General features: G+C 49.4%; 8 protein-coding genes across 21 annotated transcripts; 5 read left to right on the top strand and 3 right to left on the bottom strand.

The window, feature by feature from the left end:
• The first annotated feature begins 7,848 nt into the window (after positions 1–7,848).
• On the top strand, positions 7,849–16,375 carry LOC122390720 (WD and tetratricopeptide repeats protein 1-like). Of its 2 annotated transcripts, none has more exons than XM_043383934.1 (11): positions 7,849–7,929; positions 10,906–10,964; positions 11,352–11,482; positions 11,706–11,817; positions 12,206–12,393; positions 12,631–12,917; positions 13,243–13,449; positions 13,889–14,054; positions 14,348–14,583; positions 14,867–15,044; positions 15,248–16,375. In XM_043383934.1, exons 1-11 carry the CDS (start codon positions 7,890–7,892, stop codon positions 15,606–15,608), a joined length of 1,965 nt encoding a protein of 654 aa, XP_043239869.1. In that variant the 5' UTR covers positions 7,849–7,889; the 3' UTR covers positions 15,609–16,375. The 2 variants fall into 2 exon arrangements, with proteins under 2 accessions (XP_043239869.1, XP_043239868.1); XM_043383933.1 differs by having other exon boundaries at positions 7,851–7,929; positions 14,864–15,044.
• LOC122390721 (transmembrane protein 18-like) lies at positions 16,351–21,276 on the bottom strand. The gene is made up of 5 exons (XM_043383935.1): positions 20,944–21,276; positions 20,499–20,616; positions 20,262–20,316; positions 17,385–17,478; positions 16,351–17,195 (listed from the first exon to the last, which is right to left on the bottom strand). Exons 1-5 carry the CDS (start codon positions 21,016–21,018, stop codon positions 17,100–17,102), a joined length of 438 nt encoding a protein of 145 aa, XP_043239870.1. The 5' UTR covers positions 21,019–21,276; the 3' UTR covers positions 16,351–17,099.
• Positions 21,277–22,022: 746 nt separating this feature from the next.
• Positions 22,023–28,500, bottom strand: LOC122390718 (coiled-coil domain-containing protein 124-like). Of its 7 annotated transcripts, none has more exons than XM_043383925.1 (4): positions 28,422–28,500; positions 23,757–23,939; positions 23,042–23,352; positions 22,023–22,541 (listed from the first exon to the last, which is right to left on the bottom strand). In XM_043383925.1, the coding sequence occupies exons 2-4, from the start codon at positions 23,913–23,915 to the stop codon at positions 22,325–22,327; spliced, it is 687 nt and encodes a 228-aa protein (XP_043239860.1). In that variant the 5' UTR covers positions 23,916–23,939; positions 28,422–28,500; the 3' UTR covers positions 22,023–22,324. The 7 variants fall into 7 exon arrangements, with proteins under 7 accessions (XP_043239860.1, XP_043239862.1, XP_043239861.1 ...); XM_043383927.1 differs by having other exon boundaries at positions 28,306–28,473; XM_043383926.1 differs by having other exon boundaries at positions 28,253–28,443.
• Positions 28,501–32,399: 3,899 nt separating this feature from the next.
• LOC122390716 (kinesin-like protein KIF13A) lies at positions 32,400–133,583 on the top strand. Of its 3 annotated transcripts, none has more exons than XM_043383919.1 (38): positions 32,400–32,425; positions 33,608–33,987; positions 35,613–35,703; positions 43,074–43,246; positions 48,102–48,256; positions 48,595–48,708; positions 51,980–52,090; positions 114,561–114,697; positions 115,199–115,319; positions 115,793–115,881; positions 116,290–116,404; positions 116,614–116,749; positions 117,153–117,301; positions 117,646–117,892; positions 118,146–118,295; positions 118,627–118,792; positions 119,133–119,295; positions 119,541–119,684; positions 119,953–120,105; positions 120,394–120,513; positions 120,752–120,841; positions 121,583–121,718; positions 122,063–122,242; positions 122,525–122,705; positions 125,372–125,505; positions 125,730–125,918; positions 126,285–126,479; positions 126,850–127,055; positions 127,433–127,523; positions 127,730–127,884; positions 128,116–128,272; positions 128,783–128,977; positions 130,453–130,583; positions 130,811–130,932; positions 131,046–131,713; positions 131,907–132,056; positions 132,283–132,447; positions 132,698–133,583. In XM_043383919.1, the coding sequence occupies exons 2-38, from the start codon at positions 33,933–33,935 to the stop codon at positions 132,772–132,774; spliced, it is 5,811 nt and encodes a 1,936-aa protein (XP_043239854.1). In that variant the 5' UTR covers positions 32,400–32,425; positions 33,608–33,932; the 3' UTR covers positions 132,775–133,583. The 3 variants fall into 3 exon arrangements, with proteins under 3 accessions (XP_043239854.1, XP_043239855.1, XP_043239856.1); XM_043383920.1 differs by having other exon boundaries at positions 32,411–32,593; XM_043383921.1 differs by lacking the exon at positions 32,400–32,425 and adding an exon at positions 32,438–32,593 and having other exon boundaries at positions 128,783–128,842.
• A 152-nt stretch (positions 133,584–133,735) lies between these two features.
• Positions 133,736–136,628, bottom strand: LOC122390719 (very-long-chain (3R)-3-hydroxyacyl-CoA dehydratase hpo-8-like). The gene is made up of 6 exons (XM_043383932.1): positions 136,316–136,628; positions 135,879–135,996; positions 135,396–135,519; positions 135,065–135,170; positions 134,625–134,803; positions 133,736–134,046 (listed from the first exon to the last, which is right to left on the bottom strand). Exons 1-6 carry the CDS (start codon positions 136,363–136,365, stop codon positions 133,970–133,972), a joined length of 654 nt encoding a protein of 217 aa, XP_043239867.1. The 5' UTR covers positions 136,366–136,628; the 3' UTR covers positions 133,736–133,969.
• A 148-nt stretch (positions 136,629–136,776) lies between these two features.
• On the top strand, positions 136,777–152,326 carry LOC122390717 (YTH domain-containing family protein 1-like). The gene is made up of 4 exons (XM_043383923.1): positions 136,777–137,015; positions 139,310–139,331; positions 139,642–141,008; positions 151,225–152,326. Exons 1-4 carry the CDS (start codon positions 136,992–136,994, stop codon positions 151,297–151,299), a joined length of 1,488 nt encoding a protein of 495 aa, XP_043239858.1. The 5' UTR covers positions 136,777–136,991; the 3' UTR covers positions 151,300–152,326.
• Positions 152,327–152,934: 608 nt separating this feature from the next.
• On the top strand, positions 152,935–160,418 carry LOC122390715 (ATP-dependent zinc metalloprotease YME1L-like). Of its 2 annotated transcripts, none has more exons than XM_043383918.1 (14): positions 152,935–153,232; positions 153,722–153,759; positions 154,124–154,252; positions 154,477–154,918; positions 155,155–155,334; positions 155,855–155,946; positions 156,253–156,496; positions 156,778–157,013; positions 157,302–157,419; positions 157,619–157,729; positions 158,098–158,249; positions 158,556–158,702; positions 159,043–159,201; positions 159,487–160,418. In XM_043383918.1, the coding sequence occupies exons 2-14, from the start codon at positions 153,733–153,735 to the stop codon at positions 159,637–159,639; spliced, it is 2,190 nt and encodes a 729-aa protein (XP_043239853.1). In that variant the 5' UTR covers positions 152,935–153,232; positions 153,722–153,732; the 3' UTR covers positions 159,640–160,418. The 2 variants fall into 2 exon arrangements, with proteins under 2 accessions (XP_043239853.1, XP_043239852.1); XM_043383917.1 differs by having other exon boundaries at positions 153,057–153,225.
• Positions 160,419–161,096: 678 nt separating this feature from the next.
• On the top strand, positions 161,097–167,093 carry LOC122390714 (origin recognition complex subunit 4-like). Of its 4 annotated transcripts, none has more exons than XM_043383914.1 (7): positions 161,097–161,295; positions 162,565–162,783; positions 163,062–163,230; positions 163,533–163,972; positions 164,253–164,390; positions 164,748–164,897; positions 166,238–167,093. In XM_043383914.1, exons 2-7 carry the CDS (start codon positions 162,568–162,570, stop codon positions 166,400–166,402), a joined length of 1,278 nt encoding a protein of 425 aa, XP_043239849.1. In that variant the 5' UTR covers positions 161,097–161,295; positions 162,565–162,567; the 3' UTR covers positions 166,403–167,093. The 4 variants fall into 4 exon arrangements, with proteins under 4 accessions (XP_043239849.1, XP_043239850.1, XP_043239848.1 ...); XM_043383915.1 differs by having other exon boundaries at positions 161,155–161,190; XM_043383913.1 differs by having other exon boundaries at positions 161,293–161,354.
• The last annotated feature ends 83,558 nt before the right edge of the window (positions 167,094–250,651 follow it).

Genomic DNA, 250,651 nt, shown 5'->3' with positions numbered 1-250,651 from the left:
GGTTGGTCGCGAAATTAGGGGCATACTAGAAGGGCCTCTTTGGGGCCTCTTGGCCCCGTTCCTTTGGATTCCCCGGTAGGTTTCTTCAGCCAGATTGAAGAGGGGGCCCAGGAGAGTGTCTGTGCCAATTTGAAGAAAATCGTAGGGCCGCCCATTGGGCCCCAAATTTCAATTGGGTCCCGTGGGCCCCAGGTGGGCCCCATCGAAAAATGTTACTTGGGTTTTTTGTTTGGGAAATTACGCTCTTTCCAATGATGTGCATATTGCCGGGGTTGGTCGCGAAATTAGGGGCAATACTTAGAAAGGGCCTCTTTGGGGCCCTCTTTGGGCCCCTTCCTTTGGATTCCCCGGTAGGTTTCTTCAGCCAGATTGAAGAGGGGGCCCAGGAGAGTGTCTGTGCAAATTTTGAAGAAAATCGTAGGGGCCGCCCCATTGGGCCCCAAATTTCAATTGGGTCCCGTGGGCCCCAGGTGGGCCCCATCGAAAAATGTTACTTGGGTTTTTTGTTTGGGAAATTACGCTCTTTCCAATGATGTGCATATTGCCGGGGTTGGTCGCGAAATTAGGGGCAATACTTAGAAAGGGCCTCTTTGGGGCCCTCTTTGGGCCCCTTCCTTTGGATTCCCCGGTAGGTTTCTTCAGCCAGATTGAAGAGGGGGCCCAGGAGAGTGTCTGTGCAAATTTTGAAGAAAATCGTAGGGGCCGCCCCATTGGGCCCCAAATTTCAATTGGGTCCTGTGGGCCCCAGGTGGGCCCCATCGAAAAATGTTACTTGGGTTTTTTGTTTGGGAAATTACGCTCTTTCCAATGATGTGCATATTGCCGGGGTTGGTCGCGAAATTAGGGGCAATACTTAGAAAGGGCCTCTTTGGGGCCCTCTTTGGGCCCCTTCCTTTGGATTCCCCGGTAGGTTTCTTCAGCCAGATTGAAGAGGGGGCCCAGGAGAGTGTCTGTGCCAATTTTGAAGAAAATCGTAGGGGCCGCCCCATTGGGCCCCAAATTTCAATTGGGTCCCGTGGGCCCCAGGTGGGCCCCATCGAAAAATGTTACTTGGGTTTTTTGTTTGGGAAATTACGCTCTTTCCAATGATGTGCATATTGCCGGGGTTGGTCGCGAAATTAGGGGCAATACTTAGAAAGGGCCTCTTTGGGGCCCTCTTTGGGCCCCTTCCTTTGGATTCCCCGGTAGGTTTCTTCAGCCAGATTGAAGAGGGGGCCCAGGAGAGTGTCTGTGCAAATTTTGAAGAAAATCGTAGGGGCCGCCCCATTGGGCCCCAAATTTCAATTGGGTCCCGTGGGCCCCAGGTGGGCCCCATCGAAAAATGTTACTTGGGTTTTTTGTTTGGGAAATTACGCTCTTTCCAATGATGTGCATATTGCCGGGGTTGGTCGCGAAATTAGGGGCAATACTTAGAAAGGGCCTCTTTGGGGCCCTCTTTGGGCCCCTTCCTTTGGATTCCCCGGTGGGTTTCTTCAGCCAGATTGAAGAGGGGGCCCAGGAGAGTGTCTGTGCCAATTTTGAAGAAAATCGTAGGGGCCGCCCCATTGGGCCCCAAATTTCAATTGGGTCCCGTGGGCCCCAGGTGGGCCCCATCGAAAAATGTTACTTGGGTTTTTTGTTTGGGAAATTACGCTCTTTCCAATGATGTGCATATTGCCGGGGTTGGTCGCGAAATTAGGGGCAATACTTAGAAAGGGCCTCTTTGGGGCCCTCTTTGGGCCCCTTCCTTTGGATTCCCCGGTAGGTTTCTTCAGCCAGATTGAAGAGGGGGCCCAGGAGAGTGTCTGTGCAAATTTTGAAGAAAATCGTAGGGGCCGCCCCATTGGGCCCCAAATTTCAATTGGGTCCCGTGGGCCCCAGGTGGGCCCCATCGAAAAATGTTACTTGGGTTTTTTGTTTGGGAAATTACGCTCTTTCCAATGATGTGCATATTGCCGGGGTTGGTCGCGAAATTAGGGGCAATACTTAGAAAGGGCCTCTTTGGGGCCCTCTTTGGGCCCCTTCCTTTGGATTCCCCGGTAGGTTTCTTCAGCCAGATTGAAGAGGGGGCCCAGGAGAGTGTCTGTGCAAATTTTGAAGAAAATCGTAGGGGCCGCCCCATTGGGCCCCAAATTTCAATTGGGTCCCGTGGGCCCCAGGTGGGCCCCATCGAAAAATGTTACTTGGGTTTTTTGTTTGGGAAATTACGCTCTTTCCAATGATGTGCATATTGCCGGGGTTGGTCGCGAAATTAGGGGCAATACTTAGAAAGGGCCTCTTTGGGGCCCTCTTTGGGCCCCTTCCTTTGGATTCCCCGGTAGGTTTCTTCAGCCAGATTGAAGAGGGGGCCCAGGAGAGTGTCTGTGCCAATTTTGAAGAAAATCGTAGGGGCCGACATATTGGGCCCCAAATTTCAATTGGGTCCCGTGGGCCCCAGGTGGGCCCCATCGAAAAATGTTACTTGGGTTTTTTGTTTGGGAAATTACGTTCTTTCCAATGATGTGCATATTGCCGGGGTTGGTCGCGAAATTAGGGGCAATACTTAGAAAGGGCCTCTTTGGGGCCCTCTTTGGGCCCCTTCCTTTGGATTCCCCGGTAGGTTTCTTCAGCCAGATTGAAGAGGGGGCCCAGGAGAGTGTCTGTGCAAATTTTGAAGAAAATCGTAGGGGCCGCCCCATTGGGCCCCAAATTTCAATTGGGTCCCGTGGGCCCCAGGTGGGCCCCATCGAAAAATGTTACTTGGGTTTTTTGTTTGGGAAATTACGCTCTTTCCAATGATGTGCATATTGCCGGGGTTGGTCGCGAAATTAGGGGCAATACTTAGAAAGGGCCTCTTTGGGGCCCTCTTTGGCCCCGTTCCTTTGGATTCCCCGGTAGGTTTCTTCAGCCAGATTGAAGAGGGGGCCCAGGAGAGTGTCTGTGCCAATTTTGAAGAAAATCGTAGGGGCCGCCCCATTGGGCCCCAAATTTCAATTGGGTCCCGTGGGCCCCAGGTGGGCCCCATCGAAAAATGTTACTTGGGTTTTTTGTTTGGGAAATTACGCTCTTTCCAATGATGTGCATATTGCCGGGGTTGGTCGCGAAATTAGGGGCAATACTTAGAAAGGGCCTCTTTGGGGCCCTCTTTGGGCCCCTTCCTTTGGATTCCCCGGTAGGTTTCTTCAGCCAGATTGAAGAGGGGGCCCAGGAGAGTGTCTGTGCAAATTTTGAAGAAAATCGTAGGGGCCGCCCCATTGGGCCCCAAATTTCAATTGGGTCCCGTGGGCCCCAGGTGGGCCCCATCGAAAAATGTTACTTGGGTTTTTTGTTTGGGAAATTACGCTCTTTCCAATGATGTGCATTTTGCCGGGGTTGGTCGCGAAATTAGGGGCAATACTTAGAAAGGGCCTCTTTGGGGCCCTCTTTGGGCCCCTTCCTTTGGATTCCCCGGTAGGTTTCTTCAGCCAGATTGAAGAGGGGGCCCAGGAGAGTGTCTGTGCAAATTTTGAAGAAAATCGTAGGGGCCGCCCCATTGGGCCCCAAATTTCAATTGGGTCCTGTGGGCCCCAGGTGGGCCCCATCGAAAAATGTTACTTGGGTTTTTTGTTTGGGAAATTACGCTCTTTCCAATGATGTGCATATTGCCGGGGTTGGTCGCGAAATTAGGGGCAATACTTAGAAAGGGCCTCTTTGGGGCCCTCTTTGGGCCCCTTCCTTTGGATTCCCCGGTAGGTTTCTTCAGCCAGATTGAAGAGGGGGCCCAGGAGAGTGTCTGTGCCAATTTTGAAGAAAATCGTAGGGGCCGCCCCATTGGGCCCCAAATTTCAATTGGGTCCCGTGGGCCCCAGGTGGGCCCCATCGAAAAATGTTACTTGGGTTTTTTGTTTGGGAAATTACGCTCTTTCCAATGATGTGCATATTGCCGGGGTTGGTCGCGAAATTAGGGGCAATACTTAGAAAGGGCCTCTTTGGGGCCCTCTTTGGGCCCCTTCCTTTGGATTCCCCGGTAGGTTTCTTCAGCCAGATTGAAGAGGGGGCCCAGGAGAGTGTCTGTGCAAATTTTGAAGAAAATCGTAGGGGCCGCCCCATTGGGCCCCAAATTTCAATTGGGTCCCGTGGGCCCCAGGTGGGCCCCATCGAAAAATGTTACTTGGGTTTTTTGTTTGGGAAATTACGCTCTTTCCAATGATGTGCATATTGCCGGGGTTGGTCGCGAAATTAGGGGCAATACTTAGAAAGGGCCTCTTTGGGGCCCTCTTTGGGCCCCTTCCTTTGGATTCCCCGGTGGGTTTCTTCAGCCAGATTGAAGAGGGGGCCCAGGAGAGTGTCTGTGCCAATTTTGAAGAAAATCGTAGGGGCCGCCCCATTGGGCCCCAAATTTCAATTGGGTCCCGTGGGCCCCAGGTGGGCCCCATCGAAAAATGTTACTTGGGTTTTTTGTTTGGGAAATTACGCTCTTTCCAATGATGTGCATATTGCCGGGGTTGGTCGCGAAATTAGGGGCAATACTTAGAAAGGGCCTCTTTGGGGCCCTCTTTGGGCCCCTTCCTTTGGATTCCCCGGTAGGTTTCTTCAGCCAGATTGAAGAGGGGGCCCAGGAGAGTGTCTGTGCAAATTTTGAAGAAAATCGTAGGGGCCGCCCCATTGGGCCCCAAATTTCAATTGGGTCCCGTGGGCCCCAGGTGGGCCCCATCGAAAAATGTTACTTGGGTTTTTTGTTTGGGAAATTACGCTCTTTCCAATGATGTGCATATTGCCGGGGTTGGTCGCGAAATTAGGGGCAATACTTAGAAAGGGCCCCTTTGGGGCCCTCTTTGGGCCCCTTCCTTTGGATTCCCCGGTAGGTTTCTTCAGCCAGATTGAAGAGGGGGCCCAGGAGATTCTGTGCAAATTTTGAAGAAAATCGTAGGGGCCGCCCCATTGGGCCCCAAATTTCAATTGGGTCCCGTGGGCCCCAGGTGGGCCCCATCGAAAAATGTTACTTGGGTTTTTTGTTTGGGAAATTACGCTCTTTCCAATGATGTGCATATTGCCGGGGTTGGTCGCGAAATTAGGGGCAATACTTAGAAAGGGCCTCTTTGGGGCCCTCTTTGGGCCCCTTCCTTTGGATTCCCCGGTAGGTTTCTTCAGCCAGATTGAAGAGGGGGCCCAGGAGAGTGTCTGTGCCAATTTTGAAGAAAATCGTAGGGGCCGCCCCATTGGGCCCCAAATTTCAATTGGGTCCCGTGGGCCCCAGGTGGGCCCCATCGAAAAATGTTACTTGGGTTTTTTGTTTGGGAAATTACGCTCTTTCCAATGATGTGCATATTGCCGGGGTTGGTCGCGAAATTAGGGGCAATACTTAGAAAGGGCCTCTTTGGGGCCCTCTTTGGGCCCCTTCCTTTGGATTCCCCGGTAGGTTTCTTCAGCCAGATTGAAGAGGGGGCCCAGGAGAGTGTCTGTGCAAATTTTGAAGAAAATCGTAGGGGCCGCCCCATTGGGCCCCAAATTTCAATTGGGTCCCGTGGGCCCCAGGTGGGCCCCATCGAAAAATGTTACTTGGGTTTTTTGTTTGGGAAATTACGCTCTTTCCAATGATGTGCATATTGCCGGGGTTGGTCGCGAAATTAGGGGCAATACTTAGAAAGGGCCTCTTTGGGGCCCTCTTTGGGCCTCTTCCTTTGGATTCCCCGGTAGGTTTCTTCAGCCAGATTGAAGAGGGGGCCCAGGAGAGTGTCTGTGCCAATTTTGAAGAAAATCGTAGGGGCCGCCCCATTGGGCCCCAAATTTCAATTGGGTCCTGTGGGCCCCAGGTGGGCCCCATCGAAAAATGTTACTTGGGTTTTTTGTTTGGGAAATTACGCTCTTTCCAATGATGTGCATATTGCTGGATTTTGTCGATGTTATAGGCCTGAAATGGTTGAAAACGTTTATTCATGCCCCGAGGGCATACTCCCGGGCCCATATATTTGAAGCTGTTTTGTTCGGTTCAGGGGGGCGCTAGCCCCTTAAATTTGGTACCGTTGCATGTAAAATTTTGTCCTCTTTCGAATGACGTGCATTTTTAGCTGTTTTGACGGCTAGAAGTAGGGTTTTCAAAGTTCGTCGATTGTGCCCTGAGGGCATACTGTTTTTTGGGATTTGTGGCCCCCCTGATGGATTCCCCGCATTTTGGCACTAGGATTTTCGATAGAGGACACCATTCTGCACCTCTCCACCAAAATTCAGCGAAATCGTAGGGGCCGTCGATCCCTGCTGAATCCCTGCTGAACCCCTGCTGAATCCCTGCTAACTTCCGTTACATCTGCCCACCGTAGTATGCTCAAAAGATTGTGCGCAGACGACAAAGGTTGTATGTGACGTCACGTAGGATCTTTACCGTCCGTGCGACATCGAACAGCATTTTGGGCCAGGACGGCATAGAATCTTTGTCGTCCGAGAGACATTGAATGCGGGGCTAAACTGGAAAAAATGCATGCTATGCTGAAAATGTCAGTTGTAGTGGCGGGTTTGCGTTAAAAAATTTGCGCACACGTCCTGCTTAGATTCATATGCGCTCCAAATTCAGCTCATGGCTGATGGCGGCCGCTATTTTTTTGGAACAAGGATAATGCTGCAGTGGGTTCCTGGCTCCTGCCCACTGCGAGTTTGAGGGGAATAAGAGAGCGGATGACCTGGCGAAACAAGCGACTGCCCTGCCGGCTGGCCTCGGATGCACGTTCACTGACCTGGGCAGTCGGCGGTTTATTGTGTGGCCTTGCGTCAATGGCGCCACAACTGGTCCGGGTCACTATTTAAGCCACTAATCGGGAAATGCTGCAGTTCCCCATCCTTGGAGAGGACCGAGAGGACGCCATTTCCATTTCAGTGTGATAGATGAGGGCCGGGGCTACTGGGGTGCTCGCTCCAGCACCTGCACCGGAACAGCCATCTCCCGTCCTCCGAGGTGTGACAGCAGTGCCCGGACAAGCAATGCCCCGCGGCGCCGTGTGCCGAGAAAAGGCTGATGTCCTGGAGCACGTGCTGTTCCTCTGCCCGGCCCTCGCTAGCGCGTGCGGCCCGCCAGTCGCTAACACACCGCTCTGCCGGTTTTTGTGGCCCCGGGAACTACTGGCCCGGGCCTTGTTTCCCGGCACGACGCTACAGTGACGCTCTTGGGTAGACTTGAATTGGGTTTCCATAGAAGGATTAGCTAACTTGGACGCTCAACCCGGGAACGTGAAACTGTCTGGCTGTTATATCCTTGGTCGGTAGATGTGCACATGTGCTCTATGTAAAAATACCCATCCCAACTTTGGGCGCAAATCGTGCAGAAATTTCAGGCAAAATCGCTTGCGCCGAATATCAGCGCATAAGGGTCTTTATGTTGTCCGATGTAGTGTGCGGATGTTTTCTAGTCTAGGTATAGACTTGGCTTGGTGCGCTGCAGATTTAGTGTAGACAGGTGCGGATTTGACCTGGTAGGTACGTACAGTGCAGATTTAGTGAAGCATGGTGCAGACTAGGTTTGGCAGGAAACGGACACGATTGACGAGATGAGATAGATAAGGAAAATTTAAAAACATTGTTGGGCAGGGCTACATGTAATTCAGTGTGCTCTCTGGTCTTACTGAATGTGTGGCAGTCAGAATGGACTGTTAGCGCTGGTGGACCCATCAATCACTTGGGTCGTCCCCTGTTGTGACCCAGGCAGAGGCTAGTTGAAACTGCTGGCACACAGGCTAATTACTGAAACTGGCTCCCCAGTCAGAGGCTAATGCTTCCTACAAACACGTGCGTGCGTCCCCCCCCCCCCCCGAGGCTAAGGGTAGCATGGGATAGGAGAGGGATGACACAGCCCGACCTACGCTTCCACACTGTCGGCTGTCTCCGGTAGCAAGTTCGCACTGTTACAACATGAAACGCATCGCTCGGGCAGGTGACGTTACAGTGTCATCATCCACGTCCGGTGCATGCACGTGGGCGCCCACTCGGCTCTGCGAGGCGCTGGCGGTAAGTTAAGAGAGATGAGCACGACCGATGGTAGTGATTGGAGTTGTGCACGGCCGATGGGAGGGTTAACCCTCGCCGCGGCCGAGGGGGAGGGGGCGGGTGCCGCCCCCCCCCAGGTTTTTTTTTCGCGATAGCTCCGAACACGCTGGCGTTAGAGAGCTGAAACTTGGCATACCTGACCTTTGATCCAAGCCGCATCTTTTGACCCAAGTGACACCAACCGCATTTTTGGGTCGGGTCAGGTCACTGACCTATGACGTCATAAGTGAACCTCTGCACGGTCTTCAGATGTCGCAACTTCGCAACGCCCTCACTGCCAGGGGAGATGTCACAGGGAAATGAAACTTGCAGGATCTAGTATCCATTATGAGTCTCACAACTTGTATATCTCGGATTTTTCCTAAAGGTCATATGAGGTCAGGTCATTTTCGTGACCTCACCTGTATAAGTCAATGGGGAAAAATGAAAACTGCCATTCTGGCGCCGAGAACGATCTCCAACCATCTCAAGCACACAGAATCGTGATTTGATGCATTCCTTGCAAGGTTAAATGCGTCACTTTTGCAATGTTGACCTTGCGTGACGTCATTTATGACGTCATCAAGGTCATATTAGTTTTTCGTCAATAACTCCCGATCAAATTGAGCTAGCGAGTCAAGAAAGCCACCAGTGGACTCAGGAAGACCTGCCGAATCGAATGATATGCGACATGACCTCTTTCGACCAACTTCGTGACCTGGGGGTGCTGACCTGACCTTGACCTGAGGTCAACACCCTAAGTTGACCTGACCCGAACAAAAAGTATATCATTCGACGCGCCTGAGCGAGGCGAACACGATGCTGCCAAAATCGCGGCTCTGCGGCCGTTTTTTGCGAAGTTATTCACCAAAAACTGAACCGTACCTTGGGGCACTTGACCTGACCTCAGAGGTCACCGGTTGACCCTAGGACCTTAAAATCGGTTACCATTCTCTGCGTCTCGTAACGGCGCACACGCTCGTTTTTTCCGCAACGCGCTAGCTCCACCAGGGGCGAAACGGCGAGGGGGGGGGTCGTACCCGCCCCCCCCCCTCGGCCGACGCGTATGTAGAAAACCAATAGGTCCGGCGAGGGTTAAAGGATCACCGATCCGCCGCTTCAGGCAGTCAAAGAATACACTGAACGATTTAACTGTGAACAATTCATCAATGATCGATGCAGCTCTAATAAGTTCGTCGAAAGAATCTGACGTTGTTGCATTATGTAGCATTGATAAAGGAAAGGCGCTCGGCTCATCTGAGGATTTGACGTTGTTGCTTGTGGCTGATGGCAGGCCTTGGCCTTGAGGGCCAACATTTTGTCGCGGCTAAGTTGTCAAGTCCGCTGTGAATAAATTGCCCATCAAATTTGTTCAAGACAGCTAATGAGCTAACAGGTGATTAGATCGAAGCTCTACGTCAACCAGGGGTCGAACAGCTGGAAGGAAATACAATGGACCCCCCCCCCCCCGCTCCCTACAGTCTGCAGACTCTGCACGTACTTCACTTTTTTATTATTCAATGCTTGCCTGTTGCCCGTTGTTTGAGAGCAGGTAATTAGTTTGATTCCCGTCCAAATGAGGCGCATCAAAGTTTTCTCCTATTGCCTTATGATGGGAAGGCCTCAAAATTGATCCGACTAGGTAACGGACATCTAAATTCCAACATATGTATTGTATTATGCCTACTGTTTTTACGAGCGAGCAGTCTTACGTAGAAAAGCAGAAGTTTCTGAGTATGAGCGGCCAGCCGGCCGTTGTTCTTCATACATACTCTAGGCCGGCCGACTGTTGTCGGGACACTTTTGCGAAGCTTACCTAGATATTCCCGCAACCACTCGACCAATTTATTTGCGGTAATTTTTGTATCGTAGCCTCATTTCTTTTGCCAAAGAAGTGTTGGACTATTCCCGATGTGTGTAGGTGACCCCTTTTGCACGTGCCACGTGCAAAACGCGGAGGTGTTTGTTTTATGACAATTGCAATATGCCGGTAGTATTGGGTCTATTGCTGACACTTGGCATATTGCATGACACTAGGCACCCACCAGGCATTGCATTCAGCATTTCCATGCGTCACAGTTAGGGTGCCCCGTGCCACTGCCCTTGCGCACGTGCAGGGTCGCTTCCAGATCTCGAGAACGGCTGAACCGATTGCACCCAACCCAAATCTGATACACGGTTAGGGACCGGTTAGTACGGTACCGTGCAAAAGTCAGCTGGGATCCAGTTTGCACGTGCGCACGTGCAGGCAGGGTACCGCTTTCAGATCTCGAGAACGGCTGGGCCGATTGCGCCCAAATTTGGCGGATCGCTAGGGACCGGATAGTATGAAGGGTGCCGTGTACAAGTCAATTGGAAGTACTTCCTCACAACTCCACAGTCCACACGTACAAGGCTTACTCTTCTCGCTCGCCCGTTTGTCGCCCTAAAAGGCGTTTTACTGGTCCTTACCAAACGCTGAACTTCGAAACGATCGTTCAGTCAGTGTAGCTATGGCGATCATTATAACTTTTCCTGAGGTACTTGACGTTATCTGGCGACCTGGTCTTAAAAGATTTGGGTCTTTTCAGAAGGGCGTGGTTAAAATCCCACTGTGTCACTATGGCTAGGTGCCGAGTCTATAAGAGGTCGCCGCCACGGCGGTTCGATGACCTGTCCCTCCCTCAGAACGAAGGAAGTCGCGACGGCTCGAAAACTGGAGACCATCTCAGCCTAATTTCGCGCGCTTAGCCATTTATCACTTGGTCCCTAATTGGTCTTGTAAACAGAATGCCTCTTTCACAGGATAACGATACCTCTGTCGCTGAATGATGAGTACAATTTCGGTTGGGTTTGTGTGGTGCTAGAAGGGAATGACACCACTGCAGCATAACTTAACTTATGCTACGGTCTGCAGCATGTCAAAAAGCAATTATCGTTATTTTGCATTTCTCACTTATTATGTTCTCGCTTTCACAGACACCATGTATGCACAAAGCAGCAATATAATCAACATATTATCGAGAAGAGAGCATGATGTAAGTATATTTTGGAGGTTTAAAGTTATTTGAATCATTTTTATCTTCTTTCATGGGACCCTTGTGGATGAAATTATTTTCCTCCCCATTACCACCTCTGCAGTTGGCTTTAGTTTATAGGCGAATGAATGCCTAACCGCCTTCCACAGGCAGTGTGCCTATAAGTTTAAATTTCTCCCCCAAGATTTGCTGCTTTGATACGGACTGTAATGGCAATGGTAGTGATAGCTAATATATGTTTTATGTAGTGTCTACCACTTTGCATTGACTGCTTGAATAGTTTTGAAGTATCTACGAGACTGGTCTTGGGTATACTTCGGTTGGAATTTTGGGGCATGCACTGCCCTGGTTCGACCGTTGGTGACCTGTGCCCCGTTTCGCTCTCAGCTGCGGTTTGGGTCGGCCGCTGAGCGGACCATGCACGTCAGCGAGGCGCTGGTCAATCGCCTGGGACTGAGGAGCGAGCTGCAGGGCCACAACGGATGCGTCAACTGCCTCGAATGGAATGCGGATGGAACGTGAGTGATGCATGCTAGTCGTTGTTGTTGCAATTTTTGCCTTTCCACATCGTAGCATATGTTTGTTCATTACCAGCAGGAATGATTGTAAAATGATTGCTTTGGAGCGTCGTGTCGAATTACTTCAGTGGTGTTGCGCTTTTGTAGAAGTAGGCATTTATTTCCTCGTTTTGTGTCTACGCGGTTATGTACGCATGTTCGTGACCCCTATTATCTATCGCAGCCTGCTGGCCTCTGGCTCGGACGACTACCAGGTGTGCCTGTGGCAGCCGCAGAGGGATAAACTGCTGCACACCATACCCACCACTCACAGCGGCAACATATTCTCCGTCAAGGTGAGCAACAACAGCTGCGGGAGCGGGTCCACAACTGCCTGCGGGATGGACTGCTCGCCTCTGCCAGCCAGGCCACGGGTCTGCAACAGTGATCGGGGACGTTTTCATTGTACGGGCCTCATGAGTAAGGAGTTGATGGCGTTGGCCTTCACTGTATGGACGCTCAGCGCCAACCGCCTTACGTCTTGCAGAGCGTCGTCTTTGCGGAGCCTTGGAGGCTAACTAAACCGTGAGGCGTACCGTCTTCCTGAATATAGCTAGTTCGATGATATTTGGCGTCATGTTCCGGTCTTGACTGTAATATATTTTAGTTTATGCTCTGTTCTGTGTTCTTACCATGTCTCGTGTTTAACTTTCTAGCCCGTTGATCCCTGCTCCTGCTGTCCAGTTTATGCCGGAGTCCAATGACGGCGTGGTGGCCACATGCGCGGCCGACTGTCACCTGAAGGTGATCGACGTGCGCTTCAGCGAGGTGACCCACCAGTGCAGCTGCCACCACGGCCGCGTCAAGCGGCTGGCCGTGGCGCCCCACCTGCCCTACCTGGTGTGGTCGGCCGGAGAGGACGGGCTCATCATGTGAGTCGCCAGGCCGCGGACTGGCCGTGACTTACGCGTCTCAGTACTTTGTGATGGTTGGGCTTCTGTTTTGTTCCAAAACATATAAGTCAACGCTTTTTATCGTGATGAATTCAACTACGTATGAAGTAAAGAAGGGATTATTTCGTGACATTTGTTTGGTGGTCATACAGATGCTCAGGTTACTGTTGCTACCGACCGCCGTTACCCATGACACCTGTATTTGTCTGTACGCAGGCAGCTGGACCTGCGCGCCAAACACCGGTGCCGGCCGGGCGGCGGCGGCGGCAGCGTGCTGGTCAACCTGCAGTCGCAGTGCGGCGTCGGCAGCGAGGCCAAGTGCGTCGCCGTGTGCCCGTCGCGGCCCGACCTGCTCGCTGTGGGCGCTAACGACCCGTACGTGCGCGTGTACGACCGGCGGATGGTGCGGCTGGGTGGCCTGCCGGCCGGCGCCGCGAAGCCGGGCTCCTCTGCGGAACAGGATCCCGTCACACCGGACGGGGCCGTGCAGTACTTCTGTCCAGGTCAGACCGAGAACGGGGACACTATTTGTTCTGTTCGCGAACACTGGAGCTTTCGATTATGTAACGTGGGGAGTAGTAGATTTCCGGTTAACCGGTAAAATGCTACATCGCTTTAGAGTTCCGCTAACGCCTGAATTCATTGAGTGAATTCATTGCTAGTTTGTCTCATTTCCGTCTTCATGGAATGCAGATACAGCCACTGTTCTCTCACCTCACGTCCTGACGTGCCGGTTGCTCGGTTTTGCGTCCGCTGACGCCCTGCCGTCGGCTGCCTCCGGCCGCACCACCTGCCCTCCACTGACACCGCCGCCGTGTTCATCTGCAGGTCACCTGTCGCGGCCGGGGTCGGGGACGTCGGAGCGGCGCCGGCGCCGACCGCTGGCCGTCACCTACGTGTCCTACAGCGCCGACGGCCGCCACCTGCTGGCCAACCTGGGCAGTGAGCAGGTGTACCTGTTCGACACCGCCGAGCCGCGCCGCGTGGACGTCCTGAGCGCGGCGCCGCTCCAGCGGCCGCCAGACACGCCCGCCGGTGGGTGACGCTGCTCGAACCGCGGCCAGTCGCCACGGCTTACGGAAAGTGCTAGGTCTAATACGGGCTGCGAGGTAGGTTGGGCGTTTGAGACTCGTTTAACTACTAATTATCGGGCGAAAGTTTTTGAGTGAGTACAGCTACTACTGGGTCGGGCAGACTGCACGGATTGGCCTGGATTTATTGTTACCTCAGTGTATTATTTGTGTTCATTAAAATATTGTGCAATCTCTGGTTAGAGCTGTTTGTAGTTGATAAGTTTTGCAATGAGATATGTTAATAGGTAATCGTCCAGCGAGTAACGCTGCAATCCCCGAGTGAGTCTCAGTCCCCACCTTCCTCGTGACCTGTCTTTCCCTCCTCACCTTCGCCGTGAACTTTCTCCCCCTCTCCCCTGCTCCCTCTCCGCTCTGTAACCGTCCCGTCTCTGCCGGCGCAGAGACGCTGCCAGGTCGGCTGGACCGGCTGCGCCAGGAGGCCAACCTGTGTCACCAGCAGTCGCGCTACTCGGCCGCTATCGAGCTCAACAGTCGTGCCATCCGACTGCGGCCGTCGGTGGCCACATTCTACTCGAACCGCGCGGCCGCTTACCTGAAACGTGCCTGGTGGGTACGAGCTGGGGATCTGCTCACTTTACGACGTCCTACAGGCGTCGTGATAAGTTATTTCATGAATTCACCGAATCTCAGGTGTACGCTGCTGTTTCAAATGAATTCCTAAATGAATTTAGGTTATCCTTTGATCGTAACAAAACATTGTTTTCCTGCAAAGCTGTTTTTTTTTTATTAACCGCCTTGTGCTAGATCTTTATTCGACGTGGTTGTTATCAGGCTATGCTGTACTGCATCGCGCATGCCTGGCGACTGCGGCCACTGACTGACCCCTCTACCCCCTGTAGGGACGGTGACGTGTACGCGGCGGCGCGGGACTGCCAGCGCACGCTGCAGCTGCAGCCGGGACACGTGAAGGCGGCGTTCCGACTCTGCCGGTGTCTGCTGGAGCTGGGCCACCTGAGGTCGGCCACTGAGGCGCTGGCAGCGTTCCGTCGCCACCACACCCACCAGGCCAACAGCCACGCAGTGCTGATGCTGGAGCGAGACCTGAAGGAGGCTCAATTCCACCAGTCCGGCGCCGGTGAGACGGAGGGTTAGAGCGGGCGTGGATCGTGGGGGGCTGTCGCAGGTGGTCCGAGTTGGTTGAAGTTGTTAATCAGCATGGTTATGGTGTGATCCATGAAGAGATTGATTCCGTTTGTCTCACAAATATTGAGACTTAGTAAGAAACTTACCGCTGAGAAGCGACCCCGCGTTTCTGCTTTTTAAGGCCGTTGTTCATGATTAAATCCTGACTAATTACCGCGTTGATCACTCCAATGTTCCTCCCTCGCTGACCGCTACGTCCCGTCCTTCCGCAGCAGACCGTAACGGTGGCCCGCCGGAGCCGCTCATCAAGATGGAAGGTCTGCTGGACTGGTCGCAGGGCACACCTTCTGATCAGGAGCGCTCCTGGCGCCGTTCAGCGGCCGACTTCGAAACCCGCTACTGCGGACACTGCAACACCACCACAGACATCAAGGAGGCCAACTTCTTCGGCAGGTGAGGCGACGTGGCAGGCGCTGGGGTGTCACTGTTACAGTGAGGAGACTAGTAATCAGTGTGGTGTCTTGGAGACGTGCTGTTGTGATGTTCTTACTAAGTATAGCGGCTCACTTCGCGATTCAGTGCGGTCGTCTGCCGTCCACTGCTGTGTGGAATTCAGCCCGTGTACGAGTTTCTGACGCCCGCCCGCGGCGCCGCAGGGACGGCCAGTTCGTACTGGCCGGCTCCGACGACGGCACCTTCTTCATCTGGGAGCGGCACACGGCCTCGATCGTGCGCGTGCTGCGCGGCGACTCGACCATCGTCAACTGCGTGCAGCCGCACCCGCGGCTCTGCCTGCTGGCCAGTAGCGGCATCGACAGCTGCGTGCGCCTCTGGGAGCCGCTGGCCGAGCACGCCGAGCAGGAGCGCGCCGTCACCGACACGGACCGTGCCGCGCTCGACAACCAGCAGCGCATGAACGCCAACCCCATCGACATGATGCTGCTCAGCTTCGGCGCGCGCGTGGCCACCGGCACCGACGACTCGGTCAGCCAGGGCGTGCCGTGCCGGACCAGCTAGGGCGGCGGCCGGCGACGGACGCGGGCGTCTTTCAGGTGGGCCTCTCTCGCTCTCTCTCTCTGTAGTGTTCTGGTCTGGGAAGGGGGGGGGCGGGAGAGTGCGGATGCAGGGTAACCCGGCGCTGGCTGGTGAATGTGTGATCTGTGGGAGGGTGCAATGTTGAACCAAATCAGCCGGGGCCGGCAGGCTGCCCGGCGGTGCAGAGGCCGGTCGGCACGCAGAGCTGCCACTAACCCGCCGCGTGCACTGTCGGTGGGAGGGGAGGGGGAGGGGGCGGTCAGGCTAGGACGGCAGGAGTCCTCGGGGGGGGGGGGGGGGGGTGAGCGGCACAGGTCTGCAGTCGCTCGCCACGGGTGAATCGTGCCCATAAGTATGTACTATCGCGTTGTTTTGTTTGCGGTTCAGATTGTAGATTATCCAAGAAGATGATATAATATATTGCATTGTATCTCATGATAGGTGCTTCGTGTGTATTGGCTGAGCGTTTTCTGGAGGATATGTTATTGTTACGGGTGATTGTGGTAGTAGGACATATAGGTAATTAAGAACGACTGGTTTTCAATCGCATACAGTTGGTGAGCGTGATCGAGCTTCATAAAACTCTTGATCGTTTCACATGTATGTCAGTTCTCTTCATGCCTAACTAAAACTAATTTTAGCATAGAAATGTTTGTACCTGATTCGCCGGTCGAGTTTTCGGTACCGTTGGACCTCGTCCATAAGACTGCTGTGACGACAAGAATAAATTATATCCCTGTATTAATAAAGCCTCTCCATCCGTTTAAGTACATAGCGAACCCCCACACAGCCATAAAATGTAAGAAAACAGCAAAAATCACGAGCCAAAATGTAAACATGCATGTCATACGGAAAACACCAAGAACTTAAGTTGAATCGTACACCTGAAAAAATCAAACAAACGAAAATTCCGTCGATGAGGTAACACTTCGAAGCTGCTGGCGTCAATGAATTGTACATTAAAACTCCGGACGATATGCCAGTTTACGGCTGGCGCCGATCTGGGATCGGCTGTGGCCCAGTCAGAGGTGGTTCTCTGGCCCGACTGGTGCCACAGAGTCCCAACGGCAACGCCAGAGTCTCGTTAAGTGCAAACACAGTCCGGGGTTACCTAAACATTCCCTGGAGGCAGACTATCAGGCATGGCACGGCGTTGGCGGGCTTACACCCAGCGTGTGGCATGCGCAGTGATTCTCCGTTTCTGCTGTCTATTCGAAATCAGCAGCCACTGCAGCTGGGCGTCCCGGCAGCAGCTTCAACTGTCCACTCGAGCACCAGCCCGTAACACACCGCGCAGCTCGAGCACAATAACGAAGGCAATGTCAAATGCGTCCAGGCGACATATCAGATCACTTCTTGAACCCTCCCCCTTCCCCACACTTGTACACACACGCCACTAAGGGGCGACCACTGCACGTGACGGGTCTTGACCGTCACAGTTCCGAGTCTGTTGACCCTGTTAGCACATCAGCATCACTCTGCCTTCTTCTCAGCTGCCTTCATCTGTGCGCGTGCCTTCTGCTCCATCACCTGACTGAGGGCACCATTGGTGCACCACAGCCAGTTGCACTGCGAAGAGCAGCGGGGGTGGTGAATGCAAATGCTTTCGTAAAAACCTGCCCATTTTAGATTCGGGGTTACGAAAGTCGTAAGGTCGTAACTCAAATATAAAAACTGAAGACTCACAAGATTAATGAGCATGACATTGAGTAGGTTTGAGAATTGGAAAAACGTCGCTAACCGATTGAAGGGACTTACCACAATGAGCAGACAGTTAAGTAGAATGGGCATGGAGAACATGATGGATATAAACATCCCCTCGCTGTCAAAGTACTGCTGCTTGGAGAAGGCCCTGAAACGGTGAAGCCCAGACGTGAGATACCGACACAAAGTGATGGCGGTGTTAACCCGCCCATTGCACTGTGCTAGAAAAAAGAGCACCTCACAAACTTCTAAGACAAAAGACAAACTCCCAACTCCTTTTCTCCCCATGTTCGCTCAACTCGTGCCACTGGTTGAGCTCGCATTCAAGAGCGTAATTGGGGTTCCAGGTGCACCAGGGCCCTGTTTCACCGGTGATAGCAGCACGCTACTATCAAATTGCGCGAGCTGACGTTATGTGATGACGTCACACTAATGACCTTTCGTGTAATCTGTGAGCTTTTTCATAGCTACGTTTGGGACAGAGTTGCTGTCTCGTTGAATGCGTTTGATTCAGGGGCGCCGACGCGTAAGGAAAACTGGTCCGACTTTTTCTCGGGGGGCCCCCACCGGTGGGGGCCCCCAGGTGTCGAACGGCTTTCCAACGTACAATGGCCCCGCGGTCTCTAGCAGGGCCCCCCGAGCCGCAGTAGGGCCCCCGCGGTCTGCAGCAGGGGCCCCCGCGAGCCACAGCAGGGCACCGCCTAGTCGAAAAAGTGGTCCGACTAGTCGGAAAAGTCGGACCGGTGTCGACGCCCCTGGTTTGATTCATTCGCACGGCCGTGAAGATGTTAGCAGCAATATTAGTTGACATATCACACAAACTGACGACGGCATGGTTTGTTGATGTTTCCATGGAAACCCAATTTGACACGTGTGATAGCAGCGTGCTGCTATCACCGGTGAAACAGGGCCCAGAACCCGTCACTGACCTTTGATACCAAGATTACTTTACTACTCTTTGATACGGCGCCTCGAAAAGTTCCAAACCATCTCAATTCTCACACGGTTAGTCCATGGGTCTGTTCCAGTCGCACTTCCTAACACCTCTAAGCTGCTCCAAGAGCAAGATAGAGGAGGTTGGAGCAAGGCGCTGCGCTCCTTGGCTTTGAAGGGGCTAGAGCTGCCACTGGAACAGGGAAGCAATCTTGGAGGAGTTTAGAGGTGTTAAAAAGTGTGACTGGAACAGACCCCATGATGCCCGCCGAGGTACCCCAACAGCCCCAGCCTCGTTACGATCGAGTACCTATTAGTCAATTCCTGATCACGAAAACCATGTAGCGCATGAAATTAATGATAACAAGGCTGATCTATTTTCCATTCACGTTCTCACGGTGACTATAAATACACGTTCTGTCCTGATCAGTGTCGTTTCTGCCCTGACCGGTGTTGGACATTGAGTTGCCCGGATCCCTGCCGACAATTTTTTTTTAATTCCTAAAAAAACACAATATCACCGATCCACCCTTCTGGTAGTCGAGTATTCCAATTCGAGTACCCTAGTCAACGATCCTGGCACAACATATTTTATGTCTCCTGCTCCTTCGCACTCAAAATAATTATCTTTCTTCCTTCAAATTATGAAATTCATGCTTGTTCTACCTACACAGGCAGGGAACAGGACGCAATGCATGGTGTGTCAAAAGTGGAAATAGCCGCCCGGCTTTTAGTTCGCCAGCCTTCTCAATAGATGGCAGTACCACAACATGGGCAACGGATTGTGCAATTGACGTCAAATTTTCGTTATCTGCTAAGAATTGAATGGCGGATCTTTTCATGCAACAATCAAGTAAATCGGTCCACAACTTTTCTAGCAACAGAGATATGAAGTCACAACACCCTGCCAGAGCGGCGGCGCGGCGGCCGTTACGCGCCGCCTGGGAGACTGGCGGCGCTGAACGGTTCCGACTTGGCACTGCACTAAAACCTGTTAACTGCTTGGAATAGTTATTATAGCAAAATTTTCATTCAAGTGAGGGATAACCAAGGGCAGGAAGTATGTGTGCTTGTGTGCGTACTGTGTAAGCCAAGAAACTGCATTAGCAGATACTCGCTAATATTAGATCCAGCCAAGTCCAAACGCATTCCAGGGGATGTGTTCCTGATGGGTCAACAATATTTATCGTTCGAGGGCGGATACAGTTTTAACAATACAAAAAATATTTTTGCACAGCTCTATTCCTTGAATAATTCTCTTCAACGCCTCATTCCTAGTTAAGCGAATTAGCCCACCCTGGTTGAATAAATAAGGCGATTTCGCCACAAGGTCGAGGAAAACCGACCGAAAACGGCCGCGCTCAGGGCATGCAGACTCTTAAAAACTCGTATTGGGCGGGTAGGGTTTCCCAGGTATTGGCTCCAAAACACCGTATTCGGCTCCCGAATACGTCCAAGTGACCCGCCTCGTTCCTAGTTAAGCTCTAATTAGATCAAATGACTCAAATGAAATCAAATGATCAAATGAAATGAAAGGAGCGAAAAAGCGACAAAAAGCATGAATTTCCCTATGGCGGCGGGCTGCCGGGTTGCCAGACGGCGCACCCGGCTATTTCCACTTTTGACACACCATGGCAGGTATATTCAATGAATTGGTAGTTGGTGGTGGGGGAGGGACTGGTGAGAGTCCTACAGTGTACATCATGAGCATTTCTGAATTGCTTTGAATTGCTTGGATATGAATAATGAAGCAGCAATACATTATTTTTAGTGATCTGCATTGGAACCAGGGCCACTGTTGTTCTAGTATTTTGTCTTTATATTCTTAATAAGTTTTTTTTTTAAAACAAGAACTGCTGATAAAATGATTTATCTATTACTCAGGAGGAGCAAGCGCAATGCTCTTCAGTGGCTAGCCTTCATGCCCAGTGCTTTGTTGCTCACATTCATTCACATTATAGGTACAGCCCATATGCTACCTACTGAGAGCTAGCTTACCTCCAATGTGTTGCTGCCAGGGTGTTGATGTCTTCTGAGAAATATACCAAAGATACTGAAAGGAAAAGCAAGGCAAAGTGAGTTCAAATAAGTAGCCCATAAAACACCTATGAGTTTTTAAGATGCATGGTAAAGTGCAGCTGATGAACAGCTGCACAGCATGCCCTAGTTTGAGTTGTCTCTGACTGATCCTACCAACTGATAACTGCACATTTTTATGACTAGAAATATACTTACACAAGGTGAGGAAGAGACCACATTGCACATGCAGCTTCCTCCTTGCAATCAAAGCCACCAGGAACATCAGTATGTGCCAACTTAAAAGGCCCATAATCCATGGTTCTGACCAGTCAACCTGCGATCGGACATTGACGTACATCACTCAAGGGCAAAAATAGTGGAGCCATTAAATACCAACACATTCAATGATGATAATGTCAGAACCCTTATTGTCAATTTGTTTTTGCTAAAATAAAACTGAAACATTAAACAAACTCTGATATCATAACATGCATTCTGATTCATAACAAAATGAAATAAACATTTCTTTACAGTGTAGCTCAGTTAAATGCATAAAATAATGATCAAAAAATAATCTATTACACAAAATGGGTTGATTCTTATGTTTCTGTACATGCGTTCGGTCGTTGCGCTTCAAATACAAGCATCGTTTTCGACTTACCTCTGATAAAAAGCCAAGGAAACTAAAGCCAATTTCTTCATCCTCAACGATGCCTCCTTTTTCCGATGAAGCCATTTTTGATTTTGTTGAGTTTTGCAGATCTTTTAAAAGTGACGATTCAGAATATGAATAACTTGTTGGAAAGAATATGGTCTCTTTTGCAATATTTTATTATTAATTCTAAGCAAGTTGGCAAGTTTACCTCTGAAGCGGATTTGTTTACAACTCGCATTTGTCTAAACAGCGCCGAAAAAGAGGCAGTAGTTGCAGAGCGAAATAAATCACCGCAACGAAATAATAATTGCCGCCATTTACATCTAAATCAAGTGGGCCTCGACCGTCGATTTTTATATTGGATCACGATTGTTATTTGGGCCGTTAGCTTGGTGCAGTTTTAGTTAAACGCATACCTTATATGAAATTTGGTTTATATTAGGTCAAAAATTAAACACTAAGCACTGCAGATTAGACTTAGCACTTTAGCAGAATTAAACACTTTGCAGATAACACAACACTTAGCAGCAGATATTAGACGCTAGGTACACTCGGGGGCAGATTGATGTTCCACCACTCCCTACCCATCGGGCTCCCATGGCTCCCGCACTGGCTGCTGTCAGTGGCAGGACTGGCAGCACTGGCATTGGCAGGCAGTGCTGAGCAGTGCTGAGGGCAGGCAACACTGGCAGCAGCCACTGCTGATAAATGGGAGCCCGATGGGTAGGGAGTGGTGGAACATCAATCTGCCCCCGAGTGTACCAAAACTATGCTAGGCATTAACCAACCATCCGAGAAGTTCAGAGGGGATGGTTGCGTCACTACTTGCTAGCATGCAACATGCACTTTGCGGGTAAATATATGCCGAATATACGCTAAACTTATTTGGCGTTGGTCTTACGAGCTACTTGGCTGAACTTTTTTGTTCTATTGGATACAGTCAAAATATGTCAGGATTCAAATTCGTAAGCTGTTTAGCATTTCAAAAGATTCCTGGACTACCTTTGTGTAACCTTGGGTGACTTCCTATCGTAATTTTAGATAAGTGTCTTTAAACAAGTGACGAACGTAACACATGTAGAAAATTTGCAGCACAATAGTCAATATATTGCCACATTAGATAACCACCGAGTGCAAAAGCACAATCTATGACGGCACATCAGAACCGATCAACGGGCGAAACCAAATCATGAAGCCCTTAAGCTCCAGCAACAGGCACCACATCAGTTCGCTTCATTCCGCGCCACAAACAAGGAGAACCGCATATCGTATTATTACACTGGAAAGCGCTTGATCACAGCGCACAAACCTTTCAAACACCACTCAGTTGTAGAAAGAGACACACCTAAAACGCAATCTCCTTCCAAGATGTCCAATGTTAATGGGATCAGCTAGCCTTTGGCGCGTTGTAGGCCATGGTTTTCTGATTGTGGGGGTTCTGTGGTGACTTTGTCCACTCTTTGTGCATCATGTGTTTCAGCTGCGAGAGACGCATGCCCGGGTTCTCCTGTTTGAGCCTGGGTAGCGCCTCCTCCTCGAAGGCCTTGTAGGCGGCCTTCATGCGGCGCTCCGGGTGCCGGTCGCCGTCGTCACCGCCGCCCACACTGCGGCGGGGCGGGCAGTTGCGTCAGTCATGGTGACGGGCACAACACAACGACACAAGAAGCTAGAGAAAAAAATTCACGGCCGCCCACACTGCGGCGGGACGGGGGCTATATTGACAGTCACAGTGACTGGAAAACATAGGCGATAAGAAAGAAAGAAGGAAAGAACATGTAGCAGTCAGTTACGAAAGCAAGAGTAACGCAGACAGAGTACGACCCCAAGGGGGAGGCGAACACCACACAATTGGACGGGGAATCAGAACATCTCACGGACACGGTCTGTCGGCGAAACGGACATGACAACAAAACGTTCAGACAGTGAGGAGGACATCACAAGGCAATGCAATAACATAACCAGTGAGCAGGTAACACTAAATCAATAATACACTGTAGACCGATAGACCGATACAGTATAGGTCAATAGACCACTGTTGACGCTGTTCAGTTGGCCGGGTCCGACCATACGGCCATACGGATTTCGGTCCGGCCGTTTGACCCACCTGAGCACGGCGATGGCCTCCTCCACGGTGCGCGCCTCCTCCCCGTCCACTTCCAGCCGGTTCACGTTCTCCTCCAGGGCGACGGGCGCCTCCAACTGGCCCTTGGCCGGTGTGGCGGCGGCGGCGGCAGCGGCGGCGCGTGCGGCCGCCGCTCGCCGCTCGGCCTCCGCCTGCACCTGGCTGCGCGTGACCTTGGGTGCTGGCCGCTTGGAGGCCGTCTGCTTCTCCAGGGTGGCCTCCTCCTCCCGCAGTAGAGCAGCAGCCTCCTGCTTCTTCTGCTGCTGCTCGTGCCGCTTACGCTCGGCCTCCTCCTGCAGCAGCAAGCAGTCAGTAGCATCAGGCTTTAGCAGAACTCAGATGTTTAAGGATGTTTACACCAGACCAGTTATCCTGATTGTAAGAGCTTGATGTCAGGGCAAAACAACAGGGTCTTCTGCAGGCCACATGATGAGGTAACCTCATCCTGTGGTCTGCAGAAGGCCCTATTCTTCTTGTAACCTCATTGAGGCTACATTGAAGAGTGGGCATTGGAGGGACTATATATTTTTTTTTTAGCAAAGGAATAGCTGATAACATAGGTCAGCAAATAAGCAGAAATGATGTGCCATGGCATCTGAATAGCATTAGAATGGAAAACAACATTTTTTAGACTGGCTAGATGTAAGTGCAAGGCAGAAAGGGTAGCCAGAGGACACAATAACTGACACTTGCATACCTTTTTGTTCTGCTTTTTCACAACGTGCTTGGCATCATCTTTCCAGTATTCATCTTCAGCTTTCTTTTGCTTCTTCTCTTCCGCTTCTGCTTTGGAAGAAGCCTTCCTTGCCCTGGCAGCAACAGCCTTGGAATTCTCACCAGCAAACTTTTTTGGCATGGTCTGTGTTTAATCAGCTGCAACCTGCAACACACAAGCATGTTCAGTTTTTAATTCAATGCCATGTTCAAAATATAGTGTAGATAAAATGTGTTTTCATCGAGTATAATAATTATTTTTATTAATAAAATTATGGTGTTTTGTTCAGTATTGTAAGACATGTTTATAAAGTCTGATGGCCAAGAGGCATCAAAGTCATATGGCCAAGATGGCCAAGAGGCATAAAGTCTGATGGCCAATTTACGGTGGAAAATGAAATGAACGGTGAACTTCCTTTTCTGGACACATTCATAATCAGAGAGGGTCGAAACTTGAAATACAAGGTATACCGGAAGCCATCGTGCAAAGAGGACTACATACACTATTTTTCTGGACACAACGAGAGGTACAAGAGGGGCATTGTAATAGGATTTTTCCTGCGCGCTTACCGAGTGTGCAGCCCGGAATATCTCGAGGACGAGCTGGAGCACATTTTTGAAAGATTTCAGCAGCTCAAATATCCAAGAGGGTTTCTCATTTCTCAGAAGAAAAAGGCCCAGAAGATTCGTGAACGAAACACTAATGAAAGAGAAAACGCAAGAATAGAAAAATCGAGTAGATTGCTCTGCATTCCCAATTTTGAAAAGGTGGATACGGTAGCACGACAGCTTGAACAGGCCGGATTCAAGACGGTGATAAGTGCGGGACACAAAAGTGGCGATATTTTAAAAGGTGCACGCGACGAAGATAAGGATCACGAAAGTAGCATAGTCTATCAGATACCGTGCGCTGTTTGCGAAAAACAATATGTAGGCGAGACAGGTAGGGGCCTAGGTACCCGTGTCGGGGAACACAGAAGAGACGTGAGGGGGCACGTGTTAAGTAATGCGATAGTGGTTCATGTGGATGAGGCCGGGCACTTACCAAGGTGGGAAGGGGCTGAAATTTTAGAGAAAGGTATGAACAAAAATATCAGGAGGGCACTAGAGGCTGCACACATCAAGACCAAGAACACACTTAACACAAGAGGGGGATTTTATTCGATGGCAGCAGCGACAGCCAGATTATCCTTGCTGAAACGGAGCACGCTTGTGAGGAACGAACGTGATCGAATGTAAAAACACCGAAATGTCATTACCATGTGTACCTAATTTCTTAATGCTGATGTTATTTTTAAAATGTGATTTGTGACTTCAGGAAATATTTTATATCAATTACTGACGATGGCACAGTGTTGTCGAAACGTCTGAACTGAAATACAAAAAGATTTAGATTTTAATTATAATTTTCGTTCGCAACTCTTGGCCATCAGATTTTATGGTGTTTTAATTGCCAGTTGGGCAAAGCTGGCAAAGCAAAGCAAAGCAAAGCAAAGGTTACTACAAACCTAAGCAAAGCAAAGGTTACTACAAAGGTCCTGAAACCTACTGTCCCAATCTGATAGGGCAACAGGATAATACAAGACAATTAGGATGCCAAGCAGTGGCGGTGGAAGGTAATTTTGGATGGGGGTGTAAAGTTTTCTCAAGGGGCCCCTCTGGAAATTTTGGCCCCTGCCCTTCATTTTTTGAGTGATTATTATTGATTTATGAAAAACGAAGATTTTGGAAAACTATCCCCATACACACAAGTTCTATAAAAGGTTTGAAATTACAGTGAACCTACCTATCTCAAATAATGAAAGCATTAAGAAGCAAATGAAGCTAGCTTTTTATCGGCTAATCTTTTAACCTAGCCACCACCCGCAGCGTCTCAAACCACTTTTCTGGATCCGCAGTGGACCATTGAGGGCCCTACGAGACCATTCCAAGAAGACCGTGTTTAGAAGCCCCTTGGAAACCGACCACATAGAGACTCCTTCCAGAGACCTACATGACTCTCCAGACTGAATGAGCCCTCCGATCAGGGCTCTTGAAAGGTGCTGAAAGGTTTCAGAAGGCAGTATAGGCTCGAAAGTCCTTTGAGGGCTCTCAGAAACCGGCATCGGACCCCAAAAAAGCCTGTATGAAGGCCCTCCAAAGCCGGGATGGAGGCCACAGGAGCCGATGTTTAGCCTAATGTGCCGGTAGGGAGGACTAAATAGAGGGATGGGGTCTCAGTGGGGCCTTCAGGGGCAAGCGTTTGAGCCCAACCCAAAAGTATGTGAGGGGTCTTCAAGGCAGGTAGAACCCTGGGGTATGCACGGGGTCCCAGGAGCTCGCGTGTGAGCCCAAATTTTCGGCTGACGGCTACTAGAACCAGCATGGGGAATGGGGATTCTTAGAAGCCGCTTACACCCACATTTCATGGGTCATGAGTCCCAAGAGTCGATGTAGCCTAGGGGCCATAAAAGCCGGTGCAGGGCCCATGGCCCCATACGTTCCGGCATTGAGACTCTCAGAGGCCGGCAACTGGGCACCAAGAGCAGATAAAGTGCCTCAACAAGCTGCATGGGGCCTGAGAATCAGTGTGGAAGTCCAGGAGCCTGCGTGAGCTCTCGGAGACCTTCGTATTTCGTAAGGTCCACAATGGTCGTTGGGTCCTCTGAATCTGAACTCTGCGGGGCCCTCAGAGGCCAGCATGTCTCCTGGCACCTGCCTGCGTTGAGTTGAGACCCTCCGAGGCCGTCGTAAGGTTCTTCAGAGTCCAGCGTTGGCCCTTGAAGCCTTCGTTAGGCCCTAGACGCCGTCAAGAGGGCCCCCAGAGGTCAGCATGGCCCCTGGAGCCTGCCTGCGTCGAGGCCCTCCGAGGCCGTCGTGGGGCCCTCAGACGCCAGCGTGGGCATTAGGAGGTTGCGTTAGAGACCATCGTGAGGGCCCAGAGGTCGTCGTCAGGGCCCTCAGCCCCTCAGGGACCGTCCTGGGGTCCTCAGAAGTTGTTGTGATGGCCCTTGTGATGGCTTGTGATGGCCTTCGAGAGGATCATCAGAGGTCGTCATGAGGGTCCTTGGCCATAGTGAGGGTCTTCATGGGCTCTCAGATACCTTTGCAGGGCTCTCAGAGGCCTTGGTAAGACCGCTAGAAGCCATCGTTAGGGGCGTTAGGGCCCTGGTCGTCTGAAGCCAAATGGGTCCTCAGACTTGAGTTGGGTCTAGGGCCTTCACGAGGGCCCTCAGAGACCATCGTAGAGGCCCTCAGAGGCCAGCGGAGCCCCTGGAGTCCTGTGGGACCCTCAGCGGTCATGAGGGCCCTTAGTGGTCGTTATAGGGGCCCAGGGGATAGAGGTCGTCGTGGGAACCCAGAGATCATCGTAAGGGCCCTCAGAGGCCGTCATAGGGGCCCGCAGAGGCCAGCGTGGCCCCTGGAGTCTCCTTGGGGCCCTGGAGTCTCTGTGGGACCCTCAGCGGTCGTCATGAGGGCCCTTAGTGGCCGTTGTAGGGCCCCAGGGCCCAGGGGACATAGGTTGTCGTGGGAGCCCTCAGAGATGGTCATAAAAGGGCCCTCTGAGGCCGTTGTGGGGGCCCTCAGATGCCACATGGAGCACCAAACGCGGCTCGGGACACTTCTAGCCAGTGTGGGGCCCCAAAGACTAGCTATGGGGCGCTCCTGACCATAATTAGACATCCCGGATGATTCTACATCAGTGTTCGTTTCCTGATCACCGGCTTTCAGGAGAAAATGTATTGGATGGTGCAACAGGCCCCTTGTACGGATTTTGGGGAAACAAAAAGATATTTTGCAACCCAATGTTTTTTGATGGGGGTGGAGCTGCACCCCCTGCACCCCCTATTCCGCCACCACCGATGCCAAGATGAAGTGTTCTTTTCACATGTTTGGGGTTCCCTTGGTCTGAGACTGGCCAAATATACAGGAATAGAAAGTAAGTCACCCACATAAAAAAGAAAGAGCTTGCCCACCTACGTGAACCTGTCTGAATGGAAATGTGAGTCCAAGTGTCAGACATAAGGGTAGCATAATCTTTAGGAGAGCAAGAATTTGTTTTTAAAAACTTAGCTCAAATGTTTGAATGGACAGATTGACAGGGCCTGGGCCCATGCTAAGTAGAGCTTGTTGCGTAGACCCCCACCCCCTACCGTCTAATCGCGCAATTCCGGGTAACGGGAAAATTTTGACGCCAAAGTTAAACGTTCAAAGGCGGACACGGCCTGTTCCACTCAACTGACTTCAACTGGCTGCGGCTGCTCCCACCAACCGCAGACCATCCCCGTCAGGAGTCTCAAATATCGAGCGTCGGAGCGACTCGAACCCAGGCTCTCACCACCGGGATGGCCGGTGCTCTACCAACTGAGAGATATGATGAGATGCTGAGATGAGAGATGCTGATTAGAAATAAGCAGCATTATTACAAAAAACCTGTGCTCATAAAAACCGAGAAAGGGGATCGATGATTGAGAACAAAACCAAAACTTAGGTACGTACTTCCAAATAGCGACCAATATGAATAGCTACAAATTGGAATGCTTGCCACTTGCCAGTCGGAGTCTGAGTCACCTGGACGTTACGTCTCTTTCACTTAAGTTGTAATAGGTCGAAAGCCAAAGGATCAATTATGCTACACCAGTGTTGCGAATTCCAGAGTGAAAATCACCTTAGAAACACAGCATAAATAGAAACATCCACGTATAGAACTCGCAGATTATAACGTCTGTTGCATAACAAGGCGCACTAATAAAATAAGTCAAAAGTCACCAAAAGTTTTAGCTCGGTGATGACGTCAAAAGACCGAATTTTATTGAAATTTTAATACGAAAACAATCGTGACTACTTGAATTGAAAAATACAAAGTTTGGACAGAAAAGACATTGTTTGTGCATGTGATATGTGATGCATTTGAGCCAATTTTAATTGATATAAGGTATGCTCACAGCTCACTTCAAATGCAAAAAAAATAATGTTGCGCCGTTTCTTATAGGTATCTTGGTTGCGCCTGTTGTTGCGGTTTATATAGCCTTGGTTGCGCCCATTCCCAAGATTCTTACAGATAGTTGCGCCTAAATTGCTTTTTGTCAATGAAAAAATACACTGTTTTATTTTTCTCCCTTTTCATAAGAAAACTGTTGAATGTTGCCAAAAAGCCAAAAAGTGTTGTGACGCAAATTACGTGTGACCATGTGTGACGCAAATAAGTTCTTCTGACGTCATAGTTCCTTATTCTTGTAAACGGAATAATGCGTCGCATAATCTGCGCCATATCTGTCCTTGTTCTTATGCTGCGATGTGCATATCAGTCCCACGCACAAGGGGGAAAAGCTCAAATTATTGAGCGCTCAAAATATTGAGCGTGTGACGTCAGAGGCTCCCATAGGCGTAATGCTGAGGGCTAAAAAAATTGAGCCGTTTCAGGAACACGTTTTGCAAAAGCAACTCGCAACACCTAGGGAGAAATGGCAACACCCTAGGAGAATCACTAATGATGCAAAACAGATTAGGCTTTCATATTTTTCACTGCTCAAGCTTCAATGATTGGGGGAACACCAATTTCTAGGTCGAAATCTTACGGCATACCAGGATGCCTTAAAAACAGGCCAATATTTATGTCGAAATAAAAGTTATTTTTCGTCCATTCACCTTTTTTACTAGGGTTCTGTTGGAAAGAGCAATTTTCATACTACCCAAAATGATTGCGACTCAATTTCACATCACCCATATCGGAGAATATTTTTCATTTGGCGGCGCCGTTTGTTTATTTCGTCGCGACGTCTTCGGTCGCGTGGTTGTCGTCGTCCTTGTGCTGAAGGTAAGTTTTTAACGTTTTAGTTATACTTAGATGTTAAAAGGTACACTGAAAAGTTTGAATATGCTGTGATTTTAAATTTGGAAACACGTAAAGGTCAATCAATTCACGTTTTCCTCGATTTGCGTGCAGATAAGTAACTGTCGACGAAAGTGGCGCCATCCGATATGATGTTTTGAGGGAAAGAGACACAACATATTTACGTGAATTTTTTTGTTTTTAGTGGTCTAAGTGCTTCAAAGAGGCTGTGAATGTTTTCTTCACACAATTTTTCATTAGGTATGATGAAGTAAAAGGTAGTTTCAGTCTTAACTTTCATATAATTGACATTAAAACATATGATAGTCCACTGCTATCAGTGATTGAGTACCTTGATATTTGGCATTTCTTATTAATTTGAATGTATTCTCTATTCATATGTCCTGATAGTAAGTGACAATACTCTGCCAATATGTTTCCATTGTTTTCACATTCATTTTCCAGTCCTTTACATAACATCACAATTTATAATCAACAAAACTCAACTCCTTCGTTACTTCACAACACTGACAGCATGACAGACTGACAGTCAACTATTGTGTGTGTGAATGCTGAAACAGGATAGCCACTTTGCTGACTGGCTCATTTGAAATAAGATAAAAATGATCCTTTATATCATTTCCATCTGGAGGATCGGAGTCAACGGAAAAGGAAGGCCACTTTCAAGCCTCAAGGTCTAGGCTGCCAGACGCCAGTTGGCAGTCACCACCAAATTTATAATAGATTAATTCATTATTATACTTTGAGACCCTTAGGTCACTGGATCGGCATCACATTTTCAGTTTCAATATAGTAAAGGTTTTTACTTGTATGATGTGAAATATTTTCCTGAATCAGAATTTAATTATCCCTAGGTACCTGGTAGAGGTTTCGGATTTATTGCTCATTGTTGGTGTGCAGTCAGGATTTTTTGACAGGTCCAGATAGGGAATCCTGAGCAATTTTATAGTAAAGTGGTCTCCTTATAATCACCACACATTTTATCAAAAGCATTTGTAGAATTCATTCAAGGAAGAATTTTATCAATGTTGCACCCATTTCTTAGACGACCTAGGCTGCATCTTTTTTTAGTTCCTGTTGTATGACATATTTTCCATTTTGTTCCACTGCATAAAGAAAAAAAAATCGTTTGAGATCACCAAACAGCTTTTCTTTTTCTGGCAGGTCTGCACAACCAAGCGTTCGCTGGCGAGGACGTCGGCCGTCCCTGTGGGTAAGGTCATCTGCTCAGCCTTTGTGGAGATCAGCAAGACGTCACCAAGATGAAGACTTCGCTGGAGCAGAAGCCGCTGACCCGTGTCCGATCGGGCAGGTCATGCTCGACGGCACGAGCCACAACTTGAACGACTCGGTGACATCAACAACATGGTGGAGCAGGTGAATGAGTCTGGCGATGTGTTGTGCAACTGCAAGAAGGGTTGTCTGCGTGTTCTGGCCGGCGGAGCGGCGACGCTGCGCAGTCTGTGCTGGTGGTGAGCAGCTGGCCGTGGTGACCGCGCGCGCCCACATGCGCCGACAACCTGTGCGGCTTCGACGGCCCCGGGACAGCCCGATGCCGCCCACTATGCGACGCCGACCGCGCACTGTCCGCACGGCCACATGGAGGTGTGCCCGCGCCTTTTGCCCGCACGCCGCTACCTCGCAGCTGGTCTGCAACCACGCCGTCGCCGCCTGTAGCCCGATAACAAAACGGCTGTCTGATAATGCCGCGTGTTTTTTGTGATGTTGCTACTGTGATGGTTGCTACTGCTGGTCTGAGACTCGATGTTTCCATTCGTCTTTTACATGTTAAGGATTTGATAATGATAAGCTTAGTCCGAGCTTAGGTCGTTTATATCATTTGTTATATGGCATATTTTGGATCAAAGCAGTACGACACTGCCTCCTGCTTTTGTGATGTATGCTGGCAAGACGCAGGTTCCGGTCTCAGGTCACCCGGTTCCAATGTGGTTGGGCTGGCATGCGATAATGTGATGTTGTTTTGCTCGTCTCTGTGTTCCACACTTGATGATGTTTGTGAATCTAACCCACATTGTATAGTATTTTTGTTTGTTTGCGGCGATGGCCTTGTAAGTTGTAACCGTGGCAATACAGTTTTTCCTGTATAATTCTCCAATATTCAAGCGTGGGTGGATATCTTTCTGTAATCACGTATTCCCTTCTCCCAGTACAGTCAGAAAATATCAATACAGTATTCATACGGATTATGCAAGCCCTGTATAATTATTTGAGGTGTGCCGAATCCGAAAGGCGACCGATAAAACTACTAGCGGAAAATGTGACATGATGCCATGGGTTTGTGAAAAGTTTAGGTACCACGTAGCATTCAACTTCCTGCATTTCTGTTTCAACTCAGTTTAACGTATTTCAACGAACATAACATAAAAAATGGCAGCCAGTACCGGCTTCACCTGTCACGGAGAAGGCTCAATAAATTGAGTGTAGATGCTGGCCGGCACTCAATTTTTTGAGCGCCAGCTGACTGTCGTCTGTCGTGGCGCTCAATTTATTGAGTATCGCGGTCCCGAACGACAAGTGGCGCTCAAAAAGTTGAGCGTCTTTAGGGCATTTTCTTTCCAAAAACACCGATATTAATTATCACGGCGAGTGTTCGAGAAGAAACCTTGTTGCTCTCTCTTGCCATTGATACCTTATTTGGATACGATATTTGCCGTAGTGTGACGCTAGAGGCATTGTAAAATACCCTCGTTTCGCCTATTCCTTCATAATGGGGCCCGCTCAATTTTTTGAGCGCTCAATTTTTTGAGCTTTTCCCCCTTGTGCGTGGGACTGATATGCATTTTACACCGCAAATTTGTGTAAAACTCGTACCCCGCTTTGGGTGTAAACAGTTGATAATACACGCATATGTCGGGTGTATGGTGTATTTTTTTTTGCTTCTAATGTGTTGTCATTTGTGTGATGTTCCTTTTGCATAGGATGTTGTAACTTCTTCTGAACGTTCTGAAATCTGAACCTTGGTGCAGGTGAGATTTTATTGATGCATGATTGGGCCAAACATTCAGTCTTGGAAACTACCTACGTCTTGCAGAAGTTACACAAAGCATGATGACAAGGACTTGAACTTCATGTTAAGTCCTACCTACCTCATAATATAATTATACATCTAGGGTGAGGATGGTTGTTTCAGTTGGACTTAACAGGTTAAAGCGGCCCTTATTCCTGCTTCCGCCAATAATTGTAATAGTCTAATTGGATGTTTTCCTACCAACAGTAAGGGCGGAACACCTTCAATTAAGGGGGGGGGGGGGGCACTGCTGACTTTTGATCCCATTCTTTCCATGCAACACCCATAGGGCTAATGTTAAAATGCCAAAATCAAATTGGGGCACGGTGCCCCAGTGCCCTCCCTGTTACGCCGCCTATGCCTACCAAATTAGCAAGTCTACATTTTCAGACATTTTCTTTGATCAGTTGTAGGCTGATAACTCAAACTGTTCTGTAGACCCTGAACTGTAGACCCTGTTTCATGTTTGTCTAAGGATTCACTTTATTATCACCTATGTTAAGTAGGTACTGATAGGTATTTCATGTGTAAATTCAACAAGTATCTGGAACTATTTACGTTTAAGTCTGATAGACTGTCCATGAGACTGGTGGCATAGGACAGAGGCTAGTTAGAGCGATGATGCCTATCAAACAATGCCTTGATGATCAGCAACTAGGCAAGATTGTGAGTCATTGTTATATCATAATGTTTTAGTACTGTCACCTGCAAAAGGGCTCTTAAATTTAATGGTGGTAATCGTTTGAGGTCTTTTTTGCATGGTTTTGATTTGAAAGTTTTTAATTTGCACTTATTGCCTTTTAGCTCCTTTGAGTCAAATAAAATACAAATTTTGCACTTAACTCTTTCAATTTTACATTTTTGCCAATTGTTATATTTTTGTCACATGTAACATTGTGTAGGTATGCATGATAAGATACCTGTGTGCAGCATCCATGTAATTGACTGAAACCAAGTTGTTGTTTGTTTTCAGGTCATTTGCTGGGACCAAATATTGCTGCTTTGAACAGCTGTTTTGAACAGACATCAGACACTCAACTAAGTGGAGTGGAAGAGCAATCAAGAACTTCAGGCAATGTGTCAAACTGTTTGGGTGCTTACTGGTGTATGAGAATGTCAGTGACATCAATCACTGCTGGTGGCTCTAGTGACTGTGACATGTTGCAAAGTAACTGTGAAGGGCTAGCCTATAACACAGTGTTGTGATCTATCATCTAAGTGATAAGTGACGTCGGTGCCTTGGTGTGTGGGCTCACACCCGCCCAGATATTCACCGGACGGCAATCAAGATCGTCGAAATGTCGTCAAATAAAGTCAGGGTGGCCGTTCGCGTGCGGCCATTCAGCAAAAGAGGTAAGGCGGGTGAGAATGTGCCAGTGTGCTTTTGGAACGTCCTTCGTTAAATAGCTTTTGTTTCCTCCATTTATATTTCATTGTTTTTGTCGCCTCAAATAGGTGTCAGTTTATCCATGCAATCCTTTGCGATAATTTTTCTTCCTGAAGTTTTTTTTTTGTGAGGCATTCCATCAACAGTTGTTTTTATATGGCTTGAAGTTGTTTCAATCCTGCCGGCCCGGTCCCGTGACGCCGTGCCCTCCGTCTTCCTTCTCCGTTCGTGCCCCGCTCAACTGAATCCCGTGTCACCCCCGCCGCTGTATCTGTGCTGTCGGCGGCTGCATCGGCACAATTTATCGCTGTGCGTCGCTGTCGCGGCTAAAGCAGACCGAGAAGTGACGGCCCGGCGCGGGAAGACCAGCGGGGAGCTGTAAATCCGTGCCGCCCGTCGGGGGGGGGGGGGGGGGGCACGGTCGATAGGTCAAGACGCGCGATCTGACGCTTGTATACATGCAAATGAAGCCACGTCAAAAGGCACGGCGTTATTGTCCAGTGTGCCGAGAACTATGTCATCAATGGAGCTGACTCGGAAAATTGCCCGACGCTATGAACTCGCTGATCGTAAATGGTCGTGATGCATCAGGCGCCTTTTGTGTAGATTGCGATCGACACGCCAAATGTGGTATGATGAACTTTTAATGTGAACCGAGCACCCTTCGATGAGGGTGTGTCTGTGATTGTGTGAGGTTTTTAGTCTAGATTGATGCAAGATGATACACTTGAAGTTTGCTCGAGATTCACGTAAAGCCCATTCGTGTACTAGGAAGACCCGTAAGCTTTCACTGATCACTAATCACTGCCTATCTAGTCGGATGTGTCGTGGGAAGGGAAGCTGCATGAAAATTGCTATCCACGGTGCTGCTTAGGTTGCGCTAAAAGCTTACATATTTGTTACTTGGCTTTATTAGTTTTCACTCGTAACTGTGAACGATTCAGGCATTTCTGAAAAACCGCTGCAGATGTCTAAGGAGGCTTCTTTGCTAATCGATTGAGTCTGAACAGCTCAGCTAACTCTGGAGCCGGCTTTAGGTCCCATTCAAGCAGCGCAGTGCTCCGCTGGCCGGCGCGGCGCCCGGAGCGCTACGACTGAGCCGTCGGATTTCCGGCCGGCCGGCGAACTCGCCCAGTGGTTATGATTGCCGCCGGCCGCACTCTCTCCCCCGTCTGTGAATGATGTGCGTGCGCCGCTCTCTACTGTCCGGGGAGAGGAGGGGAGCGGTGTCGGAGCGGGGAGGCAGTTAGGCAGATGGCGGCCCCGAGGAGGGAGCCGGGCCGGCCGCAGACGGCGCGGCGCCCGCCGGCACGCGCCGCGAACGAAATGCGGCCGGCCGTGCGCGGCCGAGGGTCGCATGAATTATTGTCTCGCTGTGTCGGTAACTATTGATCCCGGTACAGACTACAGCCACTTCAGATTTAATGCGCCACTGGTCACGTGTGATATGGGCCCAGTCTTTTGCCACGATATTGATGCGCCGGCTTTGTAAATGACCTAACACGAGGCTCGCTAGGATATAGATTTAATCATATTTAGGTGCGGTCATTACACAACACTTGGAGGTGATGTGCGTTTTTCCCGTTTTCAGAAATGGATCTCGATACTCAGAACGTGGTCGAAATGGCGGACAACCAAACGATCCTGCACAGCCCCGCGAGTACGGTGGACAAACCTCAGCAGTGAGTACCGCATGCGGCCGCCGGACGGCTTAGAGTGCTGTTGGGCGCCGAGCAGCGGGTCTTTTACGACAGTGTCTTCGTCTTATTAGGTTTTGTTTTGTCTTGGGCCACTTCACCCAGACATTAAGTTTGTGCAAGTCTTGTAACATTTTGAAGTTTGTCAGGACTTTCCATCATGCCATTAAAGCTATGCCAAAGACCACCAGACTTGTACAATGAATGTGGATTATCGTTAAAGCTCGGTGGCCGTTGGGATTTCCTAAGGTAATAAGACGTCCTTGGTATGATGCTTTGCTTTTCAGGTCTTATGAGGACACCGTGTTTGCGGAAAATCTAGGGGGGGGGGGATATGCAACAAATTAATTATCAGGATTTTTATGAATTCTGAATATCGTTAAGATCGTATGTTAAGATCGTATAGACAAAAAAAAAAGAGATAAATTTACGACTGCCAACACCGAAAGTACCTATGCAGACTCATGTTTGTCAAGTCGAATAGAAGCTCTACTCGTATCTTTTTATTTAGATACTGATGAGACAGACATGTATAAAAGCATTTCGCATTGGTCTCCTATTCGCCGGCCATATGCCCTAATTAAGTAGGCAATAAAACTTTCATTATAGAGACGAGGATGCTGAAGATATTTGATGAAGATAATTTAGATAATAGCGTCGGCGAAATTTGTGAGCCAGTAACGCGGTCCAGCTTCGGATGTCCTGGGATCCGGTTTCAAATTACCGCGATTATGTCTGCTCGGTTTTGTTTCGCTGTCAAATGGGACACAATAGTGGAAACAGTGAGCTGTCGGGACGGTAGAGTATATGCGCATAACTCGAGTTACATATATGCAAGTCGCCTAGGATAGGACAATTCAGCAGCCAGTCAACGTAGAGGGCCAGAGGCGCTACTGATTTCACATAAGCGTGATCTCTGCTCTCGATGCCTGCTGCTGGGAACGTCATACATCGATACCGTGATCTTCCATGTTTCATCGAGACCTTGCGCGACTACACCTGGCCAATCAATGTGACCTCGCCCACGGGCGGCGGCGCCGGGTGTGTGCTGACCCAGTGGGACAGGCGTCTGCTGGGCCGGGCCGGCAACACCGGCCGCCGGCGAGGACGGGGTGGTAGGTGGCGTGCTGCACCGCTCGATGTCTGGGCGGGGCGGGGCGGGGCGGCCGAAGGTGCTGAGGGCCGGCCCCGGATTGAGCCGTCCGCCGGCCGCCCATCCGGTGCCGGCGGCGGCGGCGGTTTGGACCGACCGTTCCCGGAGCGGCCGACGGGAACGGCGGCGGTACGGCTCGCCGCCCCGACCTTGCCACAAACCCGCCCGAGCCGAGCGCGCTGGGGCTGCCCAGCGATGACGCGCTGACGAGGCTCGGAGCTAGCATCAAACCGTTACAATAACGCTGTTATTAATCTGTCCAAACTGACTCGTGGCTGGTTAGGTTAGCCGGTAAAGGTATCCGCCGTCTCCCGATCGCTGGTCCGGCGTTGCGTGACTGAACAGGAATCGCCGACAGTCGAATTGGCTGCGTCGCGTGCAGGTTGATTTTACGAGCGCTGCCGCCCGCTGGCCGGCCGGTCCGTCCTACCCGATAGCGTCGTCCGTGGGACTCGACATACCGGCGCGGCCTGCGCTCTATGTCCTGTGTCCTGTGTCGCCGCCGATAAGATAAGATGAAGGTGCCCGCGCTGCGCAGACCCGCCGGCTGCTTCCGATCGCGCGCGCTAATCTCGTCGGGAGGCTCCTGGCAGATATGGGTGGAGTCGCCACTGCAGACGCACTGAAACTCCGCCATTCATGCAGCGGAAACCGCCCCCAGGCTCAGATCGGGAGGAGTGAGTCTGAGCTCCCTCCGGCGGTCCAAGGTCAGGCGGCGCAGTTGGCAGCTCGTCTCCGCCTTTCCTCAGTCGCCGTGGGTCTGCAGCGTGATGTCATGACACACTGGAGTGTCGTGACCCTCCGCCGGCCACCCCAAATGGCGTCTGGGGACCGGCAGCGCATAGCAAACACCCTCTGCGCGCTGCGGCTCCCTCCGGGCGCCCCCGCTTCTCTCCCACCCGGGCTACCTGGCCGTATACGGCGGACTGGTGGCCGGTGCTGACTCACAGACGACGCTGCCTCGTATCCCCGTGTGCATCATCGGCGCCCGTGATTTACGGACCGGCTGGAAAGGCTCCGCGGGGATTTTACAAAGGCGCCCGTGTCCCCTTTGTCCGGCCGGCGGTAGAGTGACGCTGCCGGGCCGCAGGCCGACGATAAGTTGGATTCATGGGTAACGGCCGACTCCGAGCCTGAAAAACGGCGGCACGCCGAGGGAAACCCAAAGAAACCAAATATTTGAAACCGTGGCTGCCGATATGGCTAACGCCTAACGGGACACTCAGTGAGCAGATTATCACTGATGACATGCCATTCAATTTGAAGTCTTGCAAATGCCATGTTCGATTTAATCCATTCAATTTGAAGTCTTGCAAATGCCAAGTGGGCAATTCCACGACAAATCACCTAATTTTTTCCAATTGTTCACCATGACCTCTCCGATTTTGCTCAAATTTGGCATGTAAGTTGACCTATGGGCACTACTTCGTCCCAGTAAATTTTTAGTCTCTAGGTCACAGGGGTCATGAGATATGGGTCATGCAAATTTTTAGGTTTTCCGGAACATTGAAATATAAAGTATTTTTTATCTCTGCAACGGTTCACCGGATCAAAAAAAGTTATATATGAGATAAGAAGCGCAAAGGCTGGTGCGTCTAGCAAAAATGTGAACGAAACCCCAGGGTCATTTTTTGACCCTTTGACCTCGTGACCTTTTCTTGACCCCGTGACCTTTCAAATTTGTTCTATTTTAAAAATTCTGATTTTTCTATCAGAGATGTCTTATCCATCTCTTAATAGTGGTATGTGATTTGGTTGGTATATCGGACCCATTGACCTCAAACTGAGGTCAACAATGTGGTCATGACCTGACATTAAAATGACATCTGCCGAGAACGTCGAGAATCATAGGCAATATGGGTGTCATATGAAAGCTTACTTCACGGAGAATACATTGGTGGTGTTTTTGAGTAGGTATGGGCCGGGTCAAGGTCACATTAGGTCAGTGACCTAACACAGCATTGTGTTCTTTGAAGGTGGCGTATTTTATTTGTTTGGCAAGCCCAGTGATCAGCACACAATAAAAAGGAAACAAAACGTCATAAAACACCGTCTGTCTTTATTCAAAAAGCACAGATAAAATGCATTCACCCATATACACACACTCGCACAAACACACACACATACATACACCTTGTTCGAGGAAGATCTTTCAAACAAACCTCAGTAACACACGCGGTGTGAAGAACGAGTCTCAGAAGACTAGGAGAGCTTGAAGGCTGCTATGGTGTGGGAGTCGAGCTGTACACTCGGGGGCAGATTGATGTTCTACAACTCTTTATCCACCGGGTTCCTATGACTTAGCATTGGCAGCAGCCGCCTGGTACCGGTAGACTGTGCCGCTTCACTTACTTGTCAAGCGGCACAGCCTACCCACCCGTATGACACCCGTCTGGGTCGGTGGCTGGAAGGTGATGTGGGCCGCCTGTGACGTCAGCGCAGCGGTGAGGGCCGAGCCCGGAGGCATGGCTCGGGTCGGCGCGGCGCGGCGGCTGGCGAGGGCTGGGGAGTGAGGTGGGGTGGGAGCACGGACATCGCGCGACTGAGCGAGTGTAGTTAATTAACTTTCGCATCTCAAGGCGCCAATTATTCTACCGAACAATTGTGCTAAAGCAGTTGTTAAAATGTCCTATCCCCAAGACAGCGCCTATCATCATACTTGCAATGCACATTACGACACACTTCAGCGTGGCAATGGGACAGCCGATAGAACTTATGTCACTCGTGCATCGAGGTGCGGAGCTATATTGTGTATAACATATTAGTATTAAGGCCTTGATTGAGCAGATTGGTGTCTATTGTTTCGCACGGCAATCGTCCAGAGACGTGGGAACTGGGGGTTATGAGTAGTGCCGCAGCCAACGCCCCAATTTAAAGCGATTATTACTGTTGCTCTAATATGTGGTCGCAGCCCCCAATAGCAAACCGTTCCAACTAGGAGCCAAAAAGTCGGCCGCTCAGGGGGGTTCGAACCGGGCTTCTCCCACCGGCCAATTCACGACACGAGCGTTCATCCACTGAGCTACCGAGAATAGTCCTCGTCTGCACCAAACAAAATGAGATTCACCCGCTGACCGCCAATGACAGCATTGTGACATTTGATCGCGTTTGACCGCGGCGGGTGGTCGCTGGTTTCGGCAGCTCAGTGGATACACGCTAGCGTCGTAGGGTGACCGGTTGGAGAAACCCGGTTCGAGCCGTCCCAGGTGCGCGACTTATTTGTTCCTAGATGGAACGGTTTGCTATTGGTGGCTGTGACCACACATTAGAGGGACAGTAGGTAAGAGTTGCTTAAAGTTGGGACGCCGCGCTATCCAAAAACCCCAGTTCCCACGTCTCTGGACGATTGCTGTGCGAAATAATAGACACCGATGAGCTCAATCAAGGCCTTAATAGTTATCTGTTAAAAACAATGTAGCTCCGCAACTCGATGCACGTGTGATATAAATTCTATCGGCTGTCCCAATGCCACGTTGAAGTGTGTCGTAATGTGCATTGCAAGTATGAAGATAGGCGCTGTCTTGGGGATAGGACATTTTAACAACTGTTAGCACAATTGTTAGGTAGAATAATTGGCGCCTTGAGATGCGAAAGTTAACTGCACTCGCTCAGCCGCGCGATGTCCGTGCTCCCACCCCACCTCACTCCCCAGCCCTCGCCAGCCGCCGCGCCGCGCCGACCCGAGTCATGCCTCCGGGCTCGGCCCTCACCGCTGCGCTGACGTCACAGGCGGCCCACATCGCCTTCCAGCCACCGACCCAGACCGGTGGCATACGGTGTGGGTAGGCTGTGCCGCTTGACAAGTAAGTGAAGCGGCACAGTCTACCGGTACCAGGCGGCTGCTGCCAATGCTGAGCCATAGGAACCCGGTGGATAAAGAGTTGTAGAACATCAATCTGCCCCCGAGTGTACAAAGCGGTGAAACGTCCTGGTGTACCTACTACCTACCCTTCACCGTGCGGGCACTTGTGAACCGTTCTCTTTCATTTTCGTCTTCGTTCCTGCTATTTGCGTTGCCGAAACGAAGAAGAAATGCATTTTATCGGTAAGGTGGTCCTCACAGTATTACCAATACCATCGCATGCGCTTTTGCCATGCGAGGTGGCCAAAAATCCACTCACATTGAACACCGAAATCCTCGGCATGATGACATATATTTGCAAAATTGTATTTGTTCTTGTACTGGGACGCTGCTCCGTCAGAGAAGTAGTGTATCTTTTGGTCTTGGGCATTCATTTCAAATGTGGGGAATAACCACTGCCTGAAATGCCGCTTCAGCTCCCGCGTCAGCTCCCGCAACGCAAATAGCAGAAACGAAGACAAAAATGAAAGAACGCTTCACAAGTGCCCGCATGGTGAAGGGTACCAGGACGTTTCACCGCTTTGTACTGCTCGACTCCAATACCATAGCAGCCTTCAAGCTGTCCGAGTCTTCTGAGACTCGTTCTTCACAGCGCATGTGTCACTGGGGTTTGTTTGAAAGAACTTCCTCGAACAAGGTGTATGAATGTGTGTGTTTTTGCGAGTGTGTTTATATGGGTATGTGTGCATTTTATCTCTGCTTTTTGAATAAAAAAGACGTTTTATGACGTTTTGTTTCCTTTTTATTGTATGCTAATCACTGGACTTACCAAACAAATAAAATACGCCACCTTCAAAGAACACAATGCTGTGTTAGGTCACTGACCTAATGTGACCTTGACCCGGCCCATACCTACTCAAAAACACCACCAATGTATTCTCCGTGAAGTTAGCTTTCATATGACACCCATATTGCCTATGATTCATGACGTTCTCGGCAGATGTCATTTTCATGTCAGGTCATGACCACATTGTTGACCTCAGTTTGAGGTCAACAGGTCCGATATACCAACCAAATCACATACCACTATTAAGAGCATGAAATTTGAAAGGTCACGGGGTCAAGAAAAGGTCACAAGGTCACAAGGTCAAAAAATGACCCTGAGGTTTCGTTCACATTTTTGCTAGACGCACCGGCCTGTGCGCTTATTATTTCATATATAACTTTTTTTGATACGGTGAACCGCTGCAGAGATAAAAAATACTTTATATTTCAATATTCCGGGAAACCTTAAAATTTGCATGATCCATATCTCATGACCCCTGTGACCTAGAGACTAAAAATTCACTGGGACGTAGTAGCGCCCATAGGTCAACTTGCATGCCAAATTTGAGCGAAATCGGAGAGGTCATGGTGAACATGCCTAGGTGATCTGTCATGGAATTGCCCATGTTCGATTTAATCATTTGAAGAACGTTCTTTACTCGGCTCAGTTTTTGAAAGTCCAAATGGATGATTCATTCAGCTCATTTAGCATGGTGTCGAGGCACCAATTGCGCTATTGGGTTGTGCTATAGCTTGTGGGTATTTTCATGTGTTCCTGGATTGTTTGAATTACTTGTATCGAAGTTCGAGCACCACATTGTTTTTATTTTATTTTTTACCGGCCACCATATATGGAAGTGACCGTCGCCTGCCATGTAACACAGGCCACATCGACATTGCCATTTGCGTGCCGTTTAGGCCGACATGTCCTATGACGGAGTTGTTCCCTTCGTGCGGTGATGCCCTTGTTATGTATCTTTGACACGCCGCTTTCTACCTTATGTAGCTTTTTCGCCAGTAGCCTGGAGCCTCATTCTTTATTGCTAAGCCAGGTGGATCGGCAAACGGTGCGACAGGGAATGTTGTAGAAGGCATATTTTGTTGAAAATGACCTTGTTCTGTAGATGGACACCAAATGGGGAAATGATAGCGGAAAACTGGCGCTAGTTAATTACGCTGGCAATGCTCGGAACCTGGTGCTCCTATTTAGAGTGAACTGGTTGCTTCAGTGCTTAAGCGTAATGCTCTTTGTTGCGTAATGCGCCACCCATTGTCCATGCAATTATTCATTCAGTCAACTGAAATGGGGGTGAAAAGTTTCCATTTGCTGAAAATTACGTGTACTTTCTTCTGCAGCCATTTGCAAATGTCAGATGTGTCACAGGACACAGTCGGTTTACTTTTTCATTCACTTTTGTTAATGTCTTTTATCGACGACCTAGGACCGTAGTAGCTATCGTTTGTCCTGCCTGTTCCATAAGCGTCGTTATGGGGGTCACAGGTGTCAATTAAGCTCTCACTGCACGGATCCATCACCCGTTAGCTGTTTGTGACCGTCCGGTGTCCCTGCCGCAGGTCGAGTCGCCGCAGCCAAAAGACGTTCGCGTTTGATCACTGTTTCGACTCGTCCGAGCCGGGCAGCGCCAGGTTCGCCAGCCAGGAAATCGTGTTCAGCTCGCTCGGAAAGGACATCCTCGACAACGCCTTTGAGGGCTACAACGCCTGCATCTTCGCATACGGACAGACCGGTGAGTAGAGCTAATTGGGAGGATTTAAAGAGTCTTAAAGTTTGTGATGTGTGGTTGAAGGTTGCCCTGATTGGAGGTAGGTGTGTGTGCGGTATTCGTCCGGTGACCTGGCGCCATGTACTATGTATGACGGAGTGACGTGTCAATTGTCATTACATTCCACATGTCGCCTGATATCGACCGGGTGACACACTCAAGACGGCGAGTATAATTCAGACGTCGTTTAACGGTATGAGTCACTGTAGCATACAGGCAAGCTATTGTCCTATGTGCTTCGGTCAGTGTGCCTTTACTGACGCGGCCCTCGGACGCTGCTGCCTGCCGACTGTTCGAGAACCAGCCCGGCCGCAGTTCTGCCTTTTATCGATTGCTTGTGTACCGGTTGTCGCGGGCTGACTGCCATCGGTGCCGTATCTACGTCACTTGCGATACCAACAGGTGTGGCCGCGAGCGGCACCGAAACTGCGTGGGCCTGGCCTACTCGGGCCACCCACTCACATACACACACGATAGTGCAGGCAGTTGTAGTAGATAAGGGCACGTTCCCTTTGATCCGTAAACTGGGTTATCTCGACTTAGTAAGACGACCGTCCCACCTCTCTGTCTCCCGAGTTGGAGCGAGATGCATTCATTTTGTTGGCTAGAAAACCATCGGAGCGGCTACGTTACTTCTTCAGCAGCTACACAAAGTGGCCTACTTTGTCGTCTGTTTGACCGACTTACCGCCTCTGCAAAAACGTACGGAGACGACCGGCGACCCGGTAAAGGAAATATAGAACTGACTGAACTGTGACACTGGAAATCCGTCGGCTCTTGGGATTGGCATCGTCTTACGGCAGATGCCGGCCTATAAAACCGTAGCGGGTGTGAGCTAGTACTCAAGCCAATCACGAGTGCACCTTGCTATGACTCTCACTAGTCACCACTCAGAATGGCAGTCACTGACAAGAAGTTAGTGAAGTGGCGCTGGGCTGTAGGATCATTTTCGGTACGCTTACGTATAAGAAATGATGACATTTTCGTCTCCGTGTCTTCACGAATTTTCACGTATGCGTGCTACGTGGCACCTTATTATCAAAGTTCGATGAACCAGTTAAACTCCTCCTCTCTGAAAATGAACTTCGTCCGGGGATCGGCCAATAACTGAGGCATCACTTCGGCTGGCTTCTCCCTGGGTGCTCGCTTAATATCTCGTCAAAAACGTGTCACGATATGCATCAAGTCACTCCGTGTGCGTGAATGCCTCACATACATCTACCGTATTTGAATAACCATTAACATGCCCATTTATCCCCATGTCGCTGTTAAGGATGGTGTTATTGTTTCCGAGCGTCCATTGGTTGTCTAGCTCCCTGGTCGATAATGCCGGTCGGGTCGGCCCTGTCTCTCTCCCAGCTACTGCAGGTCGGGGGCGGCATAAAAAGCTCGTGATCCGATCCGACGTCTGTGCTGCCGGGCTGGGACAGCGGTGTCGCGGCCGGGGTTTTTGTCGCCGGCGCTGTGGTCGGTCTGTCTGAGTCTGTCTGAGTCTGGCTGAGTTTGTCTGAGTCTGTGTCTGGATACGATGTGTATATTTATGCACATAGCTGGACTTCTTTCCGTCCTCCCGGCTGCAGCAGTATAAGGTAACCCTAGTAGAAGTGTGTGGGTGTGGTTATTGTGAGGCTACTACCGTCCACATAGGTGTCTGCCACTGCTGCCGGTGACGGTGGGCGGGGACTGCGCAGTGTCCGCCCGTGTGACGCTGTTTTTATGCAGGTGCTCCCGTACCGCGCCTGCAGCCAGGCACCTGTTGCAGATAACAAAAACACGCCTATGTCGGTGGTATCGGGCTCACTGATACGTCCCGTCTCTCGGCTGGTGGTATGCTGTCAGTACGGGTCGCTCGCTGACTAGCCACGTCATCGAACTATCGCTGCGCACTTCCTACGCTGCGTCATTACCCACACTTCACCGGTAATGCGTGAAATGACCGCAGACGACCCCCGGACCGGCCTTACACTCGGCTGCCGGCTCCATGTGGTGTATGTGCTTATCACGTGACCGTGCATTTGGGATGTCTATCAGGGGGCGGCCCAAAATAGCCAGGCGACAGGCTGGCAGTCGCCCGCTCACGTGTCCAGGGGCACCTGACCGCCGGCTATTTCCACAGCCGCACTCATTGGATGGCGAACGTCACATCAGCGCCAGATGACCGCGCTGGGACCAATACCTATCTTTGTGTCTGTGGCATCGGTGTATTTATTGACGGGGCGTTCCGTACTGCTGCCCATTTACTTTGCTGATGCCATCCGACTTTTGTCATCTCCGGTCTTATCAATTATCGCATGTCGGCGAAGTTTTTTTTTCTCTCTGTGTACGTGTGTTGGAGAGAGGCTGACCCCGACCGGGGCACGCGCTGCGGCGCCGACGGTTCGGACGTCTCTCCCCCAGTAATCAACGTCTGTCGTCTGCCCCCTGCCCCCCCCCCCCTAGTAATCGTGTCTGGACCTCGGATCGATGCCAGGCCACGCCGATCTCGACCACTGGGCTCCAGGTGCTCTCCGGGTGCGCCGGGGACCGCGGCCGGCTGGGGTAGCCCCGGCGTCTCCCTCCGCTCGTGACTGCCCGACTATGGCCGTGACCGCTATAAAGGGCGCATTGGGACAGCCCCACTTGGCCTCTTTGACCTCTGACGGGAGGGCGGCTCTGAATGGAGCTGCTTTGATGTCGTTGACTGATAACGATACGATTTTCGAGAAGTTGCCGTCATTACGGGTCTGAATGCCCTGTTTAGTGTCTCATTTCATTTAGTTGCACGCGCCTCGTTTTTGCTCGAATTGTAAGTGCGTTCATATTTGCGAATTTCTTCACATATACTTATAATGCATTGACATTGCATTGACATTGACATGCATGCATATTGCATGCATTATATGCATTCGCATCGACACATTGCGTTGATTCAGTTGTCCGATACAAACGACCTTTCAACTTGCTTATTGGCATGTCGTAATCGTATGTCGACTCATCACTTCACTTGATGCAGGTGGAACGGAACAACTGATAAGCATCTGATCGATTGTGAAAGCGATTATGATGCAGGTTTAAATACTGATTGACACCTCGCAAGTACCATTGAGTCATGGGATGTATGACGGTACGTGAAGGTGACATCACAAACCCAGTAGAATCTCGCTTCCTCCCGAGGGAGTTCTACCAGTGTGTGTGTGTGGGGGGGGGGGGGGGGCAAACTGGTATTAGTGTCATGCGGGGCAGCTGATGTAGATAGCGCAGGTGTAGTTACCTACCACCTACCTTGGTTGTTTTCTCTTTTGGCGGAAACACGGTCTCGACTTCCCCTCCTCGCTCGCCCAGGTGTCTGCGTCTGCCGATTCCTTCTTGCGTAGCTGAAAGACGCCCCGAGCGGAGGGGAAGGAGACTTGGGAAGGAACGGGGTGACGGTGGGGCGGTGGGTGGGTCTGTTAGGATCCTAGTTTTACTCTCGCTGATGCACGTTGGTGTGGAACTCGTTCGGCGTAGGAAGACTATGGTGGTGATGTTTGCCAGCGTTGCCTTTCTTTCACGGATTTGTTTTCTTGTTGGATTTTGCTGCTCACATATCGATTCACACATCACTCGCACTCAAGACTGAACAGTGAACATTCAACTCGACTAATGTGCCCCGCGCCCTTGCCGACGGCTCGCCGGCGGGCACCCGACTCCGTCTCCCGGCCGGCCCGGGCGCGGCGCCGCGGCGCGGCCGTCCCGGTTACCTGACCCGGCCGGCCAAAGGTCGGACCGGCTCCGTCCGCCGCTACCAGCCCGCGGCGGGCCCGGGGAGGGGTACTACACTACATTCTTCCATTGTCGTGGTAACATGCTTGGTGAGGGCAAACATTGGCATGATTTCTTTCCCATTAATATTAAAGTATTGCCTGATTATCTCGTCTAGCGCTGCCATCTGTCGAATGTTGTTCTCCCTAGTTGTTCTTCCTAGGGGTCGCCGCAGTCTGCCCCGCCGCAGTCTGCCCCGACACTAATGTTCCGTGATTGTCGCCGGCTCTAATACGGTCCCAGAACTCCCTCGGAAAAGTTCCATAGCCGGTCTTGCGGTCAGAGTGTATTGCTGTCCACACTGCTACTGCAGCCGGTATGGATTCTTCCTACTTCCTGTAGACGACAAACTTCGTGAAGAACTCTGGTTATAAGTGTCGCCACTCGCCACAACAGAGAGCCCTGCCGGACCTACCATCGTGGCTACATAGTTGTGTTGAGACAAGCTTCTGTGCGGAACAGTGGCTTGCACTTGGTCGTCAAATGCGGAAGACAAGCTTGCAGGCGCCCGCCCGTTACGTGTGGTGCGATTTCGGCAGCTTAGCTGCTTAGTGCTAAGAAGTATCGTTAAACTATGACGATCATGATATTCTTGAGAGACTGCATTCCACAAGATCACCCGTTGTTCTATCTACCTACTCTCCCCACATACGTGTACACCGCTCCCGTTGTTTTCCCATAGCGTCTGGTCGCCGGCCGGGTCGGTGGCCTCCGGTCCGCCGCCGCCGAGCAGCCCCGGCCCGTCGGACGGAGCGGACGCTGTCGGAATAACGACCTCGTCAGTCACGCGTCGGTCAATATGTGACGCGCCCTCCCCGCGGGGGCGTGCGGTCGCCGCTGATGACGTGCGGTGACGCCCGGTGACGCGTGCCTGCATGTCGTGACATCTGATCACGAACGGTGGCATGTGAGATCTGATGGGAGGCGGCCCCGGGGGCCGACGATGCACGGGTGACGTGCGGTGATCTCCGCTCTCACCCAAAAGTGTCGCGTGTCGCGGGACCCGTCGGCCCTGACCTACCCTCCGCTCTGCCCGCAGGCTCGGGGAAGTCGTACACGATGATGGGCGGCCACGACTCTCGCGGACTGATCCCCCGTCTGTGCGACACGCTGTTCGACCGCGTGGCCGACCGCTCCGACCCGGGCCTCACGCACAAGGTCGAGGTTAGCTACATGGAAATCTACAACGAAAAGGTACGTGGGCTACCGCTGCGCTGGCTCACTTCTAAAGAGGATGTAAGTCTTCAGTAATATGTCCGTCGGCCCTGGCAACTGTCACCTTTCGTTGTTGAATGTTGCCTGGATCTTGGCTGGTTGATTGTATTGTTCGAATTGTTCTACATTTTCAGTGATTGATTTCTGGTTTACCGTCATCATTTATGTCCCTGTCTTAATTGAACATCCATATATTATGAAGCTATCATCCACAAGCAATAACCATTTACTATGTTTGGTATCCGTTGTGTCTTCGGGCTGAATATGTGTGCTTATTCCATGGAAACGTGAATGTGACCGATGTCCCGTTTTGTCAGGTTCACGACCTGCTGGATCCCCGCGGCGGCAAGCAGTCGCTCAAAGTGCGCGAGCACAACCTGCTGGGTCCGTACGTGGACGGCCTGTCGGTGCTGGCCGTCTCCAGCGGTCAGGTCAGTGAAAATGACAGTCAATCCAACAGTCTGTTCTTGGCTTAGAGTCGATGGCAGTCCAGTCAGTGGTCTGTGCATGGACTGTGGACGTCTGTCTATCTGGTGCTCTGCGTGGGCGAGAGACTAATATCTGGTGCTCGCTGCCCCCAATGGGGTCATTTGTGGGTCCCTCATCATGAACTTCATTCCGCTGTTGGACTTTTAAAGTGGCATGAATCTGGTCAATGTGTGACAGGTCATGAGACTTGAGGTTGCACTACTGTGTGTCCTCTTCTAAGTCACATCGAGCGAGCTTATCATGGATGACCGACAATGGCTTCATCCCTGCTTTTATCTTGTTGCGTGTGTTTCATCTTACGTGACCATGCTCCTATCGTAATTTGAACCGCTTTCATCAAATAGATCTATTACTTTCATAGGCGGCGGAACGGGGGGGGGGGCACCGGGGCACCGTGCCCCCCCTTGAATTCTGCAAGGGGGGCACCAATACCAAGGTGCCCCCCCTTAAATTTGATGTATTAGTACCAGTGGCGGATTCGGGAAAACTCCAAGGGTAGGGTCATCAGAATCGAAGTGGTGCCCCTACCTATTCCCAAAATTAAAACCTCAACGGATTTCGGCCACTTAATTTTGGTGGTGCCCTATTTTCAGTTTTTTTTTATTTTCCTTATTTTTGGTTAGTCATGTGATGACTGGTGCCCCTGCTAGGCCGCTGGTGCTGGTGCCCCTGGAAAGACTGTGGTACCTACCTACCCTGCCCCCTGACAAGCCTACGGTGGGCCCTGACATGACTTAGGTGCCCATGGTCCCTGACCGGCCCGTGATGCCCCTGACAGGCCTGTGGTGTCCTTGCTAGGCCTGTGATGTCCCTGGGACTTGGCAGGTCTGTGGTGCCCCTGGCGAGCCTGTGGTGCCCCTGTTAGAACGCAGGTGCCCTTGACAGGTTTGTGGTGCCCCTGACAATCCTAAAGTGTCAACGACAGGCTTGTGGTGCCCTTGACAGGTCTATGGTGCCCTTGCGAGGCCGGTGGTTCCCCTGCGAAGCCAATAGTGCCCCTGGCAGGCCTCTGGTGCCCCTGGTAGGTCTGTGGAGCCCCTGGAAGACCTGTAGTGCTTTTGCTAGGCCGATGGTGCTCTTGACAGGCCTGTGGTGCCACTGACAGGCCCGTGATGCCCCTGCTAGGCCTGTGATACCCCTGGCGGGCCTGTGGTGCCCCTGCCGGCTGTCAGGCCTGTGGTGCTCCTGGCAGGCATGTGGTGACCCCAGGCCCTAAGTCATGACCCATGTGACCTCCCCCTGGGATTCGCCACTGATTAGTACTGCGATGGCTTCTTGGGAATTTGATACATGTAGGATAAATGGAATTTATCAAACGACAATAAGGAAGAGACAAGCACATAGGTACTTGAGGATCAGCTTAACCCTCGCCGGCACAGGCCATTTTGAGTCCTTCGACGGCACAAGGGGGGGGGGTTGGTACGACCCCCCCCTCGCGTTTGGCCCCTGATGGAGCTAGAGCTTCGCAGAAAAAAACGAGCGTGTTGCCCGTCACAAGAGGAAGCCAATGATACCCAATTTTAAGATCCTAGGTCATCGGTTGACCTTCCAGGTCAGGTCAATGACCCATAAATCGGGAATATCGGGACCTGTTAGAAAGTCGTAAAGTGTGGCTGCTAAGGAGTTTTCCGGGGTGCTGGTCACGAATATCGTGTTAGTTTTGATCATAGATGATGTCGTGAAGCGTTTAGACCAGGTCGGGTCAGGTCAGGTCAGGTTAACCGGTAGGGGTCGTGACGGGTATTCGTAGTACCTGTCATCCGCCTCTGACAGCTTCGTAACATGTTACGAAGGCACCAAAACTACTTCGTAAATGTTCCAATGGTTGCTAAACTCGAATTCAGCTCCAAAAACTAGCCTAGAAACATGTAAAACTCGAAAAAGTGAACCGAGGTTACCAAAGGTCAATGACCTGACCTGACCTTCTGGTGACCTTGACATCCACCCTAATGCATGGGAGCAACATCAAATCACATGTTTGAACGTTTGAAACCACGAAAAGCTTGCAAACGCGCGGCTAATGCGAACCGACATACGCCGAATCGCGATTCCGGCCAAACATGGTCTCAGAAAAGAGGTCACAGGTCAAAGGTCATTTGGATCAGGGGTGGTCACACTGGTCAGGGTCATGACATTTTCAGGGTAGGTGTAAAATTGATCAATGCGAGGGTACTGAAAGTTTCGTCGCGATCGGCCGCTTTTTACGCGAGTTATTCGCGAAAAACCTTAGGGGGGTGCATCAACCCCCCCTCCCCCTGTGCCGGCGAGGGTTAAGTTAACCACACATACGGGGGTGAACTGCCATTTTCGTTTTGTAAAAAAATAAAAATAAAAAAATCATCGTGTCAGGGCTGTGACGAAAAATAAGTGGCCTAAATCCGATGAGAAAACAGGATTTGGGGGTACCCTAGGTTTGGCTCTTGGAGCTGGTGCCCCCCCTTGTCTCAAATCGTTCCGCCGCCTATGATTACTTTAGCAATCGAATATAATGTTTACTGCTTTGAAACACCACATTAATCTAGCCTAAACACTTGGGATGACGCCGTGCCTTTATGAATTGAGTGTGATGATGAGAAGTCTGTGGTTGTACTTAAGCATGAAGTGTTGTTAAAGGTCAATGAACTGAAGTCATTGAACTCGGAAAGCTGCCAAGTAACATAGATATTTACGTTCTAATTAACCTTAGTTATCAAGTTATACACATTACACATATACTTCATGCTATGGCATCTATTACTCATGATTATGAACCCTTGTTGACAAACACGGGCAAAGTAAAGCTTAAGTCTAGCTTGAAAATTGAATGACACCAACATCTTTTTCTCGAGCTAGCCTCATCTTATTTCGTATTGATGCTGCATATGACTGCTAAAGCAAAAACATATGACACAAATAAGGAGCTAACATCGAGTTTCTTATTGGCGATAAATGTATTGTGTTCAGGTCAGGAACCTACCTGTTGAGAGCCTGGTAACAAAATTTCACTTCTTTTTACACAGCAAACGAGCATTCGTCCTCGCACTATGAAACACATAAGTTGTGCAAGACCAAGCAACAGCTAATGGGTGTTCAATGTTCATTAAACAATTGTGTTCCGACAAACGTTACCATTGGTTTGGAAAACTATCTTGCCAATGCGAGTCACCAATACACGTGTTCTGTCTCTGACGTCTGTCATGTCTGTGTCACGTCTGCCTGTTTGTACACCGGCAGGACATTGAGCGGCTGATTGTCGAGGGGAACAAGTCGCGGACCGTGGCGGCCACCAACATGAACTCAGAGTCGTCTCGCTCGCACGCCGTCTTCACCGTGATTGTTACGCAGGTGAGTCGGCCTTCGACGGCCGGATGGCGCCGGACGGGTGACGCTGAGCTGCCACTGTCGGCAGCTACTTTGAATTAACCGCTGCAAGAATTGCAGGAGACTTCGCCGCCGTCGGACCCATTCACCACCACAGTACTTATGTAATTGTATGTTTATTCTTAAAAGGACTATCCCACCTTCTAAAATGTTGTTAAAACCAGTTAAATTGTGCCCGACTTTATAGATTGGATGACCAGGAACACGGTTCTGGCATTTATTTTTCATTAAACATCTTAGGCTTCCCATATTCCAAACACAAACTTTCAAATATGTGACGTCACAGCCCAAAATTAACTCCTTCCCCAGGCCACATTACTGTCATAAAGCTGATTCTTTTTACTCTGTAGGCACCACAACGAAGTTCAGACTAGGTTTTAAGCGATTTTTCAACGAACAAACCCATTTAAATCAGAATGACTAAACGAGGTGACGTCACACTAACGGTAGCTCCATGTTGAAGATAGGGCCTTGTACAAGGCCCATTTTCAAATGAAGGGAACGAATTTCTTCAACACCAAGAGGCCGCGGGGGTTGCAACCTAGATAGATAGTGGTTTCTGAACCTCGCCGCAAACTTGGCTATCTCAACTCAAACCCCATGTTAAAGGTGGGATAGTCCCTTTAAGAATGCAGTGCAATCCATAACATCGTGCATAGACCTTTATACCCCGTCGAATGATCCCATCATTTTTAATGAATGCAGCGGTGAAGAAATGGATGTTGTAGGTAAACTGACTGGACTGCTCTAAGCCTTTATTTTTAGGGCCGTTGTAATCATGGCCAGATATTATGTGTCCAGTCCAGATACACAGAGGCCTATGCGTCATGGCAATAACTGCGCCAGGTCATTTAGTGATATAGGTATGCAGGTCATAAACATTAATCAGGAAATACGCTACTAAAGCTCTTACACATACGCTAATGAAACTTTTGGGGCACATCCCATGCTCGCAAACAAGGCACGCGCATAACGCGACTTATATCAGCGAGTGTGATGATTCAGACCCCCTTCCGCCGTCGGTGGTATTGACTGGTCAGTGGTCGTCTTCGGCGGCGGGCCATCCGTGTAAGCACTTATTTTATGAGATGTGAACTACATAGTACATGCTATCTAATCAAAAGTGACGTAAGTAAATGCATCAATTAATTGATATCTCAATGCTTTTTGCTTTTAAGCTTGTCGGCATGGTATCTGTCATCTGGTATGTGCTGGTCTTTCAATGGAGCTTAATGACTCACCTTTCACAAAGGACATTTCCAACTTGATGACTTGAATTACCCATCGACGTGTTACGTAATAATGCTATGCGGTACATTGCCGAACGGCCGACACAGAGGTGGAGATCTCGGGGGTCGGGGGGGGGGGGTCAGGATTACTGAAAACGAATTACTGCTATGTAAGTCAATGGTACTGCATCCAGTCCGCCTCCATCTGACCGGCCTGGACCCCCCTGACATTTTACGTGCATATAGTTGCATCATATTCACATTCAGATTCGCGTGCACATTCGCGGACCCCTTCGATTTGGCTGAAAATTGCACAGCAGATAGACCATGAGCTCCTAAGTGCAAAAATCATCTTTTTATTTACCGACATTAAGTATTTTCCAAGTTATTCACGTTTGTTTTACTAGTACAATATTCTGGTTAGTAAACTTCCCGGAAAAATCGGACCTCATCAAATTTCAAGAAAATTTCAGAAATGATTAAGACTCAGTAGTTCTTTACAAAAAACTAATTTGCATCAAACGCGGTCGCATAGTTTTCTCAGGAGAAGTCTCTAAAGTTCAAGGTCGTTCAAGGTCATGCAATTTTTCTCACTTTTTGGAGTCGTTTTACACGTGACAGCTTCGTATTTATGAAGGACATTAGCTATACATACTGCAATAACAATATACTTAAGCACCAGAGGCATTGTTAGACCAAAGGGCGAAAAACAGTCGATAAACCTATTGACCAAAGCCAAGAAGCAAATACAAGTGATATTCAGATTTCTCGTCCTAAAGTGAACTTGCCGGACCCCTCCGATTTCGTTCAAAGTCACAGGAATGATGCTCCTTGACCTCCTGAACACGAAAATAGTGCTCCTTTTGACCGACATTAAAACTTTTCCAGATATACGCATGCGTGCACATTCAAATTGCATATGTTGCATATGGCACGTTGGGCGGACCCCTTCGATTTCGTTCAAAATCACAGGAATGATGCTCCTTGACCTCCTGAACACGAAAACAGTGCTCCTTTTGACCGGCATCAAAGACTTTTCCAGATATACGCATGCGTGCACATAGTCGTTTTGAGTCTAGAAGCTTCTGGTGGGCAGTTCTAGAAGCTCGACGAAAATGCGGTTCTAATATGTTGTAGCCACGTCAATTTTGCATCGACTGACACTAGAAACTTGAAGATCAATTCAGTCGTTTTGAGTCTAGAAGCTTCTAAAGAGGCCAATGTTTGGCTATACACCCCGTAAGTGGTCTTTAGGCATACGAGTCAATGCAGAGGTCAACTTAACGGTCTCCCCTGCCTATACTAAGAAAGATACAGAAACCCGGTTACCACCATTCGATAGTCCTTGAATGTATCTACAACACATAGGAAATTCAAGGTCTTGACGTTTTTGGTCTGGCCGCCAGATGACACCAAAGTTGACATATATTTGCGCCACCTGGTGGGCAGTTGTAGAAGCTCGACGAAAATGCGGTTCTAGTATGTTGTAGCCATATCCATTCTGCATCGACTGACACTAGAAACTTGAAGATCGGTATAGTCGTATTGAATGTAGAAGCTTCTAAAGAGACCTATGTTTGTCTATGCACCCCTTAAGTGTTCTTTAGGCATGCGAGTCAATTCAGAGGTCAACTTAACGGTCTCTCCTGCCTAAACTAAGAAAGATACAGAAATCCGATTACCGCCATTCGATAGTCTTTGAATGTATCTATAACATATAGGAAATTCAAGGTCTTGACGTTTTTGGTCTGGCCGCCAGATGGCGCCAAATTTGACATATATTTGCGCCACCTGGTGGGCAGTTGTAGAAGTTCGACGAAAATGCGGTTCTAACATGTTGTAGCCACATCAATTCTGCATCGAATGACACTAGAAACTTGAAGATCAATTCAGTCGTTTTGAGTCTAGAAGCTTCTAAAGAGGCCATTGCTTGGCTATACACCCCGTAAGTGGTCTTTAGTCATACGAGTCAATGCAGAGGTCAACTTAACGGTCTCTCCTGCCTAAACTAAGAAAGATACAGAAACCCGGTTACCACCATTCAATAGTCCTTGAATGTATCTACAATACATTGGAAATACAAGGTCTTGACGCTTTTGGTCTGGCCGCCAGATGACACCAAAGTTGACATATATTTGCGCCACCTGGTGGGCAGTTGTAGAAACTCGACGAAAATGCGGTTCTAGTATGTTGTAGCCACATCCATTCTGCATCGACTGACACTAGAAACTTGAAGATCGGTGTAGTCGTATTGAATGTAGAAGCTTCTAAAGAGACCTATGTTTGTCTATGCACCCCTTAAGTGTTCTTTAGGCATGCGAGTCAATTCAGAGGTCAACTTAACGGTCTCTCCTGCCTAAACTGAGAAAGATACAGAAATCCGATTACCGCCATTCGATAGTCCTTGAATGTATCTATAACATATGGGAAATTCAAGGTCTTGACGTTTTTGGTCTGGCCGCCAGATGGCGCTAAATTTGACATATATTTGCGCCACCTGGTGGGCAGTTGTAGAAATTCGACAAAAATGCGGTTCTAACATGTTGTAGCCACGTCAATTCTGCATCGACTGACACTAGAAACTTGAAGATCAATTCAGTCGTTTTGAGTCTAGAAGCTTCTAAAGAGACCATTGTTTGGCTATACACCCCGTAAGTGGTCTTTAGGCATACGAGTCAATGCAGAGGTCAATTTAACGGTCTCTCCTGCCTAAACTAAGAAAGATACAGAAACCCGGTTACCAGCATTCGATAGTCCTTGAATGTATCTACTACACATAGGAAATTCAAGGTCTTGACGTTTTTGGTCTGGCCGCCAGATGGCGCCAAATTTGACATATATTTGCGCCACCTGGTGGGCAGTTGTAGAAGTTCGACGAAAATGCGGTTCTAACATGTTGTAGCCACATCAATTCTGCATCGAATGACACTAGAAACTTGAAGATCAATTCAGTCGTTTTGAGTCTAAAAGCTTCTAAAGAGACCGATGTTTAGCTATACACCCCCCCGCGCCCGGCTGGGGGTCCTGGATTTCCACGCCCTGCTGGGGGGGGGGGGTGTTTGAACACCCCCCCTTGTAACTCGGCTCCTGGGCCACGTAGCGATACGCGGAAGGCGGCGTTCGAAAGAGCGTCAAAAATAATGACGAAATCACTTCGGTCATTTTTTGGTCAGGTCAAAGGTCAGGTCACCAGAGGTCATTGAAGGCAAAATTTCGCCGATTTCCAGGTCGAATGTCGAAAATTTCCAAGAAGCCAACGCATAACTCGGGAACCAATAGAGCTACAGCGCCGCGGAAAAGCGCATTCGATAGCCCTATTAACGCCCTTTCTGAGTAATTCTCTCAGATTTGACCTAACGTCAACGGTTTTGCCTGCAGGGGGCAAAAACTGCAATAATAGCCGATTTTTTCGGAAACAGTTTTTCTGCAATAACTTCTGACCCAAGCCCTGTACGAGCTTACTTTTACCGGCATCGTGTTCCTCTCGTCAAGACGCATCGAATGAACTATAACTTGACCTTGAAAGGTGAACTTGAAAATTTGACCTCAGGTCAAGGTCATGACCTGACCGGAAAGGGTCATGCTGCATATCAGTCGATCCGTATCGTCGAGCTGAACACATCTAAGGCGTTTTCATCGCTCTAGCATGCCTCTATCAAAAGTTATTTGCGAAAACTGTTAGATACCATTTGTGACCTAAGATGACCTCAGGGCATAAACAAGGGTCACGGACACCAGTTTCATGCTCAGTGTGTCTAAACCACTTATAATTCGGTGTTTGGAAGTGTTTATAACGTCTTTCGTCCAAAAGAGGCGCATTTCAATTTTCTCCCATTGACTTATAATGGGGAGGTCGCAAAATTGACCTGACCTTAGGTCATCGATATCAAAATTCTGAGATATACATTTTGTACATTCTATTGCTCTTAGCAATCGCTGAAAGTTTCAAAGCGATCAGTCACTCGGTATAGCTATGACAGACATTGAAACTTTTTATGAGGTGAGGTCACTTCAAGTGACCTGGTGACCTGACCTTGAATGACCTTGGTCTGAAATTTTCACAACATGTGTAGAATTGATGTATGATAAGGTGTACTAAAAACAGCGGCGCTCCGCGCCGCCGTTTTTGAGATATTCGCGAAAAACCACAAGGGGGGTGTTCAAACACCCCCCCCCCCCCAGCAGGGCGCGGGTTAAGTGGTCTTTAGGCATACGAGTCAATACAGAGGTCAACTTAACGGTCTCTCCTGCCTAAACTAAGAAAGATACAGAAACCCGATTACCGCCATTCAATAGTCCTTGAATGTATCTACATCATATAGGAAATTCAAGGTCTTTTTGTTTTTGGTGTGGCCACCAGATGGCGCCAAATTTGACATATATTTGCGCCAACTGGTGGGCAGTTGTAGAAGTTCGACGAAAATGCGGTTCAAACATGTTGTAGCCACATCAATTCTGCATCGACTGACCTTAGAAACTTGAAGAGTGGTTCAGTCGTTTTGAGTCTAGAAGCTTCTTAAGAGACCAATGTTTGTCTTTACACCCCTTTAGTGGTCTTTAGGCATACGAGTCAATACAGAGGTCAACTTAACGGTCTCTCCTGCCTAAACTAAGAAAGATTCAGAAACCCTGTTACCGCCATTCGATAGTCCTTGAATGTATCTACAACTTAGAGGAAATTCAAGGTCTTGACGTTTTTAGTCTGGCCGCCAGATGGCACCAAGCTTGACATATATTTGCGCCACCTGGTGGGCAGTTCTAGAAGCTTGACGAAAATGCGGTTCTAACATGTTGTAGCCACGTTAATTCTGCATCGACTGACACTAGAAACTTGAAGATCAATTCAGTCGTTTTGAGTCTAGAAGCTTCTAAAGAGGCCAATGTTTGGCTATACACCCCGTAAGTGGTCTTTAGGCATACGAGTCAATGCAGAGGTCAACTTAACGGTCTCTCCTGCCTAAACTAAGAAAGATACAGAAATCCGGTTACCACCATTCGATAGTCCTTGAATGTATCTACAACACATAGGAAATTCAAGGTCTTGACGTTTTTGGTCTGGCCGCCAGATGACGCCAAACATGACATATATTTGCGCCACCTGGTGGGCAGTTGTTGAAGCTCGACGAAAATGCGGATCTAACATGTTTGTAGCCACATCAATTCTGCATCGACTGACACTAGAAACTTGAAGATCGGTTCATTCGTTTTGAGTCTAGAAGCTTCTAAAGAGACCAATGTTTGGCTATGCACCCCTTAAGTGGTCTTTAGGCATACGAGACTAGTCAGGAGACCTTACCTTTGGGAATCGTTCGCTACCTTTGGCTTGCAGAGCGTTTTCCGTCGTTTGGCCTGATGTTGACCTGGAAGGTCATGACTCTGGAGGTCACGAATCTTGGTGAAGGTATTCTGTGAATCGGGGATTCGTTTGAGACCTTAACTTTGGTAATCAGCCGGTAACTTTGGCGTGTAGAGCGCTTTCTGTCATTTTACCTTGGTGTTGACCTGGAAGGTCATGACCTTTGAGGTCATGAACGTTGGAGAAGGTAGTTCGTGAACTGTGGAATCGTTTGAGACCTTAACTTTAGTAATCGGTCGCTAATTTTGTCGTGCAGAGCGGTTTCCGTCGTTTGACCTTGATGTTGACCTGGAAGGTCACGACCTTGGAGGTCATGAACCTCGGTGGAGGTAGTCCGTGCATCGGGGAATCGTTTGAGACCGTTTGAGACCTTAACTTTGGTAATCGGTCGTTAAGTTTGGCGTGTAGGGTGCTTTCTGTGATTTGATTTTGGTGCTGACCTGGAAGGTCATGACTTTGAGGGTCATAAACCTCGGTGAATGTAGTCCGTGAATCGGGGAATCGTTTGACACCTTAACTTTGGAAATCGGTCGCTAACTTCGGCGTGCAGAGCGGTTCCCGTCGTTTGACCTTGATATTGACCTGGAAGGTCATGACCTTGTAGGTCACGAACCTTGGCGAAGGTAGTCCGTGAATCGGGGAATCGTTGGAGACCTTAGCTTTGTTATTCGCTTGGTAACGTCAAAAACGTCAAGACCTTGAATTTCCTATATGTTATAGATACATTCAAGGACTATCAAATGGTGGTAACCGGATTTCTGTATCTTTCTTAGTTTAGGCAGGAGAGACCGTTAAGTTGACCTCTGAATTGACTCGCATGCCTAAAGACCACTAAAGGGGTGCATAGACAAACATAGGTCTCTTTAGAAGCTTCTACATTCAATACGACTACACCGATCTTCAAGTTTCTAGTGTCAGTCGATGCAGAATGGATGTGGCTACATTATATAAGAACCGCATTTTTGTCGAGCTTCTACAACTGCCCACCAGGTGGCGCAAATATATGTCAACTTTGGCGTCATCTGGCGGCCAGACCAAAAACGTCAAGACCTTGAATTTCCTATGTGTTGTAGATACATTCAAGGACTATCGAATGGTGGTAACGGGGTTTCTGTATCTTTCTTAGTTTAGGCAGGAGAGACCGTTAAGTTGACCTCTGCATTGACTCGTATGCCTAAAGACCACTTACGGGGTGTATAGCCAAACATTGGCCTCTTTAGAAGCTTTTAGACTCGAAATGACTGAATTGATCTTCAAGTTTCTAGTGTCAATCGATGCAGAATTGACGTGGCTACAACATGTTAGAACCGCATTTTCGTCGAGCTTCTAGAACTGCCCACCAGGTGGCGCAAACATATGTCAAGCTTGGTGCCATCTGGCGGCCAGACAAAAAACGTCAAGACCTTGAATTTCCTTTAAGTTGTAGATACATTCAAGGACTATCGAATGGCGGTAACAGGGTTTCTGTATCTTTCTTAGTTTAGGCAGGAGAGACCGTTAAGTTGACCTCTGTATTGACTCGCATGCCTAAAGACCACTAAAGGGGTGTAAAGACAAACATTGGTCTCTTAAGAAGCTTCTAGACTCAAAACGACTGAACCGATATTCAAGTTTCTATTGTCAGTCGATGCAGAATTGATGTGGCTACAACATGTTAGAACCGCATTTTCGTCGAGCTTCTACAACTGCCCACCAGGTGGCCCAAATATATGTCGACTTTGGCGCCATCTGGCGGCCAGACCAAAAACGTCAAGACCTTGAATTTCCTATATGTTGTAGATACATTCAAGGACTATTGAATGGCGGTAATCGGGTTTCTGTATCTTTCTTAGTTTAGGCAAAGAAGACCGTTAAGCTGACCTCTGTATTGACTCGTATGCCTAAAGACCACTTAAGGGGTGTATAGCCAAACATTGGTCTCTTTAGAAGCTTTTAGACTCAAAACGACTGAATTGATCTTCAAGTTTCTAGTGTCATTCGATGCAGAATTGATGTGGCTACAACATGTTAGAATCGCAATTTCGTCGATCTTCTACAACTGCCCACCAGGTGGCGCAAATATATGTCAAATTTGCCGCCATCTGGCGGCCAGACCAAAAACGTCAAGACCTTGAATTTCCTATGTGTTGTAGATACATTCAAGGACTATCGACTGGCGGTAACCGGGTTTCTGTATCTTTCTTAGTTTAGGCAAGAGACCGTTAAGTTGACCTCTGCATTGACTCGTATGCCTAAAGACCACTTACGGGGTTTATATCCAAACATTGGTCTCTTTAGAAGCTTCTAGACTCAAAACGACTGAATTGATCTTCAAGTTTCTAGTGTCAGTCGATGCAGAATTGACGTGGCTACAACATGTTAGAACCGCATTTTCGTCGAATTTCCACAACTGCCCACCAGATGGCGCAAATTAATGTAAATTTGGCGCCATCTGGCGGCCAGACTAAAAACGTCAAGACCTTAAATTTCGTATATGTTATAGATACATTCAAGGACTATCGAATGGCGGTAACTGGATTTCTGTATCTTTCTTAGTTTAGGCAGGAGAGACCGTTAAGTTGACCTCTGAATTTACTCGCATGCCTAAAGACCACTTAAAGGAAATAGTTCACTTTCACGAAATTATTTTTTTTGCAACGATTTATGATTTTTTATGTTCAAAATAATCAGCAAAGAAAATAAAACCTTTTTATAACAAAAGATTTTTTTCTATATTTTGATATAGGAAGAACTTTTCAGTTTCTATAAGGCACACGCGATCCAGTATGAAAAGAGCATGGGTCCCGAAAATTCTTCAGAAACAGAGAAATTATCGCAGCCACCGGCATTTGGGCGATCTGCTCGATCTGATAATGTTCCCCTGAATGTCCTAATTGATCAGTACGAGAATTTCTCTAGAGTTCTCGTAGATAATTTCTCTAGTTTCTGAAGAATTTTCGGGACCCATGCTCTTTTCATACTGGATGGAAATATATGCAAGGCACACATCCTCAACGCAAGACACCTTTTTCGGGACGAGAAATAGAATACCTTTGCCTAGGGTGATCGTTGGGCTGTAAAAGCTCCTGATTTATGCTCGTCTCAGCCCAAGCTACGGAACTGCTATTCCAGTTCAAAACCCATGTTAAAAAGTGAACTATTTCCTTTAAAGGGACCCTCCCACCTTAACATTAGATTTGAGTTGAGATAGCCAAAATGGGGTCCCTGGCTCACAATTACCGGTTTCGGCACTCACAACATCGAGAAATGCCTTAAATCGGAAATATTGAATTTCAAAATTGCAGCATTTTGATTCAGAGGGGCTAATGCTTAGGAATACCCCTCTGAATGTGTGACGTCAGCGCAAATATCTAACGATTTTTAAATGTTTGACTAAAACGTTTTGTAGCACGCGGTGGTATATGCTATTTGCGCGCAATATCTGCCGCAAACGCCGCACTTCTAAAATAAAGTCGCTAGAAACAGCGGAGATCCCAAAAAGTAAACAAAAGTAAAAGTCAAATATCTTGAAAACCGGTGAATATTTTCCGGTGAAATTTGGTAGATATTCGTTTTCGCTCTTTCTGAACCGAGCGACACCACTTTCATGCCAATTCATAAACTTTTTTGAAGGTGGGAGGGTCCCTTTAAGGGGTGCATAGACAAACATAGGTCTCTTTAGAAGCTTCTACATTCAATACGACTACACCGATCTTCAAGTTTCTAGTTTCAGTCGATGCAGAATGGATATGGCTACAACATATTAGAACCGCATTTTCGTCGAGCTTCTACAACTGCCCACCAGGTTGCGCAAATATATGTCAACTTTGGCGTCATCTGGCGGCCAGACCAAAAACGTCAAGACCTTGAATTTCCTATGTGTTGTAGATACATTCAAGGACTATCGAAAGGTGGTAACCGGGTTTCTGTATCTTTCTTAGTTTAGGCAGGAGAGACCGTTAAGTTGACCTCTGCATTGACTCGTAAGCCTAAAGACCACTTACGGGGTGTATAGCCAAACATTGGCCTCTTTAGAAGCTTCTAGACTCAAAATGAATATGTGCACGCATGCGTATATCTGGAAAAGTCTTTGATGTCTGTCAAAAGGAGCACTATTTTCGTGTTCAGGAGGTCAAGGAGCATCATTCCTGTGATTTTGAACGAAATCGAAGGGGTCCGCCCAACGTGCCATATGCAACATATGCAATTTGAATGTGCACGGATGCGTATATCTGGAAAAGTCTTTGATGTCGGTCAAAAGTAGCACTGTTTTCGTGTTCAGGAGGTTAAGGAGCATCATTCCTGTGATTTTGAACGAAATCGAAGGGGTCCGCCCAACGTGCCATATGCAACATATGCAATTTGAATGTGCACACGGATGCGTATATCTGGAAAAGTCTTTGATATCGGTCAAAAGGAGCACTATTTTCGTGTTCAGGAGGTCAAGGAGCATCATTCCTGTGATTTTGAGCGAAATCGAAGGGGTCCGCCCAACGTGCCATATGCAACATATGCAATTTGAATGTGCACGCATGCGTATATCTGGAAAAGTCTTTGATGTCGGTCAAAAGGAGCACTATTTTCGTGTTCAGGAGGTCAAGGAGCAACATTCCTGTGATTTTGAACGAAATCGAAGGGGTCCGCCCAACGTGCCATATGCAACATATGCAATTTGAATGTGCACGCATGCGTATATCTGGAAAAGTATTTGATGTCGGTCAAAAGTAGCACTGTTTTCGTGTTCAGGAGGTCAAGGAGCATCATTCCTGTGATTTTGAGCGAAATCGAAGGGGTCCGCCTAACGTGCCATATGCAACATATGCAATTTGAATGTGCACGCATGCGTATATCTGGAAAAGTCTTTGATGTCGGTCAAAAGGAGCACTATTTTCGTGTTCAGGAGGTCAAGGAGCATCATTCCTGTGATTTTGAACGAAATCGAAGGGGTCCGCCCAACGTCCCATATGCAACATATGCAATTTGAATGTGCACGCATGCGTATATCTGGAAAAGTCTTTGATGTCGGTCAAAAGTAGCACTGTTTTCGTGTTCAGGAGGTCAAGGAGCATCATTCCTGTGATTTTGAACGAAATCGAAGGGGTCCGCCCAACGTGCCATATGCAACATGTGCAATTTGAATGTGCACGCATGCGTATATCTGGAAAAGTCTTTGATGTCGGTCAAAAGGAGCACTATTTTCGTGTTCAGGAGGTCAAGGAGCATCATTCCTGTGATTTTGAACGAAATCGAAGGGGTTCGCCCAACGTGCCATATGCAACATATGCAATTTGAATGTGCACGCATGCGTATATCTGGAAAAGTCTTTGATGTCGGTCAAAAGTAGCACTGTTTTCGTGTTCAGGAGGTCAAGGAGCATCATTCCTGTGATTTTGAACGAAATCGAAGGGGTCCGCCCAACGTGCCATATGCAACATATGCAATTTGAATGTGCACGCATGCGTATATCTGGAAAAGTCTTTGATGTCGGTCAAAAGTAGCACTGTTTTCGTGTTCAGGAGGTTAAGGAGCATCATTCCTGTGATTTTGAACGAAATCGAAGGGGTCCGCCCAACGTGCCATATGCAACATATGCAATTTGAATGTGCACGGATGCGTATATCTGGAAAAGTCTTTGATGTCGGTCAAAAGGAGCACTATTTTCGTGTTCAGGAGGTCAAGGAGCATCATTCCTGTGATTTTGAGCGAAATCGAAGGGGTCCGCCCAACGTGCCATATGCAACATATGCAATTTGAATGTGCACGCATGCGTATATCTGGAAAAGTCTTTGATGTCGGTCAAAAGGAGCACTATTTTCGTGTTCAGGAGGTCAAGGAGCATCATTCCTGTGATTTTGAACGAAATCGAAGGGGTCCGCCCAACGTGCCATATGCAACATATGCAATTTGAATGTGCACGCATGCATATATCTGGAAAAGTATTTGATGTCGGTCAAAAGTAGCACTGTTTTCGTGTTCAGGAGGTCAAGGAGCATCATTCCTGTGATTTTGAGCGAAATCGAAGGGGTCCGCCCAACGTGCCATATGCAACATATGCAATTTGAATGTGCACGCATGCGTATATCTGGAAAAGTCTTTGATGTCGGTCAAAAGGAGCACTATTTTCGTGTTCAGGAGGTCAAGGAGCATCATTCCTGTGATTTTGAACGAAATCGAAGGGGTCCGCCCAACGTGCCATATGCAACATATGCAATTTGAATGTGCACGGATGCGTATATCTGGAAAAGTCTTTGATGTCGGTCAAAAGTAGCACTGTTTTCGTGTTCAGGAGGTCAAGGAGCATCATTCCTGTGATTTTGAACGAAATCAAAGGGGTCCGCCCAAAGTGCCATATGCAACATATGCAATTTGAATGTGCACGCATGCGTATATCTGGAAAAGTCTTTGATGTCGGTCAAAAGTAGCACTGTTTTCGTGTTCAGGAGGTCAAGGAGCATCATTCCTGTGATTTTGAGCGAAATCGAAGGGGTCCGCCCAACGTGCCATATGCAACATATGCAATTTGAATGTGCACGCATGCGTATATCTGGAAAAGTCTTTGATGTCGGTCAAAAGGAGCACTATTTTCGTGTTCAGGAGGTCAAGGAGCATCATTCCTGTGATTTTGAACGAAATCGAAGGGGTCCGCCCAACGTGCCATATGCAACATATGCAATTTGAATGTGCACGCATGCGTATATCTGGAAAAGTCTTTGATGTCGGTCAAAAGTAGCACTGTTTTCGTGTTCAGGAGGTCAAGGAGCATCATTCCTGTGATTTTGAGCGAAATCGAAGGGGTCCGCCCAACGTGCCATATGCAACATATGCAATTTGAATGTGCACGCATGCGTATATCTGGAAAAGTCTTTGATGTCGGTCAAAAGGAGCACTATTTTCGTGTTCAGGAGGTCAAGGAGCATCATTCCTGTGATTTTGAACGAAATCGAAGGGGTCCGCCCAACGTGCCATATGCAACATATGCAATTTGAATGTGCACGGATGCGTATATCTGGAAAAGTCTTTGATGTCGGTCAAAAGTAGCACTGTTTTCGTGTTCAGGAGGTCAAGGAGCATCATTCCTGTGATTTTGAGCGAAATCGAAGGGGTCCGCCCAACGTGTCATATGCAACATATGCAATTTGAATGTGCACGCATGCGTATATCTGGAAAAGTCTTTGATGTCGGTCAAAAGGAGCACTATTTTTGTGTTCAGGAGGTCAAGGAGCATCATTCCTGTGACTTTGAACGAAATCGGAGGGGTCCGGCAAGTTCACTTTAGGACGGGAAATCTGAATATCACTTGTATTTGCCTCTTGGCTTTGCTCAATAGGTTTATCGACTGTTTTTCGCCCTTTGGTCTAACAATGCCTCTGGTGCTTAAGTATATTGTTATTGCAGTATGTATAGCTAATGTCCTTCATAAATACGAAGCTGTCACGTGTAAAACGACTCCAAAAAGTGAGAAAAATTGCATGACCTTGAACGACCTTGAACTTTAGAGACTTCTCCTGAGAAAACTATGCGACCGCGTTTGATGCAATTTAGTTTTTTGTAAAGAACTGCTGAGTCTTAAACATTTCTGAAATTTTCTTGAAATTTGATGAGGTCCGATTTTTCCGGGAAGTTTACTAACCAGAATATTGTACCAGTAAATCAAACGTGAATAACTTGGAAAATACTTAATGTCGGTAAATAAAAAGATAATTTTTGCGCTTAGGAGCTCATGGTCTATCTGCTGTGCAATTTTCAGCCAAATCGAAGGGGTCCGCGAATGTGCACGCGAATCTGAATGTGAATATGATGCAACTATATGCACGTTGACATTTTGACAGATCTCCACCCCGCGTATTTACAAATTGCAACCGAGCTCCGCCGTAGGGTAAGGTGGGCAGGGGTTTTCGCACTACGGCTGCGGTTGAACTACCGTCTGTGGTAGAAACTTCAGGATGATGGCGCGTTTCATACGAAATCTGGCGCAATGTTTATTTGCTTCTGAACTTGTATTGTTATTGCTGTGAGCTCTTGAAGTGGGAGTGTTTCAATAGCAATTTGTGGATTATTTGGGTTTCTTGATATAAAAATCGAATAATATTTATATCAACATCAATCGATATAATCAATCATCAAATGATATAAAAAAAAATCGAATAATATTATGAAACATTGTGTGGAAACTGCAAATACTGATATAATCAATTGCTTAGTTTGGGAATTGATACACACTTTGTAGAGCTTTGTCTGGCAAATGGTGTAACAAACTTGAAGCCTATCATGATCTGAAGCTGTTGTAACAAATCAAAATTGCTTTGATGTTCCATAGTACCTTGTTGGAAAGACTGGAGCATGGTTCAAGATGATGTGTAAAAATTCAAGATTTGTGCAAAAGCTTATGACTGAAGAGCGAAAACAGATCTATATGATGGCTCAATCAAACGTGGAAATAGATGACAAAAGTAGAGTTTCAACATTCCAGCATGTGAGAATAACTTCAGAACTTCATAGTTCTTGTAGCATTGCATTCTTCTTTTGTACAGTTCTAGGTTTTGTTAGGGTATCTCAATTTCAATGTGTCAGTTGAGATATAGGTGGATTGCGGATGAAATTTAGAATCATTGCATGGTATTGGTAGATAGGTACTTGTTCAGTAAAAAGGTATGTGATGAATGCCACGAGAAAGTTTTTTATGATTAAATATATATGTTCATTGTTGTACCTGCAAAAATGCAAGCTTACTAGCACCTAGTTTTTGATGATTCAAATCAAAAGCATTTGCTATGAATGTAAATATGTACCTGCAAAGTATGTCAATAAATTTGTGTGATGTTGACCAGAGAGCTCAGCTGTATCATCTGGGCATTTATGTTGCTTCTTACATTAGGTGTTAAGCATAGTAATTATGGATGAACTTTATGCCAATATCTTCAACTCACAGTGCATGTAGCATGTCTACAACCCTCACTGATCCTGCTATAGCTATAGGCATTTGACTCCAGCAAGACCAAGGGCATGAACTTCACAGTTGCACAACCCTTTTCATGTACCACCAGTCACTTTTTTCCTTAAGGTGCACATGGCAGTGTACACAATAATGCGCAGAGGGCCTACACAAAAACAACATGATTAGTGTGCACTATGATGCACAGCATTGTACCTTTATTATTTGAATATTCTGATCACTCAACAGTCAGGAGACCATTTTTGAATGTCACACTTATTATACATCACTTGTTAAACAAGAGCATGATGACACACATTTTGACAAGCAATCATGGTAATATTCCAATAAGTTGGACACCTCCCTGGGCGTCATTTTCCAGGAAGGTACATCTGCAGGTGTTGTGGTAGGTTAGGTTGATTTGGGTTAAGTTAGGTGAAGTAAGGCGGTTAGGATCAGGTCAGACCGTAAGACCTGGTCAGGTTGATTTTAATCTTTCATTCTAATTTGACATAGATACCTATTACGTATGTTTTTGCTCCAGACTGAACTTCATCAGGTATTGAGTTCATTTTGTTTTGTTTTTTACCTATCTGTCTTGTTTTGTGTTTTTGTCCCTTATGTTTTGCCCCATAGGCAAGGGTGGAGCTTTTCCAGGGAAGATGGTGCTGGTGGGGCAAAAATCTGTCAAACCTGCAATGCTCGGTTGTTAAGTTAGATTATGTGCAACACTGAGTCAATTCTTTTAATTACAGAACTAACATTTTGAATTACACAGACATTTCAAAGCTCCTCAATGCGAACAACATAGTGGTTTGCTAAGCAACGAAGTTCTACAAATAATCAAAAGTTGGAGGGGCAGAATTCGCTATTTTTTTCTGACAGCTTCGTAGCATGTTACGAAGGCACTAAAACTACTTCAGTACAGGGTGTAACGAAATTATCCGGAGTCCGGACATCTATTTTTTCGCCATATCTGTTTGCACAGTTTTCTAATCCTTTCTGATGTTAGAAGTGGGAATATTGGATGAATACGTGCCTCTGCTATCGGTTTTCAACTCAGCAGTGACCTGACCTTGTCATGTGACTGTTGCTCTGTGTAGGAGTCGATTCACAGACGGGTTCACATGGTAGTTTTCGTCCAAGGCAGTTGCGAGAAAGGGATACAATCTCTCCTTTCGTGGTTAAATGCATGGCGGCATCCACGGCGTCATGAGCCAGACGCTGGTCTGCCAGCAGCTGGACATCAGCAGCAGCCAATTGCACATCTGCCTGAGGTGTAATAAGCTGGGACTTCGGTGGCCGACTCAGCCCGGTCGCGACCATAAAAGCCGCCCTTTGTCAAGTGGTGAGGAGAGTCATCAAGATAGCGGCAAGGAAACGGCACCAATCAATCCGCAAATTGACTCGAATTCTTACCAAGTCAGATAATAAGAGATCTCATATCATTAATCATGGTTTACCGCTACCCGCCCTTTAACTTGGTTCTAGTGCCCTTCAAACTGAAAAAGACAACAAAACTGACGGGAAAACAACCAGTTCACCACCTTTCGCCTCACGCCAGATCGCGTCCACTGGTTGAAGAATGATAAGGGTGAGGTGGTCTGGTTGGATGGGTAGCCGTTCGAGCTGTATTATCCTTTGAACCGTCAAATCGGCCATGTATGGGCAGCCAGCCGCTCGAACTTGCTGGCCTTCGCCGCCGTCAAACATCCGGACAATATCCAGAACTGGAGCATGTTCAGCTGCCTAGCGATCCTCCAATAGGACATAGTGTCACATAATACCGCCGTAAGTATTACCGGAGAAACATACTGGCCAATGAGTAGTCGGAGGCGCTCAACCAGACGGTGTAGGAGGGCTCGGTTTCTGAACACGCACTGATGCCTGATTCAAGCCACGCTGTCTTCATGCGGGGCGGCGCGCTACTTAAAAGTCCCTAAAAGATCGGGAAGTGATGCCGATGGCCCGATAGAACCTTCAATCATTCTGGGCTAACGCTTATGACTTGGAAAAAGTCGCGATCCCAATTCAATCGAAAACTTGTGGGCTCTTGTTCAGCAGGTGACTGAAGAGACGCCCGCCACAAGCACCGCCCAACCGCAGGCACAGGTTTAGACGGCGTTGGTCCGCATCAAAGCCAGTGTGCTGGAGAATCCATTGGCTGAAATGCTCCAAAACATTCGCCACTGTGTTTTTATGAAAGGTGGCTACATGCTCCGTCAAAATAAAAAGTACCACAATGTTTTGCTTTTTAATTACAGCGGGAAGAAAGATGTCCGGATAATTTCGTTACGCCCCCTGTAATGTTCAAATGGTTGCTAAATTCGAAATCAGCTCCAAAAACTAGCCTAGAAACATGCTAAACTCGAAAAAGTGGACCGAGGTCATCAAAGGTCATTGAGCTGACCTGACCTTCATGTGACACCCACCCTAATGCATGGGAATGGGACCAGCATCATATCACATGTTTCAACGCTTGAAACCACGTAAAGACTGCAAACGCGCGGCTAATGCGAGCCGACATACGCCGAATCGCGATTCGGGCCAACCATGGTCTCGAGAAATAGGTCACAGGTCAAAGGTCATTTGGGTCAGGGTCATGAAATTTTCAGGGTAGGAGTAAAATTGATAAAATCGGGGGTATTGAAAGTTTCGTCGCGATCGGACGGTTTTTACGCGAGTTACTCACGAAAAACCGATGGGGTCCGCTCAACGCCTCCCCCTATACTGATACGGGCGAGGGAAAAGCGCAACCAAAAAGGCAAAAATATGCACATGCGTTAACCTATACTGCGAAAAAAGGTGCATCATTTTTTAACGTCGCCGACAAATTGTAATTACCCCAAGCTCAGGCAGATGTATGGTAGAAAATACCCCAACTTAAATATACTACGGCGGAAATAAAATACCCTACGGCGGAGCTCGGTTGCAATTTGTAAATACGCCTCCACCCCTGGGCCGACACCACGGACGTATAAATAAACTGGACTGGCAACCCCATTGGACCTCCTATGGAAGATAGTGAAGCCGACAAGGCGCCATTTTACGTTGCCAAAAAACCGTGCTCTGGAAGGTCATCGAGCCAATACAATTAGAATTGCGTCCAAACGGATGATCGGATCGAGATGCTGGTGGTACCGTTCGACGGGTAATTCCTTGAGGCAGGTGATGATGGATGTCACATGTCACCCGGTGTCACATGGCGCGTGCCACGTGCCGACAAACTTACAAAGGGCAAAAACGTTTAAGCGACGCTTCACATCAAACGAAGGGCGGCACAGGTGCCAAACTCACAGGTCACATGTCCCAGTGTTCGACCACTAACATATGGTATGCTCGGCATCAGGGGGTGCGGAATGCACGCGCTAGTGGCGAAAAACATGTTTTGAGGAGGCATCCTCCGATTCCGGAAAACCTTGACCTAGGCACACCAAATTTGGCACACTGACACTACTGGACACGCGCTTTAAGGTGCTGTACAAATAGGCGTGCTGGGGTACACGGTGCACGTGCTGTGCACGTGCAAACTTTTTGATGTTGCACTCCAGGTGTCACACATGCGGGTAGGGCGGGTTACGCTGGCAAGCTCAAAGTGCCAAATTTACACAGGCCACCCAGAATGTATTCCAGCATAGTTATTGAGCATATCCATCTCCTGGTGGCCCCCAAAGGTGCGCTCTGCACGTGCAAAAAAATTATCCGCGCCGGGCGGTGGGGATGCTTGGACACCCTATGTGGATTTATGTAAATATCTCGAAAACGGCGTTGTGTAGCGCCACCGTTTTTGGCACACCTTTTCATACATCTTTTTCACAAATGCTGCATAACTTTCAGACTTAGGTCGCACAAGGTTAGGTCACCAGGTTACGTCCAAGTGGCCTTACCTTAGGAAAAATTATAAGGCCCGTCATAGCTACACAGACTATACAATCGGCTTAAAACGTGCAGCAATTGATAAGATCAACAGTATATACGTAGAGTACCTACATCTACCTCGAAATTTCAATATCACTGACCTAGGGTTCTGTTGATTTTGCGACCTTAGACCACCAGCAAGGCAAATCATTTATTTTGTCAAATTCGGGCTCCTACACCTTCAATTAAAGGGGGGCACTGCCGACTTTTGGTCCCATTCTTTCCATGCAACGCCCTATGGGCGTTGCATGGAAAGGGCTATGTTAAAATGCCAAAATCAAAGGGGGACACGGTGCCCCGGTGCCCCCCTCGTTCCGCCGCCTATGATTTCAATATCACTTACTTGCTCAATGCTCATTGCTCAGCTCGTATTGTAAGAGCACTGCGGCACAGCATAGATGCAGGCGCTTTGCTACTGCCATCTATGGGTGAAAGATGAAGATAATGGTTATTGCGGTACAGTATTACTGCAGGCGCAAACAACGTAGATAACAAAGATGCCTATGCTGCACTGGCCGGCGATTGAGGCGTAAATTTGCGTTGCTGGGTAGGAAAATGTTTAGAAGCCCGAATTTGACAAAATAAATGATTTGCCGTGCTGGTGGTCTGAGGTCGCAAAATCAACTGAACCCTAGGTCAGTGGACAGTGATATTGAAATTTCCAGGTAGAGGTACTCTACGTATATAGTGTTGATCTTATCAATTGCTGCACGTTTTAAGCCGATTGTATAGTCTGTGTAGCTATGACGGGCATTATAATTTTTCCTAAGGTATGGCCACTTGGACGTAACCTGGTGACCTAACCTTGAGCGACCTAAGTCTGAAAGTTATGCAGCATTTGTGAAAAAGATGTATGAAAAGGTGTGCCGAAAACGGCGGCGCTACACAACGCCGTTTTCGAGATATTTGCATAAATCCACATAGGGTGTCCAATCATCCCCACCGCCCGGCGCGGATAATTTTTTGCACGTGCAGAGCGCACCTTTGGGGGCCACCAGGAGATGGATATGCTCAATAACTATGCATGGAATACATTCTGGGTGGCCTGTGTAAATTTGGCACTTTGAGCTTGCCAGCGCTACCCGCCCTACCCGCATATGTGACACCTGGAGTGCAACATCAAAAAGTTTGCACGTGCACAGCACGTGCACCGTGTACCCCAGCACGCCTATTTGTACAGCACCTTAAAGCGCGTGTCCAGTAGTGTCAGTGTGCCAAATTTGGTGTGCCTAGGTCAAGGTTTTCCGGAATCGGAGGATTCCTCCTCAAAACATGTTTTTCGCCACTAGCGCGTGCATTCCGCACCCCCTGATGCCGAGCATACCATATGTTAGTGGTCGAACACTGGGACATGTGACCTGTGAGTTTGGCACCTGTGCCGCCCTTCGTTTGATTTGAAGCGTCGCTTAAACGTTTTTGCCCTTTGTAAGTTTGTCGGCACGTGGCACGCGCCATGTGACACCGGGTGACATGTGACACCCATCATCAACTGCCTCAAGGAATTACCCGTCGAACGGTACCACCAGCATCTCGATCCGATCATCCGTTTGGACGCAATTATAATTGTATTGGCTCGATGACCTTCCAGAGCACGGTTTTTTGGCAACGTAAAATGGCGCCTTCTCGGCTTCACCTGAATGGAGGTGGTTGCGGGTCCAGTTTATTTATACGTCCGTGGCCGACACCCATCTCAATATGCCATTGCTTAAAGGGAGATAATGAGCTTTCTTTTTTCTTAAATAAAAATTACTCGACATCTATACTATTTCTACTGTAGTTTCTATAAAATATGAAAATTTCCTAGCACATTTTCGTATGTGAAAAAGGTTTTTATTTTTGCAAAAAAGAAGCAGTACTTGCAGTACTTGTAACACCCACCGAAATGCGTTGTCCTTCTCTATAAAAAAGTCGCAGTATATGGCGCTTTTGTTTCAAACAGCGACGCTTGGGTTTTTGTTTATGTTATCGCCTTGTCGTTGCTTGGTTGTAAGGATTCTAATTTGAATTAGAGTTAATTCGGTTTAGAATTAATTAGATTCTAATTCGGGGGTAGGTACATAGTGCCTACGCTTCTTTGTTTCCAAGTTTCCAAGCGCCACAAATGAACGGCATGCGCCAGAAACGCAGCCAAATCTTGCGATTGCGACTACGAAATTCATTATTCTGGCGTCAGAGCCTGAAGCGAAAAATACAAGCATATTTATTTCAAAAAGACTTCAGGTTTGTCGAACGGTGTTATGAGAATTTTGATAACTACTGCATAAGTTTTTCAGTGATGCCGCAAAAGTGTTGTATCTATCTTCTTTTATTGTGCAGTCGGCGGGACCGATTCAAAATTGAGTCGTTGCTACTAAAATAGCAGCATATGGCGTCAGATGATGAACAGGAAAAATAGTTGCGTAAATTTAGACATAAACCACCCCCAAACCATGAATATCTTTTGAAGGCACTATAGACGACCATTAGCTAACTAGATGTGATGAAGATCAAATGTAAGGAATACGCTCATTTTACAAAATTACATGCAAGTACCAAAAAGTGATGTAAGTACTTATTCAACGGTCATTTTCAGCGCTCCCCGCTAACGTGACTTCAAGTTGAGATATTTGCGGCAAGGTACCGAATTGAGCAAAATGGTTTTAATTTACATTATAACTTGTTGTGTTTTGTCAGAAAATGGTCCTAACTCAGATTTTGTGGAAAAAGGTCATTATCTCCCTTTAACCACCAGCTTAGGCGACCATTCAAGTTATCTTGCCCGTCCAATCCTACATCATAACATTTAACATTACCTTATTGTCCTTGTTCAAAATATTCATGTTTTTTATGCTAGCTTTGTGATCCGCGGCATTGAGGTCATTGCAATAAGTGCTCTTGGATGTGCATTGACACCCTGGTGCATTGTGCACTTTTCAGTCGATGCCAAGCGCAAGCTCTAATGTCAAAAGAGCATGCGCGATTCACGAGGATTTGAAAATTTGTCCCGATGAGCACACTTGCTCTATTTTCTTATCCTAATTCGTTCTACATTTTAGGATTTTTAGTTTGCACATTTCGTCCTTAAATTGTAAGCAATTTAATTCTGATAGTTACTCAGTTTGAACGTATGTTGATATGAGTTTAAACTAAAATTTATTATTTAAGTAACCCATCATGTTTTATCATTTTACGTTTGTGATTGCAATCTTATTATCGTCTTCATGTATAGCCGACGCCGCAAATGAAACATACAATGCTAGTTTCAGTGAAATACTGTCCACTGCGCTGAACTCCAAGGCGAATTACAGCGACTATCTGTCTATTATTAAGGAAAAATGTGAAACGCAGCACCAGCTCCTTACCAGCTACGAGCAAGAATGTTGTATGAAAATTGCTAATGCCAAAGCGCATGTGCCGTTTTCAATCATCAGACAAAACACAGATATCATGCAATTTACAAACGAAATCGACCCTTCCTTGTTTCAAATATTACTGGGCCATTTTTCTAACAATGCTGTGAGTGATGGCGACGTTCCTAACGCATCCATCGAGACAAGGACTTCATCGTCACCAGCAAATGAGCAAGACTTGAATACATGTTTGACGGATAAGGCTGCTTGCCTCGAGGAGCTGGGGAAGTCATCTCTTCTTGCCCAGCAGAGTGCGCGTCTGGAAGTAGAAATTGAACATCTCAGACATACCGTTCAGAGGCAAATGGATGCCAACATTGAACGAGAAAGTGAAGTAAGAATCCTCACCGAACAACACGAGAATGACCAAAAAGAAATAATAAGGCTAACAGCGCAGCTAGAAAGTCTTGTTCAGCGACTGACGACAGAAGAGCAGAATACCATGACCCTCATATCTGAGCGTGAAAGATGTACTGCTGAATTGGGAGTCGTTGAGCACAGTCTGTCAACCTGCCAGTCATCTCTCGTTAGTGTAAAGGAGGATCTTGTCACAGAACAAGGTAGCCTAGCAAAATGTTCATCCGAACTGACTGCTTTGCAAGGTGAGCAAGCAACAGTCGCGGCTATGGAACAACATGTTATAACACTACAAACGGAGAACACAAAGCTACGGGGAGAGCTGGAGCAGAGCCAGCAAACAGTGGACGAGAAAGATGCTGAGCTAGCAATGTGTGCTGAAATAGAGCCACTGCTCGTCATGTGCCAACAGCGCCTTGGACACTGTCACAACAGCAGTTCGGAAACAGATGAGCAATGGCAAGACAAATTTGACGACTGCTACACTCAGCTAAATACGACAAAAACGCTTCTTAACCACGAAAAACAGGAAACATTGAAGGCAATTGATCACATTAATCGTTTAATGGAGGCAAGTGCCAGTTGCAATGCAAATTATACTGCATTGGAAGATGCAAATGGTCGTTTATTGACTGACAATGCTCATTTACAAGAACGATTAACAACAGCGACCAGCACTATAGAGGGGCAATCTAAAGCGTTAATTTCATTGGGCGAACAATTGGAGGAATGCTCGAATCACAACGAACGAACTGAAGTGGTTCTTCTGTCGATAAAGAATGAGCTTTCTATTCAACTTGAGTCATACACCCGATTACAAGTACACTATCACGAGCAATCAAATAAGACCTTGCTGGCAGAGCAAGCTAGGGATGCTTGCCAGATGAAGTTAGCGGAAACCGAGCTTGATTACCAGAGCTGCAGTCATAATCTGCAAGCGTCTCGAGCGGAAGTGAATAACATAAGTAGTGTGGCTGAGCATTGTCTATCGGGTTACAGGGATTGCAGCCAGCAGCTTGAAATCGCCTTGGTACAGATTCAAAATTGTTCCTCTTCAGCTGAACTTGCCAGCTGGAAAACTCTTCACGAACAGTGTAGGGCTGAAAATATCCAATGCGAGTCTTCGAAAACGGAGCTAGCCAGTAACTTGAAGGCAGAAACAGAACAAAAGGATATTTGTCATCAGAAGCTGAATGCCCTTCGTTTGGATGAGGCACAATGCCAGACCACGAACAGTGAGCTGAGGAGCTCGCTGACAATGATGTCTGACGCGCACGCCGATATAGTGCTGCAGCTGCAGGAGCTCTCCGCCAAGGAGGCGTCTTGTCAGCTGGCGCTCACCGAGGCCAGACAGAGCTCGCTGCAGTGCCAGGAGACGGCCGCCGAACTCCAGTCGGCCAAGGACCAGTGTCTAGCTGAGCTGAATCACGAGACGCAACAGCTGGCAATTCGGGATGCAGCCCTCGCCGAATTGAGCACGACCTACGGAGCCCTGTCCGCGAGTCACGAGACCTGTCAGCAGGAAAGGCACGCCGCCATCACGCACGTCAGTACGCTGAACGTCACAGTCACGTCCTGCCATCGTATTGTGGATGAGCTGACCACTGACGTGCTCGGCTTGGGGACTGAGCTCGACAAGTGTCTGCACTCGAAGAACCTCACTCACGCCAACATGACCGAGTGGCAGCAGCGCCACGACCGGTGCATGCTGGGCATGCAGGCGGCCGAGGAGCGGTACTTGGCGCTCACCGAGCAGTGTGAGTCGTGGCGGCTGCGCGGGGACGACCTGCAGCTGCAGTTCGACACCTGCGTGGGCCAGCGGAGCGACCTGCTGACGCAGCAGCAGTCGCTGCTATACCAGGTGGAGCAGCTGCGCGTGTCGACAACCCTGCTGAACCAGTCTGTCACCGACTGCCACGGCCGGCTGCAGCTGAAGACGGCCGAGGCGCTGCAGTACCAGACGTCCGAGGAGGCCACCCGCCGGCTGCTGGGCGAGTGCACGGTCGCGCTGCACGCCTGCCAGAACCCACCGGTGCAGCCGTGCCCGGCGACCGACGGCAACAACACCTACCACGGCGTGGACCTGACGGCCGGCCGAGACGACGTCATCTCGGCGGAGGAGCTGACTGGCTGCTACATGGCCTCCTACGACAGCGCCGAGGGGAGGTCCATGAAACACTTCTGTCACGCCCAGGAGGGCCATCTGTTCAAGGTTACCGACGCTCGAACGATGGACTTTGCCAAACAGGTTGTCGAGCCTCACCAAGGCAAGTTCCTGGTCGAGCCGAGTGCCTATCTCGTCAGCGCGCTTGGTCTGGATTTGAAACACTATGCCTCTAATGATGAGATCTGTTATTACATCGATGGATCAGAAGGACCGAGCGCACAGCTGCAGCATGACAAATGTGCCGGGCAAGTGTTCCACGCCATGTGCTGGACCGCCTACCAACCGGGCCAAGACTATGAGCCCGTGGTCCTGCCAGATAGAGATCCAGACTACTTGGACTACAGTCAGATCGATGATAATGCCAGGGTCCCTGACTACCTTGACTACAGTCAGGTCGATCACAGTCAGGCTGATCAAAATACCCAGGAACCCGACTTTCTAGACTACTCGCAAATTGTCGATCAAAATACCCAGGAACCTGACTTTTTAGACTACTCGCAAACCGTCGGATAATTTGCGAAACATTCGAACTTTGACTTAATCGGTTTTATGGCGTATATGTACTACCCTTTCAAAGCATGCGTACGTCGAATATACATGTTTGGGCTTTATATTGTTCAGCGTTTTTCTGGGCCCATGGAAACAACAAGCGCTGTTAGGTGTGCGTACACGTGAGAATTATCATAGTTGCATTCAGTCCGTCATTCATATTTTAGAAATGAAAATATTTTCCCCATTAGGTGTGATTTGCCACCAAGAAGTCTGAAAAATGGAACACTGACACACGCACAACATCTAACTCGGCTCCTGGGCCACGTAGTGACACGTAGTAAGAGACATTCGAAAGAACGTCCAAAATAAGGGCGAAAATACGTCAGTCATTTCTTAGGTCAGGTAAAAGGTCAGGTTACCAGAGGTCACCAATGGAAAAAATGTTGCCTATTTCAACATTTTAGATTTTTGATACACCGGCACATAACTTGGGAACCGATAAAGCTACAGAGTCGCGGGAAAGCGCACTCGATAGTCCTTTTAACCCTCTTTCTGGAGCGTGTCCTCAGGTTTGACCTCAGGTCAACGGTTTAGCCAAGGGTTCAGCCTCCAGAGGGCACCCCCCCCCCAGAGGGGGGGGGGCCCACAAAATAGCTGTTTTTACGAACAAATGTTCTTCTTCAATAACTTTTGCCTCAACAGAGTCACGACATTACTTTTGCTAACATCGTGTTCCTCTCAAGACGCGTCGAATGAACTAGAATTTGACCTCAGGTCAAGGTCATGACCTGATCGGAAAGGGTCATGTTGCATATCAGTTGATCTGTATCGTCGAGCCGAACACGTTTTATGCGTTTTCATCGCTCTGGCATGCCTCTATCAGAAGTTATCAGCGAAACTGTTAGATATTTTCGTGACCTGAGATGACCTCAGGGCCATAACGAGGGGTCACGGGTGCCGTTCATTTTGCGGATACCCACGATAACTTCTTTTTATTTTGAAGCTACGACGATAATTTTACGATCATCGCTTTCTCCCTAATAAGACGAGTCAGCAACATAGAATACATAGGTGTGAGCTAAAAGGTCATGTGTAAAATGCACATCATTCGATACGCTAAAGCGAGATTAACTCGTCGGTACAGTCACCAGTGTTCCAGTTTTTCTTTTCTTTTCAAAAGTTTTTGTGAAAAATGGTGTATGGCCTCATATGACCCCGCGTAACCTTTTAGACAGACATATGCATGGATCCGATGATGGATCTATGATATCAGTATGTCTCAGTCTATCTCGGAGCAAACTGCAGGTTAGGATCTATGATCCCACCGGGCCAGTGAAAAAATTATCGTGGATATATGATCTCACAGGATCTAACGATATCTAACATAAGTCATCTAACATAAATCACACGGAATAGTTTCGTTCTTGTCGATGAGATCACGTCCAGTTACGGTATGTACGATTTTGTCAACAACGGTCGGACTTCGGAGGTTGTACCCAGTGGCGTAGACAGGGCACAGTGATGCAAATGGGGTTCACAAGTGGCCATAAATACCGAAAAGGCCCAAATTTCAAGTTCACCTTATCGAATAAATCGTAATACGGCCAGTCAGGCAAATGTTTGGGGTGTCTGAAAAAGTATGTTTTTCATGTTTTTGTCAAAACCGGTCTCGTGTATGATTGCCAGAAGTCGTGACATATTCTATGTCGTAAAATGACTGTCAGATACTCGCAAGTTCAAACGCCGCTAGCGTGCGTTCATTTCATACAACTGACAAAAATTATACATGGCAATGATCCCCAAAGTCTGCTGTTTCTAATGCCGGGTCACAAAAGGCCGCATCTCTTTTGGTTTGGCGTTGATCTAACTATTTGTCATCATGTTTCAATAGCAGTTTTTTACTAACAAATATTTGCTTTCGTCTCACCTACAGCAGTTCACACAGTGTGTGCCCATTAGTCCACCATACCATACCATTCCCTAATCATTTTTGAGCCGCACTGTGAAAAAATTAAGGCGCTAGCGCAGGGCTGGCCGGCTCTATTAAAGTTTTTGTCCGTTGCGGTCGGGTGCCGCGGTGGGCGGACGGACGCGCCGCGGGCGGGCGGCCACAGCGGGGGTTCGTCGGTGCATCCCTCTCCTGTTCCTAAACGAAGTGTCCTAGCGCCTTGCGACAATTACCTACTGATTGCCCTTGACAAGATCTCGCGAGTGAGCATATTACTTTTGACTTAAGGTTAATATTTGACCTACTTATAGCAGGTCAAAGTCAAACGTCTGTAGAAATTGCAATCCGCGGTGAAAGCAATCCGCCGCGACCGCGGCACCCGACGGCGCCGGACAAAAGATTCAATAGCGCTGGTCTGCCCTATGCTAGAGACTTAATTCTTTCACGGTGTGGCTCAGAAATGTTTAGGGAATGCTATGGTATGGGGCATTAACGGGCACACATTGTGTTAACTGCTGTATGTGAAACGAAAGCAAATATTTTTCACTTAAAAATTGTTATTGTAACATGAGAACAGATGATTAGATCACCGCCAAACCAAAAGAGATACACCTTTTTGTGACCCAGCATGAGAAGCAGCAGGCCTTAGGGATCATTGCCATGTATAATTTTTGTAGTTTGTATGAAATGAACGCACGCTAGCGGCGTTTGAATTTGCAAGTATCTGACAGTCATTTTACGACATAGAAAATGTCACGACTTCTGACAATCATACACGAGGCCGGTTTTGACAAAAACATGAAAGCTATATGATTTCAAGTGACCCAAACATTTCTTTGGATGGTTATATCGCGATTTACTCGGTTTGGTAAACTTGACTTTGGTATTTATGGCCACTCGTGAACCCCATTTGCATCACTGTGCAGGGGGGGGGGCATGGGGGCCATGGCCCCCCTTTCCGTCCAGCCGCCTAGATGGCGCCCCAATTAGCGCCGACTAGGCCGAAGACGTTTTACAGAGGGAACATGAATTAAAAAGTGATATGCAGGCAGGTATCGAACTCAATATCTCTGGGGGTGCCTGGATACCCCAATGTTCTGCAGGGCACCCCGAAATAGGACCTGAGCCTCCCAATGTTGAAGGGCGCCCCTCCGGAAACCAGAATATTCCGAACCCCCAGGGTCGATGGCGCCCCTGAAGGGCCGCTTTCACCCGCCTGAACGGAACAGTCGCCCCATTAAAGGTCGATGGCGCCCCTCTAGAGCACGCGGCGCCCCTCTGAAGATCACAGCTGCCCCAATCGGCCCCATCCAAGATCGATAGCGCCCCTGAAACCACTGGCGCCCCTCTAAAGCACCCGCATTCTTCTCAAGATCACAGTCGTCATATCCGAGACCGATAGCGCCCTCAAGAGTCACTAGCCCCCCCCCCCCCCCCCTTGAGAATGAAGTCGTCCCGCTTGAGGCTAGAGTCGCCCCATACAAGCCCAATGAGGCCCCTCCAGAGCGTCCGGCGCGTTTCTGAAGATCACAGTCGTCGTCATCCGAGGTTGCTGGCGCCCCTCAAAATCACTGGCGCCCATCTAAACGGAGATTACAGCTGCCCCATCTTAATACCGATGGCAACCCTCTGAAAACAATGGCACCCTTCTAGAGTACCCGGCGCCCCTCTGAATATCACATTCGCCCCATCCGAGACAACGCCCCTTGAGACTACAGTCGCCCCACCCAAGCTCAAGGCGCCCCTCCAGAGCGTCCGGCGCCCTGCTGAAGGCAACAGTGGCCCCATCCATGCCCAATGGCGCCTTCAACGCCCTTCTAAAGATCACAGTCGCCCCATCAATCCGTAGTCGCTGGCGCGCCTCAAGAGGAACTTCAGTCGGCCCATCCTAGATCAATGGCGCCCCTCTGAAACCACTGGTGCCCCTCTGAAAATCCCAGTCGGATCAATCGAGATCAATGGCGCCCCTCCAGAGCGTCCGACGCCCTACTGAAGGCAGCAGTGACCCCATCCAAGCATTGCACCCATCGAGCACCCGCGGTCCCTCTGAAGATCACATTCGCCCTATCCGAGGTCGTTGGCGCCCTCCAGTATAATCACTGACACCCATCTGAATGGAGACTTCAGTCGCCCCGCCCCATCCAAGATCGATAGCGCCGAACCTAGATCATTTTTAAGGTTAGGTCGAACTGGTGGAAGATCAGATCACCAAAGACAACCGAAAATCAAATTTCGCCGATTTTGACATTTTTTTCGACAAGGCGGCGTATAAGTCAGGATTCAGATTGAGCTACAGCGCCGCAGCAAAGCACATTCGATAGCTCGTTTTATGATGCTCTTTCTTATTAGTTATCTCTGATTTGACCTAAGGTAAACGTTTTGGCCTCGAAATATACGTTTTTGCGGAGGACGTTTATCTGTAATACCTTTGGTTCAGACATGCACAAGATTAGTTTAACCGGCATCGTGTTTCATTTTTCGAGACGAGTCAAATGAATTAGAATTTGACATTAAAAGGGCATTTTGAGAATGTTACCTAAGATAAAGGCTGAAGGTCATCACCTAACCGGGAAAGGTCATATTGCATATTAGTCGATGCGTATTGTCGAGAAGGAAAATAATCATATAAGGTGTTTCATTGCTCTGCCATATCTCTCTCAAAAGTTATTGTCCAAAACCTACTGGAGACTTCTCATGACCTGAGATGACCTCAGTAACATAAAAGTGGTCACATTACAAGTGAAATTTTCGATTAAATGTGTTATGCTTACGTGTATCCCGATGTATGAGCGTGTTTCCGTTCAGAAGATTAGAAGATTTTCTCTCGCGCCGTGCCGGGGGGCGTTTTTACGCCCCTCCTTAGGTTTTTCGCAAATATCTCAAAAACGGTGGCTCTGCAAAAGTCTTGTGAAAATTTCAGATCGGGGTCGTTCAAGGTTAGGTCACCAGGTCACGTCAAGTGACCTTACCTCAGAAAAAGTTTAAAGGCTCGCTATAGCTACACCGACTGAACGATCACTTTTAAATCTTTCAGAGATTGATAAGACTAACAGAATGTATAAAATGTTTATATACATAGGACTTTTGATATCTCTGACCTAAGGTCAGGTCAATTTTGCGACCTCTCCATTACAAGTCAATGGGAGAAAATTGAGATGCGCCTCTTTTGGACGAATGTCGTTGAAAACCATCTCAAACATCGGTTCATGGAAAACAATACACACTGAATCGGAAAAATACACCTGTGACCCTTCTGTGTGCCCCTGAGGTCATCTCAGGTCATAAATGGTCACCAACATTTTTTTTTTTGCTACAACTTTTGATAAAGACGTGCTAGAGCAGTGAAACCACGTCAGATGTCTTCAGCTCGACGATACGGATCGACGGATATGCAGCATGACCCTTTCCATTCAGGTGTGACCTTGACATGACGTCCAATTTTCAAAATGACCTTTTAAGGTCAACGTATAGTTTATTCGACGCGTCTCGGCGAGAGAAACGCGATGCTGGCAAAATAGATATCGTCACTGTCTTGAATCAAACGTTATTGCAGAAAACGCTTATCATAAAAAAACTGCTATTTTTAGAGTTTTTGCTATCTGGAGGCTAAACCATTGACCTGAGGTCAATTCTGAGAGCAATATTCAGAAAGATCTGTAAAAGGGCTATCGAATGCGCTTTTCCGCGGCGCTTTAGCTCTATTGGTTTCCGAGTTAGCCGTTGGCAGTCTCAAAAACTTGTGAAATTACCTATATTTGACCTTTGATGACCTCTGGTGACCTAACCTTTGACCTGACCTGAAAATTGAGCGAATTGTTTCCGTTATTATTTTTGATGCTCTTTTGAGTGCCACTTACCGCGTGTCGCTACGTGGCTCGGAGCCGAGTTAGAGGGGAGGGAGGGGCGTAACCCCCCCCCCCCCAGTACGACACGGAAAACACAGGTCACCGGCACGGCGCGGGTTAACCCTCGCCCGTATTGGTGTTTTTCCAGCCGCGAACGTATAAGGGGGGGGGGGGTCCGTTGGACCCCCCCCCTTGCCGTTTCGCCCCTGATCGAGCTAGAGCTTCGCGGAAAAAACGAGCGTGTTGCCCGTGACGAGAGGAAGCCGATGATATCCAATTTTAAGGTCCTAGGTCATTGGTTAACCTTGTAGGTCAGGTCAATGACCCAAAAGTCGGGAAAATCGGGACCTGTTAGAACGTCGTAAAGCGTGGCTGTTATGGAGTTTTTCGGGGTGCTGATCACGAATATCATGTTAGTTTTGATCACAGATGATGTCTTCATGCATTTAGTCCAGGTCGGGTCAGGTCAGGTCAGGTCAACCAGTAGGGGTCCTGCCGTGTATTCCTAGTAGGTGTCAACCGCTCCGACATCTTCGTAACATGTTACGAAGGGACCAAAACTACTTCGTAAATGTTCATATGGTTGCTAAATTCGAATTCAGCTCCAAAAACTGGCCTAGAAACATGTTAAACACGAAAAAGTGAACCGAGGTCATCAAAGGTCAATGACCTGACCTGACCTTCAGGTGACCTTGACACCCACCCTAATGCATGGGGGCAACATCATATCACATGTTTGAACGCTTGAAACTGTAACAGCTGGAAGCTGTGACATTTTTTTTCTCCGTACATCAAAAAGGACATCTCTCACACTCTATACGTAAGGACGATCGCACTGCCTGCCGCGGCGCTGAGCCGGCGTGGGGAGGGGGTCGACCAAACGATCCCCGACTCGTCGGCCGGTCACCATTAAGCGAAGATCAAAGGCTCGCCGAAGGGTGGAGTACAAACACACCCATCCGGGCCGGCGCAGTGGCCGCCGACAAACGCAACGCAGCCGGAAACAGCTGCTCCCGGTGCTGGACCAGCCTCCCGACGCCTGGCGCCACGCACATCCTGCCGACGCAGCTGACAGGAAGGTGGGAGGATGTCGTTGCGGTCAGCCGTCCGGCACAGGCAGGGACCGACATCCGGCGAAAATCGAGTGTGAAAACGTCATCCGGCAGGAGACAGCTGAGACGGATGAGCCGAGCAAGTGAGGATGACGTCACGTTCCGGCGGAATGGAGGAGGAGGGCGACGGTCTCGACTCCGGATGCGAGACGGGATGTCGCCAATTTTCTGCCCCGGTCAGCGAGGCCCGGCGACGCCCGGAACCTCCGGCCCGGAAATCACAGGAGAACAAAAACTCAATGCAGAAGGAGAAGGGATTCAGACAGACCCGAGACCGACCACCGGAGGCCGACCACCAGAGACAGAACGCCTCGGGACTCGGCGCGGGACACCGCCCCGCCCGGCTTCGGCCGGAGCGGCCTCTCTGCTGATCGGATCATCACTGCACCGGACCTCAGCTGGAGTGGACAGCAATCATCAAACACTGTCAAGTGAGTCATCTCATCTGTCCGCCTCATCAAGACTGCCTCCCCGTCATGGACAATTCACCTCCCATTTACCCATCGGATGTCTCTGATCTGGATTACAAATGCCACTCCCTGGGGTCTAACCTGAGCCACCATTAGAGGGTAATGGATTTAACATCGTGGGAGTGTTATTCGGCAGGGAAGGGAGGGCAGATGGTCGCTACATTCCGCTCCCGACCGAGCAGCGCGGCAGTGGGGCGTCTGTTTGTAAAGACGGGGAGGGGCTAATGGGCCTGACTGGTCCGGCCTTGTCTATGGGATAGACAGAGGGGTTAGAGGGACAGCCGGGGCGGGTTAGTAATGGTCAGTGTAGGCTAATGGCTCACCATTACATTGGTATTGGGGTGGCACTATCTGTCGGCCATCACGCGCGCGGTCCGGCCGCAGTGGGGTGTGGGATTCGAGGGGAGGGGAACAGGTCAGGTGGTATCATTTTTGGGGCGCTGGTCACCATTGACGCGTCAAACTACGTCAGATGACGTCATGACAGTTCAATTGGCGATGTTTGTAATTAATCTTTTTTTCGCGGTGAGGGAGCTAGGATTAGGTTTAAGGCTAGGTTTGTATCGAGAATGGCGAGTTGACTATCTCGATCGCAATGCACCGTTTAGGACTTGAGCTTGACCACTGCTGTATCGCCCGTTTGTAAATATAGCGTGAAAATTTAACAATCTGTCTGGGAAAAAAAAAGAAGGGAGGGTTACTCCAGATATGTTGCTGATTCGGATTCACAGAGACCGCTAACGTAATTATCATTGAGTCGTCGTCGTCGATCACACGGCCTCACGCCGGCCTCACACCACAGGTTCACCGGAGTTAAATGGGACTACGCCACGGCCGTCTGATCATCAATCAACGGAAATGCAATGATCACCCCTCACGACGCGACCATCACAGATCCATTTTTTTTTTTTTTAAGCTTGCAGGTCAGCATAAGTTGTTTCATAATCTAACTAGTTTGAACTCGGTAGGCCAGCGTATCAATCCATTGTCAATCTAGTGTTAATTCCAAGTCTGTCAATCGATTCTCAATTCTTACAAGTGCTATTCGAGATAAATCGACGGTCAGCGTAGGATCGCCACATTCCTGGGACAGATTCACCATTTGGATAAGGTTTGATACGAAGGCGGCCCAAGAAGTCGTGACGTGTTCAGTTACATTCGGATAAGGAGAGTAAACATAAACATCAAACATTATTCTGCTCCTTCGGCAGCTCAGCGCCAGAACAAGAACGCTGGGGGTCTGAATCGCCTTCCGGGTTGTTATTAAATCAGCATTGAGTCGTTTCGTGATTCGCGTTCATATAACCGATACAAATCTGAATCACCTTTTCAATCGTTATAAATTTATCGCTGTTCGTAACCTGTCAATCAATCCCCCTTTCTCTCCTAGCATTATCAGTACCTAACGGATATTGATGCCAGCTCCCCCTTCGAGGTATATCAAAGAATAACGTGGAAATGTTACGGTTGCTAAATTGATGCATCATTTGAGACAATGGATCATAAACATCAAGCGAGTTACCGTTCAATGTGACGTGATTATGTCAAAAATGTCACCCTGCTTGCACACGCCTAGAGTTGGTTACGGAGGGAAGCGAGAAATTACCGCAGCTCATGTCCTTCATGTAGAATAAAGAATTTGTTCTATTCAGGTCAGATTGTCCCCAGGCCACCTTACTGAACGGGATGCAGATCCTAATTAGCTGATGTTGGACCTGTGAGCTTTTCTCTAAACTGAGCGATTGTAGTCCGCGCGAAATGAAAAATGTATGACCTTGACCTTAAACATGACCTTAAACAATTAACAGGTCAATTGACGCACCAACGGTAGCACCACTAGCGCCACCTACAAGATCCATTGCCTTCGGCACAAACTCCGACAGCGCTCAGATGCAGCTGACAGTACTAGCAGTGCCGCCTAGCGTGAAATAGACCAAGCTGGTTCCCTAAACTGCCGCAAGAGGTCCCTCGTGTCGGCACGCAATTGCGTGTGACTGACTGAAATGAGTGGGTGAGTGAGAGGGCGAATGTGAATGATCATAGTGAGAGAGAGAGAGAGAGAGAGAGAGAGAGAGAGAGAGAGAGAGAGAGAGAGAGAGTGAGCGAGAGAGAGAGTGAGCGAGAGAGAGAGAGAGAGAGAGAGAGAGAGAGAGAGAGAGAGAGAGAGAGAGAGAGAGAGAGAGAGAGAGAGAGAGAGAGAGCGAGAAGGTGAGTGAGCGAGAGAGTGAGTAAGCGAGAAGGTGAGTGAGCGAGAGAGTGAGTAAGCGAGAGAGTGAGTGAGCGAGAGAGAGAGAGAGAGAGAGAGAGAGAGAGAGAGAGAGAGAGAGAGAGAGAGAGAGAGAGAGAGAGAGAGAGAGAGAGAGAGAGAGAGAGAGAAAGAGGGAGGAGGATGTCGAAGCAAAACGTTTTAATTCAGTCTTTACAAAGATCGACCCCATAAATGAAAGCTTTTGGTACGAATGAGATGCGTGGCACTCTACTGCCACCTAGCCCGTGTAACCTACAACTACATCCACTAGGCGGCGCCAAAAGCGTCGATGAGTCGACGCTCGATGAGTCGATGAGTCGAGAATGGTCGCCGGTCAGGTGTGGAACAAGGTCATATCCCCGCTAAGCTCATAATTACAAGCATTTAAAAATGGTTATCATCTAACTCTCTGCGTTGGCTTAAATTACAGATATCGTATAGATTCGATGAAATATCTTTGTTTAAAGGACTCAGAGCAATAACAAACCAAAGGTCTGAGTTTCAACTTCGTTTCAACATCTAACATATGAGGGAATCAAACAAGATAGCTTTTGATCACAGGGCACATTCTCAAATGATCTAAATAACATTTAGTGATCATTGCATTGAAATTACACTTAATTTATCGTAAACATCCGAGTAGGGTATGATACTTCATTGCAAATCAGTAGGCAAGGTGTGAATTGCTAATGTAGACCAGAGGAAGCCAAGGGCGTGGGCAGTAGATCTCACATCCAGTCCCGTCGGATTGGAGAGCGCTGGCCCAGCAAGCCCTCAGCTCAGCGGAATCGCGAACAATGCACAAACAGGGACCTGCTGAGAGAAACGAATTATCTGGTAAGACAGCTGGACGAACCCCTCTTTCAACGATTGACCCACGCTGACCTCAGTAGGAAGGCGGACAAATTTGCGGGTGGTCAAAAAAGGGGGAGAAATTGACAGCAGTCACATACGATCAAAATTTTAGTAAATCTTGGTGAACAACTCTACGGTCTAAATCTGGGAGAAACAGGTTACCTTCGTCAGTCGAAACCAAACTCTACATCGCGAGTCAGGTTAACATTAGATTAGCAGACAATTATAGGCTAAAACAGGAATGGGGAAATTAATTGTGTTATGATTGAGCGCGCCTCACTAAAACTTTGACATTGCCACCCCAAGCCTAGGAGAACAGTCATCTCATGTCAAGCGTGGTGTGAAAAGCTACTGACAACTGTACTTATACGAAGTTTTGGAGGGACACACTGAAATTTATGAATTCAGATGATAAATCAGTAACATGCAACAATTCAAGTCATATTATTCCCAGTAACATCCGTTAGTTGATCTCTTTCTATTGACATGATCTATTGAACATGGAATTTCAATGTCAATGACCATTGACCCCTCAGGTCACACTAATCTCATATCTGGCCTTGGATGCTAGCAAAACAGTTTCAGACCAGTGCGGTTTCACTTAAAAGGGATATCCTGGAATTGAAATTTATAAGGCATCATTGAACATGACAAACTTTGTCAGATGGCGGAACAGATACAACGAAGGGCTGTCTATCGGATTGTCCTCTATCCTGGACAGCTACCTTGACTGAGATTATAATAGCAGGTTTGCCAGCAAAAGTACCCACTAGGTAAATAAATCAAATTACCATTAACACTGGAGAAATGGCAATGAGCGTACTATTGATTACACCAGTCTTTGCCGAGCCATCAATTTAGTTTGAAATTAGCACCATTCTCCATTGGACGGTTCCCATTAGCTTGTTAAAGTTACTGCTCTTGCCTTTCTTTTAATTTAGTCTGAATGGGTGAATGGGCAGAGTTGAGAAATCAGAGCTCGCACTAAGCATAGCTTGTTGTGCTGAACTCGGCCTGCCAACCGACCGCGCAATTCCAGTTGCATAGCATAAAATTGTCAGAAAGTTTAACCTGTCCTCAAGACTGGAAGTGGACACAGTCCCCGCTTGATTTGATATAACCATTTCTCATTGCTGATGTTCCCACTCGAATAATTGGATATCACATTTGCCAAAATTTGTATACCTTCAACAACATAGCAATCGGTAAACCGAGCTTCCTTAAATTAGAACACCACAAGTCGATTGCCAATTGCAAGTTAATAAATCATCTGGTCGAGTATGTCAATAAAATCTGCATTATAAAATTGACTCTCATAAATCGGTTCAGTAAGATAACAGGAAATCACATGAATTGGATTGTTTTTAAATCGAAATGCAAAATTGAGACTAATCCGGCGCACTACCTTAGAGTTCCCTTGATGCAAATACTTACGACCCCAGAGAAATTTGCGACAGCGTGGCGAGGGACGCCAGTCAACAATCCACATAAAAATATTCATGATCACAAATGATTGGGCACTACCGAGAATTGCTTCATTGAAACCACGGGGAACACTCAAGAGAGTCAAGTTGAAATTCCGACCAAAAGTTGGCGTGTCCAAGGTTAGACGATGAGAAGTCAGGATGTACCAACCGCCGACGACACGAGCTTATGACGTCATTACTGATCAACAAGTGTAAACACAGTCTGTTTCCTGGAATATGACGTCACTGAGTGAATATAGCAAGCTACGGTGGAGACGTTTCGGCTGATAGGCGTAAATATCGTGTAGATGAAAGGAGTAGTAGATGGTCTGAGTATTTGGCGGCGCAGATTTCTCTATCCAATGATTTTTTTTTTGTGTTCATGTCGCGGGAAACAAATGGCTCGTACCGCGCAGCGGTGCGCACATGGACTGAAGGGATTCTACGGATCAGACAGGTAAGGAGATACAGAAGGAGTGACTCTGAAGTGGTCGATAGATATTGAAACCGGAATTACACAAGGAGGAAAAGATCTAAGGATGGATGCTAGCCGAAGAGGAGGTATGTTGCAACACTTTCATGTGTTTTTGACTCTGCTGATACGTCTAAGTCTACTAGGATCGGAACTGTCTCACGTTACGGAAGAAGTAAGTATGTTAGGCAGATATCGGAACGAAGAACGCCATAAGACGCCCAAGCTGAGAGGTGGGTCAGAGAGAGACGGGGCGAGGGAGCACCCCGCCCAAGGTGAGTGACAAATACGAAGAAGATGATAGAATAATAAGGCGAGGAGTAATACCGCCGGGATGAGGTAAGTGATAAGTCCACCGTCGGAAAGATCGCAGCATACATCACTCATGACGCTAACGCGCTTGAAAACACATCTGCAGGACAGAATTCCACGGCGTCGGATAAAATTGCAGGATAGATTCAGTCATGGAGTCTTTCGAATCACACCGGTCAATGATTCAAAGGCGCCACTTGCGGGTGCCATGACTGCATGAGAGTACTGAGTAGGTGCCTGTCTATGAGCCCGGTGAGACTGCGGTCGTCGGGGTAGCAGGCTTGTGTCCACCGGTTCGTTGGGTGAAAACGCGTAAGACGGTCTCTCACAGAAGGGCTGCAAGGGTCAGTAACCAACGTCCGGCCGCGGGGTTTTAGTAGGGAAACAGAGATGTGCCGTGAGCGGCAGAGGTTGACGGACCAATCATAAGCCACCGAGGAACGCTAATAACTGACGCTACCCGCGTCGATCTTAAGACAAGTAATCGGGGTCAAATGATGTAGGTGTTCGAAGAGAGTGGGCCGGCAGAGATTGATTGAACCAATCACACCCATCGACGAACGCTAATAATGTAATCGCTACCTGCGTTGCACCTTTAGACAAGTAATCCGGGTCAAGTGATGTAGGTGTTCGAGGATATTGGGCCAGGGAGCCCAAGAGGTGCTAGGAAGAGCACACACGATTCCAATGTTGGAATGTGGCGCGATAAGTCGTTGGGAGGTAAGAGTAAGCCTAGATGAAATTCACACTAATCACGGAGTCTATTGAACAAATTGCGTTTATTGTCCCTGATATGTACCGCTGGAGGGAGTTAGAATAATTGCTGGGAGGGACTGAGAGGTCGACGCGAGATCAAATTTATTGTAGTGGAATGAGAGAGGTATGACAAAGAGAGTGGGTCTGAGGGAGATTGAGGTATGCGTCATATAGTGTAAGGACCAGCGGGAGATCTAATCTCAGCATTGAGGGCGACATTAAATGGGGATGTACTCGATTACCTTTGGGATGATAGGCATTAGAAAGGGAGAGAATTGTGGGTAGCTATCAGGTATCAGATGGTGGCTTCAGGTTATGTCCTCAAGGGAGGCATCAAAATTATATACTTTGGGGAGACTTCCGTGTCCTAAATTCCTTATGAGACAGATACCATCCTAGGCAGTGAAGACTATATGTTGACAAGCGACAAGCCAGCCTCATTATAAATATTGTTTGTGACGAGCCCCAGGCGCAAGGAACGGTGGCGGAAAGGAATCGGTCAGCTTGAAACCAACGGACCGATCATCAATTGAAAATGGGTGTGCAATTGCGTTTGAACAAGAGAGAAGTCAAACAGCAAGAAAATCAACTCGTTAATCAACCATTTGAGGATCTACCAGTCGAAAACACTCACCTGAGGTTGTTCCAGAGCACGGCGCAGGTCGGCAACCATCTCGGAAAGAAAAACACCCCCGATGAAAGAAATTTTATTAAACAATATTTTTTTTTTGAAAACATACTCCCCACCGCTTCCGGACCCCCTGGGGGCACTCATCACATTCGTGGCGCCCAACGTGGGGCAATGGCTTTGTTGCATGCAACATGAAATCAGCAGAGTTGCACATACCCGAACCCAAAGAAAAAAAATTCAAGTTCGAAGACTGGAGGAGTTATGGAGAGCAAACACGTTGTATCCACTAGCTATGAAGACGGGATATAATCCAGCAGTCCTGAGGAGTTACAGTCCAGAGGAGTTGCAGTCCAGTTGCATGCAACATGCAATCAGCAGAGTTGCGCATACCAGAGCCCAAGAAGAAAATAAGATCGCCGACTGGAGGAGCTGCGAAGAAGAGACACGTTGTATCCACTGGCTATGAAACCAGGATGCCATCAACAGCCCAGAGGAGTTGCAGCCCAGTTGCATGCAATATGCAATCAGCAGAGTTGCACATACCCGAACCCAAGAAAAAAATCAAGACCGAAGACTGAACGAGCAATAGAGAAGAAACAGGTTGTACTCACTGACAGGACAGGACATCATCAAACAGTCCAGAGGAGGAAGAGGAGTTGCAGTCCAGTTGCATGCAACATGCAATCAGCAGAGTTGCGCATACCAGAGCCCAAGAAGAAAAATACGATCGACGAACTGGAGGAGCTACGGAGAAGAGACACGGTGTATCCACTGGCTATGAAAACAGGATGTCATCAACAGCCCAGAGGAGTTGCAGCTCAGTTGCATGCAACATACAATCAGCCGAGTTGCACATATCCGAGCCCGAGAAAAACAGGATCGAAGACCGGAGGAGCTACGGAGAAGAACCACGTATCAACTGAGGTCATGGCTATGAACACAGGATATAACCCAACAGTACAGAGAAGTTGCAATCCGGTTGCACACAACATGAAAATCAGCCATGTTGCACATACAGGGACCAATAAGAACGAAACCAAACGCTAGAAATCAAGGAGGATACCAAGCTACATTCAAGAACACTATTCAAGGAGGTGATAGTCAAGATGTCCGAAAGTACTTCAGCTGTTTCGAGGCGTTGCAAGTTCCGTTGCATGCAACACAATTTAGCAATGTGGCACATACCCGAAGCCAGAAAACAGGACCGAAGACAGAAGAAATTCAAAAAATACTTCATAACATCCAAGAAGGTTGAGGTTAAGAGGACACAATTGAATCCGGCTATCGAGAAAGGTTGCAGTTCTGTTGCATGCAATCAGAGAAGTTACGCATATCCAAACCCAGAAGAACGAGGTCAAAACTTGAAAATTTAAGGAGGAACATTAACAATTACGGAGTTAGTGGTCAAGGAGACAGAAGCAGGTCCAGCTGTTCAGAGACATTGCAATGCGGTTGCATGCAACACGGAACCAGCAATGTTGCACAAATCCAAATCCAGAAGAACGAGACCGAAGACCGGAGAAGTAAAAAGAAGTATTGGCGTTGGGTCCAAGAAATCTGCGGGCAAGAAGGAAAGACGGATCCAGTCGTACGGTGGCGTTGCAGTTCTATTGCATGCAACAGCAACATGGACTCAGCAATGTTGCACAAAATCCAAATCAAGGAAAGCGAAATCTAAGACGGGTAAAATTAAGAAAAGCATTGACGTTGCGTTCCAGGCATTGATAATCAAGAATGAAGAATCGTACCCAGCTGTTCAGATGCGTTTCAGTTATGTTGCACGGAACCTACAATCAACAGTGCTTCACCTAACCGAGCCAGGAAGGGGAGAAAGAAGACTGAAGAAGATGAAGAACCATCATGACATCTCAAGAAGTTTGCGATCAAAGGGACAAATTTGAACCCAGTTATTCAAAGGGAACTGCAGTCACAAAATGCAACATGCAATCAGCAGAGTCGCACCTATCGAGAAGCCGCCCAGAAAGAAACAAGATCGACGGTAAAGGAGATTAGAGGAGACACTGCACTACGAAGAAACAAAGACAAGATAACATCTAGAGGTTCGAGAGGAGCAGCAATCTGATCACAAGGATCCAACTCGTACATGCGCAAGCATATGTTACTGGTTTAGCCCAGATCACAACAAGATCAAGATCAAGAGTGCAGGAAATGCAAGACATTTGACAATAAAGTGAAATGGCAGATGAAGAAGAAGCAGTGGGAGCCAGCCACCGGGAAGGGGAGGTCCTGAGCTGCTACACAAGAAGGTTCCCGAATCCGCAGCAACAAGTAGTCGGAAAGATCGTGGCAGTTTTTCCAAACGCGGGAGGAGGAACCTGAGAAGAAGCCTGCGCCGTCGGGACGACTGGAACGCGAAGAGCAAAGCCTGCCTCCAGCGAGCAACGGGAAAATCTGAGGGGGAGATCAAGAGGAGCGGGAGGAAACACACCAGCCATGCTACGCTAATCTTGCGGTTCCAAACTCCACAACAAAAACTGACCTGGCGTTGAGTACGGTAAAAGGGAGAAGTCTACGTGCCAAGAGCAAGTCGATCAGAGCAAAGCCAAGCAATCGGACAGGAATGGCGACGTACCGGACCTCAAGACCGCAGGGGTTCAACAAATACGACAACCAAGCCAGGCGAGAGAGGGACTTACTCTGAATATGTGCTACAATTACCACCACCCGCGGCACCGAGCTTTCGAATGCCTCCCGAGAGATCAACAGCATCAGGGAAACTGACATCATCGTTCGCATGGGGATCAGCGTGACGAATGGACGCAACTTTCCTTCAACTTCCACAGGAAACAACACCAGGATCTACGGGAATCTCAATCAGAGATGATCGAAGACAGCCTGAGAAGAAAACAGCTAACCTGGTCACGAAAGCCCACCACCTCGCTACAACATCAACATCATGAGACATGGACCGACGTATAAAGTGTTCTCGTCGAAAGGAGGTCCAAAGGAAACCAGCACTGATTTTTGCGTCACTCGTCAGACATCATCAACAGCAAGCCTCCCAAGTCGCGGACGTGGCTCTTCGGTCCGCCTCAGGTCATGCGATAACCGGTTACCTGAGAAACAGCAGTAAAATTCCAGTTAGGAGTACAGAAGAAGACATGACGCCTCCCCACACGCCGAATTTCACCGTGACGCCATCATCGGAGTTAGTTTCGTCCGAAAAAAAACAGCATCATCGTCGAGCGGTCAAAAGAAAGCTTTGAATCTCTGTAGCCAACAAAATCATCCTGGAGAACGGAAGGAGGCGACACTCTAAAAGAAAGCGGCGGCCTCTACCTAACCGGTGTCGGAGAAGGAGAGACCAAGATGGATTATTCCAGGAGGAAACATCACTCCGAGAAGTGGAGAAGTCGACCAAGCAGTAACGAAGGAATATCCAACCGAGCCTGAAGAGAAAAACCAGCCGATCAGCAACGCCATCAGCATCTGAGTCGAGACAAGCCGTGGAAAAAGTCACCCACCAGCAGAAGACTCCCCTAAACTACCCACCGCCCAAGGAGGAGACGCCGAAGACCAAATATCAAGACCACCAACTGTTACGAAGTCAAGAAGTCGTGGTGTCAGCGAACAAAACACTCAGATGTCTGGCTAAGCGGGAAAGAGGATGAAGAAAATATGGATCCGAAGATTCTGGGTACCAAGACGCTCGATTCGGATCAGAAGAAACAGCTGCAATACACATCGATGAACATCAAGAGCGCCTTCATGGACCTGAGGACGTGATGTCATTGAACCATCGAACATCGTGTTGAGCTGACCTGCAACAAACCAATTCGAAGACCGGTATAAGTCGCACTAACACCGAAAGGAATTCATGGAAACCAGAAGTTCGAGGCATGCGGGGCAGCTGAGTGAGTCGAACGAATGGGAACGCACAGAGCAGCTGGTGAAACAGGAACAGGCCGCCCAGATAACTGCAATACAGAAACAAAGGCATGGTCACCAAGGAGAGGTACGGAGAGTTGATGTGCTCCATGGAGGACGAACAACAAACCCCAGTAACACCAATCCTGCTCAACAACCATCCCAAACCCCATCCTACCCACTCCAAGGGTCATGTCCAACCGCCTTATACTTTCCTTCTTCCCCCCTTCGACCAAAGAAGCACCCTCCCCCTTCTCTTTTGTTCCAGGTACCAGAGCAAGCAACGTTACCACTGTGGCGTTGAGGCGTGCAGCTCCAGAGCACCCTTGCGGGTTACCGCCACCGGACTTCACGACAACAGCGCCCAACCATGGCAGAGCCAGATCGATCAGGGCGTTGGCAGAGGCGTTGCTCAAAGACGCCCAATGCCCTGGCGCCAACAAACCGGACTTCACGACAACAGCGCCCAACCATGGAGGGAACCAGATCGACCAAGGCGTTGGCAGAGGCGCTGCTCTAAAAGCGCCCGATGCCCTGGCGCCAACAAAGCGGACTACACGACTACGACGACCGACCCCGGCCTGGACACGAGCAACCAAGGGGGTCACGCCAGGCGGCGGTCAGGGGGAAGGCCCAAAACATCTCGTCCAAGTGGCTACCAGAGGGTCACAACGGGCCGTCGTACCAACATGGAGCGACGTATGTACCGATGCGACAATATGCGCGCGGTGTGTCATTAGGTTTTATGTAGGGGTAGATGTCCGATGGTGTGTAGTACTTAAAACAGATGTGTTGTGCTTACTCGTTACCGGGCTTGTCAGGCAACCACCTTACGAATGTTGGGGGAAAACGATTAGGACATGACCTGCTGTAATTAACTCGGGGGATGGAATACCGAAAGGGGGAAGTGTCACTAATGGGATGGTTAGGGTGTAAGCTAGGTTAGGGCAAATGGTGGCAAGGGGACTGACCTCGGGGGGATGGCGGCACCACAACCAGCTGTCGGAGGATCGAGGAGACGTTACCTATGGATTCCAGAAACAGCACCCTCGCATCGCAGGGAGGCAGAGGACGTCAACGTCCTAGCCAAGGCAGACGAAGAAGGCCAGCCGACTACCATGCAGAACAAGCCCATCCTTAATTGTGGGGGCACAATTAAAAGAAGAAGCCTGAAAATGTAACAGCTGGAAGCTGTGACATTTTTTTTCTCCGTACATCAAAAAGGACATCTCTCACACTCTATACGTAAGGACGATCGCACTGCCTGCCGCGGCGCTGAGCCGGCGTGGGGAGGGGGTCGACCAAACGATCCCCGACTCGTCGGCCGGTCACCATTAAGCGAAGATCAAAGGCTCGCCGAAGGGTGGAGTACAAACACACCCATCCGGGCCGGCGCAGTGGCCGCCGACAAACGCAACGCAGCCGGAAACAGCTGCTCCCGGTGCTGGACCAGCCTCCCGACGCCTGGCGCCACGCACATCCTGCCGACGCAGCTGACAGGAAGGTGGGAGGATGTCGTTGCGGTCAGCCGTCCGGCACAGGCAGGGACCGACATCCGGCGAAAATCGAGTGTGAAAACGTCATCCGGCAGGAGACAGCTGAGACGGATGAGCCGAGCAAGTGAGGATGACGTCACGTTCCGGCGGAATGGAGGAGGAGGGCGACGGTCTCGACTCCGGATGCGAGACGGGATGTCGCCAATTTTCTGCCCCGGTCAGCGAGGCCCGGCGACGCCCGGAACCTCCGGCCCGGAAATCACAGGAGAACAAAAACTCAATGCAGAAGGAGAAGGGATTCAGACAGACCCGAGACCGACCACCGGAGGCCGACCACCAGAGACAGAACGCCTCGGGACTCGGCGCGGGACACCGCCCCGCCCGGCTTCGGCCGGAGCGGCCTCTCTGCTGATCGGATCATCACTGCACCGGACCTCAGCTGGAGTGGACAGCAATCATCAAACACTGTCAAGTGAGTCATCTCATCTGTCCGCCTCATCAAGACTGCCTCCCCGTCATGGACAATTCACCTCCCATTTACCCATCGGATGTCTCTGATCTGGATTACAAATGCCACTCCCTGGGGTCTAACCTGAGCCACCATTAGAGGGTAATGGATTTAACATCGTGGGAGTGTTATTCGGCAGGGAAGGGAGGGCAGATGGTCGCTACATTCCGCTCCCGACCGAGCAGCGCGGCAGTGGGGCGTCTGTTTGTAAAGACGGGGAGGGGCTAATGGGCCTGACTGGTCCGGCCTTGTCTATGGGATAGACAGAGGGGTTAGAGGGACAGCCGGGGCGGGTTAGTAATGGTCAGTGTAGGCTAATGGCTCACCATTACATTGGTATTGGGGTGGCACTATCTGTCGGCCATCACGCGCGCGGTCCGGCCGCAGTGGGGTGTGGGATTCGAGGGGAGGGGAACAGGTCAGGTGGTATCATTTTTGGGGCGCTGGTCACCATTGACGCGTCAAACTACGTCAGATGACGTCATGACAGTTCAATTGGCGATGTTTGTAATTAATCTTTTTTTCGCGGTGAGGGAGCTAGGATTAGGTTTAAGGCTAGGTTTGTATCGAGAATGGCGAGTTGACTATCTCGATCGCAATGCACCGTTTAGGACTTGAGCTTGACCACTGCTGTATCGCCCGTTTGTAAATATAGCGTGAAAATTTAACAATCTGTCTGGGAAAAAAAAAGAAGGGAGGGTTACTCCAGATATGTTGCTGATTCGGATTCACAGAGACCGCTAACGTAATTATCATTGAGTCGTCATCGTCGATCACACGGCCTCACGCCGGCCTCACACCACAGGTTCACCGGAGTTAAATGGGACTACGCCACGGCCGTCTGATCATCAATCAACGGAAATGCAATGATCACCCCTCACGACGCGACCATCACAGATCCATTTTTTTTTTTAAGCTTGCAGGTCAGCATAAGTTGTTTCATAATCTAACTAGTTTGAACTCGGTAGGCCAGCGTATCAATCCATTGTCAATCTAGTGTTAATTCCAAGTCTGTCAATCGATTCTCAATTCTTACAAGTGCTATTCGAGATAAATCGACGGTCAGCGTAGGATCGCCACATTCCTGGGACAGATTCACCATTTGGATAAGGTTTGATACGAAGGCGGCCCAAGAAGTCGTGACGTGTTCAGTTACATTCGGATAAGGAGAGTAAACATAAACATCAAACATTATTCTGCTCCTTCGGCAGCTCAGCGCCAGAACAAGAACGCTGGGGGTCTGAATCGCCTTCCGGGTTGTTATTAAATCAGCATTGAGTCGTTTCGTGATTCGCGTTCATATAACCGATACAAATCTGAATCACCTTTTCAATCGTTATAAATTTATCGCTGTTCGTAACCTGTCAATCAATCCCCCTTTCTCTCCTAGCATTATCAGTACCTAACGGATATTGATGCCAGCTCCCCCTTCGAGGTATATCAAAGAATAACGTGGAAATGTTACGGTTGCTAAATTGATGCATCATTTGAGACAATGGATCATAAACATCAAGCGAGTTACCGTTCAATGTGACGTGATTATGTCAAAAATGTCACCCTGCTTGCACACGCCTAGAGTTGGTTACGGAGGGAAGCGAGAAATTACCGCAGCTCATGTCCTTCATGTAGAATAAAGAATTTGTTCTATTCAGGTCAGATTGTCCCCAGGCCACCTTACTGAACGGGATGCAGATCCTAATTAGCTGATGTTGGACCTGTGAGCTTTTCTCTAAACTGAGCGATTGTAGTCCGCGCGAAATGAAAAATGTATGACCTTGACCTTAAACATGACCTTAAACAATTAACAGGTCAATTGACGCACCAACGGTAGCACCACTAGCGCCACCTACAAGATCCATTGCCTTCGGCACAAACTCCGACAGCGCTCAGATGCAGCTGACAGTACTAGCAGTGCCGCCTAGCGTGAAATAGACCAAGCTGGTTCCCTAAACTGCCGCAAGAGGTCCCTCGTGTCGGCACGCAATTGCGTGTGACTGACTGAAATGAGTGGGTGAGTGAGAGGGCGAATGTGAATGATCATAGTGAGAGAGAGAGAGAGAGAGAGAGAGAGAGAGAGAGAGTGAGCGAGAGAGAGTGAGCGAGAGAGAGAGAGAGAGAGAGAGAGAGAGAGAGAGAGCGAGAAGGTGAGTGAGCGAGAGAGTGAGTAAGCGAGAAGGTGAGTGAGCGAGAGAGTGAGTAAGCGAGAGAGTGAGTGAGCGAGAGAGAGAGAGAGAGAGAGAGAGAGAGAGAGAGAGAGAGAGAGAGAGAGAGAGAGAGAGAGAGAGAGAGAGAGAGAGAGAGAGAGAGAGAGAGAGAGAGAGAGAGAGAGAGAGAGAGAGAGAGAGAAAGAGGGAGGAGGATGTCGAAGCAAAACGTTTTAATTCAGTCTTTACAAAGATCGACCCCATAAATGAAAGCTTTTGGTACGAATGAGATGCGTGGCACTCTACTGCCACCTAGCCCGTGTAACCTACAACTACATCCACTAGGCGGCGCCAAAAGCGTCGATGAGTCGACGCTCGATGAGTCGATGAGTCGAGAATGGTCGCCGGTCAGGTGTGGAACAAGGTCATATCCCCGCTAAGCTCATAATTACAAGCATTTAAAAATGGTTATCATCTAACTCTCTGCGTTGGCTTAAATTACAGATATCGTATAGATTCGATGAAATATCTTTTGTTTAAAGGACTCAGAGCAATAACAAACCAAAGGTCTGAGTTTCAACTTCGTTTCAACATCTAACATATGAGGGAATCAAACAAGATAGCTTTTGATCACAGGGCACATTCTCAAATGATCTAAATAACATTTAGTGATCATTGCATTGAAATTACACTTAATTTATCGTAAACATCCGAGTAGGGTATGATACTTCATTGCAAATCAGTAGGCAAGGTGTGAATTGCTAATGTAGACCAGAGGAAGCCAAGGGCGTGGGCAGTAGATCTCACATCCAGTCCCGTCGGATTGGAGAGCGCTGGCCCAGCAAGCCCTCAGCTCAGCGGAATCGCGAACAATGCACAAACAGGGACCTGCTGAGAGAAACGAATTATCTGGTAAGACAGCTGGACGAACCCCTCTTTCAACGATTGACCCACGCTGACCTCAGTAGGAAGGCGGACAAATTTGCGGGTGGTCAAAAAAAGGGGGAGAAATTGACAGCAGTCACATACGATCAAAATTTTAGTAAATCTTGGTGAACAACTCTACGGTCTAAATCTGGGAGAAACAGGTTACCTTCGTCAGTCGAAACCAAACTCTACATCGCGAGTCAGGTTAACATTAGATTAGCAGACAATTATAGGCTAAAACAGGAATGGGGAAATTAATTGTGTTATGATTGAGCGCGCCTCACTAAAACTTTGACATTGCCACCCCAAGCCTAGGAGAACAGTCATCTCATGTCAAGCGTGGTGTGAAAAGCTACTGACAACTGTACTTATACGAAGTTTTGGAGGGACACACTGAAATTTATGAATTCAGATGATAAATCAGTAACATGCAACAATTCAAGTCATATTATTCCCAGTAACATCCGTTAGTTGATCTCTTTCTATTGACATGATCTATTGAACATGGAATTTCAATGTCAATGACCATTGACCCCTCAGGTCACACTAATCTCATATCTGGCCTTGGATGCTAGCAAAACAGTTTCAGACCAGTGCGGTTTCACTTAAAAGGGATATCCTGGAATTGAAATTTATAAGGCATCATTGAACATGACAAACTTTGTCAGATGGCGGAACAGATACAACGAAGGGCTGTCTATCGGATTGTCCTCTATCCTGGACAGCTACCTTGACTGAGATTATAATAGCAGGTTTGCCAGCAAAAGTACCCACTAGGTAAATAAATCAAATTACCATTAACACTGGAGAAATGGCAATGAGCGTACTATTGATTACACCAGTCTTTGCCGAGCCATCAATTTAGTTTGAAATTAGCACCATTCTCCATTGGACGGTTCCCATTAGCTTGTTAAAGTTACTGCTCTTGCCTTTCTTTTAATTTAGTCTGAATGGGTGAATGGGCAGAGTTGAGAAATCAGAGCTCGCACTAAGCATAGCTTGTTGTGCTGAACTCGGCCTGCCAACCGACCGCGCAATTCCAGTTGCATAGCATAAAATTGTCAGAAAGTTTAACCTGTCCTCAAGACTGGAAGTGGACACAGTCCCCGCTTGATTTGATATAACCATTTCTCATTGCTGATGTTCCCACTCGAATAATTGGATATCACATTTGCCAAAATTTGTATACCTTCAACAACATAGCAATCGGTAAACCGAGCTTCCTTAAATTAGAACACCACAAGTCGATTGCCAATTGCAAGTTAATAAATCATCTGGTCGAGTATGTCAATAAAATCTGCATTATAAAATTGACTCTCATAAATCGGTTCAGTAAGATAACAGGAAATCACATGAATTGGATTGTTTTTAAATCGAAATGCAAAATTGAGACTAATCCGGCGCACTACCTTAGAGTTCCCTTGATGCAAATACTTACGACCCCAGAGAAATTTGCGACAGCGTGGCGAGGGACGCCAGTCAACAATCCACATAAAAATATTCATGATCACAAATGATTGGGCACTACCGAGAATTGCTTCATTGAAACCACGGGGAACACTCAAGAGAGTCAAGTTGAAATTCCGACCAAAAGTTGGCGTGTCCAAGGTTAGACGATGAGAAGTCAGGATGTACCAACCGCCGACGACACGAGCTTATGACGTCATTACTGATCAACAAGTGTAAACACAGTCTGTTTCCTGGAATATGACGTCACTGAGTGAATATAGCAAGCTACGGTGGAGACGTTTCGGCTGATAGGCGTAAATATCGTGTAGATGAAAGGAGTAGTAGATGGTCTGAGTATTTGGCGGCGCAGATTTCTCTATCCAATGATTTTTTTTTGTGTTCATGTCGCGGGAAACAAATGGCTCGTACCGCGCAGCGGTGCGCACATGGACTGAAGGGATTCTACGGATCAGACAGGTAAGGAGATACAGAAGGAGTGACTCTGAAGTGGTCGATAGATATTGAAACCGGAATTACACAAGGAGGAAAAGATCTAAGGATGGATGCTAGCCGAAGAGGAGGTATGTTGCAACACTTTCATGTGTTTTTGACTCTGCTGATACGTCTAAGTCTACTAGGATCGGAACTGTCTCACGTTACGGAAGAAGTAAGTATGTTAGGCAGATATCGGAACGAAGAACGCCATAAGACGCCCAAGCTGAGAGGTGGGTCAGAGAGAGACGGGGCGAGGGAGCACCCCGCCCAAGGTGAGTGACAAATACGAAGAAGATGATAGAATAATAAGGCGAGGAGTAATACCGCCGGGATGAGGTAAGTGATAAGTCCACCGTCGGAAAGATCGCAGCATACATCACTCATGACGCTAACGCGCTTGAAAACACATCTGCAGGACAGAATTCCACGGCGTCGGATAAAATTGCAGGATAGATTCAGTCATGGAGTCTTTCGAATCACACCGGTCAATGATTCAAAGGCGCCACTTGCGGGTGCCATGACTGCATGAGAGTACTGAGTAGGTGCCTGTCTATGAGCCCGGTGAGACTGCGGTCGTCGGGGTAGCAGGCTTGTGTCCACCGGTTCGTTGGGTGAAAACGCGTAAGACGGTCTCTCACAGAAGGGCTGCAAGGGTCAGTAACCAACGTCCGGCCGCGGGGTTTTAGTAGGGAAACAGAGATGTGCCGTGAGCGGCAGAGGTTGACGGACCAATCATAAGCCACCGAGGAACGCTAATAACTGACGCTACCCGCGTCGATCTTAAGACAAGTAATCGGGGTCAAATGATGTAGGTGTTCGAAGAGAGTGGGCCGGCAGAGATTGATTGAACCAATCACACCCATCGACGAACGCTAATAATGTAATCGCTACCTGCGTTGCACCTTTAGACAAGTAATCCGGGTCAAGTGATGTAGGTGTTCGAGGATATTGGGCCAGGGAGCCCAAGAGGTGCTAGGAAGAGCACACACGATTCCAATGTTGGAATGTGGCGCGATAAGTCGTTGGGAGGTAAGAGTAAGCCTAGATGAAATTCACACTAATCACGGAGTCTATTGAACAAATTGCGTTTATTGTCCCTGATATGTACCGCTGGAGGGAGTTAGAATAATTGCTGGGAGGGACTGAGAGGTCGACGCGAGATCAAATTTATTGTAGTGGAATGAGAGAGGTATGACAAAGAGAGTGGGTCTGAGGGAGATTGAGGTATGCGTCATATAGTGTAAGGACCAGCGGGAGATCTAATCTCAGCATTGAGGGCGACATTAAATGGGGATGTACTCGATTACCTTTGGGATGATAGGCATTAGAAAGGGAGAGAATTGTGGGTAGCTATCAGGTATCAGATGGTGGCTTCAGGTTATGTCCTCAAGGGAGGCATCAAAATTATATACTTTGGGGAGACTTCCGTGTCCTAAATTCCTTATGAGACAGATACCATCCTAGGCAGTGAAGACTATATGTTGACAAGCGACAAGCCAGCCTCATTATAAATATTGTTTGTGACGAGCCCCAGGCGCAAGGAACGGTGGCGGAAAGGAATCGGTCAGCTTGAAACCAACGGACCGATCATCAATTGAAAATGGGTGTGCAATTGCGTTTGAACAAGAGAGAAGTCAAACAGCAAGAAAATCAACTCGTTAATCAACCATTTGAGGATCTACCAGTCGAAAACACTCACCTGAGGTTGTTCCAGAGCACGGCGCAGGTCGGCAACCATCTCGGAAAGAAAAACACCCCCGATGAAAGAAATTTTATTAAACAATATTTTTTTTTGAAAACATACTCCCCACCGCTTCCGGACCCCCTGGGGGCACTCATCACAAAACCACGAAAAGACTGCAAAGGCGCGGCTAATGCGAGTCGACATACGCCGAATCGCGATTCCGACCAAACATGGTCTCGAAAAGTACGTCATAGGTCAAAGGTCATTTGGGTCAGGGTCATGAAATTTTCAGAGTAGGTGTATAATTGATTAACGCGAGGGTACTGAAAGTTTCGTCGCGATCGGCCGCTTTTTACGCGAGATATTCGCGAAAAACCATAGGGGGTCCGTTCGACCCCCCCCCCCATACGGGCGTGGGTTAACTAACCCGCGCCATGATGGGGGGCCATTTTGGCCCCCCCCCCCCCTGTGGTTTTTCTTAAATAGCGAGAAAACGGCGGCGCGCAGCTGCGCGCCGCCAAATTTTGGGTACCTTACCGGGCGTCAATTTAACACCTTCACACAAAATTTCAAGTCACAGGTCACCTCAGGTCCGGAGTTATTGAGGTCAAACTGAGGTCATGTTCGAGTAAAAATGAGCAAAAAACACGACATCTTGAAACGCTCACCAATTCTACAGTTAACAAGCAATTTTAAAGTTCTTTATGTGGTTGTGTAGAGAAAAGACGGCGCTACAAAACGGCTATCTCGGATTTTCGAAATTTTGGGATTTTGATCCCAAAAAATAAAAAAATGATTTTTTTTAGAAAAAACTCAAAAAAATTCCAAATTTTCCGAATTTCGAAAAAAACCGGAATATATGTGATAGTCCCTGCGCTCTTCGATATACGTACCAAATTTTAGATCGATACCTCTTTTTTTGGCCAAGTTATAGCGAAAAAACTGTTAAAAATTGATGACGTCAAATTTTTTAACTCAATTTTTTGTAAAACAATTCTAGACCACGTAGCGCAAAACGGAGACCACCATTGAACTCCCCGTGACGAGCTGCATCGAATCGATACCCATTTTATGCAAAAATATCAACTTTGAAATGTGACCTTATTTGACCTGACCTTGACCTGACCTTGACCAAAACGTGACCTAAGCTGGCCCTAACGTCTGCCTGACCCACATAATCGCATTTGTCATGTAAAATGGACCATAAAACATGTATCACACGACACTTTCATATTGTGACCCCCCCCCCCCCCAGTGACCTGACCTCTGTGACCTGACCTGGTATCAGTGACCTCAAATAGCAAAATATGTGTTTGAAGAACATTTCCCCCATTGATGATTTTCAATGAAATGCATTTTACTCGATTTTACAACGCATTTCTTGAAATGCCTGTAAACGGTGAAAATTCGACCTTTGACCTGACCTGTGACGTCATCGGTTTGACCGATGTCAATGAAATTGGGTCACAAGGTAGTTCCCCGTTGGGGCTATCCAACGCCGTTTACCGCTTGTCGCTATGTTGCGTGGTTCTCGAGATCTTGGGGGGGGCAAAATGCCCCCCCCCCCCCCCATCAGACCGCGTTGCTCGGCAGACCCCATCAGGGCGCGGGCTAATAGGCAATGGAGAGCTCGCAAAATTGACCTTGCCCTCAATATCGATATTTTGTCTTGGGATTACGCAAGGCGAATGTTCGGTGAGATCAGCAGGTATCTATGACGCCTATTGAAAGTCGATTGTGCACACTCACGTCATCAAAGGTCGTCTTCTATACTAACTACGTCGGCCGAAGACATCCTTTACAATTTACATTCGTGCCACTATATGTGACAGTCTCACGCCTCACCCATCTGACACTCATGCAGTCATGCATGTCCATAAGAAGGGGCTGCGCGCACCTGACATCGATTTGTAAAGGTGATTTGTGGAGAAAAAAATCCAGAACGTATTTCAGCTTTCGGTTGCCTCTGACTGCAGTCGCTGCTGGTATGACAATGAGTTGGGATCTCATTGTGGATCTCATGGTCTTAAATGTTCAAGTCTTTCCTTGATTCCAATTTAGGCAATTAGTTGCAGCGTGAATCCTACATAGGTGCGGTCTGAGATTCTAAGCACGGCCACCCCGGTGGACCACAGGCTGCAGCCCACAGGTCACTTTGGATCAGTGGGTGAACCTGTATATATTTTTTTTTTTTGCAAAGAATAAAGATTGTGCCTCTCGATCAACGTATATTTTACCGTTTCGAATTCGCATAGACGCGTATTTTGAGAATAAGATGTCCGTAGTCTGAGCTCGTTTAATATATCGTGCTAAATATTCATCAAGGTCAATGTTTTTTGACAAAAAACATCGGGCTGCAAATTGCATTAATTGGATTTTATGAAAAATCAGCGAAGCCTGGTTTTTTGTACTCGTATCTTGCAACACCTGGTAAATCGTGCATGAGCATGACGTTACATTTTAGACTGACGCCCCTTTCACTAGGTGACAACTGACAATGGCGCCCCTCTCAACGGAAAAAGTCGCCCCCTCGAACACCATGCCCCCCCCCCTTTCGCTGATTTATGGCTACGCCAGTAGGTACCTATCATGACGTTATAGCCCGGTGACCTGACATGATCCGATTTTTTTTTTAAACCAAAACCTGCGCAAAGGAAGGATCTATGAAAAGGGCCCCAGAGGCTATTAAAACTTTCAGCACGATCCGACAAATAGCTCGGCGCGCATCGCAAAAAAATACTCAGGGGGAGGGGGTCGCATCGACCCCCCACCCCTGCCAGGGCGAGGGTTAAGGTGTGAATGAGGTGGATGAATGGATGATCCGATTGTGTTTTCAACCAATAGGTACGCTGATTTCTTTGAGATCCTTCCAAGCAAATCATTTTTTTTTTTACAAGCAAAATTTGAACATATGACTAGCAGAGCTGTATACTATTTTTGCTTTCTCTGGGATTGGTTTACTTCATTTGTAAAGCGCAAGATCTATAGGATCAAATTCCTCGTGCGAATATATCTCGTGCAGTTTTCGCAAAAATGAGACCAATGCTGATTGCATTGTTCTAAATTTTGTTTCTTTTCAGTAGAACTTATTTGGGCCTAATTTTGTACATTTTACGTAAATTTGATTTTCAATTATTCGTTCACATTTCAACGGTAGCTGAAATTGTCCGATGCTATGTCATCGATACGCAATTTTCGTTTTTGGGAGCTAAAGCTTGCAGTTTTTCTTGCAGTTGTCCCATTTTTGGCAACGGCAAATACGCTTTCAACTTCCAGCGGCGATGTTAACATTGAAGACCTATTGACAGGACATGTGCAAATAAGCAGGGATTCTGTACCGACCCAACTTTTGCCATGTCTAACTCAACCAGATTTGGTGGCGACCAGTGATTGCCAATTCAGGCATTCCCAGTGGAATAATATGCATTGTCTGAATAATTCATTCGGAATGTATGCTGATGACAACAACTTTTTAAATTTTGGATCACAGCCATTGGGGATTGTCTTTCCTTCTTTGTTTTTCAACCCTATTGCTTCATACTCGGGCTCCTCAGGCTGCTCAAGTGGCAATGAGGATCAAACTAGAAAGATAGAAACGTTATTGGAAGCAAATGCTGAGGCAAAAATGAATATTACTCTTCTTGGAGAGATGATAGAAGAGCTTCAGCGCGAAAAGAGGCAATTGGAAGAAGAACTGGACAGTGTGAGACAACAAAATATAGAACAAAATGGACAAATACACATTTATAAGTTGCAAGCTGAAAGATGGGAGGAAGTGCACAATGAATGCGCATCATCAAGTGTGATTCACCGTAACACTACTAGTATAGCTTTGCGTGCCGCTCAGGACCACATACATCATCTTGAAATTCAAAATCAAATGTTTGTTGACGCCAATTCGAAATGTTCGTTGGATCTGAGATCCCTGCAAGAGTTTTTATCAGTTGTTCAACAAACCAGCGAAGAAAATGAAATCAAGCTTGCCCGCTGTTCGGTGAACCTCACAGCATCGCGCCAATCTGAAGAGGCAACGCAGTCAGCATTAGAACAAGAAGAAAAGGAACATCTTAGACATATAGAAGAGTATCAACAGGAACGCAGAATGCTGATGACTGAAATTCTTAATGCTCAAACATCGCGAGCTTCATGTGAGGCATCACTGAACGACATTCGAAGCGTCTACGAAGAAACGAAAATTAATTATGAAAATTGTTTGGGAAATATTGGTGGAACAAATGCTAGACTGGATTTATGTAGAAGCGCTTTGAACTTGTGCCATGGCAATCACTCCGTTGCGACAAATGCGGGGCAGCTTTGTGAACAAGAACATAGGCTCTGTCTCAGTGAAGCTGCACATCTGAAGGATTCACTAGCGTCATGCCAAAACAACTCGCTTGTTTTGCAGGAAAATATAAGATCGCTTAAGGAAAGCGAACAAACGTTGACAGAGCAAATCATATCTCTCCGATCAGAGGCCGAATCGGCGAGGCTTTCAGAAACCCATCTTCAGAGCGTTGTCAAAGATTTGAGAATCAATCTCCAAGATGTGCGTAATGCATTAAGCGATACAGAAGCTCAGCTTCGTGAGTGTTCACTCGATATTGTAACTGCTAGGACATCACTCGATATTGCGCATAATAAAGCAGAAGAGTTTTCTGGACAACTGGATGCACTAAGACAAAGGTACACCACGCTCTCAAGGAAAAACTACATCACCGTTACAGAATACTCAGCACTTCGAGAGGCGTACACGCTCTTGAAAAACGATGACGATAAATGTCATGCTCTGCTTGACGATGCATCAGCGTCCGCCCAAAGGCTCATTCAGAACGAAGCTGCATGTCACGAGCAACTGAACAACGTAACTACAACTCTGTCTGTAATCGAGTCTCAGAGGGATGCCTGCCTAAACAGCCATCACAGCAGCATCGACCAACTTGATGAATGGAGAGTGCGCTATCAAGACATTAGTACAAAGCTAACAAGATGTACTATACAGTACACGAACTGCTCTGGCCAACTGAACATGATGACCAATCTTTACAATGCTCTGGAAGAGGAAGCTGATGAAATGCAAACATTAAACTTTAATTTGAAAGATCGTCTCAATGCAACGTTAGAAAGTCTTTCTTCAATGACGAGTAGCTATGCTACTCTGCGGGCAGAGTTTTCAGTCGTAAGGCAAGAAAGTACTGACCTTAATAAGCAAATTGCAAACTTGGAGGCTACTGCAGACGCGGAAAAGAGTAGGTATGAAACTTGTTCGAGCAGAATTAGCAGCTATACTTCTCAAGTGACGACTTTGGAGAGCAGGCTTTCCGACATTGCAAGTTCTGCAAGTGCGTTACATCAACACTTGAATCATTGCTCACAGCAGCTGAATGAAACGCGGGCGTCACTGCACGAGCAGCACGACATTAATGCCGAGCAGGAGCGTCATTTAATGAGCGTGCAGAGCTCATTGGAGGTGGCCCAGAGCCAACACCATGGAGTTGTTATTCAGGTAGAATCGCTGGAACGGCAGCTCAAGCACTGTCAGAGCAACCACTCGGAGTCTCTTACGGAGTCGCTGTCCCTGGAAATGCAACTGTTGGAGTGCAATAGAAGAATCACTCAAGTTCAAACCAATAGTCTGAGAGATATTGAGCGAATTCAAGCATTACTCATGGATTGTCAGATCAGCCACAAGCGTACAACTGAATCTCTCAATGATACGCTTTTGTCTAACGAACGTTATCAAATGGAGCTAAGGAGGATGGAGGCGGAACATAACTCCACAAAGAAATCTTACCAGACATGTCGCATGCAAGTCAGCATCTACGCCCGCCGAGTGAGTAATTTGGAAGCCTTAGCTCGTAACCTACGCAGTGATGCGAGCACATTGCAAGCTCGCCTGACGAGTTCCAACCACGAGCATGCTCACACCCGCGAGCAGCTGACTCTCTGCCGCGAGCTGAAGAGCAAACAGGAGCTGCAGCTGTTTGACATCACTGAAGAGCTGGAGGAGTGTCACGCCTCTTCTCACGTGTCGACCTCGTGGTCCTCGGGCTGTCCGAGCACCGACCAGGGCGCGTTCGCGTCCACCAGCTCCGGCTGCCTGATGGTGACGCGCAGCACCGGCTCGGCGCAGGAGATGGAGACGCTCTGCAGCCATCTGGCGGGCAGCCACCTTATGAATAGGATGATCGTAATGAGCCCACTGTTCCAAACGGACGTGTCACGTCTGGTGACGGACGGCCACCTGCCCAGGACCCCTGTCTGGCTGAGCTCGGATGACGGCAGCTGCCATCAGGTCGACCTGAACCTCTCGGACGGGCCGATGCTGGTGCAGAGCCGCGCGTGCACTGACAGTCTGCCCGGACTTTGTATGACCTCGCACAGCCATGACACATCGCTTTCCGACAGCACCTATACCTTCAACTCCTCCAGCACACATATAGCATGGAGCAGCGTCTCTGGCTTTAACGAATCATCGATTTTGGACAATTTAGGTATTTATCTAGGCTGAACATGTGCGAGTTTTTGATTAATGTGTTTGATGACTATGGCAATGGACCGGGAGTGGATGTGCCGAGTTGACTATGCTTTTAGTAAATTATGACGTGAAGATAATATACATGCTTATAGTTGATATGGTGTTTCGAAAATAATGTACGCTGTACAGCTGGTACTTTATTCACTATTTAGGGTATCAACTTTAGCCACTCTCATCTTTAATCAGAAACGGAATAATGTTTCCAAATAATAAGTCATTCATTTAATGATCTCTCGGGATGGGGTCTCAGCCAGCTTTTTCGTGGTAGAGGAGGAGGAGGAGGAGAGGGGAAGCGTATTTCGGCTCGCCAGGCTATCTCGAAAATTTGAGAGGGAGAAAGACGCGCAAATGCGATTAATAACTCGCAACGAGCACTTTCGGATCATTGAGACCTCCTCAGATCATCATAACACGAAGGTAATCATATGCAAAATTTGCCGGTTTCAACATTTTTTTTTTTTTTTTGACAGCTTGGTGAGCATCTCGTGTTTACATTGTCGTTGAAAAGAGCATTTGAGAGCCCTTATAAAACTCTTCAGCAGTTTGTAGGCACATTTGACCAAGAGTCAATGATTTGATCATCCACATACAGCGCTTCTACAACGACGGCGCGTGGAAGAAGAATCGGTCCAGCGTCCTGTTTCCGCTAAAAAACCTGGACATGTCACCGCATTTGGCTACCAAGGATGCACACCATCAGCACCACAGGTACCACCTGTACGGTGTGGTGAACCATTTCGGTTCCATGGACAGTGGCCACTACACAGCCTTCTGCCGCGCACCCAACACGGACAGAGGGCACAGGTACGACGACCATCAGGTGCACGAACTGAGCGGGGGGAGCGTGCGAAGCTCGGCCGGATACTTGTTGTTTTACTCGGCCATCGACCAGCGGCTGTAGGCTCTGCCACTTCCGCCCGTAACCGAGCGAACGTTTAGTTCGTCCTCCACTCTTGAGGGCACTGTGAGTTTGTAACGTGACTGCAACGATTGTGTTTTGATAGGTGACCTGACATTGAGCAATTATGGACAATGGACACCGATGATTTGACAGTAACAGTCAAAATTGGCAGTAACAGTCAAAATTGACTTGCCTAAACAAAATATCCGATTACATATCACACCAAGCGTATACATTATACAGCAGCGTGTTTCTCTCGTACATATGCGTTGAATCATAGATAACAAGTTCATGTTATCTATGGTTGAATATATATTGTAGTAACACGGAACAAAAAGGATAGAACTAACGCGTTTCGGCTAAATCGCCGTCATGAGCGTCTAAAAGGAGAACTTCTAGACGCTGATGACGGCGATTTAGCCGGAACGCGTTCGTCTATCATTTTTGTTCCGAGTTATTATACTTGTCTCAACTGAAATACAATATATTGTAGCTTAACTTTAAAAGTTAACATGAAAATCTGACAGTACTTCAAGGTCGTGACCTGACCCCAAAGGTAATAACATAATATTACACCTCGATTAATCCGTATTGGCCTACCCTTGCCTACCGTTGAGCGCCCAGCGGCTGGTGTAACTATTTTCTAGTGTCAAGATTATGGTGCTACTGCACGTGAGCACGTACGCGGCCTGCTTATACAGTGGAATCGCTTAATAAATCCAGTTTAGTGACAAGGTGTTTTGGATTTATTAAGTGGTGGTTTATTAACCGGAGTCAGTTATTTTCGTTAAAAAGCATGTATCGCAGCTGGAGGTGGCAAAATGTGAACATTTTTGGAACCAGACTCGACCCAGACCCGACTGGACATTTCTGGAACCAGTCGGACCCGGTCTAAGTTGGAATCGGAACCAGTTGGACCCGTTCCCCAAAAATCAATTAATACAAACTGTGTGTAGGTATCATTAGTTGCATCATGTAAAACAGCCTTTTTCCCACTGGGAATACTCACGAGCTACAGTGCGCAAAGAAACATATGTACATGGGGAAATGTTTTCTTTGCATTCGCTTCATATTTTGCAATCATGTGTATTGTGTAGTGTGCAAGATGTATGGTTTATGGAAGGACCCGGTTGGACCCGTCAGAAAATTTCCAGGAACCGGTCTGGACCCATATGGGTCCAGACTGGTACTTGGACCGGGTCCTCATGTCCACATTTTGCCACCTCTAAATTCGCAGCTGCACGCTCCGTTCCCCCGCATCACAGGCGTGCAGGCAAACATTTCTCATTGCCTTGCTTATTACAGTGAAAGTGACCACGGGCTCTGCCATTGGTGGGGTCCCGGGGGTCCGGACCCCAAATAATTTGACTTTCGTAATGCAGCTTATGTATAAAGGTAGGTTTTAGGGTTGGACATGCCCCCGAACCTGCGACCGTAGATACCGTAGTGCGGGGGCCTGTCCCCCTGAAAGTGACCAGCGCACACTGCAAAGCTGTCGCAGCGATTAAGTCAACGTATCCATCCACGATCACTCCCCGTCATGCCTGCTATGCCAACGAAGCAGCCGAGCGTGCCTGCTTTGTGGAAACATTTATCTGAAGTGCATAGTATCTAATTGCGCTCTTGATAGCTCTGAACTCCTTCTGTTTTTAGAACTCTTTAACTGCTGCAGACCGCTGCTCCAGCGCGGTTCTTTAGCAACGGGTTTGATGCCACATTTCGAATGGGGAGACGTTACTGCGGTCTTCGGAACTCCCAAGTGACTTGCGGAGTATGTGGCTTTATTGCGGATTTGTTAACTATAGGTCTATAGGTATCTATGGGGAAAATCCGTGAACAGCTCAAGCGGCCACAGTAAGCGGCTGTTTATTATCCGTGGATTTATTACGCGGATTCTACTGTATATACTTATAAGCGGCTGGACCTATTGCGCTTGTAGTTTCTACTCCGTTAGGAACTGGTTCGATGGGTTATGACAGGTGCAGTTGGATGCCAATTGAAGTCTCACGTCACACGTGCGGTCGTTCAATACTACGTAAGTTTAATGACCAAAAAGCCATTTGCGGGTGTGGGTACTAAGCTCTTCCTCAGGGTATCGTGGATAAGTTGGACCTTAGATGACCCTGGACTGCCCCATATTGACCTGGGAAAGAAATGAACTAAATACTGCCGATACAATATGCACGAATCATTACATGCCATTCGTCGCTCGCGTTTTGTCATATAGTTAGTCGCAAGCTCTCCAAAAGAGGACATACGCCCCAGTCAAATCCAATTTGATCCGATTTTATATCCGGTTACTATAACACCCAGAAACACCACTTTCAGATGTGGGCTCTCGCTCCATTCCGTCCGCTATGTGCTGTGTGAGACCCTTTGTGCCTAATAATTGGGAACTAAGCTTACGCGCGCATTGCTAAGGTGTTGAATGGCCTCCCATCGGATATATGAGGTTCATTTTTGTCTGTTGCAGACGCTGACCGACCTGCAGTCGGGCGTTACTGGTGAGAAGGTAAGCCGCATCTCGCTGGTCGATCTGGCCGGCTCCGAGAGGGCGGTGAAAACGGGTGCTGCCGGCGACCGACTCAAGGAGGGCAGCAACATCAACAAGTGAGTACTGCCGCGGGATGGGGGCGGAGGGGACTAGACTGGGTTATTGTGAACTGGACTAGGATAGACTAGAGACGCATTACGCCGCTACAGCGGTATGTTTTCCTGTCGTCAGACAGTCCGTTTACCCGCTCCGGTGATCGTACTGAGTCGCCGAGCCGCGGCTCCGACTCGCTGTCGCCCCGGCGCTGCCCTGTCGCCCGGAGCGGGCCAGGGCGCGCTCGATCTAATTACAGCTCCCCGCCGGCTACCGCAGCCGGCTTTCGCGCACGAATGACGCCAGAGGTGTTGGCATACCGGGGAGATACCATCCGCCGATAGCAGTCGACAAATATTGGATGGCAGATGCGGAATCAGTGCGATATAATTCAACCACTGTTATCGTCATATCCGCAGTTGCAGGATTTATTACGGCTGGACCTGTTAGATCACCAAGTGAAGTGCGCTGTTGAATTAAACTTACCGTGAAGCTGTGTGACATCAAAGACGCCGCGTTTCCAGGTCGCTGACTACTCTGGGTCTGGTCATTTCTAAACTGGCAGACGCCTCGGCTGGCAAAGCTCGCTCCAAGGCGGACAACTTTGTCCCCTACCGGGATTCCGTTTTGACCTGGCTGCTCAAGGTTTGTATACAGAAACGAGTGACAAACTGAAACGAGTTGTGCGCCGGTCTGTAGAAAGCTTTTAAATTATCTGCTTATTGCGGCTGGAACTGTATATTTTGGGAAGCTTCCTTTATCCTGTCAAACACCTACCAGGCTCTAGAGCCATCCTGAGATACGGCGAGGCCATTGTCATCCCCCGAATCAGGGACGCTGGCTTGGTCTTATATCCTTATATCTAACCAGGATTCTTTGGAAGCTGTGCGGCTTTCGGCTTCTATTTTATTAGCAATATTACACAGGACTCGCATTACAAAAGCTATCTCGGCTGCGATGCCAATATTGGGCCTTGGCGTACGTTTGTAGCGGACGTGGAATCGTTTGGGAATATGCAATATGGCTCCGGTGTCGTGGGTAGGATTCCTTCGGCGAATGCTCTACCCGTCTCGGATGTTGAATGTTTTCGGGTGACGTTTTTACTGTATCGGTCACAGGACAATCTAGGAGGGAACAGTAAGACGGTGATGGTGGCCACCATCTCCCCCGCCAGCGACAACTACGAGGAGACGCTCTCCACACTCCGGTGAGTCTGCGGGCTGCCACTTGGTCTGTTCAGGCTTGGTGCGTTCTATTTATTTATTTAGTTAGTTATGCTTTGTCTTTATTGACGTGTCTGTGTTTCTCTGATGGCACGCATTTTTGCTTAGCCGCATCGGAGGAACAGACAGTTCTGTTTTGTTCATGCTACGTATTCGTTTAATTTTGGACACCGAACAGTACTCGCCGGTCGCTATGGTACACCCAGTGCCGTAAACTGACATCTGTCGGCAGAGTCGCGAAACATCGTGCTCCGCGGGACAGCCTACCCTTCAGGCGCGAACCCGTAGTGACATCTAGTGAGAAATAACTCAGGTAGCTAACAAAACGGATTTTGATATCAGAAGCTGGTAAAGTTTCTGAGTCACTGAATTTCCTCTCTCCATTCGGACAGATACGCCGACCGAGCGAAGCGGATCGTGAACCACGCGGTGGTCAACGAGGACCCGAACGCGCGCATCATTCGCGAGCTACGGGACGAGGTGGAGCGCCTGCGCGACCAGCTCTCGGTGGGTGGCGGTGCTGACCGGTTTTGTTGCATGTGATGCTGCGTGTGATGCTCTGTGTAGCTGAACTTTCAATAAATAGACGTGTTTTTCTTTCTTAATATTTCACGGCATCGGAAAATAGTTGGCGAATCGAAAAAGTGTAAAAAATGGAAGAAAGTCTAGACGTCTTTGTTGTTCAATATTATGATAATTTGTTGTTTATGTTTCAGCGGTTGAAATCGGGTGGCGAGATGATCGAGGACTTTGAGGAGACCGGTGACGACGCGCTGCGGGAAAAGCTGAGCGAAAACGAAAAGATCATGCGACAAATGTCGGAAACATGGGAGGAGAAGCTACAAAAGACAGGTAAAATGACCGAGAAACTCGTTTGACAAAATAAATACCATCGCTTGTTAAACCGCCCTTAAGCTGATGCATAGCCAATGGCCATGCCATCACTATCAGCTATTTTGGTACATCGTCCCCTTGGCGTAGATTCTCTTGTTTAAAGCGTGATAACTGGAGCCATGTATGAGTTGTGATAATTGAAGGAACTATTGACTCTCGCTCTCCGTTAACTTTATGGGCTAACTTTGGTCGTGACAATTCCCACTTATGTTTTACGTCACCTCTCCCAGTTCGACGCTCGACTGACTTGTGGCCATAACCCAGCACATATATCTATCGACTCGCTCTGTCATATCTCTATTCTTCACTCGTGCCTCTGTAATGTGATATTGTATTGACGTGGCGGTGGATCGTGTTTCAGGACGTGTACAACAGGAACGAAAACAGGCGCTGGAGAAAATGGGAATCAGCGTGCAGTCGGTCGGAATCTCTGTGCAGAAAAACAAATTCTATCTGGTTAACCTTAATGCTGACCCTTCGCTCAACGAGATGCTAGTTTATTATTTAAAGGTGAGTGGTTAATTTGGCTAAGAGATTCCTATTTCACTGTAATTCGGATTGTTCTGCTAATTAAATATTGATGGACCTGTGACAATGAGGAATGCCGGATGGGGCGGGCCTATTAGCGTTTGTGTTGCTTGTGAAAAAAGGTGTTACGTTTCATAATCGTTATTGTATTTGTGATTCATCCGAATTCACTATGGCTGCCAGACCATTCGCTGCGCCCCTTGGCATTACCCAGCTTTGCCGGGACTCCCGCGGCCGTGCGTTCCCATGTCACGGAGTGCAGACTGCGGACACCCCGTCCTGAGTATCCCTGTATACGCTGTGACCCCTCTCCGCCCCGCCTACAGGACCACACGGTGGTCGGCCTGCCGGACGCGCCGGGCCGCACCGACATCCAACTGTCGGGGCTGGGCATCCAGCCGGAGCACTGTCGACTCATCATTGAGGACGGCGCGCTGCACATGGTACCGGTGGATGGCGCGCGCTGCTGCGTTAACGGCTCGCAGGTGACGGAGCGCACCCAGCTGCGACACGGCGACCGACTGCTCTGGGGAAACAACCACTTCTTCCGCGTCAACTGCCCCAGAACCGGCGGTGAGTGGGTGTGGCACGGCAGGGACAGCATATGGGGATAGGGCGGGAGAGGCAGGGCTGAAGTAGCGGCCCTTGTTTACTTTCGATATCGTGGGTGGAAATGCGTGCATGAATACTAATGCGCAATATTGAAGACCTCGTGACGCGTTCTCCCGTGGGGGAATAACGCTGTAGTTCCCTAGGAGTGAACCGATTTACGTATTTTCATCTATGGTTTGACGCGTTAATGACTCGTGCCTCCGTGTCTGTACAGGGAGTGGAGGTGCGCCGGAGCCGCAGACGCCGGCGCAGAACTTTGATTACGACTTTGCTCGGGAGGAGCTGGTGATGAAGGAGCTGGGGGATAACCCGATCCAGACGGCCATCGAGCGTCTGGAGCACCACCACCAGCAGGACAAACAGAGTGAGTGGTCGGGGGGACACGGGACAGACCACGGGGTCAAAAACAGAGTGAGCGACGAGGAAGACGTGGACAACGAGCTCGAGAGTAACTCAGTGAGCTGTAGTCACAAAACGCTGGTGCTAAGTTGCATTGACGGCGTGCCGTCGAAGCCAACCGTGTCAGATGAGTAAACGAACATAATGATCAGAAGTAGATGATCAGCTCGTCAACTATGTTATTTGATATGATAAACTAATTATTACTTCAAATTGATTCGTCAGACTGGTCGTAAAATTGTCCATAGCTCGTTGCCGAGTGTTTCCACTGACCGAGTGTGGGTGACCCTCGGCAGTGGCGCTGGAGCAGCAGAAGCTCGAGTATGAGCGTCAGTTCGAGCAGCTGCGCAGCGCCATGTCGCCCTCGGCGCCCGGTCCGCTGGGCCTGGACGGCAGTCGGCGCGGGCCGTCTCTGTACAGCCCGCTGGCCCAGTCGCGGCTGGAACAGTGGGCCAGAGACAGGTCAGTTACGTGAGGCAGGGATGTGCCAGTCAAGGGAAGGAAAATCGCCTTTCCTTAATCAATGACCCAACGCCGCTCTAAACATGTATGATCTATCGCAATATCCAGTTATTTTGCGCCATGAGGTTGAAACATGATACGCATAACGTAACTCCGCTCCCCAGTTGTCCACCATAATCTAACCCCTCCTTGTTTGTCTATACCGCCGTCAGGGAGGAGCAGTTCCGTCGCCATCTGACCCCATCTGACCCCTACCTCCGTCCCGCCGTCCCGCCGTCAGGGAGGCGCCGGGTACCGCCGCCATCTGACTCCTCCCATCCGCTACCCTTTTCGCCTTCAGGGAGGAGCAGTTCCGTCGCTCGGTGGCCACGCTGCGGCAGGAGATTGTGCGCGCCAACTCTCTGGCGCGCGAGGCCAGCTCCATGGCGCAGGAGCTGCGCCGCAGCACCAGCTACTCAGTCACACTGCAGATCCCGCCCGAGAACCTCGGACCCAACAGACGGGTACGGCTCCGTAATAATCCGACTGTTCTTTTTTATAGTGAAATTCATGTATTTGACTTTAAGACTTGTCAGATACCTCAGTTCAGTTTTCTCAGTAAGCAACTCTTTTGAGCATACGCCTTTTTGTATTGGACTGTGCAGGATTTATGAGATATTTCGACCGTTCACTGAGCCTCCATGTAGCCGTCTTTAAAGCCTGCCTGCTGTTGTCTGATGTGCGTATGAACATCTCTCCCGTCCCTCAGAGAGGTCTGTTTGTGTGCGAGCCGGCTATCTGTGTGAAGCGGCGCGGCTACCCGAACCAGATCTGGAGCCTGGAGAAGCTCGACAACAAGCTGGTTGACATGCGCGAGCTCTACAACGAAATACAGAGCGGAAACATGATGCAGGTCAGGACCGATCCAGGTCGTCCAACGTCGGTGACGAATGATCAGAGACGGGATCGTGTATAATATTGGTTTTACGATTCGGTACTTTTGATCAGGGAAACATGATTGCTCACCGAAAAGCAGGCGTGAAATAATTCATGCTCAGCGTTCTAGGCAGTTGTCTCTTATTTACAAGGCCGATCAGCTTCTCGGGTCATTTTGTCGAAGTGTTAGTGCCTTATGACGCCCTTCCTCACCCCTCACCAACCGCTTCGGTCATGTGCGCCAGGATTCGGCGGGAGACCCGTTTTTCGAGACCCAGGAGAACCACCACCTGATCGGCGTGGCCAGTCTGTTCCTGGAGGCCATACTGCACGACGTCTGCCTCAACTACCAAGTGCCCATCATCAGCCAGCAGGGCGAGGTGGCCGGCAGACTGCACGTGAGTATTCTCCTCCATCTGCGCGCCTCTATTCTGCCTGATAGTTAGCCAGTAAGGCGAGGTGGCCGGCAGACTGTGTGGGAGTAAGGTGACCTCCGCATCATTCGGAGGTCATTTCGGTACACGAGAAGCTCTTCGCTCTGCAAGGTGGACGCATTGAACCCAAAACATCATCGCCGCTTGATAATCCACATATGAGTTCGCGATGAGCCAGTTCCCACCGCCCACCCCCCCCCCCCCCCCCCCCTCCGTGTCCTTGACCGACTGACCGTCTCTCCGCACCCTCAGGTGGAGCTGGAGCGGGTGGCCGGCTGTTTCCAGGACCGGATCGCCGACTCGACGTCCAACCACTCTGGGGACAGCGGACGGAGCGAGGAGGACCTGCTTCAAAACACCGTCACCTGTCGGGTCAGTCAGTGTCGCCGGTCAGAGGGTTGACCGCCGCCAGACGGGGGCCCGCCAAAACTGCCGGTTGCATTATGGCTTACCTCTTTTAATTTCGTGTCATATATCGATGCATTTCAGTAGGTACTTGTGTATTTGTTTAGCCAGATCGGCTCTGATAATCGTTCTGACGGTCCGCGATATGAGCTTGCTATACGGATGTGCGATCTCCCCTGACCGGGCGTTTCTTCCGTCGCCGCAGGTCACCATCAAACAGGCCACCGGTCTGCCTCCCTCTCTGTCACACTTTGTGTTCTGCCAGTACAACTTCTGGGGCTGCTCGCAGACCCAGGTGAGCTCCGAATCAGTCAGCGGCTCTGTGGACACAGCCATCGCTGGTGGTCTTTTGGAAAGGTAGTCGGCTCTATACCGTCTGCATCGGTTTACTTACAGCATCTGTCATGCGTATTTGACCGCATATTTAGTACCTTCGACGAGCTGTTAGAACTGTTGACTTAGAACTGCCCCAATGTTTTCGTTCGCTCGATGTTTGCGTGATACATTTCGCATTCGAATGTGTGATGCATTTCGTTCGCTAATGGCCTGCCACATCCAAAGGCCACGATCACGCATTAGTATTGACCCAAATGATGCGCTCTGTTGTGTTATCCTAATGGCATTCCTCTGACGTCTCCTGTGATCATCCATTATTTCATCATTCCAGCCTCAGCCTTCCTCCTCTGTCCGTGTCCAGAGTCCCCAAAGTGATGTCCGGGAAACGTCGATACACATTATAAGGTGAAAACATCATCACTCTTCGACTTACCTGCGTTTGTTCAACACCATCCGTCTATACTTATTGCATAATAATGCTTCTTAAACAGCTCATTACCATAATGTTTGTGTCGTTACAAATCACAATAAATTTTTTAAAATTGTTTTTAAAAATTGTTTTAAGACTCGTGTGTGGCCAGTGTTATATGAATATGCCAATGTAAGTTGCGTGAGCTGTACTGAGTTGAAATATATTTCTTTCCGGTGTAATTTCTCCCACCAAGTCCCAGCTCAGCTGACGGCTCTATGACGTCACCAGGTGTGTCCGCCAATCATCACCCAGGAGCGGTCCACCCAGTGGACCACAGTGTCCGGTGACCGGGTGATCGTCCAGTTCGACCACTGCCGAGACTTTGTCATACCCATCTGCGAGGAGTTCATCGAACACTGCGCAGGTGGGTGGTAGGAGCGGCCTGCCGCGTCCCACCGGCGCGCTGTGGGACAAGAGAAGGACAACTTTCGGGCTTAAGCAGACTGACGAGTCTCCGTTTTCGTAAATAATGACACGGTGTCTAAATACGCTTGCACCGAAAGGAAACCGTCGCTATCTCTAAGTAATCCACGTTATGTCATTTGCCTCTAATGTTACGGGGTAAAACTATCTATTATTTGTGTTAAAGAACTGTAAAAGCTAAGTCTTGAAGTGCCCTAAACCGTGCCATGCTCGCCGAGTGCGCCCTAATGGTAGAACTGATGTGTGCCGAATCGTGAACTGACCTGCGCTTTATCGTCTCCATAGAGGGCGCGCTGTCGGTGGAGGTGTGGGGCCACCGATCGGCCGGGTTCACCTCGTCAATCCCCACCACTCTGGACGTGGTGGACAGCCAGCTGGCCAAGGCGCGCTCACTGGCCGACCGGTGGGCGGAGCTCACCAGGAAACTCGAACTCTGGGTCGAAATTCAGGAGCTCAACGACCATGGTGAGCTGACGGAGAATCAGACGTCGGCTCACTGGGTGCTGCTATATCCATTCTACAAATAATGCTTGTTTTTGTAGTATAAACAATAAGTTTTGTTGCTCTTTCAACTCGTTTCTAGAGAGACGTGGGTTGTATAAAATCAAGTTAATCGATGCAAATGTTAACTTTTCAGGGAGTTGTACAGCTGCTCAACAAAGCAAGCTTTTTGAAATAGTATTCTTTTAAGTCTGTCAGACTCTCTATGACCTGAGACCTCTTATTCACCCCCCCCCCCCCTCGCAGGCGACTACCAACCAGTGGAGGTGGCGACTCGCGCGGACGTGGCCTCCGGCGGCGTGTACCAGCTGCGCCAGGGCCAGCAGCGCCGGCTGGCCGTGCGCGTCCAGCCGGTGACCAACTCGGGCACGTTGCCGCTGGTCTGTGACGCCGTCACCGCTGTCAACATCGGCAGCGTCACCTGCAGGTCGGTCTTCTTGGTAAAAAGGAGGTGGATACTGGTAATGGGTGGATATCATTGTGATTTACGATTGTGGTATCTCAAGGGCACTGTGACTAGATAGAATACCTTAACCCGCGCCCCGCTGGGCTATTCAGCCATACGCGCCCTGCTGGGGGGGGGGGCAGATTCTGCCCCCCCCCGTCTAACTTCCGAACCGATGGTCGTAGAAAGACGGTGAAAACGGCAATCGAAAGCTCTCAACAAGGCGGATCTTAAGAGCCCAAATTTTTTTGCTTAAGTAGGTCAGAGGTCAGGTCAAGGTCAGGTCAAGGGTACACAATGCAAGTTTCTACAGTATCGGCCTTGCACCGTAGTTGCCGAAGAATGGACTGAGACTGATTGCCCAAAACGTGTTCTTAGACTACCAAGACAATATTCGTTGCACACAATGTCATTCAAAGGTCAAGGTCAAGGTCAGGTCAGGTCAGGTCACCAAAAACAAAATATAGAAAAGGGCATGTGCGACACATGTTTTATTGGTCATTTTGCTCATGGAATTCAATAGGCACACTCAATAAGTGATATGGACCACCTCTGGATGAATTTCAGGTCGAGGTCAGGTCAAGGTCAGGTCAAGTGAGGTCAAATTTTGAAGTTGGTTGTTAAGGCCTAAAAAGGTGTCTATCCGATGCAGTTTTTCACGGCGAATCGAATGGTGCTATTTTTGGTTCCGAACGAGGTCTAGAACTTCCAAAAAATCATTTTTCAAAACTTTTGTATGTCGTGACGTCATAAAATTTTGAATAACTCCCACATTTGTAAACCGATTCTTCTAAAAATTGGTATGTAGGTGCACATAGACCACTTCTTTGACATATATTCCGGTTTTTTCGATAAACTCAAAATTTTGGATTTTATAAATATTTTCCCAAAAAAGTCAGTTTTTTTGAAAAATTTTGGCCAAAATAAAAAAAAAATTCAAAAAACCGAGATAGCCATTTGGTAAACAAAGTAGAATCACGTATAACCTTTTTTGTTACGTCTTGATTCCTTTAAAAATGAAGATGTTAGCGGCGTTTGAAATTTTGCCGTTTTTGAGGCGAAAATGGCGAACATGACGTCACTAAAACGTCAATTTCTCAAAAATTTTCCGACGGATTTCGCTCAAATTTTCAGGGAACGTGTCAAATTGATGTATGATAAGGTACTGAAAGTTTGACGTCGCTGACGTAACGCGTTTAGAAGTTATTGGCGAAAAACGGGAGGGGGGGGCAGATTCTGCCCCCCCAGCGGGGCGCGGGTTAACCTTCCAGGCGGTGGGGGGCATTTTTTTGCCCCCCCCCCCTTTAGTTTTTTTTTTTCAATATATCTCGAGAACCGCTGCGCCGATCGTCACCAAACTTTCAGTACCCTCCCGGGAGCAGCTAGCGCACATGATGACCAAAATTTTTTCCAAAGGCTGTGATAGGTTGGCCGCTTATGACGTCAGAGTGACGTCATTTTTGCCATTTTCGACCCCAAAAAAGGTTTCGCGGGAAGAGCTGTCAGGCCTACAGCTTTAGAGATACAGAAAAATGTTTCAGACACAAAAGGTGTGGAATCAAAAGGGCTACAAAATTGCTATTTCGGTTTTCGATTTTTTTTTATTTTGACCCCCAAAAATAAAAAATAGATTTTTTGAATATAATAGCCAAAAAATCCAAAAAGTTTTTTGAATTTCGAAAAAACGGAATATAAGTGATAGTCCCTACCGCTTTCTATCTACATACCAAATTTGAGATCGATACCTCTTTTTTTTGCCCAAGTTATAGCGAAAAAAACTGTTCAAAATTGATGACGTCAAATTTTCAAACTCAATTTTTAGCAATTCTAGACCTCGTAGCGCAAAACAAAGACCACCATTAGACTCCCCGTGACGAGCTGCATCGAATCGATACCCATTTTATGCAAACATATCAACTTTGAAATTTGACCTTTTTGACCTGACCTTGACCTGACCTCCACCAGAAAGTGACCTAAACCGTACCTGATGGTCTTATAACCAACACCATTGAGTTGGAAATGAAAAACTGGCCATAAAACATGCATCGCATAACCTTAGTAAAGTTGGGCTCATCTGGTGACTCTTGGTGACCTTTGGTGACCTGACCTGTGACCTGATCTGGTATGACCAGTGACCTCTAATAGCAACATATGTACTAGACAACTGACGCCTTATCGCTGATTTTCGACAAAATGCGTTTTACTCGGTGTTATAGCGCTTTCCGTAGAAGCCCCGTGAACGGTGAAACATTTTATCTTTGACCTGACCTGTGACGTCATCGGTGACCCCGAGGTCAATGAAATTTGGTTTCCTTCGACAAATTTGACAGGGCTATCGAACGCCGTTTGAATTTTCCGGATCCGTCCAGTAGTTTCGAAGATACGGGGGGGGGGCAAAAAAATGCCCCCCCCCACCGCGCGGAAGGTGGCTGGTAGGCCCACCGCCTGCCGGGTTAAAGTAATCAGAAGATGCATAGGAACACCCATCCATATTTGCTTGTCATCGTTGATAGTGCGACTTGGACGTAAGCGTTGTGCTAGTATCCTTTCTCGCTTATACTCGCAGCGGTCTAACAAATCCTCCAGAATAGAGTGTGTTGGCTGTTGATACGCCGCTGACGTGTTCTGACTGTCCATATTTCCTACAGGTACCGTCTGCAGAAGCCGCTGGACTCGTACCAGGAGGCGGACCTGAACCAGCTGCGGGAGAAGTGGTCCAGCGCGCTGGTCAGACGCCGACAGTACCTCGACTCGCACCTGCAGAAAATCATCAAAAAACAAGGTCAGAGTAAAGATGGAGCGACGCGTGCATGCGTTGGAGCGACGGAATGTATGGCGAAGCTCCCGGTACCCTGACTTGAAACTTCTTTATTAACATAGTCCGGCTACTCGTACTTTCTCGGTAATAACATCATATTTTCCTACCATTTGGCATTAGATCTCACAATCATCTGCCCCGATAAATCAGGCGCATCAGCTTAACCTCTAACTGATCCCGTGTTTCAGACAAATCCGAGTCGGATAACGACCGCGAGAAGTCGCTGCTGGACCAGTGGATTCAGCTGAACGAGGAGCGTAACGCGGTGCTGGTACCGGCGGCCGGCTCGGGCATCCCCGGCTCGCCGCTGTCGGCCGACGTGCCGCAGCGGCCCGGCCTCGAGCGGCATGTGCCTGTCCTCTTCCTCGACCTCAACGGTACGGAGACGATTGGAGAGGGGGGACGATGAGGTGGCATGGCGCCGGTATGTTGTTTTGCTGTGTTAGTAATGCTAATTTTTATGAGGATTTTGAACCTAGATATGGCTGGAATCAATGCTTTCCGAATTATCTGAGAATTTAGGAGAGGGTCTTGATACTGGTGCGTGGACGTGTCATTCTGGCATGTAATTTCATTTCGGGTTGCTACGTTTTGTACGAAGCTGTATCGGAAATAGGAATGTATCTAAATTATTGGCCATCAACAAGTCGCACTTTTTCAATGTGCTTGTTCTAAGCCTTCTCTCATTGCTTTTGCAAAGTCCAACGGTATCCCTCTGACCCCGACCGTTTTCTAACCTGCAGCGGACGACATGAGCACGGGTATGCTGCCCGGCGAGCTGACGTGCGCCGGTCTCAGCTCGCACCTTCCCAAGGAGCACGGAGAGGATATGGTCGGGCTGACGATCGTGCGCGCCACTGACGGCCCGGAGGTGTCTGCGGTCGTCCAGTGGGACTCGAGCGTGCACGACTCGGTCTACCTCAACAGAATAACGCCCGGTGAGAGGGGAGAGGGGAGAAGAGGGAGGGAAGGAAAGGATGAAAAACTGGAGGGAGAGGGCACGACTGTCAGGGGGAGTCGAGAAGAAGGGATAATATGGTCAGCGTGGATATCAATAGATCACATACTCTGAGTGGGAAAGGTAGCAAGATTCGGGACTCCTTTTGTCACAATCAGTTTATTTATTTATTTATTTTTTGTAAAACGAACAGGTTGTCAGATCGTGGGTGCAAGACAATACTGGTGCATGCAACCGGGCGTTCCGACATTAACGCGCGTGTATAATTATATCATATGCGGCCTGTGTGGACCCGGCTCTGACACGCTGACGCTTACATTAGCTCTGACCTTAACGCACTCTTTCCTCAGCCAACGAGCGGGTCTATCTCGTGGTGCTGGCGCGTGTCCGGCTCTGCCAGCCTCTTCCCATGGACATTGTGCTCCGTAAGCGGCTGTGCGTCAACATCTACAAGCCGACGTTCACCAACAAGCTGATGCGCAGTATCTCCCTGCGGCGGGGAGATCAGGTGGAGGCCACAGGAGTCGTGTATGAGGTGGTCTCCAACATACCCAAGGTGAGCAGGGCGGCGGGATGTGTCTGTGGCTGGTAAGAGGCCGGGGGGGGGGGGGGGGAGTGGACAGGATTTATTGATAGCGTCCGTGAAGCAGATTTTTTTTCAGTCGTGCTCGTTGTACGTCTGGTATTGACCGGAGTACTGATCGATTGGTGATTTTCGGATCTTGTGTGTTGGAATCTAATTGCCGAAGCATTGTGTTCTCTTCATCGTCTGCCACTTTTCACGACCCACTCTCGCCACTTACATCATGTCCGTGTGTTTATGTTAAGGCTAGTCAGAGGAGCTGGAGGACCGCGAGTCGCTGGCGCTGGTCATTGCCCACCGACTGTCGCGACTCACGACACACGACTCACATTATGTGTCTGTGTGTTCAGGCTAGTGAGGAGTTGGAGGACCGCGAGTCGCTGGCGCAGATCGCCGGCTCCGGCACCGAGGCGGCTGACCCAGACGGAGAGACCTACATCGGTGAGTGGGTGGGCTGCAGTGAGTAGGGACACTGATTACGGCGGGGGGGGGGGGGCGACATCGGCGGAGAGACGTATATTCAGCGGATTGTTGGGCCGAAGACTTTCCATGTCTGACTGTCTGTAGTCAGTCTAGTGTCTCCCCTTTTTCCGCCCAAAGTCATGTATTTGTTCAGATATAACTCTCCCCGTGTCGTGCTCCCACAGAGAAGTACCTGCAGGGTGTCTCGGCGGTGGACAGTATCCTGCGTCTGGACCGGCTGCGGCAGAGTGTGGCCGTCAAGGAGCTAGTGCAGGAGAGTGCCGGCCCGACCGGCACCGGCAGCATGCGCAAGACGGCCAGTGTGCCCAACATTAGCTACGTGAGTTGAGAACAATTATTACCGGGTGCTGGCTACTAAGTGATAAGCTCAGGTGTAGTAGTTATTTTGCTGATGTTTCTGTTTCGCTGACATTATTCTCGGCGATGCTACCCTGGAAGCTCAGCGATATTTCCATCATACTGTCGGTCCGCCTTTTTACCTTTGTGTTTGCTTGGCGTTCGTCGTACTCTCCTTCTGGCTAACATGTGGTGCCCGTCTCTGCTATCACAGTTCCAGCGTTCTGACGGCGCGAATCGGTCGGAGAGTTTCCTGGACCTGGGCGGTCTGCAGTCGGGAGGTGACGGCGGCGACCCCTCGCCGCACCACCTCCACCACCGGATGTCACTGGGACCAGGAGCCAAGCTCGACTCGGGACCCCGCTCGGCCAGTGAGTGCTCCCACCGCTAGGATAGATGTTTTCTTTAATTCAACAGTTCCGTTGCTGAGGCGATGTGATTCACTGGTAGAGTGTAGGTATCTGGCGGTGATTTGCGGTAAGGTGTTCTGTCTTGTTTCGACTACACCATGGATTTACTTCACTAAATGATGTCTCACAGATCTTTCCGCAATTTTCACCGCTCCTCCCGTATCGTTTCAACTCAGTCTCATATTTGGCAAAAGTCAATTATTCAAAATAATTTATATTAGGACCAAAACGCGTTTCGATTATATCGTCATCAGTTGGTCCTAAACATTTTAGGACCATTTTAGGACCAACTGATGACGATATAATCGAAACGCGTTTTGGTCCTAATATAAATTATTTTGAATAATTGACTTTTGTCATATATGTCAGTATGAGCTTAAACAGTCTCATATTTGTATTTTTTTTTTTTTTTTTTTACTCTGTGCCCTATCTGCCCCATCTGACAGTTCCCTTTCCGTGTGTGACCGGCAGACCGTCCGACCTTCCTGAACCTGTCGGCCGGGATGCGACTCTCGGGCGCCATGTCCAAGTGTAGGTCGATGCTGGCCGGCCTCAGCGGCTCGCTGATGGCGCTGCATGAGGAGACTGGCGGCGAGCGGCCCCAGTCGCCGCCGTCGCCGCCGCCGCCGCCGCCACCCCAGCTGCTGCTGCCAGCGCATGGTGCACGTACGCTAATGCCTCGTGACGGGGTAGCGGGGTCGTGTCCTGATAATGCCATCCTGGGTCCGTCAGCTCTTCGCATTTGGGCTATAACTGGTGGCATTTCTGGGGTCACTCCTTTAAGAGACCCGCTTTTTAAACAGCTGCCTTAAAATTGATGGACATTCCTTATCGCTTTTCTAAATTTTCTTCGCTGTTTTCTCTCACGTTTTTTTTTTGCAAAGCTATGTCGTCTACGGAAAAGGAAATGACGCTTCCGGCCTTTGCTTACTTTGGCATACTGAATTTCTGACACCCATCCACTATTCCTGAAGTGCTAACATGTCATACATTCAGTAACCTGACTGAAATACTTCTGGAAATTTTTTTTGCAGCTGATTCATGATTGTGAGTTTCATGTTGACTTAGATTTTAACAATATCGAGAAAAAAAAACTAATCGCTCGTTGAGCACAGTTATGAACGTGGTGCGATTTTGTTTCGTTTGCGTTTTTGTAAACTCAGTACGAGTAGCAGTTCCCAAAGGTTGGGGGTCGCAGCGGAGGTCAAGCGCCGTTCGTGAGTATGTTTTGGCGTTGGAATCTAGCTGACTGAAACCTGCTACCACCTTTCAATGGTGTACGTGATAGGGCCGCTCCCTCTGCTTGAAATAAGTGGTGGGGCATTACAAGGCATGCCGTTGATAATGCGTTCCATTTGATTTTCACATTCCTGTTTCGAGGCATCCATCGTTACTTAATTCCCCGACCCTTCTCCGTTGTATTCCTCATCCCCTCTGGAACTCATCTTATCCGGAACGTTGGGGTATGCGCGTGATTGGCTGATGATTTGTAATTTACCGACCCGGGCCTGTACCGGCAGCTGTGTGATGATGCGTTGATCCAGTGGTACACAGCGCTGTTGGGGTAGATGTGTTTGGATGGCCCTGCGGTGGGACTGTTTGTTGTTTGTTTGATTGTGCATGGCACGGGTTTCGGCGTCACAAGTGTTTGTTATTTCTGAATTGCATTACTTTGTTTACATACTGTCCATTTCACTGGCCCGATCGTTCGTTGCAGTTAGCACTTATTGCATTTTTTTGTGTTATTTGTTGTGATGTGCTAGTCGGCATTTGGTAGTGGCATGCTGTATGTTTAACTGCCATTTGACCCGGTTGTTAGATGTCTCATCAATCATGTCTTTTTGATCACATTTTATTAGTGTCTATTTCTAACACGCTCCTTACCACATGATGAACGGTCGATAATCACATTTTGCTTATAGTAGTATTTCGACAGTCTGGGCCCGCGCTGTGATGCATTTCTAACAAAACATCGACGTAAAACATTCTTTGTTAGTGAAAAACAGGCATCTGTGTCGGGATTGCTAGGTTCGTCAGACCGTGTAGTCCCTACGTGGCATATCACAGCCCCCCAGATCGTATGACCCATCTCCGTGGCCTATATCCATCAGACCATTTGACCCCATACCCGCTTGCCGCAGCCACCCCGAGCCCGGGTTCCCTGAAGCTGGCCTCCCGTATGACCACCCTGCACGAGGACCACGACAGGGAGGGTTCGCCGGAGCCGAGCGACAGCTGCCTGCCCGCCAACGGACCCACGCCGCTGACCACGGTAAGTGGGTGAACCAGTCCGATATTTCGCCGTAAAGGCCCTTTTTCACCAAACCCGTCATTATTGACTACCAAAGCTTTCGTATGAAAGTTTTGAACTTTCAGTAGGTATTGGTAAAGATTTTCAATGCATCAATATACTCGTGCCATCTAATTGCAACGGTAATTTGTCAGGTAATCAAGTGTGATGATTTTGTACATTACGATTGTGCGTGTGTCCCCACCCAGGGTCGCGGCGGCATGGCGGCGCGGGCGCGGCTAGCCGGTCGGATGCGCAGCTCTCGGACGTTCGACTCGCTGGTGGAGATCCCGGCTCCGGCCAAAACCAACTCACCCAGCGTCACCTCCAGGTAAGTTACAGTTCCCCCAATATTCAGGACAGTGTAAAGCTGTACCATGAATAACATTCGCTCCTTAGCTGACTCCGTTGTATGTTTCTGACGGTTGTCGTTTTCGTTCGCAGCGGGTACGGCTCGCAGGCTGTGAGTTCTTCCAACCTGTGCAGCGAGGACTCGATGTCGCTGCAGAGCATAGACGAGACTCCGGACTCTGAGGCGAGCGTAGTGCCGGCGCGGCGGCCCGGCGCCGGGGCGGGTCGGCTGCCGGCGCCGCCTCCGCTCCGGCAGCGCAGCGCCGAGGTGCACCGCGAGCCCGACCCGGACCCGGAGCCGGAGCCGGAGACGGCGCGACAGACGGATCCGGAGCCGGAGACGGTGCGACAGACGGACCCGGACCCGGAGTCGGCGCGGCAGATAGAGGAGGCCGAACCCAAGCCAGAGCCTGAACCGGGGCCCGAGCCGGGGCCTGAGTCTGAGGCTGAACCGGAGCAGGATCCAGAGCCGGAGACTCGACTGGAGGAGCCGGAGCCGGCGGCGCCTCAGAACGGTCTGCCGGTCGGTGAGGAACCGCTGGAACCGTCAGAGGGCTCTCGTACGGAGCTGGAGGAGCCTCCTGCCGGAGGGCAGTCGGAGGTGCGCGGTACTCCGGACAGCAGCCGTCAGACGCCACTGGAGGGGAGCGCTCCCGAGTGGAGCACGCCCGGCAGTCAGGAGGGCGACCACGGTCACAGCAGTCCGGAGGGCGAGCCCGGCCACGGCAGCCAGGAGCTGACGCCCGACGCCGTCTCCGGCAGTGAGTATCCACCAGCGGTGATTCCGAGCTAAGCGGTTAATCGTTGTGCATCGCTCGTGGAGCATACAATATTTGTCCATCCATTTGCAGGAAGGATTCTTTTTGAGTTGTGCCAACCTACCTGCGCTAATGGAGCTGCTCTGTCGCATTCTCCCCCGTCCCCCGCTGACCTCTCGCCCCTCTCCTCACACAGCGGGTCCCGAGTTCGGCCTACCCGAGTGGGTGACGGCCGGCGAAGCGGTGCTGGTGCGGCCACAGTCGCTGGCCGGTCACATTCGGTTCGTCGGTCCGGTCCGCTTCGCCCCCGGCTGCTGGGTCGGCGTGGCGCTCGACCTGCCGCAGGGTAAGCGCCATTCGTGTATTGGTTAGAGCTGTGAGGTTCTACGTTCGGGTAAGAGCTTATGCGCAACGTGAAGATTGTGCACGTCTGACATTGTGCAAAGCCGATGAATTGAAACTGGTTGTTTAAATGTCATCAAAACATCAGATCGTTCATAAGTCCTCGTGTACTGTAATGCTCTTTATGACGAAAACAGTGTTTACATTGTATCCCTCGGTTCATTTTCCAGGCAAGAACGACGGTACCGTAAAAGACGTGCAGTATTTCCAGTGTCAGCCGAAACATGGCATCTTTGTGCGCGCTGACAAGCTGATCTGGGACCACCGGAGGAGTCGGGCCGAGCGGTCGAGAAACGGCCAACCGGCCGCGGGCGGGCGCCGGCTATCGGGGAAAGGTGAGCTCTCGTCGGTGCTCCGGAGAAGTGCTTACTTGGTCCTGTGAATCACTGAATGTAATTTTCGTCAACTTCTTCGAACAGTTAAGTTGACCTTAGTGACGACGTTAATACCACGTTTCTGCGATGTTGGAGCTGAACAGTGATTTGACGCATTATTATCGTATTTTGCTAATTTATAGCTCACGATCAGGCAAGCCATTCCTCGTTTTCTCCAATATCCGTGACCGTGTTTTGTGATGTGTTTCAGCGGACCTGACATCCCCACTGGCGGCGTCGCCGGCAGGTCGGGCCCGGAGCGAGGGCGGCTCCAGCAATAGGAAATAGCGCATCTGGCCGGGCGACTGCAGTCACACGCGCGGAAGAGCTTGTTAGATTTGTGTGCCAAACGGCGGGCGGGTAGAGGTAGCAGCGGCGCGCGGTCGGTAGAGTAGGGCGGCAGCTCTCCATGTCAGTGGTAGGAGCGGCGGCGGCGGCGCGCGGAGGTCACCGGACCGGACCGCGGCCGCCGCCGCCGACTCGTCAGCAGCGTGATAACTCGGCGGGCCGGCCGGCCGGCGGCCGCGGGCCCGGACCGGCCCGGCCCGCCCGACTCAGTTCTCTAGCACTAATTTATGTTGGCCGGCGCGGCGGCGGCCGGCCGCCGGTGGACCACGGGGTCCGGCCGGCAGCCGACCGCGCCGCGCGGCCCCCAGAGCTTTACGGGCCGGCCGAGAGGCGCGCCAGGGGCGCCGCGGCCGGCCGCGCGCGCGTGCGTTCCGCCCAGTACGATTGCGTCCAGTCAGACATTCCAGCGGGCTGTGTGCGTGAGTAATTGTGTGTGTGTGTGTGTGTGTATGTGTGAGGCAGGGGAGCAGACGGCGCCAGTAAGCACCCGGCAGGGCAGGCGGCGGCGCCGGCTCGGTCCCCGCCGCCGGACTTTTATCTTCAAACCGCAATGAGAGCAGCTACTGTGGATGGCAGCTGTGCAGTGAGAGTGAGTGAGCAGGACATTTGACAGCTATACCGGCGCGCTAGTCCAATGTGCGCGCGCGGCGCCATTTTGGCGCGCTCTGAGTCAGAGTTGGATAGGGGCGTGTGGCCTCGGAGGCCGGCGAAGTCATTAGCATACTGTTAGAATACAGCCGGCATACCGACCACCGACTAGTTTTTTAGAGGAGCGGCGGGTAGTGTTCCGAGAAAGTCGCTGTAGCTCGGTGGTGGCCGGCTTTGTAGCTAGAATAGACTAATCCCTGTAGTAAGTAGATGGTAGATGATAGCTAGCGCAATCGCCTTAAAGTCACACCAATGTTACGTCACCACCACTGACACCGCGGTTGTATATTGCCCATCCATTCAATCCTTTCAAAATCCATTTCATTTCATTTCAGTACACACTGAAATCACCCATTGAGCATCACCCTCGACCAAGCTCACAAATACGCCACTGGAATGTCAGGCGCACCGTGCTCCACAGACGCAATCTGTAGACCATCCCCGCAAAAAGTCGCCGGGCTGGGACGGTTGTCGTTTCCGAGCTCCACTACTGACTCTTGGTCTTGGCACCGCCCAGCACCTTCCGCCGCTGGCTCAGCATGTACTGGTACATGACGGGCAGACCTGCGGACGTAAACCGGTGTGGCGTTAGGTGCTGCGCACACGGCCGGGGAACATTTGTCCCGGAGATGGTGAAGCGAGCGTCAAGAGCGTAGCGTTGTTAAGGAGAGACCTAAAAATGCTTGATGGGCAAGCGGTGTCGCGATTCGGCAGCTAACCAGCGAGACCTAAATATTCGCTCCTCATTTCATGTCATTCGAAAAGGAATGAATGTACGCTCGGTTTCATTCGAACAGATCAAAACGCGACTGTCTGCTATTGTTTGTTTGAACATTTTAATGCTGAGATCAGTATAGCTTGACATCGGTGGAGCACGGCTGTGCCGGTAAAGTAAACATTCATGGCTCGTTACTGAGCTGACGGCGTCAAATCAATACTGGAGTTTCAAACTCAGTTTATAACAGTGGCAAACACTCAGGCAACTGGCTGATGAAATGTAGTGGGAAAATGGGACCAATATAGCTCGAGGTGAATTCTGCGAACTGGGTCCGTGTCTAATAATATCGGGAATCTGCCCATGCCTGTCTCCGTCTTTCTCAAACGGATAATTGTGATACGGTAGAGACGGCGGGGCCACTCACCGGGGATATAGAGCAGCATGATACCGATCAGCACGTAGTAAGTGTTGAAGGTAAAGTTGAAGGCGTTCGGCATGCTCACGTCGAGCGGCCGCTTCTCCTTGCAGTAGGGCAGCGCCGCGTAGCAGCTGAGCGTCTCGCCGGCCACACCCAGCGGGTACAGTACCAGGAAGAAGCTGTACCTGTGGTCAGACGTCGGCGGAGGCAGGGCTGAGCGGGGTTCGCTATGCTACCTTTGTCACGAGCAGCACACAACACACATCAGGAACTGTTACAACGCGAAACATAAATAATTAATCAACCATTGAATCGCAAAAAGCAAGACAGGTGTATGTATAGTGTGAGAAGCCTGTAGGTAGCCTCCTTGGAGAGAAGAGCCCCGACTTCTCATCATTGTCTCGGCGTAACTCGCCGCTCATCGAGAATAGGTCATCGCCGCGTACCTGGCCCAGGTGAGGAGGTAGGGCACCCATCCGAGCGCGTTGGCCAGGTAGTAAAGGTAGCGGACCATCTCGGCGAACGGCCAGGCGGTCAGGCAGAGCAGCAGACCTGGCAGACATAGTGTGCGGGTCAGCCGTTCATCGAATATCACCTCTCTCGAGGGATGCCAGGCGCGAATTGGTGTTAACGATAATAGCGCCGTGCCCGACAGGGAACAGTGCATACATGCCATTTCCTTGATTTATCCCCAGAAGATCGCCAATTATCGACACAGCGGTACAGTCGCTGGCAGAGCAGCACAGCCAGCCTCTTCCCTGGCGGCGCTCTACTGACCTGGCGCCGTCCGTGTGTCGGGCACCTGCTCCAGGATGAGCCAAACGATGAACACGCGCGAGACGATCTGCATGGCCGTGGTGACGGGGCTGGAGCGGACCAGACCCACCAGACAGTGCACAACCTGTGCAGAAGCGAATCCAGTGTCAAAGGTGAACAGTTCCTGCAATATGTGGGGTGAGGGACACCTGCTTCACACTAACAACAGACCCATTTTTGTAACCAGTTTACTGACTAGAGACTGTACATTACCAGCCACATTTGTACATCAACATTCTAGAGTGAGAGGTTTATATCTAAAAGCACACATGCACCCAGATTTGGGTAACAAACTAATTCATCAAAGAAACAAAGTGAATGCTGAGAACCAATGATTATTTCATAATTCCTTTCAGCATCAACTTATTAGCTGGAAGACAAGGCTTGCTTGAAAACTCGAGACTAGGCAGTTGACTTAAGAGTTAAGACAAGAATGTGTCTTGCCTCAATAACCATTGCAGTCTGGAAAATCTTCAATGGCAGCTCAGTCCTTTCCCACAAACCATCCATGGATTGCTTTTCTCCCAGGTGTGACCAGGTCAGGAAACATAAATATGCCCACCTGAAAACAGTAGGAAAATGTTAATTAATTTGGTTAAATAGCATTGGATCACAATTTCCACTGTGATCATAATACTCCTTTTTACAATTCAAATTACTTTTTTAATTAGATATTTGTGAATTTTACAATCAGATATTAAATTCACCATATGAATTACCTAATGATTACATTTCAAAAAGTAAGTTTTATTCACAAAAATGCTAGAAAAAAATTAATTGAAACTGAAACAGAACACGTTGAGTTAGGAGACATCTTGATCTAATGGTGCATACCATCTAGACTTTTTGCAATATTATAATAATTCCAACATTTCACTTACCCAGAAAGCTGGAAAGTATTATAGAGGTTGAGATAAAGTGCCCCAATCATCTTTAATATCCAACAACCGCAAACTGAGAACGATTAGTTGAATCTTCAGACTTCAAGCAGAGCAGCCGGCTTCGTACAACGATGGAAGAGCAACTAACAGGCTTTCAACCCTTCACGCGTCGTCCTGAGAGAGATCGTCCTAAGTACTAGAAAAACCGGTCAGACTGGCTGTCAACAATAATCCGACTTTTTGTTGGAAGCACCGAGGGCCAATACCATTCCCCAAGCCCCATCGGCCTCCAACACCGGCTGACCGTCTGTTTACTATGCGCCATGAACGTTTCTCGTTCGCATAAGATGTCACGGCTTATAGTGCCCATATGAAGAAAAATACTTTAGTCATAAAAATTGCATAAAGAGATCAGCTGATCGATGCGATAGCTTGATGAAACGACTCCGATTGGCTAGCTTCTTGGGATTCCAAAGCGCAAGCATCTTCAGCAGGAATGAATTTCGCTATTGAACAGGCTTCGCGTGTACACGTAGCGGCCTCAGTTTGCGGCAAATGCGGTGATCAAATTTTCAGGACTGCCGGGTGATATTTGCCGGAAAATATTCAATTATTTTTGAATATTTATAGACATTTCATTCCATTTTATATACCTTTCGGGGTTTCGGTTGAGGTTATGTCAGCCGGTGTGCAGGACCAGGTGAGTGTTTGTTGAAATGCTGAGATGAAAACTTGTTGACAATAAAGGCTTTATATTTCATTTTACTCCAATGACAAGTAAAGATCAGGCAATTTTCATGACATGGTATGCCCCAGGGTTGGCATTTTTGCCGGCAAAAACTAGTTTATGCCATTTGCCGGTTTAAACCGGTTTTAACCGGCAAAAAGTGGCAAAAACTGGCAAAAACTAAGAAATATCACAATGTTTTGCTTGGACATGAATTTGAACATGAAGCATTTTAAGGAGAATTCGGTGAAAGCTTTATGCTTTCAAACAGAAGTGACATTGACCATTGAAATGCTTCATAACTCAAACATTTTCATGGGCTTTCCATAAGGAGCTCTAGTAAGATGCCTTTTGGGGTGACAAATGAGCCAGTGCAAGGGTGACTGGGTGAGTCCTGCACAATCAGAAGTGCGAAGGGGCATCTGCCACTGATATGCGCACGGCACCGCATGGCACCTTACTTACCGTGGCTGTCTTGCCCCACTCTCCCCTACATGGAAATACGTTCCGTTGTGGATGTCTACCGACATGCATAGACATTTTAAGCAGGGATAAGTAATGAGGCAGCTTTAGAATGTTTAGTGCATCTATATAACTACCAGAAATGCATTTGTACATTTCAAATCCATTCCTAACTAGAAAAGTTGTAGGTTTGGCCATCTGAGTTTTAGCCAGTTTTTGCCAGTTCTTGCCACCAGGGTTTCTGCCAGCCGGTTTAAACCGGTTAAAACCACTGGCAAAAACCAGTTTTTGCCACCCCCTGCCAACCCTGGTATGCCCAGGTATGTTATCTTTCACATTTGAATAACACTGAAGCTTGGAAAGGAAAACAGCATAGGCGGCGGAATGGGGAGGGCACCGGGGCACCGTGCCCCCCTTTGATTTTGGCATTTTAACATTAGCCCTATGGGCGTTGCATGGAAAGAATGGGACCAAAAATCGGCAGTGCCCCCCCTTAATTGAGGGTGTTCCGCCGCTAGAAAACAGCATCAATATTTACTAGTAACTTGACAGCTTATGTCAAGCTGATTTTGCAAAACGGTTTTATCACACCATTTAGACATTTAAAATTGTAAATATAGGATTAGTTGCTAGCTAAAGCTATACATGCACTCATTTTTTGTATTAGGTGAATAGTATCCAAGAAAAACATGAAATTTTGGTAAATCGACTATCGAGTTAGACATGTCATGGAAATGTAGTGATTACCTATGTGTTACCTAGCTGTTGAGGATATGCACGTGTAGACTATCTTTGTGATCCAAATAAATGTCCAAACATTCTAAACACTCAAACACTTATTGTTATTTGCATTTGCATTTTAGTTAGAAGTGCCATTTTAGTTAGAAGTGCAGGATGGTAAATGTGAAGTTGAAGTACCTATGTTGAAGACAAAAAACATAATCTAACCTCATCTAACCTTACCCTCTGACATACAACATTGAACTTTCCAACCTACAACCTACCAACCTAAAACATACAACCTACAACCTACCAATTTACCAACTGTACTTCATATACACATATACTTCTAAGTTTCTTTTACAGAAATGCATCAAAGATTTAGGAAATTTGAACCTTATACCACTTAAATTTAACAATTAGTGCCTTATTTACCCAAATCAGTATTGCCAAAATTGATGAGAATTGCTTATCAATGAGCTTTGGCATCTTGAGTCTCACATATGATATCAGTACCTAATCCTATTTACCAGGTCATTGCCTGCTATAGTGCCTGTGCATACCCACATACTAGGTAGCCTTTGTATGTGTGGTTAGCAGAAAGGAGGTCAGAGGTGCAGTTAGCAGTAGTAGTCTGGTAGTCAGCTGTCAAAGAGTCAAATTTCATGAATAAATAAGATCATAATAAGCATCATATTAGCATATCATCAAACCCTTGATTCTTTCTGCTGTCATAGTCCTGTTGCACTCTATCTCATGTGCTTCATAATAAGTTAATTTTAATGAAATAAGTTGCAGAATAGCTATCAAGTATTTCCAAGCTTCGATTCATTTACTATTTAGCACAACAAAGCTATACAAACTAGCAGTCATTGTTCATTTCTGACCTGTTTTCCTTGTAAACCATCATTCCAGGAAATCAGTTTTAGGTAATTAGCAAATAACCTTTGTAATGATTAAAGTGGAAAGGTTGTATAATTGCTACCTTTTTTTACATGTTGATAGATTAGGACTGAAGTGTGTGGGACATTTGCGTTGTATAATAAATTTGGAATGATGCTAACAAGGTGTGATGTCTGTTTCAGAGGAAGAATCCCCAGCTACAAGGTATGACTTTTCTGTAGAATGCAAGTTGATTTATTATCATATGTAGCCTGTTAGATACTTTGCCCACTTTCACATTGTTCTTTTGTCATATTTTTTTCTTCTTCTGCCTTGGCTGGCAGTTTGAATTGGCATATAGGTACTGTATTCATCGTTCACTCTACTACCTATATACAAGCAACACAACTTATTTTTTTAATGATTTATTAAGCGGCAAAGTCTTTATTATGTGGGCTCATCAATTTTCTCCTTTCCAAAATAGAGTGTATCATTTGCCATAGCTGATCACTAATGCTGTGTGATTGTGCGGCAGGAAATGGTTCAAAGGAGAGCGGCGGCGGTGTAGCGGCTGTGGACCTGCCCGACGAGCAGCCGGACGTGTGGCGCTCGCAGCAGCACAGCTACGGCGCCGCCGGCATGCCCGCCTCGGCCGACCCGTACCTGTCGAGCTACTACGGCGGCGCCGCCGGCTACCCGCCCTACCAGGCGTTCGGCGTCGGTGACGGTGCCTGGAGCAGCGGCGGCGACCACCTGGCCTTCATGGGCGGCTACAGTCAGCCGCCCGTGCAGCCCGACAGCTACGGCGCTGACGCCATGTTCGGACAGGGCTTCGGCGGCTTCGGCCAGCCGGGATTCGGCGGGTACGGGCCGTTCCACGGCAGCGGGGACTACGCGGCCGGCTGGGGCGGCGCCGGCGTCAGAAAGTACGATGACTATTACCGCGGTGACCCGGCCGCGTACGGCGGCGAGGAGCGCTCCATCAAACAGGTGGAGCAGGGCATGCAGGGACTCAGTATGGACGCCAAGGACGAGCCGGGCAGCGCCGAGCCGCCGCCGGGCGCGCCGCAGAAAAAGTCGTGGGCGAGCATCGCCAGCCAGCCGGCCCGGCCCAGCTCGCTGCAGCGCAAGCCGCCGACGCCGGCCGGCAACGGCACAGGCGTCGTGCCGGTGGGCCACGGAGGGCCGCCGCCGCCGCGGGATGTGATTGGGGTGTGGGAGGGCAGGGGCGGCCCGGTGCCGGCGCCGGCCCCCGCCCGGCCGCCGTGGACGGCGCCGCGCGCCCGTCCGCCGCCGCAGGGACCGCCGCCGCCGCCCGCGCACCCGGTGCTCGACGAACTGCGTGACCGCAACGAGTACAACCCGCGCGAGTTCGACCTCAGTGCCAAAGAGGCTCGCTTCTTCGTGATCAAGTCGTACTCGGAGGACGACATCCACCGCTCCATCAAGTACGAGATCTGGGCCAGCACTGAGCACGGCAACAAGCGGCTGGACTCGGCGTTCCGCGAGCGCGACGGCAAGGGCCCAGTGTACCTGCTGTACTCGGTGAACGGCAGCGGCCACTTTTGCGGCATGGCGCAGATGCTCTCGCCCGTGGACTATAGCTCGTCGTCCTCGGTCTGGGCGCAGGACAAATGGAAGGGACAGTTCAAAGTGAAGTGGATTTACGTGAAGGACGTGCCGAACTCTCAGCTGCGTCACATTCGGCTGGAGAACAACGAGAATAAGCCGGTGACAAACTCTCGTGACACGCAGGAGGTGCCGGCCGACAAGGGCCGCCAGGTGCTCAAAATCATCCACGCGTTCAACCACCGCACCTCCATCTTCGACGACTTTGTACACTACGAGCAGCGTCAGGAGGAGGAGGAGGGTCGCCGGCCGGCGCCGCGGGATCACGCCAAGGTGAGGATGCGCTGGGGTGGGCTGGGCGGTGGGGTCACTGTAACACCAGCATGTGTCGTAATCGGTGTATGCTGGCTGACTCAATGCCGTCGTTTGCACCCCGTGACTAGTTTGTTTGTCGTCTGGTCCATGGTAGGGTACGCTCGCCCGTGATGTCATGCCCCGGGCCCTGTCTCCAGCAACGGTTGTGACTGTGAGGGGACTATTTGCTGCAGCATAGTATGGCTGTGGGGTGCATTTCTACTGTCAGTGTACTTGACAAGTAATTGCCCTGTGATTATTGTGCTGCGGAGAAGGCTTAGCTAAGGGTCTGTTATCTACTAAATCATAAATATTTTGAATTATCATTCATAACTCGGCACGGATAGTTGTATCTCACGCTTGAACTTCTTAGCGGTAGGTAGCTGGTTAGTACTAAGTAAGTGGCAGCCTGACCTGACGTTGTGTGGCTTTAGATGACCGGTTGCTTAAAGCCTAAAACATATGCGTACCTACATAACGCCTTGTAACCCGCGCCGGGCCGGGGGGTGTTGGAACACCCCCCCCCCCCTGCGGTTTTTCGCAGATATCTCAAAAACGGCGGCGCGGAGCGCCTTTGGCACACCTGTTCCTGCATCTTTTCCGCACATGTTGTGAAAATTTCAGACCCAGGTCGCCTTAGGTCAGGTCACCAGGTCACGCCAAGTGACCTCACCTGAAATAAGAATGTTCGTCATAGCTATACCGATTGATCGATTGCCTTGAAACTTACAGCGATTGATTAGAGCAACATTATCTATAAAATGTTTATCTCGGAATTTTGATATCGGTGACCTAAGGTCAGGTCAATTTTGCGGCCTCTCCATTATAAGTCAATGGGAGAAAATTGAAAAGCGTCTGTTTTGCACGAACGCAATTCTAGACACTCTCAAACATCGAGATGTAGGTAAAATTGACACACTGAACCAGAAAACGGCAACTGTGACCCCTCGTTATGTCCCCGAGGTCATCTCAGGTCACGAACAGAATCGAACAGTTTTCGCTAATAACTTCTGATAGAGACATGCTAGAGCGCTGAAAACGCCTTAGATGTGTTCGGCTAGACGTTGCAAATCGATTGATATGCAACATGACCTTTTCCGGTCAGGTCATGACCTTGACCTGAGGTCAAATTTTCAAGTTGACCTTTCAAGGTCCAATTATAGGTCATTCGACGTGTCTCGACGAGAGGAACACGATGCTGGCAAAAGTAATTACGGAGCGAGCGAACGAGCGTAGTCTTTCCTTAGATTAACGGAAATTTCTGAGTATGAGCGGCCGGCCGGCCGGCCGTGGTCACGATTTTGCGAGGCTTATATCTCAGCAACCACTTGACCGATTTACACGCGGTAATTTTTGTAGGGTAGCTTCATTCCTTCTACCAAGTATTGGACTATTCCCGATGCATGTGGGTGACCCCTTATGCACGTGCCACGCGCAAAACGAAGAGGTGTCAGTTTTGTAATTGTTGCAATATCTCGGTAACTACTTGGCCGATTGCGCTGAAAGTTGGCATGTAGGTAGGCACCCACTAGGCACTGCATATCCATGTGCCAGAGTTGGGGTGCTGCTGCACGTGCGCACGTGCAGGGGTCGTTTCCAGATCTCGAGAACGGCTACACCGATGGCGCTGAAATTTGGTACACGGTTAGGGACCAGTTAGTAGGGTGCCGTGCACAAGTCAGTTGGGACCCATTTTGCACGTGCGCACGTGCAGGGTGCCGCTCCCAGATCTCGAGAACGGCTGGACCGGTTGTGCTCAAATTTGGCACATCGCTAGAAACCGGTCAGTAGGGTGCCGTGCACAAGTCAGTTGGAGGTACCCCCTCGAAATTTCGCACGTGCAAGACTCACCCCCTCGCTCGCTCCGTTAGTCGCCCCAAAAGGCGCTATACTGGTGTCATGGCTCTTTTGAGTCAAAAGTTATTGCCGAAAAAAAAAACGTTTTTTGTAAAAACGGCTATTTTTTAGTTTTTGCCCTCTGGAGGCTAAACCGTTGACCTGAGGTCAAATCGCGCCGATGACCACTGTAGTCCGGGCGCCCAAAAACCCCGAGGTCAAATCTGAGAACATTACTCAGAAAGGTCTATAAAAGGGCTATCGAATGCGATTTTCCGCGGCGCTGTAGCTCTATCGGTTCCCGAGATAGCCGTTGGCAGTTTCCAAAATGTTGAAATAGTCAACATTTTACCTTTGCTGACCTCTGGTGACCTGACCTTTGACCTGAGGCCAGTTTTACCAAAAAATACCAGCCGGCCGCCGAAATAAAATATCCAGCCGAAAAAATAGACGCCACACAGCCACGAGTTTCACCAACAAAAAATTCCAGCCGACTTCGGACGGAAATTATTTGTCGCCGGTAGTCAGCTGATATTCTGTTACGATATCAAATTACGATATGTCAAGGAGATTAATAAATCATTTAAAGCATGTTTTCAATCAAATTGAAGCGTGATTTCTAATGCAAATGCTATATACATTTCGAAATATTATAATCGTAAATTATTACATTATTTTTAAGAGTAATAACAACAAAGTAGAGCATTATAAACTTTCATATCTATATTAACATTCTGGTGCCCAGCAAAAGCCAATACAATACAAAACTACCAAATTGTAAACGTAGGCACGTCATTCATAAAGGTGACGTAAGGAAGCTTGCATTTAAGGCAAATTTAAGATGGATCTTTTTTCCTGTCAGCCTATTATATTAATTTTTACAATACCTTCAACTTGTTATGTACCTTTTTGTCTGTTTTTAGTCGCACCTTGTAGAAAATCATCGTGTAGACCGAGAACGCAATGTGTGGACCTCCAGCTATGAGGTGGGGACTAGATGAGACCCACTCCAGTGGCAGCGGAACACCTTCAATTAAGGAGGCACTGCCGACTTTTGGTCCCATTCTTTCCATGCAACGCCAATAGGGCTAATATTAAAATGTCAAAATCAAAGGGGGGCACGGTGCCCCGGTGCCCTACCCGTTCCGCCGCCTATGAGTCCCGCTCCCGACAGATCCGGGAGCCGCACCTCTTTCCTAGCTTTCAAAAGAGCGGCAAATAAGCGGTCAGCATTGCTCCCAGAGACGCCACCTGAAGCTGGACGGACGACGGACAGTTCCGCTGCCGAGCGATTGAAGTTGAACTGCGGTGCTACGAGGCGGCTTCGCGTGCACTGCATTAGCACCTTCTAGCGGGAGTAAGAGGGCTAACGAACTCGCCAAGGCCTATATATGTAAAGCATTGTGCAAAGGAGAGTGTCTTACCTTAGGAAAATACCTACCCAGATTAACTGCTGCACCGCGGTCATTGCAGGGCTGAGGGTACGTCGTTCGCTCCGCTTCGGCGAGGTGGAGGTCAGACTGCCCGGCTAGGTGGTTTTAGCCGATATGCAGGCACCGTTTGCCGGGCCCGGTCGAGAAGAAGGAACGCCACACAGCAAAGAATATTTGCTCCGGGCCCTCTACACTGGTCCGGCTCGTAAGTCGTAACAAATTAACAATACCTGCGCTAGCGTCGTCGACCGTCGTTCGACTGCGCCCAGTACCGCTCAGTGGAGAGTCCTGCCGAACTCCTCTGCGTGTGCCCAGATCATTCGTTGCGCGCGGACACAATCGTCCGACGGAGACCGCTGTGCATTATGATCGGGTGGTCACCACCTTGGTCGCCGGCTTTCACACCCAGCCGAGCCGTCTGGCTACGCCCCAAATGATCGTCTAAGCCTTTCGATTGGTTTGTAACTCGGGTCTAATATCGAAATGTTTGGGAGTTAGGACATGTTAAATCCGTGTTCATGAACAAACATACATTATGCAACTAAAACGCTTTACTTACTTTAACTTTTCTAGGCTGATGACAAGGCATACATCTATTTCATTGCAATATTTCTAAAATGTAAATCAATCATGAGCAATGAGCATAAAAAACAACAGCGACCCACTAGAAGCTAGTGTGGAAATCCACTGACGTAGGTCGCCTCGTACTGGCGCAGCTCGTAGCTCGTCCAGCAGCGCCAGCGTCTCCCGCACCCGGCCGCCCGCCTGCACCATCAGCCGCTGGAAATTGCTGCGCTGCCGCTCCAACATTAGCTTGACCGCCTGGCCGGCCCGGCGGATGCGCGCCGTCCGACGCACGCAGTGTACGTCTTCAACAGCGCCGGGATGTCGTACGACACGACCGCGTCCACGGCGTCCACGTCAATACCGCGCGCTATAGCCTCGAGCACACCAGTGCGGCCATCTCAGCTAGCGCGCGCCGCCGCCGGCACGCCGGCACTACCCCACAGAACTCAGTCACGCGCGCGCCCAGCACAAACAGCGGTAGCTCCAGCTGGTGCGCCACCTCGTTCCAGTTGACCAACACGAGCGAGCGTCGCCAGTCGGGCTGTCGGAGCAAATGGTGCATCAGCAGCGGCTTCAGCGGCTGCGGCGCCACCACGTTGAACGACTCGCTCAGCTCGGCCGGCGTGGTGAACCTGCCGACGAACTGACCGGGCAGTGCGACGGCGGCGGCCGCCGTGCCGACCACCAGCAGTCGCGGCTGGAACAGCGACATTCGCTCCAGCTTCTCCGGCCTCCGGGTTCTGTGACAGGGTGGCCAAGAATGGCAGCTTCTGAAGCGGCAGGTGAGGCGCGCAGACGGCGGCGGCCGTCAGCCGGCCGGCGATGCAGGGCGGCGGGCCGTGGCCGCCGCCACCCGCTCCACCGCTTTCAGCCAGCCCGTCTCGGCCATCTCGATCACCCGGTCGGCTTCGTCGATCACCAGGTAGCGCAGGTGCGGTAGCGAGAAGCCCTCGGCGCTGGTTATGTGATCCATCAGCCAGCCGGGAGTGCTCACCACGATCAGCCAGGGAGGCCGGGCCGCGCGGCCCCACCGCCACCAGTTGGCGCCCCCTCGTGCCACTGTGTCTCCACCCAGCAGCTGGACGCAGAGCGGCGTGTCGGCGTCGTACTGGCGGAACACGGCGGGCACCGAGAGGCCGGCCGGCGCCGAGACTCAGAGGTCGGCCGGTGGCAGTGGCGACTCTGCGGCCGCCAGCAGCTCGGGCAGCACGGTCACCTGCACCAGGAACACCTGTTCGATGCCCTCGGCGGCCAGCCGGGCGCGCAGCTCGGGGCAGAGCGCTGGCAGATTGGCCGGCGCCGGCCGCCGGTCGCCAATCGGCTGCAGGTGCGCCAGCCAGTCGGGCAGCGCACGCGGTGCACGGTCTGTCGGCTCGAGCGCTCCACCTCGTCCAGCACGGTGAAGTCGTCAGCGGCGGCGTCTCCGTCCGACTCGGAGGTGTCCTCACTGTCGTTATTGGCGACGGCGGCTGCCGCTGTGCGCTCAGTCAGGTCGGCCATCACAGCAACACTCGCCGATGATTGGCGTCTTCGAAACCATCGGACGATGGTGGATTCATCACCGTTTTTGCAGCAGAGACTGGAAAACCTCAGCAATAAACAAGGAAAAACCTCACAACATGCCACAGCCTGCAATTGTGCATATTGTTATTATATTTCTCACATGACAGAAAATATTGGCTGCTTTATTCTAGGAACTGGCATGAAAAACATAAGCTAAAATCAAGCTAAGTGAATTATTATTGTATTTCAACATGAGACTGGGAAAAAATCCTTGTCACTGTCAACACGACCAGTGTAACGGATGGACTGCATGAACATTTCGGCGCATGATCTGAAAACTCTGTGAGCAGAAATTTCAGCGCTGAGGTGAACAAATAACATTTCGGCCGCAATTTGCCTGGTGCCTCCACAATTTTGCAAAACTAACTCACAATACTTACAGACAGTTTTAACATGATCCCTGCATGACTCATGCATGCAAGATACACATGCATTCAATATCAGCACAGTGCACACACAACAGTTATGGATTCATTTACATTTTACAACATTACTATTATTTTCTTTTCCTTCAATATTGGCAGCATGACTTGCTGAGCTCAGTGGCACAATCTTATGACAGCAAGTTTGTTCGGGTTCGCAACCATGCAAACTTTGCACATTTGGCTTCAAAAACAAGCCTTTATACATTTCTTTCATGCTATTCAATTTCTTTTTTTTTAAATTTACTGTCATTGATCTTGAAAATCTTGCCATTTTAGTCTTAGCCATGTCAATTGCACCTTCCCTATTCTGCACAGCTCAAGTAGGTAAGTTCCACCCAAAAGTAGTAGTGGTATCAGTAGTTGGCGCCTTGCATTGTCAAATGTAGCTGAATATGTGAAAACAGTGACATATTTATTTAAAATCTTGAGTCCAATGAGCCTACCCTCTCTGCCTCTCCTTCCAGCATTTGTTCAAGCACCTTTAATTTTCGAAAATGATCTTCCATCATTATTTTCCACTTCCGTGCGACTCGCACGAGCAATGAACTTGTAAGCTGACCACTAGTTAATAATGTGCTATCATCTTGCTGTTGGGTGCTTGTAGCAAAAAGATAATATAAACGAAAAAACTAACACCACAACACCAAACACCAGTCTTGTTGGTTCCTTTTGGTCCTGCCTGGTGACAAAGGCTCTTTCTTTACGCAATATCATCAGTATTCCTCTTCTAATCTTGAAGCCCAGATGCTTTACAAATTGGCCATGAATACTAAATTATTATATCAACTGGGAAGCGCAAATCACGATAATTAGTAACAAATGAGGCCAATTGTTCCAACACGCCATCAAAAAAATAGACGGGGTCGCCCGTCTATTTTTTTGGCTGTTTTTCTACAAATAATGGCGCAAAATAACACTCCATTAATGCCGCATTTGCCGTTGGTGAAACTCATTGGCTATTTTTCTGGCTGATATTTTTTCACGCCGGCGGATATTTTTTCGCCTGGTTGGTGAAACTCGTCGGCTGGTTTTTGACAGAAAAATTGCGCCGGGCTGCTATTTTTCTGTTGGTAAAACTGGCCTCTGACCCAGAAAATGACCGAAGTGTTTTCGTCCTTATTTTGGACGTTCTTTCGATTGCCTCTTACCGCGTGTCGCTACGTGGCCCAGGAGCCGAGTTAGAAGGGCGGGGGGTGTTCAGACCCCCCCCCCCCGCCCGGCGCAGAATCTCAGAGCACCGGCCCGGCGCGGATTAAGTTGTCGAAAGTAAGTGAGCTATCTGCAGTCTGTAACTTGTAAGTCTCGATTTTTTTCGGAACTTCGAAGTTCTTGTAATCATAGATTTCTTCTGGTCGACCTACAAATTTTGTTTTAAAAGCTAGCTGATTTTCAATGGATCTGCCGGACCTATCGGTTTTCTTCATACGGAGGCCGAAGGGGGATGTGACTGCCACTCCGTTTCCTCCCTTATCAGATCAGGTCTTGGCGGGTTAAAGCGAGAGATCAAAGAGACACAGACCTTTACGCGACGCAGCGATTGGTACACTCGGGGGCAGATTGATGTTCCACAACTCTTTATCCACCGGGGTCCTATGGCTCAGCATTGGCAGCAGCCGCCTGGTACCGGTAGACTGTGCCGCTTCACTTACTTGTCAAGCGGCACAGCCTACCCACACCGTATGACACCGGTCTGGGTCGGTGGCTGGAAGGCGATGTGGGCCGCCTGTGACGTCAGCGCAGCGGTGAGGGCCGAGCCCGGAGGCATGGCTCGGGTCGGCGCGGCGCGGCGGCTGGCGAGGGCTGGGGAGTGAGGTGGGATGGGAGCACGGACCATATCGCGCGGCTGAGCGAGTGTAGTTAACTTTCGCGTCTCAAGGCGCCAATTATTCTACCTAACAATTGTGCTAAAGCAGTTGTTAAAATGTCCTATCCCCAAGACAGCGCCTATCATCATACTTGCCATGCACATTACGACACTTAAACGTGGCATTGGGACAGCCGATAGAATTTATATCACACGTGCATCGAGTTGCGGAGCTACATTGTTTTTAACAGATAAGTATTAAGGCCTTGATTGAGCTCATTGGTGTCTATTATTTCGCACAGCAACCGTCCAGAGACGTGGGAACTGGTGTTTTTGGATAGCGCGGCGTCCCAACTTTAAGCAACTCTTACTGTTCCTCTAATGTGTGGTCGCAGCCACCAATAGCAAACCGTTCCATCTAGGAACAAATAAGTCGCGCACCTGGGACGGTTCGAACCGGGTTTCTCCAACCGGTCACCGCACGACGCTAGCGTGTATCCACTGAGCTGTCGAAACCAGCAACCACCGGCCGCGGTCAAACGCGATTAAATGTCACAATACGGTCATTGGCGGTCAGCGGGTGAATGTCATTTTGTTTTGTGCGGGCTAGGACCATTCTCGGTAGCTCAGTGGATGAACGCTCGTGTCGTGAGTTGGCCGGTGGTAGAAGCCCGGTTCGAACCCCCCTGAGTGGCCGAGTTTTTGGCTCCTAGTTGGAACGGTTTGCTATTGGAGGCTGCGACCATATAATAATCGCTTTAAATTAGAGCGTTGGCTGCGGCACTACTCATAACCCCCAGTTCCCACGTCTCTGGACGATTGCCGTGCGAAACAATAGACACCAATCTGCTCAATCAAGGCCTTAATACTAATATGTTATACAAAATATAGCTCCGCACCTCGATGCACGAGTGACATAAGTTATATCGGCTGTCCCATTGCCACGCTTAAGTGTGTCGTAATGTGCATTGCAAGTATGATGATAGGCGCTGTCTTGGGGATAGGACATTTTAACAACTGCTTTGGCGCCTTGAGACGCGAAAGTTAACTACACTCGCTCAGCCGCGCGATGTCCGTGCTCCCATCCCACCTCACTCCCCAGCCCTCGCCAGCCGCCGCGCCGCGCCGACCCGAGCCATGCCTCCGGGCTCGGCCCTCACCGCTGCGCTGACGTCACAGGCGGCCCACATCGCCTTCCAGCCACCGACCCAGACCGGTGTCATACGGTGTGGGTAGGCTGTGCCGCTTGACAAGTAAGTGAAGCGGCACAGTCTACCGGTACCAGGCGGCTGCTGCCAATGCTGAGCCATAGGAACCCGGTGGATAAAGAGTTGTGGAACATCAATCTGCCACCGAGTGTACCCGATTTTTACTCTAGGCCGTACTGGCGTTATCACGGAGGCTAACGTATAAAAGTCCTAGGACTTCAGCGACATTTATGTCGCTGAAGTAACGTTAATGTCGTTACGTCTTTTGTTTTTTGCTTTGTTTTGTTTTGTTGCTGTTGGCTTAGACTGTCGGTCTAATAACACCATTCCACAGCCGGAAGGACGGTAGGAAATAGGAATTAGGGGAGACATTGGTCTGGGCGGGCACCCTTGTGACCCGTCGGGGCTGAGCCTATCACGAGGAGAGGCCACCCAGTCCCCTGATGGTCAGCGCACCCGGCTACGGGCCTGCTCCTGGGGTAGACCCGCGTGGGATAAAGTTACTTAGTCCAGCCCGGAGCAGGGGGTGGAGGAGAAGGATTTGACTGTCCTGAGGATGGAAACGACGGATCGGATATCTTGGTTGAACTTGAATGTTTGTTGTTCTGTTTGGTAGTCTGCTGTTCCTATATTATTCATGCCGTGTATTTTTTTTGGGGGGGGATAGGCCCTTTCGGTCTGACGAGACCATTTCAGGGCCGGAAGGATGATAGGAATTAGAGGGAGACATTGGTCTGGGCAGACACCCTAGAGAGTCGCCGGGGCTGAGCCCGTCCGAAAGGACAGGCCGACCAGCCCCCCCCCCCCCCCAGCACTCTCTGCACCCGGCTACGGGGTGCGCTCCCTCGGGAGCAGCGGTGCCGCTCCAAGGGAGCAGCCCGCATGAGATACAGGTGCCTGTCCAGCCCGGAGTGGGGTTTGCGGCGTGGAGAAGGATTTCAGTATCCTGAGGATAGAAGCACGGAACGGTGACATGCCGTGTAGAGACGCAGATGTTGCATTCAATGACTGACGGGACCGCAGCGGTTCCAGATGCGCAGCCAGAGCCCTGTTTCACGGCTTGACGCTACAGCGCGCCACGCGTATCGGTGTATTGGGTTTCCATGGAATTATCTACAAACTCGGACGCTCGCAACGCTGGAGCGTCTGAGTTTTGTTGAGGCGAATTCGTCTCCAACGCCGCACCAATGCCGTAGCGTAGCGTAGCGCACTCTAGCGTCGTGCCGTGAAACAGGGCCCAGGTGACCCAGTTTCTCAGCCCGCAGGGCTATCCTGTATCCAGTTCGATATCACGATTCCTACCCAGAGTAGCATGTGCTCATCACTTCTCGACTCACACTGGCTTCCGTGTCGTTTCAGGCGAGCGAAGAGCCGTCAGGGGCACGGGCCGAGTGTCGCGGCGATCGGGGCCGCGGCAAGGGTCGGCGCAACTAGCCGGCCACCTGGCGCCGACCGCCGACACTGCAGTGACGCGCCGCGGCCGCTAGATGGCAGGGCAGCGCCGGCCGATAGCACAGTGACGGTTTTTGGACGGTAGATGGCGTGCCACAGGGACATCTGGACTGACTGAGTGAGAGCGCGAGAGGGAGACAGAGGGGCTGGAGAGACGTTGGGCGTGGCGCGCGCGCCCGGGCACTCGTCCCAGACTGCTGCCGCTTATGGACGCGAGAGGCGACACGCGCCGACACTTCTGTGGACTCCAACAAATTAGTGTGATGTGTGGACGCTCCGTGCGCGCGTGCTTGTGACAATGATTGGTGCTATTCGGTTGCATTTACCGTTCGTCATTTGGTTGTCAAATTCTGTTTGTCATCTTTTAACGATTTGAGCGCATTACAACGGGCATATTTAATTATTGTAACTATAAAGGTTCTTGCATAAGCTGCTGCTGCTATATCTTTTATTTGCACAGAACAGATATTCTACTTTCTGTCTGGTTGTAAAACAGTCTTCTTGCAAAACAAGTATCTTTCGCATCGTCCTTCGCTTGGTGTCGTACTTCTCAAAGAGACGCTTGATTTGTCGTGGAACATGGGCTTAAAGAAACATTTGAGTTATCTTGAAAAGGATGGAGGAAAAGCCTAGTTGAGGCCTGAACAGAGCGTGTCGTTCCTGTGTTGTGTAACGCATTATGTAACGCCTCAGTGTCGTTCTGTCCGTGTAAGCAGCACAACAGCACGTAGGCTGATCTCGGTGGTCTCATGAAATTCTCCTTCCACTTCTTTCGGCACCGGGTGGCGCCGGCGGTGTCGCTCCGGGTTCCATTGGCTGTCTGGGTTCGTGTGCTGCTGTGTGCGCGCCGCTGGACGTTCTATGTTGTGTGCCGGCGGGGCGGCCGGGCCCCGTCGCGTGTCGGCGCGTCGGCCACCGACCATCAGTACAGCTGTCGGCGCTGCGGCGGCAGGCAGCCCCTTCTGTTGCCGGGATCAGTGGGAAATATACCCAGTTTATATCCAGCGCAGGTGTTGTGTTTTGACTGATTTGTCGAGATTGTGGCATACCGACCCGAGAGCTAAATGCATGATGGCTAAAGTCAATATTTTAATATGTTCGAGACTAGTAGCCCAACTAGCCGGAACAGGAACGGAACCTGTCGCGAAGTTCATAGCAAAGGCGGCGGAACGGGGAGGGCGCCGAGGCACCGTGCCCCCCTTTGATTTTGACATTTTAACATTAGTCCTATGGGCGTTGCATGGAAAGAATGGGATGAATGGGTCGGCAGTGCCATAGGCGGCGGAAACGGGGAGGGCACCGGGGCACGGTGCCCCCTTTGATTTTGGCATTTTAACATTAGCCCTATGGGCGTTGCATGGAAAGAATGGGACCAAAATTCGGCAGTGCTCCCTGTCCCGCCGCTACTGGGCAGTGCCCCCTTTAATTAAAGGTGTTGCGCCGCTATTGTTACAAAGCCTTTGCGCTGAAAGCCTACATAAGGTGAATGGTGATCTATGGGTCTGTTCCCGTTATGCTGGTGAAAGCTGTGAAGAGTGCATTGTCGTTTTTCGTTATCCTGAGACTCCGTATAAAACTCTTGATACTTCGACACTAACAGCGCTTCTCCGACGAAAGGTCAAAAGTGTATTTACATTCCTGCTCAGCTGTTCTTCCTCTCTCTGACGTCAAAATGATGTCATAAATTGTAAGTGCTTTATGAAAACCGTACGTAAGGGAGAGGGAATTTCCTATTCTTTGACGTCATTGAGCTACCAGATTTCATTCTTTCAACGGTAGGCCAAAGACACACTGGTGATAAAAGTGTGGTCGGAGCTGTTGCATAATATTTTCCATATTTTCATAACAGTGCTTCGGTGTCACGTCCGTCACGCAGTTACTCGACATACCGGCCACGTCGTCAAGCAGGTGCCAGGTACCTACCTACCTATATTTTTTTTTTTGATGTCCATAAGACTTATGGTGGTGATCATTCCATTAGCTTCAACTTCAACTCTCGCTTCAACTTGAGAGGTGCAGTGTAATGCATTACCTTTTCAACATGAAATCTGTTGTTTATATTATTATATACCTACTGGATTGAAATGAAATCAAGTCAATGTAAAGATTTTTGCAGTTGGTTTGGTCAGGTATCGAAATTCATGACATACTCTGCAAGGTGATGCTATCATATTCAAATGTTTGTTGGCTGGTTGCAATTTCTAGAAAAAAAGATTTTCTTTGGTGTTATTATTTGTATTTTATTTAATTTGACAGCTGAAAATCCTGTCAATCAAATATTTGTCAGTGAATATGCAATAACCATAATATTCAAGATGTTATTCTTTTGAAAACAGCTACGAACGTGGGCCTTCTTAGCCATTCCATGGTCCGCTGAGTCGTGCTGACATTATCTCTATTTCAGATCGCAAGACAATGAGCTTAAGTAATTTACATGTTCAGGTGAGACTGGGACACTGATTACATGAAACAATAGGTGGCTAGACCGGTTAGAGGTCAGCTTGCAGGCAGTTGAAGCAAGAACAGACCCATATATGTTTGATAAATATTTGATGTGACCACACTTCTGTTTTTCCCTTAGCTGATGCCTAACTCATATTAATAGTTAACAAGCTTGGAAGCCTAAACTATCAATCTGGTAGATGAGTGGAAAACTATAAATTAACAATTTTGTCTTCTGAAGTGTTTCATATGTAAGTTAGAGTAGGTAGTGACCAGGTGCCTTGCCTACACATCTAAGCTAAAGTTGGTCAGCTATTCTGTTGGTGGTTATGTTGTGATTGATCAGTGTTTTCATTTATTTCAGCTGGCAATGCCCATTGCCAATGCAATCCCAGCATTACAAAGTGCTGGAAAGCTATTACCCTGGGCTTCAAAACATGGCTCTCGCTCATCCCGCTGTTGGAAAGCAGAACTTGAAGAGAGTATGAGAAATGTGAGTTTTCTTTGCAGCTCTATCACCAAACCAGATGCTATTTCTATTGAAATACTCTCCCAATAGATTTTCATTCAAGTTTGCATTTCTAACTTCTAATATTTTTTCATTCAAAGAAGGTCAGTTGATCTGGTTTACACAGTTATTGTCCATTGCACCCCAGCTGATCAGTGTGTTTCTCTGTTCCAACTCCTACTAACCCTGTCTCACGGCCGGCATGGCAGACGCTGTCCGGCTGCACAGACCTGGGCCTGGTGCGGCTGGCGCCGGAGCGGATCGTGAGCCCGCTGCTGAGCCGGCCGCCGCTGCCCGCCCACTGGCGGCAGTCGCATGTCTCGGCCGCCTCGTTCGCCGACAACCAGCGCAGCGCGTCGCTGCTGCCGTCGCCGCGGCCGTCGCCGCTGCTGCTGGTGGCCGCCCGGCTGCCGGCGGCGGCGGCCGGCGCGCGCCGCGCCTACCACACCTCCGAGCAGCGCGGCTTCAAGACGCGCCGCACCGTGGAGGCGGAGCGGGCGCGCGCGCCGTCCATCTCTGACCGCCTGCGGGACGGCCTCCTGCTGAGCGGTAATCGGTCGCGGCCCGCCGAGGCCGGCCCCCTCTCGGCTGCCGACCTGGCCGCTGTTAGCGTCTTGGACCAGCACGGCGGTGCCAGCTCCAAACTCAAGGGTGAGTGAACTGTGAAGAGTATGTGATGCTACTCAGCTCAGCTTACCATGTTTTGTTTCTGCTGTGCTCTGATTTGTAAATTTTTAGTTGGGTGTTGTTCGGGTCTCTTGAAATTGAACTTCGGTGGATTCCGTGCCGAAGCTCGACTTCATCTGGTTAGCATTTCTTTGTACCATTGCTTAATGCTTTATATGCTCTATCCTGACCCCTGTTTTACCGATGTCTGTTTTCTGCAGAGCTGTCGGACAAGTCTCAGTCGGCCGAGGAGCAGCAGCGGCTGAAACTGGCCTTTGCCGAGGGATACCTGTCAGGCGGCACGAAACAGACCAACACCAGCTGGGGCGGCCGCGTGTTCCAGGGACTCTACAACGCGCTGCGCATCGCCGCCATCGTGCTCCTCATCTACGTTGTGTTTGGTGAGTGGCGGTAAAGGGGTGGACGAGGGACGCCAAGACATGCAAGGGTGACAGGTAGGCCGTTGTGACATAAAGTGAGACTGTGTTTTTGACGGTCCGTTGAAGATGGGAAGGAGATACTAGCCCAAATAGTCGGGGTGCTGTTGGTTTCGTTCGGGATCTTGCGCACCCTAGCCTGACCTTTATAGAGTCGCAGCTGGCAAACTCTGCAGAGTGCGGAATGCAGTGGTTGCACGTGCAACGTGGCTCGTGAGGTGAGTCTTTGGGAAAACCGGTCGGTATCTGGGCGTGGTGTCAAGTGTTTGGCTTATATCGTGTCTTGTTTTTCAGTGTTGCAGCGTTGTGATCTGTTGATGTTGGGTTTTCCTTATGGCTTGGCCACGAGCTACACTGCTGGAATAGTCAATTCAGAACAAAAAATGTACCAATGTTTGTGCGTATTTTGCAAAACATTGAGTTTTGTGAATGCCTGTTTTTTAGTACGATATAAGTTATCCTTGTCTATCATCTGTGCTTGCAGCTGGACCAGGGAACAACATGTTCAGGGTGCAGTTTACCAGCAGTGAGGTGATGCCAGAGGAGGTCAACGTCTCCTTCGCCGATGTCAAGGGCGTGAGTTTTCTTGACTCCTTGCTCACAATGACCTGCAGATATTGTGGTCTGCAGCTGTACTTTTCATATGTCTGGATACTGATGCATTATAAGAGCAGAGCGTGCTAGATCTCCTTTCAATGCTTAGATATGGTAATGTGTAACACGCAGTTTTCTCTTAGGCTGAAACACTGCACACATTTCAAAAACTAGATTTATAGATGAATTAACATCAAACAAGATCTTAAGGTTATGTGTTGCCAGTAATCTTCGCTTAACAGGAAACATGTCAAGCTCTTCAACTTCCTCCTCGTTCTGGGTTTTCAGGCGGACGAGGCGAAGCAGGAGCTGCAGGACATTGTCGCCTATCTGCGCAACCCGGAGCGGTTCTCGGCGCTGGGCGGCAAGCTGCCCAAGGGCGTGCTGCTGGCCGGCCCGCCCGGCACCGGTAAAACGCTGCTGGCGCGCGCCGTGGCCGGAGAGGCGGACGTGCCCTTCTTCCACGCGGCCGGCTCCGAGTTCGACGAGATCTTCGTAGGCCAGGGCGCGAGACGCGTCCGAGATCTGTTCAGTGAGTGGGCGGTGGGGTGTTGTGAGGCGGGATTGGACGGGGTGCTGAAGGTGAAGGGGTATATTATTGAAGTCGGTAGAATCACTAATAGCGTGAATGCAGTACAGGGTTTATCGCAAAAGCTGTGTGCTGGCTGTGATATGCGTGAGGCGTCTTGGATTTTTAGTTTATATTATGTTGAAATTATGTGTGTTGTGTATACTAAGTGTTGTTCCTACTTAGCTGGACGATGACACGTCCTCAAACCTGTTTTTGACGTGGCTCCGTTCTCCCACCACTAGGAAACGCCAAGGCGCGTGCGCCGTGCGTGCTGTTTATCGACGAGATCGACTCGGTCGGCGGTAAGCGGAGCGCCTCGCGCCACCACCCGTACGCCAACCAGACCATCAACCAGCTGCTGACAGAGATGGACGGTTTCCATAGCAACGAGGGCGTCATTGTGCTGGGCGCCACCAACCGGCCCGACCACCTGGACTCGGCGCTGCGACGGCCCGGCCGGTTCGACGTCGAGATCAACGTGAGTCGACCGGATGAGGAAATGATCTTGTGGGTGACATGGATGGTGTTTTAAGAATTGAAGGAGGCCGTAAGAGTAGGCGGATGCGGTGCTGTTGTTTTCTAGGTTTTGATCGGCTAGTGAGATGTCGGAGTTGTGAGAAAGTCTAGGAATAAGTGGGATTGAAGTGTTTGAGTTTTAGAAATGACGATCTAATGGGATGGCCTCCTCCCCACCCGCCGCCATAAGGTTCACCCGGAGACCTCTGGTAAGTGTCAGTACTCTAACTGACCCTGCGCTGTGTCGCAGGTGGCCGCCCCGGACCTGGAGGGCCGTAAGGACATCTTCCACCTGTACCTGGACAAGATCACCTTAGGACCCGACGTGGATGTGGACAGCCTGGCGCGAGGCACCATCGGTTTCACAGGTGCGTTTGGTGGACTGCACAGAAGTTGGTGTATCCTCCGTAGCGGAGAAAAACTACCTCAGAGAATCACTCGATTTTTGCTAGTCGACTGCGTTTTTATTGAGCGTGTGATGTGATTTCTTTCGCCCGCGACAGGGTGGTATTCTATCGTGCCACATCGAAGCCCGTTATGATTGTTATATGACGGTGTATCCGCCAGGTGCCGACATTGAGAACATGGTGAACCAGGCAGCCCTCCGCGCGGCCATCCTGCATGCCTCCAGTGTGTGTATGAAACACCTCGACTGGGCCAGGGACAAGGTCATCATGGGTACGTGCTTACTGTGAGGTGGCGGGGATCAGTGTAACACTTTGCAGTACTGGGACCGTCTAGTGAAAAGTCTTCTTAGTTGTGTTACTTGTCGCACACAGTACCGGCAAGAGCGCGTCCAGCTGGCTGGGCTAACATATGTGAATTTCGGAGGCTCATCAGCGCTGAATATTGTTTATAGCCTCCTGCAACTAATATATTTTTATGTGCCATACATTTAAGTGCAAGCTACACCTGTCGTTTGAATTTGTTTATGCATCTTGTATGTGTTGCAAGCAAGGTAAAGACATCGGTTTTCGGGCTTTGATAACGTTGACCACTGTGTTGCCCATAGCCCTCTATCGCTCACCGCCGTCCATTCCCGTCAGGCGCCGAGCGCAAGGCCCGCATCCCGGACGAGGAGACCAACCTGAACACGGCGTACCACGAGGGCGGCCACACGCTGGTAGCGCACTTCACCAAACACGCCGACCCGGTGCACAAGGTCACCATCATGCCCCGCTCGCGCAGCCTCGGACACGTGAGTCGGGCGGATGGGGCGGAGTTGGGGAGGGGGGGGGGGTGAATAGTTGAATTAGAGACTTGTGGGAAGGGAGCCATTGTTGCTTTCGCAGTCGATAGGGTTAGGTGCGTCTGTCGGGATCCAGAGGTTCAGTTTAATATGTGCTCTCGGCTGTCTTCTCTTCTCTCTTACGTAATGATCACCCTAATCGTTTGAGCCCGGAGGCGTTGCGGATAGCCTATGAAGCATTCCACGATATACATGCAAGGCAAAGTTGTGTGAGGCGGTATCGATCGTTGACCACCCTCCCCCTGGCCCTCACAGACGAGTCAGATTCCGAGCAAAGACCAGTACCAGAACACGCGAGCCCAGATCCTGGCGCGGATGGACGTGCTGATGGGAGGCCGGGCGGCGGAGGAGATTCTGCTCGGGCCCGAGCACGTCACCACCGGCGCCAGCAACGACCTCGAGGTGAGGCAGTTCGGAACGGGTGGGGATCTCACAGGCGCAGATGCAACAGCTGGTAACGTACTGAGCACAGTGGAGACTGGAGTTTCTGTGGACTAATGATTGTTCTACTGCTTATTATCGTTGACGTGATAATTTTCACGACTCGTTTTCTTTGGCCGCTTGATTGTTGCGACTGAGTACGATTTGCATTATTGCATAGGCGTCGATATCCTGCCATTCGGGTTCGAGCGCCCGAAAGCCTAATAACATTAACGCCATTACTTGCAGTTGCTAACCGTCGTATTCCACCACACAACCACCACCACACCATTGACCGGTCTGGTGTCACTCCTGTCTCCAGAGGGCCACCCAGCTGGCGACGCGGATGGTCAAACAGTTCGGGATGAGCGACCGGGTGGGCCTGCGCTCGATCCCCGACACCGACCCGGAGACGCTGGCCAACGCCATCAGCGACTCGACCATCGAGTTGATCGACAACGAGATCAAACGCCTCCTGCACGTAGGTCGAGCGGGGTGGACAAGGAAGTGGGGCGTCATTTTAGACTAGAGGTTCAATTTACTGGTGGTGGTTATCGCCTACCGGTTGCTGGGATGTGACGAGAAGACCACTTATTCTAGAGGAGGCTGAATATGTCGATTGGAATATTTGATGACAGCACTTCTTATCGACATTGCATTTACCTTTTGAACGAAAATAATACCGCTTCTGTTTGATCAAAGGCTCTTGTGATTTGACTTTATGGTGAGAAAGTATTGTTAAAATGTACCTGGTGTTCCTCCGCAGGAATCGTACGAGCGGGCGAAGCGGATCCTGAAGGAGCACGACAAGGAGCTCAAGTCGCTGGCGGACGCTCTGCTCAAGTACGAGACGCTCGACGCCGACGACATCAAGGCGATACTGCAGGGCGGCAACTGTAAGAAGGCCGGCCCGCAGTGACCGCCGGCCGGCTAGGTGCGCGCTTTGTGACGTCCGTCTGTTATGTGAGCTAGGTGAGCAATGTGAGCAGCGCTGGGTGAGCTCCTACATCATCATTACATAGTGAGCTCGCCACAGGCTGTCACGACAAGTCAGGGCAGTGGTACGCGGTCTGTACTAGCACGTGACTCGCGACATAATCGTTCAGAGGTGCGTGCTTCGAACACGCACGTGAATGCGGGTGTCGTGCGAGCGATACATGTGTCGCTTCAGCGCCCTTAGTGTGAACCTCTACGAGAAGAAGAAAGTGGCGGTATGTATCGGTGGAAGCTGGTTGTGGTAGGTGTTCGACGGCTTCCGTGAGTCAATAGCGCTCGGTGCCGATGAAGTCATCTCCGAGCTCCAGCGCGCGGGCGTGCCGGACGCCGGTTGCAGTCGTTGAACAGAGTGTATGTAAGTGAACAGAGAACTCTGTTAGTTTCAGCCAGTACCGTGAATTCTGCGGTGCCTACAACATTCTGTCAATAGTAAAACGGTATACTATGGTAAAACGCCGGTGGCTTTAATTGTCGTCGGTCATTTCTGGAACCACGTCCGTTCATTGCAAGTTACTGAGGCTGCGAATTCAGTCCGTCTTAGTTCTGTACACTTTGAGAGTAACCGAGGCTCGGCATCCGCTGTTGTATATTCTGTTGACGTGTTGATATAACTGTGAACAAGTGGGCCTTCGTGACAACCAACATACAGTGTCGTTATGTCATATCGAGGCATTGCATTGAATACAGAGACGAAGAGAATGACTCGTGAGTCGTGTCACAAGTTCAAGTTATATTAACACATCAATTGAAGTTTTATCCAGTAGCGGCGGAACACCTGCCATTGAGGGGGGGGGGGGGGCACTGCCGACTTTTGGTCCCATTCTTTCCATGCAACGCCCGTAGGACTAATGTTAAAATGCCAAAATCAAAGGGGGCACGGTTCCCCGGTGCCCTCCCCGTTCTGCCGCCTATGGTTTTATCTAAGTTATATTATAGAATTAATCCTCGTAATTGGCGTTTTGTACTTATGAGTTATGCATTAATAATATGTACGTCAATCTAGCAGTAGGTACACAAATATTCGGAGATATGTTTCTGGAACTTGGGAGTCAAAGATTTGGACGGGGCGAATATGCTGCTCTGGCAAGGGATTCGCCGAACGTCTGTCTGCTAGACAAAAGAGGCGAATGAAATAATCTATTTAGGGCCTTGGAAATAATATACCCTGAATGAAATAGGGAGTCGAATGACTTCAATGATGTCAGCAACCTTGATAAAAGACATTGCTTTTATCTTATACCAAATAATGATAATCTAAAACTCATTTGATAACGAGCAAAGGTAAATCGAAAATCTTTATTTTTCCTACATTTCCAATTGCTTAATTTCACTGCCGTGTTCCTTGGAATCGTATGCAAATATCACGCAGGCGCTGCATTTATGGCTTTAAAATTGTGTTCTATGACTATTGTAGCTCCTAGCTGTGAGCATCCTTTCATGGCATCCTCGTTTACCTTTCTTTTCTATTAGCAAAGTGAGTAGGCAAGCTAAACTTTTGAACACCTTTGATAAGTTATCGCGGGATTTTCGTGCTTTTCGGGCGTCGTGTTTGGAAGAGGCGCTATTTTCCAATAGATGGGTACTGCGTGGGGGATTTTAACTGGATTTTGACGCCTATGCGTTCTAATATACGGCCATGTATGCGTGGTAAAAATGCTGAATATCGATATATGGAAATATTGTTGGAATATTATGAGGAATTAGGATCGTCGAAAGCACTGCAAATTGAAATTCATAACTGAAATTCAAATTGCAAATTGAATTGAAATATGCAAATTGCAAGGTTTCAACTTTCAACGCTGATTCATCAGACTCAATGTACTTTTCTTGCCCATCTGCTGGATTGGGAAACATCCATACACTACGCTGGTCGACCGTGAGACCCTCGTGGGCCGAATTCAGCTCAAGTAATTATATGCTGAAAAGGGGCATTAGAGAAGAGGGCACGAAGGTTTTCCAACCAAGGAGAGGCACTATACCGAGAGGTGTTTCTTCTAACAAACCTAAAAAACCTAACCTGACCTAACCTAACTTAACCTAGAACCTACAAACCTGCCCTACAACCTACAAACCTACAGCACCTCTCCCTGGTTGGAAAACCTTCGTGTGACATCTGCTCTACTAATACCGTAGAGCAGACATCACAAGAAGTTTTTCCAACCAAGGAGAGGCACTGTAGACTGTAGGTTTGTAGGTGGAGGTTGTAGGTTAGGTTAGGTCACGTTAGGTTAGGTTAGTTTGGTTTGGTTTAGAAAGAAGCATCTCCAGGTATAGTGCCTCTCCCTGGTTGGAAAACCTTTGTATGATATATGCTCTACTAGTACCAAAATTTTTGCATGATTTGCGCCAAAAAAGCTTATTTGCTTCAAAATTATTCCACTTTTACGTAAAGCAAATGTGCATACCTACCGACCAAGGCTTAATCAACCAGACAAAGATTTGCAGGGCCCTTTTTCAGGATATGACACTACGGTGTGTTACCACTTACCAGTGTAAAGGGCCTTGGCGCCACCAGTATCGTGGTATTGGGTTTGCTCCTATGGTTAATCTAGAAAAATATTGGAAAGGTTGGATGAGCTTCAAAAAGAGCCATTTTAGAATTTAAGAGCTGCCTCCCCCTCAGGAACATTTTTTGTGAGGGAATCAGGTGTTTGTGGGCTGTGGCAGTTGACAATTTGTATGGCACAGCAGTATAGATTTTTAAACATTGTTTTTCATTAAAAAACAGATGGATTATTATCAGAAATCATTATTCAGAAAATACCTTATGCTTATCCTCCTCGATGCCCTCAAGCATTTATTTTCCACGACAATCAAATTTCATCGTTCACTCTGGCCCGGTCGTCAGACGATGGGGGTGCCCTCTGATGCAAGCCCGGAGAGTGGCCCTCTGCCAGAGGTGCTGCGCCGGCTGCAGGAGCACTCGCCACCGCCCGACCCGGAGACTCTGCGTGACTGCTACCCGCAGCAGTGGGCGCAGCTAGCTGAGCTGGTGCAGCGAGCCGCTGGCACTGGGGAGAGCAACTCGGCCATCATCGTCGGTCCCCGCGGCGTCGGAAAAACGGCGGTACGTAATGGCGAGGGGATTAGGTTGAACTGCTTACAAGCTGGCGACCGTGTCTGTTCCGACGTGCATCTGCTCACAAGCAATCATCGCAAACTGCCCTCATTATCGTAGCTGTATGAACTATGACGCCGCTGCAGCTCATCCCCTGTTTCGATGCCCCTCGCGCTGCTGGCCTGTCGCGACGCAAGTCCCGTCTTTCGGCCGATAACCCGTCCCCTGCCCACTGCCCAGTCATCCTCGCGCTACTGACGTGCTGTCCCGCTGCCCCTCTCCCTCAGCTGTTAAACTGCGTGCTCTCGGAGACGGGCGCCGGCACCGACGGCCGCTCGGTGCTCGTCAGGCTGCACGGCCTGCTGCAGACCGACGACAGGGCGGCCATCCGGCACATCACGGCGCAGCTCAAACTTGAGTCGGCCGTCGGTGACCGGGTGTTCGGCAGCTTCGCCGGTGAGTGGCAGTACGCAGGCGAAAGGAACGTTACCTTTTATAACACGTTTCTCGTTTGAAGGTGTTTTGTGGTTTTTCACTTCTCATGGAACGAAGCCTTTTTCGAAATCATGGTAGAAAATGTCCAATTTGCATTTGTAAAATAGCGAAATATTTCTGGAGTTCGCTACAATGAAAACTGAAAGACGATTGTTTGTCAAAGTAAATGTATTCTAGTCCAAGGCATCTAGTATGTGGCTGCCTAGGCGGGCTGGTTGACGCTCCCCCAGTGGTAAGTCTGTTTTCTTTCTCTCTCCTGGCAGAGAACCTGTCGTTCCTTCTGAAGGCGCTGCGCGGCGGCAACAAGGAGGAGTCGAAGACGGTGGTGTTTGTGCTGGAGGAGTTCGACCTGTTCTGTCAGCACAAGAACCAGACGCTGCTCTATAACCTGTTCGACGTGGCCCAGTCGGCCCAGGCGCCGATCTGCGTGCTGGGCCTGACGGCGCGCCTGGACGTGCTCGAGCTGATGGAGAAGCGCGTCAAGTCGCGCTTCTCGCACCGCCAGCTGTACCTGTACGGCGTCTCGTCGGTGGAGGCTCTGGCGGCCGTGACTCGCTCCTACTTGTGGCTGCCGCCGACGGTCACCGCCGCCGCCCGCTGGAACCGCAGCGTGGAGCGGCTGCTGCAGGAGCGGCAGCTGACTGCCGCGCTCAGGAGCGTGCACGAGCGTACCAGGAGCGTCAGGGACCTGAAACTGCTGCTGGTGAGCGGTCGATGTGTGATCCGGTGACTAGGGGAGGTCCGGTGGTGTCGGACTGTTCCGGTTAGTTTCGTTACGTTATTCCACACGTTTAGTGCGTGGTCATTTGTAGTTACGAGGTCATGGTTTTTTGCCTCTATCTTCCTTAGACGAACGTTACGTCGTTCCTGGTGTAGCCACCTCTCTTCACGTTCTCCATATTATATGCGCTGACGACAATTCCAAACCTTACGACTGTTTGCCTCACCAATGACCAGTGTTTGGCCAATCCCCCCCCCCCCAGCGTCACGTGGTGTTACGTCTGTGGCGCGAGGGTCGCTCCACCCCTGAGGCGGCCGATTTTACCGCTGCGGTGACGACTATGTCGTTCGATGGACGCGCCGCCATGCTGCAGGGGCTCTCAGTACTCGAACTCTGTTTGGTAAGTGGACATGGAACTTGGGGTTGAAGGCTGGGGTGTATGAGCAATCTCGGCTGCCGCTGGTGGTTTATGCTACGTTTTCGGTAAAGGCAGTCAGTCGTTCGGAAGGGGTCTCATGAACTTTGTTGGTAACACTCGCTCAAATCCGGATCCTCCGCTAAAATATCCATGTACTATCGTAGTTTGTTCTTGCGGTACCCTCGGCTCATGACTAATCTTTCACCCGAACCGGTCAGCGCCTAGTATCTCAGTAGCGCCCGAGAAGGCCTTTCCGCTGATGGTGTCCCTCTCTGCAGTGAATGGACCCTGTTTGACATCGTGGCCCCCGTGATGTCACTTCTCTCGTCTGTGTGACAGGTGGTGGCGATGCGGCACCTGACACAGGTGTACGACGAGCCCTTCAACTTCGAGATGGTGCTCAGGGAGTACGGCAAGTTCGCCGGCCGAAAGTCCACCTTCCAGTCCTTCACCAGGCCCGTGGTGATGAAGGCCTACGAAAACCTGCAGGTCAGTCCGTCAGTCAGACCTCAGAACCTACAGTTCACTGTCGGACAGAGGGATCTCATAACCTGCAGAAAAGCCTCGGAGGCTCCAGGCTATTCCGGCAGACAGGCCTCATGCCCACGGGTCAGTGCTGCAGAAAGACCTCAGAGCATGCACGTCAGTCCCCCGCTGCCTGCAAGATGACACTAAATCACGATTTATGCCGTAACCACATGCAGACACAGGGCTGGACGCCAAGCACTGGACTTGTGCCTACCCCAAAACCCTGCAAGAATGAATCACTACGACACCCAAACTAACCTGACAGTTGCATGGAAGGGCTGCTGTTTCCCGATTGGTAATTTGTATTTATGTTCGGTAATAGCACATGCTTTTTTCAACTTGCTGAGCAGCCTATTAACTTTATCTTCTACACGTAATAACAGTTTGTAATTTGTATTATATTGTTTATGCTTTAAACGAATTTAAAGTGCATGGTGGAGTTTTACATCGAACTGTTCTTCACCAAACACAATTGGTAAAAGACACGCATTGTATGAAACTGTGCACTTAACCTGTTCTGTGGTCCGTGATTATTCAAAGCAACATTTTGCTCATTTCCTTGATTCCCTGACTGCCGTTTCGCGTTTTTTATGAGTTTGCTGTCTGTGCGCCTCGCTGTTGGAAGGCACGGAACAAGGACAGCTCTGTGTTTGATGTGTGGTGAGTTTGGTTGCATATGGTAGCTAGCAACGTCTGCTTGTTGTTCTGCTGCACTCCTGCCTTCCGGTCTGAGTCTGTGTATTGAGATGGAGTCGCATATCCATCTTGATGCACAGATTCGGGTCCCAGGCTGTATTGGGCAGATAGGCAGGTAGTCAGTGCTGCGCAATATATGTGACGCAAGCTTACACGGTAGTCGTTAGAAGAAGTTTGAGAATCGTCATTTGTCACACAAAAAATGCATTGCTTACATTTGTTTGGTTTGTGAGGCTCCATCATTTTACAAACTCATTGTGGTTGCTTTTTCTAATAATGTGTCGATCTTTTTTCTCTGCGAACTAAGTTGTGCTTCTGGGCACTGATACAATTAAACCAATCCTATTGAATAGAGCATTTTATTGCAGTTTTGTTCAGTTTTTTTTTTGTCGTGGCTGATTGCAACGGAACCATCTTTATTCGTTACGAAAAATAAGATGTCTTTTCCGCCTGAGTTATATGCAGCTGCTGTTTTTGATATCATGCAATAGTAACTGGTCGATTTATTTAGCATCCGTTGCAATATGCTGTCAGGGTGACCATTTGTCCTTTGTATCAGCTCGCTCCAGAACCCCCTTTGACTCTCTCCCCGTACTGCTCCCCAGAACCTGGAGCTGATCCGGCCGGCCGACGGTGGCGCCTCTCGCGGCCAAAAGGAGTACCAGCTGTTCTGGCTGGCCGCCACCGCCCAGGAGGTGGCTGCTGCAGTGAAGAGGCCCGGTGCCGTGCCCACAGAGGTGGCCCAGTGGGCTGACAGTGCTCTGATCTGAGCCAGACGACGGTGAACCGTATGGTCTGTGATGGCCTGGTGTTCGAGCAGCCGCATGGCCTTTGGACGGGGCTGAGTGATGCAACAGTCTGGTCTGTTCCGAGTCGATTGGTTGTCGACTGGTCCGGTCTAGTTCTGTGAACTAGCTGTCTGATTTGGTCTGATTCTAACGCGTCAGACTGCACTGTTGACCGGGGCACCCATGCTGATGTGTGAGCCAGTCCATCTCCGATGTTTGACGCTCAGACTGTTGCCATTTGTGTCCCATACCGAGCATGCATGACAGCGATGTATTGTTCTTCAGTCGTCCTTGCTACTCTAGTGCGTTGGTGGCCCTGCCCTTGGTGGCTTTGCGTAGAAAGCCAAGCTCAGACATCAGGCAAGCGCACGTACAAAGTCCCAGTCAGCCATTCCATGTCGTCTTTTTTTTAACTCGCCGTTTCTCAGCGCGCCTGGTGCGCCGCCCCCATGCAGCTGAGACAGGCTGTTGCGGGCCGATGGCGCGCCCTCCACCGCTTGGGAGGCGCGACTTATGTGATATCTGCGGGGATAGCGAAGTGCGCAATGTCGCAGCTACGTGATGTCATCCTGGGACCAAGAAGGCAGGGAATGTCGTTTGTATGAGCTCATGTTTTTGATTCCTTGGTGTATGTATGTGCGTCTTTGTAAGAAAATAAAGAAACGATACCGTTTCTGCTTTATGATGCGGTCGTGTTGTCTTTCTTCCAGCATGTTGCTAACAACTATTTGACCAAGCTGGACCGATAACCTTCATTTAAAACACGGTTTGAACCCAAAAGTGCGTGTCTCGGAAGCATTTACTAACGAAATGTGTAACCAACTTATTACATTCGCATCGCCTATGTTCTGTTTCTCAAAAGTAATTAAACACATGACGTAAGCCCCGCTTACAGTGAACTGAAGAGTAAGCTCATTCGAGGCGTTTCTGTTTCTACATGACCTGACAGAAGCACCATATGCCGCGGTCAATTAGGCCAGTTTACGGCCGGCTGCGGTCGGTGTGTTCCCATTGCACCTCGCGCCCGCTGCGCACGAGGCTCCGTGTGGGACCGGGGGGTGTCACGAACGGCGCCCACTCACGACACACGGGCCGTGGAGCGTGCAACTGGAGCTGCGGCGGCTCCCAGCCGGCCGTGAGTCCCTCCAGACGGACCGGCTCCGGCCCCGGCCGCCGGGGTGGTGTTCGGGGAAATGGGCTCCCGGCTCCTGGCGCAGTACCGTGGTGTTGCGGTGGGAGCCCGGAGCGCAGTGGTGGGGATCCTCCGTGGGTGAGGCTCACTGCAGGTGGCTGTGGGGAGGGCTGGTGTGGTGGTGTTCCGTCAGTGGAGCCGCTGTTTGATTGTTTTCGTCGTTGATTCGCGACATGGGCATTAGACAGAGCTTATTTGGACGGTCTGGCATGGCGTTTTGGTTGTGATTTGGACGGCCCGTCATCACCGGTCACTGTCGAATGTCGATGTCGCTATCAGTTCCCACCGCCGCTAACAACGGACGTCGAAGGCCAACCATAAGACGTCCTTGAATGGAAATAGCTGCGTGTAGCGGTGAAAATAGTGTTCGCTTCGATTTTTCACTTCCATGTCCGATTATCCTATAGTCAGAAACTGGTGCTAAGATTAACTAAGTTATATTGTGGTCTGTGGATAGAGATCACTTCTGGCGCTCCGCTTGCTCGTCATTGTCCAATATCGATTGATTCACTCGTGCAATAGTTTCACAATCGTCTAAGCACCTCTCTTTAAACTCCAGCCCGCCACCCCGTTCATGCGCCCGATGGTCAGAGCTCCGTGGCGTCCTTGAGCTCCCGGAAGTTGCCCGGCGCCGGGTCACGGGTTGGTGCCGTCTCCCACGCCGGCCGGCTACACCTGTGAAGACGGACCGATGACGTCAACACGGCGTGGAACCGGCGGCCTCGTTACGGTCGGAGTAAGGCGCCCGTTTGTGGCCGGCCAGTACTACCGGATGGGTGTGCGGTGTCGGCTGAGAGCCGTGGGTCTGTGTACTCCCAGCTATGGGCTATAGTGTACTCTCAGTCGTGGGTCTGTGTACTTACAGTGTATATACACTCAGCCGCGGTCTCATGCAATAGCTAATTGTGCTGATGCAGGCGACCGTATTTAGAGTATTGGCGTGAAATATGCCCACGAGTGATCGCGAAGAGCATGGTCGGTTGCGGGTACTCCTATAAAGTGGTTCAATGGATGGATATTGGATAACTATTGCGACTTGGAAAACAATATTACGCGCGAGTTGTGAAATCGTCTCCAATTAAAGCCAACATGATGGTTGCTGTAACTTAGACAAAACAAACGTCTGAAGCTTACATCACACTTATTACTTATCACACTTCCTACCATTCTATACGTGGCCTTTCGTTACAGCCTCCTCCTCCTCCCTGCCGGCCATCGGCCCGCTCCCCTAACGAGCTCCGTACGCTCGGTAACAGCTCCCGTCGCCGCACTATGGTTGGAAACGGCCTCACGGATGGCCGTGGGCAATTTCGGAATATATGTATATTTGGGGTGTCATTCTGTTGGAAATTGATGAAATGTTTTGAATTGGGCAGAAAAAATTATTTAGTTGCGCATTTAGTCTTCATTATTGTACGTGGAATCGGGAGTTTCTGATAGTGGCTTTTTTGGTGCGCCGTCAAAGGTTTAAACAACCGCGCTGGTGATAGCATGTGGAGTACCTCCATGACGTTGTAAAACTGGATTATTATATATCAAAATAATCCTTGTTATGTTGGCTATCGAGTGGAGTGACTCTTTTTCCCATGCGTGTTCAAAATCAGGAACGGCATTGCATTCTGTTTGCAGTGTCACCACAGCAAATATTTGCAAAATTACGTTTATGTTTCATTGGACATACAAAAAGTTCTCCATCGACCTCCATTGAGCTTTTTGGCAGAATAAGTCTCTGTTAAATTCTGCGTAAGGGGAACGTAAAAGCAGACTGCGCACTTGTGCGCAAAATCGTCCGTGAAGCTTCATCTCCCGAGGCGTACCTACCCGTCGCTTCGTTAGCACCAGGTCGGCTCGTCAGTCTTGCAATCGCTTATCCTTATAAATGATGGTAAGAAGCAGGGTTGCGGAGTCGTGGTGGCGCCAAATCCGACTCCGACTACGACTCCGACTCCTGACTCGTTGCCATGACTCCGGCCGACTCTGTCTCCGACTCCGGACCCCTGCCAGTGTTTCGGAGTCGTGATGGAGCTGTTCCGATTCGGACCGACTCCGACTTCCACTGCGGGCTCCTGACCGACCCCGACTCCGACTCCGACTCCTGGCTCGTTGCCACGACTCTGGGCGACTCTGACTCCGACTCCGACTCTGACTCCGACTCTGACTTCGACTCCGCACCCCTCGTAAGAAGTAACTGCTCGCCGCTGCACCTGGAGTATGGATATCGTGCAAACGTGTATGGATATCCTGGAGTATGGATATGGATATCCACCGACAGAGCAGACATACAGACATGCTGTAAACGCCATTACACTGCCAATACCATGGCAAATCAAATGGCTACCTATGGTTTTTGATCATCGTTCTACATTTCCCAAAATATTGAACTGAATGTTGGCAATTTCTCGTGACTACTTCACGACCATGATGCATGCATTTCTGACAGGGCATATTTTAACACACTGACTGCGTCCCATTTTGGGACGCAGCCCCCTGCCTTTGGGACGTAGTCCTCGCGAAATTTGGACCACTGCGTCCCATAATTGCGAATTTCGATACTGGCCAAAAGCAATTACAACAGCCCGCTCCCAATATCCCGCTTGCTGCCCCTCCACCAGCACAGTACACAATGACACATGTATCTGTCAGTACATTACCGCACTTGCATTATATAATATATACCTACTATTTCGCTTGCAATGTGCCCTTTCCGATCGAAGCATGTGCCCTATGACACCTTTGGGACGCAGTAAAAAATCCTTAAAATATGCCCTGATTTCTGAAATTGATCTTTTTTTCAACCAGCCACGTACTCGTATGATAAAATGAATGTCACCATCGTGTTCTACGCCCAAAAGTACCCATAAAACATGTGTCATGCATGGGCTGCGAATAGGTACCAGTTTTAATTTTCGGGGTTATGTGCTTTCCTGATTGACCTAACTTTGACCCTGGCCAGTGGCCTATGTTTGACTGACCCCTACATTGATCTGACACTCTTTTAGCACTTATATGAAGGGTTGTGACAGTTGTGACAGTTGTGACAGATTGTTTAGGACCAACTGATGACTGAATTTATTTAGGACCAACTGATGACGATATAATCGAAACGCGAAACGCGAGGCACCGATTGCGAGGTTCTAAAGTCCATGCTACTGAAAGCCCGATTTCAAGTGTTTGACCTGACCTTGACCCGACCTGTGACCTCGAAATTCAACTTTAAAGTATTCATGTGAATCGTCTCCTCGCGTTCTTCTTTCGTTTGCCGCGCCTCGTGCGTTTCGATGCGCCTATTTGTTCGCGAGTTATCGGCTGGGGGCGTTGAACGCCCCCCCCCCCCCCCGGCAAACGGCGGATGGGGAAATACCCCAGCAACTGCCGGGTTAATCTGACGCATGTTTTGTCATTTGATCGTCATTTATTTCTTACTTTTTTGCCCAATCTAAAAAAAAAATCATAAATACTCTTTCTCCAAATTTTTGACCCTTTATGACCAATAGTAAGACACTGTGCGTCACTACGTTGATATTTCTCACCCTAAAGCATAACAACAATATCCATTCAGTAATAGCAGTATTCAAAACATGTTCAAAATGCCTCGCGATATCGATAACATAACGAAAGACATAGGCGACTTATAACATACTTGCAATGATGACGTCACACACGCGTGACGTGACGTGACCTCGTCATTTCTGAGTTACTGTATGATGCACGAAAGACACTGGTATACCTATGCAAAGTTTCATCGCAGTCGGTCTACGCATTAACAAGTTATGGGCAAAACATTTTTTCGCGTTGACCCCCGGCCATCCGTGAGGCCGTTTCCAACCATAGTGCGCCGGCCTGATTTACCCCGCCGCCGTCGGTGGCCAGTCTTTCATTAGCGGCTCGGCCGCCGGTCGGCTGTGCTGATTTATCAACTGTGGGGGTCACCAGTCGGCGGCCGGCGGTCACTGATCGGTGGTCGGTCCCCGCCGGGTCGGCCCCTCGAGGACAGTCACCGTCATTACACGGTGGTTACAGCTGGACGCCGGCGACCGCCCCCGCCCCCGCCCGGCTCCTGTGCCACACACGGGACGGTATCTCGCCCTGTGAACTCTGCCGCTATCCCTTCTGTCGTCCCCCGGGCCGCAGCCAATGACTCGACGATTCTCCATCTGCCCGGTTTCGGCCTTCGCGATCCCGTAAAGTGATTCTGCATCTATCCTGCTTGCAAACCCCGTTGCCTTGTGCACCCATGTAGTACACAGTACACGCCACGAAGGACCCTGTTAGATCATGTTACAAAGAGCGCCTGAAGACTCCTAACGGGATGCTGTGCTCCCGGTTATGCGGAGCTCATTGATAAATCGTTTGTTGGTGACGGCTGGGTCCGCCTTTCCGACCAATGACAACGCTGTGCTGGGGAGGATGCGCCCAGTTTTGGAGGTGGGTGGCACGCCCCCCGCCCCCGGTATCTGGGGCGGAGTGTTCAGGCGCGTGTCGATCCTTATTCTGAGCCGGGTACCGCTTACTTTCGGCTTGTCTGGCGTCTGCATCATGAGGGGAGGCATGTAAGCAGATCCTGGTTCGCCATCTGCTTTGGTCGGGGCGTCGATCGGCGGCTATCGGCAGGGAAAATCGGCAGGTATCAACGTCTAGGAAATTATTCAGTCACTGCTCTTGTTTTGTATCTATGTTACTTTTATTTATGTTTCGAGCTTTATAAGTGTGTAGGGAACATTACAGGGAACTACCCGAAACAGGCTGCCTCCGAATTCAGAGCCACATTATACCTACATCAGGCAATCAATAGACCACGACCCTATCTGCCATGGTGACTTTTAGAATAGAATAAAAAATCTTCTGCTGCGATGTAGCGTAAAGCAGTAAATTTTCGGTGTGCTCACATGCGTGGCGGGCTGGCTGGGATGCTCAGCTGGTCGGTGCGCAGTGCCCGCAACATGCTGTGTGGCGGCGATGGCCTGACGCGCAGTGCCCGGCAGTGCCCGACAGTCTGTCTGCCGGTGATGTCTGGCGCGCAGTGCCCGGCAGTCTGTCTGCCGGTGATGGGCCGGTGCATGGTCCACACCCCCTGGAGGGTATCTCATCTGCCGGTCTGCTGCGGGGCGCCACAGCTGTGCTCCACAGCCGCCCTGTGCCCGTTCCAGGCGTCATTACCGCCGCCACAGTCGGAATGCCCGGCCATTTGCAGTATATCAGCCTCCTCGGGGTGCAACCCACAAAACACGCCACACCAGCGCCGCTAAATCGGACATCTCTCCCCTAGAACAAATAATTGTCGACACGCGCTGACAGAATCGAACAAAATATGATCAGAAAACTAACGCGCAATCCTTAAAATATTATAATTAATTCATAAGAAAGTGGTAAAAAGTGAGAATGCCCGAGAAAAAAGTGTTCTGTGAGTATAATGGTGGTGGCGTGGCACAGTTTATGGCTGGTTAAAGATGAGGCACTGCGCGCTCACTAGGGGTGGGTCCTCATAAACTGGACCCGCACAGAGGGGTGGTGACGGTTATTTGATCAGAGGCGCGCCGAAAATTGTTCCTTCTCCCCCCGAGTGTTAACCGGGGTAGCCGACCAATTAAAACGGGGCCGAGTGGTCAGCACCTGGTGGACCCAATTCAAATATTTATCCAGGTAGTTAGTGCGCGAGCGGCGGGTATTAAAGGGGTGCACTATTTATGGCCTTTGGACTTTGGTTGGTGGGGTGCGAGGACTGTGGCCAAGGACACGCAGTGCGTTGGGACTGACTACTGAGGCTGGCCGAATAGCTGGCGAACACGACCCAAGACCTAATATAAGCATACATACAATGCGCCGTGTTGATGCAAGCTGTGTTTTGATTTGCAGTGGTTCAATAAGGAAGTATTGCATAAACTGCTTCCGTACTTTTAAGCCATGGCCTGAATGTTTGGAGCGTTGCCTTATGGCTCCCGGTGAATTTGGGAGATGCATGATGCAGAAGCGTTCTCGCTCGGTTGCATCTATTTTCTACTTGGCATCTCCCACTGACTCTCATTGCATCCGTGATCGAGACTGCATCCCACCTTGATCGACATCGGCACCGAGCACATCAATTAATTATCGGCGCCGAGTTATCGTGTTATTATAACCGCATTAACCGGCGGCCGTAATCAAATCGGGAGCGGGAATGTCCTGATGACATGCTGATTAAGACCTGCTATCAGCGATATGAGTTTACATCGCGGTACTAACCGCGGTCGGACGGAGCGGGCTGCTTAATCAGTCTTGCGCCGCCCGTAAAGATCGGCGATAAATGCTCGGTAATGCAGTAATAATTATGGGAAGACGAGCCTAACTAAACACTGAGTGTCGTCATAATCCGAGCATACCATTAATCGCGTCGAACAACCGTTACATGTGTTGACCTCGATTTAGAAAATTAAGCCGAACGCAGCTGCAAGCGCGTCAAGTGCACAGCGTCAATACAATTGGCTATCAACTACCTGGCTCTTTTGCCTGGTAGTTTCGTCAATCACATGCTTCGTTGGTCGTACTGACTAAATTATGCAGCGGGTTTTATCTCAGTGCGCGGTGCCGTGCAGGTGATAAGTCACATTCAGCGTTTACGCCCGGGCTCATTTGCTCAGCTGTCTCTAAACTGTATTGTGTCGGATGCTTATGGGAGTATAAGCCAGCGAGGTATTTTTCGCATTCGCATGAGCAAACGATAAAGTTGCTTAAGGTATTATGCTGATGGTGTGATGCTATTTTCGGGCAAAACGCACGCTTTACGAAAAGAATAAGTTCAGTTGTGTTTATGGTAAGTTCTTTTCTTCACTTAACCCGCGCCCCACTGGGGTCTGCGTATAACACGCCCTACTGGGGGGGGGGCTATTCATAGCCCCCCCTCCTAACTCCGAAACTACTGGGCCGATCGTCAAAATTCAAACGGCGTCTGATAGCCCCGGAAAAACTGTCGAGCGAAACCTAATTTCATTGACCTTGAGGTCACCGATGACGTCACAGGTCAGGTCAAAGTAAAAATTATTAACATTTTGCTTGTTCGCGTTTTGGGCTCTGGCCGCCGTCTTACAAGTCAGATCAGGCTCATTTTTGGTTCACACACTTGTGAACAGATGCTCTAGATACCCTGAGGGTACCAAACTTGTACTTTGATTTTCAGGTCAAGGTCAGGTCATCACAGGTCACGAAAATATTATATCATGCGTCGGCCACGTGACACATGTTTTATGGTCCATTTAGGCCAAAGATTTCGAATTTGATGTGGTCTGTGTCATTCGAGGTCATTTTGAGTCGAATTTAGCTTAGGTCAGGTCACTTTCAGGTCAAAAAAGGTCAAATTTTGAAGTTATAATTTTTCAACAGAAAAGGTGTCTATTGGATGCAGTTTGAGCTCAGGAACACGATGGTGCCATTTATATTGGTGTACGATGTCAAATACGTGCTGAAAAATTGATTTGAAAAATTAATAATAGTGAATTTTTTTGCAATAATGCGTATAACTTGGCCATTTTTGAAGATATTTAGCTAAAACTTGCTAGATTTAGTCATAATAAGGCGTTCTATCACATATATTCCGGTTTTTTTTTTTGAAAAGTCAAAAACTTTTTGAAAAAAATGTAAAAATGTAAGTTTTGAATTTTATTATATAAAATTTTCGAAATTTTCAAATTTCGAAAATCCGAGATAGCAGTTTGATAGCGCAGTCTATTCTGAGTCCTCTCATGCAAAGAAATTGGATCTAGCTTAAAAACTGAGCCCTTGGGAGCGATTGCCGTGGTTCAATGTTTTGCGTCGAAATCGGCCGAACATGACGTCACTCTGACGTCATTTCCGGCCGACCTATGGTAGCTACGAAGTTCAAATTTTGACACAAGGTGTCAAATTGATGCAGCTGAAGGTACTGAAAGTTTGGCGTCGATACGTCAAGCGGTTTGGAAGTTATTGCAGAAAAACGGGAGGGGGGCTATAAATAGCCCCCCCCCAGTGGGGCGCGGGTTAAGCAACTGCGATATCCACATTATCCACATTATCACCGGCTGTGCTGTTACACAACACCTTCGGGACTCCCCAACTTGTTGAATGTGGGCGTTTCAATCACCGTTGTAACGGGGCGCTAGCCAAGGTGCCACTTTTATTGAACCAAATGAAATGCATGAGGCGCCATTTCCCACGCTCTCCTGAACCAATTTGGTGTCGGGCGTTAATAACACAATTTTCCGGCTGACAGGCTGGTTAGCAGTTCGATACTGAGGTCCGACACTTTCTTCCCGCGTTAGGACATTCTCCAGCGGTCGGGATTAATCAGCTGTCCTCGGGATGGTCTCACCTGATCATCTCCCGCCTCTGCTAGACTCTCCCGTGCCGCGCCCCCGAGTGGTCTCTCCCTCCCTCCCTCTCTCTCTCTCTCTCTCTCTCTCTCTCTCTCTCTCTCTCTCTCTCTCTCTCTCTCTCTCTCTCTCTCTCTCTCTCTCTCTCTCTCTCTCTCTCTCTCTCTCTCTCTCTCTCTTCATACCCCTTCGCTCCTCTTTTGATCAGTGATTATTATTTGCAATTGTCTTCTGCATACATATGTTGCTGCTGCTTGTTTATCCCATATTGTTTAGCATCTGCCGCCTCCCGTTTTATCCAGTTTTTTTTTTGTGTTCTTCCAGTTCTTCATTATTTTCTTTCTACCAGTCATCTTTCTAAAATTTACTCTGGCTTGCTACGCACTGCAGTTCTTTTTTCTCAGTTCTGACTGTCCTAGTGTTCTAGCCCTCCGTCAGTCTAGGCTCTACCCTCCCCGCCTCTGTCCGCCCGCCCCAGCTCGTGCCGGGGTTTCACGGTTTTCTGTAAGGCGATACGATCAATCAGACGCCTCTTTCATCGCCACCGAAAGTCGCAGAACAAAAGAGGAGCGAAACGCCGGCCCTCTGTAACTACTGTTTAACTAGGGTCGCTTTTTGCCCGGGTCGGCTGGACGGGCCATTGTCCAAGATGAAACACGGTAACAGGCCTTTGTCCGCGGAAAGTGGAGAAGAAGAAGAAAAAACTGGAACAATTTTCTACAGTAATCATCGCTGGCGGCTCAAATGGGTCTCAAATATTTGTTGGGTGTTCATGATTTAATTGTTCTCGCTGACTTTCATCAACGGGGCGCGATCCATCTTCGTTTGTGGTCCGGCGGATAATGGTCGGACCGGACCGCCGCGCGCCCTAGTCCGGTCCGCTCCGGTCCGGTCCGCCGGCGAGGACCGTGCCGACATTCCTCATTACCGTCCGACCGGCGCGGCGTCAGCACACCCGCGACCGCCCGCAATTCATCATATTTGTTTTGCGATGTGCGGCGGTGAGGACGGCTGAGACCTCCCGCTGCAAGCCGCCGTCTACCGTCCTGGGTTTTCCTTTGTCGGAGCCGGCTCCTCCCGATGTGGTTCTATGTCGGCTTGTCCTCTCCCGGGTGGGACTGATGGCGGTCAAAGTTGTGAGTGCCTGTGATGCCGCCGCCTCCCCTGGGTAGGACACTCAGGGACACCCTCTGAAGCTGCCGACTCCATCCAGTAGGTATAGGACAGTGGGACAGGTCCCCCGCTGCCGACTCCACCGGCCCTGTGTTTCATCCAGCGGCGCCGACAGGAGCAGACGATGCTCCGCCGCCCTGTGATACCTCCCTGTGATGGTATCGCCGTCAGGGGCCAGTTACCGCCCTGTTATACCCTCTGTTCGGACCCGCCGCGAACAGAGACAGATGGGTATGGCTCGGAGTGGAGGGCAGAGGCGGCACGACCGGAGTGGAGAGGAACTCGGCGGAGAGTTCGGGAGTTCGGAGAGTTCGGAGTGTGGGAGACGATTCCGCGCTTATCGGCTGATTCCGGACGTGTTGATGGTCTGATGTAGAGATGGGCGCGCTGGTGGTCATGTAGTCGTCATATTGTTATCAACGAGTCGGTGTGTCGGCTTACGTGTATTAAATCACAGACTATGGTAAATCGAATTATTTTGGCTATTCTTATCCACTATATGTCCCCTTCTTATCTTATGTATAATCTGGTTATTCTGTTACATGTGTTGTATATCTCCTTTGTACCCTGTCATAACGCTGGGAACTGCCGCGGCGTTGGGGGCTCATTACTATGCAGGCGCTGCACGGGCGGCTCACAGACCTGTGTTGTTAGGTGCATGTTGCGGCCGTTACGGGTGTTACGCACAGCCGCCAACCGGCAATCATCTCCAAACGCCGGGTTTGTTTTCATTTGTGTTCAGTAATTTAAGGTGGATTTAATACACCTCACTATTTATCACCATAAGAAAACTACCTGAAAATTACGTTGCCAAAATACTTAGGCCTCTTCATTACCATGATTATATTTCCCAGCTCAGAGCTCGTCAGGAGCTCGTTAATTAACGGCCAGGATACAAATTATCGTGTGTCATTTGAGGCCGGCCCGGGTATGGCCGGGACGCCCGCCGGCCTCTCGGTAAACACACAGCGCGCCCGGCCGCTCAGTGACGACCGGCAATGATGACGAATCGGCCGCGCCGGCCCGACCAATAAATCTCTGTCGACCGCAGGCCGCAATTAGCGGCGGCCAGAGGCTGCGAGGGCCGGCCGCGCGGCCCCCGCCGCCCCCGCCGCCGCCGCCGCTGTTGTCTGCAGCCGCCATCTGACAATTTCCGGGCGGCGGGCCGGCGCCGGCGCCGTGATCCGAACTCACAAACACAACCCGCTGCCGTCTTCACCACACCTGCCCGGCACTTGCACTAAACGTTCAGTAGTGGCGAGCTGATATTTTGGCACCGACTTAATTTGTGTGAATCTCTTTAGGAAGTCTGCGCGCCTGGCTACATCAGTAATGGCTTGGTGCGCCGTATGCCTGATGTGTATGTAGGTACCGGGAGTTCCCGAGAAACAGACGGATTTAAGTAGCATCTCTTTTGAAAACCAGAAATTCTAGAAACACCAAGGTCGTGCCAAACGACAGTTTATTCAATGTTATTTTGTGGTGTGATGCTCATGTCCTTGTAGCAATGTAGCATGTTGGGTGCCCTCCGCTAAGCACATTTCCATAAGGCTATCAAAACGCTCCAGACGCAAAGACACGCGCCGCTTTACTTCCAGGCACAAAGACGCTACAGATCTCCAGCCGTACGCCCCAAATCGCGCACTTAACTGATTACTTCTGCTCAATGATAGTTTTCCTATCCATCTGGCATACTTGACCCTTAAACCGAAATTGATAAATCTAGGGGCGTGCTGTCCGGAAAATTCGCTGACCATGGGGTCACCTTCATGCAGTCGAGAGAGCAGTCGCTCCCCGAGGCACGTTTACAGCCAGTCACGGGTTGCGGCGACCATGCAGTTGCTCTGTCTGGCTGCATCCTCTGTTTCTCTAGCAGCATGACATGGTCCTCCAATTTCTTTTTTAGCGCCGTCCAGAACCTTAAAAACACTGATGTGCATCGCTGGGCGTTGATTGCTTCACTCCTGCCCTCTCCCTTGTCAAACCAAAATGGTCCAAATCTCAAGTCCTCCCAGGTGTCCTTTGAGTTCGCTGCCGACCACTTCTTGCCTTGTACAGCTTTCAGCTTTGCGACATTTCCCTTGCTGGAAAGTGTTTACACCAGCCCAAAAGTACATTTGGTGATGGCACTTTTAACGAGTTCAAAAGATGTCAAAATTTCCTGTTGGCTGTCACGATTTAGTTTGCCTTGAAGTACAAATGTAGTAATGTTACGTTTATTTTGTATGGCTACATTACAAAATAACAAAATAACATACAAAATAACATTGCACGGACTTTTCGACAGTGGAAAATTTTCTCGATGTGATCATTCCTTGGCATTTTGGAGGAAAAATAAAGTTTTCTTTTAGGAACTCCCAGTAGTTAAGTTACAACACCCTAGCGTGACATGCCCAACCGCCCTCATGAGGTCTGGGAGGTAGGACGACTTACGGGGTGCACCTTCGACGTTGAAACCCCACTGATCCTAGTCCATGGGGTCAGACATTACCTATTGAGTAGATTGGCAGTAAGATTAACCTCTTTTGGCTAATCAGACGCCATCAAAGTATTCTGCCAGACAGGAAAAGACCATTTTTGGTGTGAAGAAATGTTTTGTCTTGCTAAAGTCATGTGTTCTTTATTTCAACTTACGATACGTATCTGCTGCAATCATTTGTGAAATGTCATCCAACACTTTCCTAGTAAATGAAAGTGTGATATAGGACATAGGTATCCCGCAACATTGAAAAAGCTCACCCGATCTCATATCCATAGATGTTGTCAACAACGGAAGCTTGCTGTCATTCTAACCTCCCAAAATGTCGTTGATTTCCAAGTTCCATTCATAGCCATTTTATATTTTCCTTGATGTAGGGTTAACATTGCATACAACATTTCATTGTACCTATATCGGAAAGCTATGACCTCTGGGGTTTGATTTGATAAGTACTTTAAATGACCTTGGCATCGACATATGTCTGCAATTTATTTATACATACTACTATGTGTTCGGAATTTCGGGTCTCTTAAGATAAATGCTCGGTCATTGATTTTTTTCATGGAACTTCTTCGAAAGTTAAATATGACCAAACATCGTGGGCAAAAACGAAACAATCGGCTGTACTTTTTCGTCAATGTTGCAAGCTTTTCCACCGCACCCTTTGTGGTCGTTTTCACCATCCGACCGACTCTCAGTCCTCAGAGCCCCTGCTGTGTGTTTAGGACCGCCAGGGCATGGCGAGGGGCCAAGGCGCGCCACCAATGAACACCGATCAATTTTGTGGCCTCGTGTAAAGGAATGCAGGGCGCGCAGAGCTGCGATGACCCACTGCGCTCCGTTGGGGGGCCGCCGACGGGTCGGGAGGGCAGGCGTGAATGCTAAAAATGCGCCCTACCTTATGAATAATGCGGCCGCATATTTGAGTCTGTCATTAGGGCTGGTTTTCGTCGCCGGGCGACATGTCGGCGGGGTGACCGAACAGAACGGCCGAGCCCCCGCGGCGCGCGCCCCAGTCGTGGACGCACCTGTTCGCAAACGACGTACTTAGCGCCGGCCGCTTGTCGCTTAAGTGATTCCAGATATACCGTGAAGACTTTACCGCGGGCTGCGGGTCATTTCCACACGATTAATGACGCCGCCTGCCTGTTGAGACATTCCCCAGCCAATCGCGTTACATTGGTCTCGATCGCGGGTCTGCTCGGGAAAGGCGCCGACCCGGGTCACGGCTGGAGGGCCCGCCGGGTCAGCGGCGACGGGGCGGGGTCAGCCGGTGGGTCAGCTCGGCCGGGGAAGGGTGGCGACCGCCAGCTGCCATGGCCGCGGCCGGCGGGCCCAACACCATCCATCAGCCGGGCTATCACCGATTTAAATGACACGGCGCCGCGCCGGCCGCTGATTGGTGGGCGTCGGTGCGGGGGCGGAGCCAGCGGCGGCGGCCCGGCTCGGCTCCGGCCGGGCCTGGGCGGCCGTCGAACATGGCCCCCAGCGGCACGCGCCGCCGCCGCGCTGCCGCCGGTCCGGCCGCTGCCGCCACCGCCGCTCTGTTGTAGGGGTGGCGGCAGCGGCGGGATGTGCTGCATCTGCCCATATCTGTTCATACCTATGTATACTTTACTAGTGGGAGGGTAGGAACAGTGAGAATACCAGTTAGCTGCACTCTGCAGCGGGAAGTGGGATTCAGAGGGTGTGGCACGTGGACTGAGAGCAGTGTGCAATCGCACACTGAGCCAATGTATTTCATATCCGCAAGGGAAGGGGGAGGGGGCCCGGGAAGGGGACCATGGCTCGGCTGAAAGAACTAATTTTAGCCCTATCATGTGCCAATGGCAGCGCGTGGAAAGCATCGAACACCCGACCAGTGTCTGCCGGTAGCCTCTTCCACTCTCACGTTCAGCTCCTGTTGGGGTCTGCTATTGCTTGATACATGTGGGTACTGGGTGTGAGTCGATGAAAAGTTGTATGTGATGTAACGTTTCTTTGAGCATGGTGGTTGTGAATAAACTGTTATAAATGACCTTGTGCTAATAATTGTTATTAACCCATTTACGCCCTTCGTTGCGTTTTCGCAACACAAGCAAGCGTCGACGTGATCAAATCTTGAGAAGTGTGTAATGGCGTCTCACCGATGAGACAAGTTTCAGCGCGTTTAGCATGGTTGTGCGCATGATGCTACGCAGTTACAAGTCTGTGCGGCCGGTAACTTACCGTCCAGAGCTCCCAGAGGGAAGTCGAAGGTCCCGTCAGTGATGACGTCACGAAAACCAAAATAAGTAGATTAAGTGATTAATTATATCGTAATGAATAATGTGTGAACATATTCTGCAGAGTCCCTACAATAGCTAGAATATGCATTTTATTAACAAATTATGCTGCAAATAGGGTTTGTGACTATTTTCAAATATGACTACAGTCGTGTTGCGGTAACGCAACGTTGGGCACATCGGAAAGACAGGGGTGTTGCGAAAACGCAACGAGGGGCAAATTGGCAGTGCAGCGGAAGTATAGGAACATCAAATAGACTTCACTTGTGGTACGCTGTGGGTTCTTTCCTTCTCTCCCCAATCTTCCTCCCTCTCTTCCACGCTTCCCCAACTCTCTCCTTCCCTCCCCCCTCCCCTCTCTCTCTCTCTCTCTCTCTCTCTCTCTCTCTCTCTCTCTCTCTCTCTCTCTCTCTCTCTCTCTCTCTCTCGTTTTGTAGTCGTGAGGGACGTGTAGGTATGTAAAGTGCAAGGTGCATTTGCACGTGAATGTTGCGACACGTTTCACATTAACTCATTTAAACAGCTATCAAACACTCATTTCTTTTTCTCTCGCAGATTATCGGGCTGTTCACTAACTGCAATGGGTTTTCGAGCATCTGAAAATCGTATGGTAGGAAAAGGACCTGCATCAAATGGTCGGCGATGCTAACGGAGCTGAGAGATAGCGAGGTACTTTGAAAATTGGATCTACTATGTACTAAATAATGGGGACGTAGTCTGGTATCAGACGACAGATAGGCATTGTCATTCTCTGGATACAATCCGCTGACCCTTACTTTAGAAAAGATAACTCCCAGAGTCGGCAAATGTGGGATATGCCCCCTCGGGGGGGGGGGGGGGCAACAGACCCCTTCGGCAGGGGTGATGAGGGCGTCTGGGAAAATAATAGTTTATTTTTAGAATTCATGGTTTGCACGGATTGATAAGGTGGTTGATGTGAAGCATTGCTTGTTTGTTTACTGAGGGTAGGCCTGTCTAATCAGACCATTTTAGAGCTAGAAGCATTATTGGAATTAGGGAAAACATTGGTCTGAGCGGGCATGGTGAATCGTCGAGGCTGAGCCCATCCATCCAGGCCACCCATGAACCAGCCCCACCCCCCTTCCCAAGCACTTACGGCATCCGGCTACAGACCTGTGCTCCTATGGGAGCTGCTCGAATGCGATATAGTTACCCGTCCAGCTCGAAACAGGGGTCGAGGCATGGAGGAGAAGGATTCTACTATCCTGGAGATGGAAAGGACGGATTAACGGAACACTTGGAAAGTGTGAACTGCGTCGAATCACTGGTCTGCCCTGGCATTGTCTCGAGAGAGAGGTTACAAGTGAAGGTCGCTTAGAGTGGGACAATGACAATTTTGTATTAGGTGTAAAAGTGATAAAATGGGTCCTGGGAGACACTTTAAGCCGAGTTGTTATGACGCGCTACGCCTTACGCGGGTAATTTGTGAAAGCCGGATAGGTTCTTTTTTTTTTGCTAAGAGTAGGCATGACTACCCTGCATTTGAATTTAACTTTACTCCTAGGAGGGTGGTTAACAATGGTATTGCGGATAGGCGCTTAGGCGAGGCACAGGTTTACTCCCAATCCTCGGTTAAATTGTTTTCTGTTAGGGGTTCTCATATGAGAGGGTAATGGGCTAATGGCTCGGCTCTGTCTAGCTTCCAAAAAGAAAGCACCGCCCAGGGTAGGGTAGCCTGGGGCAAGACGCCCCAGATAATTTATTTTGCTACATAACTTTTGTCCCACATCACCTGGAAGGCCAAATTTGTGCTCAATGCGTTCTTTGGACATTTTACTTTAAATTCCACCCCTCAAATTCATTCGCTTATGATCGGACTCCCAGCTGGGAAGTGGTTTGTGAAGCAACTGCAAATAGGGCGTTTTGCCCCAACCCCAGGGCAAAACGCCCCACGGCCTGGGGCAAGAAGCCCCATACTCTAGATTAAAGATTAAACATGCTAGTTGACTAAATCTTATATATGAGAGGTCCGTTAGACCTTGGGAGGCACGGCACTGAAGTTAGCACCTTCCATCCTATCAGGTGTTCAGCTACGACACTATTATATGAGCAGGTTTTTCACCTGCCTCATAAGGCCAAATAATAACTTATTGCAATGCAAATGTTAACAAAATACTTCCTTTGCCATCCAGTTGCTGAGAAAAGTACATATAAATGCATAGAAACATACCGTTTGCCAGCTACCGAACATTAGGAAGTGGGTAGTCCGAACAACACATGAGGTAAAACGCCCCATGGGGCTTTTTGCCCCGCGACCTACTGGGGCGTTTTACCCCATCACGTAGTTCGGTCAGAGAATAACGCCTTGCACTCCAGGAAGACATAATTTAACACGAACCAGCCCGGCATTATAAGCGTTAGACAATAGTTGTTCAAAATACATAAAAGTCGTTAACCTGATGTGGACGATAAAGGAACGCCATGATGCATAATCTGACAACAAAACATAAAAATCACTCCAAAAACACATTTTTGGCTATATCTCTCTAAAGAGTCATCACAATTTCTTTCCAGTCTGCTCATATAATTATCGTATAGTGCACGTTTTATAGAAGAGAGGATGTTTCCCCAGAACCTTGCCAGTTCCGAGAAACATCGGTGAGGCGTTTTACCTCGGCGGGGCGACTTGCCCCGGTCTACCCTACGTGCCAACCACTAGGTACTTTAAATGGACAATTGTTGTTGATAATGACCGTTTGTTGCCATCTCCCCGTTCGCGAACCCTTAAGTTATGCTTCCTCATTCAGGCTCTTAGGCGGGTAATAAAGCATGAGGGATGTGGGTTCCGCATTCTCCAGCAATATTTGTCAACAGTTGGTGAATTATATGTTAAAACAAACTAGCATATACGGCGGTTTAGTGTACTTTATGTCCGTCTGATGTGCCCGTCGTTGCGTTTTCGCAACGCTGATGGCGCCCGGTGTGCCCTTCGTTGCGATTTCGCAACGCACGTTTTTTACGTTTTTCTCGAAAAACTTTTGCTGCCGGCAAACATTATTTTCGATTCCATGCAAGGCCCTGGTAGAAGCGTAACATATCTTGATTTCATCAATTTTCATGATGGTCAATATTCCTGGGCATAAATGGGTTTAGACAGGCGCGGATACAAGGGGGGGGCCATGGGGGCCATGGCCCCCCCTTGGCCGATTTTTTTCAAAAATAAAATAAAAAGTTAAAAAGTTAAAAAGCTGAAAAGGGGGCCTCCTGAAAATAAAGTGGCCGAAATCCGATGAGTTTTTTTAACCTAGGTACCCACTTAGTTATTTCTTAGAAGACTAGCTGAGAAGACTTCTTTGTTAGAAGATTGGTAAAGCTTTTCATGACTTGGAGGTCTCTTATACTCACAGAGATGACCACTTTTACAGGGCCTCCTAACCTGCACAGAGGGCCTCCAAGCCTGCACAGATGTTGTAAGCTCAATAGACGCAGTTTTTTTGGGGGGGGGCCCAACAAGTGGGAAGATGGGGCCTCCAACAGGTGGGATTATGGGGGGGGGGGCCTCCTGGTTTCTAATGGCCCCTCCCTTGGAGATTTTCTGGATCCGCCCCTGGGTTTAGAAAATTTAAAAAGTCCAGAATATATTTCCGATCCTGGTTCTTCTTAAATGGTTTTAAAAATCATTAAAATTGAAATTGAAATTGCCCAATCACCTCATTGACTCAGCATAGCTTTTTATTCCACCGAAGAAGAACCAGGTTCAAAAATATATTCTGAACTTCTTTTGATTGATTTCTCTAATAACTATTATGAGCATATCGTCAATTATAACTTTTTATCGATGTTAATAAATAATCGTAGGTAGGTACTTGTCTTTTCCGTGCCCCGCTAGGGATCGAGCCTAGCCTCAAGAGCAGTCAGCTATTGAAGCGGAAGCTCAACTATTGGTAACATACCAATAGTTTGCCCGGGTATTTGGTATTTGCCCGGGTTTTTGGTGGGGATAGCAGAAATAAGAGAGCGGAGTGAGGGCGAGATCGTGAAGCTAATTATATTTACAAGTGCATACTTCTTAGCAATCATAGGCAGTTCCGGAAAGGTGGTTTTGGGCATTGGCTATTGGGGATTCTTCCCAAAAAGTGTCATCCATTTCCAAAAACTTGTCAGGTTTTGCTTTCTCTTGCGCTACTTCGCAAGGAAAATAAAATGCAAAAAAGTTATATTTTCCTTCTATGTGAAAACGACAAAATGTTATCAAATTTGGTCGCTGCGAGGGTTTATGCCCCGGTGCCCCCCCCCCCCCCCTTGATCAGTCAGCGTTAGCAATTCACTGACTGCGTTGCCTATAGCATAAGCGTGTAACTGTTGCAGAGATTTATGTTATGTTTTTTATATTTTTTATATTCATCAACCTCATCTGTTTGATAAATTCTCGACAGGCCTATGACGGTCTCTAATTCATGCGGCAAATCCACACTTATTGGGCTATGCTATGAAATTGTCTGATCATCTCATTGATTCAGCATAGCTTGTAACACTACACTGCATAGTGCTACACACTGTTGACTGTTGAGTCGATAACTGCTTTGAAATTTTTCCAAGCTGCAATGTTAACTGTATGACTAGCAAAACCATCTACTGATTTTTGTTGTTGTTGTTGGTTGTTGTTGCTGTTTGAAAAACAATTAGACATTATCGACATTATCTGATAATGCTCTGTTTGATGGAGTTGAAGTATGTGTTATCATAAGTTGACGGTAGGCAGAATATATGCGATATGCGATCGCGGTAGTATTTACATATATAAAAATCAAAACGTCTGTACGTATGTATGTATGTATGTATGTATGTATGTAACGCGTCAGTCACGCTTTAAGGGCTATTGCTCCGGAACGGTGCGGGCTACGGGGGTGAAATTTTCGACGCAAGTCGGACGCGTGCATCTGTTTGTCGTATTAAATTTTGGTGGGGGTGCGCTCGGCGGTTTGCACGTGGCGGGCGCATCTTTGTGGGATTTTGGGCCGCGGCCGGCGCCGAGCAGAGAGCACGCGCCTTAGGCTCAGTTTCTTCGCTGCAAAACTGGGTGAAATCAGAGCCGGAAGGTCACTGACCTTTGGCAATGAATACCGGAACAGAGCACCGCCGGCCAGGAGGAGACGCCAACTTTATTCTGGCCATTACTCGGCCGCTACTGGGCCGATTTTATTGAAACTTGATTTATTACGCTGCGCGTAATGCTGTCCCTCTTTACGCTGCGCGTAATGCTGTCCCTCTAGTTGATTATGGTAAGTGCATATACATATAAGCGTGAGAAACAATGAATTACATATGGATATCCGTGAAGAAGTTGGGTATTGGCCTCGGGCCTGGGACTGCTGCTGACAGGAACGGTCTCAAACATCTAGCTGCTATCGTCAGATATCATTTGTTATACATAGTGTATGTTTCAACAAGTGTGAAAAACTGTTTCTCGCTCATGCCAGACACGAATTACGGTAAAATCACGGTGGAAAACGTTCAAGGAAAAAAGGTTTGATGGGAGCAGCCTTCGTTGACGTGACTTCTGGCTTTGCTTTGCCACGGACCGCCGCTTAATTAGTCAAATCATAGCTACGTGGATAAACTACGTGGATTGGACACTCGGTTTTTGCGCGAAAAAAGAGGTCACTTTTCGAATAAGGCTTGTAGTTGTATCTCGGGAACGAATCGGCCGATCACGTTCAAATTTTGTGTGCTCCCAAAAGGAGCACACAAGTTCTACGGACTGAGAAGGTTGTAGCTCTGCGCGTGCTCACGTGCGCACGTGCACATCCCTCTGGTCATATCTCAGGAACGAGCAGGCCGATAGTGCAATGAAATCTGGTGTGTGGTTGAATACCGACTGTGTACGAGATTTTCTAAGTCGACGAGGGTGAGGCAACTGAGTCAATGCATGTGAGCACGTGCATTCAGAAGCTCACAATCCATACACTGTGATTCCCGAATCGCACACCAAATTTGATCGTAGTCCGGCTGTCCGTTTTAGAGCTGTAAAAATAGGGTGTGCACGTGCGCACGTGCATAGCTACACCCATTCTGAAGCACAAAATCAATACACTTAGTTATTTCCTAATCAAACACCAAAATTGATTGACATCGGCCTGTCCGTTTTTAGCTGCAAACATAGGTTGTGCTGTGTGCACGTGCTCACGTGCATTGCCTTAACCTCGTTGACTTTGAAAAACTCAGACACAGTCAGCATCCAACATACACACAAAAATCATTGCAATCGGCCTGCCCGTTCGTGAGATACGACCAGGGGTATGCACGTTCTCACGTGAGCACGTGCAGAGCTCCAAGGTCCTCGGTTCATAGAAGCTCGCGCCGTTTGAGCGCACACAAAATATTAGCGTGATCGGCGTACTCGTCCTGATCTCTGACTCTCTGAGCCTTATTCGAATAAGTGGCCTATTGTTTTTCGCGCCAAAGCTGAATGTCCAATCCAGGTGGTATTATCTATGGTCAAATATATACTTTGAAATGGAGTCAGAAGCTGAATTATTCTATCCACCTTTATCCAATATTCATCAATCATCGCTGTCCTTAGTCATCCTAAAATATTTACCTTCTGCAGATCTATACCAGCGTTACGAGGCTATAACCGTTATAGCTATAACGAGATGTTTTTAATCATAACATCTTTACCCATTAGCCAAGTTGCACTTGATGGTTATCTGAAGTAAGATCTAAAGCAAGATCTTAAGATGAGAAAAACGAGATCTACAGTCATGCACGTATGAATGAGGCTTTAAACAGCTCCGTCAACAACTTCTGATAAAATGGTCTAGAAACCCTCAGATGGTGTCAATTTCTTTGGTTCTTTTGCGACGATTTATCAACTGATCTGCAACATTAGGTCATGACGCGATCTTGATCTGATCTGAGGTCAAATAGCTATACGAGTATACATCCTTCTAGGTCAACCTGCATTCCTACGATTTCATTCGCTTCACAGAACGACAATATCGGTCAAATCTTCTGTTAATTCTTTAAGAAGTTCTGTCCGAAAACTCCGATAAACGCCTCTATGGTCCAACGGGTTTCAAATAATTGATATTTTTACGAAAAAACAACATTTGTTCTTCAACTTACCTTTCATCATACTCATTGACGTCAATATACCTACACACGATCAAAAAATGACTGAAACGCTTTCGAGTCTTTATGAAGAGCTGTCCAGCGTCCAGGCATTTCTACTCTTATTCTTTAAATAATTAAAGCCTGGGTAAATGGGCAATGGTTTCAAGGCCAAAGGCCAATGAAGTTCTTTTTCTATCGTTTTTCTGTAAGTTCCATAGGGTTTAGGGTTTAGACATAATTAAAGGGACCCTCCCACCTTCAAAAAAGTTAATGAATTGGCACGAAAGTGATGTCGCTCGGTTCAGAAAGAGCGAAAACGAATAACTACCAAATTTCATCGAAAAATATTCACCGGTTTTCAAGATATTAGCTTTTACTTTTGTTTACTTTTTGGGATCTCCGCTGTAGAGCACTTCATGGGCCGAATAAATCCGTTATCCACGGATAAATCCGCGGACCGGATAGGATTGGATTCTAAATTTGTTAAAAAAGAACGGATATGGGCGGGCCGGATTTGGGAATTGAAGGTTGAACCCGGATCAAAACGGATCAAAATTTTAACATTCAACATTGAAATTAAAAATTAACCTAATGTGTTAAGCGGCTATCTTCTTACTTCTTAGAGAAATTGTGTATTACTATTGAAGGATGATACCTAGTTTACCAATGTGGTGATTTTCATGTGGTTTTAGGTTTATAAGCATGGTTTTTGGAACCATGATGGTCTGTGAGATGTATGGCTGTCTGGTCCCTTAAATTGAATTTGTTAGTCCAGTTTTGGGTGAAACCAGTTATTGGTGAAACGGATTATTACGGATATTTTTTGGAAGTTTGGCTGCAATACGGGCCATGGGTGGGCCGGATTCTGATATTCAAAGAAAGGCGGATAATGGGCGGATCTGGATATGACTTGCCGGATATGGGCCGGGCCGGATCCTAAAAAGCCTATCCGTGAAGTGCTCTACTCCGCTGTTCCTAGCGACTTTATTTGAAAGTGCGGCATTTGTTGCGCGCAAAGCAGCATATACCACCGCGTGCTACCAAACGTTTTAGTAAAAGATTTAAAAGTCGTTAGATCTCCGCTGACGTCACAAATTCTAAGGGGGCATACCAATGCACTAGCCCCTTAGAATCCGAAAACTGCAAGTTTGAAATTCCATATCTCCGAATTAAAGCATTTGTCGATGTTGTGAGTGCCCAAACCGGTATTTGCAGGCCATGGCCACCAATTTGGCTATCTCAACTCAAAACTAATGTTAACCCTCGCATGTGTGCGGCGTTTTCCAGCTTCTAATGTGTAGGGGGGGGGGGGGGTCGGTTGGACCCCCCCTTGCCGTTTGGCCCCTGATCGAGCTAGAGCTTCGCGGAAAAAAACGAGCGTGTTGCCCGTGACGAGAGGAAGCCGATGATACCCAATTTTAAGGTCCTAGGTCATTGGGTGACCTTCCAGGTCAGGTCAATGACCCAAAGTCGGGAAAATCGGGACCCGTTAGAAAGTCGTAAAGTGTGGCTTCGAAGGGGTTTTTCGGGGTGCTGATCACGAATATCGTGTTAGTTTTGACCACAGATGATGTCTTTAAGCATTTAGACTAGGTCGGGTCAGGTCAGGTCAGGTCAACCAGTAGGCATCGTGACGGGTATTCGTAGTACGTGTCAACCGCCTCTGACAGCTTCGTAACATGTTACGAAGGCACCAAAACTACTTCGTAAATGTTCAAATGGTTGCTAAATTCGAATTCAGCTCCAAAAACTAGCCTAGAAACATGTACAGCTCGAAAAAGTGAACCGAGGTCACCCAAGGTCACCAAAGGTCAATGACCTGACCTGACCTTCAGGTGACCTTGACACCCACCCTAATGCATGGAAGCAACATCAAATCACATGTTTGAACGTTTGAAACCACGAAAAGCTTGCAAACGCGCGGCTAATGCGAGCCGACATACGCAGAATCGCGATTCTGGCCAAACATGGTCTCGGAAAAGAGGTCACAGGTCAAAGGTCATTTGGGTCAGGGTCATGAAATTTTCAGGGTAGGTGTAAAATTGATCAATGTGAGGGTACTGAAAGTTTCGTCGCGATCGGCCGCTTTTTACGCGAGTTATTCGCGAAAAACCATGGGGGGGGGGGGTCCATCCGACCCCCCCCCCCCTACACATGCGAGGGTTAAGGTGGGAGTGTCCCTTTAAGTTTACTCCTAGCAATGCCTGTAACATAGGTACTTAATAAGCGTATGTGGCATTACATGTCCATCGGACGCAATGGGTGCGTGCATGTGTACGCACTGACCAAAAATGGCTACCCGGATCTTGGGCCTGCTCTCGAGAAAGCATTTATTAAATAAATAAATAAATAAATAAATAAATAAATAAATAAATAGATAAATAAAAAACAAAAAGTCATAAACTCCTGTGATTTTTATTTCACGTAAGGATAGAAGGCAGGTTTGCCATGGAGTCAGCTCTCCAGCGTCAACAGGGCATAAAAAATGTTCGGTGGGGTGCATTTTATAAGGATGGTCCAAGGAATATAAGGAAGTAGTGTTCTGCATGACCATACGAAACTGATCAAGGAATGTTCAATGCCCGCACACAGTAGAGCAGCGATAAGTTCGATAAGGGTTTCAGCATGTCCTTGGCAGATCTCACCTGAAGACGTGTGACCGATCTCTGACCTCAGCTACCGGTCTGCATGGACCCCATCAGACCGATTGGCGTCAGATACCCACCGGCCATATCGCTGCACACTGGCCGAAATAGTACCCGGTCCGCCATCAACCATCACATCTCGGCACTCTGCTCGGCTGACAAATTTCCGATCGCCGGCCGGCCGGTATCGCTCTGCCGTGCGCCGCTGGGATGTCAGCCGATCCCGGCCGGTAAATAATGACCGCCTGCAGTGATATGTAAAGAATGTGGTCGGCGGCGGAGACACGCGGCGGCCAGTGCAGCTGCACGGCTCGGATCGGCGACAGGCCATGTATCTCGGCGGTCGTCTGAGTGACGGGCCGGTGACAGGTCCGTCCGGCTCCTCCGCCGACCGCCACAGGTCGGCCGGCCATGCCTTTTAATGGTGCAGCCATTGCGATGGGCCGGATCTCGGGTGCGATCCCCCGGGGATGGTCCGATGCGACACGGCGTGCTCCGACCGGGCATGGTGCTGACACCGTCCGGCCGCCGCTGCCACCGTCCTCGGCCGGTGTTTACAGGCGGGCCGAGCTGCTACCGCGCACGGTGCAGGCCGCCGATACGATCAGCCGCCGGCGGACAGTGGCTGTCACCGCGCTCCAGCGCCCGATCCGCGCCCGATCCGGGCACCAGCAGCGTGCACGGACGCCGATAGCCGCATACAATATGCATGCACGGGAGGAGAGCGGCCTGCGTCCACGGCCACCGGCAGATGGAACGATAGACGGCCGTCGAACGGACGGACGGACGGACGGATCGACGGCTGAGCGAGCGACCGACGGACGGATTGGGGGCGAGACAGACAGGTGGACGGTCAGTTGGACCGACGGAGGGGGGGGGGGGGGGAGAAATGGATGGATGTGCCCTATGCAATGGCGAGTTCTGAGAGGGCTGTTCCCTACCAGCAGCTGCCGTGTCCAATGTCCGGGACATGCAGGATCTACGGACAACCTTTATGTACATTTTAAAAGGACGGCATACAGTTTCATATGGACCGTAACCTAACCCACCCTCCCGACGAAACAAATGGCACATCCTGGTCTGTCACAAATCCTAACTAGCTGGATCACCATGCATGCCAAATGCATGCGGCTGTTTTTATTTTCTTCTCTCTCCCTTCATTTGTTCCGAAAGTTTCTTACTTTCATTTATTTACAAGTGGTGACACATAGATCATTGGCTACAAATAGCTGTCAGATGAAGCTGTGGATATAAAATACCAGCCTCGTCATCATTTGGCTGATCTACTTTTCAACAATATCCTTTGATATCAGTCCATGTTTCTGCCAATGTTTCAACGCGAGCCGAGCTGTCAGCACAAGCCGCTTTAAATGCAGCTACAGTACACGATACTTACGCGATTGTAAATGCTCCTCCCAATCAGGGCTCCCCAGTGCATGTGGAATTACGTCAGGTGCGAACTGAGTGACTCGTTCCCTGGTGACCCCGGTCAGGCGTCATGTCCAGTCAGCGGCACCGGTGCCGGCTGTCCGCCGCCATCCTGTCACTCGTCTCCTGCCCCGAGTCGGCCGTCCGCTGCCGGCCGTGTCGGGCGCTGCTAATGACGTCGGCCGCCATTCCTGTCACACCTCTGCCGGCCCCGGACACCCCTGTCCCGTCCTCACGCCTCTGCCGGCCGCGGACCGAGCCCCTGTCGGTCCGAGCGGCGGCGCGCCCGCCGACACCCCGCCGTGACGTCACCGTCGACAGCTGTCGGCGCCGCGCCGCTCGTCGCTCCGTCCGGCCCGACACGTCGGCGAGAATTTGTTCTGCCGCCTCATGAATGCTAGTTGCCGTTTTGATTACCATCGGCGCGGGGCGGCGCGGGGCTGGTCGGTTCTCACACGCAGCTCGCCGGCCGCCGGCGGCGGTGAATCTCTCGGTGCGCCGTGAGCGCCGCGCCGCGCCGCCACCGCCGCTGCCCAGGTGACCTGAGGTCGTCGCGGCGCGCCACACTCGCCGTCGGCGGTCGCACGGCGCGCCGACACAAACACGGCGCACCGGTGCGCCACAGCCGCCACCGACGGCTGATCGTGGCGCAGTGGCGACGGTGGCGGCGCAGGCGCGCCCAGAGTGGGCGGCGGCGCTTCTTCAGTACTCGCCGCTAATCTATGATAATGGCAGTAATGTTCTTGTTTGGCCATTTATGTATTCGTGCTGGCCGACTCATTAGGGTTTGGCGTGAGCTGCTGGTTGTCGAGAGCAGCCATACGCCGCTACAGCAATTAGTCCAGATGGGCCCATTATGTAAAACATGACCAGAATTAGCACCATCTCGGTGGCTTATGCGCTATGAACCGTGCAAGCTTCGGTGCAATGAGATTTCCTGAAATCGAATGTTCTGAGATAGTTCAGTTTCACTGCCTCATTCACGGATACACATGAACGATTACTTGTTTTCTACCAAGACAGCCTTTATATACATACTTTCAGCAAACTTATCCGAAATTTGATTGAACCCGTTATCTTGAATGAGCCTGTTTGGAAAGTGTAAGAATTCTACTGAGGGTGGGAATTGTGGAGCCTGGCCTGCTTCATGAATCAAGACATGTCGCTCGCTTTTACCGTGACTTTCGTCAAAGATCGGTTGCAAGTAAATCAGTTCTGGGCATGGGTAGGCTCACCAACCGTCATACTATACGGCGTCACTGCACCTTTTTACCCCCAATTTTGGCGGCAGTGCACACATTTCAGTAATAGTGCAGGCGATTTCGACAGTACGGCATAGTATGCTTACGGTTAACTGTCGAAATCGGTTGCACTTTTACCGAACGGTGTGCACTATGTCTTGGCCATAAAAAGGTGTAATTCTATGCTCCGACCCCCCCCCCCCCCAGTTTATCTGCCGCCTCGAAGCGATTAGGGCCGACCGATCCGAGAGACCGGTTGACTGAAGAACCAGCCCACTAAGGACCAGACCAGTGAAGACCAGCCAAAAAGAAAACCAGCCTTACTGAAGGTCCAGCCGATCTGAGGGACCAGTCCACTGACTACCAGCTCACCGAGGAACCAGGTCGTCTGAGGACCAGAAGGACCCGCCGATCTGACCACAAGCCCCTGGCGGCTCGGTCGCACCAAGACCACATGTCATTTGCGGCGGCCGGCGGCGCGCACGGGCCGCTCGTGGCTGACGCCCGAAGGCGCCCATCTCGCCGTGGGACGCCCCCGGTGCCCAACTGCCCCGTCATTATTGAAAGCTCTCGGCGGACCGGCCAAATTACAGCTGGGCCGCGAGCCGCGCACCGGGCCCGCATTCCGCGCCGAACGGCTGCAGCCGGCGGAGGCTGGCCGCCGACAAACGAGCGCTGATCCAGAAAATTGGCCAGAAAACGTCGTTTCTTTGTCTCTTTTCTCGATGGAGTCGAGTGTAGTTCACAATTCTTCTTTAGATAGTTGAGCTAAAGCAAAGACGCTTACCAGAAACATTGGTTAGTAATGACATTGATCGGTTTCGTAGTTCGGTACCGTAACATTTGTTTTGATCTTGGCTAATTTGCTATTTTTTAAACTTTCATTGGAAGCAATCACAAACTTGTCTTTTTGCAGATATGTGAAGGCCTTCACCCTGGTGAGGGCTGATTTCCGGCTCTGGACTGTGGCGGCAGCTGTCGGTATGGCTCGGTCACTTGTCGGTAGCTCAGTACCTGGGTCACCTGTCGGTATAGCTCGGTCAGAGTTCGGTAGCTGGGGCAGCTCTGTCAGCTCGCGTGTCCTTTGTGGCCGGCGCCGACCGGGGTGGTCTCGCCGCCTGTCAGTGTGGCTGCGACAGTCGCGTGACGGTTTGCGGGCTGACCGCGGGTGGTCGCCGTCTACTGACGCCGTTCCGCGCCCGTTCCCGCTCGGTGACTGACGTCTGAGGCGGCCAGACGTGCCGCGGGTGACTCTGATTGGGACAGGCGGGCGGACACAGGGCGGCCTGATTTATTTCAGTCATTTGTTCCGCTGAAATTGGAGCCGCAGTTGCAGCGTAGGTGCTCTGCGTGACGCCTTGGTATTTGTGGTCGTCACTTTTAAACAGGTTATTAGATCGCTCAGTGACAATAGTGGGTATCGACGTTTGATCGGCGATTAACATTTTTGTTTGATTGCTGCAAAGATTCCGAAGAACATCCTCCATTCTTAAGTGAATGAATGTGCAGAGCGCAGTGTGTGGTAAAAAAATGAACAAATTAACAGCTGCAGACACGCAGGCCGAGCCTGTGCCGCTGATAACGACAAGATCGGGGTCCAATACTGCTAGCGGCATTCTTCAAACCGCTTTTGTTGATCAGCAACTGTGCCTTTCAAACAATGTTCAGCCACAGTCATGTCAAGGTTGTCTTTAGAGTTCACGTTAGCCCAACGCAACCGTCCAATGTTTTGAATGTCCTGCTTGGACTGGATGACCATCCCAGGCCTCACTTCAAGCAGCCACTGCATTCCTGGCCGCACGCCGTCCAGCGCGCGGCGCTGGCACGCTGCTTTAATAGCATTCCTATCCTGCAGGGTCATTATTGCTTTACGACTGGTGGCACGTGGTGCTAATTGATTCTCAGTCTCTGCCACGAGTGGCGATTGTGCGCGGCGGCCGCGGCGGGCGGGCCTCGATCCTCTCTGCCTGTGCTCGCTGCCTGAGGCTGTTGGTGATTGTCTCTCACCTTCTTCCTGCTCGGGGCCGAGTAGGACGATTGATTTCCAGCTGCACTGGCACTGCTCATTAGTGGGCGCCGCCCGGCCCACATTCCGCTCGGCTATTATTTCAACCTCATGATGCGCTCTGGCGCTATAATTAAACGCGACCAGTCGTTTTATCTTTTGACGCGAGATATTGTGGTCGTGGTAAATCACCGATGTCTGCCGGGACCGGAGAGCGTCGGACGCGACCTGGGCCCACCCCGGCTCCGGAAAGGTCATCGGACTGTAGACCGGGCCGCCATTTTTCACAAATCCCTTCCATAAAAGTGGCTCGAACCGCCGATTTGTACGGGGTAATAGTCGGTTCGCCGCGCCGCGCGTCAGACCGCTCTTGAGACACATTACATTTTTTATCATCATTAGAAAACAATGATAATAGAGTACACTCGGTCGAAGAGTGATTTCCTTCAATCCCTTCGACATAACACTTGCTGCAATTACCGAGCAGCGCCGGGTATGTTTTTGGAGTCGCTGGCATTCCCTGGCTCGCCGGAGCGCGACAGCCGTTTACACGCGGTGATGTATGGGCTTTGGTCCGTGAGCGAGTGAGCGATCGCTCAGCGGTGCGCTCACACGAAATGAAACACACCCCAGTTGGACTCATGATCATGAGTTGGTTTGTAGACAACAGTTGAGTAGTTTGACTCTGTGCTGGTTCTAGACTGGAGTTATGCGTCTCTTCATGAGACAGGGCTTTGAATAGGTATGTGTTTAAAAAGCCTTCTTCACAGTTTGTCTTTCCAGTGGTCTTTTTAGCTTGATGTTGTTGCTTTTTTTTTGCTGAAGTAAAAAGGAAAAAATGTGTATTCCTCCTTTTATAGATGTGTTTTATGGCATTTTTAGCAATGACGATTATCGTCACCGAACACTGACACATTTTAACGGGTATGAAGCGTTTTTAATGCAAGCTAAACAACATATAGAAGTGCTTATTTTTCCCTCACCTGTCCGAGTTTTCCCCTTGTTGCCTCACTTGTGAATGCATATCATTCCTGAAGTTGGTACGGGCGCCGCATCGCTCTCTTTTGACACGCTCGTTCTCAGTGCGGTGTGGGTGTTGGTGTTGGTGTATCTCGACTCAGGTGATTGTCGGAAGACATTAACATATCACCGAGCCTCGTCCCCGCCTCGGGCACTCCGTCGCTTTATAGGCAATCAGCCCCAATAGCGCCCTCCCCTGACCCTCCCCGCTTCCCTGAAACCCGTAATTTCCGTCCCATTTTCGAAACCTAATAAATGATCCGCTTTAAATTGATACTGATGAAAATAATATGGATTATTCTGCGTAGAGTGCGTTTTAATTGATAGAAAGGTGACTTCAAAGATTCCCTGCTCTCAGACACTTCATTATTCTCCGCTTACATTTGCATTTCCATGATACACTTGGGGGCATTTGTTCACTGAGGTATTATCAGGTTTCAGATAAACTCGGTGTCCCAAGGCGGTCAATCAGACTCCATAGCTGTGGTTGACCTATTCGATCCTCGTTAATCTAAATTTGACCCCGTCCTCGGTCCTACACCCAGTGAAATTCTCGGCATTTCACCAGCGCTCACACCCACACAACCTGAAGCCAAAATAGCTGAGACAGAGTATGCCTATAGTCAGTGAAGCGTTCGATGCACAGCAGCCATAGTGCACAGAAGCCAGCGGCAGGGTCTGCGTGAATGCAATCACGGCCATAGCAGCGGCACTTTGTAACTGCCCACCGCCGACAATGCGGTCCATTTGCGGCCAATGTGCAGCTTCTGCAGTGTAATGCCCGCTCGGAGCTGGCCGCTGAAATTAATTAAGATGCTGCCGATAGGACGACATTCCAGTGTGGTGACGCGCCCAGGAAGTGATGGTGCTACTCTAGCTTTGATACACATCGCTCCCTCGCCTCTGCGTCCTCTCTCTCCTCTCTCTCTCTCTCTCTCTCTCTCTCTCTCTCTCTCTCTCTCTCTCTCTCTCTCTCTCTCTCTCTCTCCCTCTCTCTCTCTCTCTCTCTCTGTCTTTCTCTCTCTCTCTCCCTTGCAGTTTTCTCTCCTTCCCTCCCTCTCTCTCATCTCTCTTTTTCTCTCCCTCTCTCTCTCCTCCATCTATCTCTCTCTTTTTCTCTCGCCCTCTCTTTCCGTTTTCCCCTCCCTCTCTTCTCTCCGCCGTCTTGCAGACAGTATCCGCCGGCGAAGTGGCGCTCCTCACGGCGCGCCACATTTGTCAGCTCGCCGGTGTACAATACCGGCGCGCTGCACGGCCATAATTGCCGCCGTGATTGTACGCTGACCGGCAGATCCATCAGGCGGTCCGGGTCGGGTCGGGTCGGGCCCCGGCCGCCGCGCCGGTCGCGTAACTATTGTAGCCGCCACCTCTTCATTAGCGGCGTTAGCGGCGCACGTGGCCGCCGCCGGCGCGCCGCTTTGAGTGCGCTATATCGATAGCGGCCCTGCAGCATGCTAATCCCAGACGCGTGACGTCACAATGACTGGGGCTCTTCACGGCGGTCAGCTGCCTCCATCATCTTTGTCGGCTTCTTCTGCCACACCTGCTAACACTGCACTGGTGATCACTAGTGTGAGTAGAGCACGGGAAACGTGTGTATACCTGCTGAAAACAGGCGTGATCCCCGGGAATCGCCGGTGGTCGGAATGCACCCAAAGTGCAACAACGTTTGAGCGTGCACGTTGCAAGGGGAGTGGTTGACTCGAACTATAGGCATTAGTCAGGCATGCGCTGCAAGCATATGCATTGCCGGCCGTGTATTATAACTTGCAAAAGCTGTTATGCTTAAAAGTTTGGCTTGATTATACATGACATAAACATGAGTTGTTATTTATCAACGGCCATTCGAGCGCAAACTATTTGCAAACCATTTTGGTCCAAAAGATTTATAGCGTCGTAAGTGTGTTCTATTTTAACTTCGTATGAAGCCAGTTTCATCAGCATTTTCTTTTGTCTCTGAATCCGAAAGGCAAAGCACTTACTCACGGGTGGGTTTGGCAAAGCTGACGTAAAGGTTGGGAATTTTTAACTGTTATCTGGGCATAGGTAGGTACTGATCATGAAACTTATTTGCCGAATTGCAGGGTAGCTGAAAATAAGATCACCAACTCACATACCCCTCGGGCCTCGCAAACGATTCCACCGTTAACAACTGTCTTATGCAATCATCAGTGACTCAACACTTCCATGTCTAACGGGAAAAATCGGTATTTTCCGCGCGATGGGTCTTCGTATCAATCGGCCCGCTAATTAGGGGCCGCCCGGTTTGGATATCAGGTGTCGCATCGGCGGTGCCGCGGTGGGGGGTCACCGCTGCCGGTCGGCCGTCCGGGCATCTCGGCACGCGCCGCACGTATCACGCCATCTTTTGATTGCCCGTTTGTGTGTCTGAGTGTGTTTGTGTGTGTGTAGGTGCGCGGGGTCGTGTGTGTGTGCGTGCGTGCGTGTGTCGATTTTACCTTGTATCATCGTATGGCGCACGCCACCATGTCCAGCGTGCGACAAACAATACAATTCATCACCGACTAAGCGGGCCCGGCCAGCGCGTATGACCCGCCAGGTGGAATTTTTAATCAACTTTCGTTATTGTTACAACCGGCCTTCGGGCCACAGAGTCATTAGGGTCGGATTTAACACCGGTTAAACATTGTTGACAGAGTGGTTAGCAGATGAGGCATCGACTCGGACAACTCGTATAAGGTCGCATTCTCCGCTTGACCGCTGGTTATTGGTCGATACAATAATTTGTCAGCTATTTAATTACACTGTAGTGACAAAATTATCCACCGCCGCGCGCTCCCCATGAGGCACGGGTCCGTCGGCGCTGGTGTTACCTTCTGCGCGCCCACCGCAGTCCCCAGTGTTAGCGGCCGTCCCCAGTTGCAGTCTCTGCGGCGCCGCCTGGTCTGCCCGGTGTAACGGTCGCCCTCGGCGGGCCCCGGACGGAGCGGGGGCCTCCTCGCCACCCCCGCTCGGTCGGATCTGATCTCAGTCAGCCCGCCGATCGGCGCTGCATAATTCCCTATCGGCGCACATCTGCTGAATGAATTAGCGTCGCACGGTAGTCGGCCGAGCGGCCGGCCGCGGACGGTTCCGATAAATCGGCGCCGCGGAGAGCGGCCCGACACACCGGTGGTCGGCCGGCATCAGCATAAACGGTCCAGATTGCATTGGCCGTCCGGCTGAGCGGCGATATCGCCTAGTTGGGCCGCTCGGACCGGGGCCGGCCGGCCGACTGCAATGGCGTCAGAGCGGGACGGGCTCAGGAGTGGACAGAATTTGGAAACGGTGAAAGTCATTGCGAAAACTGTGATACTCTTGTCCGACAGGGCAGTTAGCATGATAAGACGTAGATTCACGCATAATAGTATAGTTAGATAAGGGAAGACCTGCTATTTATGGTCGACCTTCTATCTACCGCTAAGCGCTGTCTATGGTTTCAACTTATTTTTGGGGTATTATTTGGGATAATGATAACATTACAGTCGACTAGCTTGGTTTGCAAATGAAAATCTTATATCTTTTACAAAGTCGCGATTGCAGAGAATGACTGGAGTACAGTGTGATCTATTGCTCTTCATTCAGAGGACAGTGACTAGTTTCGTTCGAGTACTTGCTTGGACATGAGATTGGTTCGGGATAACATCACTCATCGATCCTCTTGTTATGCAGTGTATGTGCTGCTCATTCATCCTTAGAGGAGCGATATGATGTCTGTATGTCGGCTGTCCATCCTATGGGAATAATCCTGCCACCGTTTCAATGTGACGTTTGCGTTCAAACATCATCTGACATCGATTTTTATTTTATTTTAATGTGAGCGAAGGCCAGGTTTGGGCTTATCAGGTTTCAATTGACTTCCCCTACATTTGTGTATATTTGAGCTGCCAATCATTGCTGCTCCGTTGAGCAGACGTTTTTAATGCTCAAATAGGCAGGGAACTCAAAAACGCAAACATAGTCCGAACACAATCACGACAAATTGCAGGTTAAACCCAAAGAGAATGCATTGAAACCAAGCAGTGGCTACAGATTGATGCCATATGTGAACATGCCGCCTTCCGTTTTGTTTTATTGCATAAATCAGCAGCATTCAGGCTATTGCTTGGGCTGCCGGCTGCGTCTGAGCAAGAATTATGCTGTTTTAAGATGCTCGTTATATCTTAGTATTAGCACCGATAGCATTTGAATACAAGCTTGATCTTTGCTAGCATATCAATAGCCGAATAATTTATCCTGCAATGTCTACATTATTTTTAGGCCACTTGCGTCAGCTGTTCGTTCACTCTTTTGTTGCTGATATGCCGAAACGGAACAGCCAAACAAATGGGTTGTAGACCCACTTTGCACCCATTTACATTGCAGGAGTCGGGCGATTAGGAGAGAAACATTCGTTTGTGTCAGTTTATCGCCGGATATATCTGGCCGTCGGGCCGTTCCTACTGTGTCGGTCACCGGTCCGTGGCAGCGGGCCGGCCAGCAGGGCAGGTGCGCCATTGTCGACTGCGGCCACCGCGCCACTGCGCGAGGACATATGTTATGACAGACGGCAGTTAGACCCTTGTTATCGACCCCGTCCTCCTTCTCGGGACACTCAATTGAAAGCGGCCCACCTCATACATCAGCAGCTCTGTTTGAAAGGGGAGCATTCTTTCCCTGCCGTCGGCCGTCCTGGCACGCCCTGCAGTTGGTCCTCCTGCCCGGCACACCGATATGTCCCGCGCGGTCGGGGGACTGTGGACCGGGGGCAGCTCCCCGCTGCGGCGCTCCCGGCCCGTCGGTATTTTGATCTGCCCCTAACACGATACACAAACACATGCTCGCTGTGCAGATCGATATTTTACTGACATTCTGTCTTCTGGTGGCGCGCCGACTTCACGGGGGTCGGCCGCTCGGCGGGACCCCTCATTCATCATCACCGATTGGCACGGCACGGCGCGCATACCGCGCTTCCTGGGGTTCTCGGCTACCTCTCAGAAACGCTCTCTCACCTCTCCGTCACTCTCCCTCTCTCTCTCTCTCTCTCTCTCTCTCTCTCTCTCTCTCTCTCTCTCTCTCTCTCTCTCTCTCTCTCTCTCTCTCTCTCTCTCTCTCTCTCTCTCTCTCTCTCATCTACCTTTATCACTAGCTCTCCTGCAGAAACCGTGCAACTCATCACCACACGCTGTGCCATACCGCCCGGTTACATCTACCGCCACCTTAATCACGGCAGTCCTAGCGCACCGTCGCCGCGCTCACACCATCGCTGCTCGGCCAGCACCAGCCGTGGCCGGCGCGCGGTGTAAAAAGCCCTCAGAGCCGCCGAACGGCACTCGCTCACGGCGTATCGCCGCCGTCGTTCCCCTTTTTGCCGGCGCCCCTCAGCGAGCCCGTCCCGACGGGGGGCGCCAGCCACTATTGTCTTAGTCGGCGGGCCAATCGAATTCCGCGGTTCGACAGGAGGTGCTGGGCCCGATAGATGTGCGGCCGCCCGGCGGGGCGGCTGTCGAGAGGTGTCTGGCCAGGCGCCGCCGGCCGCCGGCCGCAGATTTACGCCGCCGCCCGGCGCGCGGCCGCCGCCGCCCCCGCCGGCCGGCCAATATTTGCACGGCCCGAGCGGCGGCGGCGGCCCGCCGCTGACAGATCGCTCGACCCCCGAGCGCTCGCCATAATTGCGTGATGATTCTAAGGAGGCCGTCCGAAGGGGTGGCGTCGCGGCCTGCAGGGAGTCCCGCTGAGTCGCGGCGCCCGGTCCGTGTCAGAAACATGCGGACTGGACCGTGCCTCTAGTATTGGGCTGCCCTCTGACGGTAAACCACTCTTGACTGACACTGGCTGTCAGGCCACGCAGAGACATCAGTCCTTCTCCCCATAGATTGCACCCATATGCGCAAAGAATACAATCCATGTCGTCTGTGGTGCATATTTATTTTCGCTTTCACGCCGTCCACTTTTGACTATTTGCCTATAGGCATTCTTAGTAGGTATGCTTTATTTCCCCAATTTTCTTCTTTACTAGTATATTTTTCAACAATATATAAAAAGTGTCATCACTTATCGCAGTTGCCAACAGGAATGGTTCAATCAGCGTGCAATTAATGAATGTCGGCTAAAAACCGCATGTAAAGGGTTTCACATAGTTTGACGCCAGTTGATAAACAAGCAGACAACTGCAATAAAAAAATGTTTGAATGATAATGTCCAGGCAGTGTATTTAGCTGCATGTTTCACGTGTTTATTGACACATCTTGCTGAGCATCTCAGGTTTCAGAATGTCAGAAGCTTGTCAATGCCATTTCTAGTAGTTCTCCGCCATAGTAAAAAGTAAAAAATTCGCCCATGCAAGTTGCGTGTCAGAGCACTTGGACACGTTACCGATGCCGATATATGGAGGCGCCCCGATGTTGAACAAACAGCACACATACCGCCTTTCACCGTTAAAACGGCCACGAACACTTCTCGCCGTCCGTAAAAAAGTGCTACAGGAACCTTGTGTCCTTATCGTGACACTGAGAAACCACTACCGAATTTCTGCGTTTTTATTTGCTCCTGAACGCTGTCAATGTTGGACAAGAGTTGGCTTTTACCGGCCTGTAGTAGGCGGTTGATCGAGCCATGCGAATTTAGTGCATACTTGGGCCGCGCAGACAGTGCGCACTTTGTAGCAGTTCCATGTTGTGGCAGACATGCGCGGCATTTATCAAACGTGCAAAATGTGTGCACCATAAATCAACGTTTATCATCTTGGCAATGGGTATGTACTGTTAACGCCAGACCCTTTGAGGCCCTAATTTTTCGCGATTATTTTTAAATGCGTGGAGGAATTTCAACCAAGCTCAGGACATGGCCGTTTCAAGGCAGGCCGAAACTTTTACAATTTAGATATTTTATCGCCATTTCAATATTTCAGGCACTTGTCATTGACTCGTAATGTTAACTGTTTTTCCATCCTGGATAGAGGCTTTCTACGTCATATGACATTAGGCTCCGCCCACGACTGCGGCATTGACCCGTGCCCATCAGCGACCTCTGTACAAACGACACTTCTGCCATCTGTGAAGGACTATGAATTTCGCTGACGCTTCACGTGCTATGAGTCAATTGCAGCAGACGGTCAAGTAAATGTTAGGCTCTTGTTGACTCTTGTATATAGGACCAAGAGGACCATCACTCCTCAACCTACTACTCAGTCGTGCTTCGAACAAACGTTAACGATTCCTAACAAATACGATTTTCGATGTAGGGTATCTGTTTGAAATACGAGCGAGCCGTATGATGTGAAGCTCAGGCAATTAACTTATTATTGCGTTGTTCGATGGTTGCATAGCGATGTACAAATCGGCAGCTACTTGGTGACATCCGACATCCCATTATCGCATTATCTGCAACGCCATAGGCTTTAAATACAGGTGAATATTTCCTAACCTTATGTCAGTTATATGCCATCTGCCCGTCATTTGCAGCTTATAAAAAAAATATATATCAGCGAACATATCAGCATTGTAGAAGCAATGCGCATTGAGCATTTATGACTCCTTAGTCATCATGTCGCTCTCTGGGCACTGTCAGCCAAGACGCTACGCACAACTCCGCCGGCTTTCGGCACCGCTCGACCGTCGCCCGTCCCCGCTCCCCGCCACAGCGAGAGTGACCGCGCGCCGGCCCGAAACCGCCGCAGGCCAAGACCACAGAGGCGGGGCTTAGCTGTGACGTCATAACGTATCACAGACTGACTGGTGATAGCCTCTACACACCGGATGAAAATCTTGCTCGAAATTTAACATTACGAGTCAATGACAAGTGCCTGAAATATTGAAATGGCGATAAAATATCTAAATTGTAAAAGTTTCGGCCTGTCTTGAAACGGCCATGTCCTGAGCTTGGTTGAAATTCCTTCACGCATTTAAAAGTAATCGCGAAAAATTAGGGTCTCAAGGGGTCTGGCGCTAACAGTAGTTACTTTGTTCGATGAACGCAATGGTACGCAATTTTGATGGATTTGATTGTCTTATGCGGAGGAAATTTGACCAAACCTGGCGAATCCCGAGTTTTCTGATATAAAACGAACGTATTTTTTACATTTGTGGAAAACATGCCGCATGCGTTTTGTTTGCTTCAATGCACGTCAGGCGAATGATCCCATTGCTTTTTTTCGTTTGGTAGGTACTTGGTACTTATTCACGAAAGTTTTTTTTCCCAATTCTCCATAAATCTTTGGGTAATATTTTCATTAGATGCATTTTTTAATTCCTAGAATTGTTTTAGCTTGAGCTTTTTGTAATGGCTATATTATTTGTATTTTGTTTTGTGCAACCATTAAGAGAAAGTTAATTACTGTTTATAATTGCTATTAGTCGATGCATTCAAATATTATATGTTTGCTGTTATATACTTTCCATCACATAAAATACACTTTTTCCCATTGTCTCAACCCGAATCCCGCAATGGCTGCGGAAGCCACAACTTTTGCTTATGGGAAGTCTAAACTGAACGATCAGGCAACTTATCTCGGGGGGACTCAGTGGTCTCTGGTCGATTGGGCTCCGGAGGGCCACACTGCCAGTCCTTGGGGTCGCTGAAGGCCGTACTTCTGGTTCATAGGGTCCTGGATGGTCACGCTGCTATCCTGCGTGGCCCTGGCAGGTCACTGCAGCTCGCCAGTCTGCCAGTTTTTGGTCCTTGAGAGGTCACCAGAGGCGGCCCTGTGTACGACTACGGATTGACAATAATGTGCACGCACAGCCGCATCTCAATGGCATGCAAATCCATCAATAAACGTCCAATGATGCCGCGTTTAGTGGGCGGCGCTGACGGATGGCCGGACGGCGGACGGAGGGCCGCTGATGTGACGGCGATACCGTCAGAGTCCTCGCGGTGTCCGCGGCCGGACGGCTGATCGGCAGGCGCCCTGCGTGCCGCCGGCTCTGCATTCAGCGCCGCTCCCCGGCCACCGGCGCAGCGGGGATGGCCGCCCGCGCCGGACACCGGCCGCCGCCGGCTGGCCATTGTCCCGCGATCGGACATCGCGCACACGCTGCACCGAGAGCCGTGTCCGGGTGCACAGATCTGGTCCAGATCTCCTACTGTGTCGTCTGCCACCATCGTGCCGCTCGGTGGCCGACCTCTGAGTCCCCAGAACAGGTCTGGAACAGCACAGAAGGCGAGAAGCTTGTTGTGCTATGCTCAGACTGGTGAAGTCGGTCCCGTCGGAGAAGTTCTGTTTGTTTGAAATTGACACTGTTTCGTTTTTAGCCTCGAGTCTTTCCGTTTCTTTTTTAGACATGGTTGCTGGCAGGGCCTAGTTTCCGGGACGACAGTACAAACAAGGGCTTACTGGTGTGATTTGTTACATCCATAACGCCCCGCTCGAGGGGCGCTGCCGAGCTCCCGGTCTGGCGGAAACAATCTGCGTAAAGCGGCGATCGACTGTCGCCGGAAGCTCCTCGGCTGGGGGCTCTTTTTACCGGCGGCGCGCTCCCCTCGGTACCCGCTGGCGCCACTTCCCGCGGCCGTCTGCGATCACGCCTCTCCTCGGCACGATCAGTGGCCGCGTCGATCGACGGTGGCCGCTCACAGAGGGGTACAGTGCCCGCCGCCGGCCGCGCGCGCGTCTCTCTTTCTGGGGCGAGCTCCACCCTCGGCCGACACGTGTCCGCTGACGGCATTAGCGGCCAAATGGCGCGTGATGTCACGGCTGCCGGCCGCCGCCTCATTTGGCGCGCTTTTTATGCCCGCCGGCGGCGTTTTAGCGGCGCGCTTCAGGAAGCGGCCCGGGACGGGCGAAGGGCCGCGAGACATTAGGGATGCGCCCCACCGCCGCGGGCCTCGCGACGAAAAGACCCGGGTTTGTCTATCCAAATATCGTCAGATGCTTCCAGTCTAGCTGCCAAGTTGCCGTAGCTTTTTCCTACTTTTAAACACCATGAAATACATTGTGAGCATTGTGTTGTTGAATTATTCCTTCTCCATAGTCCGTTTGATGATAAGTAAAGTATGTATGTTTTCTGTTTATAATAAAACCAATTGTGTCGATTGCAATAGCACTGGACTTTGGCCGCACACTCATTTTGGCCGAGGGTGCCTCTGCTCTGCCGACGTTCGTCCTGTAGGCCCTTCTGGAGGTGGGCCGGCCGTGCTGCCGACGTTTGTCCTGTTCCGCTGGAGGGCGGCCGGCCACGGTTTGTTTACTCAGCTCGCTGTCGCGGCCATCGGTCAGTATAATTACCCCAAGCGGAGCGGGCCGGGGCGCCGCCGTCCAGCGCCGCTAACGACGAGCCAACGGCGCGCGCTCATTTTTACCCTGAACCCAGGAATCCGGCGGCCACCGACTGTTTATCGGCGCGGCTCATCCATCATTGAGATATCGGCGGTGCGGCCTCGGCGGCAGACAGGTGCGCCGTGCGCCGCGCGGCGGGGCGTCCGCGCGCTGCCGCATGGCTAATGATAGCGCCGGCCCGGTCCCATGGGAGGACCGCCGAGACCAGACCGCAGGACCGGACCACTGCGCTTCCGCGTCCTCCGCGCACGGAGACAGGCGGAGACAAAGATGTACGGAGGCAGAAGACAACAGCCGCCTAGGATCGTCAGATAAGGAAACTGACGCTGGCAGACGGACAGAGGCATAGGATGAGCTGAAGGCCTCTGGTGTGCAGAGGCACGTTGAGCTTTTCAGAGAAGCGCGAATCTATGGATAAGGGCAAAGTGTCAAGAACATCATAAGGGCACTCGATCTGGTGACGGATAGGCAGTAATGTGTGATTAATGTTTCGTGACTAGTGCTTCTGTTTTGAAATCTATTTTTATTTAGCATTGAAACTTGTGGTCTGACATACCTATATGTAGGTATGTACTTACCCACCGCGTGAATTATAAAGATCAAAGGAGACGAAACTAGGGGACAGGGGTTCTATTGAATCGTACAATATCGCGAGTTACATGTAATAATCTTTTTAACAAAATACGTTCCATTTTTGTGTCATACTCGTTTTGATGCATTTATGCGAATAGAAATGTTCTTTAGTGTCATGCGGGGCAGCTGATGTAGATAGCGCAGGTGTACCTAGTTACCTACCACCTACCTTGGTTGTTTTCTCTTTTGGCGGAAACACGGTCTCGACTTCCCCTCTTCGCTCGCCCAGGTGTCTGTGTCTGCCGATTCCTTCTTGCGTAGCTGAAAGACGCCCCGAGCGGAGGTGTTCTTTTTTCGAGACCGTCTTATGTAACAGCACATTGCCGATAGTCTGTGATGCTTGTTTTGGTGTAGCGTGACCGTTTGTAAAATTTAGCTGTATTGATTTCACCGTCACTACAACTGGAACTAAACTGGCTGAACTTTTTTATCAACATTTATTGTTTCGTCCTATAAAATACGTTTTATGAAGTGTCACCTCGTCTATTTATATGTTACATATTTAATGTTAAACAGGAATGCTCGCTGAGGCAGCAGAGTCTCCTGTCAGCACCATACTTCACGGGTCTGTGTCGCAGCTCGGCCACCTCTCCTCCCCAATCTGTCCTCGGCCTATAGGGTCAGGTGGGATCGATCACCGCGTGTCCTCACCGGCCGCCCTCCTAATAGGGACACACGTTTTGGAGCGTGACGCCGCCACAGCAGAGGTCCCGCGACATGGGACTGGGACCACGTCGGCTCCCCGAACCGCGTAAAGCAGCCGCGGGGAGCCCAGATGCGCGCACAGATACCGGAGTACACAGATACGGCGCAGATAGGAGCAGAAATTACAGCGGGCCGTGCCGCCGCCGCCGTTCCCCGCTACGTCCCGGCGCGGCGCACGGCTTTGAATCTCGCCACGCCGCCGGCCGGGCGTATTGAGTAATGTCGGCAAAAAGGCGGATCTGTAATTTATCCGCCGCTCGGCCGGATGTCGCTGTGACGAATGGTGCAGTTTGTGCGCGCCGCGCCGATCGGGGCCGCCGAGATATAGGGTAAGGGCGGGTAAGAGTACGCGGGCGATAAGAGTACGCATCAGCTGTTTTGGTTGCTTAGCAACGCGGGTTTGTCGAGTTCATGAAGTGACATGAAGCCGCCAGTGCGTGCACGTCACCAACGGAACGTGGGCGTTGAGCGGCGACGCTGTTGAGTTTAAGGCGATGAATATTATTTTCGAGCGTTATGATATTATTATGATATGGTACAATAATTTTGATACTTGGCAGTTGAGATAAGGTACATTTCCGTGATTGTTGTGGGAAACTTGTGAGGTTATCTGGGGAAATACTGTACAGTGCAATATTCTGTTTGCGAAGTTTTGCACAACGTTTCGGGGTTGTTTTGTGCGCGAATTGCATGTTCGGTAAGAGGACGCACTGTTCAGGAGGGTAAGAGTACGCAAAATTATACATTAAAGGTATTATCAGGGTTTTTTCCGAAATTTCGGAGTTACTCAGTGAAACGTGTAGAAGAAGGTGGCTGAGGCCCCAATCCGAAGTCATTCGTCTCAAAATTGCCTAATTTCCAAATGGTGGGCCTCCAAAGTTGATCCGTCTGCCAGCCAGTACCTGGAGGAGGCAGTACCAAGTACTCGGATACATTTCCCTATAAGTCCATAGGCTTAACACTAGCTAGAGACTTCTAGAGACATTTTTTATGCCAGATAAGGCCGTCGCATACCAGATAAGGCCGCAACGGCCGTTCAACGTTACGTGGGGAAATGGGAAAAATCTAATGACTTTTTTTCTCTGACGTCTCCACTCCAATATCTCTAGCGCAACTGGCAAGCGTTGTTAGCATTGGCTCGTGTCTTCGTAAATAAGATTTGTTTGACGGATATTCCGTAAGTTGAGTGTGTTGTTGTAATTTCTGAGGCTGTATGAGTTGGACGGAATGGCGCCATCCCGCCATGTGCGAAATCTGTGCGAAACAAAGCTGTTCCTATTCATATTTGAATGTTCAAGACTTTGACTTGTGGGCTTTGTAGCCAGTGCGTGTAGCTTCTAGATACCCTGTGGGTTATCAAAATAATTAAAAAATTGTGTTGTGTGCTTTCAAACTAAGCTCATCCCGAGTGTAATTCAAGAATGTCTTAGTTCAAGTAATTAAACTTGAAAGTGATATAGCTCCAGCAATGAAGAAGCTTGGATGGAACGTTGAATCAAAGTTACCTATCATTTGTAATGTTAATGCTAAGTGCTGAACGTTACCAATAATTCGAGACATCCGTTGTAAGATGTATGACGCAGATCAACTTTGATCAAGTGAAGAAAATTGATTTTAGATGAAATAATGTCAATGTTCAAGGCTGAGCGACTGGCAGATTTCGGAGTGAGCACGAGTGGCCTTGAGACATTCTGTTTCTAATCTTTAGGTACTCAAAATAAATAAATTATCATGCTGTGTGCTTTGAGGTTAAGTGTTATCAGTGGTGCTTCATGGTTGTGCTTTGTTGTTGGTGTATGGGCATGTTTTGAGCACATTGCAGCATGATATTGGTGGTGTGTAAAGCAACTGATCTCCGCAGACTTTGCACTTACTTGCAAAGCCTGCAGACTGACTTTGCAGACTTTGGCTGACAATGAGCAATGCATTGCTGACTGATATCATTTATTCTGTCATCTGTGTTTGTAGCACAAAGTACAGAAGTGGCATATACATTGTTACTTTGAAAACCTGATGTGAATTTGATGTAGAAAATTGGTGGCTGACGTTGAGTCCTTACGTATTGTGAGTAGTGTACAGCTGGTGCATTGAGCACAGACTTGAGACCAGTGACGTTTGTATCAGTAGACTGTGTTTGAGTCTACTTATATGGGTAGTCATAAAGCAGGTGTCACACAAAACAAGTGTGACGCCTGCTATACTACTACCCTTATATGGCCTTGGTTTGAGTGTGGTGACCGAGTAAGCTGGTGTGTATAGCCATGCAATAAGTGTTTTGAAATATATTTTTGGGACAGTATTGAAATGGTGTGTTTTGGCCATCTGGCATGGATGATGGAAAGCCACTAACTCAACTTCAGGAACGCTTCTTCATTATGCTCATCTAAGGCACAATCATCTATTTTCTCTTCGCAAGGATTGATTCCTAATCCACTGTCAATTATAACCTGGGCCAGAAGGTTTCGCTGGGCCACACGGTTCATACAGATTCATCCACAGTGCTCAGCAGTGCATGTTTTCAGATTTCAACAGACTGTAATTGTTTCTGTACGAACATATGCATCATGCAAGGGTACAACAGATGCGGTATTTGGTAAGCAGTTGGCAGCAAGGTGGTGTTTGTACTTATTGGCAGAACCAGTTGAGCAGGACTAAAACTATCCTAGTTTCTCTTCAATTTACTCAGATCCGTCTCAACACATTGAACATATTGAAAGCGTCCATCCATGAAGATGTCTGCATGTATACTTATTTCCGAGAAGGCACGGTCGTCGCTCATCCATTGCCGAGCAGGCACTTGCGTGCCAATCGCCGGCGCGCATTAGCGCGCGTCCATGGCTGGGGCGCACGAGCGCGGCCATGGCCGGCATGCACGCGCGCGCGCCCATCGTCGGCACGCAAGCGCGCGCGCGTCCATAGCCGGCGCGCGCGCCGCGTCCTTACCCGGCGAGAACGCCGCGTCCGTACCCGGCGCGCACCCGCGCGCGTCCACAGCCGGCACTGACAGACCCTGACCGACGGGCGTGCTGCCGTCGGCGGTCCTGACAGATGGGCGGCGGGCCCGGCGCCCGCAGCTCCTGCAGCGGGCGGCAGCCATGGTCGGCATACACGCGCGCGCGCCCATCGTCGGTACGCAAGCGCGCGCGCGCGCCCATCGTCGGCACGCAAGCGCGCGCGCGTCCATAGCCGGCGCGCACCCGTACCTGGCGCGCACCCGCGCGCGTCCGTACCCGGCCCGCACCCGCGCGCGTCCACTGCCGGCACTGACAGACCATGACAGACGGGCGTGCTGCCGTCGGCGGTCCTGACAGATGGGCGGCGGGCCCGGCTCCCGCAGCTCCGGCAGCGGGCGGCAGCTCCGGTGACTGTTCCGGCAGCTCCGGCAGCGAGCGGCGTCTCCGGCAGCGCTCAGCAGCGGCGCCAAGCAGCAGCAGCGGCTGAGCCAACAGGCGGCCGCGGAGGCACGCCCCCCCCCCCCCCACCTTTGCACATTGCTCGTCCATGGAGATGTCTGCAAGCACGCCCATTGTTGAGAAGGAACGTGCATCCATGGCTGAGCACTGAGCAGGCACGTGCGACCCCTTTGCACATTGTTCATCCATACATATCAATATAATTTACCTTATTGATTAGTGTGAGTCTTACAAAATCTTAAACTCAGAAATACCACAAGGCAGGCTGCCTGGGTGAGTTGCTAATATGAACATAATGAACATTATACATTAGTGCAGTACCTATAAGTATCCATGCTGTGTGAAGGACTTGGCCCTCACATTCATTCGTTTGGTGATTGCACATGGTGGCATGTGTACCAATTGTTCTCCCTAACCCTTCTTACAACTTTGACTAGCAAGAAGAAGCTGGCAAAATGCAAGGAGCTTACAAAGTATGCTTATATGTAGATAACTGAGGATGATTCTCTCAATTGAAGCATGATCTGCACTCAACAGCTTCTTCTGTTCTGTTCCACAAACTAAAACTGAAATGCCTCAATTTTCCTCAAAATATATTCATTTATCATTCATAAACAGCAAAAATATACATTAAGTAGGTACCAGGGCAATAAAAAACATACAAGTTACATATTTTTTCATGTACCGTCCTTTCACAGCAACAATATGTAGAAACGCACCAAGACGTTCACGGAGAGCCCACCCATAACAAACTATAGTTGAAGCCGGGGCTCTGCTGCAGCAGCACTAGCAGGGGAGACGTACAGGGCACAGAGGTCATGTCACAACATGATGTTGTACGACCTGTTGTTCGAAAAAACAGATCAACATAGATCTTGAAAAACAGTAACGCTTTCTTCAGTCACTCAGGTAGGCTTTCTCGCAAGACGTTACATTAGATTCACCACTCTTGACAAAATAATCAGATTCAAACTTAGCTCTTGTGCCTGATGCACTTACATTTCAATTTATTGAAATAAAACACTCAAATTTACCCTTGAAAATTGTTGACATTTAAATGATATTAACATCAATATTTTGATGATCAGCAAACAAGCTATTCAAATCACACCCAAATAATAACTTTGGCAATGTTGATAACTCTTGCTGTCTTATTGAAAAGCAAATCTTCAATTTGTTAATATCCAAATCCAATGCCAAGTACCGAAATCTTGTTGCAAGGCCCTAAAAACAACAGACAAAAACAAAACAGAGTCTTGTGGAAATCGCCAGTGCGGTGCGGCGGCCTTGGCGAAATTTCCCAAGGCTGCTCTTTGTTTACATTTTAGCGATGGGCCAACTTGGCCGCCCAAGTACTTGTTTTGCGTGAGTAAGTACAATTTTGTCAATTTTGAAACGGCTATATCTCGCAAATTTTGGTACCGATTTACATTTTATGCATATCTTTAGAATCGGCAGAGTCTGGGGAGTTCATTGATTGGAAATTTATGCCGATTCCTTTCAATTTTTAAACCCTGATAATCCCTTTAAATCGAATATACAGAAATATAGAATTATTAATCTATCGCTCAATGACGTTTGTTTTGTAGGTATATCATCAATGGAGCACTGTGATGCAGATGCGTACCCGAAATTCTTCCAAATACGAGTTATTCTCCTTTTTGATTGTGCATTTTTTAAGAAACACACGACATGATTATTTCCTGATTTATAGACTTGAAAGATTTATTTTGTGTTTTTCTTTTTGGATGCTAGAATTAACTTGAATGCCTTCTGAGTTTGAAGTTAAGCATTTGGACAGTGCAAGCTGCATAGGTGTGTGTTCATATGCTTGCGTACTCCACCCGCCTGGTGTGCGTACTCTTACACACCCCATATGGTAAGAGTACGCAAGTGCAACGGTTCAGAAAATGTCAGTTTTAGACCACTTCCATTTACGCTGAAGGATCGTTGCCCCATGGGTTGATGGCTAATTCAATGAACTTTAATATTCCCTATTTGCGATTTCTTTCCTTCAAATATTAAACAAATGAGAGCAAGAAATCCACTAAGTGCGTACTCTTATACGACTTCACCCTACAGAGCGGGGCGCTTCATCGGCAGATCGGCACTCGGCGGCCCCTCTGAGACGCGCCGCTCCTCCGGAGTCGGCCCTTCTGAGATGTGGACCCTTCCTCCGGGGACGGGCTCCTCTTGAGAGGTGTGCACCTATTCTTGGATCGGTTCACCTGCCGATGACGGTAGATGACTGTTGAGGCAGACATCTTCAGCGTGGTGAGAGGATGGGCAACTGGAGGTAGAAATCAAAAGAGAGAGCGAGAGAGGGAGAGAGAGAGAGAATCCCTCTCACTCCATTCCGCTGTTTCTGTGTTCCTGTTAGCGTGATCCGTGCCGGGCCGGCGATTTCCACCGGAAGATCTGCATAATGGCACGGCGCGATCGGCTCTAATTCCAATTACTCGGCACATAAACAAGATCGCGCGCCAACATAAATAGTATTGCCGTGCGATCGCCGGGCCAGTTCCAATTGCCGCGGCATACATTACAGGTCCCCGAGCTGGGCCGGCGCATGAATATGGAGGCGCCGCGCGCTGGCACGGTTTCTTGTATTCTCACGCCCGGTCGGCCGTTCGCTCATTTGGTGGCTGACGTTTAATTGGGTGGGACACGCCGCAGCGTCGGAACTCGGAGAGGAGAGCGAAGCGGGGGTGGGAGGCTGATCGAGGCGGAGAGCGACGACAGGCAGAGATGAGATGGAAAAGGAACGCGCCGGAGATGTTTGTTTGGTAGAAACTAGGCTGGGTATTTGGATAGTTCGTCCAGTCATATGATGAGTTAACCGCTTGTCATGCAATGTGTGAATATGCCATGCTGCATGCTAGGGTGTCTGGTTTCAGTGCGGGGGTAGTTGGACTGTTTGCCTGGATTTTCAGATATCTTGTTTAACATCTTGTTTTATCTTGTTTTTCAGATATCTTGTTTGTTATATGATCATTAACTTGCAAGATGAACTCCAATGCAAATTAATTCTAAGCTCCTTCTAATTAGAAAAAAAAATAATGTATGAGCGTATGAGAGTTTTGAGCGTGTGATATGATAAAAAAAATCACAAGGCTGATGAATTTCCCGCAAATGCCCAAACAATGTCCCCTGCTTCTGTCAGTTCTCATGCCTCGACAAGGCCGGTTACATCAGCGGACGGTTACGTGGGCCATCGGCCGCGTTATGCGAGCTGCCGTCTCCGTTATGCAGTATGCACTATGCATGCCCATTGTCCCTCGCCGACCGGCGCACCCTCCCCTCCCTCGTGCGGCGCTCATGGGCTATGAATGAAATCCGCTGTCAGACCGTACTTCCATTACGCTAAATCACGGCCAAAGACGTATTAATGCTACCCAATGGCATTTAATTGCTATCAATGTCGAGATCAATTCTACTGGCAGCAATGAAGGGTTATTTAGTGTTATAGCTTGGGAAGTCCACCACTTGAAATGTGTTGACAAATCATCCCATAGAATCCATCCAATGTGAACATTTGGAAGGGAATTTCTTGTTGCGATCCACCGTAAAATGATGCAAGGATATTTACTCGACCATCATTACGTGGCACTGACGTAATACCAGTTTATTGCAACCTTCTGAAGGAGCAACTAAGGCATTGGTATTTTGTTTGTAGATTTATTTCGATGTACTAAGATCAAAATGAAAACTGCGGACTGCGCTGACAACTGGGGATATGTTAAAACTTAAGTTTAACCGACAATTTCCCTCATTTTTAAGGCTATTAGGCCATCATATGTGATGCCAAATGCGGCTATTTTTCACGTTCCGTTTTGCTTTACGCTGGTGGGAGAACCCTGATTCCTGTTTCTCGATCTTATTCCATGGAGCTGTTTTGGATAGCTCGGCCTATTCCCAGCCCTGTTGATTGCAACTCTGCCCGCTCTTAGCACTCTAAATCCCGCTGTGGACATTGGACAGTCCTCTGTCCTCAGACCTGTGGAGGCTGCAGAGGACTGTCGGATGGAGAGGGCGACCTATGCAAAGCAGGCGCGGTGTGTTGCGCAGACGCGTCCGGACGCTGCGGTCCTCCTCACCGCAGTCCCGTCCGACCGATCCCGCCCCGATACCGAGCCGGCTTTTTAGATTTTGCCCGATTTTGACTGGCCACAAATCAACACAGGCTCGCCGGTCGGGCGCGCGGCTCATTGTTATTCCGTTGCAGATGCGTCAAACCCTTTTATCCATCAGTAGCCTTCTATAGGCTGTCACGGTGACGAATTTTTATAGCCGTTCGGAGGCCGTGCCGATGGTCAGATAGTGCGGGCGAAACAATGGGCCGCGTCCGGCGGCGACATGACCGCCGCCCCGATTGATGGCCGCGGCCGGCGGTCCGACTGTGGGTCGGACGGACGGCCCCTCTGTCCCCTAGCGGCCCGGGGCCCCCTCTGTCCCCTGCTCTGTCCTCCTGCTCCCTTGCAGTGCCTGCACTCTGTCCTCCGTTCGGCCCTGATAGACCAAACCACGTTCGATCAGGATTTATCCTGTTGTTTGAGCCACGTCCGATGCTGACTGACAAGTCACGTGCGGCTCTGACTGGGCTTCGTCCTTGCCCGACCCTCTGGACGGACTCAAGTCAGATAGAGCCTGATCAGTTCGAGCTAAATGGTGGCGCCCAAGCTGCATTTTTTATAACGACGTTTTCTTGGATTTTCTTAGCTTTTTCATCAGTCTGTTCTGAACCTCACCAGGCAGATCGGTCGCCGCGCCGCCTGCAGATGATCGGTATGTCCATCGACCGCTAAGTATTCTATGCCACAAGAAGCAACGGACGGCGACCGCAACCTTGCAATGCCAATGAATGATTGATGTTGCTCATGGTATCAGTCTCAGAGAACCGTTGCAGATTCACGGTCGCCTCTGCCATCGATGACATCGATCGCCGCGCTGTTCGTGACCGACAGCGGCCGACGTTCTCCGCTGGCCGCTGTCGACACCGCCGCCCGGGCGCGCCCACGTGCGCCGAGCCGTGTCCATCGGTACACAAATACATGCACATATTTCGGCGGCGGCGGCATCGGGCGGCCCACCGTTATGTCAGCCTTGTCAGGCACGCTCCTTTCTCGTCCATGGTCGGCTGTCGGTTGGATCGTATCGGCTCGTCTATTGACGGACGGTGTGCACACTTGTCGTGCACCCGGCACACGGTCGGCCGCCGATCGCGCGACTACTGGGCACCGGCGAACGGCGCATCACGCGCTATCGCGCCGACCAAACACGCCGCGCGCGCACGCAATATCGAACAATGGTGCATGCATCGCAACTGATGCGTTCGATCGGTGACAGGCAGCGCTCCGGACGATACCTACTAGATAAGAGGCAGCGCGTGCTGCGCGTGCCACTGTCACATTACTTGATTACATAAAAATGCCCAGCACCGTGCCGCACAAAACGCTTCACATTTAGAAACTCGAAGCTTGGCAAAGTCGACGCACTAAATTCCGCCTTGCGTGCTGCGCACAGAAGTCGGAATGTCCACTATAATGTCCGGTACGCAACCATCTTCCTCGAAGCGTCCCTGTCATGCAGAGTTCGGGCCGGGCCTGTGTTGCGCTCACTGCGTAATTCGGCGGGCTTTGAGGTCAGGCGCTACACGGTAGACATGTGGCACGATGCACACATGACACGCTACCTGAGCTGCTGTGCTGTGAGCGACGGGTGACCGCTGAGATGCGAGGATGGGGCGCCGAGCATTGCGACTGACAGTGTGCACTCGTAAGGTATGATGAGGGGCACGACTGTCCGTCATATTTGCTTCTGGCAGTGATAGTGATATGAAAATTTGGATTAAAAAAATCAGACCTTCCATGGACCTCTCACCTTTTATTCTGGTTATTCCCTAGTCGCCGGTGGATACTTCAGTGTCATAGATGTCAGCTTAGCTGACTCCCCATGCCCTGTCAATTCGGCTGACCCCAAAGTGCCAGCTATCTGGCCCCCTGAGCCGTCAACCCAGATGGCCCCTGACCTGTCAGCTCCCTGGCCCCTGACCTGCTAGCTCTCTGGCCCCCTGTCCTGTCAGCTCGGTGGCCCCCTGTCCTGGCCGTCCTCCCCCACAGCGCCCCACCGCCGACCCACCCGCTCTCGGCGGCTATCGGATCGGCTCGGGGTCTGCACGGCCCTGTTTCGGACCGCGGTCCCTCCGATCGGGCATTGTTGCTCGCTCCGGCCGCCTCGATAGGCCGTGTTTGGTGTGTTTCCAGTGGACAGGTGCCGAGGTTCGGAGACGGAGCCGGAGCGGCCCGGCTATCTGATCCCGCCGGACTGGGTTCGACTGATGGTGTCAGTCGCTGTCTGGTGTCACGGTGTCAGTGGCTTTACGGTGTCACCGAGGTGACGGGGTCAGGTGACAGTAAGGTGTCACCCCGCTGTCGGATGACCGCTCGGCGCCGGCTGTTGGCAAATGCCCGTTCATTGCCAGATGACAGCGGTGGGTACTGGTTGGGATGAAAGTGGATGATAGTGTCGAATCTTGAGCGAGATGATTAGCGAATCTTTGTTAAACTGCAATCCACTGCACAACTATGAGCATCGAACATATAGGATTCATCACACGCAAAAATAGAAATATCAGACAGACCTTTTCCTCTTTTTTATTCAGAAGCCGTTAAACGTTTAAGCTCATTAAATCGCCATGGTTACCTCGCCTATATAACTACCAATGCACAAATATAGCAAGGTTCTCTTGTCATTTCGAACATCCATCGTTATCGTGCGTAACGCCCTCTGTCATCGTTACACCGTAGTGGGCGGAGTAATAAATAAGGGCCATCATCGCTCGGAGGCTGATGGTGACGAGCGAAGACACTCGGCATCTCTGATACCCGATCGGCGCAGCCCGAGAGTGAATGGCAGATCGCAGGCGATCTGCGATCAGATCGCAGGCGATCTGAGTACCGGCGGGACGTCATCAGGTCATCAGCGGACCTGCTGACGCGAGGCACTAACTGACGTCAGCGCGTACATACATACTCGTACGGTGGGGTGTTGGCGAGATATCGGTATCTGCAGACTCCTGCAGTAGCCTGGTGTGACTTGCTGTGGCCTGTTGTTACCTCCAGTGACCGGCGCTTCAGAAGTCGCACGACGCTGGCCGCTGCATAGAGCTTTAGCTGTCTGAGTTATGATCCTTTCTTCTACGTAGCCACTGCTGCTATGCGTGCACAGATCATGACATCTTTCTTTATGCATTGTATAACCGCTCATCTCATGAGTGCATTGACTGATCGGGGGTTCAATGACTGACTCATGTGACTGACTGACGGCTCGTGACTGGGGATCGCGGGAGACTGACGGAGGGCGGACCCCGTCCGCACAAACAGCGGAAGGGGCGTCACGGCAGTTACGGGTGACGCGCCGTGACGGCCCGGCGACATGTGTGACGCGCCGTGAACCGGACGTTACAGCCGCCCTCTCCCTCGTCTGTTCCCCGGGTGGCTGACGGTGGGAAGAGATGGAAGGAATGGAAGGAAAGGGCCGGTGGTGGCGGCCTGGTTGGAATGTGGAGATTGGAAAGGAAACTCTGCTTCAAATATGCGAGAATGATCTTTTCTCTACTAATTGTATGCTATTCTTAGGTATTATCTTTTTCTGATATGCTGATTGTTATATGTCCTCTCGAGGCCGCTTAGAACACCCGACGCCTCAACCATATCGGTCGCCTCTGTCTTCTGGCGGTGCTTTCCGTCTCTCCGTCTGCAGCAACAGCAGCGTATAGGTACAGCAGTGGCGCAGGCAGCAGCGGAGTCAACAGTTGCAACATATACTAGCAACAGCGAACAGCAGACAGTCCCAGACAGCAGCAGGAGCGAGCCGAAATCTCCCGGTCGCGACAACACGGCCTCTGCAGAAAAAGCCGCTTGCTGCGCCGGTCGTGCTGCGCCGGCCGGCTCTGTTTTGACTATCAGACTATAAACATGTCATAATTTAATAATCGAGCCATACGTCAGCCGCACGATCCGCTGGAAAACACATTTACGAGTGACACCAGCACGAAGCGCGGCTCAGAATGAAAATACGGCCCTCGCCGGCCGCGGCCGTGCACCCGACCAAACAGCGCCCGTGCGCAGCGTCCCCACTCTGGGATGCGCCGTCTTCGTGCCGTGGGTGAGAGCCCCGGTAAAAACTCACCGGATGGATGGCTGGCTTTTGCCGCGTTTGTTATGTTTGTTGTGTCGAAGACACATTTACGGCCCCTCAGCTATCCTTCAAACGTGCTTTATTGCCACAACGATGCCGAATCCAATGGCCGACGAGCGGCTCTAAAAAGAAGGATGCTTGCAAACGTACTCGTAGTACTAGTTAAATACCTGAGCAATGAAACAGGGCCGGGCTTTGTCTGAATCAACCCTACATATAGGAATTGACAATACTGTATGGTAGCTCCGAAAAAGTCAACTTTCTTTAAACTTATTATAATGGAGTATCCTATCACCTTTGTCAATTTCTCCAGATATTTGAATTGAAAAAACTTTCGAAGATGAGCGCGAAGAAAATCATCAAGAATAAAACAGAATAATTTGATCAATTTCCAGGAATTAGGTACTTGCTTTTTCGCCGCCCGTATTCACGAAATCGATTTGTCTTTTTTCCAGTTTCCCCCGCAAATAATGGTCCAACTAATGGTTCTTCCCTTCTTTAATTTATCCCTAGTACTTTCAAGAGTTATTTTTTACCTGTAGGTAATGGCGCTATTTAATTATTACAATGAGTACAATAATCACAATAATGATCCTCACTCTCCAACTGTTATGCGACTAATCAAAGGTGTTACTCACGCAGCCTTATCAAGGTTCACATGAAGCAACGGCGTTTTTCATTCGCACTTATGCTGTATCATGAAAGGCTTCACGTGCCATATCCTGTGCAGTTGGTGCTTAGCGGATGCTGTTATATCATCTTGTTCCCGAAAAACCTGCTGTCTCACCCACGTACTACGTAACAATGCATCATAATTCATAGCGCATGCCTCGCGAACGACCTCCATTATCGGCATGCAATATGTCGAGTGCTAAGTGCATTCCACCTGGAAAAGGCGGACACCGTAATGCAGCACAGGATTCCGGCAGCTGTTCGGACTCTGCTGTCCAATGTCCGCTGCAGCGTTGCTAGCGTAGGCGGATTCCGTCTTAAAATGTTACAGTCGTTCGTTGGCGCACTCAGACATAGTCGTTGCATTCATTATTATCGTAAGGGAGGCATCATTTTGATATTCGTTTTGCTTGTGTTTGACTATTTTATGTTTCTGTTTATCAATAGCCATTTCTCCTGTTGCTCTTTCCATGGAGTGTGACTTTGTATGATGGCATTTTAGGCTGCAGCTGTTATTATTGTAATATTTTTTTTGCGGCTGCACCCTCTATTTTTTATCATTTTTTATCATGTAACATTTAGGTGATTGCTTCATCTTACTTTGACAGGTATTAGGTATATTTTGACATTTATAGCTTTGTAGTCATCGTGCGTCTCGGCCTTACCACGGAGCTGAACCTGCAGTGAGCAGAGACCTGGACCTACATAAAGTGCCGCTGACTGAGCTGAGTTGGATGGACGCGCGTCCTCCGTCCGTAGCTGGCGTCACAATTTTTGGGTGCGCACCTATACAGTCCCTGCGCCGGCGTCACAGTGTGAAAGTTCCGAGGATGGAGCACCGGCGTGATTTATGACACTTTAAAGGCTCTTAGCTGTTCCTGCCCTCTCATGCTAATCGTAAATTCGTTATTAATCTTCCTTTACGATTGTTGGTCGATCGATTATCATTCCAGGGGCTGGCGGGGGCGGAGGCGGAGGCGGGGGCGGCGCCGGCGGCGGCCCCGCGGGTCAGGTCAGCCAGCGGCGCCGTTCTGGCAGCATTCCAGGACTGCGCGGCCCATGGGCACCTCCAGACCGCCGAGCTCACGCGCCGACTTGTTTGTTTTAGCCGGGGAATGCGCTCATTATTACCGCGGAGCTGGAGTTCATTACTGCGGTCGGCCGGGAACGAGTTCGCTCGGGCCGCGCTGATTCGGCGGCCGGCGGCTGCGCGCGACAGGCCGTCAGCGCCGATGGGGCGGTCGGAGGGAGGGCCACAGGGAGAAGAGGCCTCCGTTTCCTTTGTTTCAGGCCATGCGCGGGATCGGCCCGCCCACTGATGAGTTTTCGCTTATCCGTTCAATCTTCACGGCCGGTAACAAAAAGCGAAGCCACTCGTCAGAGCTCAAATGTGATTAACCGGAGCTGCATTTTTGTTCGAGTTACTAATGCGTTCTTGTAGAAGACATGAAAGATGCACCTAAGCGCGCTTCGTTTCAGATCACGGAGCTGCAATTTCTTAATCACTGTCTCTGGTTTAATGGCGTTTAGTTTATACAGCGCTGTGGTTTAATCAGCGTCCTTGCTAGGCGCGAAGCAGCCATTAAACGGCACCCGTTACGAGGGCGATAAATCTGGGTAAATCGGCGTTCGACAGGACTGACAGGCAGCGCAGTGAGACTAGTGTGCGTATCTCTCAGTTGGGAGGCAGCGCAGTGAGACAAGTATGCGGCAGTGCTGAGACAGTAACTCTCAGCTACAGACGGTATGAGACAGCTGAGACTGTATCTGAGCAGTTAGCGCGCTGCACTGCACATTCAGCAATGTCGCCAGGTGACCCGGCAGATCTGCGGTGAGATATTGAGGTGTACATTTGGTCAAGGAAAGGTGCGGCAGCAATCAGCATATATATTGCCTATGGCCATTGGAATTTCTTTGACTAGCATATTTGAAACGTTTGGCGTAGTGTGACAAAGGGAAACAGTTGACACTTGACTGCACTTTTATGTTTGATTTGTTCTGTGACTTTCTTTCTGTTTGGTTCTAACTTGTACTGTCCCGTCCGTTTCTGCCATGTCATTAAAAATGGCAAGTGCTCAAACGTGTAATTATTACATAACAACAATGCGTGCGATCCTGTTGGTTTGGTTGTATTGATTGCTCATGCTGCGCTGAATGCTGATTTGTTCTTTATTTTAGTACCAAATGCACGTTAACCAAACATTCATTTTTCAATATCAATGAACACTAGATCTCCGCGCAAGTTAGCACATTTTCGATTTACACGTGTGTCATTTTTGTGCGGTGAATACTTTTTCCGTCGGTACCGATCAGATAGTGGGTGGTCGAGTGATTTCGGTCACGCACCCGGATCGGTGCCGCGTCGGTCGGTCGGCGGTCACATGGTCGATCGCCCGGATACAGACCGGTCAGCTCGTGCCACAAGGTCTTTCAGATACCGCTTAACCCGCGCGGGGCTGGGGGGGGGTAAATTTTACCCCCCCCCCCCCCTCGCGAATTTTTGCGATATCTCAAAAACGGCGGCGCGCAGCGCCGCCAAACTTTCAGTACCTTTTCTTACATCAATTTGACACGTTCCCTGAAAATTTGAGCGAAATCCGTCGGAAAATTTTTGAGAAATTGACGTTTTAGTGACGTCATGTTCGCCATTTTCGCCTCAAAAACGGCAAAAGTTCAAACGCAGCTAACATCTTCATTTTTAAAGGAATCAAGACGTAACAAAAAAAGGTTATACGTAATTTTACTTTGTCTATCAAATGGCTATCTCGGTTTTTTGAAAATTGTGGATTTTGGCCTAAATTTTTTCAAAAAACTGACTTTTTTGGGAAAATCATTATAAAATCCAAAATTTTGAGTCTATCAAAAAAACCGGAATATATGTCAGAGAAGTGGTCTATGTGCACCTACATACCAAATTTAAGAAGAATCGGTTCAAAAATGTGGGAGTTATTCAAAATTTTATGACGTCACGACACACAAAATTTTTGAAAAATGACTTTTTTGGAAGTTCTAGACCTCGTACGGAAACAAAAATAGCACCATTCGATTCGCAGTGAAAAACTGCATCAGATAGACACCTTTTTAGGCCTTAACAACCAACTTCAAAATTTGACCTCACTTGACCTGACCTTGACCTGACCTCGACCTGAAATTCATCCAGAGGTGGTCCATATCACTTATTGAGTGTGCCTATTGAATTCTATGAGTAAAATGACCCATAAAACATGTGTCGCACATGCCCTTTTCTATATTTTGTTTTTTGGTGACCTGACCTGACCTGACCTGACCTTGACCTTGACCTCTGAATGATATTGTATGCAACGAATATTGTCTTGGTAGCCTAAGAACACGTTTTGGGCGATCAGTCTCAGTCCATGACTCCATTCTTCGGCAACTACGGTGCAAGGCCGATACTGTAGAAACTTGCAATTTGTACCCTTGACCTGACCTTGACCTTGACCTCAAACTTTAAATTAAGTACATGTTTCTAGTAGTTCGTGATGAGAGCTTTCGATTGGCGTTTGAATTTTCCAAATCGGACCATTAGTTCGGGAGATAACAGGGGGGGGGGTAAAATTTACCCCCCCAGCCCCGCGCGTTCGGCTGGAGACCCCAGCCCCGCGCGGGTTAAGTCCTAAGCGTATATGTGATGCTTAGGTGTTACAATTAGCGACTGTGTCGAGTGCACTTTTGTAGGAAGAGCTGATTTTGTGCTATTTTCATTCATTAAATTTTATTTATTTTTCTTTTCATTGAAGATTGGCATTGCTGGACGGAGCTGCTGCTGTGCCCCTCCTTGTGCAGTCTTGTATGTGCTATCGTGACAGAAAACGAAACAACAGCATTTGACACTGTTTCATGGAACTGAAGCAAGTGTGCTGTTTAATTGCGTATTACAATGCACGCTATGACATCTCTCTTCTTTTTGCCAAAGTCCTCGCCGCTTACATTGTCTTATATTCCTTGCTCATCCGCGCTGTAGGTATGGTGTGACGTCTGAGATTTTCTTTCGGCGTCGCCCGTGCAGGGTGCTTATAGCCACTTTGCCGGTGAATAGACTCATTACTGGGGCGTCTGCGGGCACAATAGCGCGTGTGCCGTCACTGTCTCGGCCAGGCACGTGACCGACCAGGGGTCACGTCGAGCTGACTGGCGGCCACCCAGCCCGAGCTTTCGTCGGCGACGACCTCACATCTTCTAATGACTTGGGTGTGTTCAAGCATCATGGCTTGTGCTTTCCTCATTCATGTTGTGCATTCTGCGTGTCTCGAAGATCCTTATGGCTAATTTTCTCCCTGCAGTATCAATGCCTTGCGTTTCAATGGGACTCATCAGTAGGACTCCTGTATTCTTTTTCCTTTTTTACTTTCTTCCATCTTCTCTCACCTCCATCCCACCCAACCTCGATACCAAACTGCAGGTGTCTTATCTCACCTCCGTCGCCGCGATCGCTCTGTGTCACGGAGCTGCCGGCGCTGGCGCTGGTCCGGCGTGGTTCGGTGTATTTTTGGCGCTCGTGTCGGGCCCATTGTTGGCGTTGGAGGCGCGGACTGCCGCCTTTGTCACCGGTCGGCGCGGCCACCGGCTGCGATCGTATCAGGGCCGACAATGGGCCGGCGGCCGGGCGACACCGGCCGCCTGTCACCGGCACCGTCCACGGGGATGGACCGAGGTCGGCATGGGGCGATACTGGTACCGGTACTACCTGCTGCCGCACCGGCACTTACCTATGTGGTTTGGTTATAGTACCGGTACGTCTGCCGCTGTACCGATACGTTCGGGGGTGGCAATACGGGCGCCGGTACCACTGTCGATGTTCCAGCACTGTGCTGACAATTTGCGAAGCGGTTTGAATGGGCTATCGATGTCAAGTAAAACCCTACCGAATTCGCCACTAGGTCGCTTACGAAGTCAAATTTGGAGTGATTTTTGTCCTTCTTTTGTTTACAGTGTGGATCATTCATGTAACCATGGTTGAACCCTTGTTCGAACCTTTGCTGTTAGCAGCCTACCTCATCAGATAAAGTATGCATGCCGGCAGATTCCCTCGTCTACCTGCGAGTCATTCGCGGCACGCGTACTTTGAAGGCTAATGTCACATTTTGTCGCGTTGATCATAGCCGCACAAATCTACATGTAACCCAAACGATGGCCATCGCCAACAGCATGTTTGCTGTTGCTGTTTCCGCGTACATGAAGGTGAAAGTGAGGAAAACTGTAACAGGATCAGGATGCTACTGCAACCCACAGTGGCATGCACATAACGAATACGGACACCCATAATGGCTGAACATCATCATACACCAGTCGACCATCTACAATGTTTGTATTTCAATGAACGCTGAGCGGTCTGACACGGTCAAGGTAAAGCGGTGTGGGTGCCAGACACGATAAAATGTCGCGACATGCTTCAGCTGTCTGCTCCTGATGGACGTCGATTGCACACGGGATGCTGAAACTGAGTATTTTTATGTGGAGAACCGGTACTGTGACCGCCACTATCCTACACTCAACTACAAATATGCGACAGTGAGGCTGTGCTGTGCTGTGCTGTGCTGTGCTGCAGGCAGTCATGTCAGTAGTCATGCTGCTGTAGCGGGGGAGGGGAGAGGATGGCAATGGAACTTATGTCATAGTCGCTGTGTGGATGTTTGGTGCTTGCGCCTTTACACGTTCGTTAGCTTCATGATTCATGCAAGCATAAAACTGCGTTTGCATTTACGATTGTATTTACGTTCATGAGCAATCCACACATGGCGTGGCGATTACTCTCTAATCGGCCTGGCCGTCTCTTCCCCCTAAAAAGAGTTCCAGCATCTCACTCCCTTGACGGTGATCGTGCATGGTGCCGTGCCGGCGCCGGTGACCTCCCTTCTCCCGCACACCGCCCGGGGCGATGCCGGAGGGTCCACTCCGCTCATGTCCAGCGTCCATCTGTCAGCGCGCGGCCGGCGACTGGACGGCTGCCCTCTCCTCCCGTGGGCCAATTAATCCCGACAGGGGCGTCCATCACGGCGTCCGACGCGCGTGAATTACACGGCGAGCGGCCCGTGATGGCCGAGACGGCTCCTCGCGCGTCGCCGCCGCGCCGCCGATCGCCTGTTTATTTATCGTGTGTCGTAGGCTAATAACTCTCGGCTCACATGCATCAGCTGGGCTCTAATGGAACCATCGCTCATACTGGCGGATGGCTCAGTTTTACAGGCTGCTCGCTAGCCGCTGCTGGTGACCACATTCAGGCTCTTACGGGCGCGGCACGTTGAGCAGGTGGCTGCAAAATGATCGATCGCACCAACTCGTGGCAAGTGATTTCAATTTGCCTCCTCGTCAATTGTTGCCCTGTAGTGGTGTCAATCGGTTACCAAAATTTCGGTATACCAATACCGAACCGATACCGATTCGGTATTCGGTATTTTATACCAAAAGCATTTGGTATTTTGTCGGTATTATGAAAGTCAACTACTGTCATAAAAAATTAAAGCATTTTTGATAAACCTTCTGAACTCAAATTTGATTTGCTAAATGACATTGGATGAAGAAAAAGGACAATCATGACACATTTCTCCCAAATGCATGATGTCATAACAAATGGGCAAACACATTAACTGCAACATCAAACACATCAGTCTACCAATTTATCAGTGCCAGCAAATTCCAATACCATGAGGATAATTATCTTACAAAAAAGCTAATGTGCAAGACATGTACATTAAACATTACATATATTACATTAAACATGTATCAATGTTTAACTCACTGTATACTGGAAAACATACTCTAACTACGTTACTCAAAATTTCCAAATCATTCATTGGTAACAAATTTGACTTTGTTTTGAGGAGTCTGTGATTGATCTTGACCTTGTCTTGCTCTCCATTTCACTGCAATGCAGTTACATTATCCAAAAGCCAAAACCCTGTTTTTATAGCACTAGCTTCACCAATATCATCTAATATTGAAGGCAGCATTTATCATTTCATCATCACCCCACAAATTCTCAACTTCGTTCAACTTCAAAAAGATCCTGTGGATAATTTATTTTCTTTACTTAGTGTTCTCTTTCCTGCTCTCCTCAACAGATGGAAATCGCTAGCAATATAATCAAAGGCATTCCTAAAATATAATTGGGTCTTGGCTTGATTCGCTAATAGGAGTTCAAAAACTGAACACATCTAAGAACTTTTAAATGTCGCAGCTGCGCTAAAATCCGATGTACCTCAATAATTAATTGAAAATAATTGAGCAATATTGTTTTTTGGTTCTTCTTTTTTTTAGCGATAGCGGCGTACAATCTTTCTTGAATTAATTAAAAGATACCAAAATATGAACATCATATTTTTAAATTAAGTGTACATAAGCAAAAAAGAAAAAACTTTATTTTATGCAGTTCCGTGCGTTTCGGGCCTAAATGCAAATGGCCGCCGCCTGCACAGCTGCCATTGTGGAGGTGATGCCACGTGACACGTGTCAATGATTCCGTAAAATTATGGACATTTTACTTAGCTTTCATCGCGATATCATTACAGTGGTGTCTCCTATCTATCAGTGTGCCTCGTAAGTAATTATTTATCAAGATTTGTTGTGTTAAACATTTATTTATGATGAAAAATTGGCTGCGTCACTATCGTCACCATCGCTACTTGAGTTGAACTGTAGTTATCATAAATTTTGTTTACATTAATGGTATAGCCCAGCCCATCATTGTCATTTGGTTACCATTTTTGGATTATGGTAACACACGTAACCCTGTCTTGAGACTTGACTGGACTCGAATTGAATGACTTGGGTTCAGGCATGGATGAGGTTCAGGGCTCAAGTTCTTGTCTTATCACCACATGCAGATGACTTGAATCCACATCCCAGTTAAGTAACTGACCTGAATATTTGTTCATAGTTACGCAATACAGTTATATTTTCTTTGCAGTGCAAATAACTTAGAGATTTCCTGACTTGTTTTTGTTGCCTTATTTTAAAGTATTACCTTTTAATGCTTATCATTTGTTTTGAGAAAGTTTGAACTTTGAAGTATTTGTTTGATGATTCCCTGAATTCGGTACCTAGTCGGTATTTCACCCTATTTCTGAAAATCGGTTCGGTTTTGGTATACTCTCAGTGGTTTTGGTCGGTATCGGTTTGGTATTGGTTTCCAAAATTTCTGAAATTGACATCACTATTGCCCTGTAAAAATATGTTTTTGCGCGATTGTCTCTAGCATATCCTTTTGAATGCCTTACTTTTCAAGTGTGGTTAGCCATACCCAGCAAACATTTAACCCGCGCCCAGATGGGGTCTGCCGAGCAACGCGGTCTGATGGGGGGGCCATTTTGCCCCCCCTCAGATCTCGAGAACCACGCAACATAGCGACAAGCGGTAAACGGTGTTGGATAGCCCCAACGGGGAACTACCTTGTGACCCAATTTCATTGACCTCGGTCAAACCGATGACGTCACAGGTCAGGTCAAAGGTCGATTTTTCACCGTTTACAGGCATTTCAAGAAATGCGTTGTAAAATCGTGTAAAATGCATTTCATTGAAAATCATCGATGGGGAAATGTTCTTCAAACACATATTTTGCTATTTGAGGTCACTGATACCAGGTCAGGTCACAGAGGTCAGGTCACTGTGGGGTCACAATATGAAAGTGTCATGTGATACATGTTTTATGGTCCATTTTACATGACAAATGCGATTATGTGGGTCAGACAGACTTTAGGGCCAGCTTAGGTCACGTTTTGGTCAAGGTCAGGTCAAGGTCAGGTCAAGGTCAGGTCAAATTAGGTCAAATTTCAAAGTTGATATTTTTGCATAAAATGGGTATCGATTCGATGCAGCTCGTCACGGGGAGTTCAATGGTGGTCTCCGTTTTGCGCTACGAGTTCTAGAATTGCTAAAAATTGAGTTCAAAAATTTGACGTCATCAATTTTTAACAGTTTTTTCGCTATAACTTGGCCAAAAAAAAGAGGTATCGAGCTAAAATTTGGTATGTATATCGAAGAGCGCAAGGACTATCACATATATTCCAGTTTTTTCGAAATTCGAAAAATTTTTGGAAAATTTTTGAGTTTTTCTAAAAAAAATCATTTTTTTTGATTTTTTGGGGTCAAAATCCAAAAATTTCGAAAATCCGAGATTGCAGTTTTGTAGCGCCGTCTTTTGTCTACACAACCACATAAAGAACTTTAAAATTGCTTGTTAACTGTAGAATTGGTGAGCGTTTCAAGATGTCATGTTTTTTGCTCATTTTTACTCGAACATGACCTCAGTTTGACCTCAATAACTCCTGACCTGAGGTGACCTGTGACTTGAAATTTTGTGTGAAGGTGTCAAATTGATGCCCGGTAAGGTACCCAAAATTTGGCGGCGCTGCGCGCCGCCGTTTTCTCGCTATTTAAGAAAAACCACAGGGGGGGGGCCAAAATGGCCCCCCCCATCAGGGCGCGGGTTAATATTCTATCCAATTTGACTTCATTTGAATGACTCATTACCTCATATGCCCAGTGCATATAACTATGAAACCCTTGACCGGAAGTCCATTTCATGTCCCTCGGGATGATTCCTCGCCAAGTGTGGAAATTTAAAGCAAAGAAAGAACACCATGGGAAAGGAAGAATGATCATAAATCCGAGAGAAGCTACCGCGGTGACAAAATGGCCCGTGCAGTCGTGACGTCTTGACCCGGTCTGCTTCGCAGGGAATGGGGATGGTGCACCGTGAGGCCGGTCCGAGCTCTGTCCCACGGGACAGGTCGGTCCGAGTCTGTCCCACGGGGAAGGTCGGTCCGAGTCCATCCCGCGGGCCTGGTGCACCATGAGGCTAGTCCGGGGTCCGCCCCGCGGGAGGAGCGCGCCCGGTCAGCCGCCCGGGTCGGCCGGAACCGCTGCTCGCAGCCAGGGTCCAGCGCGCCGTGGCCGCCCGCTTCATACATATGCAGCATGTTTTTCGGCCGTTATTTGTTTTCAAGCGTCTGCCCGCGCGAGTTACGGTCTCCCTGCCCGGCCCTCCCGACCAATCAGCGCTCGCCGCTCTGAATTCGTGATCAGCCGCGTGACAGACGCAAGAGTGATATAGTCTGATTGGATACATTAGTTTTAAATCAATGAGCTCGCCCCGCCTCCTTCCTGCTGGCTGTCTAATGGAATGCTGACGCCTCTGCGTGGCCGCGCAGCTCGCCCACATGGAGCGCAGCGTGAAAAGGGGTCGTGAGAGCGCCATGGCGACTGACAGTCTGCCATGGCGACCGTGGGACTGCCATGGCGACCGTGGGACTGCTTTGGCGACTGTGTGTCTGCCGTGGCAAACGAAGAACTGTCGTGGCGAACGGAGATATTTTCTGACACTTGTAAGCGTGAAACAGAGATGTGTCATGTGACACGAGAATCGATTTCATTGAGCCTTAGTCTGATTTGCAACTGACTTGGAACATGCCAACTCTGACTTGTGCAGCTGGCAGAATCACTTCAACTCTTTACCCGCGGCTGCAGAACTATCATGCTATGAGACAGCTGTGTGAAACTCTGTAAGAACCAGCAGTCCCGGCCGGCCATCAGTGGTTTGTGACCTGTCTGGGGAAGTGACAGGAGCGGGGTGGGGCTGTGGGACGGGTGTGCACCAGGTGTGGCGACTGTCACAGTCTGTGACCCGGCCAGGTGTCCCGGCAGGAGCTGCAGTTGGACACAGGCACTGCCCAGGGAGGTGACGGGCTGGCGCGCGACAGGGGCGGTGTAGGGAGGTGTGAGGGCTTACTGACACTGACAGCTGACTGACAGCGGCTGCCATTGACAGCTGACTGTCAAACTTTGTCACCAATAGGCAGAGATGTCGGCTATTGTCAGTTGTCACCAACCTAGGTATCAAGTGGTGTCATCAATAGTGTCCCGCTTTTGACCGACGATAGGTCAGCGACTATCAGTGCTCCCAGACCGAACCAAGCCACCTTAGTTGCACTGAGAATATATAATGTAGCGGCTGTTGTCATCTTTCAGTTATGAGACCGGAAAACAGCTGCCAGACAGTGGCCGTGCTTCCCTGACTCTCATTGTTATGAGCATCTGAAGACTATGGACCTGGCATAGGGGAGAGCGGGGCCAGTTGAAACACGGGGTCAGATGAAACATGGCTTTATTTTCAACAGTATGCATCATATGGCGTTGCCGACACCACTGCGCATCCGCGCTCGACCACTTCCTTTGTCAACGGCGTTTGGGAGGCAAACGGGCGGTAATTTTGATTTGACACTTGTTTTTGTGTTTTTGAGGGGCGTTTGGGAGAAATCGTTCTTATGAATATTTTGTGATATCTCATATACCTTTGTTTGCTGAAAGAAGAACTCCTGGCTCCGGAATAACACCTTATTTGGCCCTTCATTCAGCATGATGCCGTCCCTCCAGCTCGTTTGACATGTGCTTTACGGCGTGTGCGAGATGGCGGGAGCGGATGGGGTCAATTGAAACGCTTCTCTGAGGGTCAGTTGAAACAGGGCCACAGGCCGTTTCAATGGACCCCGGTGACCTTTGCAATGGTTATTGTTCAGAGGCTGTAAACATTAAAGGAAATAGTCCACCCTTGAAATGAGCTTTTAAACTGAAAAAGTAGTTTAATAGAGCTCAATTTTTGACCCCTTTTTCTCCAGCCTTTGCTTGAAAGCACACTATAGCCTGAGATATTTCTCATTTTTCTCATCCGCCCATTTTACCATAGTCTATGTACTTTATGTCACCTATTATGAGGAACTTTGCACTTTTAGCTTTCCAACGACCTATTGAATGTAGCATTTGGAAAAGTAAACCGGGCAAAATATCTCCTTAAGAAAGTGGCCTTAAAGAGGAAAACATCCCATTGTTAAGGATAGGTGCAATTGACCCCATGGGCTGGTTCAATTGACCCTCGCATCGGGGTCATTTGAAACGGGCGTAGAGCTGTTTTATAAGCATGCGTTTGGCAGCAAAACATGTTTGAAACATATTTTTACATATCTTAAAATAAAGCCAAAAGATCATATTTTTTCATGGCATTGTGCATTTTTCGATATGACAACTAGATTTCGCTGTGCATGTCAATATATAAAAAGTGGTTCAACTGGCCCCGCTCTCCCCTACCTAGCGGTCGCTGTAATCCGCATGCCAGTCCGATCATACATCTATCAAATATTTAGTTTGGCATCGTAGATAAATAACAACGAGCTCCTGAGAGAGCTCTGTATGGCACAGCTGCCCTAATACTTCGAATATTTCTTTTGCAAAAAAAAAAAAATGCTTGCCACATTTATGTTCATGTATGGCTGTCTCTCTTAAGGATAGGCAAGGGATAAGGTAGATATCTCGGTTGAACTATTTTCACGTGCGATGAATAGCTTTGAATGTTTTGAACCACTACCATGTTTTGAATCAATCAACTTTTGTCATGAACAAATGAGCCTACTCCTGTCTTACTCAGAAGACATTGAATTGCTTTGTATTGTGCCTATATGAAATGCACTTTTATTGCTGCTTTTTTTATAAATTTAGTCCGAACCTTTTGATGGGAAGGATTCACAAGGACAGAGCCACCGCTAAGCGAAGCTTGTTGCGATGACCCTGCCCTCTACCCTCCGATCGCGCAATTCCGATTCTATGGCAGAATTTGGAGTCCAAAGTTTAACGTGCGCACAAAGCCGCGCACGGCCGGTCCCCTCGCTGACTTCGCCTGGCTACGGCCTGCCACCAACCGCAACCATACCTGTCAGGAGGCCCATAAATTTAAATAAATGCTTCATACCTATTTTTCTTTTTCGATGACAGAATGTTAGATATAAATGGTAATGAGGCGTCTGTTGGCTACTTGAAGTGACCTTTGAGTCCTATGGGACAATGCAGCCATCATCCGACTTTTTATCATGCAGCAGTGAACACGGGGGGGGGGGGGGGGTAAAACATCAATCTTGCAGTAATTGAAAACGGCTATTACATGCAATAAAGAACAATTATGAATTAGTTTCATTCCGTAGCAATGACACTATTGTTTATATTTTCATGAAGTTTAGTAATGTCCCGCAGTGCAATGACATTTCTCAATGTCCTGATGAGAGTGTTGTATTTTGATAGGTCCGCTTATTAGTAGCTTGAGTACGTATATTCTCATTGTGTGTGTCAATAGGTGCATGGTGCCAGCGACCTGGGTTTATTTGCCCAGGCTGTATTTATCGACGCCATGCTACCCCACCTCGCTGTCCATTGTTTGGTGCCCACTGCCCAGCCCCGATCGGCGATCGACTACATTGGCGGTGGAACACCTTCAAGGGGGCACTGCCGACTTTTGGTCCCATTCTTTCCATCCACCTCCATAGGGCTAATGTTATAATGCCAAAATCAAAGGGGGGCACGGTGCCCCCCCCCGTTCCGCCGCCTATGATCGACTATACCTATTACTCTGGATCGACCCCACGATCCTGGTGAAACCCCTCACTCTGCACTCGGCTGCTGTTTCGGAGCGGTGAGTGGACCGTTTGTGGGCGAGTTTCCCATCTCCCGGTACTGACTCGCATGTCCCGTTGCAATGTGCACCTGCGGGGGCCGGCGTCGCTTGCGGGCACCGCTCCCCTCGGCCGACCGACCGAGCGGGGCACATCAAGATGGAGGCGATCCTTTATTGCGCACATCTCGTATGCTAATTTCGGCGGCGGCCCGCACACCGGCCCTCTGAGTGGAACTCTATGGGCCCCTCGGGTGCCGGTGTGGCCGTCTTTCGGTCGGACAGGACCGGATGCTGCTGGACAGTGGTGTCAATCCGGTGGACCCAACGACCCCTGTGCCCTACATCAAACAATCCTGCTCCCGACTCCTCCAACATTAATTTCATCAGGATATTAAAAAGCATAATCCTATATCATTTTCTAATTAACTTTATAATTGATGATGAATTGCTGGGTGAAGTGCGCCAGGTTACACCACTTTTGCATAAAAGGTAAATTATACCCATTCTGTCAGCGTTAGTTAATTGTTATGTTGTTATGATAAATATGGTTCGTAGTTAATTGACAGCTGTGTCACATGTGTGGATGGCAACCTGCGTGGTCATCACACCTTTCATTTATTTAATTACCGTGCGATGACATGGCGATTTGATACAAGTGGTGCGCAATTTTCATCTTTTGGCATGGCGCAAATACTTTTACGATTTTTTTAAACCACCAAAGGATTAAATTTACTTGTTACTACTGGATTATATCCCCTGCGCATTTCTCAGATCAGGGTGTTTCACAATAAATGTTACTTTTGAATAGCTTAAATGAAGATCTTACTTGTTCGTAAGCGCGTAAATTTTATATGCATTTTGCTGCAAATTTGTAGTGGTTTTTAGTCCTTACATTTTTTTACAAACCGTCAACGGTTCCATCAGTATGGACGTGCAATGCCAACACCGTCAAAACGGGTCAATTCGCCGTGTACAGATGATGAGGCGGTATGGGTGGTCATGCATTACGGCGCTTTGCGGAGTCTGACCGCAGTGCGACGGAGTTTCGGTAGCCATTTAAAAGGAGGAAGGATATTCCGTCAAAAATGTCTCAAACGGGTAGTAGAAAGGTTCCAGAAGACTGGAAACACGAGACCAGCCCCGACTCCTGGCCGGACGGCGATCCCGGAGAATCTGGTTGAAAAAGTCAGACGGAAGGGTGGCATAGTGGAGAACCCGTGAAGGGTGCTGAACTGAAAGTTATATGTTCATCAGTCCTACTGTTCTGCTGTCTCATGAGGTAATACTCATGAGCCATATTGTAATACATGTCACTGAAACATCGTCGTTTGAAAAGCAACATTCATTGTGAAGGACCCTGAAGCTTAACAGCGCATTGACCTGTTTTGATGGTGTGGACATTGCACGTACGGTTCTCCAGTAAAAGTCTTGTTGGTTTTGCTTTTTCGGACATATCTGGTCCTATATAATGTTCAAATGCATAAGTATCAACCCGAATTATGTGTATGCACATTTACCACGAGACTGTGAAATTGCATCGTTGTATGCCAAATACTTTCCGAGATATTCACCAAAAACCTCATTTTCTGCCGTTTGGGGTATTCTGGCCGCAATCTTCCTGGGGTCGCCTATGACATCAGTAGAGCCATCTACGAGAGGAACGCGGAAACACAGAATCATGAATGAATCGAGTGCGTAGTAAATGGTGTATGAAAGGGAGACTCGGCAGAGGCTATCCGGGTGGCCGGCGCGCGGCGCGCCCTTAGGCATCGGCCGACCCTTCTGACCGCGTGGGGTCAGAGGTCGCGCTCGGGAAGTATCGGCTCTGGGTTTTAGCGCTGTGAAGCCAGCACAAGGAAGGGAGGGGACTGGGGAGGTTAGCGCTAGCCCGACTGACTAGTATCTCGGCTGATTCGTGTGGGGTGAAGGGAGCACAGAACGGGATGGTGGCTAGTGGTGGATGATGGGATGGTGGTTAGGTTAGTGCGTACTGCGTAGAACGTAGCTGAACATGCATTTTTTTTCATCGCAAACAACATGCAGCATAATGTGCGAGATTATGCCAGAACTCATACAAAAAGGAAATAATATTTCGGCCGAGGGAGTGGATGAGTGCCGTGACAAAGCATGACGATGCTGCCAAAATCGGGATGCTTTTTTGACCCCATTTTTTTACCCCTAACATGCAGCGCTTGATCCGAACTTAGAGGTCCCCGACTGACCTTAGACCTTAAAATCGCACCCGGCCGGTGCGCCACCTTTTCTTCAGGAGCGCTCTTCTTGGTTGTATCTGTTCTTTTACCAATAACTAAAGCAAATCGAATGTATAATAAAAAAGGCATACCTCAAACACAGTTTTATTCACATCCCCTCGTGTGCATACTTGTTTTGAACTATACCTTTTCGCATCATAATATATCACTTCAGTGCTTAATCCTCAACGGAATTTTTGGTTTTCTGCATATACCCCGGCTGAGGGGAGGGGGGGGGGCGATTACGACCCCTCTCCGTTTTTTTGCCCCTAATTGAGCTAGCGCCTTGCGGATGAAACTGAGCGCGTGTGTCGTATGAGATGCAGCAACTGGTACCCGAGTTGAATGTCTCAGGTCAACCGATAAACTCTGAGGTCAGTATAAGTGCTGGTCAAGTCGCGGGATCGGTTTTTGGTAAACAACTTTACCATAAGTGGTTACAGAGCCAAGAAAATGGCACCATCGAGTTTTGCATGCTCAAGCGCGTCGAATAGTATACGCTTTGTTTTTGTTGAGGTCAATTTAAGGTGTTCACCTCAGGTCATGTCAGGGCAGAGCCACTCAGGCCACGAGGCTGGCTCAAGGAGGTCATATCGCTTCTTCGATTCGGTAGGTCCTCACAAGTCCACTGGTGGCTTCACTACTCGCTGGCTCAATTTGATCGAGACTTTTTGGTGAAAACTCCTGTGACCTTAGTGACGTCATAAATGAAGTCGCCTAACTTTAAGAATGGAAAAGTGAATGCTGAGGCTTGCTAAGATTGTATAAAATCGCGAATTAATGCGCTTGAGACAGCTTAGATGGCTCCCGGCGCCACAATAGCAGCTTTCATATTTCCCAATTGATTAATAATCGTGAGGTTGCGTGACCGACCTGACTTCAGGTGACTCTTAAGAAAAATACGAGATAGCTACATACAAGTTGTGAGGCCTCTGGGAGATAGTACTATTATAGATCATATAAGCTTCATTCCCCGTTGAAAAGTCCCCTGGCACGAAGGGTGCTGCGACGTCGCGGCATTTTGGGACCTTACAGAGGTTCACTTTTGACGTCATTGGTCAACGGCCTGACATTAACCTTCGCACTTGTAGGAGGGTGTCGAACAGACCTCCTACCCTCAGTTTTTCGCAAATAACTCGCGCAAAAAGCGGCTGATTGCGACGAAACTTTCAGTACCCTCGAGTTAATCAATATTACGCCTACCCTATAATTTGTATGACCCTGGCTCAAAAGACCTTTGACTTGTGACCTGTTTTCAGAGACCATGCTTGGCCGGAATCGCGTTTTGGCGTATTTCGAGTAGAGCGCGTTTTATTGTCTTTTTGTGGCTTTAAGCGATCAAACATGTGAAAGGATGTTGATCCCATGGATTCTAGTGGGTATCAAGGTCACGTGAAGGTCAGTCAGGTCACTGACCTTTGATGACCTTTGTTCACTCTTTCGAGTTCTACATGTTTCTGGGGTAGATTTTGGAGTTGATTTCGCATTTAGAAACCGTTTGAGCGTTTAAGAAGTAGTTTTGGTTCCCTTGTAACATGTGACCTGACCTGACCTGGCCTAAATGCACGAAAACATCATCTGTGATCAAAACTAACTTGAAATTCGTGATCAGCACCCCGCAAAACCCTATAACAGCTTCACTTTACGAAGCTCTAACAGGTCCCGATTCCCGATTCCCCGAGTTATTGACCTGTCAACTTTGACAACTTTGTCAACTTAGACTTTTGACCTGTCAACCAATGAGCTAGGACCTTAAAATTGGTTATCATCGGCCTCCTCTCGTCACGGGCAACACGCTCTTTTTCCGCGAAGCTCTAGCTCGATCAGGGGACAGGGGTTGAACGGCAAAGGGGTCCACCGTCCAACGGACCCTCCTCCCTCCTTTACGACAGACGCTGGCAAAACACCAATATGGGCGAGGGTGAAAATACAGCTGCTGTCATAAAAATTCAGCTTGAATCAAAGGTCAGGCTTGCCAAATTTCAGCTCTCGCAGCTATCAACAAAAATAAATATGTGGAGGCGGCACCCACCTCCCCCCTCTCGGCCAGTGAGGTTTTAAGCGTATCATAGACGTTACAAAGCATCATATCAAGATAACACACCCCAGCAGCCATATGCACTGAACAAAAAACTTATTACGCACGCTAGTCTATCGGCACCATAGCACATGGTCGAGACTGTCGTCAGCCACGGACGCGCACTCGACCAACCCTCTGAGCCCGTTGGCTGCGGGTGACCTTGACATGTCAAGCCTGATCGGCGGCCGGCCGCTGTCGTGCGATCGTTACACGCGGAGGGGAGGGAGACACAAAGCTCTACGTTATAGCCGACCTCTGACCTTTCCTTGCGCCCTGGTCACTGACCCCGCTCCATGTCGCTGGGCGGTGGCATGGCGGTGGAAACCAGTTCTAGCCTCTACACATGCCACCATTCTAACCCTCCCTCCCCACGCTACTACGCGGCGTGGAGTACGCTCGTGCGTAACTGGGCGGAGCAACGGGTCACGCGATACAGGGGCGGAACTGGTTGCCCTCCCGCCCGCCGAGCGACCAACGACTAATACCCTGGAGAACCGTACATAAAGAATGCAGTTAATGATTCGTCATAGTTTTTGTAAGGATAAAAAACCCGAAAGAATTTGCAACAAAATGAATATGGAATTTATGGGTATACGAATAGCTGAGGTCATTTTAAAAGCTTATCAAAAGTAACGTTTATTGTGAAACACTATTTGTAGACTTCTTTGATTTTTTGTAACTCGCTTCGATGCCAATATCTTTCAATCCATCTCTCTGCCTTTCGTACGTAGGTAAGTACATACAACATTCGGGTAGGTATATTTCATAATCCGTGTCTTTTCCGAATCTTGCGCTCAAACCGGCCTAAACTAGACTACAATCTGGTTTTCAACTCCGACCGAAGTGCGCCCTCAGTCAGCATCCAGACCACCCACTCATATGAACCCCGACTCCAGCACCCACTGAGTGGCTCGCGACTTGTACGGCATTTTTTATTGCTGCAGCGGCCGGGCACGTGCGCCGCTCGGCTAAAACCGCCAGCTATGCCCAGGTCGATCACTGGCGATGATATCTGCTCGCCTGGCCGGGTTATAGCGCTCATAAACCGCCGGAGTTTCCCGTTATCGGCCACAGACACAGGATACCTCTGAGGTTATGGTCGGTCCACCCGGGAGGTCGTTTGGACATGCTCCGTTATCTCCGTCGTGTTGGTGACATTTCGTAGCTGAACTTGCTATTGAGGGATGTGCATTGTGAAAGCAAACATATTTTTATATCTCAATTGATTGTTTTTGTTGTGGGTGTTTTCGTGATTTATGTGACATTTCATAATATATAGTTTTTCAACATTGCTGACATAGGCATAGATCTTGCCAAGATTTTGATATGGAGTTATTTACGGCATGCTGTTGGGCCATGGTCTATGCTTTGCTCGGAAGCATGGACGTCATGATGGGTGCATGACAGTTTCTTGAGCCCTGTCCAGTGGGCTGCCATGCTACGACGCATGGTTTGCACGTGAGCCATCTGGTATGCCCCGTCGGCCACTGACACCAGCGTACCAGATCAGCGTCTGCGCCTGTGCGGATGACATTCACACTCACCGCTGTCATGTTCGGGCAGACCTTGGTCGGCGTGACATGACAGACCGCCTGACAGCTCAGTCAAACGACAGTCGAATATCCCCACCCGGCTGACATTGCCCTCGACCGGAAGCAAAATAAACGCCCGTTGTAGCTATTTGTCAGCGACATCAACAGTCCCGTATTCGTTGGAGACTGTCGATCCATCACCGAGCCGTAACCATGGAATGATTTTCCGGCTGGCTCGCTGGTAACGGCCGTCCCCTTCCCGGTACGCAGTGGCGGGCCAGGTGATACATAGCGCCCCCTCCGGCAGCCCGGTCGTTACAGATATCAATGCTCAATGGCGACGAAACAGTCGAAAAATAGCCGCCGGCGCTGCCGGGCCGCGCCGCCGCCGGCCTCTCTGTTTGTTTTTCCGCACTCCTAAAATACCCCTCGGGCTGCGACGGGGAGCGGCACAAAGGCTGTTGCGCCGGCCGCGCGCGTCGTCAAAGGGTTAAATCGCACAAAAGGAACACCATATCGCCGGTGAAAGGGATCAGCCAGAGGATACATTGGTCGGCCGGGCGAGATAATGTCGCTATTGTGGCCGGGCCGCCGGCGGCGAGCGGGGTGTCGGCGCTGCAACGGCGCCCGCCCCGCGCCGGCGTGTGTTTGGACGCTGGTGAGCGCCACTTCCTGATCAGCCGGCACACACACACACGGGCCGCACGGCTGGTAAATACACGGGGATGTGGTCCAGCCGACACCTTCGGCCGCGGGGGTGCGGAAGTTCGGTTACGGGAGCGCTGGCCAGTCAGTGGACTGCGCCAATTCTATCCGGCCGTGGTGTGATTCGGGAGCTTTGGTACACGACACTTCCGTTCTCTGCTTAGTTGACGTAGTTGACTAACCATTGCTTTTACATGGCATAGATTTTCGAGCTTAAAAAATATTATTATGTTATGTCATCTCAGCTGCGTGAAGAATTGAACATATTTGCAGGCATGTATAAAATAAGGTTTTAATCAAGAGACCGAGACTGTGTTGGGTAGAAATAGAGCCTACATAAACTTGCAGCAGGAAATAAACGAAAACACAAAAGATCTGAGGCGCTGGAAGGAGAGTTCGGCGGCTCCAGTGGCGCAGTTGGTAAGGCGTCGGTTCTGTGGTCGGGAGGACCCGGGTTCGATCCCCGGTGCCGCCCGGCTTCCGGACTGGCGTCCCCAACTGTGTCACTGGGGGGTGGGGTGGGCTCCCGCCTTGCACCGTAGCCCTGAGGAGGAGCAGGAGCCCTCCCATAAATGGGAAAACATATCCTGTGTGGAGGACGAGGAATAAATAAAAATAGAGTTGGTAATGCCAGGAGTTACTGGAGTCGGGTGGCCTGTACTTTGAGCTGGAACGACAGAGGTGGGATGGAGGCACAGGCGGACGATGAAAGAAGTTCTAACTTATAAGTGTAAACCGGTAGGTAGTGTGATAGGGGTGTGAGAGTGGACGGTGTGAGAGCGAGCAGCTGGTCGATGCTATAAGAGTGGCGTGAGAGTGAGCTGGTGGGCGGCGTGAGAGTGACTCAGAAGGCGGTGCGAGAATGAGTCAGTGGGCGGTGTGAGAATGAACCGTCGGGCGTTATGAGGAGCCCCGCCGCTGGGACGGACGCAGACGACCGACGGTGACCGATGAGCACGGACAGCCACCGGCGTCCTGAATATGAATGCGCCGCCGACCGCCGTGGCCGCGGCGGGCGGCTGATCAAGTGGACGGAGCGCTGGCGGCTGCCACGGAGCCCAGCAGCTCGTGAGTGGAGGGCCGGCCAGCCCCGGCTCCACGGAACACTCCAGTGGGTCGGAGAGGAATTATTCAGGTTTGAGAAACGTCACATCTTATCGATCTTTGTTTGGAGTGATCCAACTGGACGATCCTGAATGATTTCGGAGAAGACCTGCAAAGCTTATACTAGATTCCCGTGCAGCAGTGAAATGTTTCACGACGGTGCGTTGTCCCAGCTGCGAGGTCAGTTTCAGAATAGGATCTGCCCATGCCTTTCATGACAGTCCGCTCTAGTGTATCGTGTCACGGTCACTTACATGGCTGTCATATCCTGACAGCGCCGTGACAGTCAGTGACAATCCTACCGTGGCAGTTCGGTGACAGTCCACAGCGGCCCTGCTTTATAAGTGCCGTGACGAATGTTGTTACCATCCGTGACCCCCGCTGCGTAGGAGACACACCTCCAATGACCGAGCACCGTGTACCGGAATCAGAGTTGATGAGCCGCGATGGATGGTTGACAGGACACAGTTGCCTTTCGGACCCGGATTGATTTCTTCTTGATCCCAGTTTGATCCCTGATCAGTCATAGCTTGGTCCAAGTTCCGTCCTGGCTCGGTCCCAGCTGGATCCAGACTCTGCTCAGCTTAATGCCAGTTCGGTCCCAGTATAGTCCCGTTTCGGTCCCAGCTCGCTCCTGACTCGGTCCCAGTTCGTCCCAGTTCGGTTTCGGCTCGCACGCCTGTCGTCGCGCGCGGCCAATTAATCAATCGGCATACATCAGCCCGCGGCCGCCCCGGCGAATCTATTTCCATAATCAGCGGCCGGGCCGCGGCACGCTTCACGCTCATCAAACGTGACGAGTGACGCTCGCCAAACGTGACACGTGACGTCACACGCACCTGGTGCGACGGCCGTTCAACGGATGTGACGTCAGGACATTAATGGTGCTAGCGGGCTTATTTTCCTGCTCTGGGACGCAGTGGTTCCATAAACGGTGAAAGCTACCGATCAGTTGCGGGTTTCATGATGCGAAACGGGATAAGTCGCTCGTTGAAGGCACATTGCAATTCGCCGTTGTTTTTACGCCGCTAGGCGCCCCAAAGTGCTGGTTGCCGGTGCTCGCAAACGGGTGAGACCTGCTGTCTTGTATGGAGCGCGCTGCTGTCCGATTTCGAGGAATTTAGTTTATCTGGACGGTTTTGAGTTGTGTTCTGTGGCAGGACGGCGCGGTTCAGCAGGTCCATACAAACGGGTACGCCGGTTCCAGAGACGGTTGGTGCTGGTGATCGGGGTGGTGACGAGACCCGATACGGCCGCTGGACATGGCCTCGTGATGGCCGACATAAATTACCACCGTCTCGAGCGGGTATAGCTGTCAGCGGCCATCAGCGCGACTGTTTGGTGCCCCGGCCCGTGCCCGATGTCTGCTCAGAGGACGCTGGAAGGAGGGTTCTCGGAGACGAGTGGGTTAGTACCGGGGGTGGCACGTGCGGAGGTGAAGCGTTTCACTATGGCAGCGTAAAAAGGGCTCGATCTTAGCTGGTCTGTGCCAGCAGGTCATCGAAACACTCGCACACAAACAGACAAAGACAAGTGCTTTCCATAACAGGCCGCCAGCCTTGCCTAAATGACAACACTTTCCATTTTCCGTTCCACCCCTTGTATTATTCATCTCATTTAACCCATTGTTCTTTCTCCCCTCCTGTCAAATGAAGCGTCGGTCGTGTTTTCAATCCCTCACGGAGTTTTTAATTCCCCAACAAAAACTTCCCCACTTTCTTCATTTGGAGCGAAATTGTTTAATCCGCGGTCCTCGAGCCGTGACGCTTCAACATCACATCTCAATCATAGCTAATATCGAGCATAAATCGGAAGTGAGGGGAAGGGTTGGTCGGCGCCAACTGCCGGTCCCTCGCACCGTCACCGCCGCGGGCCCGGGCGGAGTGCGCCTCTCCAACAGACGCCTCCTGCTGCAAATTGAACACTTCATCACAGACGGCGCGGCCGGGCCGTGGCCGGTGGCGGGTCAGCGGCGGCGGGTCCTGCAGAGTTGCGCTCGCGGGCCGGCCGCCGGCGGAGCGGCTCACGTGTGCCGAACGAGCGGCCGCCGCCCCGTTTATGATTACCACATCAGCCAGCAGCGGGCGGGCGGGCGCCGCGCAGCGTCCGCAGACGGCCCAACCACATGGGAAGCTAATCAAATTAATTAGCTGCGGTGAGTCACGGCAGCGGTGCTCACGAGATCGGCGGCCGCCGGCGGTGGCGCGAGCCGGCCGCCGCCCGCCGCGCCGCCACCGCCGTCCCGGCCGCTGCTGCCACCTGCCGGTCACGGCGGAAAACTGGGAACTGCAACGCTGCATGAGAGAAGATCCGCGCTGGCCGGGCGGAGTGGACACTGGACGGTGGACAGTGGGCACTGGGCGTTTGAGACTCCGATATGGACCACTTCCTCCCGCCAATGCAGTTTTGGGTCGGTCCGAATCTCCACGTGTGGGCTTATGACCGGAAATTACCAGATTCATAGTTCTTAAACTTAACCCGCGCCCCGTAGGGGGGGGGCCGAAACGGCCCCTCCCTGTCCTTTTCGGTCGATATCTCCTAAACGGCTAGAGATATCGCCACCAAACTTTCAGGACCCCTCCGGGCATCAATTTTACACATTGTGACCAAAAATTTTTCCAGAGGCTATGATAGGTTGGCCACAAATGACGTCAGAGTGACGTCATGTTCTGTCATTTTCGACCGAAAAAAGACCTTCGCGAGAAGACCTGTCAGGACTACAGCTTTGAAGATACAGAAAAATGATCAAGACATAAAAGGTGTAGAATTGACAGGGCTACAAAACTGCTATCTCGAATTTTTGAAATTTTTGAGTTTTGACCCCCAAAAATCAAAAAAGCATTTTTTTGGATATATTCGCCAAAAAATCCAAAAAGTTTTTTGACTTTCGAAAAAACCGGAATATATGTGATAGTGCCTACCGTCTTCTATCTACATACCAAATTTCAGATCGATACCTCGTTTTTTGGCCAAGTTATAGCGAAAAAACTGTTCAAAAATGATGACGTCAAATTTTCAAACTCAATTTTTGGCAATTCTAGACCTCGTAGAGCAAAACGAAGACCACCATTAGACTCCCCGTGACGAGCTGCATCGAATTGATACCCATTTTATGCAAAAATATCAACTTTGAAATTTGACCTAATTTGACCTGACCTTGACCTGACCTTCACAAAAACGTGACCTAGGCTGGCCCCAAAGGCTGCCTAACCCACACAATCGCATTTGTCATGTAAAATGGACCATAAAACATGTATCACACGACACATTCATATTGTGACCCCCGGTGACCTGACCTCGCTGTGACCTGACCTGGTATCAGTGACCTCAGATAGCAAAGTATGTGTTTGACGAACAATGTACCATCGATGGTTTTCAATAAATTACCAATTTACTCGCTTTCACAGCACATTTCTTGAATTGCCTGTGAACGGTGAAAATCTGACCTTTGACCTGACCTGTGACGTCATCGGTTTGACCTAGGTCAATGAAATTTGGTCACAAGGTAGTTCCCGGGTGGGGCTATCGAACGCCGTTTGAATTTTGAAAATCGGCCGGTAACTTTCCGAGATCTTAGGGGGGGGCCGAAACGGCCCCCCCCCCCTACGGGTGGTAGGGTCCGCCGGTAGCCCTACGGGGCGCGGGTTAAGCTAGTGTATTGACTGTCATCCGCATTTGGTGTACTTGTAGCTTTTTGCTTGAATTGGTCCATCAACAGACCATCAACAGCCAACCCCTGAACCTCAATCTCGACCAACGCCAATACCACTGAATACCGAGTGACGCTACCGACAACCACTGACAATCGACCACGACGACCACCGTTAACCATCCACTGACCCCTGATCGCTCACGCTGACCACTTACCACTGACACCACCGACCACCGTCCACCGACCACCGACCACCGTCCACCGTCCACCGTCCAGTGACCACCGTCCACCGTCCAGTGACCACCGACCACCGTCCACTGCACTCAACAACGACCTCGAAACAAGCACGAGCGTCTGGCAGGTTTCCCGTGCAGGAAAGTTGCCTCCTTGTTGCATGGGAGATAGTGCAATCTCGTGCTGCTTTGATTCACATGAAGGTGGGCATTGGGCAAGGCAAAATGTGGAGCGGACCCGGGCGCCATACCTAATGCACAAAACCGAAATGCTTGCTTGTTGTCACCGTAAATCAGACACATTCCTGGTTCCACATTTCCTTGTAGTTTGTAAGTAATTTACCAGCAAATCAAAAGTTTCAATTGATGATGTAAAATTTTATCAAAATTTGTAGTTGATTGATGATAAAGGAATATTTTAGCAATCATTATTCCTTTAACCCGCGCCGTGTTCGGGTGGGCGTTTTTACACCCCTTCCTCTCAGGTTTTTCGGAAATGGCTCAAACACGGCGGGCGCCGTAATTTGGCACGCCTGTTCATACATCTTTTCTGCACATGCTGTTAAAATTCCAGCCCCGGGTCGTTCAAGGTCAGGTCACCAGGTCACGTCAAGTGACTTAACCTCAGAAAATAGCTCCAATGCTCACCATTGCTGCACTGACTGAACGATCGTTTTCAAATTTTCAGTGATTTTTAAGAGAAGCAGTAGCTATACAAAAAGTATGACTCGGAATTTTTATATTTGTGACCTAAGGTCAAGTCAGTTTTGCGACCTCTCCATTATCGGTCAATGGAAGAAAATTAAAATGCCTTTTGGACGAACATCGTTTTAAACGCTCTCAACCATCTGCTTGCAGGTAAATATAACACACTGAATCAGAAAATAGTACCCATGACCCCTCTGTGTGACCCTTAGGTCATCTCAGGTCATGAAAGGCCTCCAGCAGTTTTTTGACAGTAACTTTATTTGATAGAGACATGCTAGAGCGATGAAAACACCTTAGATGTGTTCCGGGAGACAATACGGATCGACTGATATGCGGCATGACCTTTCTCGTCAGGTCATGACCACGTCTCCACGAGAGGAACACGATGCTGGCAAAAGCAGTGTCGTGACTCTTGTGTCAAAAATTATTACTGGAAAACATTTTCGTAAAATAAGCTATTCTTCGAGTTTTTGCCACTAGAGGCTAAACTGTTGGTTTGAGGTCACATATGAGAGCTTGCTTTAGAAAGAATGTTTACAGAGCAATGGAATGCGCTTTTTCGTGGCGCTGTTGCATTATTGGCTTCCGCGTCACGCGCTGTGTTGTAAAATTTTGGAATAGGCAAAATTTGACCTCGATAACCTCTGGTGACCTCACATTTGACCTGACCTCAAAATGACCAAAGTATTTTTTTTTCATTATCACGCTCTTTTGAATGCCGCTTACCGCGTGTCACTATATGTGTGGCCCAGGAGCGAGTTAGAAGGGGGCGTGAACCTCCCCCCCCCAGCACTGCATGGAAAGCTCAGACCACCACCACGCCGCGGGTCAAAGGAAGGCCTAGCAATGCCTACTATTAAAACATGCTAAACAATATACAAAACGGTAAAGCTTGGTTTTGCTGCCTAGATTTGCTTTACCTATGAGTAGGCACCTATCATGAGTGTGACTGATGACTAATGAGTGCGCCCACAGCCGATACCTCTGAAGCCTTTTTATGGTAGGTAATATGCTAGTTAGTTTTACTAGTAGGTAAGTGGTCGACCTTAATTAAAAAAATCTAAAGGAATCCATGCATGTTAGAGAATATTTGTGCTGAAATAATTTAGTTTGCATGGGGAGAACTCGATTTGAAATATTTATTTGAAGTGGGCTCAGCATTACCTAGTGGTAACGCTAGGTTTGAAATAGCTATTTGATGTGAGCTCGACACCAGTGATAACGCTTTTTTAGCTGGTGATGCTTCATACTTTTTTAAATACACTAAAATAAATCACTGAATGAAGAACATTCGTTAAGAATTACCCTGCTATCAGCTTGATTTTAACACTTGCAACCACAGCCCATGTCGATCAGTTGATAACAAGTTGGATGTTCTGGAATCCGGTTTGTCGCCATTCATTCCAGCCAGTCGCCTCCACCGCCAGTGTCCGTTACGACCGGATCATGGTCCCTCAGCGTGTGCCATGAGCCATGACATTTTCAGATATAACACCTTATCCGTCGGGCCTATCTCCGCTGGTGGCGCTAATCCCCCAGTTAAGACCCAATGGGACGTCTATCAGTGACGACCTATCGGCTGTCGCAGGTGTTCAATGTCCATCGTTTGGCCAATTAGGCACACTTGTCTTAGCTCAGTTGGTGACAGATACATCCTGAGCTGTTCCGCGTCTTTCGTGCGCTCATGGGATGGATGCAACGCAGTGCAACGGGTGCTGAGACTAATAATATGACCGGGCTGTGGTCAGCACGGCACCTGCTGTGCAGTGTCGGTTCGCGGCTCGGATGTTACAGCCTTCTTTGTGTTCGGCCGGCTGTTACGGCCGACAGCTTTAGTGTCGGCAGCAGCTCGTTGCTGCCAGCGTCACGGTGCAGTGGCTAGCTCTGTTGCGCCTTCTGGTACCATGAATACAGCGAGTCCGACGACGGTATAAAGGCTTAACGCTGAGTACCTCAGCGGGGTGGTGCTGCTGCCGTAAAAGTGAGACAGAATGGCGTTCACTGCGCCACAAAATAAAGTGACGCCGGTTTTATATGTAATGTTGTCAATTGCAGAACTTATGAACGTCGGACACTCATTAAATGAGCCGATGCAATCAAAAATTGATATGCTTATCGCCTGGTGTTATAGGATTCGAATGTTCAGGAGCGTACGCGTTGAATAAGAATGAAAATAATGCTTTTATTGATACAATTCATGCACCATACGCATGCAGCTGGGGTCGTTTTATCACCAATAGATAAAAGATTGTGTAGGCGTATTTTTATGCCATGAAATCAGAGGAATGTTTTTATTTTCACAGCCTGCACATGTCGGCTTAAGGCGACTATCAGAAGGCATTCTGATTGCTGGTCCCCCAGGCACCGAAAGCTGAATTTAGTACCCTCCACAGCTGCAACCCTCAGCCTCCCATGGCTGAGGCGTGCCTGGCAACAGGCGGTCTGGCAACCAGCTGCAGTAAGTTAGAGACGGGTGCGTGGCAGCTGATTAGCATTCAGATAACACTAGCATTATACGTAGTTAGTTAGATAATCCATTCACTGTGAAACACCATCGAGTACTTCTTTAAGGCGGAGCTAAAGCTCTAAAAATGTGCCTAAGTATTGTGTGTAAGCAGTAAGCACACATCATTGTTCTTATTGGCTCACTTCCAAGGGCAAGGGCAACAACAGTTTGTATTACGGACATGCTCCTTTTCTACTTTTGTCTCCAACTGCTCTTTAACTCTTAGCGATAAAAATAACTTGGAGCATGCACGTGCTGTACATACGCTGTCGGGTAGATCTGCATCTCTTGGATCTCGTGGTCTCGCCAGCACGAGTTTCTGTCCATCTGCGAGACCGCTCAGTCGGCCTACGTCTTACAACAGCTTACTGATCCGGCGGTGGGCTAATCCGTCAGCCGGCTCAGATTGCCAGCGATATGTCGTACTCCTAATCTCCGTTTTCATCTATTCGCACCACCAGCAGAGAGTGCTAATAATACGAGCTAATAATGTGACTGTATTATACTTTGTAGACGCTAACTAATGTAAAAAAACTTTATTACCACACTTCCTAAAGTTTCGGATTGCCGGATTGTTTTGAAGTTTCCAGTTACAGTTATACTTTGAGTTGGAAAGTTAAGGCATAGTTTGTGATTTTCTTATTTATTTATTTAAGTTTTGAGCTCGAAGTTGTGGCACCATGACGGAAGATCGTCCCATCAGGATCTCACCAGCTCTCAACAGCACACCACGGTCTAAAGTAAAGTAGTTACTGACCAGCCGGGAACCAGCCAGTCCCTATCACGGCCTGGGATCCCGGCCGTGACTGGGGCCTGGGGGCCGAGCAGTGCCCCGTCTCAGCCGTCACCCAGGCCGGCAATCAGCCTGTCCACCGGACCACTCGGGCGCGCCCCAAACAACCGCCGGTCGACACCGGGCGCACGCACAAAGTGTCAATCACGGCGCAGCGGTGGCATTCCTGGCGCAGCTTGGCGCGCGGCGCGCCGTCGACCGAGCGGGGCGGGCCCGCTGTCATGACGAGGGAGGCGTCATGGCTGGATTCCACGCGAGCCGTGTAACGCAGGGGGAGGAGAGGAGGGACGAGAAACGCAATGTGCAGAAACTAGCTCGCAAACATTGATGCTGCGCGTTAGATGTGTGTGTGTGGTGACAAGGTTCGTTATACGTGGGGGTGGTAATGTGATCTTGCCTAATTACACGTCCAGACTGGCTGACGTCACCTGACTATCATGACCGTTTCTTCACATTAAACGGACTGTCCATCGTATTTGCATCGTTCTTATATATTT

Source organism: Amphibalanus amphitrite, unplaced genomic scaffold, assembly GCF_019059575.1.
Source record: "Amphibalanus amphitrite isolate SeventyFive unplaced genomic scaffold, NRLGWU_Aamphi_draft 000406F_arrow, whole genome shotgun sequence".
NCBI classification, from domain to species: Eukaryota; Metazoa; Arthropoda; class Thecostraca; order Balanomorpha; family Balanidae; genus Amphibalanus; species Amphibalanus amphitrite.
This window is presented reverse-complemented; position numbering and strand designations above follow the sequence as displayed.

What these genes read in the sequence shown, in the direction of transcription:
- LOC122390714 (XM_043383914.1), top strand. Translation starts at nt 162,568, where the DNA reads ATGGGGGTGCCCTCTGATGCAAGCCCGGAGAGTGGCCCTCTGCCAGAG. An exon ending in GGTGTTCGGCAGCTTCGCCG is followed by an intron (nt 163,231 to 163,532) that starts GTGAGTGGCAGT and finishes CTCTCCTGGCAG; the next exon opens with AGAACCTGTCGTTCCTTCTG. An exon ending in AGGCCTACGAAAACCTGCAG is followed by an intron (nt 164,898 to 166,237) that starts GTCAGTCCGTCA and finishes ACTGCTCCCCAG; the next exon opens with AACCTGGAGCTGATCCGGCC.
- LOC122390721 (XM_043383935.1), bottom strand. Translation starts at nt 21,018, where the DNA reads ATGGCTTCATCGGAAAAAGGAGGCATCGTTGAGGATGAAGAAATTGGC. An exon ending in TCCTTGGCTTTTTATCAGAG is followed by an intron (nt 20,617 to 20,943) that starts GTAAGTCGAAAA and finishes GTCCGATCGCAG; the next exon opens with GTTGACTGGTCAGAACCATG. An exon ending in TTAACTGTCTGCTCATTGTG is followed by an intron (nt 17,196 to 17,384) that starts GTAAGTCCCTTC and finishes TGCTCTTCGCAG; the next exon opens with TGCAACTGGCTGTGGTGCAC.
- LOC122390718 (XM_043383925.1), bottom strand. Translation starts at nt 23,915, where the DNA reads ATGCCAAAAAAGTTTGCTGGTGAGAATTCCAAGGCTGTTGCTGCCAGG. An exon ending in TGAAAAAGCAGAACAAAAAG is followed by an intron (nt 23,353 to 23,756) that starts GTATGCAAGTGT and finishes TTGCTGCTGCAG; the next exon opens with GAGGAGGCCGAGCGTAAGCG. An exon ending in GAGGCCATCGCCGTGCTCAG is followed by an intron (nt 22,542 to 23,041) that starts GTGGGTCAAACG and finishes GCCCCGCCGCAG; the next exon opens with TGTGGGCGGCGGTGACGACG.
- LOC122390719 (XM_043383932.1), bottom strand. Translation starts at nt 136,365, where the DNA reads ATGATTGGGGCACTTTATCTCAACCTCTATAATACTTTCCAGCTTTCT. An exon ending in TACCTCCTCACCTGGGCCAG is followed by an intron (nt 134,804 to 135,064) that starts GTACGCGGCGAT and finishes GTCTGACCACAG; the next exon opens with GTACAGCTTCTTCCTGGTAC. An exon ending in CATGCTGCTCTATATCCCCG is followed by an intron (nt 134,047 to 134,624) that starts GTGAGTGGCCCC and finishes TTACGTCCGCAG; the next exon opens with GTCTGCCCGTCATGTACCAG.
- LOC122390717 (XM_043383923.1), top strand. Translation starts at nt 136,992, where the DNA reads ATGTCAGCCGGTGTGCAGGACCAG. An exon ending in GAAGAATCCCCAGCTACAAG is followed by an intron (nt 139,332 to 139,641) that starts GTATGACTTTTC and finishes ATTGTGCGGCAG; the next exon opens with GAAATGGTTCAAAGGAGAGC. An exon ending in CGCCGCGGGATCACGCCAAG is followed by an intron (nt 141,009 to 151,224) that starts GTGAGGATGCGC and finishes GTGTCGTTTCAG; the next exon opens with GCGAGCGAAGAGCCGTCAGG.
- LOC122390715 (XM_043383918.1), top strand. Translation starts at nt 153,733, where the DNA reads ATGAGCTTAAGTAATTTACATGTTCAG. An exon ending in CCTTCGCCGATGTCAAGGGC is followed by an intron (nt 155,947 to 156,252) that starts GTGAGTTTTCTT and finishes CTGGGTTTTCAG; the next exon opens with GCGGACGAGGCGAAGCAGGA. An exon ending in GCGCCAGCAACGACCTCGAG is followed by an intron (nt 158,703 to 159,042) that starts GTGAGGCAGTTC and finishes TCCTGTCTCCAG; the next exon opens with AGGGCCACCCAGCTGGCGAC.
- LOC122390716 (XM_043383919.1), top strand. Translation starts at nt 33,933, where the DNA reads ATGTCGTCAAATAAAGTCAGGGTGGCCGTTCGCGTGCGGCCATTCAGC. An exon ending in CTTCGCATACGGACAGACCG is followed by an intron (nt 43,247 to 48,101) that starts GTGAGTAGAGCT and finishes CTCTGCCCGCAG; the next exon opens with GCTCGGGGAAGTCGTACACG. An exon ending in GAAAATCATCAAAAAACAAG is followed by an intron (nt 125,506 to 125,729) that starts GTCAGAGTAAAG and finishes CCCGTGTTTCAG; the next exon opens with ACAAATCCGAGTCGGATAAC.
- LOC122390720 (XM_043383933.1), top strand. Translation starts at nt 7,890, where the DNA reads ATGCACGTGGGCGCCCACTCGGCTCTGCGAGGCGCTGGCG. An exon ending in GCAACATATTCTCCGTCAAG is followed by an intron (nt 11,818 to 12,205) that starts GTGAGCAACAAC and finishes CCTGCTGTCCAG; the next exon opens with TTTATGCCGGAGTCCAATGA. An exon ending in GAGGCCAACTTCTTCGGCAG is followed by an intron (nt 15,045 to 15,247) that starts GTGAGGCGACGT and finishes GCGGCGCCGCAG; the next exon opens with GGACGGCCAGTTCGTACTGG.